Raw genomic sequence first — 288,358 nt, 5'->3', positions numbered from 1 at the left:
GTGTGTATGTTTTTGTGCCAGTACCATACTGTCTTGATGATTACAGCTTTGTAATGCAGCTTGAAGTTTGGGATTTTGATGCGTCCCACTTTGCTTTTCTTTATCAACATTACTTTGGCTATTCAGGGTCTTTTCTGGTTCCATACAAATTTTAGGATTGTTTGGTCTAGTTCTGTGAAAAATGCTGGTGTTATTTTGATCAGGATTGCATTGAATGTGTAAATTGCTTTGGGGTAGTATAGACATTTTAACAATATTTGTTCTTCCAATCCATAAGCATGGAATGTTTTTCTATTTCTTTATGTCTTCAATTTCTTTCATAAGTGTTCTATAGTTTTCAGCATACAGATCTTTTACCTTTTTGTTTAGGTTTATTCCTAGGTATCTTATGATTTTTGATGCAATTGTAAATGGGATTGATTCCCTGATTTCTCTTTCTGCTGCTTCATTATTGGTATATAGAAATACAACAGATTTCTGTACGTTGATTTTATATCCTGCAACTTTGCTGAACTCATGTATTAATTGTAGCAATTTTTTGGTGGAGTTTCAGTTTTTCTACATAGAGTATCATGTCATCTGTGAAGAGGGAAAGTTTGACTTCTTCCTTGCTTCCTTCCTTGCTGAATAAAAGGATGCCTTTTATTTCTTTTTTTGTCTGTTTGCTGAGGCTAGGACTTCTGGTACTATGCTGAACAACAGTGGTGAGAGTTGACATCTCTGTTGTGTTCCTCACCTTAGGGGCAAAGCTCTCACTGTTTCCCCATTGAGGGTGATATTAGCTGTGGATCTTTCATATATGGCCTTTATGATGTTGAGGTATGTTCCTTCTATCCCTACTTTCTTGAGGGTTTTTATCAAGAAGGGATGTTGTATTTGGTCAAATGCTTTTTCTGCATCTGTTGAGAGGATCATATGGTTCTTATCCTCTTATTAATGTGATGTATCACATTACATTGTATCACATTACATCACATTCAATCACATTGATTGATTTATTCCTGGGCTGTGAATAAATGCAGCCCAGGAATAAATCCCGCTTGATCATCTTGAATAATACTGTTGAATTTGATTAGCTAGTATCTTGTTGAGACATCCATGTTCATCAGGGATATTGGTCCATAATTCTCCTTTTTAGTGGGGTTTTGTCTGGTTTTGGAATCAAGATAATGGTGGCCTTGTAAAATGAGTTTTGAAGTTTTCCTTCTATTTCTGTTTTTTGGAACAGCTTCAGAAGAATAGGTATTTTTTTTTAAAGATTTATTTTTTTTATTTGAGAGAGAGAGTGTACACACACAGGGGGAAGGGGCAGAGGGAGAGGGAGAGAAATCCTCAAGCAGATTCACCACTGAGCTCAGAGCCTGATGTAGGGCTTGATCCCAGGACCCTGACATCATGACCTGAGCCGAAATCAAGAGTTGGATGCTCAACCGACTGAGCCACCCAGGGGCCCTGATATTAATTCTGCTTTAAATGTTTGATAGAATTCCCCTGGGAAGCCATCCGGCCCTGGACTCCTTTTGTTGGGAGATTTTTGATTACTGATTAATTTTCTTTCCTTGTTATAGGTCTGTTCACATTTTCTATCTCTTCCTGTTTCAGATTTGGTAGTTTATGTGTTTGTAGGAATTTATCCATTTCTTCCAGATTGCCCAATTTGTTGGCATATAACTGCTCATAATATTCTCTTAAAATTGTTTGTATTTCTCTGGTGTTGGTTGTGATCTCCCCTCTTTCAGTCGTGATTTTATTTATTTGGGTACTTTCTCTCTTTTTTTTTTTTGATAAGTCTGGCTAGGGGTTTATCAATTTTGTTAATTCTTTCAAAGAACTAGCTCCTAGTTTTCGTTGATCTGTTCTACAGTTTTTTGATTTCTATATCATTTACTTCTGCTCTAATCTTATTTCCCTTCCTCTGCAGGTTTTAGGCTTTATTTATTGTTCTTTTTCTAGCTCCATTAGGTGTAAGGTTAGGTTGTGTAATTGAGACTTTTCTTGCTTCTTGAGGAAAACCTGTATTGCTATATACTCCCCTTTTATGACTGCCTTTGTTGCATCTGAAAAGTTCAGAACTGTTGTGTTTTCATTTTCATTTGTTTCCATGTATTTTTTAATTTCTTCTTTAATTTTTGGTTAATTCATTGTTTAGTAGGGTGTTCTTTAACCTCCATGTATTTGTGGTCTTTCCAAATTTTTTCTTGTGGTTGTCTTCAAGTTTCATAGTGTTGTGTTCTGAAAATCTGCATGGTATGATCTCAGTCTTTTTTTTTTTTTAATTTTACTTACTTATTTGACAGAGAGAGACACAGTGAGAGAGGGAACACAAGCAGGGGGAGCAAGAGAGGGAGAAGCAGGCTTCCCGCGGAGCAGGGAGCTGGATGTGGGGCTCGATCCCAGAACCCTGGGATCATGACCTGAGCCGAAGGCAGACGCTTAATGACTGAGCCACCCAGGTGCCCCTGATCTCAATCTTTTGGTCCTGGTTGAGGCCTGATTTGTGACCCAGGATGTGATCTCTTCTGGAGAATGTTCCATGTGTACTTGAAAAGAATGTGTAGTCTGCTGCTTTAGGATGAAATACTCTGAATTTATCTGTTAAGTCCATGTGGTCCAGTGTGTCATTCAAAGCCATTGTTTCCTTGTTGATCTGCTTAGATGATCTGTCCATTGCTGTGAAAGGGGTGTTAAAGTCCCCTACTATTACGGTATTATTATCATGAGTTTAAGTTTGTTATTAATTGATTTATATATTTGGCTGCTGCCAAGTTGGGGGCATAAATATTTACAATTGTTAGATCTTCTTGTTGGATAGACTGCTTATTTATGATATAGTGCCCTTCTTCATCTCTTATTAGTATTTGGTTTAAAATCTAGTTTGTCTGATATAAGTATGGCCACTCCAGCTTTCTTTTGATGCCCATTAACATGATAGATAGTTCTCTACCCCCTCACTTTCAATCTGGAGGTGTCTTTGGGTCTAAAATGAATCTCTTGTAAGCAGCAGATTGATGGGTCTTTTTTTTAACCCATTCTGATACCCCTATCTTTTGATTAGAGCATTTAGTCCATTTCCATTGAGAGTAATTGTCGATAGATATGAATTTAGTTCCATTGTATTACCTATAAAGTCACTGTTCCTGTAGATCATCTCTGTTCCTTTCTAGTCTTTGTTGCTTTTGGTCTCTCTTTCCCACTCAAAGTGTCCCTTTTAATAATTATTGCAGAGCTGGTTTAGTGTTCATGAACTCCTTTAGTTTTTGCTTGTTTTGGAAACTCTTTATTTCTCCTATTCTGAATGACAGTCTTGCTGAATATAGTATTCTTGGCTGCATATTTTTCCTATTCAGCATGTTGAATATATCATAATACTTTCTTCTGACCTGCCAAGTTTCTGTGGACAGGTCTGCTGCTAAGCTTATGTGTCTACCCTTGTAGGTTAAGGACCTTTTGTCCCTAGCTGCTTTCAGGATTCTCTCTTTATCTTTGTATTTTGCCAAGTTTCACTATATGATATGTCTTGGTGTTGACCTGTTTTATTGATTTTGAGGGGTGTTCTCTGTGCCTCTTGGGCTTGAATGCCTGTTTCCTTCCCCAGATTAGGGAAGTTCTCAGCTAAAATTTGTTCAAATAAACCTTTTGCCCCTTTTTTCCTGCTCTTCTTCTGGGACTGCTATGATATGGGTATTATTGTGCTTTGTGGAATCTCTGAGTTCCCTAAGTCTATATTCGTGATCTAATAGTCTTTCCCTCTTCTTTTTGGCTTATTTTCCATAATTTTATCTTCTACATCATCTGTTAGATCCTCTGATTCTTCCATCCTTGTTGTGATTACATCTAGTTGGTTTTGCACCTTGATTATACCATTTTTTATATTGGTCTGACTAGTTTTTAGGTCTTTTATCTCTGCAGCCAGGGTTTCTCTGGTGTCTTCTATGTTTCTTTCAAGCACAGCTAGTATTCTCATGACTGTTGTTCTAAATTCTTTTTCATATATATTGCTTATATTTGTTTTGAGTAAATCCCTAGCTGTGATTTCTTCTTGATCTTACCTTTGGGGAGATTTCCTCTGTTTTGTCATTGTGTCTAAGTTTCTGTCTCTTGCATGTTTTGAAAGGTTGCTATATTGCCTGCTTCTGAGAGTAATAATATAACTATATTAAGAAAGGGTCATATATTGTCCAGGGCCTCATGCTTTAGGAAGTGTTTCTGGTGTGTGCTGTGTGCACTCTGTTATGTTTTGGCTACTCTTTACCACAAGTCAGTCCTCTGCAGAGTTCCTCTTTGCTTGCAGTGGGGAGTGTTTGGACCTTTCCTTAGGTGTGCTTCTATTTGTTTAAGATAAGTCTAATTAAAAAAAAAAAAAAAAGCCTGATCCAAGAAAAAAGACAAAAAAAGCAAAGAAACAACAGAACCACTGTAAGCCTGATGACAAAGAAAAAGAAGGGGGGGGGAAGCCTGATTTAAAAAATGATAAAAGAAAACAAACAAACCAAGCAACAAACAAAAAACTATAAGCCTGATTCCAAAACAAGAGAAAAATAATTTAATTTAATAAAATGAAACAAAAAAAAAAAAAAAGAAAGCCAGGTCCTATTCCCACCAGAACAGAAGCTGACACTTTGCAGCACTCTGTGATCAGTAGACTTGGTACATGCCGGGGGCCTGTGTTGGTCTTCTGAGGGAGAGAGGCCTGCTGCACTGGCTCACAGTCAGACTGCCCTTGTAAAGATGCTCCTGTGGGGTGTCGGGGGGCGGGGTTTGGTGTAAGTGACTCCAGCTGCTCCTGGAGGCTCTGTGTTTCTCTCTGAAGTCCAACTGTGCTTGTGGGCAGGGGTTGGAAGATGGCATCACCTTGTCCTCTTATTCTCAGGGAGGGAAACTTGCCACCACCACTGTTCAGGAGGCCCTCACAGAAAAGAACAATCTCCCCTACTGTGTCCCAGGGTTTCATCAGATCCCTACCTTCAACCTGTCTATGCCTGGGCCATCAGCATGCCCAGTGCCACAGTTCTGTGTTTTATCTCTGGCCAGTGGCTGGAGTTCAAAACTCCGAATCTTAAAGGACCCGGCAATGTATGGACCCACTCCCCAACCCTGGAGGAGAGCTTTGCAGTACTGTACCCAGTACTGTTTTGTCCCAGAAAAGCAGTCACATGCCTGCACAGGTGCCAGGAGTCTATAGTGAAGCACAGTGAAAAGCTGTGACCAGGTTATCTGCCCTCTGCATGTGCTTCTGTTCCCTGCTTTGAATGGACACTCAATGGAGACCAGCGTGCCTTTTGTTCTTGGAGAGGCAATATACCCTCTTCCAGATGTCCTCCAGGAAGGGTAACATTTTCTACAGGATGACCCAAGGGATCCCCACCCCATGGCATCTTGCACAAACCCTACACACTGCTCTCTCTCCCACTCTCTCCCTGACTTCTCTCTGTGAAAAGGGCTCTGCAGTGGCACAGCTTTTCTCTCCCCTAATTCATGTCTCCAAACCTCGCATCTGCCACGTTTTCTCCCTCCATTTGTGCAGATTGTTTTCTTAATCCTCAGATTGATTTCCTAGTTGTTCAAAATAATTTGATGTTGGTCTAGTGTGTTTGAGGGACAAGGCAAGCACAGGGTCTCTCTACTACTCTGCCATCTTAACTCCTCCCCTGTCCTTTGAAGCTTTGGAAGCTATGAAAGTTCTAGATGGCATCTTCTCCAATAGAAGGCTGTTTAGTTTACCTTGAAAATCTTGTTTAGGGGAGCCACCTTCATAAATTATCTTAGCTAGATCTTTGGGAGAACTTGCTGCAGCTTCTCTATCAGCATTTGTTACTTCACCTTGCACTTCGGTGTTATGGAGACAGTTTCTTTTCTTAAACTTCATGAACCAACTGCTGCTCGTTTCAAACTTTTTTCCTGCAGCTTCCTCACCTCTCTCAGCCTTTATAGAATTGAAGAGAGTTAGGGCCTTGCTTTGGATTTGGCTTTGGCTTAAAGGAATGTCGTGGCTGCTTTGATGTTCTATCCAGACCACTAAAACTTTCTCCATATCAGCAATAAGGCTGTTTTACTTTCTCATCTTTCGTGTATTTATTGAAGTAGCACTTTTAATTTTCTTCAAAAACTTTTCCTTTGCATTTGTAACTTTGCTAACTGGCACAAGAGGACTAGCTTTGGTCTTTCTCAGCTTTCAACATGCCTTCCATGCTAAGCTTAATAATTTCTAGCTTTTGATATGAAGTGAAAGATGTGTGACTCTTCCTTTCACTTGAACACTTAGAACCCATTGTAGGGTTATTAATTGCCCAATTTAAATATTGTTGTATGTCAGAAAATAGGCCCATGTGGAGGAGGACAAATGAGGGGAACAGCCCATCAGTGGTCATACACACACATTTATCGATTAAGTTTGCCATCTTGTATGGGTATGGTTCATGGTACCCCCAAACAATTTCAAGAGTAGCATCAAAGATCACTGATCACAGATGACCATAGCAAATGGAGTAATCATGAAAAAGTTTGAAATATTGTGAGAATTACCAAAATGTGACACAGAGACATGAAGTGAAAAATCTATTGGAACAATGATGCTGATAGACTTGCTTGATGCAGGGTTGCTGCAAATCTCCACTTTGTAAAAAGCACAGTCTCTGTGAAAGCATAGTAACTCGAAGTACAATAAAATGAGGTATGCCTGTAATCTCTTCAATGGTATCATATACTTAGATATCACACACTTTAGTTACCTCCCATTAATTTGATTGTTCTTTTTTTAATTGAAATATAATAGACATTATATTAGTTTTAGGTGTACAACATGATTTGATATTTGGAAACATGACATCATCACTACAGTAAGTCTTGTTGCCATCCGTCACCATACAGAGTCTTAACATTTTTTTTCTTATGATGAGAACTTTGAAGGTCTACTTTCTTAGCAACTTTCAAATATGCAACAATACAATATTATTGACTATGGTTGCCATACTATACATTATATCCCCAAGAGTATTTATAACTGGAATTTTGTACCTCTTTTTTTTTTAAATCTAATCAGTTAAAAACTTATTTTCCCTATCTTTAAAAGTGTTGTTTCATTACCTTCAAAGATTGTTACAATAAGAGATCTGATTCTTTGTAGATGCCTTTTTTTTTTTTTTTCAGTTTGAAAGCTTTATAGAAAACTCTCTTTATCCTTTCTTTGTCTTCTCAGATTTCACCATAATATATTTAGGTGTAAGCATTTCATAATTTATTCTACTTGCACTTGGTGCATTGTTGTAATGTGAAGATTTTGTCCTTTCAAGCTCTGGGAAAATTTTCTTCTTTGATTCCTTTATTTCCTCCCTTCCATTTTCTCTATTCTATCTGGAATTCCTATCAGACAGATACTGAATTCCTGAATCTATATTCCATGTGCTTTTTTTCTTACCATTTCTAATCCCATGACCTTTCCTCTATGTTCTCAAAGAATTTCACAGCTTGCTCTTACTGCTATTTTGTACTTTGTGTCACTCTGCTGTTTAGCCCAGATATTGTTCTTCATCTTAACAATCACAGGTTTAATATCCAGAATCTGTTTCATAGTCAAGGATGCAACATTCTCAAATCTATAAGAATACAGTTGTTCTAAAATCTTTCTCTGCTTGCTGTATTAACTGAGTTTTTCAGTATTAGTTTTTCTATTTCTTAAAGTTGGTAATTCTTTTTCATGGTGTTGATTTTTCTCAAGTATTTGGTGAAACTTGGTGGCCTGATCACTTCTCTATTTGAAAATTTCTATGCTTTTTTTCCCCTCCCACTCCTTGTATATGTTGAAACTGAACCTGGAATTCCCTACTACAAAAACATCCATCTAGGGCGCCTGGGTGGCTCAGTTGGTTAAGCGACTGCCTCCGGCTCAGGCATGATCCTGGAGTCCCAGGATCAAGTCCCGCATCAGGCTCCCTGCTCAGCAGGGAGTCTGCTTCTCCCTCTCCCTCTGCTTGACACTCTCCTTGCTTGCTCTCTCTCTGTCAAATAAATAAAATCTTAAAAAAAAAATCCATCTATTGTGATTACTGAGCTGTGTTTTTCTACAGATTTATTTGCAGTTGGAACATACGTGCCCAGTCCACCTTCTTTATCTAATCTTCTTCCACCTACAATAAATCTATTAAGATAAAGCCTAAGTGACAACATGGATAAATTTTATATACATAACACTGAGTTAATGAAGACAGAGGTAATATAGTGTGTTCTGTATTATTCCATTTATATAAAGTTCAAACAGACAAAACTAATTTATGCTATTAGACGTTGGGATAGGCGTTATCTTTAGGAGCCTAATGATTGGAAGGGGGAACAAAAATGGCTTCTTGGAACTTGGTGATCTGTTTCTCTGTCTGAGTGCTGGTTACATGGCTATATTAACTTTGTGAAATTCACTGAGGGTATATACTTACAACTTTTACATTAGGTGTTATACCTCAATTAAAACTTTCAAAAAACTGAATTTAGATAATTTTGAACTCCCCATTCTCTTTATATAGAGAGCACTTTCACTTACTCTAACCGTAGTTTTAAAAACAGATTAATAAATATGTCAAAATCTGGAAAATTAGATCACATAGTTATATACTGAAAAAATACATGCTAGGGCCTCTACTTCTGGAAATGGCAGCATAGGTTAAATCAGACCAATATTTCTGCTGAGCAACTAGACAAATGGAACAAAAAATTTGAAGATATTGAAGACTCTGAAGACGTAGCAAGCCCCAAACTGAGAAATACAGAAGTTAAGAGAGGTAAGCCCTGCATTTGCCAATTCGGGAAGAAGTGCTTTTGACAGCCTCTCAGGAGTAGGGAGATAGAAACTAGAATCCAGAATCAACCAAGGTAGAGAGAAGAAGAGGAAGGGGGGCACAGAGGAAGCACAAAGGAAAGGAGGGAATCAAGCAAATGGGTGAACCTCCCTTGATTTGGGTTGGGCCCTCAAAGAACTGCAACCTACAAGAAAGAGTGGGCCAGAAGTAAACAGGTTCTTGAACAGACTACACCTGTTTTAAGAGTAAGCTGAGGATGTCATAGGAACATGGAGGCTGGACAAGTTTCCCAAAGGGCATATTAAATTTGAGACTTGTGAGAGGAATATAAGTGAGTAATTTTCTAAGCCAAAGTGGGAATTGGACAGGTAAAGAGTAGAAGAAGGAAGAAAGCATTCTAGAGATAGTAGTTATCTGTGTCAAGACTGGAGGCAATCTGAAAACTCATGTATTGGTAGGGTAGAGGCATGAAAACATAAGTATTTGAATATAACTACAGCACAGTTTAGGAGGACAGTTAAGAGATGTTAAGAGGGGAAGCTGAAGCTGGGTGAAAAGAAGTGGTCCGTGTAAGATAAGCTAAAAATGTAGACTCAGTAAGACATTATGAGACTACGGCTATAGTAAGAAAAAGACCATCAAGGACAGTTCCTATATTTATTTCCGGTATAGGCTCCTGAAATAAAAACCATGGTATCTTACTTTTGAGATTCAAGGCAAACATGATTCATGTCTCATTACATTAACTTTAATAAGCTTAAATTACTTGCTCTATATTCCTAAAACCAGATCCTATCACTTCCGTGTTCAAAACCCTTAAAAAGTTCTCTTGTACATATAATAAAAATGTTAAAATCTATAATATGATCCATAAGGCCAGCTATGATTTGGCTCCCACCTACCCCAAATCATCTTCTCACAAACACTTTGTGTTTGTGAGAAGCCTTTGTACTTACCTACAACACTTAGTTATATAGCTTTCTTTAGTTCTATAAAATGTCAAGATCTCGGCCACATAGGGTCTCCTTTATGATGTTCCTTCTGTATAAAATTATAATTTCCTCTCCACCTCTTTATCTTTTAGGTCTCAAATTATATATCATTCTAGCAAACATATCTTCAATGACTCCCCCTCCCCCAACTTCTTTTAGATCTCCTGGTTATTCTTCATATCTTATTTGTGATTATATATTTAAATTTACATGCTTCTCTGTATCCCCCTCTAAACTAAATTAAGGCAATGATGTTCTCTATTTCATTCCTAGTATATATCCAGTACTTAGTACAGTGTACAGTGGTATACAGGAGTTGTTCAAATACTTAATAAATGAATGAATGCATACAGGAAGAGCAGATGTGAGGGGAGAAAGATTTCAGGTTGAATATTTTTAATGTGAAATATCTATGCAATATCCAAGAGGAAATGCTGGGCCAAAAAATGTAACTCTGGATTTCAGGAGAAAGATCTAGGATAGAAAGATTGATTTGGGAGTAATCAACAAGTAGATAGTAATTAAGTCACCAAAGGGATGAGAATATATAGACAGAAGAAAATTTAAACAGAAAGGAAGGGAGGCTAAGACTAACAGAACAATCAAACTTTTATTTGACATAATATTGGAAGTCCTAATCAGACCAATTAGGCAAGGAAAAAATATGAGGCATTCAAAATTGAAAAGAAAAAGTAAAGCTGTTTCTATTTGCAGACACATGATTTTATGTATTGAAAACCCTTAAGGTTCCACACACAAAAAACTATTAGAATAAATGTATTCAGTAAAGTTACAGGGTACAAAATCAACATAAAAAATCTGTTGTATTTGTACATACTAACAACGAACTATTAGAAAGAGAAATTAAGAATAATCCCATTCATAACTGCATTAAAAAGAATAAAGTACCTAGGAATCAATTTAACAAAGGAGGCAAAAGACCTGTACACTGAAAACTGTGAGACATTGATGAAAGAAACTGAAGACATAAATAAATGGAAAGATATTCCTTTCCTATGGATTGGAAGAATTAATATCAAAATGCCCATTCTACCCAAAGCAATCTCTAGTTTCAGTGCAGTCCCTATCAAAATTCCAATGGCACTTTCTACAGAAATAGAACAATCCTAAAATTTGGATTGAGCCACAAGAGATCTCAAATAGTCAAAGCAATCTTAAAAAAGGATAACAAAGTTAGAGGCATCATGTTCCCTGATTTCAAACTTTATTATAAAGCTTTGGTAATCAAAACACTGTTATTGGCATAAGAACAAACATATAGATCAATGGAACAGAATAGAGATCCCAGAAATAAATCCATGCATATATGACCAATTAACTAAAGACAAAGGAAGCAAGAATATACAATGGAGAAAGGAGTTTTTTTCAATAAATGGTATTGGGAAAACTGGATTGCCATACACAAAAGAATGAAATTAGACCACTACCTTAGAGCAAAAATCAACTCAAAATGGATTAGATTTTAATGTAAGACCTGAAACCATAAAACTCCTAAACTGTTAAAGAAAATATAGGCAGTGAACTCCTTAACATTGGTCTTGGTGATGACTTTTTGGACATGACTCCAAAGACAAGTCAGCAAAAGCAAAAACAAACAAGTGGGACTCTATCAAACTAAAAAGCTTCTGCACAAAGCAAACCATCAGGAAAATGAAAAGCCTACCTACCAAATGGGAGAAGATATTTCAAACAATATGTCCAATAAAGGGTTAATATCCAAAATATATAAAGAACTCATATAACTCAATAACAACAAAAAATCTAAACAATGGGTGGGGAACCTGAATGAACATTTTTCCAAAGAAGACATACAGGTGGCCAACAGGTACATGAAAGGATTCCTAACATCACTCATCATCAGGGAGAAGCAAATCAAAGCCACAATGAGAAGCAAATCGAAGCCACAATGAGCTCTCTGCTCATACCTGTCAGAATAGCTATGATCAAAAAGACAAGAAGTAGAAGGTGTTGGTGAGGATGTGGAGAAAAGGGAACACTCACGCACTATTGGTGGTATGTAAATTGATGTAGCCACTATGGAAAACAGCATGGAGGTTCCTCAAAAAGTTAAAAATAGAACTATCAGGGCACCTGGGTGACTCCATCGGTTAAGCAACTGACTCTTCATTTCGGTTCAGGTCATGATCTCAGAGTTGTGAGATTGAGCCCCACATGGGGCTCCATGCTCAGTGGGGAGTCTGTTTGGGATACTCTATCCCTCTCCTTCTGCACCGCCCCCTGCTCATGCATGCAGTCTCTCTAAATAAATAAAATCTTTTTTTTTTAAGATTTCATTTATTTACGCTTAATGACTGAGCCACCCAGGTGCCCCATAAATAAGATCTTTTTAATTTTTTTAAATAAAAAATAAATAAAAATAGAAATACCATATGATCCAGCAATTCCACTTGTGGGCACTTATCTGAGGAAAAGGAAAACACTACTTCAAGACATGCAATGGTAAATTTGCACCCCTATGTTTATTACAGCATTATTTACAATGGCTGCATAGATAGGGAAACAACATAAGTGTTGATGGATGAATAAGGAAGATGTAATATATATACATATGAGATGTGGTATACGTACATATATATATATGTATATATATATATATATATATATAAAATGCAATACTACTCAGTCATTAAAAAACAATGAAATTGCCATTTCTGTGTGACAACATGGATGGACTTTGAGGGTTTGAAGGTATTATGATAAGTGAAATAAGTCAGACAAAACCAAATACTGTTTGATTTCACTTATGTGGATTATAAAAACAAATAAAACAAGATTCACAAATACAGAAAACAGATTGGTGGTTCCAGGGATGTATGAAGGGGACCAAGAGGTACAAAATTCCAGGTGCCCCTAGGTGGCTCAGTCGGTTAAGTGTCTGCCTTCGGCCCAGGTCATGATCCCGGAGTCCTAGGACCGAGCCCAGCATCAGGCTCCCTGCTTAGCAGGGAGTCTGCTTCTCCCTTTCCCTCTGCCCCTCCCCACCTCCACTTGTGCTCTCTCTCAAATAAATAAATAAATAAATAAATAAATAAATAAATAAATAAAATCTTGAATACTATATCTTGTCCTCAAAGCATTTAAGTGGGAGGGAAAAATAAAGAAATTTTTTAGATGTACAAGGCCTCAAAGTTTACCACTTGGGGTATTTCAGTTGGGTTGTGGGTTGTAGAAAATGATCCTTCCCTTTCTTGCTCATGCAAAGATCTTTTTTTAAGTTTCAAATTTAATTAATTAAGGGTACACATGATGTTACGAGTGAGGTCGTATAGAGCAGATCAGACGGAATATATCTTAGTGCATCATTTCATGGCCCTCAGGTTCTTAATGGGATGTGCAGCTGTTGGGAGATGATATCCAGGCAGAGAAACGTTCTGCTGGATCTGGGAAAACTCAAGCCTTCGTATATTTTTGACCATTTATTCTTGAGGTTGAGGTCACCCGTCAGAAATAATGTATGTGCTTCCATTAGTGGGAACAAATATTTGGCTGTCTTGATTTTTAACCAAAAGACAGTATTACCAACACACATCCTCCTCTGGGAAAAGGGAGTAGTGGTGTCTATCCAATGTTCCTGAGCCTCTTATCTCATAGAAATTTTCTTTTTTCACAGCCCTGTCCTCTTGACTCTTACTTGGTGGCTTTCATACTGATTTTGATTTGAAGACTATCATAAATCCATTTCTCTACCTTTCTCCTGCAAATGAATCCAAGGAAAAGGAAGAGATGGGTAGATGAAATAGTGTTGAAAAAGACCAAACAAAATAGTTAAGTCTAAGTCATAGTTGATTTGTAAAGAATTTAGTAATCTGGAACTGGATCTCAGATGATTCCCTCAGATAGTAGGGTATGTATTGGAGTAATGGTGGTTGGTGACCAGTGGAGAAGCCTATAGATATTGATAGAGATATGTTGGCCATGGGGCTGATATTTAAATGAAAATGTATTTCTTCAAAATTTAAGGATAGTTATAATAAGAATAAAAATAGTTTATGTTTCAAATTTCTAGAGGAAAAAATGGAAAAGAAAATCTGAATAAAGGCAGGAAAGTGAAAACAGCAAAAATAAAGAATTGTAAATTAGAAAAATGACATAAGAGGGCAGGAATAACTTACAAAATGTTAGTAGTTTCAAGTGTGTTGACTCCCTGTGTTAGTTCCTGGGCAGTGGTAAGGGCAGGCAGACCAATCTAAGCAACAGGCTACACAATTTGTCCTGGTCAGCTCTTATTCAGGGCAGCAGGAGAGTGACCATTTGTCTTTCTCTAGTCCATGATTTCTCCTAGGGATGGGAATAATGAAAATAGAGAAGTCAATATGAACATAATAGCTACAATGTAGTCTCACAATGACTCCTGATCAGAGTAAATGTGAGAAGCAGTAGGGACATAGCATCCCTGTGAAACAGGCTTAGATTTACATATTTATGTAAAATCCAAAACTCCTTCCTTCCTTCCTTTCTTCCTGTTTAATACTTTCTCAGAGTGATTCTACTGCACCGCATGCTCTGGAACCACTTTAGGCCCATTTTTCAGTTTTGTTCATTGTGCAGTCATAAATGAGTTAGATATTGCTTTTTCATTATATCTGCATTTTTCTTTGATTATTTTTTATTTGTATTTGGGTTTGGCTCAAGGATAAGTATTTCTGATACACTGAGACTCTTAATTTTACTAGCAATCAAAAATTTAATCAATTTTTTCTATTAGATTCATATTGGTTTTTTTTTTAAGAAATAATTTATTTATTTATTTATTTGACAGAGAGAGACACAGAGAGGGAACACAAACAGGGGGTGTGGGAGAGGGAGAAGCCAGCTCTCCACTGAGCAGGGAGCCTGATGCAGGGCTTGATCCCAGGACCCTGGGATCATGACCTGAGCCGAAGGCAGACTCTTAACGAGTGAGCCACTCAGGCGCCCCCATATTGTTTTTTTTTTTTTAAATCCACCTGTATTACTAGAGACACAACCCCCCAAAAATTGAAAGTAAAGGGCTTGTTCTTATGTGAAAGACAAGAATGCCTACTCTGCTTTTCTTCAACATTGTACTAGAAATGCTTGTCAGTGCAAGAAGCTAAGAAAAGGAATACATATTAAAATGAAGAAATAAACTGTCACTATTTGCAGATAGTTGTGTACAGGAATATCCAAAAGCATGTACAAGTAAATTATTAGCATTAATAAATAAGCTGAGCAAGGTGTGGGATAGAAGGTCATTAAGCAAAAATCAATCAATTGTAATTCTGTGTATCAGCCAGAAAAGTTGTAAAATGAAGTAAAAAAGCAACCATTTACAGTAGTATAAAAAATGAATACACTGGGAATAGATCAATGAAAAGATGTATAATGTCTTTACACAGAAAAGTATACATTCTTTATTTTATTTATTTTTTAATAAAAGTATACATTCTTTAAAGAAATTAAAGAAGACCTAAATAGAGAGATATACCTTGTTCATAGATTGGAAGACACAATATCCTAAGGATGTCAGATTATCTTCAAATTATCTTCTCAAATTATCTGTAGATTCAAAACAATTCCAAACAGAATCTCAAAAGTGTGTGTGTATGTGTATGTGTACTTGACCAGCTGATTCCAAAGTTTATATGGAAGTACAAAGATGAAGAACAGCTGAAACACTCTTGAAGAAAAGCAGCAAGATGGGATGACTCAAGATATCAAAATCTTTTTTTTGTAAAGCCACAGTAATTGTGACTGTGTTATGTGCACAAGACTGTGTTATTTGCACAAGCAGAGTTCAGAAATAGAGCCATCGATGGGGCGCCTGGGTGGCTCAGTTGGTTAAGCGGCTGCCATCGGCTCAGGTCATGATCCTAGGGTCCTGGGATTGAGCCCCACGTTGGGCTCCCTGCTCAGCGGAGAGCCTGTTTCTCCCTCTCCCTCTGCCTGCAGTGCTGCCTACTTGTGCTCTCTATCTCTCTGTCAAATAAGTAAATAAAAATCTTAAAAATAAAAAGAAATAGAGCCATTAATATATAGACACTTGATTAGGCAAAGGTGCCACTACATTGCAGTGCATAGCAGTGGATTAAGGATAGTCTCTTTAGGGGCACCTGGGTGGCTCAGTCGTTGGGTGTCTGCCTTCGGCTCAGGTCATGATCCCGGGGTCCTGGGATCAAGCCCTGCATCAGGCTCCCTGCTCAGCGGGAAGCCTGCTTCTCCCTCTCCCACTCCCCCTGCTTGTGTTCCCTCTCTCGCTGTGTCTCTCTCTGTCAAATAAATAAATAAAATCTTAAAAAAAAAAAGGATAGTCTCTGTAATAATTTCTGTGGACAGGTATACACCCATATATATATGTACGAAAGAAACTTCTACTTCGTACCACAGCCAAAAATCAATTCCATATGGATCATAGATATGACTATGCATAGCAAAACAACAAAGCTTATAAGATAAAATAGAAGAATATCATAATGACTCTGAGGTACAGAACAATTTTTTTTTATTTTAGAGAGAGAGCATGCATGAGAGAACACATGAGTCGGGGGAGGGGCAGAGGGAGAGAATATCCAAGGCGACTCCCACAGAGCGTGGAGCCCAACCCGGGCTTGATCTCATGACCCTGAGATCATGACCTGAGCTGAAACTAAGAGTAGGACACTTAACCGGTTGAGTCACCCTGAGATAGAGAAAAATTTTAAAAAACAGAATTAAGGGGTGCCTGGGTGGCTCAGTCGGTTAAGCGTCTGCCTTGGGCTCAGGTCATGATCCCAGGGTCCTGGGATCAAGCCCTTCATTGGGCTCCCTGATCAGCGTGAGTCTGCTTCTCCCTCTCCCTCTCCCTCTGTGTGCACGACCTCTCTCTCCCTTTCTCTCAAGTAAATAAATAAATCTTAAAAAAAACCCAAAAAACACTAGCAGTATATGAAAAGGTTGACAAATTTGACACTAAAATGAAAATCTTCTCTTCATTAAAAGACAAACTGAAGAGAGTGCAAAAGTAAGCCACAAAATGTTAGAAACTATTTGCAACATGTATAAACAACAAAGGGCTTGCGTGTAATGATATTAATACCCCTACACATTGACAGGAAAAGAAAATCTATAAAAAATGATCAAGGATTTGCATAGGAACTTCACAGAGAGGACATCGAAATGTCCAACAAACATGAAGAAATGTTCAGTGTGCAACTCGTTAGTGACTAGAGAATTGCAAATTAAAAGAGAAACTGCTACACGATTACTTGAATGGCTTAAATTTTAAAAAGACTTCACTTCTAGGAAGAGCAAGGACATGGAACCACAAGAGTGGGTGGAAGTAAATTGGTACAACCATTTGGAAAACAGTTTAGTGTGTAGTAAAGATGAAGATGAGGCAGTCCTGTGACCAGCAATTTCCCATTTAGGTATGTACCCAACTGAAATATATCTACATCTATACTGGGAGACCTGAGTTTTAATGTACATAGTATCATTATTTATGTTAGTTTCAAATGTAAATAACTCAAACATCTATCACCAAAAATTGAGAAATAAGGTTTTAGTGTATTTGCACACTGGAATACTATACAGTGATGAAAATTAACAAAAGACAGTTACATTCAGCATTTCAGAAACAATGTTGAGGGATAGAGGCAAGACCAAAAGAATATGTACTTTATGCATTTATATAAGGTTAAAATTCAAGCAAAATGAAAATATCATGTTTAGGGATACATACTTAATGGGAAAGGTACAGGGTGATTAAAAAAGAATTGAATATTTTCAAAACTTATTACACAATAACTATATTATGTATATGGATATGCAACATGCACCAAACTGTAGATTTTTTTCTCCTATGTCTAAATATACACATAATGAGTCTTGAATCCATTCTTTTTTACAGAGAACATAGTGACAGGGATCCCGTATTCAAACAAGGTAAAGAAGTTATTTTTTCCCCCATAGGCACAAGAAGTCTCTAAAAACCTAATTTTTCACCTCATTTCCATCACATGGTCTAGTGGTTTCTTAATAATCATCTTCTGTGAGAAAATGAATAAATAAAAAATATTAATCATCTTCCATGTATCAGGATTGAGTGTTCTTTTTGAAACATTGAATGTGGATGAGTGGCCACTCAAATTTCTCAGGATACACCGAGAACATTGTGTTTGTATCACCTAATACTGACATCCTTGAAGAAAGGAAGCACTGCATCATGGCCACCATTTCATCATTGGTGATAGGCTACAGAGAGTTTGGGCTAAATTGGACCTCAGAATTGATATGTATCATGGGAATAATTTTGAAGATTAGTAAAAGTATAAAGATATTGTGATGATTCTTTAAAATTTAGTTTTGACTTTATGTTCAGATATTTTTATTTAGTGACTAAATAAATTTTTGATAAATTTCTGTTATTTTAAAATCATCCTTATATCTTCTTACAAGGAGAAACATGAAGGTAATTACTCCAAAAGTTAGGTAATTGTGATTTTTGAGGCTAAGGGAGGGTTCTAATTGGGAAGGGCCTGTTAGATGCTTTTGTAAGGTTGACAATATGCTGTTTCTTGACCTGGTTGGTGATTACGTGGGTGTTTGCTTATGTAACAACTCATTAAGCTGCACACTGTGTTTTACATACTTTTCTGTATGTGCAAAAAAAAAATAATTTATTTGTTTATTTATTTATTTATTTATTTGACAGAGAGAGCACAAGTTGTGGGAGCGGCAGAGGGAGAGGGAGAAGCAAACTCTCCACTAAGCAGGGAGCCCGATGTACGGCTCAATCCCGGGACCCTGGGATCATGACCTGAGCTGAAGGCAGATGTTTAACTGACTGAGCGACCCAAGTGTCCCTGTATGTGCGTTTTTTTCACAATATAAATGGCATTAAAGAACTTGGGAGGAGGGATGCCTGGGTGGCTCATTCGTTAAGCGTCTGCCTTCTGCTCGGGTCATGATCCCAGAGTCCTGGGATCAAGTCCCACATCGGGCTCCTTGCTCAGTGAGGAGCCTGCTTCTCCCTCTCGCTCTGCTGCTCCCCCTGCTTGTGCTCTCTCTCTCTCTCTGACAAATAAATAAATAAAAATCTTAAAAAAAAAGAACTTGGGAGGAAATAATTATTGTTTATGTGTTTTATAAGTATCTTCTTAAAGATGACAATGTTAGAATGATCCTCTAGACCTTTGGTGAATTTGATTTATTAGAATTCGTTTCATCAAAGATAAAGAGATAGTATGGTTGGTATTCTTGAAATATGAGCATTCTTTGAAGAACGATAGATAGTAAGTAGCATACCAGTTTGTGATCAGATACCTACATATCCAGTAGCAGATAGAGACTTCGATATTCCAGAGAATGAGGAGCAGAACCTATTTCACATAGTAAGATTCAGTAAATGTTTCTTGGGCTACCCCTAGGACTCAGTCATTAAATAGGACTCCTTTCAGGAACTGGTCCTTACACTTGATGACTTCAGTTAACATTTTGAGAATAAAGGTTACAGTTCTGCATAATTAACATAGGGAATAAGATTCCCTTCTTTATCAAAGTAAGCCAAATGACATGGGTTTATTTCCAGAATTTTTACCTGTCAAGAATAATTTTGAGATAAAGACATTAAAGTATTACTTAAATGTGCTTGCCATTTTTCTAGGTGAAATTACATTTCAGGAGACTTCAGAGAATCTTTTATTTTAACATTTTCTTTAGAATCTTATTACAGAAACAAATTGAACCAATTTTTAAAAGCCACATCATTATTAGAAATTCAAGAATTCTTTTTCTTTTGGTTGTGTGATTGGTTTATACTAGAAAATGTTTATCCTTTTCCTGGCTTTCCCCCCATTCTTCAGTTTTCTTTAAAGTTCAATTCCTTTTCAAGGACTCTCTTTAATATTTCTTTTTGGGATGATCTGCTAGTGATGAATTCTCTAGGTTTTAATTTATTTTTTAATATCTTCATTTCACTTTCATTTTTTAAAAAAGATTGTATTTATTTGGGGCACGTGGGCCTCAGTCAGTTAAGCATCTGCCTGCATCTCAGGTCATGATCTCAGGGTCCTGGGATTGAGCCCTGTGTCTGCTCAGCAGGGAGCCTGCTTCTCCCTCTCTCTCTGCCCCTCCCCCTGCTTGTACACACACTCTCTCTCTCAAATAAATAAATACAATCTTGAGAGAGAGAGAGAGAGTGAGCATAAGCCAGGGGAGGGGCAGAGGTAGAAGGATAAACAGACTTCCCACCACAGGGCTCCATCCCAGGACCTTGAGATTATAACCTGAGCCAAAGTCAGAAGCTTAATTGACTGAGTCACCAAGGCACCCCTTGCCTTCATTTTTGAAGATAGCTTTTCTGGATATAGACTTTTGGTTGACAGGGCTTTTTTTTTTTTCTTTCAGTACTTTGAATATATCATCCCACCGTTTCTGGTATACATGGTTTCTGATGAGAAATCAGCTGTTGATATTATTGGGGCTCACATATAAATGATGAGTTGCTTTTCTCTTGCTACTTTCAAGATTCTGTTAATCTTTGGCTTTTGATAGTGTGACTGTGAGGTATATGTTTAGGTGTGGATCTTTCTGAATTTATCCCACTAGGCATTTGTTGAATTTCTTGGATGTGCAGATTCATATTTTACATCCTATTTGGGAAGTTTTCAGCCATTATTTTTTCAAATATTTCTGTATCTTTCTCTATTCTCTCTTGAGACTTCCATTATGCATATTTTGGTATGCTCAATGATATCCCACATGTCTCTGAGGCAGTGTTCAATTTTTAAAATTCCTTTTTTTGTTGTTCCCCATAATGGACACTCTTAATTGAGCTGTCTTCAACCTACCTGATGTTTTTCTTCTGTCTGTTTAAATCTTTTCTTGAGACTGTCTAGTGAATTTTTCATTTGTTACTGTCATTTTCTTTTTTTAAAAAAAGATTTTAGTTATTTATTTAGAGAGAGCACATGAGCAGGGTGAGGGGCAGTGGGAGAGGGAGAGAAAAAAAATCTCAAACAGACTCCCTGCTAATAGTGGAGGCTGACGGGGTGGAGGTGGGGGTGGGGGTCGGGGGTGGGTAGGATGCTAGATCTCACGACCCTGAGATCAGGACCTGAGCTGAAATCAAGAGTCAGACACAACCAAATGAGCCACCCAGGCACCCCTGTTACTCTCATTTTTAACTCCAAAATTTCTCTTTGGCTCTTTAAAAGTTTTTCTTTTTATTGCTATTTTCTAATTAGTGAGATATTGTTCTTATACTTTCCTTTAGTCCTGTAGATGTGGTTTCCTTAGTTCTTTGAACATATTTAAAATAGCTGACTTAAGTCTTTGTCCAGACATTGGGCTTCTCAGGGCCAGTTTCTATTGGTTGCTTTTTTTTTCTTGTGTATAGGTCATACATTCTTGTTTCTTGGCCTGTGTCATAGTTAGCTTGTTGTTGAAAACTGGACATTTAAAATAACATAATGTAGTAACTCTGGAAATCAGATTTTTCTTCTTTTCCAAGGTTTGTTTTTGTTATTGTTTGTTATAGCTTGTTTAGCTAATGAGTTTTCTTGGTTAATTATGTAAAGTCTGTATTCTTTGTTGTGTGTCACCACTGAAGTCTCTGGTTAGCTTCGTGGTCAGCTAATTATTGGATGGAGATTTAACTGTTTGGAACCAATGAATCTCCCAATCTTTGCTGGGATGTGTGTGTGTGTGTGTGTGTGTGTGTGTGTGGTGTGTGTGTGTGTGTGTGTGTGTGTGTGTGTGTGTCAGGGGTATACTTTTAACTCTCAGCCAGGCAGTTGAAAACTCTTTCTTAGCCTTCACTTCTTATATAATGTCTTATGGTCAGCCAGAGATTAGAGATTAGGGCCTTTTCAGGTATTTCCTGAGCATGTGCACACCTGTGGGTATATGCACAGACCTATATGTATGGATGGTGTTCTAGATTCTTAGGAATAGGTTGGAGCTTTTCAAAGCCCCTACAACACTTCATTCTCCATCTTTTCCTTTTAAGCTTTTTGGGTAGTCTGTTGTTTACCCCAAATCCTATACACCCCTTCAGGCAGCTGTGAAGTTAAACAATTGCCAGAGATTGTTTTTGATGAATGCCTCAGGAAAAGTCTTTTTGAATTTGCACTTGGGTAAGCTCCAAGTCAGGTCAGACAACCTTGTAAGTGAGGAGACCATCAGGATAAAATAATGAAAATCAAAATCCTCTTTGAATTGGGCTTTGAAGAAACCCCAAGCTGATTCTGCCCCACCCAGTGGCTGCCAGCTGCTATTTTCATGGCAATTGCAGTCTGTAGTTTTCAAGGCAAGTGGAAGATGGGACCAGGGGAAGTTAAGATGCCATAAAGCTCTGTTCTTACTGAGACTCAGGCTTTTTTGTTTGTTTTGTTTTTGTTTTTAAATGCTGCCTGGATTTAGGTAATTTCCAGAGTTTAGAAAATGATCCCGACCATTTTTGCTAGTTTTCTTCTTCTTTTCATGGAGAAGAATTTTCAGAAGTCCTTACTCCCTCTTTTCACTGATGTCTTCTCTATAACTATGAAGAATTTAACTGCTCTGTTTTATATGATGTGGGTATATAGAAGCATAAGATACATATGTTTTCTTTTTTTTTTAAATGTATCAACTTTTTTTTTTTTTAAAGATTTTATTTATTTATTTGACAGAGAGAGACACAGCAAGAGAGGGAACACAAGCAGGGGGAGTGGGAGAGGGAGAAGCAGGCTTCCTGCCGAGCAGGGAGCCCCATGTGGGGCTCGATCCCAGGACCCTGGGATCATGACCTGAGCCGAAGGCAGACGCTTAACGACTGAGCCACCCAGGCGCCCCAAGATACATATGTTTTCATGCCATGGGAATCTTGTGATTTGATCCTATCTACCGGATTGGGATAAATGAGTTAGGTGGGATGTTGCCCCAGGAACAAGATTGAGTGTAACCAGGGGGCTTTAGTAAGCCAAGGGAATTCAAGGTGAGGCATCCAGGATAGTGAAGCAGCAACATTATGGGGAAGAGCCAAAGTTGGGGCCTAGATTATAATAGTGCACATAAATTTTGAAGGGCACATAAGTTTTACACATAAACTTGGAAATGTGGGCAGAAGTAGAAGAACATCTCCTGTAATTGGTAGTGCCTAATCACATAAGCAGGCTCAGTGATTAGTTTAAGTCTGAGACGTTGAGTAGCAGACTGGATTAGAGAGCTCTATGTACCTGATGTCCATTGCAAGTTCCTGGGGCAGTTTCGTACAAGTATTGTGGCTTATAGGAGTTGCACCAGGTTGGTAGTTCAATTTCAAAGCAAAACCATAACAAAGCATCGAATAATGCCAAGACAGCTTAGGATTTCCTAAATTTTTTAGTCTATAAATGTTGAAGGGTTTTAGAGGAGAGGGAAATCAATAATAGCTGCAGTAGTCAGGAGGGTCTTCATGTAGGAGTGAAAACTGCTCTTTGAATAACAGGGTTTAAATAGGCAAGAAGTTAAAGAATTGCTTCATGTACCCACAGACATAAAGGTAGAAATGAATAGGAAATGGAAGGTGCATGTTGGGGTAAACATGGGACTCATTTTGGGTTACATCAAATTTCTTAGTGAAATAGTATTGGAGAATAAGAAAATTTTAAAATGGAAAATTGTCCAGAACAGAACGATGAAAGGCTACTAGGGAATCAAAAAGGAATATGTGAAATGATTGCTAGGCCCTATTCAAATTAGAAAATGTGAATTAATGGTAGGTCTGTTCTGTACAGTAATTTTTTTGCTATTTTTTTCTATTCATCTCTTATAATTTTTGAGGAAAAAAGAGCCCTAATTTTATTAGACACTTAATATATGCCAAGCACCATGCTAAGCACTTTACATGTGTATTTCATTTAATCCTCACATCTTACCTTTTGAGGTAGTCATCATTACCCATTTTATTTTATTTTTATTTTTTAAAGGTTTTATTTATTTATTTGAGAGAGAGAGAGAATGAGAGAGAGAGAGAGAGAGCATGAGAGCGGGGAGGGTCAGAGGAAGAAGCAGACTTCCCACCCGAGCAGGGATCCCAACGTGGAACTCGATCCTAGGACTCCAGGATCATGACCTGAGCCAAAGGCAGTTGCTTAACCAACTGAGCCACTCAAGCGCCCCACTCATTTTGTAGATATAAGGAATTTGGTGTGTTAGTGTGGCCCCTTTGCTTCATGGAGCCAAGATTTATCACAAGTAGTGGAAGTGTTATTGTGGGGGCAATCCAGATGTTGGTTGGGGTCTTTCTTTGCAGTAGAGATCTGGTTAAATTGGCCAAATTAACCTTTTTTTGGTACTTACTTGTCCTTTTTTTCATGTTTTATCATGCTTCTCTCAGCTTCTACCCCTACAGCTCTGACATTACATTAGTTTTACCTCATATTATCCTGAACACAAAGCCCAGACTCTTCTTTCCACAAAATATCTGCTGGCACCAAGACTTTTACTTTTTAGCTAACTTTATTGAAGATTCAGGGGAGCACAGAAAGGAGTCAGATCAAGCACAGGACTGACTTTTCTTTTGGACAGACTTCTATCATTTTTCTGTCTCCACCTTTTCCTTCTCTTTATCATGAATAACATAAAAATTCCTTTATCCATGGCAGAATAGTTCTCTCCACACCAAATCTATAAGACTTTCTTTTCCCAAGCACTTGTCAGAGTATTTAGACTAGAGTAATAAAATTGACCTCCTAAGGGGAATTGTAGCTCCACTTTTTAGTATAAAATATAATAATATGTCATGTTAATCATTTAGTGTAATAATATAATAATATTTGCACACCTATAAGAAGATATGCAAATATTATTATATTAAATAAAGGAAATGTGTGTGTGTGTGTGTGTGTGTGTGTGTGTGTGTGTAGGAAACAGGAATCTTAGTTAATGATGGTCTGGGAAAAGCTAAATTACTAGGCCTCGGGAAGAATGGGAACCATGACAAGCTGAGATGGAGCCTGGAATGAGATGGTCATTCATAATTCTTGGGAGTTTTAGGGGCCTTAGAAGCAGAGTCTGAGGGTCTTTGTGTGGTGGTCTCTCACTGACCTATCTCAGGGATCCCTACTTGCCTATGTTTGTATCTGTGCTTTTTACTTTCCATGACTTACTTGCTGATCTTTTAAACTTTTTTGTTTACCTTTCTGTGAGGGGGTATCTTTTTGAAAACTTTTTTTTTTTTAAGATTTTATTTATTTATTTGACAGAGAGAGAGACAGCGAGAGAGGGAACACAAACAGGAGGAGTGGGAGGGGGAGAAGCAGGCTTCCTGCCGAGCAGGGAGCCTGATGCGGGGCTCGATGTGGGGCTCGATCCCAGGACCCTGGGATCATGACCTGAGCCGAAGGCAGACGCTTAACGACTGAGCCACCCAGGCACCCCGAGGGGGTATCTTTTTGGAAGGAATGTCTTAAACTCTTTCAGCAGAGGCTCTTTTGGGTCAATATACCTAAGAAGCTTCTGGTGTATCAGGCATGGTATTTGACAGATTTAGTACTTAGAGAAATTTAATATGCCCAAGGTCAAGCAGTGGCAGAGCCAGCATTTGAATGATAATTTATCTCAAAAGTTATATTTTTTTTTACTGTTCTTGTGGGTAAGCCTTTTTTCAGGTTTGATTTGGGTATGTAAATGACCCATCCCTGGAACTAACAGTAGGTAGATGGTATAAGTATTTAGAATAAGTTAGCTGATAAGTGCCATATGAATAGCACAGGCAGAGCATTCTGGGAGTTCAGATGAAAGAGAATTTTTTTCTGAGTGAATGCTGAGGATTTATGGCTAAAATAAGCAATTGAACAGTAGAGTTAGGCTTTTAATATGTAAGAATGTACAGAAAAGAACTCCAGGCAAAGGGAATGACATAAATAAGGTCTTAATGACAAGAAGTCAAAAGGATAAATTTGACTGTAGGATAGGGTACTGGAATCTATGGTACATATTACTTTAAGATGATTAGTCTGGGAGCAGCATGAAGAATGGATTAGAGTGCAGTGAGATTAACATTAAGGGAACTACTAAGGAAGAAGTTTCAATGATTCAGATGTGAGATCAAGAAGAAATAGATTAGTGTTATGGCAAAAAATATGGCAAGAAAGAATTGAACTCAGGGATGATTCTGAAGGAGAAATTATGTGACTTAAAGCCTGTATTAGTCTGCTAATAGTATAGAACACCATAGACTGGATGGCTTAAACAATAGGAATTTATTTCTTATAGTTCTGGAGGCTGGAAAATCCAAGATCAAGGTGCTGGGAAACTTAGTTCCCTGATGAAGGTGGCTGGAAATAGTCACTTTCTCATTGTGTCCTCACATGTGAGAGAGAGAAAGAGAGAGTGAAAGAGAGCAAGCTCTGGTCTGTCTCTTCCTGTTATTATAAGAACACTAATATTATCATGAAAGCCCCACCCACATGGCTTCATCTAATCCTAATTACCTCCCAGAGGCTCCACTTCCCAGTGCCATCACATTGGGGGTTATTCGTTTAACATATGAATTTTGGTGGAGACATCATTCAGTCCATAGCAAAACCTGATTAGAGTATATGGATGAGGTATAGTAGAGAATAAGATAACTTGAAAGAGATTTCAAGTCTAGACAACAGTGAGAATAATGGCCCCATTATGATAAATAAAATCTGGAAGAGGTATTGATGGGGGTAGAAAAATAATGCGTGGTTTATGTATTTTGAATTTAAGGTACTAATGGTACATCCAGATATAAATATCTATGAAATAGTTAGAAATATGAGCTTGAATCTTGGCAGACTGGCTGGGGAAAAAGAAAGAGATTTGAGAATATTCACTAGTTGTAGTTGAAGCATGAGAGAAATGATGCAGCCGAAGGAGGGAGAGATTTAGAGGAAAGGTAAGAATTCCAAGGCCGATGCTTTGAGAAATGACTCCCATGGGCGGCGGAGGGGGGGCAGGGGGCAGGATGCAGAAGATGAAGGAGTGAATGGAGAAGTAGTCAGATTCTACTTGGCCAACATGGTAGTTTATTTATTAATTGGGCCTTAACTTAGAGTAATAATAGATAAAACATGGCTGAGCTCAAAACAAGATGAATAACAGTTTGTACTGGAAACAACTGAAATACAAATTTGTGAGTAGAGTTGATTTCACAAGCCTGCTGGACTCCAGGCTGAAAGTAGGCAATGGTACATTGCCTGCTCTTGCAGGGTAATGGGAGTTAAAGTGTTTCATGTAAGACAGGAACTAGAACACACTGCTTGAAGTCTCCTGATTTTCCTGGCCATACTCCACTTCAAGAAGAGTCTGGGAAAACAGTTGGCTCCTGCTTGGGATACATACAGCTTAGAGCACACTGTAAGCATAGAGATTCAGGAAGATACTGATATAGCCTTGAGACTTGGACTGAATCAAAACTGCCCAATCACTTGTTGCTGGATTTGTGATACCTCTATTTAATAATCTTATCTGCTGGTATAAGAGCTGGTTCAGGACTGGCTGTCCAGGGAGTCCAGGTAGAAACAAAGTACATATTGCTAGATAGGAAGGGTTGGTTGAACACAGAGGAAAAGAGAAAGAAAAATAAAAATAAGAACAAAAGCCTCTTGTATAAGATGCATTGAAACAAAGATTCCACAAATAAATCTAATGGCAGGAAACATGGCCAAGAAAAAGATTATAAGATGAATTCAATATAAATAAAATTATTTTTTATGGAACAAGCTGTCAAAAACCTTAAAACAAGTGTGTGTAGGATTAAATGAAGTACTAAAATTCATAGAAAGGAAAAAATTATAAACAAAAATCAAACATACACGAAATGAGAACAGGTGGATATGAATAATACAATAAATGAATGAAAATGAAAGTTTACATCATTGAAATTAAAATCTCAATTGTTGGGACACACACCAGATTGGACACAAAGAGAATCAGTGAATTAAAAGATAATTCTGAGGAATTCACTCAGAATGCACCATGAGGGGTAAAAACATAAGGAATATGAACCAACAATTAGGTGATATGGATAGAATGAGAGGTTATGAAACATCCCATAGAAGTTCCCCAACAAGGAGGTGCCTGGATGGCTCAGTTGGTTGAGTGTCCAGTGCTTGGTTTCGGCTCAGGTCATGATCTCGGGGTTCTGGGATTGAGCCCTGTGTTGGGCTCCATCCTCAGCAGGGAATCTACTTGAGGATTCTATCCCTCTCCCTCTGCTCCTCCCCCTGTTCACTCTCTCTCTCTCTAAAATGGGTAAATAAATCTTAAAAAAAAAAGTTCCACAAGAAAAGGGAAGAGGCAGTAGAGAAGAAATATTTAAGAGAAAATGGCTGACAGTTTTCCAGAATTAAAAAATCTCATGACTTCTCAAATAGAAAGTGTACTCTCAATACCAAACAGAATGAAATAAATTTGCATGCAGATATATCATAAAGGATCTGCAGAACACTGATGACCAAAATAATGTCTTAAATGCTGCCAAGAGGGAAAAATAGATTATTTAATAAAAGGCAATTAGAGTGACAGCAAATTTCTCATCAATAGAGGATCCCAGAAAGCAATGTAATAATATCTTCAAAACATTGAGAGGAAAATGAATCTTATACCCAGCTAAATACACATGAGAGTGTGGGTCAAAAGAGAAATACTTCAGTCTATGGAAATTCTCTAGCTACATACTTAAAAAAAATAAAGACTGTATGTCAGTGGGGTGCCTGGGTGGTTCAGGCCGTTAAGCATCTGATTCTTTTTTTTTTTTTTAATTTTATTTATTTATTTGACAGAGAGAGAGATAGCAAGAGCAGGAACACAAGCAGGGGGAGCCAGAGAGGGAGAAGCAGGCTTCCTGCTGAGCAGGGAGCCCAATGTGGGGCTCGATCCCAGGACCCTGGGATCATGACCTGAGCCCAAGGCAGATGCCCAACGACTGAGCCACCCAGGCGCCCCATAAGCATCTGATTCTTGATTTCAGTTCAGGACACGATCTCAGGGGACTCATGAGATCGAGTCCCCTGTTGGGTGTTAGGCTCCGTGCTCAGCCCAGAGTCTGCTTGGCCCCCCCACCCCTCTTCCTGTTCTCTCTCTCTCATGCTCTTTTTCTCTTTCTCTCTCAAATAAATAATTTTATTATTTTTTAAAAGATTATTTATTTATTTATTTGACAGACAGTGAGAAAGGGAACACAACAGGCTTCCCGCTGAGCAGGGAGCCCATTATGGGACTCAATTCCAGGACCCTGGGATCATGACCTGAGCCAAAGGCAGATGCTTCACCAACTGAGCCACCTAGGCATCCCAAATAAATAAATAAATCTTAAAAAAAAATGTACTTCAGTAAGGAAGATAAGTGAGGGGCATCTGGGTAGCTCAGTCAGTTAAGCATTCTGCTTTGTGTTCGTTTTGAAGGATATTTCTGTTGGATATAGAATACTGCACTGAGAGTTTACTTTTTCCTTTCAGTACTTTAAAGACGTGATTCATTATTTTCTGATTTCCGTAATTTCTAATTAGAAATCAGTGGCTAATAGAATTGATATTTTCCTGTATGCAATTGTCATTTTTCTCTGGTTGCTTCCAACATTTCATTTTTATCTTTGGTTTTTGTCAGTTGGAATCTGATGTGCCTAGATATGATTTTCTTTGTATTTCTCCTGCTTAGATGTTCAAAAGGCTTCCTGAATCTGTAAATTTTATTTCACTGAATTGGGGATTTTTTGTCAGCCATTCTTATTTTTTTTAATTAAAGATTTTATTTATTTATTTGAGAAAGTGAGAGAGAGAGAGAGCATGCGTGCGAGTGAGCAGGGGGAGGGGCAGAGGGAGAAGCAGACTCCCTGTTGAGCAGGGAGCCTGACATTGAACTCCATCCCAGGACCCTGAGATCATGATCTGAGCTGAAGGCAGATACTTAACCAACTGAGCCACACAGGGGCCTCCAGCCATTATTTCTTTAAGTGGTTTTTTTTTTCCTGCCTGTCCTCTATCCTTTCCTTCTATGACTAATATCACATATATGACTATGACTAATATCACACATATGTTAGACATTTTGCCATTGACTCAAAGGTTCCAAGGCTCTGTTTTGTTCCATCTTTCTCCTCTCTCTGTTCTTCATACTGGATAATTTCCAGAGATTTATATTCAAGTTTACTGACTATTGCATCTATTTTCTGCCATCAAGCCCACCCAGTGAAATTTTAGTTTGAAATACCATATTTTTATGTTCTAAAATTTCCAGCTCGCTCTTAATAAAAAAACAAAACAAACAACTTTCTATTTCTCTGCTGGCATTCCTATCTTTTCACTCATTATGAGCATATTTTCTTTTACCTCACTGAGCAGAATTAGGCTTTCAAAGCTTTGTTTGCTAATTCCAACTCTGGATCTTGTTTTTTTCTGTTGTCTTTTTTTCTTAAGAAAATATCCTATTTCTTTATGTATCAAATAAGTTTGAATTATATTCTGGACACTGTGAATGTTATGTTGTGAAGACTCTGTATTTTGTTATTTTCCTCTAAAAGATGTTTTTTTGTTTTAGCAGATAATTTAAATAGACTTAAACAACAAACTAACTCTTGGGTTGCAGCTTAAATCTGAATGTAGTTCTTTCATCCCCAGCTGTACTGTTGTTGTGTGCACACAGTCCTGCACATGTATGGTTCAGGGATAAGCTGGAGATTTGGACAGAGAGACATAATTTACATTTCCTCCTCTCTGGCTCTCTCTTTCTAGCGGTTCCCCTTTCCATTTCCACTAGTTATGGTTGTTTTAAACTATGTGCTTTGGTAATTCAGACCAAAAAAATCTGTGAGCAAGCTATTGGAATTTTAACCACACTGTGTTGCACAAACTAAAGCCATCATCCCTCAGGCTAAAAGCCATAAAGTATGGAAACCCATATTCTTGTGCCATTCACTTCTTCCAAGTGTTAACATCTCTCCAGAATCTACCTGCTTTTGGTTAGTCCCCAATTGCTCCAGGTAGATTATGTTTTATTTTGTTTGTTTTTGTATATTATTCAGTTTGTGTAGTTGTTACCTTTGAGAGGAGTCCAGGAATCATTTATTTGACCATACTGGAAGTGGAACAAGGAGGGTGTATATATTGACACATCATTTTAGTAAGCAATTTGGCAATATTGAGTAAAAGCTGAGGTTGAGAATATCCTAGAACAATTTTTGCACATATACAAGAATGATCACTGCAATTTTTTTGGTAATAGGAAAAAATTGCAAATAACCCACATGTTCATCAATAAGACAGGCGGTAAATAAATTGTGGGATACTTATAAAATGAAATGCTATACAGTAGTAAAGATGAATAAATTAGTGTTGTATGTACCAAAGAGATTAAGTAAAAATGTGATGTTGACTAAAAAGTTTAAGAATCAAAAAGATATGTATGGTATAGTATTTATTATATAAAGTTAAAAAATATGTGAAATAATACATATTGTTTGGAATATATATATATATATATATATAGTGTGTGTGTGTGTGTGTGTGTGTGTGTGTGTGTGTAGTTACCCTATGCAAAATTTTACCCTATCCAAAATTCCAGTCTCTTTCCACATTTCCTATCTCTTTTCCCTGGTTTAGTATTTTTTTCTTTTATGTAATTATCAGTATTTAATGTACTATATGTTTTACTCATTTAATTTTTTTTGTTTGTCTTCTCTACTAGACTATTAGCTCCATAAAGTCAGAGATTGGTGTTTCTTTGTTCACTATAGTATCCCCAGGGATATATATAATAGGTACTCAATAAGTATTTGCTGAATGAATAAATGAATAGAATAAATATATGAAGGTATGATTAACCACAAATTTAGATAAATTTTATGGGGGCTTCTCATGATTCTAAAATGTTTTATTTCTTAAAAATAAAATATCTAATGAAAATACAACAAAATATTAAGATCTGATGCCACTGGGTGGTGGCAAAATTAGTGGTTATGATATTATTTTTTTATATTTTTATGTGGGAAATACTTCATTAAACAAAAGAACACTAAAAGGTTTGGGGAAGATTTTTCAGAGTCTTGTAGCATAGAACTTAAGGGAAGAGGGAGTTTTAAAAATGAATAGGGAGATATTTGAAAAGCTGGAATTAGTCACCAAGACATAAGGTAATTGTAATAGACTATTAGGAAATTATTAGTGACTATTGAGAGAAACTGTTTCAGCAAGAATTTGCTAATAGGTGGGATGTTGAGGACATAGAGGCAGTAGGTAGAGAAATGGAGATCACTTATTAAGTATTAAGACAAGTACAGCTTTTCCAGGATTCATGTTTGTGAGCAGAATGGAAGAATCCGTTGAAAAGACAGAGACTTAAAAAGCTGGAAAGAAAGGACATTCATGGGAACACTTTTAATTATAGGTACAGTTTTAGAAGAAAAGGGCATTTCACCTGGTAATGACTCCTTTTGTAATAGAATAAAAGAAAGAAAGGTTGACACAGGTATTTCCTCCCAAGTTCTTTTTTAAAGATTTTATTTATTTATTTGACAGACAGACAGAGACTGGGGGAGAGGGAACACAAGCAGGGGGAGTGGGAGAGGGAGAGAGAAGCAGGCTCCCACTGAGCAGGGAGCCTGATGCAGGGCTCAATCCCAGGACCCTGGGGTCATGACCCGAACCGAAGGCAGATGCTTAATGACTGAGCTACCCAACCGCCCCAGACTTATTTATTTATTTGAGAGAGAGAGAAGGAGAATAGAGGTGGGGGGCAGAGGGAGAGGGAGAGAGAGAATCCCAAGCAGAGCCCCCCCCCCCCCCGCCCATGATCAAGGAGCCCATGTGGGTCTTGATCTCAGGACCAGAGCTGAAATCAAGAGTCAAATGCTCAATTGACTGAGCTATCCAGGCACCCCTGAGCTTTCTTTTAATCACACAGAATATTTGACATCTTCAGAGATTTATGTTATATTCATATTTTCTTTGAGAATGATTCCAACTTTTTGCCCCAAATTAACTCTTCAGCATCATTCTTTACATCATCCCTTATCTTTGACTGAAGAATGAACATTCTCTTTTGGGAATGAACAATGGTATAGGATGATCAGCCTGGTTAGGCAGACCAACCTGTCAATCAGTGAGGTGACTTAATCCAGTTGTGTATACACCCTAAAGAGCTAATTCACTAACATTTTATGAACATTTTTGCCAATATTATGAAGCTTGGCCACTTTGTGTATCATAATGGGCAGTTTCCTTGCTGTCTGAGACTTTTTTAGGTCACTCAGAAACATCTTTTCTTGATATGTGGTCACATATTTTTTTAATTGTCAAAGATTTCTTTTGAATGTGTTGTACATATCATATACAATTTAACATCCTTTCCCTAAAATAAAGATCATTCTTTATTTTATTTTTTTTAAGTTTTATTTATTTAAGTCATCTCTACACCCACTATGGGACTTGAACTCAGGACTGCCAGATTAAGAGTCACATGCTCTTCCTGACTGAGCTAGCCAGGCGCCCCAAGGATTATTATTTTTTTTGGTGAGATGGAAAAACATTGATTTAGTCACCACAGTTTTTAGTAATAAAAACAATTGGTCAACTCTTACAGTATTATTTCCATAGCTTTTGCAAAATCAACTTGCTTTGATCATTGCTCATTAGCTTTCACAAACTATTTAGGTTATTTGAATTAAGAGTGGTCATAACGGTTGGCGAATGTACAGGACTTTAGTTTTAAAAGGACTTTTGCACCCACGATACCATTTGATCTGTCCAATAATTCTTTAAGTGACAAAGCAGGTTTTATTATCATTTTACAGATGAAGAACCCGAGGCTCAGGGAGATTAAAAAGATTGGTCCTAAAATGAGTAAGTAGTAGAACTGGCTCTTGAATCTGGTTCTTCCTGACTCCCAAGTCCAGGCTCAGAACGTCCCTCCACTCTGTAGTTGATTCTTTTAAGCATCTTCCTATTAATATGCATGATGCCCCTTTCCATTGGCTTCATTTTTTTTTTTTCAACAGAGGGGCTTCCTAACGTTTCTGTTTCCATCCTGGGTGGTTGCAAGGGAGCATAGCTGGCTTCCTTCTTGTCTCCAATCTTTCATTTTTCTTTTCTGTGGCCCCCTCCAGCTTCACCAGCCGTGGAAATCTCCTCCTTCGCTAGCCCTAACTTCTAAAGTCTTTTCCCAGCCCCCAGGCAGTGGGACCTCCCATTCTAATCATCTGCAGGAGAGCCCATCAGAGAGGGGAGGTGGAGGGCACGGACCGCAGCACGCCGGGAAGCCATGCTGAGGGTTACTTCTGCATTTCCTTCCTCGCGGTCCTCAGTAGCGTCCTCGCCGCCCTCCGGCCCAGGCTGTCTCCAGCCCGCCCCGGATCCGCCTCCCCCTCCTTCCTCCGGGAGGTTGAGACCAAGCGTGGGACGCACCTGTGTCCCTCTCCGGTCGCCCCGTTGAGGCACCGGGGCCTGCTCCCGGAGCAGGATTTACAGCCCCGGAGAACGCCAATGGGAGATCCAAATGGTCGGGGACTCCGGCACTTTAAGAGGCTTTTCTCTGGGAAACACCCGTCCCCTCCGAGCGCCTTATGAATGGAAATACTCCTCCCTCGGTCGAGCCCATTTTCCCATTTCACCAGGAGCCGCAGCTTGCTCTCTCCTTTCGGTCTCCCCGCCCACATCAACGCGGGCAGCTCCAGGAGGGGACGGACAGGAAGCCTTTGGCCGCCTATTAAATCCCACCCATTTCTCCGGGGGCGATTTCCTAACCTTCCGGGACCGAATTCTGCAATTTGATGTGCGTTTTGTCCGAATGGTAGCGACACGGGCCTAAGGGAGGGGGAAAGCGAGGGGGTGGGGGGTGGGGGGTATGCGCTCTTTTCCTCGCAACATCGCTGGCGGAGCGAGGGAGCTCACACGACACAGATTTTGGGGCAAAGCCTTTCCATCTGGACAGCACCATGTCCACCAAAGCGGAGCAGTGTAAGTAGCAGCCGGCCCGGCGTTCCGGCCCGGCCTCCGGCTGGGAGCTATTGCAGTTGCGGCGTTTGCGGCTGCCGGGAGACCTTGGCATCGTGCTGGTGCGGGGGTGGGGGCTGAGGTTGGGGCGGGTGGGGGGTGGGGGGCAGAAGAGAAGGTGGGGGAGGGTGGACGTTAATGGCAACGTGGCGCTGTCCCCGGTGCTGAAAAATAATGCGGTCTTCCTCGAGCTTGTGGTGGGGTTTCGCAAGACTGAAAGACCCTGCGAAATCAAATTAAAATGGGGTCATTCTCGGGAAAAAGAGGCCTCATATCTTTCAGATAAACATTTCAGTAGCTCTTGTTGGAGTGGGGGAAGGGGGGCAGCGGCAAATCAGGGGCGGGGAACTGTCAGTGCAACCAAAGCTGCCTGGCCTTCTGAGCATGCCCAGTTCTAGGTGCTGGAGCCATAGGGGAGTTTGAGTCTGCAGTTTCCACTTCGGGTTGGAGAGGCAAGAAAGGAGAGAAGGGGGAGGGAGCCGGGAGTCAGGCAGAATTCTGGACCAGTGTGAGGAAAATCAACTCCGGAATACCTACACTAATGCAAAAACTAAACACAACCTTAGGTTAAAGCAAGAGTTGGTGCTTTGCATGAAGGTGAAAGGGGCTCTGGGAAAATGATCTAATTATTTTTCCAAAGAGGTTTCCTTTGTAGGGCAGCTCACACAAACAAATAGCGGGAGGATTTTAGTTATCCTAGGAATGATTGCGTGGTTGGAAACAACCTGCTAACTCTTTGTGGACAGAGGAAGTTTCTAATATGCTTCCTATAGCCTCTTATTGTAGTGCGCATTTGTAGGCCTTTGGTATGTACTTGGTAGGTTGATTAATGTGAGACCTTTTCCTGAGTGCTCTTGAGGGATTCAGGAACTTAAACTTATGTTTGTAAATAAAAGATGTTTTTATTAAGCAGTGAGTTTGAATTTTTAACAAAGATGCCAGAACTTTTCATCTAATTGACTCTTGTTTCTTTCAAAGAAGTACAGTTATGTTGATAATGCTGTCCTGTCACTACTTAAAAGTCTTTGTAATTCTTCTTTGGAATGGCTATTAAAGCCATTTTGTGAGACACCCAAAACAGTAGTCTCATTATTTGGGGCAGTATGTTGTATATGATATGTATAAGCAGTGTGTGTCACTTATTCACCAGATAGGGGAAATGAACTGAAGGCTCATATAATTTCCAGATTGATGGTTCATTAGAGATTGTCTGTGCCCACCTACCATCCAGTGCTTGTGCCTCCTTACAATGTTATTTTTGGAATCTGGAACACCTGAGTTTGAATCCTAGTTCTGCCATTTACTGTTTGACCTTGAGCAAGATAATTGACTTCTCTAAACTTTATTTCCTCATCTGTAAACCTGGGTAATAGTGCAGATGGGGTTGTTGTGATTATAAAGGAGGGAATACACACAAAAGATTGAGTAGTGAGCCTAGCCCATAGCAAGTATTCAATAAATGATAGTTATTTCCCTCTTAATACTCTATCTCTTCTAAATAGTTAGAAAGTTCTTTTGTGATTTTTTTTGGCCTTTTTCAAAAGTTAAATCTAAACCTCAAAGATAGATTTTGCTTCTACAGAGCTTTCAAAAAAAATTGAATGCATTATATTCTGAGTAATGGTAACATAGTTGGAATCAGTGTGAAGTTCCCACTTGAGGATATCACACCCTTGAAGGTTTTATTATAGTGTGTTGTTAAAAAAAACCCCTACCTGTCATTTAATTTTATAATTATATATTATGTAACTTCAGGTTAAAACCAGTGAGTATTACTGTATTCATTCTGTGGTTTCTCTTCCTTGTTGTATTTTGAGGTACACTGGATGTTTTGTCTTGTCTCTTTCCTGGGCAGTTATTGCCAGGATGAATAAAATCTACAAGTGGATTTGGTTGTGTAGTGCAGGTAATGTGTAGTGAAGAAACTATTTTAGAATTGTTTGTAAAACAGATTTTTTTTTTCCTCTGTAGATGATGGAAAGGACACCAGATTTGAAGCTAAAACATGTGGATTTGAGTTTTGTATGCCTTTCTGATTAATTGTGTGACACTGGGCAATTAACTTAATATTTTTGTGCTTCAGAGTGTCCATCTATGAAATAAGGAATAATAATACTAGCTGTCTTTGTTTAATCCTAAGTGTTGCGGAGGGCAAAGGAGGTAAATGGGAGTAGGCTGTGAAAAGGATAAAGATCCTTTGAGTGTTTTTAGGTGTCTTTATTTAGAGTGAGGGGAAGTTAAGAATTTCTTTTTTTCCCTCTCTTACATGCACTAACATGAATGGATTGTCACTCTAGTGCACATTATATAACTGAAAATAGAGCAAAGACATGAAAAGATGCATGGTTGATGTTCATGAAGGGTGAATGCTTTTTAATAAAGAGAAGTTGCAGATCTGTGATATTTTGTCTTTGGACTTGGTAGGAATATGATTAGGAAGAAGAAGAAAGAGAAGGGAAGGCCACGAGATTTTTCTCCTACTGGATGTGAAGACCACCAAACGGGAGAGAACTAGAGAGTTCATTTATCCTCTGCATTCAGGAGTATGCACAATACCACTTCCCTAAGGACCAAGGGGGGAGAATTAGGTTTAATATAATGTCAAAATATTATTTCTATTATACTTCTTCTTGAGGCCTCTTGATGTAGGTAAAGGTTTCACTGGTGCAGGAAGTGGACATAGTTTGGTTGAACCAGCAAGAGGAAGCACTTGGATTTCAACCCAAACAGATTACGTGATTTACCTTTGAAATGTCAAGTAGCACAGATATGTGAAAAATGATTTTATTTTTATGTAGTGGTATTTTCTTGTATGAAATAAGTAGTCATGATGAAAGAGAGGCTAGTTTTAGCTAAGATATAGTTTGGAGCTGTTTTTATACATTCAATCTGTTTCCTCTGTTAGGTGCAGAACATCATAACAGAAGGTGAAAGCTTCCTAGCAATTTCTTAGGCGATTGCACAGAGATAAAACTTTTTTCCTCCAAATGTTACAAAGTTCACTGTAGTGAAAATGTTTTTATAGCTGATAAAGAATCTGAAATGATAAGAATAAGAATTTGTCATTCTTTTATTTGGGGTTTTAAGGAGTCCACCTCCTCTCCCTTCCTCTGTCTTCTAAGAGTTAAAATTGAATAACCCGGAGTACTTTCGATGTGCTCTTTCAAAAGAAGCTTGCTTTTAATAACAGCAGAAATTAAGAGTTGGGGTTCTAGAATCAGACTGCTGCTGCCTAGGTATGAATCCTGGCTCTGCTTCTTGCAATTTCTGTGACCTTGGACAAGTTAACTCAACCTCTCTAAGCCTTGACTGCATTATCTATAAAATGGGGATAGTCCTAGCTGTGAAGATTAAATGAGACGATCCATGAAAAGTGCTTCGCACAGAATTCTGGCACATAATGGCGAGTTAATAAATGTTAGCTATTATTATCATCATTATCAAGTATAAAATCTTGTGCTTGCTGCTAAAATGAGAATAATTATAAATTTGGATCTAGCCCCCCAGAGTGTAGCAGAAAAAAAAAGTAACCATGATATTACTTAAATGGGACATGGGCCATTGGACTATTTTTTATTCTCCTTTCCTTGTCTCTGAGTCTCCTCTATAGCAATCAGCCTAACCCATTTTAGGTACAAAGGAATTTCTCCGTGGCAATTCCTTGACTTGGTATATCTAGCAAGGCAAAGGCTAATCACCCAAACAGAACATTTCTAAATCATGACGAGCCTATCCATCACCTTTTGTATTATGATAACACCTCAATGTGGATGGTACCCAAATACAATTTTCTAGTCTAAACATGTCTCTTGAACCAAAGCCTCTATCTCTATCCAGGTATCCTGTAGGCATCTCAAACCTAAACTCGTTGTCTCCCGCCCCAAGCTTGTACTCCTTTATATATTACTCATTTTAATGAATGGCACCACCACCTACCCATTCACCCAAGTCAAAAAATTGGGAGTCTTCTTAAACTTCTCCTACTGTTATTACTATTCAACAAATCACTAACCCTTGTTGATTCTAGCCCATGCAACTAAATTGCTGCCCAACTCCTTGATCTAGTTACATTGGATTTTTTTCCTTAGTTCCTCCAATGTATCATGTGTTTTTTGCCTGAAATGCTTTCTTTTCCTCCATGCCCTCTTCTTTGCCTTTCTTTTGTTCAGTATTTAGCTTGGAAGCCCTGCCTGATTGCCAGTCTTCCCTTGTGTGCTCCACTCATGTGCTCACACTGTATTGAATAATTTGTTTTCTTGTCCGGTGTCCTCATTTACTTTGTGTTTAGACTGTATTATGTTCATCTCTGTGTGTCCAGTGTGCAAACACCATTGTCTAGTGCACAGTGTATGTGCAAAAAAACTTTCTTGAAAGTAAAAATGATTGAGGGTGAATTAAATGTCTTTTATAAAGAAGGATTACATATCCAGTTTTTGGATATCATTAATTTGAAGATTTCACATTTTTGTTAATGTGAAATTCTGCATTAATACACTATGAACGTAAACTGTATAGAACGCATGCTTTCCAAATGGATTTATGAGTAAATAAAAATACACTTCAAAAGTATATAAAACATTTGCTAAATCAAATTTTATAGTATTCATATAACAAGTTACCCTTTTTCTGAACATTAATTGTGTTTTGTTTCTCAGCTAAAATTTTCTGTTACTATATTCAGAATAATAATTATGATTCCTAATTTGTAGACAATCTTGGCACACAGCCAACTATTTTTCTTATGAAAAAGTGACATTTGAAGTGAGTGACTCTTTATGCTGTGATTTGATGTGGATCCTTTGATAATACATCTGTTCAAGTTTTATGTATTGATTACTCAACCAATAAGTAGGCTTTAAGTTGGGATTTTCATTTTGTAGTATTGTGTTACAAACTCACATTTACTGCTTATATTCTGAAAAGATATGGATAACTGTGCGTAAATGGGCACATATATTGGCTTAGAAATGAAATGTTTATTGCACCAAGAAGTACATTAAGCCAAATGTATTCTTATCAATAAGTTTGCTTTCTATAGTGGAAAACTCAACCATTTTATTTAGAATTTTTAGCTTTTTTCAATTCATATGTTATATTTCTGTCTTGTTTTTCTCTTCTTTTGTGGTACCAAGCAATCTATATTTCATCAACTTGTCCATTCACTTATTCAGCAAATATTTATTGGGTGTTTACAATGTGTCAGGCTCTGTAGTAGGTTCTGGAGGAGCTGACGTTTAAGTACTGAGATGTAGATACTCTATTATCAGCTTTCCTTTGATATGCTGTCTAGGTTCCTAAAGACAATAGGAAATTGAAGTGAATTTGGTATGACTTATTCATAGAAAGCCAATACTTGCTCCTTGTGACCATTAGCTTTTTTTTTTCCTTACTGAAGGTTAAAATTTTTGTAGAGAATCTTGTTAGAATCGCCCTCCCCCAATCAACATTGTTCTTCTTTTCCAGGTTTTTCTGGTTATTCTTTTCATTCTTCCAAATTAATTTTATATTCAAGTTATAAATCTCCATAAAAAAGTCTGATGGCATTTTTACGAGTATCACATTAAAATTAAAAAATAACTTACTTAGGGAGAACTAAAATCTTTAGGATATTGAATCTTACTAGCTAAGAACATGGTATGTTTCCATTTGTTCAAGTCTTTTCATGCCTTTTCAGGGGTACTTTTAGAATTTTTTGTTAAGCTTATATTTAGTATTTTATCTTTTTTTCCTATCATAATTGGGGTCTATCTTCCATCTTTTTATTTTTTTACATGAAAGCTACTGACTTTTGTATGCCAATTTTATAACCTTACTTTACTAAATTTCTTTCTGTAGTGGTTTACCATTTATTTTTGGGGTTTTCAAGATATATAATTATATAATCTGCAAATAAGAAATAATTTTATCCTTCCTTTTTATCCAATTCTTCCACCTCAGATTGCTTTCTCTTTTCTAATTGCATTGGTGAATATCTCCAACATCATGTTAAATATGGCAAAGTGAGTATTCTTGCTTTGTTTTTCATTTTAGTAGGAGAGTCTCTAGTACTTCTCTATTAAGTAAGGTATTATTTGGGGCTGAGGTAATATTTTAAGGAAGTATCCATCAATTCTGTGTTATTGTGTCTTTAAAAAAATCCGACTGGTGGGGGTGCCTGGGTGACTGAGTCAGTTAAGTGGCTGCCTTTGGCTCAGGTCATGATCTCAGGGTCCTGGGATCAAGCCCCACATCAAGCTCCCTGCTCAGTGGGGAGTCTCTTTCTCCCTCTCCCTCTGCTTCATGCTCTCTTTCTCTCTCTGTGTCAAATAAATAAAATCTTTAAAAAGAAATAAAAATAAAAAAATCCGACTGGGGCTGAATTTTCTATATCTATGGAAACCATATGATTTCTTTTAATTTTATTAATATGCTGGGTTGGATTTTGTCATATTTAATAATTTTTGCATTGATATTCATGAGTTAGATTGGTCCACAGGTTTTTTTTTTAAATTATCTATCTATCTATCTATCTATCTATCTATCTATCTATCTATCTATCATCTATCTATGTAGGGGGCAGGGGTTGAGTGTAGTTCTAGTCAGGACCCAAGAACAATGTTATATTCACTATGGAAAATGAGTTTGGAAGTTTTCCTTCTTTTTTATGCTCTGGAGCGATTAAAGTAACACTGTGGTTGTTTGATCTTTAGGTTTGCTTGAGTTCCCCTGTGAAACTGTCTGGCATGGTACTCTTTTGTAGTGGAATTCTTTAACTTCTTTCTGTATTTCTTCTATGACCCTTGTTCTGTTTAGAATGTCTGTTTCTACCGGGGTCAATTTTGGTAAGTTATATTTCTCTAAAACATTATTCATTTGATTTAAGTTTTCAAATTGTTTATATAGAATTATGCAAGAGTCTTTTAGAACCTTAAACATTTTCTCTATTTTGACTTTCTTGTCATTGCTAATATTGTACTTTTAATGCTGTGTATTTATGTTTTCTCACCCCCCGCTCACCCCCACCTCCTTTTTTCTTGATTGAGTTAGCAGTTTGTTTATTGTTGATTTCTTTTCTAAGTAACTAGTTTTTGGATTTATGTATTGATTCTCGGTTTTTTTGGTTTCTTGATGAATTTCTGCCACTTATGATTAATTCTCCTTTTTCTTGATTTCTTTGTTTTATTTTGGTGTTCCCTAGACAGCTTTTGAGTTGGGTGTTTATTTATTTTAATATTTTTGATATAGGCATTTTATGCAATCTATTTTTCTTTGACACTTCCTTTAGCTGTAGCCTACGGATTCTGATAATGTTAGGTGTTTTTTATTATTGTCAAGAAATTCTGCAGTTTAATTTTGTATTTTGCCTTTGATCCAAGGGTTGTTTAAAAGTGGAAGGAAATTTTTGTTTTTTCTTTTTAATTTTGTTATTGATTTCTGTTTTTATTGCATTATAATCTGAGGATGACATTTGCATTATTTCTATTCTTTGGAACACACTGAGGTTTTCTCTGTGGCCTAAGATTTCGTCAGGTTTTGTGAGTGTTCTATGTGTACTTGAAAAGAAGTTGTAATCTCTATTTCTGGGATTCAGAGTTTGATATGGATCTATAAGATCTACATTATTTATGTTGTTTAGGTCTTCTGTACCTTTATTAATTTTTAGTCTGCCTGATCTTGGATTGTGAGAGATTGTTAAAGTCTATTATTAATGTGTTTTTGTCTGTTTCTTCTTGCGTCTCCTGTAGGTTACTGGTTAATGGAGGCTATTGCTGTGTTACTGGGTACATAAATATCAATAACTTTAATATCTTCATTGTGAATTATAGGCTTAAGCGTTATGAAGTGTCCTTCTTTATATATTTTAATGCTCTTGGGTCTCAGTTCCACCGTGTCAGATATCAAGATTATGAACCCTGTTTCCTTTTTATTTGTGTTTGCCTGATATATCTTTCTCCATCCTTTTATTTTTAACTCTTTTGAATCTCTTTGTTTTAGGTGTGTCTCTTGTGTTCTGCATAGTGTTGGATTTTGCTTTATTAGCCAATCTGAAAATCCTTTTCTTTCAGTAGGTGAGTTAAGCCCATTTACATCTATTGATATTATTAATATGTTTGGCCTCAGTTCTATCATATTGTTTTATTTTTATGTCTTTTGTATTTATGCTTTTTCATCATGCAGTGGGTTTTATCTGCTTGTTTCATTGGTTAACTTTTTACTAATAACCTTTATATGCCATTAGTCCATTTTTTGGTGGGGGGTGCTTATTGGTTACCTACATTAAACAACTCTAAAGTTATCTGGTAACTTCTTCTTCTCCCTTACTCTTTCTACCCCACGATCTGATCTAAAGTAATATTCTTTTATTTCCAATTAATGTCTATTAGACAATCATATCCATTTGCATTCCTTATTTCCCCACCCCCACTCTTGATAATTATACTATATCTATCTACTATATTCTCTCCTTTATAACCATAGTTTAGCTTTGTTCTACAGGTTTATTTATATCTAATGACCACCACTGATTATTATGTTACTCTCAGTCTTTTTAATTGTCTGCATGTCCTTTTCTAATAGACTCTTTAGGAAGGGCTCACGGAATCAATGTACCCCAAAGTTTGGCAAGTTTATAGTAGTTTGTTTGCAGCTTTGTACTTAGAGATCAGTTTGGTTAGATATAAAATCATTGACTCATATTTCCCTGCTTTGACTATTTTAAATTTGTTACACTGTTTTTTTGGGGGGGAGGTGGGCATTAAGAATTGTTGAAAAGTCTGGTGACAGTCTTGTTTTCTTTCCCTTATGAGTGCCTTAGCCTTTTTGCCTGGTTGCCCAAGGTTTTTTTTATTTTCCTTTAAAGTAGGTGTAACTTTAATATGATTCAGTGTTGGCCATGCTGAAATGATTGTGGTGTATTTTTTCAATATGTAATTTCAAGATTTTTTTTGAATTTTAGGAAAGTGTTCTGGTATAGTTTTAGTATTTAGTTTGTTATATTGTTTGACTTTTTTTTTTTTTTTTGCTTATCTTCTATATGGATCACTTTCTGTGGGGTATTTTTAAAATCTCTTTCTTCATTTCTTTTGAGTTTTTTAAGAGTCACCCATACAGTACACTTTCATTACTCTATAAGTGAACCAGCCCATTCATGGTGATTCTGCAGGTATATAGAAATATATTTATTTAACCCTTAATTTGAAATGTCAAATATAAATAAAAAAATGAAACTATTCAGTTGAGTATTCTCTTATTTCTCATAAATTCAAACTTACTCATTATAAGTAAGTACAGGCATCTGACTATGTCAGATGTATATAGTACCCTGTATATAGTACTCTAGTGTAAACATGCCCAAGTACCTGCATATTGGAATACATGTTATTTTGTTCTTTTTGTTTTTCATGGAAATAATTATATGTAAAAATATTCACCCATTTTCAAGGCATAGTTTAATGAATTTTGCTAAGTATATACAATAGTGTAACCACCACCCTAACCAGGATAAACAACAGTCCCCTTATCTTAAAAAGATTCCTTATGTGCCTTTGCTCTTTTTTTTTTTTGAAATTGAATTTTAGTTGACACACAATGTTACATTAGTTTCAGGTATACAACATAGTGATTTCACAAGTTTCTCATTTTGCTCATCTCCCCCATTCCCCTCCCTTCCGGCAACCAACAGTTTGTTCTCTGTATCAATGGTCTATTTGTGCTTTTTCTTTGTTTATTCGTTTTGATTTAAAAATTCCATATATTAGTGAAATAATATGGTATTTTTCTTTCCCAGTCTGACTTATTTCATTTAGCATAATACCCTCTAGGTCCATCCATGATGTCACAGATGGCAGGACCTCATCCTTTTATATGGCTGAGTAATATTCCATTGCATATATACACCACGTCTTCTTTATCCATTCTTCTGTTGATGGACACTTGGGCTGCTTCCATATATTGGCTATTGTAAATAACGCTGCAAAAATATAGGGGTGAATGTATCTTTTTGAATTAGTGTTTTTGTTTTCTTTGGGTAAATACTCAGTAGTGGAATTACTGGATTGTATGATATTTCTATTTTTGATTTTTGAGGAATTTCCGGTACTGTTCTCCACAGTGGCTGCACCAATTTATCTGAACCTTTGCTTTTGATCCCCTTCCTCTATGCCTGGTCCCAGGCAGACACTGATCTACTTTCTCTTGCTGTAGTGCTGGGTTTTCTAGAATGTATATAAATGGAATAATTCAGAACATAGTCTTCTGTTTGACTTATTTTATTTAGCATAATGTTTTTGAGGTTAATTCCTGTATATGTTAATATTTTGCTCCTTTTTATTGCTCTGTGGTAGTCCATGGTATGCATATAATATTTGAGTTGTTTTCAGGTTTTGGCCATTACAAATTATGCTGCTAAAGTACTTGCATACTTATATTCACAGGGGCATATTTTTTTATTTCTCTAGAGTGAATATGTAGGAGTAGAAATTCTTGACAGTATGGTAAATGAATATTTAATGTTATAAGATATTGCCATATTGTTTTTCAAAGTGGCTATAACATTTTGCTTTCCCACCAGTAAAGTAGGTGGGAGTTCCAGTTGTCCCACATCCTCACCAACACTTCGTATTGATTTGGTATTAACTTCAGTTGTTTTAGTGGGTGAAGGTAGTGGTATCTTACTGTGGTCTTAATTAGCATTTATCTGAGGACTAGTGATATTGAATATCTTTTTATGGGCTTTTGGCCATTTGTATATCTTCTCTTTCAGCCTTTTGTCACCTTTTATTAGATTTTTGTCTTTTTATTGAGTTGTAGGAGTTGTTTATATATTCTGTGTACAAGCTCTTTGTCTTGAAAAATTTTGCTTCCAGTTTGTGCCTTACCTTTGTGTGTTCCTAACTATGACTTTTGAGAAGAGAAACTTTCAAATCATGAAGTCCATTTTATCAGGTTTTTTTTCTTTTATGATTTGTGCTTTTGATATCCTGTTTAAGAAATGTTGGCCTCACCTAATGACACAAAGGTTTTCTCCTAAAAATATAATAGTTTAATTTCTAACATTTAGGTCTGTGAACATTTTGAGTCAATCCTTATGTTTGGAAAGAGGTAAGGTTTGAGGTTCATTATTTCCATATACAATATCCAGTTCTAGCACCTCTGTTGTAAAAAACTATCTTGTCTCCATTGAATTATGTTGGTACCTTTGTTGAAAATCAACCAATCATATATGATTGGCTGTATTTCTAGACTTTATTCTGTTTATTCATTTATATGTCTGTCATTATGCCAGTGGCATGCTCTTTATTACTGTAAGTTTATAGCAAGGCTTCAAGTCAAGTAGTATAAGTCTTCTAACTTTATTCTTATTTTTGCAAAGTATTTTAGTTATTTTAGGTCCTTTTCTTTCTATATAACTCTAAAAACCAACATGTCATATTTTTCTAAAGAAACTTGTTTGGATTTTGGCCTGTAGATCAGTTTGAGGAGGATTACTATTTTAGCAACACTGGGTTTTCTGATCCTTGGAATGATATGTATGTGCACTTATTTAGGTGTTGTTTAATTTCCCTTTGTAATGTCTTGGCAATTGTTACATTATTCATTAAATTTATTCCTCAGTATTTTTGTGGAGTTGTTTCATTTTCTAATTATTTGGTGTTAGTACAGAGAAACACAGTTGATTTTTCTATGTTGATCTTATATTCTGCACCGCTGCAATGCTTATTACTTGTAAGTCTAGTAGCTTTTTGGGAGGGTTACTTAAGATTTTCAACACACACCATTATGCTTTTTATTTCTTCTTATTGCCTTATTGCACTGGCTAGGACCTCCAGAATAAATGTAAATGAAAGTTATGTGAGTAGACATCTTTGCTTTGTTATTGGTCTTAGGTAGAAAGCTTTGAGCCTTTCACAATATTAAACCAACCTTGCATTCCTGAAATAAATCACATCTGGTCATCATGTATATCTTTAAAAAATGTTGTATTCCATTTGCTAATATTTTGTTAAGGGTTTTTCTATCTATGTTCATGATAGATACCGGTCTATAGTTTTCTTTTCTTGTAGTATCTTTGTCTGGTTTTGAAATCAGATTAAAATTGTCCTCATAAAATGAATTGGGAAGTGTTCACCTTTTCCGTATATTTTGAAAGAGTTTGTATAGAATTGATATTCATTTTTCCTTAAATTTTTGACAAAATCCACGACTGAAGCCACTGGGCCTGAAAGGTGTTTTTCTTTCCTCTTTTTGTGGGAAAGTTTCAATTTTAAATTCAATTTAATTGATTTGGAGGTGTTCAAGTTTTTTGTAATTGTTGTTTTAATTTCTTCTTTACAGTTTTGTTCTTTGTGTCTCTCAAGGAATATGTCTATCTTGTCCATTTGTCAGATTTGTCCAGTGGTCCGTTTATTGGCATAATGTTATTTGCCTTTCCCAATTGCCTTTGCCAATCCCTTTTATCCCTTTATCCTTTTTTATATCTGTCTTTCATTTCTGATATTGGCAATTTATATGTTTTTTTTTTCTTGACTTGTGTGATTAGAGGCTTATCAGTTTTATTGATCTTTTCAAAGAACCAGCATTCAGCTTTATTTTCTCTAATGTTTTTCTATTTTCTATTTTATTGATTTCTGCACTTATCTATATAGTTTCTTTCCTTTGGTTTGCTTTGGATTTAATTTGCTCTTTTTCTAGTTTCTTAGAGTGAAAGCTTATTGATTTGAGACCTTTCTGCTGTTCCTACATAGGCATGTAAAGCCACAGATGTCCTTGTATACCTTACTTTAGCTGCATTCCACAAATTATGAGAGGTTGTATTTTCATAATTGCTGGTTCAGAATATTCTCTAATTTATATTGTAACTTTTCTTTGACCCCCTCCAAGTTTCTTTAGTATTGTGTTAATTTCCAAATATTTGGGCTTTTTCCTGGTTATCTTATTTATTGCTTTTGAGTTCTAAATTCCATTTTTGTCAGAGAACATAATCTATATGATTTCCATCTTTTGGCATTAATTGAGACTTGCTTTATGGTCCAAAATGTGGTCTATACTGTAAATAGTCCATGTGTACTTGAGAAGAATGAATATTCTGCAATTGTTGAGTGATGTGTTCAAATCTTTGCCCTTGCTGTTTGTCTGCTTTTTGGCAGTTGCTAATAAAAGCATATTACAGTTTTTAACTATGATTATGAAATTGTCTATTTTTCCCCTTTAAATCTGTCAATTTTTGCTTCATGTATTTTGAAGCTCTATTAATTGGGTTTGTACTTATTTATGATTGTTATATTTTCTGGTTGAATCTTCTATTTTATCATTATGAAGTGTCTTCTTTATTCTTGTTAAGATGTTTTGTTTTGAAATCTATTTATCTGATCTTAATAATGCTACTCCAGCCTACTTTTGTTTACTGTTTGTGTGGCATATATTTCCCATTCCTTTCCTTACAGTATTTAAAAATTTTCCATTAGCTTCTTAGGTATTGTCTTTCACATTTTTAAGTAAAAGTTGCCCTAGCAATTAGAATGCACATCCTGGGGGTGCCTGGCCAGCTCAGTGGGTGGAGCGTGTGACTCTTGATCTCCAGGTTGTAAGTTTAAGCCCCATGTTGTGTGTAGAGATTACTTAAAAATAAAATCTTAAAAAAAAAGTTTAAATGTACGTCCTTAATTTTTCACAGTTAACATACAGTTACGTACAACATTACTTAATATACAGAAATCTTGCAACCTTAGAGGCCTATTATATCATTATTTTATAGTGTATATGTAATACATCTACATATGTTATATACCCCACAAGGCAATGTTATGATTTTATTTTTAAAGTTCTTTGGTTAATAAAGAAATTAAGAAGAAAAAGAACACTTTTGTATTTACCACAGATTTGCTATGTCCAATGCTCTTCATTGTTTTCTGAAGATTCAGATTTCTATTTGGTATCATTTCTCTTCAGCCCCAAAACTTCCTGTAGCCTTTCCTGTAGTACAAGTTTGCTTGTGGCCAAATTTCTCAGATTTCTTTCATCTGAAAATGTCTTTATTTTGCCTTCATTTTTGAATATTATTTTTACTGAATATAAAATTCTGATTTGACAGTTTTTTTTCTTTAAGTGCTTTAAGGATAATATTTCATCTGGCTTTCATGTTTCAGAGGGGAATTTAGCCATCCATCCCAACAGGTTTATATTATATATGTAATATATTGTTTTTCTCTTGCTGCTTTCAAGATACATTGTTTATCTTTGGCTTTCAAAAGTTTGAATATCATATGGGTTTCTACTGGCAAGGGAAATCTTTGGCTGTTATTTCTTCATGTATTTTTTCTGCTGCATTCTTTCTGTCCTCTCCTTCCAATTACACATCCATAATTTCCCTGGGTAATATTATCTAATAGATCTCTGAGGCTCTGTTCATTTTTACCCCTAGTCTTTTATTTTTCTTTTATTTTCTCTGTTCTTTAACCTTGCAGACTGTCTGTTGGTCTGTTTTCAAGTTCACGTACTCTCCTTTGTCATGTCCATTTGGGTGTGAAGTCTAGCCAGTGAATTTTTTTATTTCAGAAATTGTATTTTTCAGTTCTAGGATTTCCATCTTGTTCTTTTTTTTTATTATTTTTATATTTCTGCTGAGACTTCTTATTTCTCTGATGAGAGTTTCATGCACTGAAAGCATGTTTTGTTTTACTTTATCTAGGATAGTTATAAAGCAGTTGCATATACCTTGCCTGTTAGTTCCAACATCTGTTTCATTTCATGATGAAGCTAGACTGATTTTCTTCTCAGAATGTGTTTCATTTTCTTGGTTCTTCGTACATTGGATAATTTTGGATTGTATCCTGGACATTACAAATGTTCAGTTGTGGGTACTTTGGATTCTGTCATTTCCCACTGATGAATGGTGTTTTCTTTATTTTAGTGGGTCATTTTCTTGGCTGGGCTTTGACTGCAGACTCTGTTGCGTATGCGTAACTTCTTACTCTGTTCAGGTCTTTTGCCTTTGAGTAGGCTGCTTTGAGTCTGCTTTGTATTTGTGTGGTTCAGGTGTCCGTCAGGGAGGTGAATATTCAGAGTTTGCAGGTCCCCTGTCCAGCTCTTTGTCTGGTGGGGCTCCCCTTCTTGCTTCACCACGATGCACGGTTTACCAGCATTTCTTTTCTTCTCTAGTTCCCCAGGCCAGAAAGATTGTGGGTTTTCTGTGTCTGCTTTCACCACTGTGCATGCTGCGTGGACTGCACTTAGCCCCAGGCTAAAAGCCATGGCGATGGGAACTTACTGGTTTAGCTGCCTGTCTTCTCTTCTTGGCAGCTGGTAATCCCTAGCAGACTGTCTGAGTCTGTCCGTTCTCCTGTACTTTCAGGCAGTTTTCTTTTTTCTTTTTTGTCATTATGTCTAAGCTTTGTAGTTGTTTTCTGTGAGAGGAAGAAGGATTGTTGGTAGAGGTTTATTTTATCATAACCCAAAGCCGCTTCATTTCTTTTTACTTTTTAAGAATCTCTCCTTTCCGTGTTTTATTTTTTATGCATTATCCATTGTGCTTAATTATTCCTATGTTTCTACTGGTGTAGTCTTCATTTTAAAACTTTTTTGGGGAGTGCCTGGGTAGCTCAGTCAGTTAAGCATCCAACTCTTGATTTCGGCTCAGGTCATGATCTCAGGGTCGAGAGATTGAGCCCCTTGTGGGACTCCATGCTCAGCGGGGTGTCTGCTTCTCTCCCTCTCTTTCCCTCTGCCCCTATCCCAGATTGTGCGCACGCGCTCTCTCTCTTTAATATAAATAACTAAATCTTAAAAAAAACACACATAAAAAATCTTTTCTTTTATTTCTCTCCAGAGCTCTTTCACATTTTTCAAAATCTCTCTTTTCTCTAATCACCTAATTTCAGTGTGTTCAATAACACAGTTCAATTTCCTTTAGCTTATTTTGAAATATTAGGTTTTAGTTTTCATCTCTTCATGCATATGTCTCTGGTCCTTACTCTCTTTTCCTATGATAAATTCATATGGGATTTTCTGTTGCTCATTTTTTAAGCAAAGTGAGTTTTCCTATAATTTCAGGAGGGAGAGGAGGGGTCAGGATAAATTTAGAGCTCCTCTTCTTTATTTTTGTTTTGTTTTTGCAAAGTTATTAGAAAATATCCTCATGTACTTTCTGGAAACTGTTTTGCTTGGTTCCCATCCCCATGTTTATTTGGACTTTCTTTCTCTTTTGCATCTCTGCATCTCATATCCTTACACTGTTCAGTTGGAGTTCTATTCCCAGCAGTTTCTTCTGAGCATAGGGCTTTATCTTGAAGATAGCCTTAGTTTGTTAGTTTTTAGAGCTGAGACTCTGCTCCATCATCACCATCAGATCTTATTACCTGAAGAACACCCTTGACTTCGGTTTTCAGATTGCGCCACCACAATTTCTAGTGAGTATCTGTGGACAATTTGGGAGTTCTCTTGTCCCGAGGACCATCAGAGTTTCCACTGGGGTCTTCCAGCATGGATGCTGATACCATATGGGCATGTAGCTGTCAGAATTGGTTCATGGGGCCACCTTGCCACCTAATTTTGTTGTAGATATTGTTAGCCAGTCTGTGGGTTTGTCATCCTCATTGATCTGCTTGTTTTTTTTTAAAGATTTTATTTATTTGACAGATAGCACAAGCAGGCAGAGCAGATCATTGATCTGCCTGTTTTTAATGGAGAGACTTAGGTTGATTCAAAAACAGTGGACTGTCATTGCACTCTTCCCAGAATCCTCCTCTTTTAGCATACTTAGCCTGATTTTTTTTTTAAAGATTTTATTTATTAATTTGACAGAGAGAGACACAGTGAGAGAGGGAACACAAGCAGGGGGAGTGGGAGAGGGAGAAGCAGGCTTCCTGTGGAGCAGGGAGCCCGATGGGGGGCTCGATCCCAGGACCCTAGGATCATGACCTGAGCCGAAGGCAGACGCTTAATGACTGAGCCACCCAGGCGCCCCCTTAGCCTGACTTTTTTAAAAAGATTTTATTTATTTATTTTGAGAGAGAGAGAGAGAGAGCATGCACACAAGTGGGGGGAGGGGCAGAGGCCAAGGGAAAGAGAGGATCTCAAGCAGATGACACACCCAGCACGGAGCCTGATGTGGGGCTCAATCCCCCATCCAAGAGTTGGACGCTTAACCGACTGAGCCACCCAGGTGCCCCAACTGACTTTTTTTTTTTAAACCCTATTTTCTGGTATTTAAAATTCCTTGAATAAATGATTGCTGCTTTTAAGAACCAGGCTGTGACTGTTCATCCACTCTCTATGCCTATGTCAAAATGAAGTTTCAAGAGCCCCTTTACTCTTTCTTTTTTCTTGTTGCCATTAAGAGACGACCAAAAGCTGTAAATATGGGAATGTCCAAATCAATGGCAATATTGTGCTTTCCTTTTACCACTGGGTTTGTGTTTGCTCTTCAATTTTTTGAAATTAAATAATATAGTGTTTATATACACTATACACATGTTCAGGGGATAAAATTATAACGAAAGCCAAGAGACTGACTAACAGAAGAGTTAGAAAAGTATTGACCTCTATGATGAGTGAGGGGGATGAGATTAGAGCTGGATCAGGTGAGATACAGGGAATGTACTGCCTTTTAATATGGGTGGTAGGTACATGGGTAGGTATTAGCTCATTTGAAATTGTATGCAGAACTCTGCACCCTCTCTCATATCATGAAGATAAACCAAGCAGAGTGTGTGGGACACAGTGTAAATTCGGTACCCTTGAGAGCCCCTCATGGGGACATCACTGAGCAAGGTCAGGAGAGAGTCCAAGGAAAGCAAGGCTCCAACCACAGTTGAAGCTTCTGGTGGATATGGCAGTGTATGCCCAGTACTGGACTTTTGGTAAAAATACGGTGAGGGAGTGGATTACTCTGTATTTTTTACTTAAGCTCAACATGATCTCTCTCTAGCTCTTAGAAGTAGGTTGAGGAAGAACATGTCTTTGGGAGCAAAAGGAGTGTCCTTAGCTGTTTCAGGAGATTGTGGAAGAGAATAGGAACTTTATTGACTGAAGAACAAAGAGAATCTGGGCTACAGTCCCTCAGACATTCTACTTTGGGTCAAAAATCCAGTATATTGGCTGTGGGGCTCTTGGTGATGACATCTTTCAGCAGTCTGTCTCTTGAACGACATATAGTGCTTTCATACTGACTGATGGCCCTCTGGGCTCATGCACAACCGGGTCTTTCCCAGGAGAAAAGATGCATGGGAAATACATATTTTGAAACCATGAATGTCTAAACATGCTTTATTGTTGATTTATAGTTTGCCTGAGTGTAGAATTCTACTTTTCGAATATTTTTTTCAGAGTTTTAAAGGTACTGCTTCATTATTTGTCTTGCTTCCAGTATTGCTTTTGAGAAATCCAAAACCCTTCTGATTTCTGATGCAAATTAAAAAAAAAAATCTTTAAAAGTCTGTAGAATATTTCCTGTCACCAGTTTCTGACATTTCACTATGATATGCCTTGTTATGAGTCTATTTTTATTTATTGTGATGGGTCTTTTTAATCTGCTGTTTTCTAAAATTTTAACTAATTTTGTTAATGATTTTAAACCCATCTGGTTTTGCTATTGCCTTTTTCTGGAACTCCTTTATTCTGATGTTGGACCTCCTGGATTGATCATTTTTCTCTTAATTTGTCACTTTCTGCTGCACTTTGGGAAAATTTTCTCAACTCTGTCTTTTAGCCCTCTGTTAGTTATTATTAATTTCCTAGATCGTGTTTTTTAATTTATGAGAACTCTGTTTTGTTCTGTTCTGTGTATGTTTTTTTTTTTTTTTTTATAACACCTCAACATTCATTCATGGGTATAGTCTCTCATCTTTCTGATAGTAATAGCAGTTTTTTGTTTTTTTTTTAAGTTTTTCTTCTTTGAGCCACCTGGGTAGCTTCAGTGGGTTAAGCATCTGCCTTTGGCTCAGGTCATGATTCCAGGGTCCTGGGATTGAGCCCCACATCTGCCTCCATGCACAGCAGGGAGTCTGCTTCTCCCTTTCCCTCTGGTTCCCATCCCTGCTTGTGCTCTCTCTCTCTTCCTCAAATCAATCAATCAATCAATCCTTAAAAAATAGTCTTTTTTTAAAGAATTTTATTTTTTATTTTTTTTTAAGATTTTATTTATTTCTTTGAGAGAGAGAGAGAATGAGAGACAGAGAGCATGAGAGGGAGGAGTGTCAGAGGGAGAAGCAGACTCCCCGCCGAGCAGGGAGCCCGATGTGGGGCTTGATCCCGGGACTCCAGGATCATGACCTCAGCCAAAGGCAGTCGCTTAACCAACTGAGCCACCCAGGTGCCCCTTAAAAAATAGTCTTAAAGCTTTTCTTCTCTACATAGACTCTTTTTCTGCAAGTTGATTTTCTGTTCCTTCTGGCCTGTCTTCCATGTTAGATGCTTGGGCATTCTTTGCTATTTGCTCATGGTTAAGAGTTGGGGCTACGAAGCTAACCTGTGCATGTCAGTGAGCCATTTATTGGGGAGCCCCTCCTATCACAGTCTATCTTCAGGTCTTTCCTCTTTGATTGGTCAGATTCACAGAAGGAAGGAGAAAAAAAAAGAGGTGAGGGTCTGACTGCTAGGTGTTGGAGGACAGGGGTTGGTTTGGTTCCGTATTCTGTATTCACACTTCATATAGCCACCACACTTCCTTGGTATAGGTCAGTTACTCAGTCTTCAACCGGGTTTAGTTTCTTCCATTCCAGAGGCCCTCTGGTGTAAATTCTTTTTAGACAATACACTTCAGATCCACTGAGCTGGGGAGAGGTACTCTCTCAGAGATGAGGTAGGGGAGAAAATGTAGGGACCCAAGTACTTCTTAAATAGCCTTCAGCCAATCCCTCTTGTTACAGCTCGTACTCCTGCCCCACACCTCTAGCACCTGAGCCATCTGGTACTGCCAGTTCTGTGCCTTTTGGGAATTCTGAGATGCATATCATTGGTTCTCAGCTTTCCCTGCTGCTGGCCTGGGATTCTGCTAAGTCAATTGTTATTTGTCTATTGGCTTTCAAGCTTCCAGAATTATGTTGCTGTGTGTCTTGTTGCCTATTGTTCATTTCTTCTTGTCTTTAAAAAATCCTTTTAGGGGCACTTGGATGATACAGTTGATTAAGCGTCTGACTCTTGGTTTCAGCTCAGGTTATGCATAATCTCAGGGTGGTGAGATTAAGCCCTGTGTCAGGCTCTGTGCTCAGTGCCAAGTCTGCCTCAGGATTCTCTCTCTCCCTCTGCCGCCCCCCCCCCCCGCTTGCTCTCTCTCTCTCTCTCATAAATAAATAAATCTTTAAAAAAATCCTTTTACTATAGTTTGGTGGCATTCCAGGTGTTATGAGTGGGATGTTGTGTGCACTTTGTGGTCTTAACCCAGAAACTTTCTCCCACTTTTTCATGTCCAGCATTTTCTTATTCTTATGTCTTAACTTACGTATAATCTCTTCTGAGAAGAGGCCTTCCCAAACCACCCTACATAAAAAAAGAATTCCTGTCACCTTATTTGTTTTCTATTATAGCTCCTTGTATTTTTTTTTCTCTTCTTGTGTGTTTCCTTCTAGATGTTTGGAACAATTTTTTGCCCTCCTGATTTATCTTTCATACTTTACCATAAGATTTATGAGATTAGGGGCTGTAGCTGTCTCATGTACTGTTAGATCCCCAGTATTTGCCACATCATTGACTCCCCAAGGAATATTTGCTGAATGAGTGAAGGAACAAATTATATATAGACTGCATGATTTAAAAAAATTGATAATAAATTCTTCATTTTTTTCATATGTAGAAGAAAGAAGGGCAGGGGGAATAAAGTAGCACCTACCTTATAGACTGGCGAGGTTTACAAGAGTTAAAAGGCTAAGATGCTTGAACAGTGCCTGGCACCTAGTAAATACTAAAGAAATGTTATAATTTTAAGAGTTTTAAAAAGAGTCCCTGAAGAGTTATGATTTTGTATTTAACTGTTGCTCAGTTTTAGTCAAGTTAGAGAAAATGTTGTGTGATGGACTGAATTATTCTTGAGTATTGTGTCGTATATTCTGAGTCATAGCATGTCTGGATTTTAACTCCCAATCGGTCATGAATCTCAGCTTGGACTTTGGCGCTGTCACGGAAGACAATGTACTTTAACAGGAAAGCAGGATCCCAGATATTTCTGAGTTTGCCCCACATAACCAGACATTTACATTTCAAGACAGTGCTGTGTATAATTCATCATCTTATTTAGGCAATTCTGAGATATCTGTATCTTCTTAGGCAGTATAATTTATTTTCAGTGTAATCATTTTCTTTTGAAATGGAGCCACATTGATTGGAGAGATGGTTGATAATTCAGATATGTCTTGAGTATTGCACTTAGATGTAGAAACTTAAAGTATGATTCATAGTCATCAGCCTCTGTATATCTCTGAAATTATTTAATTTCTACCAAATAGCTCCTCAGTTCCTGAAAAATATATGATTATAGAGAGCTCAGTACAGTTTAGCAGTGAGAGATTAAAACATTCTCTAGTTTTCATCTGCTAAATCTATGTTTGGATTTATACTTCCTTGAACAAATCGGTAATACTCCTGATCCTACGCACCCTCATCCTGGCAGTTTCAAGTACAGTCTTTGGATGTCTTGTCACACCAGAAGGAAGGTACAAGTTTGTGAGTCACTCTTTGGATCGGGTGGGAGGTACTTAAAATTTGGCCTCTTAGGTTCTTCAGCTTTGAAATCTTGATCTGAGGAGGTTGTCCAATAAACTTTTAAGAACAAACTTTTGTAACCTAACTTGATTGCGTTAAAATAAAATAGAGCTCCATATTCCATGTCAAACCATTGCTAACAGCCACGGAACACTCAATATGAAGAAACTTCACTGCCCTTATCATTTTCCCCATCACACCATGAAATTGGACTTTCATAGTTTCTAGAACAAGCTCTCTTGGCAGTAGAAACTGGAACAGCAATATTCTCTTTTGACTCAAATAAATTATTTTCCCCCTTTTCTTTACTACAAATGTCCCATTTCTGGCAAATGAAATATTTTCATGTTAGACTTTTTCCAGGTGGGGAAAAAAAAAAGACTTTCTCCAGTTGGCAAGTGGTTAGGTCTCACTAACTCGTGCATGAAAGCATTAGATGATTTTATGTATCTATTTTTTTTTAAATGTGCTAGAAAATATATGGTGGGCCACAACTAGTTCAGTTGTTTCTCTTTATAGGTGACATGTCAGAAAGTGGCTTTATCATTTATCTCCTATGTGACCTTGGGCAAGTTATTTAACCTCTCCAAAGCCTTGGTTTTCTCATCAGTAATGTGGGAATAATAATAATAATATAACTATTATTTTTGTGTTTATGTCACAAAGTAAACACTCAGAATTTAGAATTATTATTGAGATTATTGTGACCCATGGGATGGGGATTATATCTTTTTTATTTTTTATTTATCCACACCTCAAAGTGCCTGGCACATAGTGAGTGTTAAATCAATATCTGATAAACAAGTGAGAATACTGATACCTTTTCCTTCCCCTTTGCTGCTTAACTTTTACTTGATGTCTGAAATTCCCTACAACTCCTGACATACTGTTTCTTACAAGTTAGCTGCTCAAAAATGTAACTGAATAATGTCTGTGGAAATGCTCTGAAAAATGTAAATGGCTATGCTAAAGGTAATTGATGATGATAATGTGATGATCTACAATGTAATGATGTTGATGGTGTTGGCATCACTTGCCAAAGAATGGGAGTGTTCTTCACTGATCTCCCCTGACTGCTGAAAGGTCCGGGTAAAGTTTGCCACCTGGAGCCAAAACCGACTAAAGTACATATATGTAAGTATATGAATACTTGGACAAATAGACAATGAAATTTGTGACATCTGACATCTTTTTGCTTTTGAGGGGATATTTGACTGTTTCAGCTCTCTAAATAGGTATACCCTTTCCATCACCCTTCGTTTGTATCTTTATGACGTTTTGCTTTCAGTTGAAGAGGATGACCTTCCTCAAAGAAGAAAGATCATTCTTTTATCAAGGATTTGTGAAGAACTCTGGTTTCTCACTAGACCTCTCAAACAGTTGTTCTGCCCACATCTCCGTTTTGGAATGTCTTTATTATTAGCTAGATTTATTTTTTATTCTTTACAAAATATAAGTCTCTGAATATAAAATTGGATTTTAATACCAAATGTAGTAATAGGTTTTGTGTGTGTGTATGTGTGTGTGTGTGTGTGTGATTATGCTTGATTTTGTTGATGAAAGATCACTGCTGTGTTTTCTTTACTCCACTGGTTATTCCATTTTAAGGTTCACAGTATTGGTTGGACTGGGAAAGGGAGAGGAGAAGGATCACACATGTAACTGCTAATTACAGTAGCGCTTTATTGTCTGTTATGTGCCAGTCATTGTGATAAGTAGTTTATTTATGTAATATTTAAAAATCCTTATAGCAACTCTGCGAGATAGATATCATTATCCCCATTTTATAGGTTAGGAAATTGAGGCTCAGAGAAGTTCATTACTTTACCTGAGTTTTCATAGGTAGTAAGTAGAAGAGCCCAAATTAAAATGACAGCTGGGTTTTAGTTTTAGTTGACCCTAATTTTCTATATGTTTTAAACCCTTGGTTCCTCCATCTTTCTATATGTAAAATAGAACTTTTTTTCTGTGTGGAAAAACCCCAGTTGTTGGGGGTGAAGTGAGGAAGAGGGTTGAGTTGACTTTTGTAGCTGCAGAAAATTACAGATGTATAATGAATTAATTAATGAAAGGCTTGGAGGAGCTGGGATGTGGGACAGAAATGGAATACAGAGACCACAGGCCCATATTCTCTGTGTTCTCAAGCCTTTCTTAGGAGGCTGGTGACTGCACATTGAAGTTGTGATACCAGAAGGGAATGAGGAAGGGATGCAGATGCAATTTGTGAAATGTCCTTCGCAAATCTTGTTTGGCTTCTGATATTAAGGGATTTATTTGTTAATTTTATTGGATGTGATAGTAATACTGTGATTATAAGTATCTTTTTAATTGGAGATTATACTTAAGTATTTATAAGTGGAATGATCTTATGAATAAACAATTGTGATAGTGAAGTTTAGTGTTGGGTGCATGGCTTCATTTTATTTTTCTCTCTACTTGTATGTGTTTAAAATTTTGGTAGTAAAAAGTAAAGAAATAAAAAGACCAAAACCAAACCCCAACCTCCAACAGCTCCATGTAAAAATAAAGGATAGACAGAAGTTAGATACTAATGAGGACTTTTAAACGTGATGGGCTAAATTTAGGCTCAGTGGGCAATAGACAAGACTCCAAATTCTAGTATGTTGGTATAGCCTTATCTTACAACCAAAGTTCTCTCAGTTTGAATTCTTTACTAGTATCAGAGGTTCAAATTATGTCTTCAAATGGGGTAGCCTGGGCACCGCTGCCCTTGGGAGTTCTCTGTGGTCCTTATGCAGCAGAGGAAGGGAATCTAACTCATTCTGAATAGAATGGGTCCAATTTTAGCTGTGCTAGGCCCTGTATATTTTCCAGTTCTCCTCCTAAAGTAATTTTTCCCAATTATCCTTCCTAAGGGTGTGCCTGTGTGAAGGGTGTTTCACTTTCTTGCACCTAGAGGTACATAGTTCTAATCTTCAGTTGAAAATGACTCAAAGGTTGAGAACTATTTATATTTCTCGGCCCTGACTCTGTTCCCTGAGCTGGTCAGGTGAGAGCAGGGCATGTTTGTCCCATGATTGTAAGGTCATGCCTGGATTTTCATGCAGTTAATTCTTTAGAGTGGGGCTCTCTGTCTATCCTTCTCACTCTTGGAATAATTATTCTTTTATGCTCTGTCTTTGTAGACACAAGCCCATCCTCAGTCCTTCAGTCAGCTTTCTTTTTTTAAAATTTATTTTATTTTTATTTAATTTTATTTATTTATTTGACAGAGAGAGACACAGTGAGAGAGGGAACACAAGCAGGGGGAGTGGGAGAGGGAGAAGCAGGCTTCCCGCGGAGCAGGGAGCCCGACGTGGGGCTCGATCCCAAGACCCTGGGATCATGACCTGAGCCGAAGGCAGACACTTAACGACTGAGCCACACAGGCAGCCCCTTCAGTCACCTTTCAACCAGACCCCCAAGTGGCTAGTGGTGGAATTGGGGACTTTGGAAGAAAGTGATACAGTAGTTCTTGAGATACAAATTGTCCTTTTTACAAGAAAAGAAATAGGAAGAAGAGGGGGAGGGAATTACTGTCATAACCAAGATCTAAAACTAGTCTATGAAAGGAGTATAAATTCTAAACAGCTTTGCTGTACCAAGAGTCATGTGATATATGCATTCATTCATTCATTCTCATTCATCAGACATTTATTTAGAACCAGACACTTACTAAATTCTGGATATGTAAAAATAAAAGAGACAGTTTCTGATCCCCAGGACCTGACAGCCTAGTGGAGGAGACGTGAGTGAGTTAATGACTATAGCATATAGTGGTGAGTGCTATGATAGAGGGAAGCCCTGTGTTTTAGGAAAGCACAAAGGAGACGCATCTTGTGCTAGGGTGGGTTAGTTATCTACGGTGGAAATGGTTATAGCTGAACTCTGAAGAATTATTAGGAGTTGGCCAAGCAGTCAAGTATGGATTGCATTCTTGTAGAGAGAATAGTGTGCAAAACCATGGAAGGGTAAGGGCATTATGAATTGGGGTTTTTGCAAGTCATTATGGCTGAAGTGTGATACATATGGAAAAGACAGATGAAGCTTGACAGATGAGCAGGGATCTGTTCATGTTGGACTCTTCTAGCTAATTGTTTGGATTTCAACCAGCAGGAAATGAGGAAGATTTGCATTTTAGAAAGATGACTCTGGAAGATCATGTGAAAAAGGGACCGTAAGGATTTCAGTCTGGATGTCAGAGCAATAATCTAGGAGATTTTGCTGGCTTAAATTAAGGTGATGTCAGCGTAGTTGGAGCAGAGAGTAGATTTTATTTAGGGATGATTTATAGATAGAACCATATGGACCAACAAGTAGAAGCTTCTGGACCTGGGAGACAGAATAATGGTGAAAAAGACATGCAAGATGAATAAGAAGGATATCTGATTCCTTACTGATACTCTAATCAAGAGAAGAAATGAAAAAGGCACAGGCATAATTTTTTACTTTGACCATTGCAGTGGTTTTTTGTAAATTTGTAAAGTATGTCCAGGCCTCTTTATATATGTCTATCATTTCTCAGTGAAGGCTTAGCTGAAAAGAAGATGAATTGTTTCAAAGGGAGCAATGACAGCAAACCCATAAAGTCTTGCACTTTATGCAGTGGAAGAAGAAATCAATAAAAAATAAGATGGGATTAGGGGGTCTGCTTTCAAATCTAGGATAGTAATCACCAGCTTTTGTAATGAATGTGGGGGAAGTATTATTTTAATTTCTTGTTTGGCAAAACCAGAACAGAACAAATCAAAACAAACAAACAAGAACCCCTGAGGCTCAGAGATATTAAATGATTTGCTTGAGGTCACACCTAGGTATAGGTGAGAACTGACGCTGTGTCCCAGAGCTCTCGGCAGGACATTGTGATAGCTGCATGACAGGTACCCACAGTGTTTAGGGTCCAAGTGAAAAGGAAAATAAGTGGCCTGTTTGAAGAAAAAAATGAGTCAATTCTGCAAATGGTAATGAAGAACCTTTAAAAAATTTTGGAATATATCGAGGGAAATGATTATTTGGAGTTCTACTGAATGAGAGACGGGAGGAAAAAGAAATCATGAGGGGTGCCTGGGTGGCTCAGTTGGCTGGGCGACTGCCTTTAGCTCAGGTCATGATCCTGGAGTCCTGGGATCGAGTCTCGCTTTCGGGCTCCCTGCTCAGCCGGGAGTCTGCTTCTCCCTCTGCCCCTCCCCCTCTCATGTGTGCTCTCTCTCATTCTCTTTCTCTCAAATAAATAAATCTTTTCAAAAAAAATCATGAAAAATTTTCTGCATTATTTACATTCATTTTACACAAACACATTCTATCTAGAAATGACTTATTTGTAGTTGACATTTAAACATGGTTGACATTTAAACTTTTAATCCATTTTAACCACTGTGTTAGGGTTGACCATCTGCTATGCACCTAGCATTGTGACAAATTCTAAGGGAATTTGAAATGATATTTAACACAGTTGTATCCTCAAAGTTCTTTTTTTCTTTTGTATCCTCAAAGTTCTTAAGGTATTGTTAGGGTTACTAAGTTTGCAGACATGAAACTGATTTAGAACCATCTGGAACAGTTTATTATCAGTGACAAATTTATATAATGAAGTGACAGAATTTTTGAGGCAGATAGTGAGTGCTCTGAGCACTCAGAAAAGGGAGTGGTGATAATGGCTGGAGTCAAGCAGAAGGCTTCATGAATGGTGTGACTCTGACGATGGGCCTTGAAGGATTATAGAGATATGATTTTTCAAGGAGAAAACTGTGGGACCAGAGAAGTTAACAAGTTCTGTTTTGTGTGTTTTTTTTTAAAAACACATTTAGGTTAATATTTCATCTGTTCACTGTAGTGTTCCTTAATGAAATACTAGGCATAGCACAGTCATCAAACAGTGAAATAGGGGCAGTATTAATATTTCATGCTATACCATAAAATTAAATAATTAAGCTAGTAAAAGTAATTAAAGAAGACCGGGGCCCAGTGGAGAAGCCTGGCTTACAGCCAGTGAAACTAACTGGTCTACCACTTACTAGCTTGTGCCTTCGGTCGAGTCAATTACTCTTAAGCTTTGGTTTATGCAGTGATTAAAAACCACTCCAAAAGGTTATTGTGAAGATCAAAAATAATGTGTATGGAGCACTTGATGAATAGTGGACATTCAGCAAACGTTGTTCATTATTATTCATATGTACACAACTGGTGTATAAAAAGAAACAGTCTTTCTGAAGGAAAGTGTCTCTGTTACTACCAACAGCTTTTTAAAATTATTTATTTATTTTTTAAAAGATTGTATTTATTTATTTGAGAGAGAGCAAAAGTGAGAGAGATCACAGAGGGAGAGGGAGAAGCAGGCTCACCTCTGAGTGGAGAGCCTGATGTGGGGCCTGATCCCAGGACCCCGGGATCATGACCTAAGCCGAAGGCAAACACTCAACCGACTGAGCCACCCAGGCGCCCCCAAACAGCTTTAAAAAAATTATTTGAGAGAGAGTGAATGACAGAGGGAGAGAGAATCTCAAGCGGACTCTGTGCTGCTGAACATGGAGCCTGATTCAGGGCTTGATCTCACCACCCTGAGAACAGGACTTGAGCTGAAACCAAGAGTTGGGTGCTTAACCGACTGCGCCACCCAGGGAACCCCCCTATCAAACACTTTACAATGAGTATTTCTTGTTTGACTCAGCAACTCTGTGACTAAAAATGTATTCTGAGGAAATAGCTAAAGATTTGTACATGTATTTGAAAGGATATTCTGTGCAACATTGACTAGAAGAGTGAAAATAACCCCAAATTTCACAGATAGATGATCAGTGAAAAAAATTACAATTTACTTACATAAATAAAATATATGGACATTAAAACGATCATGTAGCAATGTATTTCTGATATAGAAAGCAAGGAAAGCAGATTCTATAACTATATAGTCTAATCCCAATTTTGTAAATGTGTATTTATGCAGAGAAAATTTCCTAGAAGGATAAACACCAAAATGTTAACTATAGTTCTGAGTAGTGGGTCTTTAGATAATTTTTATTTTTTTTCATTGGACTTACCTGAGTTTTTTACTTTTATGATAATAAGCATAGACTGATACAAATTTAAAAATAGGAATGTCGCTATTAAAAATAGTGACATAGGAAAATGCTTAAGATTTAAAGAAAAAATGATTTAAAACCAATATATGATCCCAGTTTTGTTAAAGTATTTTTATATCCCTGCCCAAAATGAATGACCAAATTTTGCTTTTGTGGCTCTTTCTCTCAACATGTAGCAAAGCTTCTAGGAAATGGAGGGGATGGGATGTAGTGAAGCAGCAGAGCAGAGATTAGATGCATGTATGCCTGGATAAATTTCATCACTTTCTCAGTCTCCTTTTCATGTTTTCTTTATTTTCATCACAGCTTTAACATTTGGTTTTTTGGCTATTTTCATAAAGAAATAAAGTTTGATCACTGGGAAAAGCCACTGTCCCCCTCCTTCCCTTCTTTCCTTTCTAGGACCTAGCAACTTCAACATCCACTGGACGCTTGGGGGTATATAATGCAGAACAAGAGACATAGTTCTTGGAGCCTACTATCCACTTGGGAGAGACAGTAAAACATCACCCAAATGAGTATTAAAAGTTGTGCTAACTACTGTGGAAGAAAAAAGAATAGGGTGTTACGACAGAACAAAATGAGGTGGAGGAAAGGGAATCCACTTAGGGAAGTCAGCAAAGACCTCCATGAGGAAGCGATATTTTAAGTCAGCCTTGAAGTAGAAGTAGGAGTTAGCCAGATAAACGTAGAGGGAAAAGCATTCTAGGAAGAGGGACAAGCACATATAAAGGTTTTTAGGCAAAAAAGTAGCTTTGACCAGTTCAGAAAACTGGAGCAAGAATCAATATGTCTGGCTCTTAAGGTATGACATGAAGTTGGAAAGTAGGCAGGGACCTGGTATAATATGTTAAGGATTTTGGATTTTGTTCTGCGGGCAATGGGCAGCCATTGAAGGATTTGCATGCAATAGCTTATATTTTGGAAAGGTCTCTTTGACTGCTCTGAGGAGAAAGAACTGGAGAGAGGCAAGAGAGAACTAGGGAGATGAGTAAGGAGGCTTTCACAATTGATCGGGAGATGACGGTGCCCAATAATAGTGAAGATAAAGAACAGAAAACAGGAGGTTTATTCTGGTGGTAGCATTGACAGGACTTAGTGACAGGTTGGGTTGAGGGTGTCAGGAGAGGGAAGAGGAGCTGTCAGGGATGATTTTCAGAATACTTTGTTGGAGTGACTTGGTAGATTGCATAGATGGTGGGGTAGGTTTTTTGAGGGGTAAGGGATGAGGTAAGAGTTCAGTGTGGAGCATGTTTACCTTGTAATATCTGTAAGATTACTAAGGGGAGACATTGAATAGATGAGGTCTGTTACTCAGAAGAGCTACCTGTCTGGGATGGAGATACACATTTAGGAGTCATTGGCACGGGTCGTGCTGCAGGCACTATGGATGGATGAGATTGGCTGTGGAGAGAATCTGGAAAGAGAGAGGAACAGAGAGTCTAGGACTGAGCCTTGAGGAATTCTGACATTAAACATCAAGCAATGCTCCCTGAGAGGATGCAGTGGAGCAATGAGGGGGAAGACTAGGAGAATGCGGGGTTGCTGGGAAGCCAGTGGGGGTGAGTGTCAAGGAGGAAGGGATTGGCTGTATGGAATGTGCTGAAATGCCTAGTAAAATGATGACTGGAAAGTGCCCATTGGATTTGGCAACATGGAGGCTCCATATGATGGTGGGAGAAGGGGATTCAGTGCAATGGTGGAGGTGCATGACTGCCTGGAGTGAGTAGAAGAATTGGAAGGGATGGAGAATGAGAGTGTACACAACTCATTATAATCTTGGCTCTGAAGAGAGGGGCCAGTGCTGGAGGGGAATGTCAAGTCAAGGGAGAGGTTTTTGTTTCCTTTTAACAAGGGACATTCTAGAGTTTATGTGAATGCTTACGGACATGACTTAGTAGGAGGGAGAGCTCTAGTGGTCCCATTGATGATGTTTGATTGAAAAAGGGAAAAAAGAAAGAAGGAGAGGCGGGTAGGCTTTGCTGTCTGCTCTGTGTTGAGTATGTACTAGGTATTATGCTAAGTGGTTGGCACAGGGACTTAATATTCACAATATTCAACACTGCGAGTTGGTTGGTATGATTATCCCTATTTTACAGATGAGGAAATGGGGGTTAAGTAGAGGTAGAGCCAAAGTCTTGATCCAGAACTGTTTGATTTCAGAGCTTGGACTCAGCTCTGACTTACACTCTTGGAGGATTTCCTTTGTGGTGGTGTATTAGTCAGTCTGCTAGGGCTGCCATCACAGAGCCCCACAAGCTAGGTGGCATAAACAACAGGAATTAATTTTCTCACTGTCCTGGAGGCCAGAAGTCCAAGACCAAGGTGTCGGCAGGTTTGGTTGCTCCTGAGGCCTGTCTCCTTGACCTGCAGATGGCCACCTTCTCCTTGCCCTCACATGGCCTTTTCTCTGTGTACACAGATCCCTGGTGTCTCTCCTGTATCCTCATGTCCTCTTCTTATAAGGGCACCAGTCACACTGGATTAGAGCCTACTCTAAGGGTCTTAATTTTGACTTAATCACCACTTTAAAGGCCTTAGCTTTTGACATTAAGCCTTCAACATATGATTTTGGGGGTGGAGGCCACAACGCAGTCCCTAACAGAGGGCTTCTGTTTTCTTAAGAGTGTAAGGAAAATAGTGGGTGTGGGGGAGTTAGAAGAAGGAGCTTACTAGAGAAATGTAGTCTGGGGGTCAATTGAGCTTGGAGATCGTTTGCTTATATCTCAATTATCTGAGCTTCTGAAGCAATATTCAGGTATATTGTTGAGTAAAGAATAAGGCCTCTGTGCTGCAGTGAGGCTGCTGGTTGCTCACATGAGCTTAGCAACCAGCCAAATGGCCATTTTGTGTGTGTGTGTGTGTGTGTGTGTGTGTGTGTGTGTACAAAGTTGAAAGGTAAATGAGTTCTATTCACATCCTTAGCACAGTTACAAATTAGTGTATGTCAGGGACCTTCCTGGATGTTCTCCGATAGTTGAAAACATGAAAGTTAAAGAAATCTACCTAAGATTTTGTTGCATTCGCCAATGTAAAAATTAGCTTGAGCATTTTTCCAACTGGTTCTAGAAGTTTTCTTTCATGATTACTCATCATGATCTTTTTTCTTCTTTCTCTCTTCCCTGTTTCCATCTTCACTCGTCAGTTATTTATTGGCCATCTAGATATCTGGCATAGGAATAAAAAAAGTCAGCAATCTAGTGTGGGAGACAGAAATGTATATAGGCAGAACCCCCTCTCCCCCCCAGCGATAAGGGGTATTATCAAAGTGATAATTCATTTGTTCATTTATCCTGCAAATATATCAAGTACCTACCAAGTGCCAGGCAGTGTGTTAGGCTTGGGATAGAGACAGGAGTCAGATATAGTTTCCGCCTTCAAGAAACTGACAACCTGGTATAGCAAACAAACAGGTAAGTAAATAAGACAATGCAATGTGACATTTGTGAAATATTAAGAGGTCTCAAAGTAGGAAGTGATTCTTATCTCTGCTCTCCCTTGCATGTTTGGATACCTGTTGAAAGGAGCCACTGCTGCATTTTAACAAAAGGAACTTTAAGAAGAACATTCATTTCACACACAGTTTTGAATGCTTGTCGTTGTTGTGTCGTGACAGTTTTGTACCTCTTGAATTATGAGCAAGCATTGAGTTTGGGATCTATGGCTTTTTTCTTCACATGAGTTTATTGTCCACAGCCTGTACCATCGACACCTTTTTTAGGTGGTGGAATGATTAATGGTATTCCTGAAATACTTGACAGAAATCTGCTGAATATTAAAGCTGGAGGAAAGTCATAGTAACAAAGCATTACTGTGATGGTGGGTGAGCAGAAAGCCTATGCTGCTTAGCGCAGATCTCAAATATCTGGGACTTGGAACTATGTATTTTAATATGGGGGTTCCCTGTAATATGATTTTTAAAAAGGTGGTGAACAGCACTGAGATAAAAAACACTGAGAAGAAAATGGGTTTTTATAAATTATGTAACTGAAACAGTTTCAAGTGTCACTTCTTTTTACCTTATCTCAGGAAAAAAGTTATTTACAACCAAATACTTTTGGGGTTCGTTGAGACAATGGATATAAACTTGTTGCTTTCTTCAGAGGTGATGTGCTATACAAACTTAAGGTATTATTATCTGGAATCTAGACTTATTTTTGTGGGGAAGTGCTAACCATATTATGGAAATAGTGCAGGTAGTAGGAGGGAGAAAAGGCAGATTTGATCAATGGTATATGTGGGATATAGAATCAATGATTAACTAGTAACAGCTGGGAATTGAGTTGCTTTGATATCAAGCAGCGAACACCCACTATCTGCATATTGACTTCATCCGAGAGTCGTATTCTAGAGTATGTCACAGTGGAAAGAGCACAGGATGGGGGCGAGGGGTATAATTTCTGACCTAGCTCTGCCATTGACAACCTGTGTGCCTCATTTTCCCCATCTTTAAAATGAAATGGTTTTGGGAAAAGGCCCCTAAGTTCCCTCTAGTTCTGATATTTCATCATTCTGTGATTCTACGTCCCACACCTGTCAAAAGCATGTGACTTTTCTTAAGTTGCTTACGCCAGCATTTCAGTTAGAATGCATCCAGGAGCTTGTTTCCATGGGCTGTTGGGAACAGCAAGATCTTGCTTCTCCAGGACTTGATATGTCTTCTGTTAACTGCTGACAGTGAGCCATACCACCTAAAAGGCTCCCTTGGTAGCCGTAAAGATTGAAAGGACAAAATGGACAGTGTTGAGAGCTCTGTGGAAGAGGAGACCTGAGAGACGGTGATCATCATGGCCCCTTGGGATTTGCAAAGAGGAATGACTAGAACTGGGCCATTCACTGCAGCCAGGTCAAAGGTCAGGTCAGGAATGTGGACAATGCTGGTGACTCCAGGTAGGTCTAGGAGGGTAAACAAGCCCATTTAGTCCCTCCTGAATCTTGAAGATCTGAGCAGCCATGCTCAGAAAAGCTATTAGGAAGTCTCCTAATTTATGAAACTCTTGGAAGAAAAATGTGACATGCATTTTTTATATTTTTATTACCACCCAATCATTATATTCTTACTTAATGCTCACCAAGTTACTCTCCTCTTAACATATTCTCACAGTTCAAACATTCATTAAACACGCTACATGCTTTTATGATCACTGATTGAGTTAAAAATCTGGTTTTGACTGATGCCATTGTGCAAGAGATTCTCTATATTTTAGGATTTTTGGAGTGTTGTTGAAAGACCTTTGAGTTTCCACCTTCAGTTTTAGTTCAGCAATCTTAAATATAATTCTCTGGTGGCAGAGATTTATATCTATTATTATTTTGCTAATAATAAGCTAGCTGGGGGGTGATTATAAAATGATTTGGAGTACTGCCTTTCTTAGTGATAAAAAAAGTAATAGATAATTTGTGAATAGGATATTAAGCCAGATAACTCAAAAAGTTTTGTGTGCTTAATACAATGATAAGAAATTAAAGGTCTTTTAAATGGTTTCTATCATGGAATTCCAGTAAAAATTTAACATATTTTCCATAAAATATTAATTAAATTCCTGTATCTAATCATTAAAAAAAATCAACAAACTGTGTACCTAATACATATTACAAGATGATTTTCCTTTCTTTTTTTTTTTTGTTTTGTTTTGTTTTGCTTTTATCTAGTTGCTTCCAAGATCCGGTACTTACAGGAATATCATAACCGGGTTCTTCACAACATTTATCCTGTACCTTCAGGGACAGATATTGCAAACACCCTGAAATACTTTTCTCAGACCTTGTTAAGGTAAGCTTTAAAATATCCTCTACTTCGAAAGAATTATTAGGTAGTACTGCTGAATTGGTTGGGACCTAAACTTTTATCGAACTCAAAGTTTTGAAGGGCCTTCTGTTTTCTTGTGCTCTGCCAGAAGAGTCTGGACTCAGGTTCTCTGGGTGTATATAGCAGATCAGATCACAGGCCTAACTGGAAAAAAAAACATTGGTTTCATGGCTACAGTCTGCTTTCCCTCATTTTACATCCTCTCAAGAGATTTGTACAGTGATAAAAGGTTCATGTCACGCACTAACGTAGAGTGGGGTGGGAAGGAGAATTTATGTTGCTAAAATTAAGAATAGGAGACAGTCTTCAAGAAAATCAGAATTAAGTAGCGTTTTAGGTTCATCTGTAGTATTGTAGTATTTCCTATTTCTTGAAGTACGATCTATGGGAATAACCATCTGTGCCACTTCAAGTGTTCAACATGCTTGACAATTGATGTGGACACTCTGTGTGGGACAAGGATAGGAAAACACATCCTGGCCGCTTTGACTGTGACACAGAGATGGGAGGCAACTATCTCCTTCACAGTTCTCATTAGGAATAACAAGTGGATGGAGGGGAGCCACTCAGGTGTTTGGGAAATCACAGCGAAGAAGGGAGGGGAGCACTTCCCTTTCCATTAAATTCTAAGGCTCGATCTCTCCATTAGTGACCATGATCTTCGCGCTCCAGATCTGATTTTTGGAAACACAAAAATTGACTTGCTTCTGTTTCTTTTAGCAACATTTTTGTGAGATAGGGATTCAGGACAGAACACCAGTGGGGAATGAGGGGCATGGCCCTGGTGGTCCTGGAGGTCCCAGCGGACTGAGGCTCAGCCTTGGGCTTTGCAGAAAGAAGCTTCATACCATCAAGTCAGCTACTGATCTTCTGCAGCCCTGCTCTTTGTTCTTCTTCTTCTTTGGAATACCTTATATTCTTTAGAACCCTTGGTGTTCCTGTTCTCTTTCAAAGGGATTCTGTTTATCAGATTCATGGATTTCATACTTGCCCACTAAGTCGAGGACCTTGTTAGGGACGATTTCCCTTCTTTTCAAATTGCAGGGGAAAGCATTTGTTCGGTTTTCATAGTGATAATCTGCTTAAGTATATACACCAAGCGTCTGACTCTGCTCTTTTGAATTCTCCTTTTTGTCATTGAGGTCAGGGTTCTCAATGGCAGGTGCTTTCTTTTATCACAAATTCTGGGAGTTTGCAAAGTGAGAGCCATTTTTTAGTAGGAAGCAAAGTCTGAATTCACTTTGCAAAGAAATTGAGGTTCCCATTGGCACTTTGAAGCCTACTGCTTAAGTCTTTGTCATTGTGTCAGAAGGTTGGGAAATTTGGGATACTGAAGTCATGTTTGCAGGACATGAAGTTTCCATTTTCTTGAGTGATGGATCATTAGGATATGATCATGGGTGATAACATTTTAATGGTAACACTGATGTTAAGGTAGTTTGTTCAAGTAGCTGTTGGAGAAGATTCTATGCAATTGAGCCGAGTCTATTTTCAAAGGGAGACCGCATCAGCAGCTACTCCTAATGGTAATAGTAACAAAATAGCTGCCATTATCATCATTGTCATAGCCATAGTGTGTGATAATACCAGTAATTATAGGTGTTAAGCACTGTTCTAAGTGCTTTACATGTCATCTCATATAATCCTTTATAATAATTCTATGAAATGAGTGTAGTCTTACGCCCACTTTACAAATAACGAAACTAAAGCATAGAGTGGTTTAATAAACTGCTCAAAGGTACATATCTAGTAAGTGTTGGAACCAGCATTGGACCCTGGTGGTCCTCATCCACAGAACACACACTCAATAATTACACGACACTGCCTCTCCCTAGTACTACTAGTTATCATGGTTTAGAGACACTTCTCTTCATAAAAACTTGGGTTTGGCCTTTGGGAATACCAGCATCCATTCTGAGTCCATAGCCTAGTTTCGGCTGTCCTTGAGATTGAGGGAGGAAAGGAAGTGCTTCCTGCAAAGACTTGCCAACTTTTTGGAAGTTAAACTGAGCTATACTTGAAGTGATGTGGACAGTATTTCAATTCCCAGATGTTTTAGCTCTTTCTCTCACTTAGCAATTTGTTGTGGATAGCAGCAGGTCAGAGCAGAGTTGACAGCCTATAGGACACACTCACATGTAGTGGGAGGAAGAGTGAAAACCCTAAGCAGGGTAACTTGTCATGGGTTGGACTTTAGTACTTATAGGTTCAACTCTTGGGCTGAACCCAATGCAGTTTCTTTCTTCTCTTTGCCTACCTCAGCATTAACAACAACAACAACAACAACAACAACAACAACAACAACAAAAAGCAACTCAAAACTCTTTTGTTTCTTTTGCTTACTGGAAATAATAGAACTTAAAACTCTTGTCCCACATATTGGACCAAGTTATGATAGACTACCTTCACTGGTGGTATATATATCCATACCAGTCATATTTATATTTCTTCATTTTATTTACATTATTAGTTCAAGACAAATGAGATGGTTTGGGTATTTGGTGTAGTAAGATGTTCTACTCACTAACAAGATGGTTCCCTTTGCATTTTTGACGATTTTTACATTCGGAAACACTTCTAGCCTTCAGAATCCAGATTCTTGGAAAGAAACACGAAGAAAGAATTAGAGATGAATTCTCACAGAGTAACTCTGTCTTTCTGTTTGGATAGTCTCAGGGAAGTCAGAATTATTATTATTTTGATTAAAATCTGCAACCCGAAGTACCAGCTGCTTCATTTGAGTCAGGATTGCATTTTTAGAGTAATAGTCCTGTGGTTTTCATGCATGGCACGTAACTCTCACTGATTTCAATAGAGTTTTGTACATATTCCCAAAGGCAGAGATTAGCCTAGGTGTTTAACTTCAATTAATTTAATGCACGGGAGAGGAGAGATTATGTTACCCTAATTGATTGTGTCAGCATTGAATAGTCCACATATGTCCACTTAGCTCTTAATTAGACTCATATTAAAGTTCGTGGGGTTTAGTTGGGAGAAGGTAAGTCCTGTGCTTTATCCATCTTACTAGCAGAGTTTGGTCCTCAGAAGAGGGTCAACAAATGTTTGTTGAACTGAGTTGACTTTGGTCCAAATTTCGTCCATTGTAGCTATCCCTCTAGAGCATTTACTTCACCTACCAGTGACCTGGCCTACAGGGTAAAATTCTGTCTGAGTGCTGGGTTGGACTCATGTTCATTTAGCAGGGACCTAAGTATGGGAACAGACACACACTTTACACACAACTTCAGAGTTTAGTTTTTTGTTTGCTTTTATTATTAGAAGGACCTATGAAGATCGTCTGCTTTAATCCCCCCTCACTACAGAGGAGTCTGTCCATTTTACATTGGAAACATTCTGGGGCCATATTTAAAATCTAAGGTTTTTTTTAAGGATCTTGTCTCTTACCTGGCAGAATATTTGAAGGTTTCCAGTCTTTCTATGTCATACGGTCTTTTGGAATTCCTTCCCCCAGATCTCTCTGCTGCTGCCATTCAAGCTGCTAGCACATAAAATCTTTTTAAAAATCATTAAGTTTGGGGAAAGCTACTTGCCGCTAACTCTTTAGAAAATGTTTCATATGTTTTGAAAAGGGATTCTGGTCTCAGTTCAAAAATCTTAATTGAATTGTAATTTTTAATTGCTTGGGAAGAAAACATAGACCTTCCAATTATTGATTTGAGGTCCACAGAGTAGCTTTAGAGCATAGCATGGTCAAGTAAATTTTGCTGACGGTAGAGAGATTCAACTCAAATGTCAAAATTCATAATCTTATAGAAAGTTTATTTGATATATTAATTTTCTGTGCTATAAATACCTCAGGGCAACTTCTCATCTTTCTCCATACCCACAGGGGTCTTCTTCTCTTGGTTCCTCTTGATGTTGGAAGTAAATGTTTGATATAAAGAGGATCTCAGGAGGGAAAAGGAAAGATGAAAAGTTGGTTGCTGGGTCAAACTCTTCTGAGCAGGGCATTCTTCATATTCTTTTTGGTTGGGTGTACAGACCTCTGGGGAAGAACTTTAGTTGGGGTAGATGGTTTTATCATTCCCAAGTTAGACAGTTTGGTTGGGGAAATAAGTTTTTTTTTTTCTGAATAAACTTCACAAAACATCATAAAATCACAATGCATTGTACATTAATTCATGAGCCCTTCTTTAGTTTTTCCACAAATGAAAACATTTCCTTACATTGAAACATGAATGGTAATTTAAAACTGGTTTCATGGATAACTCATCTTCAGCCATTTTTTTCTCAACTTCACCTACTTATTAAATCTAGAGGCAGTGAGAGAGAAGTTTTACTGTTTCAATGCTGACATTCTCCCTCCCTGCATGTATGAACTTGTGCTGCTATCATTTGGGAACCCCACGTATACAGGAAGGGAAAAATACCAAAACAGAGTCTCTGAAGTTTATTTGACGAGTGTCTGTTAAATTATATCAAACTTTGGAACAATACTAAAGTATACTTGAAAAAAAAATAATGTGCTATATTTCCCCCACCAAGGAAAAATCTGATGACAGAACTGTACTTAATTTAAAGGACAGCATTAATATATGATATATAGCTGATTTTATTCTTTAAGGCAAATGTTGTTTTTCTGTATCACTTCTATAAGATCCGCATCTTGTAATTTTGAAATGATGCTGGTAGTAGGCTAACTTAGGGCTGAAGTTCGGGAAGTAATATTTCTGACTTACATCTGTTGTGATTCTAAAGGAATTTTCAGTGGGATAGAATCCTATAGGATTAAAACAGATTTTTGGTGACTGGGCTTATCAAGAATATAACATTTAAAGGTGGTACTTTTAGGAGTAATCAAGTTATATGAGGAAAGTATAAAGTCTGATGGAAAATCTGATGGTACTGGAATGTTGATATTATCCCATTGTAAATTATAAGCTTACTTTAAGTTAAATACATCACACACAAAAAAAGGTAAATTTAATCCCTTTAAAAGTTAAAAAAATTACACTAAATCTTAAGTTATTTCTTGCTAAGAAGTATTACATAACTATTCTGAAATTATCTTTATTATTATTAATTGTTTTTCCCTGGACATTGGGTAACAGAAGACAAAGGAAATCGAGGTAAATTAGGCACATGGAAAATAAAAAGCATGTAGTCATTTTTCTTACAGTTGTAACATATTTTGCACTAAGAGTAAATAGAAATAAATGTAAATTTGAAATAGCAAGCATGCTTGACACTAACCAGTTCTTCACACTACTGTGAAATGGTAAATGTAATACCATTAACTAAGAACTTAGTGATGTTTGATGGACAGAGTTAAATGTAAAACGAGGTTATTTTTATGTAATGAAACATTTATAAATTGTTATCTATTTTGATTAACATATAAGTGTACTATATAAAAGCACTTTGTAAGTGCAGCAGATACTATCATTATAATGTATAGCTATTGTCTTTAATGATAAATAGTATAACTTAACTTAAAAAACCTAAACATCTGGCCAAAGCAGTCATTTCTTCTATTTTTAAATGAACAACTCTTCTGCTTTATTGCTTTTACTAAAAGGTTTTCATTTAAAAAGGAACGCTAAAAGAAAGCCAGTTTATTTCTAGAGTTTATTTTTATTCCCATTAAACTTTTTTTTAACTTTCTAAATTATCTTTCCTTTAGTGTTTAGTGAGTTTTGTTGAATAATAACGTAAGTAGCAGCAGTAACATGAGATCTTATTGTATGATGTGCAGCTATATGACAGATACTGCTTGCCTAGTCTTTAGAATTTTGAAGGTAACTATTTAATAAACCACTGTTTGTATTCGTAGAATAAAATGTTTCCTCCCCAACATGCAAAATTTAAAAAAAACACACATAAATAACCATTATCATTAGTTCACAAACATATGCTACAGACCATCTACTATATATTATTTTATAGCTTTTCCAATGTAGTTTAGCTAACATTTTAGAAATATGTATTATTTCTAAATTCATATGCCTGTTTAAACTTCATTATCTCAAATGATACTGACAGAATGTCATGAAACAGTATCATAATATACATATAGACATTATTTTGATGCAATAAACATGTGATTTTTAAGACTTTCTTAATAAACACACATGTTTATTCTTTGCTAAAACATGTTTCTGCAAGTGCCATACCTATATTTTGCAGGTTTTTACTTACCCAATTAAGACAGTCTTGCTGAAAACTTCCTTTGCTTTGAAAGTTCATCTTAATTAGTAATAGAAGCCCTAACTCATTAGATGAAGCCACTGGTTTTCCTTTGAGGAAACCTCTCCTTCACCAAATTGATAAACTGTAAAACATGGGTTTGGCACTGAAACATGCATTTTTATATTTTTGCTCCTTACTAACCAGATAACACATGAGATGCAATGCAACTTCCACAAAAGAAACCTTGCGTTATTGGTTATCTCTGTGAGCATGAAGCTATGTGCCCCATATTCGATTTGTAGACACTGCTGGCGTAGCGATTGCATCTTATGTGGGATATATCTGGAGTTTTATTATTTGTTTTAGAGTGTCATTTCAATGTAATGTGCTGTTCTTTGTGTCTTTGTTGTCTCTTTTTTTTCCTTGTCCCCCCAACAGCATTTTGTCCCGCACAGGGAAGAAGGAAAACCAAGATGCCTCCAATTTGACAGTGCCCATGACCATGTGTCTTTTTCCTGTGCCATTCCCACTCACCCCATCTCTAAGACCGCAGGTCAGTTCCATCAACCCTACTGTTACTCGCTCCCTCCTTTACAGCGTCCTGCGAGATGCTCCCTCTGAACGTGGCCTGCAAAGTCGTGATGCTCACTTGTCAGACTACCCTTCTTTGGACTATCAAGGCCTCTACGTGACTTTGGTGACTCTCCTGGATCTAGTTCCTTTACTACAGCATGGCCAACACGGTGAGCATTTAATCAGAACCTTTGAGAATGTCCATGTATGTTTATGGATGCTGGAGACTTGCTATTGGAATAAATTGCTTGAAAGGTCTTTGTGTGGCTAAAGCCTTTCTTACACAGAAACTTAATTATGGTGTTTCCCATCCTGTCATTTTGTTGTTGTTGTTGTTCTTTTATGGCCAGAGGGATGTTATCCAGGTGGGCCTACATTTGGGGGGAATGGGCTGGAGAGAGGAGTCAGGCTCTGACAGAAATTGACCTCTTCTCTCCTGATCTGCTTGTCATGGAGAGTCTTGAAATTATGACCTGTGGGCTAAGATTTAGAAACTTGCCCCCCGCCCACCAAGAAATGTAAGAAGTAGAGTCTGAAGAGCAGGTCAAATCCACTGACAAATTCTGTGATTTATGGCGCGGGGCAAATCACAGAATCTCCCTGGGACTTACTTTTCCTGTCTTTTAAACCCAGGATGTTCGATAAGGAGAAATCTCTAAGAATTCTTCCAAATTTCACTAACCATCAATAGTTATTACAAAACATGGCCATTGGTAGAGTGTGTAGTGATGCTCTAAGCTGTATATGGTATCTACTATACAGTATTAGGGTGTTTCTATTAAGAGCATGCTTCTTTTCTTAATGCTTTCCCTTTTTACAGTGTGTTTTAGTCAATTTCATTATCTTACTTGCTTACCAGATTCTTCTAACCCATAAAAAGGAGTGCAATAATATAATAATATCTCTTGCTTAACTATTCAGTATTATATTTTTGAGAATCACATGGAAAACCCATGCAATAAGAGAAGGGATTTTTGCAGAGAATGAATGTTTAAAACATCAGTTGTTTTAACTTTAAAGCACTGATAATTTGGTCTCTGGAAATATAATAACCAAAGATTCACTGTATTGAAAAATTGGAATTTGGGAAGCGGGTGGGTCATGGCGGTTATTTTACCTTTGAGTTGGGGCTGACTCTTCTAAGAGAATACTTAGTGCTTTATTTAGTAAGATGTGTTCCTAATGAAAAAATTAAAAAAAAATCTACTTCCATAAAAATGATGAAATAATGAATATTGAATTTGTTTCTTCTTATATTTACAGTTCTGTAATTGTAGTGAATATTAAAAAATGGAGATTTGTAAATTTGCCTGTTGTATCATTTTGTAGCCGTTTAAGCCTGGTCACTTTTACTGGGATCCCATTCCCACTCAGAACTTAAAGGAGACGACTCTTTGAATATAAGACTGGCATAGCCTACCGTGGTGGTGCTGATGGTGGGCTCGTCAGTACCTTTCCTTTGTGACAATCAGTCCTGAGGTTACTGTAGACTTGCCTGGTCCTGGGATGAGCCACTGTGTGAGAGCCCCTGGATTAAGATAAAAGTATTCGGTTTGGTAACTCACAACCCATTTAACTGCGATTAATATGTTAAATTATGACGATTTCAGGGGGCGTGATTTATATATTTGCTTTTTAAAAAAATTTTATTTTATTATGTTAATCGCCATACATTACATCATTAGTTTTTGATGTAGTATTCCACGATTCATTGTTTGCGTATAACACCCAGTGCTCCATTCAATACGTGCCTTTTTTAATACGCATCACCAGGCTGACCCATCCTCCCACCTCCCTCCCCTCTAGAACCCTCAGTTTGTTTCTCAGAGTCCATAGTCTCTCATGGTTCATCTCCCCCTCCGATTTCCCCCTCTTCATTTTTCCCTTCCTACTATCTTCTTTTTTTTAACATAAAATATTTGTATATTTGCTTTTATTCCCACAACTATGTTGTGACTTTACTCTTCACTCTTATCTATACACTGTGTTCTTGTTCTGCATAACAGAGCTTAGAAGAGAGGAAAAACATCATTAGACTACTCCTTAGGGGTTAAAAAGCAGTATAGCAGTGTTTCTCGACCAAGTCAGAATCCCTGAGGGAGATTGAGATTTTCAGTGAGCTCTCTGGGTGATTCTTTTGTATCCTGACTTTGAGAACCACTGCCCTAGGGCTGGAGGCTGTGTCCTCGGGGGTGGGGGGGTGGGGTGGTGGTGGGGGGGGGGTGGGGGGAATGTGGGGCACTGGCGAGGGCTGCATTCTTGTCACAGTTCAGGTACCACCTGTCAGGTGATCTTGGGCAATCACTTTCCTTCTCCGGGCCTTGGTTTCTTCATTTGAAAAATATTCCAGGTTGGCTCTCAGGCCCCTTTCAGCACTAATGTCCTGTAATGAGACTGCAGTGCGGCCGGGGTGTCTTTGATGCACAGCCTCAGTTCATTCTTAGTAAAACACCTGTGAAGTTTACGTCTCATCACCTTGAGCCCAAGGTTGACTGACCCTCACTCGCCAGGGTGCCCTGTGGCCTCATCCTCTCTGTTGTCAGTCGATGTGCTTGTTGAGATGGCATATTAATTCTAATCAGAAATAACATCCGGCATCAGAATTGCACGAAGAAGGTAAAGCTGCTGCAAAAACAACAAATCTAGTAATTTTCTTTTAGAATGGATAAGAAGGTGATCAAAGTCTTCATTGTCAAGTCTTGACTGATTACCCATCTACTGGGAGGTCCAGAAATATCAAACGATATATTCAGTATAATGGGATTTGGTATACATGCATTCTAAAGCTAACTAGTTATGCTTTTTTTTTTTTTTTTTGGTGAATGTCCTCTATTTTTACTCCTTGTGCAGGTAATAACAGTAACATTATTCATGTTAATAATAACGGCTAATATTTGTGAAGCACACATTATGTGCTGTGTTAAAACACTCTATATTAATCTCATTTAAGCCTCCTAACAGTCCTTCTAGAAGTGAGGTAGGTACTGTTCTTATCCCCCTTTAAAAGTGTTGGTGGGAAGATTATCATTAGGTGGCACATCCTTCCATGATAATTCGTAACAAAATGCACAGGGTCACGGAGCGTCATTTACAGCTTCCTTTTGGCTGCTCTGCTGGAAGACACACGTTACCCCATTGCCCAAGACTCCAGATGTAGGAAGATTGTGTTTTGGTTGATGGAGCAGAGATAGCCTGGTTTCATTTCCAGTCTTGCCCTTGACTTTCATAAACTTCCAGTGGGAAAAAATTTAATGGCTTTTTGCCACAGTTATCTTGTGTAAAATGTAATGGAGGTAAGAACGCTAGAGGATATTTCAGGATTCATGATCACATGGAAAGTGCCTTTAGTTTTTGAAAGCCAGGAATAATATGAATACCAAGTATTACTGAAGATTGATAAAGGGGTGAGGTAAAGCTCATGAAATAGGTATTTATCTTTCTTAATGCAGTCATCCATCAGCCATTTATTGAATAAACCCTGTGTATGTACTTTACGGAACATTATGTTTCAGAGGTCTTAATAGGAAGGGAGCAATAGCTGGTTATAATTTAAGCTAGTTCGTAAGATCTTAAAATGTAGAATTAACATATTTTGTTAAGTGGCAAAATATTCAGTGACTGATTACTCATTTTTGTTTTGTAGATCTTGGACAGTCGATATTTTATACAACTACATGTTTGCTACCCTTTCTCAATGATGATATTCTGAGTACTTTGCCCTACACGATGATATCAACATTAGCTACCTTTCCTCCATTTCTGCACAAGGATATTATTGAATATCTTAGCACATCTTTTCTACCAATGGCTATATGTAAGTTCAATCTTACCTAATACTAGATTCTTTTAATGCATTGTACGAATGGAAATTGCTTTTGCTGTTTTAGGCTGTAGATTTTCAAGATTATAATGGAATCACTTGCTGGTATCCAGGTGCTATGATTTAAATTGTCATTTCAGCATGATTATTATGGTGAGAATCAAAGAAATGAATGATGATTATACCTTGGAATTGTTTTATTTGCATAATTTGGTCTTATAGAAGAGGAAGAAAACATATCAAGGCACAGTCTCTATTACCTACATCGAAATTATGGTATTTTTTGTTACTTAAGAAAAAAAGGTGGAGAGAGTGTTGCCTCAAGTATAGAAATTCTCATCTTTTGCATCTGAAGGCAGAAAAGTGTGATAGGAAGAGGAACAGACCGAGTGAGGATATACAGATCCCAGTTTCAGCTCTGCTCCATCCATAAATGAGCTGTGTGGTGTCAGGCATCTCACATGGGTGAGTGGAATGATGCCAGCATTAGCTTCCCCTCACAGGGATGTTGTGATGATGAAATGAGTCAAAATGTATGAAAACACTTTGAAAGAAGCTAAGGCTTGTGACCCATGTACTAGGGTTTTGTTATAAATGTTGAGCTGATTTGAATTCTATTTCACTTTTATAGACTTAAGTCTTATAGGCTTTCTGGACATGAGCAAAGAGAAAAAACAGGTTGGGTCGTGGTCTTTGTGACCAAAATCCTTCTAAAGTATTTTTTAAAGAAATCGATTATGAATCCCTCTATGTTTCAGTGGGTAACCCGAAAAGATGGTGGATTTAGGAGTCAAACAGATCTAGATTCACATCAACAGCTCTGCTACCAAACCAGCTGTGTGGCCCTAGGCAAGTTACCCAACAGTTCTGTTTCTTCCCTGTAAAATGAGAAGAATAATCCTAGCTGCCTGGGTGGTTGGGATACCTGAGCTGATTCACCCGGAGCACAGTGCCAGGTGTTGACCAAGTGTTAGTTTACATCTCTCCTTCCCTCAGCTCTTGTTTCCTTTAAATAACTTTATTGGTCACATTCCATTCCTAATGATCATTTCTCACCATTTTAATGTTATGTCCTTCTGATCTTATTTAAGTTGTTGCTTGTTGCTTGGAATAATAATTGGTAAACATATGTACCTTTAAGCTCCATTACTTGCTTTATAGTTAAGCTTAATTTTAGCTCTGGAATTGTAATTTTCATGTCTTTTCAGCAAAGAGTCTGACTGCTACCTAAATTATATAGCAATTCAAAAGAATTAGCAGACTGATTATATGGTTCAAGTAATAGAATATTTGATCATTCTCTCTTTTTTTTGTTCTGTGTAACCTGACAAGCACTTTGTTTATGGATACGGATCTCAGAATTGTATAGTTGTGTTTGCTGTTAAATTTAGGCATAGGAATCCTTGTTTTTATTTATTTATTCATTCATTCATTTATTTTAAATTATGTTAGTCACCATACAGTACATCATTAGTTTTTGATGTAGAGTTCCATGATTCATTAAAGAATTACGTGTGAGGTGCATCTTTGTCATCATAAATCTAATTCACTGTACCCTCCTTCTTAGGAATAAGTTAATAGTTTAGGGAGAGGCGTTGAATATATCAGGCCCCTGCAGTTATGCCTCACACTGATCAAGCATTGTGATCGCTGGTTAGTTGTTTCTTCATTCTTTTTTTTTTTTTTTTAGTATTTTTTATTTATTTTTGACAGAAAGAGACAAAGTGAGAGAGGAAACACAGGCGGGGGGAGTGGGAAAGGGAGAAGCAGGCTTCCCGCTGAGCAGGGAGCCTGATGCTGGACTTGATCCCAGGACCCTGAGATCATGACCTGAGCTGAAGGCAGATGCTTAACGACTGAGCCACGTAGGCGTCCCTGTTTCTTCATCCTTAATCCTCATTAATTTCTACTTAATTAGAAGCACAGACCCCCAAAACATGCCTTATAGTCACATTAGAATCCTTATTACATCTGTGTGAATTTTAATACTTAATTAGTAGAGTGACTTGGTGCTCATTTAAATTATGAACAAGCTGTTTATGTCTCTGGGACTCCATTGTTTTGTCAGCTGTAAAGGAGGGGTTTGGAAAACATGTTCCATCTTGAAGATTATTTCTGGCTTAATAATTCTAGGTGAAAAAACATCAATCTTATTTTATGTAAGAGGCACATACCTTCCTCTAACCCAGTTGTTGATCCAGTTCATTTATCTCGTCGCTCTGGTTTCAGTTTCTTTTTTTTAAGATTTTATTTATTTGAGAGAGAGAGAGAGAGAGAGAGTACGAGGGGGGGAGGGTCAGAGGGAGAAGCAGACTCGCCCCCCCACCCCGAGACCACCCTCCCCCCGAATGTGGGACTCGATCCCGGGACTCCAGGATCGTGACCTGAGCCGGAGGCAGTCGCTTAACCAACTGAGCCACCCAGGCGCCCTGGTTTCAATTTCTTACTCCTGACTTCCGCTTCTTGTTACCATGCCCGTGGGTTGGGGAGTAGCCAGTTTTTGTCACCTTTAAATCTCTGAAAGTAAATGGTAGTAATACCCTTTAAAGGCACATTCTATTAAACGATTCAGGTGTTTCTCTTGTATTTGTTTTTTTGCAAAGACACAGATCCAAAGAGAGAGGGGAGTGGGTTCCAGATTAATCACGTGAAAACGAACAGACGTGAGAATGTGTCTGTTGCCTGCATCCATGTTGTTTCTGTCTTTGGAAGTTGCTTCAGTGTCTAGAAATTCTGACCCAAATGAGAGAGAGGGGAGCATTTAACTTCTTCCAGGATGTTTTTATTTCAGGACTGAGAGGTTAGGATGAAGGAGGTTGCTTTTTCCAAGTACTTGACAAAAGTCGTCAAGACAAGAAGGCTTTTCTCTCCTTGGTGTGGTGTTTGCAAGGTGAAATGTAAAATGTGGACAGTTTTTAAATGTTTGTATCATTAAGAATCTAGAATATGAAGCTCTGAGCTCTGAAGTGGATCAAATGAAGCATCCCAGCTCTGTCAGTGTAAGGGCTCTGCATGTTTATCACTTAGACCTTTCCCGTCATTGTTGTCAATAAACCAAGGGGCGCCTGGATGGCTCAGTTGGTTAAGCAACTGCCTTCGGCTCAGGTCATCATCCTGGAGTCCCAGGATTGAGCCCCACATCGAGCCCCACATTGGGCTCCCTGCTCAGCAGGGAGTCTGCTTCTCCCTCTGACCCTCCCCCTTCTTGGGTTCTCTCTCTCATTCTCTCTCTCTCTCAAATAAATAAATAAAAAATCTTTAAAAAAAATAAAAAATAAACCGAGTACCGTGCCTTTATTTTAAATAACTCCTTTTGAGGTGCTGCAGAGAAAACTGCAATTTATTATCAAAATTTCCTTTGACATAACCTTTGCTTTTTAACTCCTTCCATAAATAAGATACACTTCTTTGTATTCCAAGTGTGTGCAGTAGGCTTTGTTTATTAAAAAAAAAATATATGAAAGAATTACTAAGAATTGAAAAAATCATTAGTATTTCACCATGGAAACCTTTTTTTCCAATAGGGGATTTGTGATTTGTGGACCAAATTAAAATATGGATGTTGGGCAGATGATAGGGATGTTGGCAGAGAAGAGAAAAGCAGATCCCAAATTAACATTAATTGATGTAGGCTATATTATTTCAGTGATATCAATGAGCAATGATATCAGTAAAAGACCCTTCTAGTGCATCTTGGTAGCCCAGACTGTGCAGTCTCATGCAACTTAAATTTCCTCAAAAAGTCATTTGCCCTTAGGAAAAATAAATGTTCATTCAGATCTTTGCATTGGACTTCAAAGCAATCCTGTGGTTTAATTGAATATCTGGTTCTAGACCATTGGCCCTGGATCATTTTTGTTCTACTACTACTATAGAGGATGCGTGTGATGTTTCTATGATCCTCCAAAAACTAATAAATATATAGGAAAAAAGACAGAACCCAACACAACGTATTGATGACATTTTAATAGTCTTCTATATATGAAACCTGTTTTATTAGATAATGATCCTTTTTATAAAGTAGGTCTTATTATACTGTAAGAACTTTGTTGTTTGTATTGGTGAAAATGTTTTGGAATAGAAATAGAAGAGCTGAATTCTTTAGTCCTTTGATTCTTGGCAGATCTCTTAACCTCATCAAACTTCAGTTTCTTTAGCTGTGGAATTGTGAATAATCATGATCTCCCCTGCCTACACCCCATGTTTGTTGTGAAGACCATGAGATAACATACAGGAATGGCCTTTGGATATTGTATCACGTTAGACAAATGTATAACAGACCAAACCCGTAGACATATGACAGACATGTCAAATCTCATTGCGACTAATTCCAATATTCTGCTCATACTCACATGTTGTCCTGAAGTTTTATTGTCTTAAATATTGCTGGAGAAAAGGGGCCAGCCTCTGGGGCTTGGGATTTTTTTTCCCCTAGAGTTTGTTGTATAATAAACAAAAATGGCTATAATAGGCTTTGATCTCATAGAATCTGACAGAACCTCTGCATTTTCTTTTAAACTAATCTTTTCACCCATCATGGGTCTCGAACTTATAACCCCGAGATCAAGAGTTGCATGCTCTGCCAACTGAGCCAGCCAGGTGCCCCCACCTCTGCGTTGTTGATGGGCAATCTTATCTCTGTGATTTTCATTTATTTAGCAGTCTGCACATCTTTTAATGCTGCACTGACTTTCGGGTCATGGTGTCTCAGTCTTCCCATTATGTTGAACTGATATGCCCTTCTGAAGGCACAGGTATCTTGTACTCAAACCCTTTCTCAAATACCTCTGCTTACACAAACAAAACACTTGCTAATGTGGGCAGTGCAATCTGGCAAAGCACAGGAAATGGTTTTGTTGTATGGCACCAGAAAGTGTTTCTTCTTTCCAGATGACTCTTATACCTTTACCCCTTACAAAAGTATAAGGCTAGTAGGGTTTATTTAAATATATTCCAATTCAGACTACTCCTTACTGCCATCTCTCACCCAGACCTGTCTAGTAGTTTCTGAACTGGTCTCCCTGCCTCTACTCTTAGCAACCCTACAGTTGTTTTCCACCCAACAGCCAGAGCTAAGCTCCGAACACGTAAACCAGACCACGTCACTTCCTACATCACATTCCGTCACTCTGACCAATCAAATTCAGCGTCCTTCCTTAGCCCACAAGGCCCTCTGTGCTCTGGCTACTGCTGCGACTTTGTTACTTCATTACTGCCCCGTCAGTGTTCACTCCGTGCAGTCTGCATTGGCCATTCTGCAATTCCGTAAAGACACGAGGATTTTCCTCTGTCTCAGGAGGCCTTCTCCCAAATGGTCCTATCATTCTTCCTCACTCTCTTTAGGTCTCGGCTCAAATGTCTTATCTTTTGAGATGCCCTTCCCTACCCTCAAACTGAAACAGAACCTTCCATCACTTTCCACCTATCCCTTTGCCCTGCTTTGTATTTCTTCACGGTTGTTTGCCTGTTCCTCTAGAATGGCATTGTCTGTAGAAATTTCCGCAATGATGGAAATGTTTTATAAATTTCTGTGCTAATACACTAGCCACACAGGGCACCTGAGCACTTGAAATGTATCTAATGAGACTGAAGAACTGACTTTGTAATTTAATTGAAGTTTAATTCACTTAAATTTAAATAGCTACATGTGGCTAGTGGCTACCATATTGGATGGCATAGCTTGAGCATTTAAGCTCCATAAGGACAACGGCTTGCCTGTCTTGTTTATGGCTGTCTCTAGAGACAATGCCTGGTACGTAGGAGGTATGGAAAAAATATTGAATTTTTAAGTGAATTTTGAACATTGCCTGTGAAGTCAAGTGACTTGGGCTGTAGTTCTAATAATTAAGTTGGTGCTCTCATGCAAATAGTCTGATTCCTTTTTATAAAATGGCTTTCCCCATATATTTATTTATTTAAGCTTTATTTATTTATTTATTTGAGAGAGAGACAGTACAAGCGGTGGCAGCGTGGGGGGAAGGGAGAGGGAGAGAGAGAGAGAATCTTAAGCAGCTCCACACCCAACATGGAGCCCGACATGGGCTGGATCTCACAACCGTGAGATCATGACCTGAGTGAAATCAAGAGTTGGACATGTAATCGACTGAGTCACCCAGGCACCCCTACTTATTTGTTTCTTTTGGTGAGAATCATATAAGAGCTATACATGATAGTACAATAGGAACTATAAAATGCAGGAACAGATTAAGGAATTGTTATTGCTCATAGAGGAAAGGGATGCTGATAATGGTTATTCTGGTGGTGCCAGGAGAATCAAGAAATAGGTCTTAAAACTTGTAATTATATTTCCTGAGCACAATATTAAGTGTAAAATTTTCTTATTTTGATTAATTCTCTTCTTCCTTCCATTGTATGTAGCTTTGGCTTTATATACCCTCATGGGGACAAGCTGCACATCTGTTTACATCATGCATGCCTTTTTACCAAGATTCAATAAATCATGTGTGCCTGTGCATGTTTATTAATTAGAATTGCAGTGATTTTATTCAGTCTGTTAGAAGGCTAAGCAACTGCAAGGCACTGTCTGTTTATAGAGGTGCTGGAGCCAGTTTCCTAGGGCTTGAGCCAGGGGAATGCTTTTGGCTTTGTGGTTGACCACACTTGAGGGAGAGCATGGATTTGTAGGGGTAAAAGAGACAGCCAAAGGTCACTGAGCCATTTGGGCTCTTCTCCAAATAGACCTCACCTAAATCATTGAGACATTTTGGGCATTTCTCCCATTTTTAAAGGCCTCCAGGCACAGGGATTCTCAGGCTCCCTTTATAGTTTTTATTTTTTTTTTTTAGAAACGTTTGTTATTAAAAAGTTTTAGATGAATTTCAACAAAGGTAAAAACCCTTGTCCCAAGAGGATCATATATATGTATATGTATATAATTATTTAAATATATGTAATTATTTTTCCTCCAGTATGTCAGAGATAAGAGTTTCCTTCCCCAACCCCCACACCTCCTTAAACAAAGGGCAAAGGGCCACGCAGTTCTCCCTCCCACACCTGGATACCTTTCTTATTTCCGCTCTGGTGATGCTCCTGCCACCAGGCTCAGGGCCCACCTGCGTCAACACCACTTGATGTGGGGTGCCTGGGTGGCTCAGTTGGTTAAGTGACTGCCTTTGGCTCAGTTCATGATCCCAGGGTCCTGGGATGGAGCCTCATGGGGCTCTCGGCTCAGCAGGGAGGCAGCCTGCTTCTCCCTCTGCTGCTCCCCCTGCTTCTGCTTTCTTTCTCTCTCTGTGTCAAATAAATTAAAAAAACAAAACAAAATAAAAAAAAACCCAACCACTTGATGTGCTTATTAAAGCTTTTCTGCTTCCAAACTGACAGAGTTAGATTCTAGATATGAGCCCTAAAGCTGAATTTGAACAAGCTCCCTGGCTAAAGTCTGAGAACAACTGCATCTTGTTCTTTAGGATTTGACTCAAAGTTCTCTTTACTTGATTAATCACACTTGATTGACCAACTTTACCATCTAAGAGCATTGACCTGATCTGCATATCTTTGTATAATTATTAATACTCATTTATATTGCACAGCCAAACTAGTTTATCTACCCGACTCTCGCCTGCTTGGTGGGGTAGAAGCAGCCCAGCTGCAAGTGATTAATAAAAGCAAATTCAGGGAAATGGAACCTGAATAAAACTAATGATACCTCTGTTTTAGTTTTTTGCTTGCTTATTTCTATTGTGGCACTCAAAGTCTTTCATGCGAAGAAAAGAATAGAATCATGTTAAATTTTCTGTGTTTTCCCTCTGTTATTATATGACAAATCTTATAGTCATGTTTTAATGGTTCTTTCATACATGTGTTTTATTATAAGTTGCCTTATTCTTTATGGATGGAGGTGAGATATTATTTCCATGTACTGCACTTTAATGTAAAATAAAATAAAATAAAGCAGATTTGTGGGTCATCTGCTTTTTTGTTGTTGCCCACATTAAGTGGTTTTCTCCATTGTGTGTAGGACATTGAGAGTTGGCTAATGGAGGGTGTCATACTCACGGGACACCATTCTGTTCATGCTTTCTTGACAATTTGTCACACAAGCCTAACTATAAGAAGAGGTTTCTCCTACTTCTGCAATTATCCCTGAGAAAAGGAATTCATTTTATATTTGAGTAATTTTAAAGCTTCTCCCATGTGGACCCTCTCTCAATTACTGGTTAGAATAATAAAGTACTCTTTGGAGACAACAACTTTCTGGAGTATGATCTTGAATGACCTCCATCGGTGTTAGTTTTGAATGCTACTTGGAGTTACCTGATATGCCACTAAAAAGGAGAGAGAAAGAAATATAATATAGTGTTGGATGTCATTGTAAACAAGCCACTTAAGGATGTCTTAAAAGCAGGATGTAAGTGGTTATCATGTGGAGACCATGGATACACAGCTGTAAGATGAGTTTGGAAGAAACCAGCTTGCTTTGTAACTGAATACTTGTGGCACAGGATAAAATGTTCAGTGACAGTGTTATTCACAGATTCAAAAAGTGCTTTCTTTCAAACAACTCAGTTGGATATGGAGATGGTAAGCTCTGGAAAGCTAAAAAAGTTATTCTCATGGTGATGGAGATGCTGCTGATGACTTACATGTGAAGGTTTGAATAAAACTGTTTCATGATCTGTGAGAGTTGAAAATAATTTTTAAGTTAATATATAATTTTTTATAATAACGTGATTTGAAATTTCTATGTGTGACTGAATTAATAAGGTCCCCATTATAAGCAGACTATTATTTCATCTGCCTTTCTAAAAGTTAACACATTCAAGTTAGGTTCAAAATAAATACACCTTTTATTTTTACGTTTTTTTAAATTTAATTTAATTTTATTATGTTATTTATGTTAGACATCATACAGTCATCATTAGTTTTTGATGTAGTGTTCCATGATTCATTGCGTATTTTTACTTTTATTGGGATAACCTTCGACATTCCTTTAGGGCACGTGGAAGATTTTGTTTTTCCTTTCTTTTCCACCTAGGTATAAACATCTTGGGAGCAGAGATCACATCTAAGTACATCTCTGATAAAGCCGTTACATCACCTCTGGCACTGTTTCTGCTTCTTGTAGATTCTCACAAAATGTTTGCCATTGATGATGACAGTTGCGGCATTTCTATGCTAGGCCAGATTTTTGTGGTTTTATTTGTGCAAAACAGCCATTGAATTGGTTGAGACTTTTTTTTAAAAAAGTATCTTCCCAGCTCTCACACTATGTGCAAAATAAGAATTATATATATAGATTAATTGTATCTAATGAAATAATGTTTTGTTTCAGTGGGTTCTTCAAGGAGAGAAGGCGTTCCTGCCCACGTTAATCTGTCTGCATCATCCATGCTAATGATTGCAATGCAATACACATCCAACCCAGGTCAGTGGAAATTCGAGTGGCTTGATTAATTTCAAAAACAATTATTAAAGAAGATATGAAGTGAGTAGGCTAGAAATTCTCATGTGAGAAGACCTCCTCTTGGTGGATAGACCAAAGGAGATGTGTTACAAGACAGACTTTTGAGTTGAAATAACTTCCCCTTGTCTTTGTTATTAGCAGTAATCTTACTGGCTAGTGATATTTTTAGAATGTTTGGGGACATAATTTTAGGACATTGATTAGAAATTGAGTACAAGTGTATAGGAATAAGTTAAATTAGAACTATAAAAATCACTGGGATTCTAATGATTAAAGATAACCACTGTTAATATTTTGTGAATTTGCTACTCTAATGTCACACAGGTATCCTTGAGCATAATTTTTTTTACTATTTTTCTGATTATTTCCTTAGAATAAATTCATAAAAGAGGGGTTAATGAATTAAGGGACTTGAAAAAATTTTAGTAGTGTCACTAATTATATATGAGAGTACATTGTAACCTGTCATCAAGTACTGTAAAATTTATATTCTGTTAGACAGACAAAAAATAATATATTGTTTTGACTTGTATTTCTTCAATAAGTAGTGATTTGGACAGGTTTCATTTCCGTTCATCAGTATAATTACATAGGAACTTTGGGAAACTGACCTAAAAAGGGGTTGACTGTTGGCATCACATGCTAAGATGTGAACTCAGTTTTAATTTTCATTTATTGTTGATTTGGAAAGTGAACAAATTTGGTGGCACTGTTTTCAGCCTTCTACTTAATTACATTATAAATAATAATTAAGTTTTTGACACAGGGTGAGGAAAAATGTTTCATTTTTTAAAAAAAGATTATTTGTTTGAGAGAGAGTGAGAGTAAGAGGGTAGGAGGGACAGATGGAGAGGGAGAGAGAATCTCAAGCAGACTCTGTGCTGAACGCAGAGCCTGAGGGCAGGGCTTGATCCCATGACCCCGATATCATGACCTGAGTCGAAACCAAGAGTCTGAGCCACTCAGGTGCCCCAGAAAGAATGTTTCATGTTTAAATCTTAATGCTTTTTTGTTTGGAGTGTTACCCTTTAAATATGAAGTGCCTTGAGTAATTGAGTCATTGTATGAGTAATTCAAATATATAATTTTTGGAAGTTCTATCTCATATCTCACTCTGGCTTAGAGGACCCTCAAAATGTCATTTATATTTCTTATATATTGTATTTCCAAAACACCCTTCATTTGGAGTCTAGTAAGTTGAAGTTTCCTCCTGAGGCTTTGGTCCTAGTTTCTAAGTTGGGAGGCAGTAAAGCAGGGGGCCTAAAATCATGTGCTTTGAGGTTAGAGGTCTGTGGGTTCATGTCTGAGCTCACCAGAAAATTGCTAGTTAGTGTTAACTGTCAACTTCCCTAAGATCAAGTTTCCTCATTTCTGAAGTGGGAATAACTATTCCTATAGTGCCTAACATGTCATGAGCGTTTGATGAGTTTGGTGTATGTCAGGTGCTTGCCTTGCATAGGGACGGGCATATTGTAAATGCTCAATAAAGAGCAATGCAAATTGCTATGATCTGCCATTTTCTTCTTGGATTCGAGTGTTTCGCTGGGAACCACTATGATCAGACTGCGTTACTTCTTTTATTTCCAAATCTGTATCTTCATCTGTTCATGGAGAATGTTTGTAGCCAGCTCTTCCATGCTAAAAATGACATTTGGGACCCACAACTAGTGTTGTGTTGTGGGAAAGTGTCAAGAGTGAGGTGATACCCACCAGGGGGGTCTCAGGGACCCAGTGGTAGGGCTCCATTTTCTTTGAATTTTTGTGGGGAGGCAGCAAGTAGCATCTTGGTCCTTGTAGCCCATGGCATATCAAGGGTGGTGCACAGACCTTGTTCAACTAACTAAGTCCTTTGTTCACGGCTCTGAGCTAGACATTGTGAAAAACCACCCAGAAGCGTAAGGCATAGTGCTTGCTATGGAGCTTATGTCTCTTTGGAAGTATTAAGCATATTCACATAAATCATTAATTTACAATGTAAGGTAGTATGTGAAAAGTACAAAATAAATACTATAGGTAGTATTAATTCATCAGATGGAGAGAACTCTATGGATTGAAATGATCAGAGAAATCTTTGTGCCCCTTGAGCAAAGTATGGGTCTTAAAATATGGATAACGTTTTGATTGATAGGGTAAGTGGGGGGTGGCAATCTGGGAGGGCAAGCAGTTTACACAAAGGGACTCTCCAGGTCTGTTCATGGGGCAGTCAGGGGACTGCTCTGAACTGGGTTTGTGTGACAGACATATGGAGAAAGAGAAAGTGGCCTGGAACATCTGTACTGTCTTACTGGCCAGAACTGAGTCACACAGCCATCGCTAGCTCCATGGGGGTCTGAGGAAGTATCTTGCTTTGTGGTCTGTGCATTGGGGGATGGACAAGGAAGAAGGGTTGTTGATAGCAGTTGAGTAGCAACAACAGTGTCTGCCACAAGTAATAGGAGAGTGTTAGTCATGAAGTCGAAGGAAGAGAGTGTTTTGAAAAGGAGACAGGAGTCCGCAGCACTGAATGCTGCTGAAGGTCAAGTAAAAGGCAGACTGAAGTATGTCTGCTGAGTTGAATGACATAGAGGTCATCAGTGACTAAAGTGAAACCTGCTTCAGGGCTATGACAGGGTTGGATGACAGATTCGGGAAGATATAAAACAGGTGTCTAACTTGGTGGAGGTATCTTTTTTCCCCAAGTAAACATGAGCAAATGAAAGAAGCTTGCTGTTTCGTAGCTTCTAAGAATTCCTCAACGAGGTCGACTTGGTGCCTGAGTGATGAAAGACTCCCGTGCTAATCCATCAGTCTTTCATTTGCTATCTGTCTAAACTTGAGCAAGATAGGAAACTAAGCTAAGTAGGTTTCCTCACTGCAACATGGTGGTTATGAGATAATATGTGTAAGGCTTTTAGCACAATACCTGACACATAATGAACACTCAGTAAATGTTGCTATTAGGCATTTTTTCCCCCCTGTGTAGTTCTTGATTACATTGATGTATGTTTATATTATATAATTATTATTACTAGGGATTGTCCTTAATATTTCTTTTGTTAAAAAGATGAAGGATCTTAGTAAAAAGCTTGATAAAGTCAAGGGCTTACATGATTTTTGAAATGTATGAATACTATAAGGAAATAAGTCATTTTTAATTTTATTGACAATTTTTATTATTAAAAAATTTTATTATTGAAGTATAGCTGACATACAATTATATTAGTTTGAGGTGTATGAGTTAGTGATTTGACAATTCTGTACATTATTCAGTGCTCACCGTAATAAGTGTGGTCACCATCTGTCACATACAGTATTATTACCATATTATTGACTGTATTCTCTGTGCTGTACTTTTCATCTCTGTGACTTATTTATTTTATAACTGGAAGTTTCTGCCTCTTAATCCACTTCACCTGTTTTGCCCATCCTCCCACCCACCTCCCCTCTGCCAACCACTAGTTTGTTCTCTGTATTTATGAGTCTGTTTCTGTTTGTTCGTTTGTTTTGATTTTTAGATTCCACATGTAAATGAAATCATAAGGTATTTGTCTTTCCCTGTCTGACTTATTTCACTTAGTGTAATATCCTCTGGGTCTATCCATGTTGTCACAAATGGCCAGATTACATTCTTTTTTATGGCTGAGTAATGTTCCACTTTATATATGATATACCACCTTTTCTTTATCCATTCAGCTCTTGATGGACACGTAGACTGCTTCCATACTTTGGCTATTGTAAATACTGTTGCAATAAACATAGGGTTGCACATATCTTTTTGAATTAGTGTTTTTGTTTTCTTTGGGTAAATACCCATAGTGGAATTACTGGATTATATGGTATTTTTCTATTTTTAATTTTTTGAGGAAACTCCATATTGTTTTCCACAGGGGTTGTACCAATTTACATTCTTGCCGACAGTACAGAAGTGTTCCTTTTTCTCTACATTCTTTTTTTTTTAAAGATTTTATTCATTTATTTGTCAGAAAAAGAGAGAGAGAGCACAAGCAGGGGGAGTGGCAGGCAGGGGGAGAAGCAGACTCCCTGCTAAGCAAGGAGCCCGATGTGGGACTCGATCCCAGAACCCTGGGATCACAACCTGAGCCAAAGGCAGATGCTTAACCAACTGAGCCACCCAGGCATCCCTTTCTCTACATTCTTAACAACACTTGTCATTTCCTGTCTTTTTGACACTAGCCATTCTGACTGATAAGAGGTTGTACGTATCTCACTGTGGTTTTGATTTGCATTTCCCTGATGATTAGTGCTGTTGAGCATCTTTTCATGTGTCTCTTGGCTGTTTGTATGTCTGTTCAGGTCCTGTGTCCATGTTTTAATCAGATTATTTGTTTTTTTTTTTTGGTGTTGAATTGTGTAAATTCTTTATATGTTCTGGATATTAACTCCTTATCAGATATATTACTTGCAAATATCTTCTCCTATTTGGTAGATTGCCTTTTTGTTTTGTTGATGGTTTCCTTTGCTGTGCAAAAAAGCTTTTTATTTTGGTGTGGTCCCAATAGATTATTTTTGCTTTTGTTTTCTTCCCTGAGGAGACCTTTCCATAAATATGTGGCATAGGCCCATGTGCAAGAGATGACTGCTTATGTTTTCTTTTAAAAGTTTTATGGTTTTAGGTCTCACATTTAATCCATTTTGAGTTTATTCTTATGTACGGGTAAAGATAGTGGTCCAGTTTCATTCTTTCGGAAATAAGTCACTTCTAATTTGATGATTAGATAAAAAGTCTTACTAATATATTATTATATCTCAAAGGATATTTTATCTGATGTTTATAATTTGTGTTCAAATTATATTTTCTTCCTTACAGTGTATCATTGTCAATTATTGGAATGCCTCATGAAATATAAGCAAGAAGTCTGGAAAGTAAGTTTTGGGCCAAATTTAACTCATAGCCACAAACCCATTTTATATAATGGAGTGAAAATATTTTGCCTATTAAAACAGGTCGAATTTATTGATGTCTTTTTATTTTGATGTGGCAGGACCTGGAATTGTTTCCTTCCTGGTTAATTTATTATTTAAAGCAGAAATGATACTTGAAGAACACAGTGGCCTGACAGAAAAAGTAATTGGATAGCTCTTATTCTTAGAATTTAGCAAATACTATATTACATGGCAATTTTATTTCATTCGAAATGTTGCTCGAGAACCTGTCTTCTTTCAAATAGGAGATGTGGATTGTTAAGAAATGGGTTTTAGGAAAATATGTGAAAAATGCAGTGTTTGGCAAACTGGTTCATGCTATTCTAAAGTTCTCTTTTAACATTAACCTGGAGTAGAGAAGAATTTGTTAAAAGACAGTGTAGTTTGATCTTTACCTGGAAGGGAGGGGAGGTGCTTATTTACAGGACCCATAAATAAATAATAAAAAATGATATTTTAATATGATCTCATCTGAGAAGCACACCTGGATGATGAGATGCCGGGGGCGGGGTGGGGGGTGGGGAAGGAACCACTCAACGCTTCTATTGGATTTTACACTGCTTTGGTAATGTTGAATGAACGATTTTCATCTTTATTTGATGATGCTAAGTCAAAGTACACTTCCTGCTTCCTCTAGGATCTTTTGTATGTAATAGCCTACGGGCCTTCACAGGTGAAACCTCCAGCTGTGCAAATGTTGTTCCATTACTGGCCCAATTTAAAGCCTCCTGGGGCAATAAGTGAATACAGGGGCTTGCAGTACACAGGTAAGGAGGAAATAACCCTGTCATGCCCCATTTTTATTTATCTTATGCCACATTTACCTTACCGATTTCTTATTTTTTTTAAAATCTGGCTGGATTTTTATTTATATGCCTTTAGATATTGTCATTAACCCTTTCTGAAACTGGGTGGTATAAAATACATGGATGAAAATTGATTTCAAGAGCCTCTATGACACCATAGCAAATTGCCCAAGTCTCAGTCTTGCTTGCGATACACCTGGACTGGGGTTCTAACTATGGCTAACCTTAATCAGACGTGTGAACAGTGGGTGTTGCTGCAGATTTGCCCACCATTTGGCAAAACCCCAACTGGCTAATTCTGCTTGGTTAAGAAGACTTGCATATTTGACATTACCAGTTCATATGCTAAATAAAAATTAAGTGACCCTTCCTGTCTAGTTGGACAGGAAGAGTCAACAATCAGTGCATATTTGTATAACTAATAACTAAGAAATAGACATTGAATTCGAATGTAAAGGCTTACACGTACCAAAAAACAAACAAGTGTCAGGTCCTATGTGTTGTTTATGTTTACATATTGTAAAATCAAAGAGGGAACCTATGGCTGACGGAGTTTCTGATGCCCCTGACTACCCTCTCCCCCCATTTAGTTGTCTATATATTTTTATGAAAATAGGCGAGGGGGATATTTTGGCAAGGTTAGCTTTTATTTGAGTTATTGTGAGATTCTGCACTGATGCTCTGAGAATCTCCTTTCTTGGTATTGTCTTTCCAAAGGTGATTTGAGCTGGTTCAAAGGGGATTTAATTTAATTCAGGTGTCTGATTTATGTTCCTGATTAAAGCCAAATGTTAGAGATATTAACACCTGTTTTTTGGGCTTTATTGGTCTTTGGTGGACTTATTCTAAATTCAGAACAAATAATATTGGCTTTACTGGTAGCAATAATGTTAATTAAAACAATGAAGGTAAATAGTACCTTTTTAACAAATGGAAATTGGTATCACTGGCATTTTAAATCATGGATAGTAGGGAATGCTTAAGTGTTGCTAAGTGGATAATTTGTAAAAACAGGAAAAAAGTTGGAAGATTAATAACATAGATGGAATGACTGAAATATTCAACTTCTTCTCAGTAGATCCCTGAAATAAGCATTTACATGATATATGAATGGAGAACTGGTATCAAATGAAATTTACTTACTTGATAAATATTTGAAGAGTTTCTTTTATGAGCCAGGCCTATTTCTTGATGATGTAAGATCCAATTCAGAACCAGACCCCATGGAGCTTAATGCAATTTGGAGATGGAAATTGAGTCACTTACTCAACAAATATTTATGAACTGTCTACTATTAGCCAGGTGTTATTCTAGCCACTGAGTGGTAAAGCAATGAAAAAAAGCAGACCCAAATCACTAATATCTTGGCATGTACATTCCAGTTTTCTGGAAAAGACCAGGAAACCATTTTATAGTGTAGTAAGTACTAAGGTAGAACAAATACAGAGACCTGTGGAAATATGCAGCAGGGGCCTCTGAACTCCCATGATGGTGGGCAGGTTTGGGGAGGGTTAAGTTGTCAAGGAAGGTTTTCAAGTGAGTGACAGGTAAGCCGATACCTGAAAGATAATGCACACTCTGGATGTCAAAGGGAGAGTGAATCATGAGTGGATAAAATGTAGATTTGAGGCAGAAGGAATAGCATGGGTTCAGACTTGGAGGCCAGAGATAGCATGATCCCATTTAGGAACTGGAAAATGTTATGTGTAGCCAGACAATGGAGTGACAGGAGGAGAGCAGCTAGAGATAAGCAGAAAGCCTGGCAGGGCCTGTGAAGGAATTGGGAAACCACCGACAGGTTTTAAAGGGAGAAACCAACACAGTGAGATTTGTCTGTTCAGAATATCCCAGAAGCCTCGCAAACTGACAGTGGCTTCCGTTTACTCCTGTGACAGTACCCTCTGGGAAGAGCCAGCCGAACCTCTCTCCCCAGAATAGCTCAGTCTATGCCTACAAAGATCAGAGCGACTCTTTCTTCTTCTCTTAGCCTACCTGAACAAGATGTCTCTGTCTACTGGCATCCATCCTTCTGTCCATTCCTGTGATCATACCTCCACCCACTTCCATTCTTTCAACCGTGTGGCATTATGTCCTGCTACCTGCCAGGTACTGTCCAAGGTCCTGGGGAAGCAACTCTCTTGGAATCCCCATTTTAGTGGATCATGGCATTCTGTACAGGAAACAAGAGATCATTGGAAAAAAATCAATCGTTCTGGTCCATATATTACTATTTATCTAGCACTGGCTGTTTGTCAGACATTGTTCTAGTTGCTTCTATCTCAATATTTTAGCCTTTTCCCATCTGAACACAGTTATGGACCAAGCATCCTATTGGGTCTTATAGACATTTTCTCAGTCCTCAAAAAAAAAAAAAAAATCTTGAGAGGTAGATTTTCTTGTTTTAATGTTGCAGGTGATGAGTGGGACACAGAATTTGAGTGACATCCCTAAATTCACACAGATAATAAAGGAACATAGCTTGAATTTGAACTTAGATTATCTTCATTGAAAAGCCATATTTTCCTGTTCTAACAGTATGACATCACTTCTGTCAATTCAGTTCTTTTGTTAAACTTTAGCTGGAGCATTAGAAATTTTCTACAATGTCTGCCACAGTGAAATATGCACTGAAGGGTATCATCAGTATTTAGATGTCACTCCAACTCTAAATATACATTATTCTTAATGATAAAAATTATATGGATACAGAATTTTATGGGCTTGGAAACTCAAAGATAAAATACTTTCTTAGGGACCAGCAACTTTTATATACTTTCTGAATGATTTATTTCTTTTTTAAAAAGTAAAATTAATTTTTTAAAAGGAAACTTTACTTTTAGAAAAATTATAGAAATATATAATAAGGAAAAAAATATTGCTACCTAGAAATGACCAGTGTTAACATTTTGGTATATTTCTCTCTAGTTTTTTTGATGCATATTTTAAAACAAAAGGAGTTCATATTGTATATAATTATACAAGGTTTCCATCCCAAGCTTCTATTGTGACATTTTTAAAATACAGAAAAGTTTAAAGAATAATACTATGAACACACTTTTAGCCATGTAGATTTAATAATTGTTAGTAATTGACCATTAGTTTAACTGTACATGTATGTGTATATAAGTTATTTGTTGCTTTTTAAGCATAGTAACATAGGAATAATTAGAGCTTATATGAAGAAGATCAAACACTGAGGATTTGGTAATCTACAGTGTTTGCCTCTTTTGGGCTTATTGCTATTTATCAAGAACAAAAACTACTTCAGTTATTTTGGTCATTAAGTATGAGTCTTAAAGATGCAAAAATTACAGGAAGTTTCTTGGCAATGGAAATAGCCATTATGTTGTTCTATAAAGCTCTGCTTCTGTGGGGGGAGAAAGAAATTATTTAGCCTTTTTTTGGTGACTGTGTCTCAACTAGTAAATAATTTAGATCAGCACCAGTTGTTGTATAGTTTCTGTCTGAACTATGAACCAAAAGATGTGGCACAAGATACATTTCCAAGACAGTTTGTTGCAAACGTGGTAAAGAATAACTAAAGATAAGCACTACAAGGTTAGACTTTGGTCTAGGCTACCAGATACCTAACTTTATATTAGTACTGTTGGATTCTTGAGTTGTATACATGTGCCAGAAGTTCTACCTTTTATGTTGCAACTTCTCCATTATTGAGTTCTTGTTTATCTTTTTGTTATTTTATTTCCACAAGCTTTAAAAAGTGTTTTAAACCTTTTATATTTGTACGTTATACGCATGTGGAAAAACACACAAATTACGGGGAACATCCTCCACCATGTTTACCACCATGATTACCTTCTCCTTCTATCCCAAAAGTAACCACTAAGTTGACTTCCAACATCAAAGATTAGTTTTGCCTATTGTTGAATTGTATATAAATGGAATCATATATTATTTATTTGTATGTTTGTGCGCACACACATGTGCATGTGCGTGCGCGCGTGTGTGTGTGTGTGTGTGATTTGTCTATGGGTTGAGCATAACTGTGTTTCATTCATTTTTATTGCTATATATATATTCTACAAAATGAATGTACCTCAGTGGATGTATTGATTTTACTATTAATAGATATTTGGGTTCCTGCGTTTTGGCTGTTAAAAGTAATTCTGCTGTGAACATCCTTCTATGGATGTTCGTCCTTCTATGCACGCATGCGCACACCTCTGTTAGGTATATGCAGAGGGTGGAATTGTTGAATCAGAGGGTATGCATATATCTAATTTTTTTCATCTCCCCCTCCCCTGCATATATCTAATTTTGTTTGCAAACAGTTTTCCAAAAAGGGTTGTACTAATCTATACTCCCATTACCAGTATATGAGAGTTCTTTTTGTCTATATTCCACATTTTGGGCAATACTTTATTTTGTTTTCAGAATTTTAGCAATTTTCAAGGGATGTTGAAGTATCTTACTGTGGCTATAATTTGCATTTCCCTGATTACTAATGAAGTTGGGCAATTTTTCATGTATTTATTGGCTATTTGGGTATCTTTATATAGTCTTTGTCAATAACATATGTTGCAAAATATCTTTTCTTATTTTTTTTACTCTGTAAATGATGACTTTCGATGAGCTGAAGTTCTTATTTTAATGTAATCACATTAGCAATCTTTTTCTTTATATCCTAAGAAAATCTTTCCCTATACCAAAGTTATGATATTATTCTTTGTTATCTTCTAGAATATTTGTTTTTTACCTTGTACATTTAGATGTATCTAAAATTAATTTTTCTGTATGGTGTGAGGTAAGGGTCAATTTTTTTCTTCTATGGATAATCAGTAGACTCAACATCATTTATTGAAAAGATTTCCCTTTTCTTACTGCTAGTACCATTTTTGTCATAAATCAGGTGTCTATTTAAGGATGGTTCTCTTTCTGGATTCTTTACTTAGTTTAATTGGTATATTTTTCCTTTTCCCAAAACCACACTGTCTGAATTAATGTAGTTTAATAATAAAACTTTATATCCTTCAGTGCGGGTCTTTCTACCTTGTTGTAATTGCTGTTCTCTTCATTGTCTCTCTCTGCTTTCTCTCTTCCTGTTCTTTCTCCTCCTCCTTATTTTCTTCTTCCTCTTTCATGATTATTCCTAGCTATTTGCTAAATTAAACACACAGAAACACACACCTAAACTATTAGAATTTTTATGGAGATTGCCTTGAATCTATAGATCAGTTTGGGGAACTGACATCGTTATAGTATTGAATCTTCCAGTCCATGTGCTAGAAGTATATCTCATTTATTTAGGCTTTCTTTAGTTTCCTTCAGTGCTGCTTTATAGTTTTCTGTAGATGACTTGCCTATATCTCATGTAGTGTGTTCCTAGGTATTTATTTTTTGATGTTATTGTCAATGATGTATCTTTAATAAATTACTTATTCTAACTCTTCATTGCTAGTATGTAGACATGCAATTAATTCTTGTATATTGATCTTGTATCCAGCAACCTTGCTAAATCACTTTTTAATTCTAATAATTTATTTGAAGTTTAAAAAAAATTTCATGTGTGCAGTTATATTATTGCTGAATAATAGCAGTTTAATGTCTCCTCTTCAGTCCTTAAGTCTTTATGTCTATTGACTTAACTGCACTGGCTAAAACCTGCTGTGCTATGCTGAGTTTTAAGTTCCTTCATGGTTTCTTCTTTGACCCGTTTAGAAGGATGATGATTAATTTCTAAACATATGGGGATTTTCCTTGTGAAGTTTTGTATTGATTTATAGCTTGATGTCTCTGTGGCCAGACAACATACTTTGAATTATTTCATTCCTTTAACACTTTTTACACTTTTTTTAGGGTTGAGCCTGTGGTCATTTTTTAATGTTCTGTGTACTTAAAAAAAAAAAACACCTTTGTATTTGGCAGTTGTTTGATATTGTGTTCTATATATGTAAAATAAAATTTCTTAATTGTGTAGTTAAATCTTCTATATCTTTACGTATTTTTGTCTTTTTCTTCTCCTGGTTACTAAGAATAGAATTTAAACATCTACTATGATTGTGGATTTGTGTATTCCTCCCTGTAGTTCTATCAGTATTTGCTGTATAAGTTTGAAGACTGCATACAAATTTAGAATGCAACATCTTTCTGGTGAATTGAAACCTTTACCATTATGAAATGCATGTTTTTATCTCTAGTAATGTTTATTTGTGTTAAAATCTACTTTGTCTTAGACTAATATAGATATGCCAGCTTTCATGAGTGTTTGCATAGTTTAACTGTCCACCCTTTTTTTTCAACTATTTTATATTCTTATATTTTCATGTGTCTTGTAAGCAGCATGCAGTTCTATATTTTAAACTCAATTTTTATGATTTTTGCCTTTTATTTGGAGCACTTAGTTCATATCTGTCTGTCTGTCTATCTATCTATCTAATTACTGGCATATTTGATTTTAAATCCACCATTTTTCTGTTTGCTTTTTATTTCTCCTGCCTCTTTTGTGTTCCCTTTTTTCTCTTTTTTGCCTCTTTTGCACTGAATGAGCATATTTAAGCATTCTGTCTTACTGAGTTACTCAGTCTTCTGTATTCTCTTAATCTTTACCCTAGAGATTATACCAGGCATTCTGGACTTATCAATGTCTAGTATAAAATAGTACTTTTAGCCTTTTCCTGTAAAATGATAGAAGACTTTAACATTTTTTTTGCCCCCTCCAAACTTCCATCTATACTTTTATGCTCTATTTTTTATAATTTTAAAACATGTAATTATTGTTCTTTGAAGTCATTATTCATTCAATTTTCTTTTTTCTGGTGCTTTTTTTCTTTTTATATTTCTAAGCTCCCATCTGGGCTTTATTTATTTTTTCCTTAATAATAACTTTTCTATATTTCCTTTAGTGCCCTTCTGCTGGGGATAAATTTTCTCGGTGTTTGTTTGAAATATCTTTGTTTTGACTTGATTTTTTAAAGCTATTTTCTCAGTATATAGAATTCTATGACAGTGATTTTATTTTCACAGTTTGAAGGTATTTCATGATCTTTTCATTTTCATTGATTCTTTTGAGAAGTCAGCTATCATTGTTGCTCTTTTGAAAGTAAACTGCCTTTTTTTTTTAAGATTTTATTTATTTATTTGACAGAGAGAGCGAGAGAGAGCGAGTGAGCACACAAGCAGGGGGAGCACCAGAGGGAGAGACAGAAGCGGGCTTTCCGCGGAGCAGGGAGCCCAATGTGGGGCTTGATCCCAGGACCCTGGGATCATGACCTGAGCCGAAGGCAGATGCTTAACTGACTGAGCCACCCAGGTGCCCCAAACTGCCTTTCTTTATTTAGAAAAATTTTCTTTTTTTCTACTTGGTTGAAATTTAAAAAAAAATATCTTTTTCCAGTTTTATTGAGAAATAATTGATGTATCACTGTATAAGTTTAAGGCATACAGCATGATGATTTGATTTACATATATTGCGATTATCATGACAGCTTCAGCTAACATCCCGCATTTCATAATAGATACAATATAAAGAAAAGAAAGATGAAAAGAAAAAAATTTCTCCTTGTGATGAGAATGCTTAGGATTTACTTTCTTAACAACTTTCCTATATATCATATGGCTGTGTTAACTGTAGTCATCATGTTGTACATCACATCCCTAGTACTTATTTGTCTTATAACTGAAAATTTATACCTTTTGACCACCCTCCTCCAATTCCCCCTTCCTCCACCTTTCACCTCTGGTAACCACATCTGACTTCTTTTTCTGAGTTTTTTTTTTTTTTTTAAAGTAAGATCATACAGTATTTGTCTTTCTCTGTCTGACCTATTTCATTTAGCATAATGCCTTCAAGGTCCATCCATGTTGTTGTAAATGATAGGATTTCCTCATTTTTCATGGCTAAATAATATTCCATTGTGTGTGCATATCACAACTTCTTTATTCATTCATCCATGATGTACACTTAAGTTGTTTCCATGTCTTGCCTATTGTAAATAATGCTGCAATAAACATGGGGGATGCAGCTATCTTTTTGAGTTAGTGCTTTCATTTCCTTTGGATATATTCCCAGAGGTGGAATTGCTGGATCATATGGTAGTTTTATTTTAATTTTTCAAGGTTACTACATATTGTTTTCCTTAATGGCTGTACCAATTTACAGTCCCCCCAACACTGTACAAGGAATCCCTTTTCTCCACATCCATCCTAGTGTTTGTTATCTCTTGTCTGTTTGATCATGGCCATTCTAACAGGTGTGAGATGAGATAATTTGCATTTCCCCAACGACTAGCGATGTTGAACAAATTTTCATGTGCCTGTTGGCCTTTTGTATATCTGCTTTTAAAAAATGTCCATTCAGCTATTCAAGTCCTTTGCCCGTTTTAAAAATTGGGTTATTTGTGTTTTTGCTAATGAGCTCTATGAACTCTTTATATATTTTATATAATATATATATAATATATATAAGATATATATATTATATATATATATCAGATATATGGTTTGTAAGTAAATACTTTTTCCATTCTGTACGTTGTTTTCTCGCTTTGTTGTTTCTTTTGCCATACAGAAGCTTTTTAGTTTGATGTAGTCCCACTTGTTTATTTTTGATTTTGTTGTTTATGCTTTAGGTGTTGTATCCAAAAACATCATTACCAAGACCCATGTTAAGGAGTTTATTCCTGCATCTTCTAATAAGAGTTTCATGGTTTCAGGTCTTACATTTAAGTCCTTAATAAATTTTGAGTTAATTTTTTGTGAGTGGTATAAGATAGTGGTTCAGTTTCATTCTTTTATATGTGAATATCAAATTATACCAGCACCATTTATTGAAGAAACTGTCTTTTATCCATTGAAGTATTATTGACCCCTTGTCAAATATTTACTTGGCTATATATACTTCAGTTTATTTCTTGGCTTTTGATTCTGTTTCATTGGTCTATTTGTCTGTTTCTATGCAATACCATACTGTTTTGTGTACTATAGCTTTATAGTATAGTTTGAAATCAGGACGTGTGATGCCTTCTGTTTTGTTCTCCTTTCTTAGGATTTCTTTGGTTATTTGGGGTCTTTTATGGTTCCATATACATTTTAGGACTGTTTTTTCTACTTCTGTAGAAAATGCCATTGAAATCTTGATAGGGGTTGCATTGAATCTATAGGTGGCTTTTGGTAGTATTGACATTTTAATAATATTAATTCTTCTACTCTATGAACATGCAATACCTTTCTATTTATTTGTGTCTTTGATTTCTTTCATTAATGTCTTGCAGTTTTCTGGATAGAGATTTTTCACCTCTCTGGTTAAATTTATTCCTAAGTATTTTATTGTTTTTGATGCTATTGTAGATGGGATCAATGTTTTTATTTCTTTTTCAGAAAATTCATTGTTAGTGTATAGAAATCATCCTGCAATTTTATTGAATCATTGATTAGATCTAACAGATTTTTGGTTACATCTTTAGGATTTTCTATATAATATCATGTTATCTGCAAATAGAGATAATTTTACCTCTTCCTTTCCAGTTCTGATACCTTTTATTTCTTTTTCTTGCCTGATTGCTCTAGCTAGGACTTCCAGTACTGAGTTTAATAGGAGTGGTGAGAATGGCCACTCTTGTCTTGTTCCTGATCTTAGAGGAAAGGTTTTCAACCTTTGATTGTTGAGTATGTGGTTAACTATAGGCTTGTCATATATGGCCTTTAGTATGTTGAGATATGTTCCTTGTATGCCTTGTTTGAGTTTTTAGCATGAATAGATGTTGAATTTTGTCAAGAACTTTTTCTGTGCCTATTGAAATGAATATGTGATTTTTTTCTTTCATTCTATTAATGTGATATATTACATTAATTGATTTGCATATGCTGAGTGATCCTTGTATCCCAGGGACAAATCCCAATCGATCATGGAAAATAATACTTTTATGTGCTGCTGAATTTGGTTTGCTAGTATTTTACTGAGAATTTTTGCATCTATGTTAATCAAGGATATTGGCCTGTAGTTTTCTTTTCTAATAGTGTCTTTTTCTGGTTTTGGTATCAGGATAATGCTGGCATCATAAAATGAGTTTGGGAGTGTTCCAACCTCTCTGATTTTTTGGAAGTGTTTGAGAAGGATTGGTGTTTTCTTTTTTAAGTGTTCGGTAAAAGTCATCAATGAAGCTATTTGGTTCTGGGCTTTTGTTCATGGGGAGGTTTTTGATTACTGATTCAATCTCCTTACTAGTAATCAGTCTATTCAGATTTTCTATTTCTTTCTGATTGAGTCTTGGTAAGTTGTATGTTTCTAAAAATTAATTCCATTTCTTCTAGTTTGTCCAGTTTGTTGGCATATGGTTGTTCACAGTAGCCTCTTATGCTCCTTTTTATTTCTGTGGTATCAGTTGTAATGTCTCCTTTTTCACTTATAATTTTGTTGATTTGGGTCTTCCCTCTTTTTTCCTTTGGTTAGTATAGCTAAGGATTTGCCAGTTTTGTTTATCTTTTCAAAGAAGCAATTCTTAGTTTGGTTAATCTTTTTTATTATTTTTCTGTTCTTTATTTCACTTATTCTGCTCTACTCTTAATTATTTCCTTTCTTTTGCTGACTTTGGGCTCATTTTGTTCTTTTTAGTTCCTTATGGTGTGAAGTTAGGTTGTTTATTTGGGATTTTTCTTGCTTCTTAATGTAGTCATTTATTGCTATGATTTTCCCTCCTTGAACTGCTTTTACCACATCCCATAGGTATGTTTCCATTTTTGTTTGTCTCAGGAAACTTTTTTATTTCCTCTTCAATTTCTTCTGTGATCCATTGATTGTTCAAGAGAGTGTTGTTTAATTTCTATGTGTTTGTGAATTTTCCACTTTTCTTCTTTTTATTGACTTCTAGTTTTGTGCCATTGTGGTTAGAGGAGATATGTGGTATGATTTCAGTCTTCTTGAATTTGCTAAGACTTGTTTTGTGGTCTATCTATGTATGTGTGCCCTATATATATATGGTCTATCTTAGAAAATGTTCCACGTGTGCTTGAGAAGAATGTGTATTATACTGTTGTTGGATAGAATGTTCTGTATATGTTTATCATGTCCATTTGGTCTGTAGCGTTCAAATCTGCTGTTCCTTTATTGATTCTGTCTGGATGATCTATCCATTGGTGAGAGTAGGTTTTCTTTATTTTTTGATTTTTCAGCAGCTTTACTATCTAGTTGTGGTATTATTATGTTTGTCTTTTTGGGGGATTCATAGGACTTCATGGCTTGGTGTCTCTTGAGTTTTGGGAAATTGTCAGGCATTATCTCTCTTTTGTTAGTGATAATAGTACTTTATTAAGGCATATTTTATATATAGCAAGATGCACAAGTATCAAGTATATGGCTGGATCAATTGTGACAAATGTATAATGCTCATTTAATCATCACCCAGATAAAGATGTTAGCATGTTTCCATCACCCCCAGAAAGTAACAGCATGACTCTTTCTAATCAGTGCCCTCTCTTCCACCTTGATGTAGTCTTTGCTCCTGTTTATATATATTTCCTATATTCATATAATTCAGGGATTCATATAAGTGGAGATCAAAGTATGTTTGTGTCTGATCAAAGATTTCGTGTCTGACTTCTTCACTCACAGACTGTTGCTCAGATTAATCTACGTCGTTGAGGATATTAGTAGTTCTTTTAATTGCTAAGTAAGTATTCCACTCCATGAATATACCAGTTTTTATTTTTCAACTCTGATATTCATGTACATTGGGTTTGTTTCAAGTTTATGGCCAATATATATGAAGCTGCTATGAATATTTTATACAAACCTTGTGTGGGCATATGCATTCATTTCTCTTGGGTATATACCTAGAAGTATAATTGGTGGGTCATAGGGTTTATAAGAAAATTCTAAATAGCTCTGTAAAGTGTTTATGCCATTTTACATTTCATCCAATAATGTATGAAAGTTTCAGTTGCTGTACACCCTTGCTAACACTTGCAACTCTCAGTGTTTTGAATTTTAGCTATTCTGGTGGGTGTGTAACTCATTGTAGTTTTAATTTGCATTTCCTGGATGACTGATGTTGAGTATCTCTTCAAATTTTTGTTGGTCATTCAGATATCTTATTTTATGAAGTACCTGATGAAATCTTTCACATAAGCATTAATTAGATTGTTTGCCTTTTTTAAAAAATTTAAATTCAATTAGCCAACATATAGTACATCATTAGTTTTTGGTGTAGTGTTCAATGATTCATTAATTGCATATAACACCCAGTGCTCATCAAATTGTGCCCTCCTTCATGGCCATCACCCAATTACCCCATCCCCCCATCTCCCTCCCTTCTGCAACCCTTAGTTTGTTTCCTAGAGTCAAGAGTCTCTCATGGTTTGTCTCCCTCTCTGATTTCTTCCCTCAGTTTTCCCTCCCTTCCCCTATGGTCCTCTGCACTATTTCTTATATTCCACATATGAGTGAAACCAAATGACAATTGTCTTTCTCTGATTGACTTATTTCACTTAGTATAATACCCTCCAGTTCCATCCATGTCGATGTAAATGGTAGGTATTCATCCTTTCTGATGACTGAGTAATATTCCATTGTATATATGAACCACATCTTTATCCATTCATCTGTTGAAGGACATCTTGGCTTCTTCCACACTTTGGCTATTATGGACATTGCTTCTATGAACATTGGGGTGCATGTGTCCCTTATTTTCACTACATCTGTATCTTTGGGGTAAATACTCAGTAGTGCAATTGCTGGGTCACAGATAGCTGCATTTTAAACTTCTTGATTATTGTTTTACAGTTGTTTTTATGTAGTCTGGTAGGAGTCATTTGTTAGATTTATATATTGCAAATATTTTCTTTCAATATAGGATTGCTGTTTTACTTTACTAACAGTCTTTTGATGAGCATGAGTTTTTAATTTTGATAAACTAAAATTTATTATTTTTTCATTTATGGTTAGTGCCTTTTATGTCCTAAGAAATATTTGCCTTCTCCAAAATAGTCTTCCTTGTTTTCTTTTGGAGGCTTTATAGTTTAGCTCACACATTTAAGTGTTTAATTTAATTTTTGTGTGTGGTAGGTATGGCTCATTTATTTCTTTATGGTTTGTTCCAGCACCCTTTGTTGAAAAGTTTATCCTCTGACTTGTATTGGCCTCTTGGTCAAATATATGTGAGCATATTTCTGGACTGTATTTTGTTTCATTGATCTGAATACCAGTACAAATATCTTAAGTACTTTGGCTTTATAGTCTTAAAGCCAGATAGTACAAGTCTGACTGTTTTTCTTTGCCTAGTTTAGGTCTAATGCATTTCCATATAAACTCAGTATCAGGCTTCATTTCTACAAAAATAATTCTGCTGGGATTTGATCTGGATTGTGTTAAATCTATGGTTCCATTTGGAAATGATTGATATTGTAAAAATATTGTTTTCTAATCCATGAACATGATATATCTCTTCATTATATAGGTCTTTTAAAATTTCTCTCAACAGTGTTCTGTTGTTTTCAATATAGCATTTTTGTATTTCTTTTGTTAAATTGGTTCATAGATATTTGATTTTTTTTGATGCTCTTGTAAATGGCATTGTTTAAAAATTTAATTTCCAATTGTTTATTGATAGTATGCAGATATTCAGTTGGTTTTTGCATATCCATGTTTAGCCCATGATTTTGCTAAATTCAGTTAGTACTAGTAGTTGGTTAATTCCTTGGATTTTCTATATAAACAATGGTGTCATCTGTAGATAAAGACAAATTGCTACTTTCTTTCCAATTTTTATACCTTTGTTGTTGTTTGTTTACTTGTTTGTTTCATTGCCTAGGACTTTCAGAACAATGCTGAATAGAAGTGGTGTAAGAATGGCCACCACTGCGTTGTTCCTGACTTTAGGGAATATTTCACCATTAAGTGGTCTTTAGCTTTAGGATTTTGCAGATATCCTTTATGGTCAGTTTGAGGACGTTTTGGTTTCATTTCCAATTGACTGAGAGCTTTTATCCTGAATAGATGTTAAACTTTTTCAAATACTTGGATAAAATAACAACAGATGAGAAAACAATAAAAGTTATGTATTTCATTGTTTTCTGCCCTTATCTTTACTATTTTCCTCCTTTTCTTTTCTTGAGTTTAATTTTCGCTCCTTTTCCCCCTAGGTTCTTGAAGTAAAGGGTTAGATTGTTGACGTTCAGCACTAAAATTTTTTCTAATTATCCATTTTTTTCCTTCAGATTTTTATTTTAATTCTAGTTAGTTAACATATAGTGTAATATTGGCTTCAGGAGTAGAATTTAGTGATACATCACTTACATATAACACCTAGTGCTCATCATAACAAGTGCCCTCCTTAATGCCCGTCACCCATTTGGCCCATCCCCCACCCACCTCCTTCCGTGAACCCTCAGCTTGTTCTCTATCATTAAGAGTCTTATGGTTTGCTTCCCTCTCTCTCTTTTTTCCTCCCCATATGTTCATCTGTTTTGTTTCTTAAATTCCACATATGAGTGAAATTGTATGGTATTTGTCTTTCTCTGACTTATTTCGCTTAGCATAATAAACTCTAGCTCCATCCATGTCATTGCAAATGGCAAGATTTCATTCATTTTGATGGCTGAGTAATATTCCACACACACACCACACCACAACTTCTTTATCCATTCATCTGTTGATGGACATTGGGACTCTTTCCATAAATTGGCTATTGTTGATAGTGCTGCTATAAACATTGGAGTGCACCCCTTTGAATCTGTATTTTTATATCCTTTGGGTAAATATCTAGTAGTGTATTTGCTGAATCATAGGGTAGTATTATTTTTAACTTTTTGTGGAACCTCCATACTGTTTCCTAGAGTGGCTGCACCAGTTTGCATTCCCACCAACAGTGTAAGAGGGTTCCCCTTTCTCCACATCCTCGCTAACATCTGTCATTTCCTGTGTTGATAATTATAACCATTCTGACCAGTGTGAGGTGGTATCTCATTGTGGTTTAGATTTGTGTTTCCCTGATGATGAGTGATGTTGAGCATCTTTTCATGTCTGTTAGCCATCTGGATGTCTTTTTTGGAAAAATGTCTATTCATGTCTTCTTCCCATTTCTTAACTGGATTATTTGGTTTTGGGGTGTTGAGTTTGATAAATTCTTTATAGATTTTGGATACTAACCATTTATCAGATATATCATTTGCAAATATCTTCTCCCTTTCCATCAGTTGCCTTTTAGTTTTGTTGATTGTTTCCTTCCCTGTGCAGAAGCTTTTTATCTTGATGAAGTCCAATAGTTCGTTTTTGCTTTTGTTTCCCTTGCCGCTGGAGACCTGTCTAGCAAGATGTTGCTAGGGCCAAGGTCAGAGAGGTTGCTGCCTGTGTTCTCCAGGATTTTGACCGTTTCCTGTTTCACATTTAGGTCTTCCATCCATTTGGATTTTATTTTTGTCTTGGTGTAAGAAAGTGGTCCAGTTTCATTCTTCTACATGTTGCCGTCCAGTTTTCCCAACACCATTTGTTGAAGAGACCGTCTTTTTTCCATTGGATATTCTTTCCTGCTTTGTTGAGGATTAGTTGACCATATAGCTGTGGGTCCATTCATGGGTTTTCTGTTCTGTTCCATTGATCTGTGTGTCTGTTTTTGTGCCAGTACTATACTGTCTTGATGACTACAGCTTTGTAACATAGCTTGAAGTCTGGAATCATGATGCCTCCAGCTTTACTATTCTTTTTCAAAATTACTTTGGCTATTCAGGGTCTTTTCTGGTTCCATACAAATCTTAGGATTGTTTGTTCTAGCTCTGTGAAAAACGCTGGTGGTAATTATCTATTTAAGGTTACCAGTTTCCCTCTAAGTTCTACATTAGCTGTATCCCATGAATTTTGATTTGTTGGGTTTTCACTCTCATTCATTTAAAAATATTAAAAATTTTTTAGTGCTAGATCTTCTTTTGCCTGTGTTATTTAGGAGAATGTTGTTTAATTTCCAAATATTTGGGTTCTAGTAATTTTTTGTTTTGATTTCTACTGTAATTCATTGTAATCAGTGAATTTTTTTAATACTTTAAGGATGTCATACCATTTTTTCTGATAATGAAATAAATTATCAGACAGAAATTTGACATCATTCTTGTAATTTTATCCCTAAATGTAATATGATATTTTTTCTCTGCCTCTTTTAAAGATTTTCTCCTTATCTTTGGTATTTAGTAGTAGTAATGTAGTTTCATTATGATCTGCTTAAGTGTAGTGGTCTTTGTATTTATTCTGCTTCAGGTTTGTCAAGCTTCTTGAATTTGTGGTTTCATGTTCGTCGTCAATGTTGGGAAAATGTTGGGTGTTATCCTTTCCAGGTATTTATTCTGCCCCTTTCTTTTTCTCCTCTCCTCTTGGGATTTAAAAAAAATATTTGTTATTGTTTCAGAGGTCTCAGGTACTCATCCCCCACCTATGTATTTTGGAAAAAAAAAAAAGTTTATCTGTGCTTTAGTTAGGTTTATATTAACCGGTCTTTAAGTTTACTAATCCTTTCTTCTGCTGTGTCCAGTATTTTTTATTTTATTTTTTGTATTTATTTTATTCATATGATTTTATATTATTTTTTATATTTATTTATTTTTATTTTATTTTATTATTTGTCCAGTCTATTTAATTATATATATGTATATTTTTGTTTGTTTGTTTGTTTTTGTTTTTCATATCCCTCTTTCTGGAACTCCAGTGACACATATGGTAGACCTTTCTTCCGTGTATCCTATGAATAATTTTTGTATTCTCCTCCCCCATTTCATCTTTCTGTGCTTCATGCTGAATCTTTTTTCCAAATTATCTTCCTTTTCACTAATTCTCTAACCTCCCAATTGTATTCTTTAGTTTTGTTAATTGTATTTTTAAGCTCTAGAATTCCATTTAGTGCTTTAAAAAAGAAATCCCAATTCCTTTATGATATCTTCTAACTTGTATTTTACTTTATAGAACATATTAGGCATAGTTATTTTAAAGTTTCTTTCTGTTAATTCAATTTTCTGAATCTCTGGAAATTCTGATTTTATTGTCATTTCTTTTGTTTACTTGTCTTGTATGTATATATATTTTTAATTGTGTGCAAAACAATACATAGAAAAACTGTAGAGCTAATTTGAAGGTTAGAATGTTATATTTCTTTAGATAGGGTTTGCTTTTGCCTCTGGAAATTTTGAGGCTATGGACGTTAGTAATCCACCTCACCTTAATGCACCTCAAAAAAAAAAAAAAAGACGTATGGTACATTCTTGAGATGATTTGAGGCTGGTCTCAGTCCCTTTGAGGGTTGGTTTGATTCTGGTTCCCTTTACTCTATGGTATGGCCTTTTGGGACCTCTGCCCACAATCTAGGGAGATTTTTAGGTCTCCCATTCCTTGATTGTCCCCAAATTTCAATTTTTGTTCTCCTACTTCAAAGAGTTTGTTGAAGTCTGCTCGTCTTGTGGAATTGACAGATAGAGAAATAGGCAAAGGAGGAAGCGTGGCCTTAAATGCCAATTTCACCTTTTGATGATTTTTTTTTTTTTGGATCATTGCCCCATAATTCTCCCATTCTGTTCTCTGTTTTTGTTTGTTTGTTTGGTTTTGCTTTTAATCTTGTCCAGTTTTCTAATTGTTCTCAGTAAGACAATCAGCTTAAATTAATTTTTCTGTCATTTTTTGGGAAATGGAACCTAAACTCATTCTGTAATATTTTCAAGAGTGGAATGTCAGTCATATATATTTTTTGAGTTCAGCTATATAAGAATATCTTTCTATTTCTTCACACATGAAACAAAACTTCTTCAGTGTGAAAAATATGTAAATATTGCTTTATTGTCTTCTGGCATTTAGAATTATAGAAGACAAATCTTAGACCAGTGTGATTTGTCTATTATAGAAATACTTTTGGTTGCTCTTAATTCTTGGAGATTTACTTATTAAAAAAACTTTTCTTAAATATATATATTTTTAAGGATTTATTTCTTTATTTGAGAGAGAGAGAAAGAGAGAGAGAATGACCAGAAGGGGCAGAAGGAGTGGGAGAGAGAATCTCAAGCCGACTTCACGCTAAGGAAGGAGCCCAACTCAGGGCCCGATCTTATGGCCCTGAGATCATGACCTGAGCTGAAGCCAAGCATTGAAGGCTCAATCGACTGCACCACCCAGGTGCCCCTTTCTTAAATATTTTTTATATATGAGTATCTTTTTTTACTTTTTATGTTAAGAGTGTTTTCAGTCTGGAAATTCAGGTCCTTTTTCAATCTTTTAAAGGAAATTTCTCATTAATGAAATTTTAAATTATTGCTTTCTTCAAATTGTTTTGGTATGTTCCTCAGGAATATCTACAATTCATAGGTCAGATTTTCATTTTCTGTGCTATGTAGCTATTCTAACCACTATTTTCCATATTTTTATCTTCTATCTTCTTTGCTTCTCAGTTTGGTTTACTGTATAACTTACTTGACTTTTCCCCCAAATCAGCTCTATTTATTGCTTTGAATTAGGGTTTCTAATTTTTCTCTTTTATTTTTACTTTAATTATACTTAACATATCTCTCGTCCAAATTCATTTTTATCTCATTCTGTTAGCTTCCCATCTCACCATGAATTTCTATGACTTTCTACTCCTGTTTTTATAGAGGCCATGTGTTCTCATATCAAGTTGCAGATGCTATAATACCTTTCTAAAATATTTTGATTCCTAGACTAGATAGTTTTTGGACATGTTTTCTCTCAGGCATCAGTATGATATTCTTTCCTTTGAAGTATCTATTTGGTTGGCCCTTTGTTTTTTTCTTTTTAAAATCAATTTTGCTGGTCCTCTCAGTGGCCAAATGAGTCTGGACCATGCCCCATGGTGATGCTGTCCTGGACCATGTAGCAGCCAGGTGAGTCTGAACCAGGATTGAAGTCCCATCATTGGGGACCATCTTGTATCTGGCTTCCGTCTCTTCATCCTGAGGGTGCAGAGGTCTGAGCCAGGCCAGGAGTATTGGGCCTCTTTGACCAGATGCACGTGTGTGTTCACCTAAGGGAACCTCATCTGTGTGAATGAGGAGGCTGTGGCCAGGCGACTGGGCCACTGGCCACGCCTGCAGTATCAATTAGATTGTTGTGTGGCCTGATTGCTATGTTCATTCCTTATATGTACAAAGACTTGAGCCCGGCTGCATGGATTCCATCCTGCCTCCAGCATGACCTTGTCAAGTTACTTAAGCATTCTGTGCTGGATCTGTGACCTTTGAGGATATGGCCATGGACAACTCTGGAAGAGTGGCAGCAGCTTGATTCTGCTTAGAGGACTGTCTTCAGGGACATGATGCTAGAAAAAATAGGAACCACACATCAGTGGGATGCCCTGTTTCCATGTCAGATGTGATCTTCAAATTGGAGCCAGGAGAAGAACTGTGGATGATGGCAGAAGGAACACCACCTCCAGGCTAGTCTAGGAGATGACTGGGGAATTGATAATCAAATAGGAATACACCAAGTATATAAGGAGAGACTTCTGAATCAAGTGAACTGCATCTATGATAAAACACCTACTGAGCAGAAAGGCTATGAATACGAAGGTTTTGCAAACATATTTCATCTCATCTCATTTGCAAAGATATTTTATCCCATCAAGACAAAAAACTCCATAAGCATGTCTTGGGTGGAAGGAGTTTAAAAGATAACTTAGATTTACTTAGTTTAGAAGAAAGAACCTTTATGAACTTAGTGGAGATGAAAAATCATTCAGTTATAATTAATTTCAAATGAAGCATGAGAAAATTCTTACAGGTAAGAAAACCTATGAATGTGGGAACATGTTTAGTCGGAAGTCATACCTGATTGGACACCAGAATGTCCATCCGGGAGTCAGAATATAATGAGTGTGGGAAAGTCCTTACTGATCAGTCACCTTTACTAGACACATGAGATCTCATTCAGGTAAGAGACACTATGAATGCAAATTCTGCCAGAAAGCCTTTAGTAGAAAAATGTACCTCATTATACACCAGAGAATTCAAACTAGAGAGAAACTATGAAAGTGGAAATGCCTTCAATAGTAGTTTTTATCTTAATCAGCATGAGAAAAGTACGTACTGGTAAGAAAACCTATAAATATAATGAATGTGGGAAGCTATCCAGTCTGTGGTGGGTTGTTACAGCAGCCCTGACAGACTAAGACATCATTACTGCATATAAACTTCAAATCATAAATTACTCTGAAATTTTTTTCTCTTCTGAACTTGTGTCAGAATTCCTTTGTGTTGAAAATGACACAACATTTAAAACTGATTTAACAAAAGGAAGTTTATTGGTACATATCACGGGAAAGTCCAATATAGCTACTTAAAAGGAAGAAAAAGAGATATTTTGACATCTTGTGAAAAGACTCAATATTGAGTCTTCTGATCCATGAACATGGAGTATCTAACCATTTATTTAGGCCTTGTTTAATTTCTCTCAGCAATGTTTGCTAGTTTTCAGTGTATAGGTCTTATAGGTATTTTGTTAAAGGTATTTGTAAATACTTTATGGGTTTGGATGCTATTGTAAACAGTATTTAAAAATTTAATATTCTACTTGTTTATTGCCATTACATAAAAATGTAATTAATTTTTAAAAATTATTTTATTATGTTATGTTAATCACTATACATTACATCATTAGTTTTTGATGTAGTGTTCCATGATTCATTGTTTGTGTATAACACCCAGTGCTCCATTCAGTATGTGCCCTCTTTAATACCCATCACCAGGCTGACCCATCCTCCCACCCCCTCCCCTCTAGAACCCTCAGTTTGTTTCTCAGAGTCCATAGTCTTTCATGGTTCGTCTCCCCCTCCGATTCCCCCCTTCATTTCTCCCTTCCTACTATCTTCTTCTTTTTTTTTTTTAACGTATAATGTATTATTTGTTTCAGAGGTACAGGTCTGTGATTCAACAGTCTTACACAATTCACAGTGCTCACCATGTGCTATGGTGAGTGCTGAAAATGTAATTGATTTTTGTATTTTGACTTTATATCCAGTGACCTTGCTAAACTCACTTATTAGTTTTTGTAGCTTATTTGTAAGTTTCTTAAGATATTCTGTGTACATGATTATACTATCTTGCAAATAAATATAATTAAAATTTTTTCTTCTTCCTTACTAATTTGTATGTCTTCCTAATTTGCCTGCCTGCCTTCTTTCCTCCCTCCCTCTCTCCCTTCTTTTCTTCTTTCCTACCTATCCTTCTTTTCTCTCTTTCCTTTTCTCATTGCAGTGGTTCATATTTCCAGTTCAATGTTGAATAGAAGTGCTACAAGTGGATATCTTTGTTTTCTCCCGCGGTCTCTGGGGGGCATGTATTCAGACTTTCAGCATTAAATCTGATGTTGGTTGTAGGCTTTCCACAGATGCTTTTTATCAGAGTGAGGAAGTTCGTCTCCATTCTTAGTTTACTGAGAGTTTTTATCATGAGTGAATGTCAATTTTAGTCAAATACATTTTCTTCTATTAAGATGATCATATGACTTCTTTCCTTTATTTTGTTAATATGGTAAATTACATTGATTTGCTTTGCATTGTGAATCCAACCTTATATTACCTGGGATAAGTTCCATATTGTCAGCTTTATTATGTTGCCAGACTCCGTTTGCTAGTTTTTGTAAAGTTTTCTTGCTCCTACATTTATGAGGGACATTGACCTAGTTTTCTTTTATTATAATTGTTGTCTGGTTTTGTTTACAGAGTGATGCTGACCTCATAAAATGAGTTGGGAAGAGTTTCCTCCTGTTCTATTTTCTGAAAGAGTTTTTGTAAAATTTGTATTATTTATTCCTTAAATATTAATAGGATTCACTGGTAAATCCATCTGGACTTGGGGTTTTCTCTTTAAGAAGGTTTCACATTATCAATTCAATTTAATGTTATGGGGCATTTAAGTTTTCAACTTTTTATTCAGTCATATTTGTAATTTTGTAATGTTTTTTGAGGAATAAAGGATTTATGCATTTTCTCGAACTTACCAAATTTATTGGCATATCTGTAGGATCTGTGGTGATGCCCTACCCTTCACTCTTGATACTGGTAATTTGTTTTTTTCTCTATTTTTTTTTTTTAATTCATCAGGCTAGCTAGGTAGCTTATCAATTTTATTGAACTTTCCAAAGATCCAGCACTTGGTTTTATGATTTTTCTCTATTGGTTTCTTGTTTTCAGTTTCATTGATTTCTGCTTCTATCTTTATTATTCCTTCTATTAGCATTGAATTTAACATGTTCTTTTTCTGTCTTATTAAGATAGAAGAATAAATTGTTTATTTTGGACTTTTTATATTATCTAATTTAAGAATTTAAAGCCATAAATTTACCTTTAAGCATAGTTTAGTTTCATCCCACAAATTTGATATGCTGTGATTTCATTGTATTTCAATACAGAATATTTTCTAATATTCCTTATGATTTTTCCTTTGATTTGTGAGTTGTTTAGAAGTGTGTTTGTTTAAGTGCACAAATATTTTTTATTTTCAAGATATATCTTTTTATTTATTTCTAGTTTAATTTCACTGTGGTCAGGAAATTTACTCTATGATTTCATTCCATCTAAATTTTTGAACCTTATTTTATGGACCATAATATTGTCTCAAGACTGAGAGGATAGGATTGTTGAAATTTATGACACTAATTATGGGTTTATTTCTCTTTCAGTTCTGTCAGTTTTGCTTCATTTAATTTGAAACTCTATCATTAGATATTTATGATTGATATGTCATTTTGATGAATTGACTCATTGTGAAATATTCTTTATTACTGGTAATATTCTTTGTTCTGGAGTCTACTTGTCTCATATTTATGTAGACACTTCAGCTTTCTTGTAATTAGCATTATATTAGTGTGATGTAACTTTTTCTGTTTACTCTTTTAAAAAATATTTATTTATTTGAGTAATCTCTACACCCAGTGTGGGGCTCACAACCCCAAGATCAAGAGTTGCATACTCTTCTGACTGAGCCAGCCAGGTGCCCCTCTGTTTACTTTTAACTTATCTATCTTTATATTTCAAGTGTGTTTCTCACAAGCAGCACATATTTTGGTAATGGTTTTTGAAAAAGTTAAGTCCTTTTTGACAATCTCTGCCTTTTAGAACATTACATGCCATGTAATTATTGTTTAGGCCACTTACATTTAATGTAATTACAGATATGGTTGGGCTTATGTCTGTCATCTTACACTTGTTTTCTATTTGTCCCAATTATTCTTTGTTCCTTTTCTTTTTATTACCTTGTCTTCTTTTTGGTTAATTGTTTTTAGTATTCCACTTTATCTCCATATTGAATTATTAGCTATACCATTTTTAAGAAGAATTGCTCTAGGGTTTACAATATGTACCTTTAACATAGTCTATCTTCAAATAATATTATACTAGTTTACATGTAATATAAGAACCCTGTGCACTTTCATTTCCTTCCTCCCATCCTTTTTTGTTCTTGTTATCAAATATTGACTTCTATATATATTATTAGTCTCACAATACATGGCTGTTCTTGTTTTAAACAGAAAATAATTTTTAACAATACACAAATATAGGTAGAAAGTCTTTTGTGGTTATTCACATGTGCATAACTGCCATGTGCAGAACTCTTTATGCCTTTGTGTAGGTCCTAGCTTCCATCTGGTATCATTTTCCTTCAGTCTTCCTTTAACGTTTCTTGTTGTGGAGCTCAGCTGGCAATGAATTCTCTTATCTTGTGTTTGTCTTCAAATAGTCTTTATTTCATATTCATTTTTGAAGGATATTTTCACTGGGTATAGAATTCTAGGTTGACAGTTTTTTTCTTTCAGCCTATTAAAGATGTCGTTCCATTGTCTTCTGGCTTGCATTGTTTGTGACGAGAAATCAACGATCATTCTTATCTTTGTTCCCCTGTAAGTAATGTGTCTTTTTTTCCTGGTTGCTTTTAAGATTTTCTCTTTATCATGGTTTTTCATCAATTTGATTATAATGAGTCTTAGTGTGATTTTCTTTGCTTTTATTTTGCCTAAGATTCATTGAGCTTCTTGGATCTGTGGGCTTATAGTTTTTAATCAAATTTGAAAATTTTGGTCATTGTTTTTTCAAATATCTCCCTCCTCCCCCTTTCGCTCCTTTTGGACTTTTAACCAGGTGTGCTTTATACTGCCTGATATTTTCCCACAGCTCACTGAAGCTCTTTGTTTTTCTTCCAGTACTTCAGTTTTGGTAGTTTCTGCTGTTATGTCTTCTAATTCACTGATCTTTCCCTATGCATTGTCTAATCTGCCATTAAGCCCATTCAGTGAATTTTCCGTGTTCTATATTATATTTTTAATTTTAGAAATTCCATTTGGTTCTTTTATTATATCTTTCATCTCTATTCTTATTGTGTAATGTTTTCTTTGAATATGTTTATAATAGCTGTTTTTAAGTCCTTGTTTGCTAATCACCTCACCTCATCTCTATAATTTCTGGATTTATTTCTATTGGTCAGTTTTCTTTTTTTCCCTGATTATGGGTAACATTTTCCTCCTTTTTCAAATATCGAATAATTTTTTACCGGATGCTGGACTTCATGAGTATTACATTATTGAGTATCTGGATTTTGTTGTCTTCCATTATAGTGTTTCAGGGTTTGTTTTGGCCATCAAGTTACTGGTGGATCAGCTTGACCCTTTTAGGGCTTGATCTTATCCTTTGTTAGGGTGAGCCTGGAATAGCCTTTTCCCTAATGTTAGTTTAGCCTGACTACTAAGGTATGAATTCCTAGAGTCTCTGTTGAATGTCCCAGGTTTTCACTGAGTTCCCTTCACTCTGGTTGGTTGGAACTTGAATATCTCTCAGACCTGTATGAAATATTGGAATTATTCTGCTTACAGATCCTCCATAGTTGTTCTCTATGCAGCCTATGGAATTTTGTCTTACACATGTTCTGCTTATTATAAAGCCAAAGACCTAAAAGGATTCTTACTCAGATTTCTGGAGCTCTTTCTTTGCCTAACTCCCTCTTCTTTGCTATAGTACCCAGCGAACATAAGCCACCTTGCCTCTTTAAACTCCAGTTTTTGTCCCCTTAATTCAATGAAACCACCCTACTGTGCTTATCTTTCTCCTTCCACGTCCAAGGTCTGGAAATTGCTTCCAGGAAGAAAGCCAGGGTGATGATAGGACTGACTGTATTGTTTCTCTTCTCTCAAGGATCATTGTCCTACAGTATGTAGTCCAATTTCTGAAAACAGTTGTTTTGTATATATTTTCCAGTTTTCTAGTTGTTTATGATGGGAGGGCAAGTCTAATACCAGTTACCTTGTAGTTGGAAGCAGATTTATTGTCTGCCATGTTTTTACATTATATATTTTTTTGTTTTTATTTTTAAATGAAGGGAGCTCTATCATGACTATATTTGCCATATGGTAAGATATGTAGATTGGTCCTATATCAGAATCAATTGTAGTGATTTTCCCAATTACAAATACCTGTTCTCTACCCTTAAAGATTTTGATTTAGCAGATTTAACATGAGTTTCAGGTATCATATTTTGACAAGTGATTTTTTGATACACAAGAAAAGCTAAAACCCTCTTCTGGTAAGTTTAAATCTGGTGTGACTTTGGTGAACTTAATGACATATCCTACAATCTATTCTTAATTCAGTGACACTCTATAAAAATGAAGTAAAATATTAGAGGACTAGGACCTCCTGGATATCTCCATCATCTACATATAAAGCATTAATTTCTGGCAAAGCAGGAGCCTTTAGAGCCCTGATCAAGTGGTATGGCTGTTGTACATTCTTATTTCCTTGTGCCTTTGCCATAGCAGTTGTTATATATCTTGAATATTACTTCTATCTATAAGTGTCAAGACTTCTTAATATTTATAAAGTGATCTGCAAATATTCTCATAATACAGGGATTCAGTAATGGTTAGCAGATTTTATCTTGTGTGCCAACTCTGTTTTATTCGTGGTAACTTTCTGGAGTTCTGTGTTAAGAAAGATTCTAAGGTCAGTTCTGGACTCAGCAGGAAGGAATGCTCTTATGTATTAGTGATCTCTGTCGTGAGTTTGGGATTGGAGGAATGAGACACATGTCCTATGTATTTGCAACTCCTGGTTAAAGGCAGTCTTTTTTTCTAGGTTTCTCTAATTACACAAGAAAACTTGTTGCTACTCTCTATATTCATCTTGACTTTTCCACATATAAGAAACATTTTATAGTTATGGAATGCCTGTATTCAAATTATTTCCTCATTTATCCATTCCTTACTGATTTCTCTAAAAATATAATCTCTAAAAGTATAATCAATATGATACTGTGTTTTTAGAGTAGTGGTTTTTGGTCTGTACTTCTCATCTTTTATTTTATTATTTTTAAAAAATATTTTATTTATTTATTTGACAGAGAGAGAGAGAATGCAAGAGAGAGGACACAAGCAGGGGGAGCGGGAGAGGGAGAGGCAGGCTTCCCGCTGAGCAGGGAGCCCAATGTGGGGCTCGATCCCAGGACCCTGAGATCATGACCTGAGCCAAAGGCAGGCGCTTAACGACTGAGCCACCCAGGCGCCCCTTCTCATCTTCTTTTAAAATAAATTGACCCATTGTGTATTTTTTAAAGTCAATGGCTCTATTGACCTTATTTTCCTAAATTTCAAATCAGACACATAATCTTATATGTGGTCTAACCATAGGCTAAAAGTTTTAAAGTTGGAACACCCCTGGACAGAAAACTTTATATGGTCTAGAATATTAATAATAAATGTTTTTGAATTATTATTGGACATATAACTAAGTAAGAATATCTTCTCATCTGCAAATTCTAGTATATTAGGCCAATCATAGTCCTATAAGATTAGAATTTGGCAATTTAGAAAAATTTCCTACTTTCAAACATGTAATTTTATTGCACTTTTAAATGATGGAGTATGGTTAGTTAAGTGCTTTGGACTACCAAATCATCTAGATGAGGATAATTACTTGTGTGACTTTCATTCTGATCTATCCCAGACCCCTTGGTCTTATCCTCATTCTGTGTGCATACTGTGTTAAGGAGTGGGCATTAGCAAACTAGCAGAGGTTAGTCTGTGGGTCATAGTCTGTGATGTGAGAGAGAGATATATTTCATTTGGGCAAGAAATTCATCTTTCCAGTCTCCACATTTGATGAGAATGGGGTGGGACATGGAATAGTGGCAGTTGCCTTACCATTCATTTCAGTTATTATGAGTTTGAAATACTTCTTGGTTCCAGAAATCTAGGATGTTCAGCTTAGTATGTACTACAATGAAAAGAGCAGTGTTGAGAACCAAGAGATAGAGGTTCTTGTCTCGGCTTGTCATTTACTAACTCTATGACTATAGGGGGCTACTTAACCTTTGTAACTTTCACTTACTCGTATATGAAATGAGATTAATAATCTGCTGTACCTATTCTGCAGAGTTGTTGGCAGGATGAAGTGAAACCATAGATACATAAAAACCTTGGAGAACTTTCTAATAGTATCTCATTGCAAGGTAATATTATGATACTGTGTATGCCACCTTATACTAGCTTATCTCTGCCCATGGGAAAATAGATGGAGTTGTGATATCTTTGTTCAATTTTTAAATTTGTCATAGATTTAAAAAATGATTATCTTAGGAAGCCTGATGATGGTTCTAACTTAGGAAGAAGAAATCTAGTGTAATATCTGCTATACTTTTAGTAGGACACTGATAACTTCAATGAGGAGTATTCATCAGCTATGCTTTGTTTTACAGCTTGGAATCCAATCCACTGCCAGCACACTGAATGCCACAACGCAATTAACAAGCCAGCTGTGAAGGTACTGTTTTATTAGACCTGGTGCCATATTGTATTGTCAGTGGTCAGATTATCAGGAACAAATTGTTGAATGTAATGGAGAAGATTTCATCCTTCTCTAAAGCAGAGGCCTGTGCTCTGTAGTAAACTCAAGGACCTCCATGTTCAATCTGATTGTACTTTGGTGGATTGGTTCAGGACAGAGAAATGAATAGTGGTGACTGAAGGTTTGGCTGTGAGTTCATGGTCAAGTGCTGTGTAGCAATGAGAATTATCAGAATAATCCTGGTAAAACACATAGTCCTTACTTGGCTTCTATCTGAAGGAAATGTATTTTCCCTCTGTTTCACTCATTTCAAATTATGAGTGTTTAGTGTATGACTGCGAATTCAAGAGTCATATGACCAAAATAGATAAAATTGTTAAGTCTTGGCTCAGATCACAGATATCACTTAGTCAAGATGGCAGAGGTAGTTGGGCAGCAAACACATGGAAAGGTATGTTAGAGGTAAGGGAACAGTGGTGTAGAGAGGCCAAGACACTTTCCTAAGTCAGAACCAGGTACCTTGACTCTCAGCCTTATTCTTTTTCTACCGTCACAAATTTCCTTGTCTTGTTAAAACCCTGGATCTTTAAATTTGAATGTTAAGAAAAATAATCACACCTTTTAACAAAATTACTTATGGTATATTTGTTGGATACAATACTTGGCTGGAGAGACCTGTGTCTGGATTTGCAAAGATTAATTTTTTATACTGTGAAGAGTGAGAGTTACACCAAGTCATTAGAGTTCACAGATACTTTTTAGAACCTAGTGTCCTGGGAGTTTGCCTCCCTTCTTCTATAGACAGGAAGACTGTAAAGATTACCAAATAACAGATACATAATAGTATCATTTTATAGAATCCAAGTAGAAGAGGTAAAATGAGATATAAGAAATATAAATATAAATGGAACCAAAAATCCCAAAATATGTTTCATATACCAGAAATGTCAGAGGAGTGCCAATAATAACATTGTCATCCAGATGTATCTTACTAGCAGAGGACCTTTTTGTATTATTATGTTTCATCTCTGCTTTTGATAAAGGCAAATTGAATGAATTTATGTTGAGAAAGAGCGTGTGAGGGTAACCCACCAGGGGAGGCACAGTCTTACGCATTCAGCTCTGAGCACCCCTCTGAACTTCCACAGACATTTGGGATTCAAAGGTACTTTTCTTTGGTGCGAGGACATTTTGAGCTATACACATGTTGCGTTCATATGTCATCGTGGATTTCAGCTTAATTCTTCAGCTGGTGAGAATTGTGCGGCTCTCTTTAGTTTCTTTCGCTGTCCTTTCCTCTTTCTGCTTATGTTACAATGCCCTCTTTTGGTTCACTCAGACATCAACCGAAAAGGGAGGTACTTTTTGTTTGATTTTTCCACTTATTTTTTTCTTTGATCTTATGTCAGGCTGCATTCTCAGGAGTCCTCTGACTTCATGATTAGTAATGATTTTTGGTTTTCCACTCCCAAAAGTCATCACAAATTAGATTTTCTCCCTCTCTTCTAGGCAAACAGCTTAGTCCACCCCTCTGACTGGGCTTTGCTCTGCTTATAGGCTGTTCCCTGTAGCCAGTCCTGCAGGACAGGCCAAACCATCCTACTTTCTGTCTCATTTTTAGGTGAGGTCAAATTCACAATAACATAAGTTTAATCATTTTAAAATGAATGATTCAGTGGCATTTAGCGTATTCACAATGCTGTGCGACCACCACCTCTATCTAGTTCCTAAACATTTTTATCAGCACCCCCACAAATTTTATTTTCTGAACTCCAGCGTTCCTAAAGAGTTTTCTTTTGTATTTTTACTCTGCTTCCCTGGAAAGGTAGCATTCTTGTTAGTGCTTCCTGTGCTGGGCCTGTTTTTACAGGACAACAGATCTGGCTCGGTATTGTTTTTTCATTGCAATATGAGCACTCCCCAAACCCAGGTAGGTATGACCATGTAACATATAGGTCGAGGGCACCCAACATCCAGATACTTACAGAATAATGTTAAATGAAAAGGAAGTCATCCTTTATAAAAGTATGATGCCAATTTAATTTAAAAGTCACATATATGTATATTTATATTCGTATTCATGCTCATCAGAATGTTATTAGTGGTTGCATTGAGACAGCAGGTTAATAAGTTTCTCCATTTTCCTAAGCCTCTACATTGGGCATAATTGTATTTATAAATGGAAAATAACTTTTTTTAATGCAGCAGTCAGATATGAACATGTTAATATAGATGTAAACTGACGTGTTCAGAGTAAAGACAATTGACCCTAATGTCCACAAATGTTATGGGTCATGTGAACTAAATCATTTAACATGTCAGAGGTCACCAGCTAATCTATAATGATTATAGTGCAGACATCATAGAAGTTTTTCCCTTTGAGTGGAATGAAAAAAATATCTTTACCTGACAGGAGTATCAATAACTCATTAGAAATGAAAGTGAAGTAACTATATTGAAGAACAGGTCTATATTGGACACATGGGAAAGACTCAGGGAAAATGGATTTATCCTCACAAAAAGAGTACTGTCTCCATATTTGTGAACTTTACCACTAGGCAGTGATGATTTGCCAAATAGAAAAGTATTATCTATGTTTGTTGCAATACACTGCAAAAATGTACTTTTTTAGGCAAGAGCCAAGAGCTGCGACAGGATTCAAAGTGAAAAGGTGTTGGAACTTAAGAGTTCATTATGTCACACTCTGCTTTTGGTTTTACTTGGTTCTGTTTGCAGATCATTTTATGAAATACTTTAGAGCTCAGATAATTATCTAACACAGGAGTCAGCAGACTATGGCCCACAGCCAGATCTGGCCTGCTGACTGTTTTGTAAATAAAGTTTTATAGGAACACAGCCATGCTCATTTGTTTACGTATTGTCTATGGCTGCTTTCGTGGTACAACAGCAGAGTTGAGTAGCTGTGACAGGGAACATATGGTCCACAAAGCCTGAACTATTTACTTTCTGGTCACTTACAGAAAGTTTGCTAACCCCTCATGTAACACACCAAAAAGTAGTTATTTATTGCATCAAAGGAAGCATGAAACTCTTCAGGGTTGTCCTCGCTTCAGCAGCACATATACTAAAATTGGAATGATACAGAGAAGATCCGTAGGGCCCCTGCACAAGGTTGACAAGTGAAACTCTTCAGGGTTTTAACTTTAAATGACAGGCTGTTTGGGTTATAAGTTTGGTTCATTTTTCCTTCCTAATCAGTAAAAACAACTAAAGAAAAGGCAGAGTGGAGTTCTAGAAGAATCTGTGTCCTAGGCATATTAACTGCACAATCAGCTATAGTGTAGATTGATTATTTCTTGAAGGATGGGAACAGAAATCAGAATGACTTTGGTAACTCACTGAAATTTAACCTGATGCATTGTACAAGAGTCAGCTAGTTGTGTTCACTTGATTTTAAACATCCAGATATTTGAAGTACCCTGATGATCGACAGCAAAGCGAACACTTTTCATCTCTGTGCCTTGGCTAATGAAAACTCCGCCAGAAATAATCCAAAATGGAATAGGGCATGACAGGGTTAAATGAACCACAGGTCATATGTGGAAGGAAAAAATGCCTGAAAATGTGACATTGGATGATTGATATAGAACTTAGATTCCAGAGTAAGAAAAGCAAATCACTTAGTGTTAGATTTCACGTGAAATTTTTTGAATTGAGGTTTCTTTTAAGAAGGAAAATTCTCTACTGCCAGAATTTTGGTAACAGTTATGATTTTTCAATTTTAATATATTTTCCTCTTCCTAAAGAGAGATTGCTGTATTTACCACTTTCAAGCAGGAATGAATGTATGAGGCATATAGAGGCAATTCCAGCCGCTGTTGAACAAGATTTTTTCTCTTTGTGGAATGAGGGTGGATTTGTTGACACTATTTGTGACTTAATTGCAGATAACAGGAGAAATGAAAAACCACAGGAGGCACACTTAAGTCTAGTGTGGACTCATCAGCCAGTTCAGGAAAAGCAGCTATAGGTTAAGTGGGTTTTACTAAAAATATTTATTCCACTTTGCTTTTGAAAATTTGTCACAATCAAAACCTTTGCGTTCTCGATACAGGGGTTGTGAGAAACAGGACAGGGGAGTTCATTCTACCTTTTCGTGTGTTTCAGATGTGTATAGATCCTTCCCTGTCAGTAGCTCTGGGGGATAAACCACCCCCATTGTATCTCTGTGAAGAATGCAGCCAGAGGATCGCAGGGTAGGTATATGAGTCCTCCAAGAAAGGGAAATAGGGCAACAAGAGAAGATAAGAACAATCCGTTGTACTTAAATTGGTCACATTACTCACCTTTCCCACTAGCCCTTTTGGTTTTGAAAGGTTACTTTGTCAGATATTTGACATATAACAAACTTTCATTTGGGAGATTTCAGCTTTGAGAATTTGCAATATTTCTCCCCATGTGATAAGAGAAAGCAATTCCATGTAATAAAACAGCTCCAATTTTCAAATGACCCTGTTAAAAAAGGCCACAGTGAAAAAATAAAACCATGGCTTTCAAACATGACGTGTAATTCAAATGGGTTCTCTCTGCTTGTTAGTTTCCTAGAATCACACTCAGCATTGTACAAATCATGCTGTACTTTGGTTCACTTAATTAGCATCTGGAAAGTATCATTTAAAGATAACTGAATATGATGAAATGCCTATAATTTATAATTTAGCTGAAATGCATTAGACATTTAAAAAGTTTATTATGATAGTGCTCTTAATTACGTTTCCTTTCTATTGAAAGCCTTCTAGCAATAGCGTGCAGCTTATAAACATTCATGTGGAAGGGTAACATTGCAAAGAAGCTCAAAAATGAATTTTGTTTTTCTTTATAGGGACCACAGTGAATGGTTGATTGATGTTCTTCTGCCACAAGGTATGGTTTGTGTCAGAAAGGATGAATAATAAGTAATCATGACTAACTGTGTGGTTGGTTTGTCTCCTTTTGTACTGTATTATTTTACAAAGATAGTAACCAAAGTATTATATTCTATGAATAGTCATTGATATGAAGCATTATATCAATGTTTTGCTTATACCCACACATTTGGAAGGAAGAGGTATCATCTCAACCAAAATTAAGAGTAGATGTTGGAATTAGGATTCCGTATGATGGAAACCTTGCTGAATTATGTCTTAAGAGATTTTCTGTATATATCACAGGCATTGCCAATGGTGCTTGCTGTGCCAGGTCAGAAAGAGAATAGGGAACATGAGCGGGAAGAACACTGAATAATAGGTCTTTCTCCTACCACTATTTATAGCTCTGCGTTTTAGGGAAAATCATTTAATTCTTTGGAGACTTAGTCTCTCCAGTAAAATGGGGATAAAGTATATGGGACTCATCTTAATGAAAAGATGGGATGGTGTGATGTGCATAGTTTTATTAGAGTTCTGAAAGCTATGTCAGATAAGTTGGCAGGTCCCAGACAGAGCATTCTTTTACCCATCTGGAAGCAGATATTCTAGCCGCTTAATTGGAGGCTGAAGTGACCAGGGGAAGTATTCAGGAAAGCAGAGGAAGGATGAAAAGTGAGGGAAGCTGGGGACATACTGAGCACAGTTCAGGCACACAGGAGGAAACCGATGTATGACTTCAGAGATAGATAAGAAAAGAAGACTTTCTACGAAAGGCCATATTTAAAAAGAAAGGTAAAAACCTTATGTTAACTAAATTCTGTGAACATTAAAAAATGTAAGGCAATTTTCTTGATGATAATTACACTATTCCTTTGTAGTCCTAACTTTTTTAAAAAAGATTTTATTTATTTATTTGAGAAAGAGAGAGAGAGAGCACATGAGCGGGGAGGAGGGGCAGAGGGAGAGGGAGAAGCAGACTCCCCACTGAGCAGGGAGCCCTATGACTCGGGGCTGGATCCCAGGACCCCGAGATCATGACTTGAGCTGGAGGCAGACACTTAACCACCTGAGCCACCCAGGCCTCCCCAGTGGTCTAACTTGTAGTATTAGGTCATCTCAACCTTAAGATATAAATTAGTGAGTGCTTTCCATCTGTAAAATGGATCAGTAATGTCAGCCTCTAGATCCTTCAAAGAGACATTCTGAAAAATTTCGTAAGAATATCTGTAAAAAGATCTGGGCTTGTATGGGTAAAGGTAAATTTTTCCCCCTTAAATTAGGCTACCCTGTTAATGAACTTCCAGTGTTATGAGGTGAAGCCCATAGTCAGGTTCTAAACTACATTTTATTTTATTTTATTTTTTTAAAAGATTTTATTTATTTATGTGAGAAAGAGAGAATGAGAGAGAGAGAGAGAGCATGAGAGGGGGGAGGGTCAGAGGGAGAAGCAGACTCCTGCTGAGCGGGGAGCCCGATGCCGGACTCGATCCTGGGACCCCGGGATCATGACCTGAGCCGAAGGCAGTCGCTTAACCAACTGAGCCACCCAGGCACCCCTAAACTACACTTTAAAATATCAGATATGTTGCTGAATTCTGGTCACCTTTTCCAGATGATGTTCATCTCTGGAAGAAAACTTACAATAACTTTTAATTATTTCTCTAGAGATGTGACACTAACCTCAGGTTAAGACAAACTCTAAGATATCAAACTGTTAAATGACCATTAATTATACAAAACCGGAGTTTTAAATTTCTTTGATTTGGCATCCACTAATTCATAATTTCCAGACGCTTTGGGAGACCTTTACCTTTGACCTTTTTAATAAATTGTAACGTAGACTATACTGTAAGTAATGTGTTAGTTCATTTTTTGAACACTTACTATTTCAGGGGGAATGTTAACATATTCTTGGAAAAATTATTTTCAGGTACTCTCCAGCGTCCCGTTTTCATGGAAATACTTGGTATGCCCACTAAAAAGAGTATGTATCCATTTGTTAAGGTCAATCCTGAAGTAGACCATAGTTTGACAGCCTTACTCCAACTGGCCAGTTGGGTTTGAAAATTGCTTTCTCTGAAATGAGCTTGCAGCTGGTTTTACACTAGTTAAGGACTGATATAAATCAATAGTTCAAGTCTGAGTAATCCAAATTAGTAAGTTTTTTCTACAGTTTTGAAATAGCAAATCATCTCCATGGTGAAGCTCTAAATATATCACATCAACTCAGTGTCATGGTGTAACAGAAGAGCAATAAACAGGGAATCCAGAGGCATTATCTCGAAATCTGCCTTTGATAGCCTGTGTGATGCTTGAGAAGTCATGCAAAGGGGCGCCTGGGTGGCTTAGTTGGTTAAGTGTCTGCCTTAGGCTCAGGTCATGATCCCAGGGTCCTGGGCTCAAAGAGTCCTGCAGCAGACTCCTTGCTCAGCAGGGACCCTGCTTCTCCCTCTGCCTGCAGCTCTTCCTGCTTGTGCTCTCCCTCTCTCTCTCTCGGGCAAATAAATAAATAAAATCTTTAAAAAAAAAGAGTCATGCAAATCTCAATTTTGTTCTGTCAAACGAGGAGATGAGATTAATGTTATTTTGCTTTGGTTTTGACATGATCTGAATTCTGTCATGTCCCAGGAGGTTGAATTGCTTTTAAGAACAGGTGAAGTATTTGTAGCATGCAGGTGTTCCTGACCTCATCAAACACAGGTAGATGACCATTAATAAGACAAGAGAGAAGCTATTTGGGCTAAGTCTAGAGGTTGTGTTACTAAGCTTGTTTTTACCCCCTTTGTGGCTGCCCTTATTTAAAATGGGCTGTCTTTCTTTGTTGATATGTTGTATACCTTCCCCTTACAGCTGAAATATCTGCTATATGTCAGAAGAAGGTAAGAGCAAACCATCTGTGTGGTGGGGCATGATTTGCTGTGTGTATGTAAATTTATTCATCGACATCTGCCTCATTTCTGCCCCCTGGTTTCCCAGTATGTACATGTCACTGTATTTGCGAGGGGGAAAAGAGGTAATTTAGCATGCAAGATTGCTATGTCCGAATGGTCTCTGTTTTCATTTCTGCTTTTGCTCACCCACCTTATGCACAGTGTTTTTGATAAGTAATCTGCAATGAAAGCATGTGTGACTCTAATTACAAAAAGCTTTGAATGACCATGCAGGGCATGCAACATAACTTTGGTAAAGGATGTATCTTGTATGCTCAAAAATCTTTCTTGTTTGAAGTAGAGTACAAATCGTTCAATACATGTGTGTCAAACATACTCACACTGACTACGTATGGCAAATATTCATTTATATGTAAGCTGAAATGTATCTCTAGTTAAAGATTCTACCTTCAGATTTCCTTTAGCCACTTTTCATGACAGTTTCCCTAAGCCATTTCCATCCTCTTTTCTTGTTCTAGTTGTTGAAAAGTACTAGACAAGGTAGTGTGGTGTCATACAAAGAACTTTGGATTAGTTGGTTGAAACATTTGGTTTCTGGCCCTCGCTGTCCCCATCTACCTATGAGACCATGTACAAGTCATTTAAACGTTTTAGGACTTGGTTGTGAGTGCGTACAGTCAACTGGTGGGTAGTCTAGGGATTGGCTGGTCCAGATGACCTCACTCCCATGTCTGGGGCCATAGCTGGGACAGCTGGAATGACACCCGGATGACAGGGGTGTCTGGCTCCCCCTTCTTGCCATTAGGGGTCTCATCCTCCAGGGGGCGAGGCTGGATTTGTTCACAAGGCAGCAGTGTTTGGAGTGAATGAGATTTACTGAATTGCAAGGCCTTTTGAGACTGAAGCTCCTAAGTCACATGACTTCTGCTGCATTCCACAGGTCAAAGCTAGTCCCCAGGCCAGCCCAGATTCAAGGAGAGGGGAAGTAGACTTCTCCCCTGTATAGAAGGAGTGACAAGAATTCTGTGGTCACATTTAATCTATCATCATCCACCCTCTGGCCATAATTACTTACATTTCTTCCACATGTAAGATACTTCCACCACCTTAAAAGACTTCCTACAGTCTTAAATCCATTTATGGCTTCAGTTCATCATCCTGTGACCTGCATATGGTCTGGTCCCTGATGAAACTCCTTGGGTGCAAATTCTCTTGATCCAGAGACATGTGAACTAAAAAGGCAAGTTATCTGCCCCCTTCCCCGCCACACCCTACACATGATGGTCAGATAGGGACAGGGTAAGAGCCGTGGACCTCCGTTCAGAAGAAAGGGAAGCACATTGCTGTCAGCACATGATAGCAGTTCCAGCCACGAGCACGTCAATGGTTCTTCGTGTCCAGGGATGGTGAATGTACTTTGACTGGGATCTTGTTCTACTTCCTGGGCGTAGTTCCCTAGTCCATTGTTGTCCTCCTGAATTCTTTGCTCTACTCTCGGAGACATCTTTCTTTTCCAAGAAGAAATGGTCCATGTTCCAGCTGAGGCCCTATCTTAGCTTGTCCCCTGCATGTAGTCCCATAGACTTCCTTTCATGCTGGACCGTGTCTGTCCCCTTTAGTCTAAGTTGGTGGCCCTTTTGCTAGTAAGACTTACTGTAAAACTCTGGGTTTTCAGTAAATCTCATTGGAGTTCAGGGCCCCCAAAGCCACATCTGTAATTCTTTTGGGGACAGTCCTTTCTATACTTTGGGCATTTTGGTCTACCCTTAAAATTATTAGAAGCTCTGTTCTAGCTGAAAGGCTCAACGAGGCATCACCTTATATCCTTCTGAAGTTTTAGCAAAGGATCGTGCAGCCAGTCTGCATACTTTTCATTTTTATCCTGAGGCTATTTCCTACTATGAAAATCTTTTATAAGCCAGAGAGACAAGGATGAGAATGAGTTTTATATTCTAAATGAGCATGTCTTGGCTCTGGTGGTATAATCTAACATATTTGACACCATAGTGGATCCTTTTTTTAACACTGCTCCCCTTTTTACGGTAAAAATATTTTTAGTAATGAGCTTCGAATTAGCATGTTTTTATTATCCTTTAATAAATGTTGTATTTTATATTTGGAGAACATTCATTAAGTTCACAGTGGTTCAGAATTGTTTGAGCTTGCTTTGGGTACAGTTTGTGTCAGCCTCTTTTGAAGGACATATTCCTATATTTGAACAGTGGGTTTGAAATAAGCATCAAAATTGTAACGGCAAAGAGACAGACTTTGATTTATTTCAATTCTGTCATTCTATGAGCCAGGTTGGAGTTATTTTTTTATGTTTAAAATTCAAAGCAGTAAAACAGAGTGGCTGGGGAGAACCATGCTCAGTGAAATCTGAATCTAAGGGAAGTCTCTCTAGTTTGCTTTTCAAAGGAATGCATATAGCTGAGTCCGCATGGATTGAGGACTGACTGTGGCTTGGAAATACATTTTTAAAACTTAGTGGGAACCACAACAATGGTTTAGAACTTGAATCAACCAAAGGTTATTTTGGGGCAAAGTATTTTATTGCTGATATTACTTGGAATTGATGGTACATGGTGATAAAGCAGGCTGACTCTTAGTTGGTGTTCCTGATGGTAGTATATGCAATATATCTAGATAACTGCATAAGAAATCACTCAAAATGTGGCAACATTAAACAACAACAACTTAATGATGCTCATAGATTCTGTTGGTCAGGGATTTGGACAGGGCACAGTCCATAGCCTGTCTCTGCTTGATGATGTTTGAGCCCTCATCTGGGAAGACTCGAATAACTGGGCGCTGGAATTATCTAGAGGCCTCCAGATCATATATTTGGGCTCTGGGATGGGGTGGCTTGAAGGCTCCACTGAGCCAGCACTGTTGACAAGAGACTTACGTACACATTGCCTCTCTGCATGGCTTGGCCATGGCAGAGTTCTGAGTATCCCAATGAGGAACTGTCTGAGGAGAGAACATTTCAAGATGGCCAGTGAAAGTTGCATGTCTTTTGAAATCTGGCCTCAGGAGTCATATAGGTATCACTTCTGCCGTATTTTATTGGTTGAAGCAGCCCATCTAGATTCAAGGCAAATGAATGCATACCTGAGGAAGCCAACCCGAAGAGCCTCATCCACAGTTAGACTTGATTTAGATGACAAGACCTTGAACCTCCAACTAAGAATTTGCATGTGGGAAGAATGTAAATAATTTGTGACCAGAAAATGGGATGGTAAATTGCAGGCCTTAAACTTCAGGACTGTATTATAGTGAATAACTACCTGCTAAACCCATATCCTCATCTTACTGTTTATAGCATAGTGGGAATCCCAGAGGAACAAAGACTAAGTATAACCAAGAGGAAGAAATGAAACACTAAGAATATATCTGATATACACCACACTGCTAGTGGTGTGGTATTGATTTGGTGGGGAGCAGAAGCCCCAAACCAATAAGGATTCATGTGCTTCCAGAATAAAAGTTAGTGTTTGAGAAAGAAAGAAAGGACATAGCGGGGAAAATATACCACTTGGTGAAGTCAGAACTGACTTGGATGCTCACAAGACTTGGGCCTCAGTTGCGGAAGAAACACACTGTATTTTAACAAAGAATTAAAAAAAAAAAACCCATATTAATAAAAGAAAGATTACAGAAATTTTAAACTTGCTTTTATCATTCATTGGCCTGCGTCCTGTTCAGAAGATGAGATTTCTCAGCACTAGGACTCAGAGCCTCGTACTAAAATCGAAGTGGAAGAACCTTCCTTTGAAACAGTCATTCCAATAGCCAGTTCAATATGTTGTCAGTGGTTTGATGTAGGTTTTGTGCTTGCCTCCTTCCTTCTCCTATCTCCTCAAAAGATCTGTCATGGGGGTGGGGTACGGTCTCAGATCTCCACCAAGCTCTGTATTCATAATGGCTTAGGGTATGACATCCCCTAGAGGTGTTCACATCTTTATAAACTCTACTGAAAGACTGAAAAGCTCTCAGGACACAAGACATTGAGTATGTACTGTGGCATCTCTGACAAGCTCAGGACACATATTTTTATGGAGGCCAGGAATGTTTCCTGACAGCTTCTCAGATGGCTTCATGTGGATTGTGCCTCTCTCCTTTGCCTCTTGTCAGGGTAGCTCTGAGTAGCCCCTCTGAACTCCGGATTCACTCTGTACCCCTACTTTTCTCTTTGGCATCCCTTCCTCTGTGGATTCCTTTCCTGTAGTTGATGTCAGCAGCTGATTCTATGAATGGTTCTTGCTGTGTTTTGCTATGTTCCCATGGTGTCAGTTAACATGTTTGACATATTCTTTAGGTCTTGAGGGAAAGAGTGCTGGAGGGAGTGGGCACCTTGCTTGGGGCCATGAGCTCAGTGCAGCCTGGTCCCCTACCTGTCACACAGCAAGGACAGAGGAGCTGTAGTGGAAATCTGCTCTTTTAGGGGTGGATCAAATAATTTTGAAAGTTTAATCTGGGGGTTTAATCCTTTCCTCTTCTGATGTGCTGTGATGTACTCTTTCTGGACCACGGTTTCAGGGTTTTTTCCTCCATATTTCTGCTGAAAACTCTTGAAACACTAACTTGAAATAATCCAGAAAGCATTCCACCCCAACCCCATGACTAATGCAATTTTACAGAGGGCTTTCCATCACAGTTCCACTCACATTTAGGACGTTTCTGCCACTCACAGTACTAGAACCCACTTGTTACCTTTATTTTTAACTATGCCTGAGATCTGTTTAGAGACCACCTGTCTTGTAGAAATTTTAGAAATGTGCGGCCACTTCCAGTGGCCCCTTAGCTTTCCATTTGTTTCAATTCTTAGCCACCTTTACCTCATTGATCATTGTTAGCTTATTTCGCTATTTTTTTTTTTCCTCTAGAATTGCAGTTCTCACGTAAGAAGAGCGGTGGTCACCTGCTTTTCAGCAGGGTGCTGCGGCCGTCACGGAAACCGGCCTGTTCGGTATTGCAAAAGATGCCACTCGAATCATCATAGCAACGAAGTGGGGGCTGCCTCGGAGACCCACCTCTATCAGACCTCCCCTCCACCCATCAACACTCGGGAATGTGGCGCCGAGGAGCTGGTCTGCTCTGTGGAGGCCGTGATCAGGTAAGAGGCAGCTTGTTTCTGGGCCCGCCCAGAAACACCGCCTTGGCTTGGAGGCACCCTGCGCGCCCCGAGATGTGTAAAGTTAATTCAGCTTCAGGGGCCCCCAGCCTAGCCTCTCACCTTCCACCATGCAGTGATGATGCTTTCATGCAATCATTCACCCAATATTTTTTATCGATTGTACCAGGCATGTGTTAGGAACTTGAGAGAAAGGAGAGAATAAAATGGAGTCTCCGCCTTCAGGTTACCCCTGGAGGGACCATAACAACAGAAGCACACAATTCCATCCCCTGTGGGAAGCCCTGTGGGAGCACAGAGCTGAGGGTCTCGGGGGAATGAAGTGCAGGCGCCCATCAGAGTGAGGGGTGGGAAGAGAGGTGCCCCAGCCTAACTGCCCACAGTGAAGTGCGGGAGAACTCTCGGTAATTCGGTACTGGGGTAAACCAGCAGGCTCTGCAGTAAGCCGGGGGTGGGGGTGGGATGTCCAATCCTGCAGGCTGCAGGCTTTCTGTCCTATCACATGACCGTAAAAGAAGCTTTGGAAATGATAACTTCCACACTCGTTCTCTTTTTGTACAATATTCATTGAGGCAAGATTTTTAAACATTAAAGAAATAATATTAGAATGTAAGTTTTCTCAGGATAGGGACTCTTCTGTGTCTCTTACTCCAGTGGCTGAACAGGTGTAGAAATGCAATAAATGTTTGTCAAATGAAACATTACAGAAAGTTTGGAAATTGAAAAAAAAATCACCCATACTGCTATCATCATGGTCAGCTTTGCACCGGTTCTTCTAGTTGTATTCAAATGCACTTCTTATTTATGTAACTGTAATCATAGTGTATCCACAATTCTTTTTGATGTAACATTATACCACTAGCTCTTTTGCATGTTGTCATATGGTTTCTGTATTTACCATTTTTAGTGGAAACATAATTTTTATCTAGATTATTTGCCTACACCTTTAGATTTCTAGATTTCTTCCATTCTTTACTATTACAAATTACTCTGATAAATACTTTTGTGAATTGTGTTGTTTTGTATTTTTTATTTCTTAGGGTAGATGACAGATATGGTTGGCTGGGTCAAAGGGTATGAATATTTTCATGGCTGTTGATATATTACCAAACTGATTTTCAGAGTGCGTGTATGAATTTATAATGCCAACAGCAGTCTGAAATGGCTAGTTTTTGATACACCCTTGCCAACGTTGGGTTTTATTTTTTAATTTTTTAAATTTTTATTCTTTTTAAAAGATTTTATTTATTTATTTGAGAGAGTGCGCACAAGCAGGGAGAGGGGCAGAGAGACAAGCAGACTCCCTGCCGAGTGGAGAGCCTGACGCAGGGTTCTATCCCAGGACCCCTGAGATCATGACCTGAGTGGAAGTCAGATGCTTCACCTGCTGAGCCACCCAGGTGCCCCCACTGGGTTTTATTTTAAAAAATTATGACTTCTTTTAGCAGATTGAGAAAGGAGTCTTTGTTGCTCATTTTCAGATCTTTGAATATTAGGTATTGAATATTTTTCCATTTGTGTATACATTCCCCAGTCTCTCTCCTTGTACCATGCATTTGATGTCCACATAACTTCAGATTAGATACAGGGGAAGTATTAACGTCTAGTGGGATGGTTGGTGAACTGGAAGCCAGAATGCATCAGTTCTGCTTGATTTTAATTGATTGGAGGAAGCAGCCTCTTTGTGCCTCAGTTTGTTCATTTTTGAAATGGGGATGGAGTATAGGAAGGAAACAAAATTAGGCCTGTTGGAGTAACTCCTACTGATTGAAAGGAGAGCAGTCAGGAATGCTTGAGTGAGTACTCATGAAGTAGTTACTCTGAACAGGTCATCACCTAGAATGTGTTTTTTGGTAGTCTGACTTGACGTTGCTCATCTTTGGCAGCTTGTTGAAAGAAGCTGAGTTCCATGCTGAGCAGCGGGAATATGAACTGAACCGCCGGCGGCAGCTGGGCCTTTCCTCTTCCCACCATTCCCTGGATAACACTGACTTTGACAACAAGGACGATGATAAACACGACCAGAGGCTACTCAGTCAATTCGGAATATGGTTTTTAGTAAGAAAATGATTCTCCGCTTTCTTATTTCTCACGACAACATTGCAGCAATGAGGAGTATTTCCTGTTCTTTTTAAAGAAGCAAATAGTAACTAGTGAAAAGTTAACCTTATCAGTGGAACTCTATGTTCTAGGACAGTGACTCTCAACTGGGTTGTACGGTAGATTTCCCCGGGAAGGCTTTTAAAGAATGGCAATGCCCAGATCCCACCCCAGACTCTTGGGAACTTTTAAAAAAGTACCCCAGTTGATTCTAATGAATAGCCAGGTGTTGAAACCTACTGGCCAGACCCTGGACTGTTTGAAATGCTCATTTGACAGAAAATGAGTGGGGAGGTTGCTAGGGTATGTTTTGAAATCTTGGAGTCAATATAATTGTATAATTTGCAGATCATTCACATCCCATCTCTACACACGACATTTTTCTTGAAAGTTTAGTCTCTGTGGCACTTTTTGTGTATTTATATTTATGGCACGTCTGCATACAGCCAGAAAAATTAGAGCCATATTAACATGAGGAAGTTGACTGTTTTTAACTGATTCACTGGCAACATTCATTCAGCAAAGATCAAACATTCTGGTCCTAAATTCTTCACAAGTTGAACTTGCCAGTTGTTTAGAGAAGCAGACTCTTGTTTTTGCCCATTAGAGACAGATGAAGTCTCCATAGGAATACATCTCTTTTATGCTTTTATATGGTTATCTGAAAAAGTTGCATCTTGTTTTGTCTTACCAAATTGGTATTTAATTGTTAATTTCACATGTTTTGCTCCTAGAAATTATTGTCTAGTGACATAGTGACTGCTATTGTGAACTCTTTGAAGGCAAGGGTAGCATTTTCTTTATTTTGTACATTCCTGACCCCTACTATAGTGCTTAATAAAAGATTGTTACAGAATGAATAATGAATAAACGATGAGCTGTTTTTAAAAGTCTATTTATGATGTGGTGAATTAGGGAACCCTAAGCTTTCAGAATTATTACTGGTAGAAAATCCTTAGCTAAATCTGATACTTTTAGAACGGAAATGTGGGTAGATTATTTTTTCACTTAAGATATTTGTGAAATTTCACTTTGCAGACTTAACTTTTTATTTTTTCAAAAGATTTTATTTATTTATTTGACAGAGAGAGAGAGAGAGAGAGACAGCAAGAGAGGAAACACAAGCAGGGGGAGTGGGAGAGGGAGAAGCAGGCTTTCCACTGAGCAGGGAGCCCGGGCTCGATCCCAGGACCCTAGGATCACGACCTGAGCCGAAGGCAGACACTTAACGACTGAGCCACCGAGGCGCCCCAAGACTTAACTTTTTAAAAAAGCATTTATCTAGTGTAGATTAAAAAATAGTTTTGTTTCTTTTTTTACAAAATAGATTTCTTATAGGGGAAAAGGCTTATGGAAAAGTGCAGTCTCAAGGGGAAATTATTGTTGCAATCCATCTCCTGCGAGGAACGCAGTTTCTAGGTTAACCGATCCTCCATCAATTATAAAACTTCCTATTTCAAATGGATTATTGGGAACTTTTTTTTTTTGGCTTTTAAACGAATATGTAATAATTATGTAGAGATAGATGGAGGCTGAAGCAGAGTCTAATCTGCCCATTTGCAGGTGAGCCTCTGCACACCCAGTGAGAACACGCCTACGGAAAGCTTGGCCAGGCTGGTGGCTATGGTGTTTCAGTGGTTTCACTCCACGGCCTATATGATGGATGATGAAGTTGGGAGTTTGGTGGAAAAACTGAAGCCTCAGTTTGTCACCAAGTGGTTGAAGACAGTATGTGATGTTCGCTTTGATGTCATGGTCATGTGCCTTCTTCCCAAACCGATGGAATTCGCCAGGGTAAGTGGAGGCCAACGGCTCGAACCTTGTTGGAGAGGCATTGGGAGAAGCTCTGCCCTAGCCATTAGCGTGTTATCAGTGTCTGTAGAAGAGAGAGTATCTTTTAGTTAATACAGCTGAATGAGGTTAGTTGAGTAACTACATTTTAGGGGATGTGCTGCTTTGATGTTGGTTTGGGATGGGGAAGAATGGCAAGATGAATATATGAATTATCTTTAAGAATTTAAGGGAGGATTCTTCCCTGACATTGCTGAAGATGTTTTTTAATTAAGATATAGAAAAAAAATTTTTTTTCTCCCTGAGATTGCTAGAGCTCAGTCCTTTTCTGATCTACTGTCTTATGAAAGGCTAACATTGGACTAGGAGCAATTTCTGTGGTTTCACATATATTTCTAGAGATGAATGGTAGAAATCCCTGCCCTCCCATTTGGAATGCCAAAAAAGGCTTATTAGGAAGTGCCAAAATGCTCCTTTTCCTCTGGCTTAGAGGACAAGTTTCTCTGAGCTCATCCTTTTGCTTCTACCTCAGTGGATTATAGGCTCCAGATTTATAGCTAGTAAGACCCCATATTTTTTGAATCCAATATAGTTTGTGTCTAACCTAGCAAGGTAGATGTCCAGAATTAGTTTTTGGCAGGAATATATGAAACTTTTTCAAGGTGTTTTCTGAATTTTATTTTATTTGTGATTTTTTTTTGGTTGCTTTCATTGAGATACTGAGGCATTTTTCAGTCTGAATAAGACATTTCAGGATACAATAGACCACAGACCATCTAAATGAGTAGATTATTAGATTAGTAGAATATTAGATTTCGGGGACACAGAGCCGTTCTATGTGTTTGTCAAGATACTCTTCTTTCTTCTTTGCTGCCACCTGCTGACTCACATATAAAATTGAATTTTTGCATGCTGGAAATTCCTTATTTCATGGCATTCTTTGAGTGTGTTGGTATGTTTTCTGTTGTTTCCTTTGGAAAAGTAAAGGATTGGTCTGCTCTGATTTTGGAAGATAAGAAGAATTGGGAGGAAAATTTTTTCCCTTCCAACATGGGCCCAATGGCTGAGGGCCTTCATATTAACCAGCAACAGACCTAGTCGGGAGAGAAAACACAAAGTGCGTTTACACTTATGCTCAGTACTCAGTCCATCACTGAATAGTCGGTGATGGGTAACTCCCTCAGTAGCCAGAGATAAAAGGTGTGTGTGGGGAGGGTAGCACTGGAATGGGAAGATATGGAAGGTTCTCTCGGGCCTTTTGATGCGAGTGGCACTCCATAGTCTGTCTCAACTCAATTCCAGAGTTGAATTCACAGGCAGCTCCCTTTAATGGAAGTGATATTTTCCGGAAGCTCTGCTTTAGTCAGACAAGGGAAGTTGGGGTAAGGTTTCTCTCTGCATCTTCTTTAGCTCAAATGTTTTCTTTAAAATAATCTTTATACCAAGTCTGGGGGTCTGAGTGATTTCCCCCCATTTCTCCCAACTGAAACTTCTGGAGAAGTTTCACACAAAAATGAAGCACGGTTGATTGCTGTGGATTTGGGTTAGGCGCTTCCAGGTGAGAGGTCCGCAAAGGAGGAAGAGGGCGGAGATTAGGACAAACAAAACTAAGGTTGATGGTGAGAGTAGACTATAAACCTAGTTTCTGAGGCCACAGGGCAGCCAGTCAAGATTTGTAGATGTTGGGCTCAACGCGTCTTTAGATGATGGAGTGAGGACATCAGTGCCCGGTCGTGGTTATTCCCTGGAGCAGAGCATGGTGGACGCGAGTGTTCCGTGAGCTTCCTGACTGGCCGAGGCTGTTGCCCCGGTAAGTCCTTTGAAGTTCTTAGCAAGTCATCTTGCTCTTGCTTGTAGGGCTTTTGGGACAAGACAACCTAGAGTCTCAGGAAGGATTTGGGCAGTCCGGTTTTAGTTTTCAGTGACACCAAATCAGCAGCCTGGGAGAAAAATTGGCAACATTAGTTACTGAAAAAATGTGCAAGACAAATACCATATGATTTTACTCCTATGGGGAATTTAAGAAACAAAACAGAGGAACAAAGGGGAAGGGAGGGCAAAATAAAATAAGATGAAATCAGAGAGGGAGACAAACCATAAGAGACTCTTAATTATAGGGAACAAACCGAGGGTTGGAGGGGAGGTGGGTGGGGGGGTTGGCATAACTGGGTGACAGGCATTAAGGAGGGCACGTGATGCAATGAGCACTGGGTGTTGTATGCAACTGACGAATCACTACATTCTACCTCTGAAACTAATTAATATACTATATGTTAATTATTTAAATTTAAATAAAAAAATTTTAAATGTACAAGAGAGCAGGATTCAGTTTATGAAGAGGCAAAAAATAGCTCAAAGGCAATGAACAGGACTAGAATCTGATAACTCACAAGGGTGGGTTATAGTTTTCCATTGAAACACAAAATCTCTCTCTCCAATCACCCCCATTTTGATCAAAGATAATCAAAGTAAGATTACTCTTATTCACAAAATAAGTCTAGTCTCATTAAATTTAACTTACTTATTTCTGTAAATGCAGTGAGAATGGTAGTTGACCAAATAGACCTTTTTAATGTTTGCTTTGCTGGAGTTTTTATGGAGAATCTCAGCTTGGGCTTTTATAAACCTCTAGAGGCTAGAATGCCAAGCCAGTAACTTGTCATCATACTTCATCTGCAGTACCTATAGATTTGGGTAAATTTCTCTCTTTTTGAGGTCACCAAAATATTCTAAGCTTCCTGGGCCGACCAGGAAGTGGTATTTCTTACTTTCTTTTAGGCTGGGATTTCCATAAGCCAGGTACCAGGCTGGTTCTTTCAAGAGGGCTTTGTAAGCATTGACTCCTTCATGTCAACCTTAGTTCCTTAAAACTGTCTAGCCATATCTGATTCTATGCACATACTTCTAAAATATGACACTCCAGTCAAAGCCTTGGTGATATAACCAGTTTTTCCAATTATGTTTTAATACAAGGAGAACAGATCCTTCTTAAACTTCTGCATGAAAATAAAAATACTCACTAAGAGTTTCTGAACCCTGGAGGGACTTGATGGGGGGAGAAAAAAGACAAATATTTCATTGTTGTTTACAAAGATGTAATCTACTAAATTGTTGTGAATTATAGATAGCTTAAGAAAAACCTTATATCCAGAAAATAGAACAGTAAAGAGCCAGCAATGCTCCAAACTAAAAAACAAAAACAAAAACAAAAACATAAAAATGATCATCATTCTTCATCAGTTCATTCAGCCCCATGCAATTTTCCTTCCGTTTGATCTTGGGTTAGCAGTTGTATGAACCCATCAGCTTCTCTATCAGAGTTCTGCAATCCTTTCTCAAGCCAGTGGCATGCAATGCCCTCAGAAGCCTGTACCCCATATTGCCTGTCATAGTCCTTTCCGTGGGTCTCAGAGACAGTCTTTTTGCTGAAGTCAAAGCGTTCTGTCTCGTGGCTGATTGCAAGAGCTTTCAGGAAAGCATCAGAATAAAACAGTAACAATCTGATAACTCAGAAGAGACAGCTGTTTTTCTTAGACCAACAATATTAACGTAGTCTTATTTATCAAAATTTTACCCAAATTGCATGAACTTGATAAACATTTGGCTTACTCTACTCTCTATATTTCAGAGAGTTTTGGGCATATTTAATTTGTATAAGCTCTTATGTTTTTAAAGCTCATTTGGAATAGAGATCTTTTAATGGATTTTATAAATTGATTTGTGAGTACCATTCAGAGGTAAGAAAATATCACATATATGTAATATACCTAGGCAAACATATAGGCAGATACAAATACAAATGGTCCCCAACTTATGATGATTTGACTTATGATTTTTTTACTTAATGGTGGTGCAAAAGCGATACACGTTCAGTAGAAACCGTACTTCAGAATTTGAATTTTGATCTTTTCCTGGGCTAGGGATATGCAGTATGATCCTCTCTCTTTTGATGCTGGGTAAGGGCAGTGAGCCTGAGCTCCCAGCCAGACACGTGATCATGGGGTAAACAACTGCTACACAGACAACCATTGCACACCTACACAACCATTCTCTTTTTCATTTGCAATCCACTATTCAACAGATTACATGAGATATTTAGCACTTTATTATAAAACAGACTTTGTGTTAGATGATTTTGCCCAACTTACAATGGGCTTATTGAGCTGTAATGAAATTATGAGTTGAGGAAGAACTGTTGACCTTAGCAGCAGAGCCTGTCATGGTAAAAACAAAACTTGCTAGTTTATATAAGGGTTGGCATTCATATGCACTCTTCATCCTCACTTTTATTCAAATTGTGTCTCTAACAGATAGAACAAGTGGTTAACCTGTTCAGTGTAAAGGCTAACGCTTTTTATCAGTATGTGTGGGGGAGCCCTTCAAGATCTTTTTATTGGCCTTGATATGTAATCTCATGAAGGCTGTGTTTCATCCTCAGGTAGTTACTTATTTCAGTCAGTTAAGAAGTTAGCTTTTTTTTTTTACGATTTTATTTAATTATTTGAGAGAGAGAAAGAGAGCACAGAGGGAGAGGGAGAAGCAGACTCCCTGCTGAGCAGGGAGCCCATTATGGGGCTCCATCCCAGGACCCTGAGATCATGACCTGAGCCAAAGGCAGACGCTGAACCGACTGAGCCAGCCGGGCGTCCCAAGAAGTTAACTTCTTGAAGACTGGGATATGCTAAGGACAACGGCAGTGGAGGTTTGCTAAGGGGGTTGTTAATTGGAACTTCTCAGAAGGAGGAATAAATGTGCCCTGTTTTAGAATAGGAGGCAATAGTACGAGTAAAAGCAAGGCACTCGTGGGGCGGAGCCAGAGTTATTTCCATGGATGTTTGCCTCTCGGAGAGATGGTTCTCAGGTCCTTGAGAAGATAGTTCTGGGTGGTAGGAGATTTACATCTCAAAGAGGGAGGGAGAGGATGCAAGCTTTTAAAGTCACTTGCCGGAGAGGGTTTTCAGGGGTTTTATTTGTCTATTAGGTTTTGACTGGGACAAATAATAATGTTCTCCTGGTAGCATGGAGCTTTTATGAGCAGGCATTTCAAGGCAGGAGGGGCGTGGGAGGTGGACAACATTATTTATGCTGAGTCTGAAGTCTTTTTTTTTTCCTTTAAAATTTTTTATTGTTATGTTAATCACCATACATTACATCATTAGTTTTTGATGTAGTGTTCCATGATTCACTGTTTGTGCATAACACCCAGTGCTCCACGCAGAACGTGCCCTCTTTAATACCCATCACCAGGCTAACCCATCCCCCCACCCGAGGCTGAAGTCTTGAGCCGGTCCTGGTGGAGGTCTGAGTGGAGAGCAGGGCTCAGAGGAGTGGGCCTGAGGAGGTGGAGGCCTGAGACGGTTACTACTGAAGTGTTTCTTCAGTGCAGGAAGCCTCTTTTCCAATGTCCTAACTGTTTATGGTATCTGCAGGCATCTCGTGATGAATAGGGGAGGCTTTGGGATTGTTAAGAAGCATGGGTGGGCTTTGGGATACTTCTAGAAACACAATTATGTTTTCGCAAAAATCCAGTTACTAAGGTGAGGACGGTTATTTTTAATTCTTCAAAGAACGAGATGGCAGTCTTGATACTAACATTAATTAAGGAGCTGGCTTGCCTGCTCAACTGCATTCATTTTAATTCTTTGTATCGATGAGAGAAGATTTCCAGCTAAGGGGGAAAGCAGATTCCTATGTTCTAAGATGCATAGATTTGGAGCTGTGTACCTTTGCAATATTTTTATAAATTGTTTGGCAAAGGCTTTAGGATGTTTTCCTTCTGAGTACATCATTCCACTTTAGCCCAATTAAACTTCAGAGGGAAGACCTCTATAATAGCTCCTATCAGGCTCTGAATATGGGCCTCCAGCTGGGTCATTCACAAGAGGAGGTGGTGGAGGGGGGTAGTTCATGGTGGGGGCAAATTTTAATTTTTGTTCTAAATCTGATTTCCGTTCTAAATTTTGCTAGGCGAGTCTTTTAGTGCTAGTTGTGATCTTTTGTGTGTGTGTATCTTATCAATTTGATCCTCCCATATTGGTAATAGGACATTTGTTTAGGGTGAGAAAACTCTAGAAATCCTTTTAAATATAATACTTTTCCAAATCAAAGGATCCATTGTCTGGCTGTTGACAATTGAGGAACACCACAGAGATACTTGTTCCAAAATGTGACTCAAAACCAGTAGGCCTTTATGTGGCTCAACCATAAATTACATGGCCAAAGGCACCTCAGTCAGCAAGGATACATGCCACCTTGTCAACATTATCAGTGTTAGCTCTTCTGAGTCTATGTAACTGGCAACAACAGTGACAATCCCAGAAATGTAGTCGCTTCCTGAAAATATCCAGTCAGTCATCTAGGATTTTGGACAATATGATACCAAATAGATATTTAAGCTTTAAATGGAATTGATTTAATAGTTTTGAATAACCTAGAATTCTAGGTATAGTGATTAAACATTAAAATTGGATTCATTTAAAATAAGGTGGTTTCCCACAAAACTTGTGTTACATGGTAAAGATTCAGGACCAATTGAGCCTTTGTAACTTTGATATGCTTAATAAGAATATAAGATCTTCATCTAAAATTAGAATTATAAACAGAACCCAAATTTGTGATTTGAATTTTTTTCTGCACTAGAAAATTAATATATTATCTTAATTAGTAGAAAGTATGTCTTTTTTTGTTCATGAATTCAACCCGCCTTAGAGCATTTTTAGGAAAAAAATTGTGGCACAATATGCAGCAGAGGGACAAAGAGTGCTCTCTGCTTTATTTTCCATGATGAAAAATATTCAATGCTAGTGTACAGTAGTGGAAATCTATATTCCTCTGATGCACAGGTGTAACTACATGTTTTTGTAATGGGTTTGTCCAACTTTAGAAATAATAATGCTTCAGTGGTATGCTTCTCCTGTTAGGAATAAATCTTGGGAATTTTAATTCATGTGTTTTCTGGAAAGACTGCAGTAGAATAGTTCAAATTCAGTCTGTGTTGATATTTGGACCTACTTATAACTATGATTTCATTTTTGGTAATTAATGGATCCTGGTGGTTTACAGATTCTTACAAATCTCACTCTGAAGATACTTGGCCCAGGACTTAGATGTAATGGATTGTGGTCTTTCTCTGTACCCATTTCCTTTAGGAAGTCCTTAGAGTATAATCTTAACAGGTGCATTTTGCTCTTTCCTCCTGTGGCTGTGGAAATGCCATCAGGTTGGTGGATACTGGGATAAATCCTGCAGCACAGTGACTCAGTTGAAGGAAGGTCTCAACCGAATCCTCTGCCTGATCCCCTACAATGTGATCAGTCAGTCTGTGTGGGAGTGTATTATGCCAGAGTGGCTGGAAGCCATCAGAACAGAAGTCCCAGATAACCAGTTAAAAGAATTCAGGGAAGTATTAAGGTGGGTAAGTAGTTTAATGAAGTCACCGTAATTATGATGATGTCTAACATTTATTGAGCATGTAATGTGTGCCAGGCACTGTGTTAAGCATTTTATGTAATCTTGTTTACTTTTTAACAACCCTATAGAGAAATCTGAAGGTGCAAAACGAAGTAGTTGTTATAAATTGTTCTGTGGAATAATAAATACACCATATTGTTTGCTTATTTTCAAATATAGTATGATTTGGATAAAGTGGGGAAAGTGCAAAGGGAAAATGTTCTTAGATGCTGGGAAGCAACTCTAATTCCTTAGAAATACAGTTCCTTCTGTTGAGCCTGGTAGGAGTATAAACACTAATGTTATTAACTGTGTGAATTCTTCATATCTGTTCTAATGACATAAACTATTACAGTAAAGTGAGATATGATAATAACATTGAGAACACAGACCAGTCAAAAGTGTTTGGCTCCCCCAAATAAGGTATAGTTAAAAATGCAACAGGAGACCCTAATCTATGCCCATTGATCATTTACTTCTGTTGGCTCTGCTTTCCAGCAAAATGTTTGACATTGAGCTCTGTCCTCTACCTTTTTCATTGGAAGAAATGTTTGGCTTTATTAGTTGTCGGTTCACAGGATACCCTTCCTCTGTTCAGGAACAAGCTTTACTGTGGCTTCATGTAAGTAAATGATACTTTTAATCATTTGGGGGCAATAGTTCTTAGCCTGGAAACTTGAGATCCCTGGGTCGAGGAGTGGGAAGCTACTGGAAAGAGCCCATAAATTTGCATGTTTGCTGAGGACCGTCTACAGACTAATAACTCACCACACGGGTGGATACCTATATTTCAAATATATGTGGCTATAGTTATGGTTAATAAAATACAGATTTATGCAATACTGTTACTGAATTCATAATAGCTTTGGTCCTTATGTATTTTTCCATCAATAGATTCTAAAGGTGTAATAGCTGTCTTTGTGGACATTCTGATCAATCTTTTCATATTAAATAGGTCCTTTACTTGGAAAGGTTGAAAGCTCCTGACTGAGGGAGGAGCTCCTGCTGCCCCCCGCCCGAGCTTGGAATACTTCTCTCTCCGGTCTGCATTTGTAATCCAGTTTATCCTTAAAGCCCAATCTCAAGTTTGCCGCTGTTTCACACCCCCATTTTCCCTTCAGAATTCATTATTCCTTCCCCCCAGTATCCATACGGGCTCTTTGTGCAAATGTTATTCTGTCTAATATTTAGTTCATTTTTGTCTCTTCTCCTGATTGCAAATGCCTGGAGGGCAGGGATGAGGCAGGCCTTTTTCATGTTTGAATTCATGCCTCCCTTCATCCTCTTTCCTCTCAGCATCTGGCACATGCCTTGTATTTATTTAGCGGATGTTCCTAAATATTTATTTAATTGAGTTGAATGCTCGGCAAAAAGTTCGGGCAGTTTCAAAACAGGAGGACAGAGCCCACGTTTAGTTTAGCCATGGGTGCTGTTACATTGCTGAATCACAGACGGAGGTGATAACAAAAGCTTTTCAAGTCGTGCGGCTGCCTTTCTGGGTTCTACACTGAGGGAACAATATTTTTCACAACTGACAAAGAGTAAAGGGACCATTTTTTTAAAAAAGTCCCCTTTTGGGCACTTTTCATACCCTGGTAGTTATCAGTAAGAAAATTTCTCATTTTAGGAAAACCAGGCCTTCCACAGATGGCTAGGTGTTGTCACTCAGTTACACACCCTTGAGGCTGAGTTAGGTCGGGGTGAGCACACAGGGCCGTCAACCTCGGGTCTCACCATGGCGAGAGCAATTACAGCTGCATGATTTATGGACGGGGATTTCCCAGAGTGCTGGTTTGAAGACAGGGTGCCGCAGCTGAAGTTTCTAAACCACTCGTCTAACCATTTGGGGAACAGTGTGAACAGCATAGTGATTGGAGTTGACTCATTTATTGATTGACTGTGGAAACATTTGTAGAGTTCCTCTGTGCCAGGTGCTGTCACTGGCACTGGGATGAAAATGGGATAAGAAATGGTCTTCTCTTCATACTTCCTTTCTTCAGGGAGCTCACAGTGGGAGAGAGAGTATGAAACAATCACATATAACGAAAAGCGACAGTTGCTCTAATAAATGTATGTACAGGGTTCTAACTAAGGAAGCAGAGAAGAGGGATGGATTAGTTCTGTTTGAAGGAAGGAGGCATCTATTTCCAAAAATTCATTACAGATACTTGATTTTGGCAGGATATCTGAACCTGCATCAGAAAGCAAGATCAGATGGGGCAGTCAGATCAGAGGGGGGAATGGACTGGGGGAGGATTGCATGCAGGTTACACTACTCCAGAAGGAAGGTGGTGAACTAAGGCACTAGTCTATGGAAAGGAGGAGACAGTGTCAAGAGATACTTCTAAGTTTTAGTAGAAATAACATGGCGATTTATGGGATGTGGGGAGTGGGGAAGATGGAAGGTTCAATAATAACTTTGATTTTTTAGTATGAAAAATCGAGGGTGGCTGTGCTGATAGAATATACATAAGGTTAAGTATCCTTATGTTCAATAGTTTGCTTTGGGAAAAAATGTGAAATGCAGTTTTTTTTTTCAGTTTTAAAGTTTATATTTTTTGGGGGGGGATATATGCCTTTTTTTCCCCAGGTGTTATCGGAGTTAGACATCATGGTTCCACTTCAACTATTGATAAGTATGTTTTCTGATGGAGTTAATTCTGTTAAAGAACTGGCAAATCAAAGAAAATCAAGAGTCAGTGAACTGGCAGGGAACCTTGCAGCTCGAAGGGTAATTATTGCCACAACTGTTTTTGTCTTACTTGTTAAGCTTTTGTCAATTCTGCCAGCTCCAAAAGTAGCATCATAATAAACTTCTCTGAAAATGCTCTTTCATCCCATCTCACTCTGTTAATCTTTTAAACACATTAAATCATAGAAAACATTGATCTAATATACGTTTCATATCATCTATGGTCAATAAATTGTTGAGTTTTTCCCTGCACATACCTATTAGCTGTCTCTCACCGTTGATGAAAACAAAAAGAGTTAGCTTTGAGGTATTATTTCTTTTTTTCTTTTTTTTTTTTTTTTTTGGTCACCTGGTGAAAAAGAATTCTTTACCAGCCATTTGGTAGATGAGTGCTTCACTTTGGGGATGAGAAGTTGGGATGTTTTGTTCTATCGTGTTTCGAGGAGATGTGATCAATTGTCTGATGGTGACTGTGAATGATGCTGTCATTATGGACCAACTGAGCTCAGTTTTTGGGACCACTTTTTACCTTTGTGAATGAGAAAAGTCAACATAGTCTGGCCCAAAGTGTAGGAAAACTATTGAGACTGTGATCATTTTTCTGTGGAGCACCTGGTAGAGCTTCTGTTGATGTGCTGACTTTCCCAAATAAGGATCAGTTCTGGACAGGTTCACTGTCCTGTGATGGTAGTCAGGGACTATTCTCAACTTGCCCTTGTCAGCCTCTCCATACCATTTTTCCTACTGTCATTCCTACCTGATATCTATGGATTAGGAAATATGTCAAAATCATGGGATCATAGTTTGCATCCAGTGCTTTCTTTTGATTTTAATCATTACTTCTTTTCTCATCTGCCTCATAGGAACCAGCTGGCAAGCATTTATATTTTGTTTCTTTCTTCTCTAACCTTTAATATTATGTGACTTAGTTGGTGCCTTCTACTGTGCAGTGTGTTCACAATGAACAGTATCACAGAATGGTGTGAGGCAGTTGGAGAAGAACTCATTATCCTCATTTTTATCAATACTTAACCTGAGGTTCAGTGGGCTGAAGTGATTTGCCATAGAGAACACTGTCAATATCCAGGTATTCTGGTTCTTGATGGGGTACTCTTTTTTTTTTTTTAACTTAAATATGGTGTTCAAGGAACTTGCTGGTTGTTAGAGATACTTTTAAGAGAGAAAATATGATTTCAGAGTGATATACAGTACAGCTATGTCAGTCATTGTCCTGCTACAGAATTTATCCCACATGGTTCAAATGGAGAGACATTCCTGGAGATTCTGTCTATAGAGTTATGGGGAAGGTTAAGGGAGCAGTAAGTGTTGGTGAGGCACCTAGATGCCAGTAAGAGCTCAGTAGGAAGCCATTATACCCCCAGGGTTGAAGGAACCAGGGAAAGAGTTCCTGGAGCCCATTGAGAGCTGAAATATTAAGGAAGGGCTGGCTGGAAGAGTGATGGAGAGACTGCCAAGGATGTAGCATCAAAGCAGGCAGGGGGTGGGACATATACTTCCACCTTTCTCTTCTTCAACTGCAGGGCTTCTGCTGGTGCCTCCCATTGACCCTACCCAACTGGAAGCCAACTAGCAAGAAAGCCAGGAGAGACTCTATCCTCGGCATCCTTGGGCATAGAGCAGGGCAGAGTAGGGCAGTGAGGGACTTGAATTAGGCAATTGGACAATAACCAGTTCCATAGGTTTGACATATATTGTTTACCCATGGTAGTTTAATAATTATAATATCCAGATGCTGTTCTTCTTTAACCAGTCACATTAAACAGATTTTGTGCTTATGAATCTAAAACTGATCTTGTAATATTTTATTTTTGTAAGGTCTCATTTTTCAGGTTATGGTTTTTAGGTAGTTTAGTTTAATTGGAAATGTGGATGGGATGAACAATATAATGTCAAAGACAGCTGCCTTTATTCTTCAGTGTGCTGATGTTTCATTCACCTGACAATTAGTCACAAAGTTCGGATGATTTTATTTTATTTATTTATTTATTTTTTAGACATGAGCCCTAATGTCAGTGATTTTATTTCTTATTTTTGTGTTTTGAGAAGATCAAAACTCTTTGGAAGTACTAATGCTACTCACTAAGGAAGGAAATCAGTGTGACAGCTGGAAATACCTTCCATGAGACCCAGATATTTTATCTAGCCATTTTGGCTTCTGTGAGTTCACTTATGTGTGTTGATGTTCTTTCTTCTAGGTGAGTGTTGCCTCTGATCCTGGCCGGCGAGTTCAGCACAATATGCTGAGTCCATTTCATAGTCCTTTCCAGAGTCCATTTCGGAGTCCTATGCGTAGTCCATTTCGTAGCCCTTTCAAGAATTTTGGACACCCAGGAGGAAGGACTATTGACTTTGATTGTGAAGATGATGAAATGAATCTAAATTGTTTCATCCTCATGTTTGATCTTCTCCTGAAGCAGGTAGCTGAAGCATGAGCTTTCTTTAGTTCTGAGGTGAAGAATAAGGGAAAGCGTTGTATAGTGATTCTTGCTATGTGTTGGACATCTTCATACTCATGAAATGATGCAGCATCACTCAAGACATTTTGCAAACTCCTTTCAGGATTCCCTAAAGAGTCTGAAAAATACTGTATGAATATCTGCAATGATGTTGACATATGAGAATGGATGTGAATTTTAGAAACACTCTAGCATCATTAGAATTGATTCTGTTGAACAAATTTGGTGAGCTAACTGAGTAATGCTATTGTTGGGAAGAGCAAGGTACAGCTCTGTAGTGATGGGCTGATTTAAATATATTCCATGAATTGATTTTTTTAAGGTAGTTTCAGAAGAGAAATATAAAAGTCTTTGATCAGGAGAACATTTCTTAACTTTTTATTCTGAAATAATTTCAGACTTGTGGATAAGTTGCAAGATATGTACAAAGAATTCCCAAATACTCCTCCCTTAGATTGTCCAGATAATAACACTTATCATATTTCTTTCTCTCTCTATCTGTATATGTATCTATGAATTATAGAATTTTAAAAATAAACATGAGGGTAAGTTGCAAATATGATGCCCCTTTGTCCTTAAACACTTCAGAATGTATTCCCTGAAAAATAAGGACATTCTCTTATATGACCAAGGACAAAATCAGGAAATTAATATTGTTGTAATACTATTACCTATTGTCTGACCCACAGAAATTAATCACTTTTTAAATTGACATAATAATTATATTTTTATAGTATAGTATAGTATATAGTATATAGTATACATCTATATAGTATAGGATTGTATAGTATAGTATAGTATAGTATAGATCTAGGACACAATCTAGCATCACTCGTTGCAAATATTTGTCCTGTCTCATTAGTCTTCTTTAATCCAGAGCAGTTCTTCAGGCTTTGTTCATCTTTCATGTTCTTGACGTTTTTGAAGAATGCAGTCCAATTATTTTGTAGAATGTCTCTCAATTTGAGTTTGTCGTATGTTACGGATCTATTTGGGTTAAGCATTTTTTGTCAGTAACGCCCCTGATGTGATGTTATATCCTTTTCAGTGCATCATATCAGGAGGCACGTGACATGATAATGTTGCCTTATTGGTGATGATAACTTGATTAAGGTGATTTCTACTAGATTTCTCTACTCTAAAATCACTATTTCCCCCTTTGTAATTAATAAGTAACTGGCAGGCTGAGATTTCCTATTCTCGTTAGACTTTTACCTACTAGTTTTAGCATCCACGGCTGATTCATGCCTGGATCAATTATTGTGATGATGGTTATCAAATGATAATTTCCTAATTCCATTATCTTTTAATTTATTAGCTGGTATTCTACTGAAGGAACAGTTTCCCTTCTCTCCCGTCTCTATATTTATTTGTTTATCTTCTTGTACCTGCATGTACTGATGAATTCCTATTTTATTCAGTGAGTTAAAATCTATTACTATGATTATTTTTATTCTGATGCTCATATTTGTCCCATATTTGACCAGTGGGAGTCCCTTCAGGCTGGCTTCTGTGTTCTTTTGATATAATCCGTGTCATTTTTTGAACACTTCCTTAATTTCTGGCATGACAAGATGTTCCAGGATCATTTTATATTTTCCTAGCCCCAACCTTGAAATCAGCCATTTCTCCAAGGAGCCCTGGTTCCTCTTAGAGGATAATGGATAATGGTATTTAGAAACCAAGATCTGGACACTGGGTGAGGAGTAGCATTTTTTAAATGTGTAAAAATCTCACAAAGTGATAAGTTTATAACAAACAACTCTCTTTTAAATGTCCTATGTGATTTTAAATATAATTCCCATTGTTTGTCTTGTGTTTATATTCTTTAAAAAAATCTGTGGAAAATAATATATATTCATGGTCTATAATCCTTATTATCTTTAAATAACTTAATATTGTTGTCAGATAGTAAAATTATCCCCAATTAGAATACCAATGGAATATTGGAAAAAGGACCAAATTCCTTCTTCTTTTCTTTTCTCTCTCTCTCTCTCTCTCTCTCTTTTTTTTTTTGGCCTTCATTTTGATGTCTTTCAGATGGAGTTACAAGATGATGGGATCACGATGGGTTTAGAGCACAGCTTATCAAAGGACATTATTTCCATTATAAACAATGTCTTCCAAGCCCCCTGGGGGGGCTCCCACACCTGCCAGAAGGACGAAAAAGCAATTGAGTGTAACTTATGCCAATCTAGTATTCTCTGCTATCAGCTTGCTTGTGAACTCCTGGAGAGACTGGCTCCTAAAGAAGAAAGCCGGCTGGTGGTAAGAAGTCAAAGAAATGAGATGACCCATATCTGATAGTGATAATGACTGTAGTACCTGGTATAATGGGGTCTTCCTCCAATATCACTGTATGCTCCATACTGGGTTATATGTGAGACTGTTAGAAAGTTTTCCTGTTCCTTCTACCAGCTAATGCTCCTAGAAAGGGATATGAGCTGGAGCTACATTATACAGAATTCTTGAGTCTTGAGTTAGGGTTGTGGCACATCCATTCATATAATTTTCATAAATATAAAGCATTGCTGGTATTCTTTCTTTTAAATGGCTTTTTATTTTTTAAATTAACATATAATGTATTATTTGTTTCATGGGTACAGGTCTGTGATTCATCAGTCTTATGCAATTCACAGCGCTCACCATAGTACATACCCTTCCCAATGTCCATCACCCAGCCTCCCCATCCCTCCCATCCCCCTCCACTCCAGCAACACTCAGTTTGTTTCCTGAGATTAAAAGTCTGTTTTGGTTTGTCTCCCTGTCTGGTTTTGTCTTGTTTCATTTTTCCTTCCCTTCCCCTATGATCCTCTGTCTTATTTCTCAAATTCCTCATATCAGTGAGATCATATGATATTTGTCTTTCTCTGATTGACTTATTTCACTTAGCATAATACCCTCTAGTTCCATCCACGTCGTTGCAAATGGCAAGATTTCATTTTTTTTATGGCTCCATTGGATATCTATACCACATCTTCTTTATCCATTCATCTGTTGATGGACATCTAGGCTCTTTCCATAGTTTGACTATTGCGGACATTGCTGCTATAAACATTGGGGTGCATGTGCCATTGATGGTATTCTTGAAATAACTTTTATTACAAAGTTCAGATAGCAGTGAATACTATAAAATATACATATCAAACATCAAGTAAGTAGATTGGATACAGATATCAAGAATTTCTAGGTAACTCCAGTTTGTAAAACCCATTGACTTCATCAACAACAAGTAAAGGCTTCATTTTATTTTCTGCTTTCCAAGAAAATGGTTTCAGTAGGGATCAACTACTATATACCACATATTAGCTGCTCCATACATTAGTCATTCCCTTTTTAGCCAGTTTTCATTTAAGACACATAACACATATCACCAAAAGCCCTCATGCCATCAAAGGGAGGTGAATCTGAATTATTTGGGCCAGTGTTTGCTACCTTCTCTATTTCTTCCTTTCCTCTAATGTTTATCTAAGTAGAAAGTGACTTTTTTTTTTTCAAGATTTTGTTTATTTGAGAGAGGGAGTATGAGTAGGGGGAGAAGGGCAGAGGGAGAGGGAGAAACAGAATCCTGCAGAGCCCGACACAGGGCTCAATCCCAGGACCTGGAGATCATGACCTGAGCCAAAGTTAGCTGCTTACCCGACCGAACCACCCAGGCACCCCATAAGTAGAAAGTGACTTCTTAAAAAATTTTTTTTGAGATATAACATACATGCAGTAAAGTGTTTCTTCAGTTTTTAAATACCTTTCTGCCTACTAAACTCGCTTGTCCTATATATTGCAAGGTAACCTCCCTGGACTGTGGTCTTTCAGCATTGGGTAACTTCACTACAAAACAGTCATAGTCCTAGATGATGTAAAAACAAATTAAAATCAAGATGCTTAGAGTCTAATCAGGGAGATGTTTAAGTAAATGAAAAACTGTTAACGTGATGAGTGTGATGGGAGAGATCTGGGCAAGGGAGCAATGAGGGCAGAATAGGGACTGCAGATCCAGCTTGGAGGTATGATGGGAAGGAGAGAGCTCCTGGGCTCATATTTGAAGGAATGGAGTTAATGAAATGGAGGCGGAGGGGAGAATAACTTTGGAGACCCAGAAAACTCTCTGTGTAAGTGATCCAGGGGAAAGCAGGGAATGATACGCTCAGGAAACTGGAAGCAGTTGAATGTTGCTAGCGCAGTGAGCAGGATGTGAAGACAGTGAAACCTGGGTCAAGCAAGACAGACTCCATCTTATTTTCCCATTCATTAAGGGCTCTGTCTGCCAGACTCAGAAGTTTGGGTTTTGTCTCAGTGAATGGGGAATCCTGAAGAATTTAATCAGGGTGGTGATGCAATTTGATGAATTGGAGAAAAGAGGATTTGGAGGATTTGGACCCTGGGGACAGGCATCTAGTCAAGAAGGCTAATAGGTCACTCAGGGAGGAAGTGGGGAAGTCTGAATTAAAGCAATGGTGGTGGGGATCAGAGAAGGGACAGGCCTGGCGGATTTTTAGGCAAGACGGTCAGCTGTGGTTGGTGTTTAGCTGGCGTTGAGGTATGGAAAAGTGGGGGGCAAACCCATGTTTCCTGGCTTGGGAGCTGATAACATTGCCATTTATAGAAGAGCATTACAGTGGTAGAAGTGATTTTTTTGGTAGGAGTGGGTATGATGCAGGCACAGTCAGACATAGCGGGTTGAGATGCCTTTTAGATATCCAGGTGGGGGTTGTCATGTCCCATCAGCTATGTGGATCTGGTCTTTTGGAGGAAGGTCAGAAGTAGATAAAAGTTTGGAACTGCCAGCATATTGTGCTGGGATGTGTGGAATGAGAAGAGAAATGCTCGCTAGCCATGGCTAGTATTCTGGGAAGGACCAGCTCTTAAGAAGGAAAACAGGGAAACTGAAGACTTAGAAATGAATTTAGAAGAAGCCAGAGACACAGGGGAAAAACCGAGGGAGAGCAAGAACTCCAAAACCAAGGGAGGAGGCAGTTTAGAAAAGGAAGGAATAGCTGATCATGTCAGGAGAAGAGAGGAAAAATATAAGACCGAAATGTGCCCAGGGGAATCCTGGGATGGAGCGTCCTCTGTGCCATTGGGGATGAGAGTAACCATGGATTCCAGTAGCGTGTGGCTTAAGAACAGAATCAGCTGAGGATGTGGCTGCGCCCAGTACAGACTTCTATTTCAGGGAGGGCATGAGAGGGTGAAAAGGATGGAGGCAGATGCTCTGATCCCTGCCCTGTCCCCGGGCTTTCTGTATTGTGTCCGTTTTCCCAGCACCATCCCGGGAAACAGGGGGAAGCATAAGTATAGAGAAACTGAGCCATCAAAACAATCTCCCGTGTGCATGATGCTTTGGACACTTGTCATGGGCTAAAAATAACACATTTGGAAATGAAGCTGAAGGATTCTGTTTTCCTCTCCCAAAGGTTTTATGGGAGGGATGCTCATCAATAAAAGAGGGCTATGCCGTAGAACACTCCAAAATTCCGGGTGGTCTCCACTGTGTGGGTCAGCCCTCTTTGCTCTTCAGTTCTTTTCCTGGGACAGGCTGGGGACAGGATGGGCGACACCAGTCCCTGCCACCTGGGAGGATGATTCTAGCCCTGTGGGTTATCAAAGAGTCGGTACACAGCAGGGAACTCTTTATCATAGCGAATTTCATGAAACTCACTTTAGAATTTGATTTAGTGCCTTGCTCATGAGTGACCTAGGGACAGAGTCCGGCTTTGCAAAACTGTGAAGTTGGCAGAGATATTCTTCAGGGCCCTCGCATCCTCCATGCTAAGCGCTGGTTTTCTTGTGGGTGTCCCTCTGGCACTCCATCAATCTTGAGCTGGCTGTCAAATAATTCTTGAAAAAAAACGTGTACTGGCTAAAGTGTTAGCTAAAAGAGTATGGGTTTTAGAAGAGGATATTTGAAGTGGTACTCGAAGGAAAGAAAAAGGCTGGAATTGGAGCTTAACTGGAGATGGATATTTTAAATGGCAGCCATAACCAGTGCTTCCCAATTTCACCTATTTCTGAGGCTGGTTTTATACATATGTATTATATCTGACATGCACTGTCTATAAATGTATCATGTTTAGTATAGTCATGTGGTGCAGCCCATCTCCAGAACTTTGTCATCTTGCAAAACTGAAATTCTATACCCACTAAACAAGAGCCTCCTGGATCCCCCCTCTCCTGAGCTGCTGGACAGCTCCATTCTACTTTCTGCATCTTTGAATTTGACTACGGTAGTGACCTCATATATCTGGAATCATGCAATAATTGTCCTTTTTATGACTGGCTTGTTTCACTTAGCACCGTGTTCTAAAGGTTCACTCACATAGCAGGTGTCAGACTTCCTTCCTTTGTAAGGCTGACTAATGTTTTACTGCATGTATATAACACATTTTGTCTCTCTGTTCATGTGTCGATGGACACTTGGCTTGCCATACCTAGCTCTCTTTAACGCATATGTTATAGCGATTTCTTGCTCCTAAAAATTTGACGTCTCCAGGACTACCAGTGTATGTATCCTAAGATATTGCTGTGAACCCCGTATTATTCCCTGCCAGTTAAGTACTGTTACTGAACAAAATGTGCACGGATTGGAATCACTTGGTGAGTGGGACATGATCACAGGGAAAGTGGGCCTAGGACGATTTAATGTTTTCGAGATTTTTCCATATTTGTTTCAAGGGAATGAAATTGTTTTAGTAACAGCTGATCCAAAGTCCCTTTAATTATGGAAGTGAGCTCACATTTCTTCTGAGGCAGGTGTCTTTGTCCTTCGGGGCTCAGCACAGGGCTTGGACACAGCAGGCACTCAATGGATCTTTGTGGAACTAAGCAAAACCATTCTTTACATCCCCAGCGGGCTGCTCACCTGGCTGCTTGTTCTCTTCGTTTCAGGAGCCCACAGACAGCCTTGAGGATAGTCTCCTTTCTTCCAGACCAGAGTTTATTATAGGCCCTGAAGGTGAGGAGGAGGAGAATCCAGCAACCAAGCATGGGGAGAACCCAGGTGATTGCACTGAGCCCACGGAACATGCTGGTAGGTGAACTCTGGCATACCCCAGTTAGAACAGTTCTGATGTTCAGAACCCTGTTTTTTTTAGATTACTGTCAACTTAGGCAAGTTTAGGCTTGGCTTCTCTAGTGGAGACTGGTGCAAATGAACCATTTCCTCTCAGATCATGAAGTGAACAGATCCAGGATGTGTTTCTAGTAGAGCAAAGGTCACTGAGCTGCTTTCTAGGCAGCAGGTGCTTCTTATCAACAGAACCCACCATGTGAGCAGTACCTTCCTACTTATGGTGTAGCAGTACCTTCCTACTTATGGTGTAGCAGGAGAAGCAGCTATGAACCAAGGCTGGACGACTGAGTGGAGGGTGCTTTCACTCTCGACAGCCACTGAGGGCATTTGGCCACGGCAGAGTGTTTTGGGATAGAGCCGATGGAACTTGAGCTCATGCAGCTTCTGTGGCCCAGGGGCTTGATCAGGACTCTGGACAGGCTCACAGTGTATAGCTGCACAGTTTGTGCTCCAAGGCTGGTTGGCTTTGCACAGAGCTAGAGGAAGGATGGCCTCTTTCTAGTTTGCTTGCAGGCTATGTGCGAGCTAATTGGGGACTGCAGAATGGTAGGCAGGCTTGGAATCATACTCTAGCTCTTCACAGTCTGAAGGAGTTTGGGGAATTTGACATGTGACCCCATGTGCCTTTGGGAAAGCTTGATTTCCAGATCTGCACTGTGGCACTTTGGGAATTTGTACAGGACCTGGAGTAAATATGACTCATTTTTCATCTTCCTGCTTCCACGACCCTGAACCAGGCGGCCCACCCCCAGAACCAAATTTTGGGAATCATGGGCTTTCTGTCATTCCTTCAGGGAACAGCAAACATTGTTAAGTGACTTTTGTGTGAGGTCCATTATAGCCCTGGGGGTGTCTTATTCAGACCAAGGTCTGAATAAGACATTAGTCTCATTAGTATGGAATGCTTGGTCGGAACTAACTGCTTCTGCGTGAATTGTACACATGATCCGCTGAGTATGAATATCTCAGATCACTCTGTTTAGAACCACGAGAACCTAGAAATTGAAAGAACACCTAAGATGACCTACTTCATTGGTTCTCAGCATGTCCTTGGAGTTGTACGCACTCTATGTTGTTTCCTTTGGACCTTCCTTGTTTGGAGTGGCAAATGGTGGGGAGACAGGGGCAAGTCCTAATGAGCAGCCCAGGCTACCCACCCTGCTTTACCCCGAGTGTGCTGACCTGCTCTATTTCATACGCTGGTGTTCTACGTGAGTTTCTTTAAGCAAAATCGTCCATAGGAAAAAACTTGGAAACCTGCTGATCTAATTCAGCCTTCTCACTTTGCAGATGAGGAAAATACATCCCAGGTGGTGTGAAACATGCCCGTGGTCATACAGCTTGTAGTCCTCATTCCTAATTTATGCTTTAGGCTTACGTGCGGCCCTGATGGAGCATCAGGATCGTCTGAGGAGTTGAAACACAGAATGAATGAGCACCACTCACCACCCCCAATTCTGGATACATCTGGGGCAGAGATCTGGGAGTTAGAAATCCAGATATCAAACAACCAGTTAGTGGCAGGATTGAGACTAGAACCCGGGTGTCCTGAGATCCAGGCCTCGGGCTTCTTTCTGTCAGGCATTAATGCCTAAAGGAAGCAAGGATGTCACTTAGGATCCAATAACCTGTACTCTTTATATACCAATATATCTTTTAAACCTAAGATGCACATAGATCAGTTAACTGCCACTTTTATTTATTTAATTCTTTTTTTTATTATGTTATGTTAATCACCATACATTACATCATTAGTTTTAGATGTAGTGCTCTATGATTCACTGTTTGCGTATAACACCCAGTGCTCCATGCAGTACGTGCCCTCCTTAATACCCATCACCAGGCTAACCCATCCCCCCACGCCCCTCCCCTCTAGAACCCTCAGTTTGTTTCTCAGAGTCCATAGTCTCTCATGGTTCGTCTCCCCCTCCGATTTCCCCCCTTTCATTTTTCCCTTCCTGCTATCTTCTTCTTCTTTTATTTATTCATAACATTTTATATGAACAATGGTTAAAATTAAGCAATTTCTTATTATGAATGACTCTTTTTCTTGCTTAAACATTTGCTCTGTTCGTCTCCCTCAAACACTTCTTCGGGCTCCTGTCACAGCCTCTGGTCTACTTTCCTGCTTTTATTCCCCACTGTCTTGCAGGTCACAGTTATAAATTGTCTCCTCAGGGAAGCCTCCCTTAATTTTCCTCCAAGACCAGCCTTCCCTGCTGCTCTGAGCCCAGTCCAGCTTCTGTTCTGTGGGCCTTCAGGCCGTGGTCTTGAACTCCTCTGTCAGAGCAAACATGTTCAATCGACACGTGTTCTGTGATTTCCTCCTTCCTTTCAGACTATTTCCTGTTTCTGCATTTTGTGGCCTGGTACCTATTTCTTGATAGCTGTCAGATATATCCTCCACTAAAAATACTTTTAAAACTCTCACACTAGAAAAAATAGATTCGAGGGTTGGTAACAAGTGTTTAAAATAAATGAAAGCGGAAGATCACCAATGAACTGTTTAGTATATACACCAGGAGAGTTTGACTCCCATTGTCTCTGGCTCCAGGGATTGCCAAAACTTAGAACGGTGATTTGAAAACGTTTTACACTAGTGTCTACATCTGGCTAACTTGTGAATTCTTTTCTCTAGCGTGCCTCAGGTACCATATACTGCCATCCCACATGTAGAGGCACAGGTATTAGAGAGACTCACAAGAAGATTAAAACCGAGTAATTGTTCTGATTTGAATATGCCTAACTTCTTTCAGACTCATTGGCATGAGTCCATGGGGTAAATTTCTCCTTAGGTGCTAATACAACTTGAATATCTCTCCTTAAAACCTTCTTCCCTCCCTTTCAGTAAGGAAGGCGTACCTAGCTGGGCACCAGGCCAGGTGGCAGCAGAACTCACTGCCCTTGGGAGCATAGGGTTTGCTTCAGGGAGCCAAGGACATCTGAATATATATGGTGGGCTACATGAAATTTGAGAGCCCTGAATCTAGAAGGTTTCCTGCATGGGTATCATAGAAGGGATATATGCCACCTTGGAGAGCAAATAAAAACATTACACAAAATGCCTTTTATTTTATTTTTTAATTTTTTATTGTTATGTTAATCACCATACATTACATCATTAGTTTTTAATATAGTGTTCCATGATTCATTGTTTGTGCATAATACCCAGTGCTCCATGCAGAACGTGCCCTCTTTAATACCCATCACCAGGCTAACCCATCCCCCCACCCCCTTCCCCTCTAGAACCCTCAGTTTGTTTTTCAGAGTCCATCATCTCTCATGGTTCATCTCTCCCTCTGATTTCCCCCCCTTCATTCTTCCCCTCCTGCTATCTTCTTCTTTTTTTTTCTTAACATATATTACATTATTTGTTTCAGAGGTACAGATCTGTGACTCAACAGTCTTGCACAATTCACAGCGCTCACCATAGCACATACCCTCCCCAATGTCTATCACCCAGCCACCCCCTCCCTCCCACCCCCCACCACTCCAGCAAACCTCAGTTTGTTTCCTGAGATTAAGAATTCCTCATGTCAGTGAGGTCATATGATACATGTCTTTCTCTGATTGACTTATTTTACTCAGCATAACACCCTCCAGTTCTATCCACGTCGCTGCAAATGGCAAGATCTCATTTTTTTGATGGCTGCATAATATTCCATTGTGTATATATACCACATCTTCTTTATCCATTCATCCATCGATGGACAACTTGGCTCTTTCCACAGTTTGGCTATTGTGGACATTGCTGCTATAAACATTGGGGTGCATGTACCCTTTCGGAGCCCTACATTTGTATCTTTGTGGTAAATACCCAGTAGTGCAATTGCTGGATCGTATGGTAGCTCTATTTTCAACTTTTTGAGGAACCTCCATACTGTTTTCCAGAGTGGTTGCACCAGCTTGCATTCCCACCAACAGGGTAGGAGGGTTCCCCTTTCTCCACATCCCCACCAACATCTGTCATTTCCTGACTTGTTAATTTTAGCCATTCTGACTGGTGTGAGGTGGTATCTCACTGAGGTTTTGATTTGGATTTCCCCGATGCCGAGCGATGTGGAGCAATTTTTCATGTGTCTGTTGGCCATTTGGATGTCTTCTTTGGAAAAATGTCTGCTCATGTCTTCTGCCCATTTCTTGATTGGATTATTTGTTCTTTGGGTGTTGAGTTTGATAAGTTCTTTATAGATTTTGGATACTAGTCCTTTATCTGATATGTCATTTGCAAATATTTTCTCCCATTCTGTCGGTTGTCTTTTGGTTTTGTGGACTGTTTCTTTTGCTGTGCAAAAGCTTTTTATCTTGATGAAATCCCAATAGTTCATTTTTGCCCTTGCTTCCCTTGCCTTTGGCGATGTTTCTAGGAAGAAGTTGCTGCGGCTGGGGTCGAAGAGGTTGCTGCCTGTGTTCTCCTTTAGGATTTTGATGGACCCCTGTCTCACATCTAGGTCTTTCAACCATTTGGAGTCTATTTTTGTGTGTGGTGTAAGGAAATGGTCCAGTTTCATTTTTCTGCATGTGGCTGTCCAATTTTCCCAACACCATTTGTTGAAGAGACTGTCTTTTTTCCATTGGATATTCTTTCCTGCTTTGTCAAAGATTAGTTGACCATAGAGTTGAGGGTCTATTTCTGGGCTCTCTATTCTGTTCCATTGATCTACGTGTCTGCTTTTGTGCCAGTACCATACTGTCTTGATGATGACCGCTTTGTAATAGAGCTGGAAGTCCGGGATTGTGATGCTGCCCGCTTTGCTTTTCTTTTTCAACATTCCTCTGGCTATTCGGGGTCTTTTCTGGTTCCATACAAATTTTAGGATTATTTGTTCCATTTCTTTGAAAAAAGTGGATGGTATTTTGATGGGGATTGCTTTGAATGTGTAGATTGCTCTAGGTAGCATTGACATCTTCACAATATTTGTTCTTCCAATCCATGAGCATGGAACGTTTTTCCATTTCTTTGTGTCTTCCTCAATTTCTTTCATGAGTATTTTATAGTTTTCTGAGTACAGATTCTTTGCCTCTTTGGTTAGATTTATTCCTAGGTATCTTATGGTTTTGGGTGCAATTGTAAATGGGATCGACTCCTTAATTTGTCTCTCTTCTGTCTTGTTGTTGGTGTATAGGAATGCCACTGATTTCTGTGCATTGATTTTATATCCTGCCACTTTACTGAATTCCTGTATGAGTTCTAGCAGTTTTGGGTTGGAGTCTTTTGGATTTTCCACGTAAAATATCATATCATCTGCAAAGAGTGAGAGTTTGACTTCCTCCTTGCCGATTTGGATGCCTTTGATTTCTTTTTGTTGTCTGATTGCTGTGGCTAGGACTTCTGATACAGTGTTGAATAGCAGTGGTGATACTGGACATCCCTGCTGCGTCCCTGACCTTAAGGGGGTTAGCTCTCAGTTTTTCCCCATTGAGAATGATATTTGCTGTAGGTTTTTCATAGATGGCTTTTATGATATTGAGGTAGGTACCCTCTATCCCTATACTCTGAAGAGTTTTGATCAAGAAAGGATGCTGTACTTTGTCAAATGCTTTTTCTGCATCTGTTGAGAGGATCATATGATTCTTGTTCTTTCTTTTGTTAATATATTGTATCATGTTGATTGATTTGCGGATGTTGAACCAACCTTGCAGCCCAGGGATAAATCCTACTTGGTCGTGGTGAATAATCCTTTTAATGTACTGTTGGATCCTATTGGCTAGTATTTTGGTGAGAATTTTTGCATCCATGTTCATCAAGGATATTGGTCTGTAATTCTCCTTTTTGTTGGGGTCTTTGTCTGGTTTGGGGATCAAGGTAATGGTGGCCTCATAAAACGAGTTTGGAAGTTTTCCTTCCATTTCTATTTTTTGGAACAGTTTCAGGAGAATAGGTATTAATTCTTCTTTAAATGTTTGGTAGAATTCCCCTGGGAAGCCATCTGGCCCTGGGCTTTTGTTTCTTGGGAGATTTTTGATGACTGCCTCAATTTCCTTAGTGTTATAGGTCTGTTCAGGTTTTCTATTTCTTCCTGGTTCAATTTTGATAGTTGATACATCTCTAGGAATGCACCCATTTCTTCCAGGTTATCTAATTTGCTGGCATAGAGTTGCTCATAATATGTTCTTATAATTGTTTGTATTTCTTTGGTGTTGGTTGTGATCTCTCCTCTTTCATTCATGATTGTGTTGATTTGGGTCATTTCTCTTTTCTTTTTGATCAGTCTGGCCAGGGGTTTATCAATCTTGTTAATTCTTTCAAAGAACCAGCTCCTAGTTTCGTTGACCTGTTCTACTGTTCTTTTGGTTTCTATTTCATTGATTTCTGCTCTGATCTTTATTATTTCTCTTCTCCTGCTGGGTTTAGGCTTTATTTGCTGTTTTTTTCTCCAGCTCCTTTAGGTGTAGGGTTAGGTTGTGTATTTGAGACCTTTCTTGTTTCTTGAGAAAGGCTTGTATTGCTATATACTTTCCTCTCAGGACTGCCTTTGCTGTATCCCAAAGATTTTGAACAGTTGTGTTTTCATTTTCATTGGTTTCCATGAATTTTTTTAATTCTCCTTTAATTTCCTGGTTGACCCATTCATTCTTTAGTAGGATGCTCTTTAGCCTCCATGTATTTGGGTTCTTTCTGACTTTCCTCTTGTGATTGAGTTCTAGTTTCAAAGCATTGTGGTCTGAAAATATGCAGGGAATAATCCCAATCTTTTGGTACCGGTTGAGACCTGATTTGTGACCTAGGATGTGATCAATTCTGGAGAATGTTCCATGGGCACTAGAGAAGAATGTGTATTCCGTTGCTTTGGGATAGAATGTTCTGAATATGTCTATGAAGTCCATTTGGTCCAGTGTGTCATTTAAAGTCTTTATTTCCTTGTTGATCTTTTGCTTAGATGATCTGTCCATTTCAGTCAGGGGGGTGTTAAAGTCCCCCACTATTATTGTATTGTTGTCAATGTGTTTCTTCGCTTTTGTTATTAATTGCCTTATATAATTGGCTGCTCCCATGTTAGGGGCATAGATATTTACAATTGTTAGATCTTCTTGTTGGATAGACCCTTTAAGTAGGATATAGTGTCCTTCCTCATCTCTTATTACAGTCTTTGTTTTAAAATCTAATTTGTCTGACATAAGGATTGCCACCCCAGCTTTCTTTTGGTGTCCGTTAGCATGGTAAATGGTTTTCCACCCCTTCACTTTCAATGTGGAGGTGTCTTTGGGTCTAAAATGAGTCTCTTGCAGACAGCATATGGATGGGTCTTGTTTTTTAATCCAATCTGATAGCGTGTGTCTTTTGATTGGGGCATTTAGCCCATTTACATTCAGCGTAACTATTGAAAGATATGAATTTAGGGCCATTGTATTGCCTGTAAGGTGACTGTTACTGTATATTGTCTGTATTCCTTTCTGGTCCATGCTGCTTTTAGGCTCTCTCTTTGCTTAGAGGACCCCTTTCAATATTTCTTGGAGGGCTGGTTTCGTGTTTGCAAATTCCTTTAGTTTTTGTTTGTCCTGGAAGCTTTTTATCTCTCCTTCTCTTTTCAATGACAGCCTAGCTGGATATAGTATTCTTGGCTGCGTATTTTTCTCGTTTAGTGCTCTGAATATATCATGCCAGTTCTTTCTGGCCTGCCAGGTCTCTGTGGATAGGTCTGTTGCCAATCTAATGTTTCTACCATTTTAGGTTACAGATCTCTTCTCCCGAGCTGCTTTCAGGATTTTCTCTTTGTCTCTGAGACTTGTAAGTTTTACTATTAGATGTTGGGGTGTTGACCTAATTTTATTGATTCTGAGAGGGGTTCTCTGTGCCTCCTGGGTTTTGATGCCTGTTTCCTTCCCCACATTAGGGAAGTTCTCTGCTATAATTTGCTCCAGTATACCTTCTGCGCCTCTCTCTTTCTTCTTCTTCTGGGATCCCAATTATTCTAATGTTGTTTCGTCTTATCGTATCACTTATCTCTCGAATTCTGCCCTCGTGATCCAGTAGTTGTTTATCTCTCTTTTTCTCAGCTTCTTTATTTTCCATCATTTGGTCTTCTATATCGCTGATTCTTTCTTTCCTTTTTTTAACCCTCTTCTTTCTTTTTTCAAACATCTTATCAATTCCTTTTTAAAAATTTTTTATAATTTTCATCTTTACAGTCATATTCCATCCCTTCATTGTATCAACCCTTATTTTGCACATATATAAGTCTTTCTTTCTTTAAAATTAAATCATATCGCTGATTCTCTCTTCTGCCTCATTTATCCTAGCAGTTAGTGCCCCCATTTTTGATTGCACCTCATTAATAGCCTTTTTGATTTCGACTTGGTTAAATTTTTGTTCTTTTATTTCTCCAGAAAGCATTTCTCTAATAACTTCCCTGCTTTTTTCAAGCCCAGCTAGTATCTTTAAAGTCATGATTCTGAACTCTAGGTCCTACATCGCACTAATGTCCGTATTGAGTAGGTCCCTGGCAGAGGGTACTACCTCTTGTTCTTTTTGTTGAGGTGATTTTTTTCGTCTTGTCATTTTGTCCAGAGGAGAATAGATGAATGAGAGAACAAAATGCTAACAGGTTAACAACGTCCCCAGAAAATATACTCTAATCAAATCAGAAAAGCCTGAAACCAGGGGGAAAAAAAGGAAAGAAAGAGAAAAAAAAAGAAAAAGAAAAAGATAAAAACAAACAAAAACAGAACAAAACAAAACAAAACAAAACAGAATATGATCAGATATGACCAGGCTGGTGCATAGATCAGTGCCACACACTAGATTTTGGGTGTATTTTAGTCTGTTAGAGGGAAGTGCCTCCTAAAATTTTAAAGAAAGAAAGACTTATATATGTGCAAAATAAGGGTTGATACAATGAAGGGATGGAATATGACTGTAAAGATGAAAATTATAAAAAATTTTTAAAAAGGAATTGATAAGATGTTTGAAAAAAGAAAGAAGAGGGTTAAAAAAAGGAAAGAAAGAAAGAGAGAAAAAAAGGGAGGAGAGAATGTGATCAGGCAGGAGACTAGAACAAGGCCATACACTAGAGATTTAGGGTATATTTTGATATGTTAGAAGAAACTGTACCTCAAAATTTTAAAGAGAGAACAACATATATATATCTGCCAAAAATAAGGGTAACTACTCTGAAGGGATAGAATATGACTCTAAAAATGAAAAATAAAAAATGTTTTTTTAAAAAAGGGATTGATAAGATGGTTGAAAAAGGGAAAAAGAAAAATTTAAAAAAAGTTAAAAAAACTAACTTTGAAAGACTAATGAATCATGACACATGATGCATTAGTCACATGAATTAGACACATGAATTCTTTTTTTTTAAAAGATTTTATTTATTTATTTGAGAGAGAGAGAATGAGAGATAGAAAGCACGAGAGGGAAGAGGGTCAGAGGGAAAAGGAGACTCCCTGCTGAGCAGCTAGCCCGATGTGGGACTCAATCCCGGGACTCCAGGATCATGACCTGAGCCGAAAGCAGTCGCTTAACCAAGTGAGCCACCCAGGCGCCCAGACACATGAATTCTATGTGCAGTATTCCCCTAGCGCTGGAGTTCTGCCGTTCTCATTGATCGGTAAACTTGGTCTTGGCGGGCTGTTAGTGCTGATCTTCTGGGGGAGGGGCCTGTTGCCGTGGTTCCCAAATGTCTTTGCCGGCCGCGGAAGTGTCCCGCCCTTGCCTGTCCGGGCTAAACAATCTGCTCGGGTTTGCTCTAAGGAGCTTTTGTTCCGTGCAGCTCTCCGTGCAGCTTTGGAGGACGAGAGTGAAAATGGCGGCCTCCCAATCTCTGTCCCGGAGGAGCCGAGAACTCAGGGCCCCGCTCCTCAGTGCGCCCCCAGAGAAAAGCAGTCACTCCCGTGTCCCTGGTCTCCGGCCGCACTCCGTGCTCACCCGGCCTGTGACCGAGCGTTGCTATCTCTGGCACCTGACCCCGTGTGGAGTCTCCAAACCCAGCAGATCCCTGCGGTGCACTCCTGCGCCGCTCCTCCTGGGGGAGGAAGGGGGGTCTCCCCGGATCTGCCACTTGTTGGGTCCCTGCTGGAGGAGCAGTGGCCCGACTGTGCCATGGATCACAGTTTATGGCAACCCTGAGCTGAGAGCGTGCCCCTTGGCTCCGTCTCTGCAGCCGGCTTCCCTGCTCCGATACCTGGGAGCTCTGCTGCACTCAGGCACCCCCGGTCTTTCTGTGACCCCGAGAGTCCTGAGACCACACTGTCCCGCGAGGGTTCCACCCCCCGCTTAGCCACTGGAGCGACGTCCCTCAGCAGGGCCGACTTCTCAAAGTTGTGATTTTGTGCTCCGCGGCTCTATCACTTGCCAGAAGTGGCCGACAGAGGCCCCGTCCCCCGCCGTCTGTCCTCCCGAATATCGCCTTGGATTCACTTCTCCGCACGTCCTACCTTCCAGAAAGTGGTCGCTTTTCTGTTCAGAGAGTTGTTGCTATTCTTCTCTTCGATATCCTGTTGAGTTTGTAGGTGTTCAGAATGGTTTGATCCCTATCCAGCTGAATTCCTGAGACCAGACGAAATCCAGGTCTCCTACTCCTCTGCCATCTTGCTCCGCCCCCCGCACAAAATGCCTTTTAATATATCATATATTTATTTTCAGTCCTCTTGGTTTTATGGTCTTGATCAGGTCATGAGTGGTGGGAAAAAGGAGGAGCTATGCTAACCTTCATGTAATTATTTCTTCCCAGCAATAAAGAATGACACTGAGAGAAAGTTTTGCTACCAACAGCTTCCAGTAACTTTGAGACTAATATACACCATTTTCCAGGTATATTTTTTGAGATATTTAAATGTTTGATGTGTTAGCATTGCTATATTAGATAACTCAGTAGTAACCATGTGGTTCTTTGTGTAGGAAATGGCGAAGTTTGAAGAGCCAGACATTCTTTTTAATATGCTCAATTGCCTGAAGATTCTCTGTCTACATGGAGAGTGTTTATACATTGCTAGAAAAGACCATCCTCAATTTTTAGCCTACATTCAGGATCATATGTTGATTGCAAGGTATGTCTTCCTAGCAGCTTTTTGTTGCTGTTGTTGTTGTTGTTTATATTTTAGGCTTTAGCTGTGAAAATCAAAGTTAGGACAAGATTTACCAACTCATTTGGGCCATTTCTCTTAGCCAGGACAGGCTAATTGCCTATGGGAATAACTTTTATTTCTTTTACTGAGTCTAATGTTTAAGTATGTCAACATGAGGAATAGTAATTTTCTTTGCTAGACACTGTAGAAATAGAAAAAGCAAAAATAAGGATTATTTGGTCATCAGTTGTTGGGTGGCTTAAGAGTATAGTGTCCCCTAGGAAAATGTCAACAGGTACTAAGTCATTATTTACATAGTATCATCTAGTACAATATTAATACGAAAGACTTGCTCAATTTCTTTCTTGAAATAAAACTGCTAATAGACATCAAAAAATCTCTCCACATTTTTGTCTGATAAAGTATTTTTAGAGACTGCTGAAGTATTTTGAGAAAAATAGTAAAATATCGCCCTGGATATATATAGAGTTTTTCTTCCTGAGAAGACAATGACTTAAAATAGCTGTTAGAGTCTTCCTAGAAGTAAGTCAGAAAAATATTATCCTCGTTTAACTGTAAGAGAATGAGGTGATGAGAAGAAAGAAGAGGTTGGCTTAGGTTAACTTGGTGACAAAACCAACTTGAGGCTCTATCTGTCTTTGCACTCATTTTGTTCCTTTGTTCATTCATTCATTCAACAGATATTATTGGGGGTTTGCTATAAATGTTATTATTCTAGGCACTTTGGGAATTTGCAATCTAGTTTGGAAGGGGGTGAATGCTATTTATACAGAAGGTGACCACATAATTTATTCTTCACATTGTTAACTTTTGAGAGTGAAGAAGGGGTGATCTTCATAATAACCTTAAACAATTAGTATTAATGTAGACCAAGATCTTGGATAAACTAAGATACTTGGTCACCCTGTGTATACGTGAGTCACTGTCAATCCGAGGGATGTGTGATGGATGACTGTTTTGTATAGTTCGGAGGTGGGAGAGGTCATTTCTGGAGGACTAGAGAAGGTCTCAGGAGCGGATACCATTTGGACGGGCATTGAGAGGATGATAAAATTTTAACAGGTGGACATTTGAGATGGGCAGGACATTTTGTTGAAAGTGAGAATGTCAAGAGTAAAGATGGCAGAGTTGGAGGGACAAGAAGTAAGTAGGGCATACTTAGGTGATAGCAAGGTTTTATTTTTTGCCACATGGGATGATCTTAGGGGAGTAAATGCAAAATATAGCTGGAGAAGTAGGTTGGGGCCCAAGTGTAAAGGGCCTCAAAGATAGGGACTTCTCTTAATGATGTTTGGAGACCTATGGAAGATCTTGTAACAATAAACAGGGTCAAAGTTGTACTTTAATAGCATGAGTAAGGAGAAAGAGAGACCCTTAGGGACCACCCACATTTAAGGGAGCGCAAAGAACATGTTGTAAGGGCTTTGGGAATGTCAAGGTGTAACACAGAAGTTTCTTCTGAAAAGTTTATTAGAAAAGTAAGGGAGAGATCAGATATTTAGAGGGGAAAAGGAGTGGATGTCAAGGATTTTTAGGATAAAGATCTGAAAATATTTATGGTCAGTGCAAGGGATCAGAGGAAGGGGAGTAGCTGGTAGAGCCAGGTCCTGGAAGGCAAGACTGTGTGATCAGGAACAAAGGGTGGGTGGAAGAGAGGAGGGATGCTCTTTTCTTTGAAAGGAGATATATTTTGGGGAAAAGAGAAATTAAGTGTCAAGGGGAACTCATTACTGAACCTTAAGAGTAGTGTGTCCTGATGTCTTTTCCTGAGAGGTAGGAGGATAGAGATTAGGTTGGGAGCTCAAGGAACATGGAAAAAAGTATGGGATAAGCTCATGGAGGAAAGCAGTAGGGTGTTGACAAGAAGTAATTGAAGAATGGCCAGCTTCAGCATCAAGCTGAACTTAGCTAGTACCAGTTTGTGGTGGACCAAGTTAGTAGGAATTAGTAGGACCAAGTTGGTTCCGGGGTCTGGGAGTGGAGGGGCAATGTGGCTTTATTCAGGAGTAGGGATTTGTGATTTGATTATGGTGGAAGTCAAGGGGATGAGAAATTTTGGAGTGAGGAAATGGTTGACTCTGAGATCCAGTCTAAGATGGGAGGCAAATGAAATCAGAAGAGGATTGATGTTTGGGAGAAGAGTATGAAAAGGAGGGAAAAGAAGTCTTAGTCATGATTGGGAATATTTTGGATGGGGACACTGTTCAACCCAGTACAGAAGCATAGAATGGGAAAAGTGGGAGTCTCCAGAAGTTTCCTCATGATAAAATGGGAATTCTACAGGTGGAACGGGAGGAGCTGGTGGAAGGGTAGACCTAGCTGACGTGGATGTGGGGCAGAGTAGGACTGATCTGAACAGATGGATGACCAAGTCCAGGCAAAAACCATGAAGGAGTAGGCTTGGGAGTTAGGCAGAAGCTCTGTTCATTCCGTGAGAGTGGGACTACTAAGTAGGCCAACTTTTGTTGTTAAAACAGCCCCTACAGGGGGCGCCAGGGTGGCCTAGTTGGTTGAGTGTCCGACTCTTGATTTCGGCTCAGGTCATGATCTCAGGGTCTTGAGATCGAGCCCCGAGTCTGGCTCCTCACTGAGCATAGAGCCTGCTTGACATTCTCTCTCTCTGTTCCTCTGCCCTTCCCCCCACTCTCTAAACAAACAAACAAAATAACAAACAAACGCAGTCTCTACAGGACAGTTACCCAGGCCAAAGGGATTACTGGTGCTGTGGGATCTCTGGCTCAGCCTTTGGGCTACATAGCCCAGGTTTTTCCTCAAAGTACCACTCTGACACAAAAGCCATGATGAACAATGTAGAGATCTGTGGAAAAGGACACTATCTTCCTGATTTCTTCCTGATTTCAAACAACGCTGCTGTAGAGCAAGCAGCGTTGTTTGAAATCAGGAAGAAATCAGGAAGATAGTGGGAAAGATATGGGAAAGCCATAGGGGACTGGGGAGATCCAGGCTTTTTTGTCACCGTGGTGGTTTTCTAGCAGTGCTGCATATGGTTTCCTTCCTTCAACTACCTTGATCAGCCTGGGTTTTGTGTTCACTCTTATGATAAGGAAGGGGAGGACCTTGACTGACAGCCCTGCTAGTTGGTGGAGAGGCTGTTCTTAATAGAAATAGAGTTGTTCTTTGCTAGAATAAAGAGGAAAGGCTGCTGGGCAGGCAAAGCTCTCAGATATTCACTAAAAGAAAAATTTAAAAAAATTACTCTTCACCCCACCATCTTAACAGAACTAATATCAATTTTGTATATTTTTAAGTCATTGCTCATTTATATATGGGAATTTCTAATATATAATTTTTATTTTTATGTTAAAATGTAGTATTAAGTATTGTTTTTCTGTGCTGTTACATAAAAGTAATTTCTTTAAAAAAAATGAACAGAACAGATTTAGGAAAGTTTTATCAGAGGTTTATAGGCTTGTGGATGACTAATTTCACCAAAAGCATCCTTACCAGCTGCCTGTTAACTACATTTCCCATAAACTGAGGTAATTGTGTTTGTTTTCTAGAAAGGTTATCTTAACTGTAACCACTTTGCTTATTGCTCTCTCAGCCTGTGGAGAGTCGTCAAATCTGAGTTCTCCCAACTATCTTCATTGGCGGTTCCTCTGCTTCTCCATGCTTTGTCACTTCCTCATGGTGCTGACATCTTCTGGACAATCATAAATGGCAATTTCAACAGCAAAGACTGGAAGATGAGGTTTGAAGCAGGTACCTCTGTATTAGCTTAAAAATTCTCGGGGGGGGGGCGGGGTCACAAGGTAAACCAAATGTCCAGCCATGATGTCTCTTGTTGACCTTCCTTTCTTTTTAAATTTTCTTTTAAAGATTTTATTTATATATTTATTTATTCATTTAGAGGGAGAGAAGGAGAGCATGCATGCAAGTGGGGAGACACAGGGAGGAAGAGAGAGAATCTCAAGCAGACTCTTCCCTGAGCACAGAGCCTGATGCAGGGCTTGATCTCATGACCCTGAGATCATGACCTGAGCCAAAATCAAGAGTTGGACCCTCAACCAACTGAGCCAACCAGGTGGCCCTCCTCCTTTCTTTTTAAAGAGTACTGCCTTCCTTGATGGTGTTCTTTAGTGATTCTGCTTAACTGAGCTTCCTTTATAATAACATTGTGCTGAGTGGTCCTCAGGTAGGATGACCCTGTTCAGGTTTGCCTAGGATAGTCCTAGTTTATGCCTGTTGTCCAGGTGTATTTATTAATTGTCCGCTTGTTTACTCTCAAATGGATTCTGGCTTGAATGATAAATTATACAGTCAACATGATACATGATATTATGTAGTCAATATAATATATAATACGACATGATACACTAGGTTACTTGTGTCAAAGTAACTGGGAATGTTCCTTAAACAGGCAGATGGTTGGGCCCCATTCCTATACCTACTGAATTAGAATCTTAGGGGGTAGGGTCAGGAATGGACATTTTTAACAAGGTCTCCAGGTAATTCAGTGAAGTTTGAGGATCTCTGCTGTTAGCCCCTTTCCACTGAAGTATCAGGGTTGAAGTGTGGGGCAGTGATTGGTATGATTTCCTGGTGCTGAGAATGGCAAGTTCTCAGAGGAATATGGTAAGGAAGGAACTTGGACATGTTCTCTTAGCCTCACATTGGCTGCCTTCACTGTCACCCCAGTCTGCTAGGACTCCCATTCTTGGGAGCAGCAAGCAGGGCCCTCAATGCCATGGTGTGCCTTATCAGAATGGTTCTGTGTGTTTCAGTGTCTCCAAAATTTGGCAAAGAAATGGAAATTCCATTAGGTCAGTTAACTACTACACATTCACTAATATGTAGCCCCCTCAAAGAGTTCTTACTTTTTAATGCCCCGGGAACCCCTGGGGCTGGTTTATAGGATAACAGCTGACATTGTAGACAATTAGAGTAACATTTCCTGGCCCTGGGCCACCTGGTATTAGCAACATTTTACAACTATTTAAATACAAATAAAGCAGATAAATATTTGTGCTCTTTCATTCCAGTTTAAGGATTAGATTTTTCTGAATTCCAGCTCTGATGATGTCACTTTTCCATTCAAAAAGGCATGGAGAATAAAGTTCAAAGTTCTTACACAGAGAGTCAAAGCCTTTCCCGGTCTGACTGCGAGTGTTTGCAGCCTCATTTCCCGCTCTTCTTTCTGACATTCCGTCGCAACTTCCCCATTGTTTCCTGCCTCCCTCAGCCTTGTCTTGGCCACTCTGCTCTCCATCTGAAATCCTCTTTTCTTCAAGGTCCATTCACAGACCCCCTCCATCCGATCTACCTTCCAGTGCCACCAGTGAGTTCCACATTTTTGGTTCCCTCAGTGGAAAATTATTTCTTTGTCCCTTGGTCTCCTTGGCATTTTATTTGCACCTCCTTAGTGGTATCTATAGCTCTTAGATTGTTTGTTATAGTCATATCTGTCTTATGTCTTTAGTCGACTTGCCTTTTAAGCCAAGACTTGGGGATGATTCATACATTCGTGTGCATAGGTTGCTCAGGTTGTAACAGAATACTACAGGCTGGGGGGGCTTAAACAACAGACATTTATTTTTTTCACAGTTCTGGATTCTGGGAAGTCTAAGATCAAGGTGCCAGGAACATATGGTTCCTCAGTGAGGGTGTTCTTCCTGTCTTGTACATGACTGCCTCCTCTCTGTGTCCCCGCATGGCAGAGAGAGAGTTAGAGAGCTCTGGTGCCCTTCCTCTTCTTATAAGGATACAAATCCCATCATGGGGGGTCCTACCTCATGACTTCATTTAAACCTGATTATCTCCCAAAGTCCCCACCTCTGAATGCCATCACATTGGGGGTCAGGGCTTCAACATACGGATTTTGGCAGAGGGGAGAGGAACACAAACACGGAGTCCTTAACAATTCATTTTTCCACTTACTTCCATCCTCCTTCAAGTATCTAGGATAGTTTCTTAGTTTTATTTACACACATACACACACACACACACACACACACATATGTGTATTATATACATATATATCTTAAGTATGTATTTTCAATATCTATAAACATATTTTTAAGTATGTATTTTTAAAATAAGTGAATTGGTGAATAAGTGAAAATAAGTGAAATATTATATGTACTAGGCACCATGGGACCAATAAAAGGAAGTATAAGAGCAGGGGCCTGCTCTCAAGAAGATACTCATTTAATTGATGAAACCAAATATAAACATGTAAGAGGTTAAGAAATTAAAACTATAAATATGATTCAAGACCACAAAAGAAGATATGTCATATAGCTATATACGAGCATACAAATGTCTTACGTAAATGAACAGGATGTAAATGAGAGTATTTTTGCAGGAGTGCATGGGACCGAAAGGCCGCTCTAGGTCAGAGTAGACTTTTACAGAACAGGTAGAATTTCAGCAGCAGATTCTTTAAGGATGATAGAAAATCAATAAGCAGAGAGGAACAGAAAGAATATTCTAGGCTGCTGGAATAGCTTAAGCGAAGTACTGAAATGTTTTATTTTCATGGCTCTGTATTTCTTCACTAGCTACTTTAACTTTTTATAAAGCCATGTTTTAAGAGTACCTGGAATCATTTAACAGAGATTTGCAGAATAATTACAAATCCCTCCCTGACTGACTTACAGAGTTGGGTGGGGGATGGGTGAAATAGGTGATGGGGATTAATGCACACACCTGCATGATGAGCACTGAGTAATGTATGGAATTGTTGAATCACTGTATTATACACATCAATCTAATATAACACTGCATGTTAACTATACTGGAATTAAAATAAATAACTTAATTAGGGACACCTAGGTGGTTCAGTCAGTTAAGCATCTGCTTTCAGCTCAGGTCATAATCCCAGAGTCCTGGGATCCAGCCCTGAGTTGGGCTCCCTGCTTAGCAGGGAGTCTGCTCTTCCCTCTGCCCCTCTCCCTGCTCTCATGCTTTTTCTCTCTCTCGCTCACTCTCTGTCAAATAAATAAGTAAAATCTTTTTTAAAAATTTAACTATGGGGCACCTGGGTGACTCAGTTAAGAATCTGCTTTTGGCTCAGGTCATGATCTCAAGGTCCTGGGATTGAGCCCCACATTGAGCTCCCTGCTTGGTGGGGAGTCTGCTTCTCTCTCTCCCTCCACCCGTTCCCACGCTTGTGCTCTTTCTCTCACTTGCTCTCTCTCTCAAATAAATAAATAAAATCTTTAAAAAATTAATAAAAAAGAAATCCTATCAAGTAAGCATGCATCTATTGCATATAAAAAATATGTGGCTGCCCTAGCCCTAGGAAGTCTGTTTGTTGTCACTTCACATCATGACATACTAAGAGTGCAGTAGGGGGTCCAGAATCTAAAGCCAGGTCTGGTGGGCACCTCCTGTCTCCCTGTGTGGTCCACAGAAGGGCCTATGGAATGGACAAAGAAATGAGCATGGAGGCATTTTGAATAGTTTGAAGTGTGATTTGAATTAAACAATGAGGAAGAACATAAAACAAAAAAAAAGACAACCCACTGTTAAATCAAGGCTGCCCAGCAGAAAAGTACTGCCCTAGGTAGAAACGGTCTCTGTCACACAGATGAAATGGAACATTCAAGAAGGTGGCATTAGAATTTCCTTTTGGTTTCTCAAAACAGGGTGTGGGAGCCCCAGAGTTGACTTTTTCTTTGTGGGTTCAGTTCTTGCCTAAGTAAGTGTCCATTTTTTTGTTCTCTGCCTTTTACGCTGCAGTGGAAAAAGTGGCTGTAATTTGTAGATTTTTGGATATTCACTCAGTGACCAAAAACCACCTGCTGAAGTACTCCCTGGCGCATGCCTTTTGCTGCTTTCTGACAGCTGTGGAGGACGTCAACCCAGCAGTGGCTACCAGGGCCGGTCTCCTGCTTGACACCATAAAGAGGCCAGCATTGCAGGTGACGTCCCTCAGATGTGTGTTGTCTGTTCCGCGGATGGTGTTCTGCTCTACTAAACACATATAGTACTGATGATGAGGACAGCAAGAACAGTGGGAACTTTTAAATGGGGGAAAACATCCCAGAAGCACACCTTATTAAAGACCTGTTTTTATTTCTTAGTACTTTCTTTTCAGTCTTTGTCCATATGGTGATACCGCTTATGACAGAGACAGTAATTGTATACCTCTTTTTGTGTGGCAGATTTTTGAGCTAGGCTGGTTTAATTTATAATATTTTGTTGGCTCCTAGGCTGGGAGCTTTTGTCATTAGAGGCTAGATACTAAGAAAAATCATCTCTGCGATGAATTATAGTATAAATCAAAGCAAGACCTGAGAAGGCAAATATGCCTACCAAAATGGAAGTCAAAGGAACATGAAATACGAGACCTAGAGAGAGTTGCTTATTTATTTTATTTGTCACCTTTATTTTATAATTGAAGAAACCAAGTCTCGGAGAGGTAATGTGACTCTTCAAAGGACACAGAGTGAGTTATTGGAAGAACCGAGAGGCTAGAACCTCCAAAGTACTTATCTCTTGATTTCCCACATTGGCACCCTGTTTATTACTATATCATTATAATTAAAACTAATAATAATGGCAAGAGCTAAAATTTGTCAAACAGATACTGCCTGTCCAGGACAGTGTATTAAGTGTCTCATCATCCACTGTCTCATTTAATCCCCATGATAACCTTGTGGGTTCCCATTTTATAGATAGAGAAGCCGAGGGTTGGAAAGGGTAGGTGACTTTCCCAGGGTCACGTGGCTAGTACATGGCAGAGCAGACTCAGGTTCTGAGTCATAATGAAGTCCACGTTCTTAATTGTATCTGTGTCTATTCACTGCTTCCTGTAAAAGAGACCAAGAAGAAAGTGCAGGATCTGAAAAATTCAGAGGTTATCCTGACTGTGGACCCACACCCTCCCTTATAAAAATTCCCAGTTGTCTTCTGGGATGCTCCTTCTCTGTTGGTCTTAAGAAGACTAGGTAGTCTTCCAGGCCAGGGCCTGGGATGTTGGAGGACCTCAGGAGAGGAGAATTGAATGAGTTGATAGAATGCTTGGATGAATTATGGTTTTTAAGTTTCATTCAGTTTAGGAAAGGGGGAATGGTAAGCAGAGTCATATACTGGAGAAATGGATGCTCAATCTAGTCCAACTTGATTTTTTAAGATTCTGTGTGCCACTCACATTCCAAGAAGACAAAATGAGTTTACTTTCTTTTAGAACCATGGCATTTAGCATTGAAAGGGAATTAGAAAACCATATTGTGTATTCTAAAATGTAGCTTTGGAAGTATGCTTCTTTTAATAGAAACTACAGATGGTGAAAAAAGAAACATTGGTTTGAGAGCATTTGGATTAAGTGGTTATTAATGAATGCATCTGAAAACCAATAACATACATTTAGTTTAGATTTCTGAACTAAAATTCAAGATATATTGTACAATTGGGAGAAGTTCCTCTCCTGCATTTTATTTCTACCAAACTTGCAATCAAAGAAGATTTCAGTTGGATTCTTCTACATTATATGTATGGATTGAGGAAGTTTTGTCTTGTTTCACTGACTTTGCTTAGTGTATTTGCTTTGAGGTAACTTAGATGTTTACTTCTGACTTAAACTTTCTTCCCCCCTTTGCTCCAGGGTCTGTGTCTCTGTCTCGATTTCCAGTTCGATACTGTGGTTAAAGACAGACCCACAATACTGAGCAAACTTTTACTTCTGCATTTTCTTAAGCAAGATATTCCTGCCTTGAGCTGGGAGTTCTTTGTCAACAGATTTGAGACACTTTCTTTGGAAGCTCAGCTACATTTGGATTGTAACAAAGAATTTCCCTTTCCTACAAGTAAGCAAAACAAAGAACTTGCTTTAAACAGTCATAGTTCCTATTCTTATATCTGCTATAAGCAGACCATACTCTACATGTAGCTTAATTTCCCTTTATGGAGGATGCTCTGACTTCATGAACTCAGCTTATTAAATATTTATTGAGTAACTCTGTAGTAATCCATAGATCAACTAGTTTCTGGCATTCCAAAAGCAAAACTCTTCGCAGTTCCTTGAGGACCTATGATAACCATTTGTACTGTGTGTTCCTTAAATATGATTCAATTCTCATGTTTACAGTGTTTGTGAGCAATTTTGTGAGATATATCTGCACCTTGCAAATTCATTCTTGCATGCTTATTAGTTACCTACAGCTCTAAATAGATGGGAAAAGTGGGTCACTCAACTATGTATTCAGTGATAATAAAAAAAAAATTAGACATTAATCTTATGGTCTAAGCAGAAAATCAGAGGCAATAGTCATGACAGGCGGTAGCTACAACTTTTTATATAAGACTCACCATGAATGAGAGGTGAATGATTCCTGTGTCCATGAAAGATGTGTTTTAATCCTGAAAATATACACAGATGGATTATTTCAAACTTGTGCTACACAGCCCCTTAAAGAAAATAATGTCTGATTCCTTTTGCAAAGCTATCACTGCCGTAAGGACCAACGTCGCTAACCTCAGTGACGCAGCACTGTGGAAGATCAAGAGGGCTCGTTTTGCAAGGAACCGCCAGAAGAGTGTGCGTTCTCTGAGAGACAGCGTGAAGGGGCCCGTGGAATCCAAGAGGGCGCTCTCCCTCCCCGAGACCTTGACCTCCAAAATTCGTTGAGTATCTTCTTCCCTCCTTCCTTTAAATCTGTTTAATGTCTTTCTGAGGCTGCCTTGTCTTGTTGAATGTTCATAGAGAGTAGCATATTTAGCCAACTGAGCTCCTTCAATAGGTTTGGGCTTCAGATTCCTTAGAGGGTCACCCCAAGAACGTCAGTGCTCTGTGGGGGCTTCTTCCAGTTTGTGGGTGAAGCAAAGCCCTGGTCCAGCAGTAGATTGTTTTGCAACGCAGAAGGCAGCAAATCCACTGATGCTTGGCCAGAAACATAGAAGCAGCATCTGCTCCCGGGTCCTAGGAGAGGAAGGTGTGCACCACCAGCCTTGTAACCTAAGAGCTTCCTGAAAAAGACTGGGACAGGTCAGACCCATGGCAGCTGAGGTGGTAGAGTGGAAGTTTGGAGTGCATTTGCTTTTCATGTATGATGGAGACAGCCAAACAAGCTCCCAGACAAACCAAAAATAATGGTTGCTTTTGAAAAGGAAAAACCAGGCTGAGGAGAAGTTGAATTTCTGTGCAGCTTCACTGGATAATTTATAAATAAAAATAAACTTCATCACCAATTTAAAAAAAAGACCATATATACTTGTTTTATAAAGGTCTTTCTTTATATTGCACTTTGAAAGAGAACGCAATTTTCCCTAAATTACCAGATGACTAAATGAACTCTAATGATTAGCAATGGCTCATGAATGACAAATAATTAAATATTCATAACTAAATCACCATACTAGTGAATGAGTATATTTAAATATGGTACTAACGTTTGTAAAATTTATCTAGTGATTTAATTTTTAAATAACTGCTGTGAAATTCATAACATAACACCCTAAAACATACTTCTTACCCTGTTGGAAGTGGAAAGTTTTCCTTTTTTTCATTGACATTTATTAAAAGACAGCCTTATATAACATAATCATTTTTAATCACAAATATGATTTGATTTTTTTTAATCACATTTTTCTCTATTTTATGATAAGCAATGAAAATGTGGTATTGTGAACTTTGGAAGAAGTCAATGAAAGCCCTTCAAGGAATCAATAGCTCAGTTTTTCAGGGAGCAAAGATTATAGCAGGTGGCCATTTAAGAATAACCTGTAGGAGCCTAGGCCCCAGGGAAGCCTGAATCAGATCCTAGAAACCAATATCTAGATTAAATAAATTACAATTTCTATGAATTTCCCAGCTCTTTTATAACTTAACCAGCCACTTTGGGATATCAAGTTTACTTATTGTTCCTTCTTGTTAATTGATTCACATGACAATTTTGAAGATTAAGAATTGAAGTAACACTGAAGGATGTTCTTGAGATTCACATAAAAACCACAAAGCTTTTGTGATGCAAACATTTTTTGTGCCATGTTAATTACAAGGAGGAAAACTAAACTTAAACCTGCCCCTACTATCCAGTGAGTTAGCACTGAGTGTATTTTCTAGGCTCAAGTTGTTTTTAATGCTTATTTAAATAGAGTTGTTGTTGATTTTTAAGCTATGAGGTTGACCAGGCATGAGCAGTCTGCTCCAGCTCTCGGTGGGACACCCGAACAGACACCAGGTGGGTACTTCTGACGTGGAAGGGCTGTGTGCAAGTGTCTATCCCAGGTGGACAAGGTAAAGAATGCAGTGTCTCTCACTGGACCAGAGTGCTATATTTAGGATTTGCAAACTTGAAGGGTCTTACCCCAGATGCTCAAGCGTTTGAGCCCCTGACCTAGCAATTCTTTCGATCTTAATATGGGCAGATGACTTTTGATCCCATTAACTTTTGGTCCAGTAAGAGGTATCATGTTACCTGAATATGCACTTTTCCCCAGAGAGCCAATATGACTAGAACTATACATAGTACTTATATTTGTATGTGTATTTACACATAGAAATATTATGTTCATATATATCCGCTATAGGAAAAACATACATTTCATTGACATTTTCAAAGGTTATACATTTGAGCCACCGTCATTCACTCATCCCCGTAGCCATTCTTGATTCTTTGCAACTCTATATGCATTTCTGTCTCTCAGAGAAAGGAGGATTTCGATTGCTTGGAGGACCGTAGGATCATATTTGGCTCGGTACAGTGTAACGACTGTTCAATGTCCCATGAGAGAATGTAGTTTATCAGGAAGGATCCTAAGGGTTGAAGGGACACTGGCAAGGTTATTACAGCCTGAATGTTATCTGCACAAATGGTGCTGTGTGAAGAGTCTGAATAGCTGTTTATTTGTCAAAAACAAACTTGGTAACTGCCACCTGTGTATCATGATATAGAACATTTGGTTTTTCATCTAAGAAGAGTTTTAAGAATGGCCTCAGAAGGAGAATTTCAACTAAGGAGGCTTTCAAGGCCATGTATGCTAAGTGTTACAAACATGACACCAGAAAGACAGGCAGTTTGGGGTGGGAGTGGGGGGAAGAGAGAGCCCCAAAGATTATGAATGCCAATGGCGGGTGTTGGTCAAAATGTATTTTCTCTTTTAAAATTGTCAAGAAAGAAGGAAAGCAAACCCTCGGCCAAGGCCCCCTGCCTTGTTTTCTGCATCACTCGGGGCCTCAACTGTACTGGGATTAAAAAAAGAGTAAAAGTAAGAACTTCTGATCCTGAGCTCCATTACAATGTGAAATCCATCCAGGTCCCCTTCAGTGAAGTCTTTTTGAGATGAATCTTAAGCAATTTCATAAATTATTTTTATTTTACCCCATCTTTTCTTTTTGTCTTAAGGCTTAGTTGAATTAATTATTCAATTAAAGTCTTTAATTATTCTTATTACCCATTTTCACAATCCAAAAGAGTCCTCTCACATCTCTTTGGGAAAACAGATACATATGTTTCCTGATGTTAAAAAAAAAAAAAAAGCTTTTAGGCTCTACTTGTCCCACCAAAGGTGACCAGATAGAAACGGGGCAGATAATAGCATTGTTTATATTAAATATAATGCTAAAGCTTCTGGAAAGATAATTTACACAACACCACTATAATAAAAACTTGCTTAGATTTGGAAACAGCTGGCTAAGCTTATAAGGCCCTTTTGAACTAGTTTCTCATTTTTGCATTATTATTTACTAGACAGTATATTTTTAAACTTGTGAACAAAGACATGCCAGGATAATCCTAAGATTGTACAGGATGGCATGGAAGCTGAAGGACTTGCTATTTACCGAACATACTTTTTTTTGGTGCAAGTCTTGAGCTTCTCTGTGCAAGACCTCTTATTGATTGGGCCCAAAATAAAGCCTATGCCCTGTAATTATGCCACAAGAGTTCATTTTAATTGCTGTTTAGGTTGAGCTTTTTTTGGCATTGGATTTACAACGGCTGGCTTTCTGTTCTTAGCTTTTGCCTATTACCTATAGCAAATTTTGTATCAAAAATACACTTGGAGAGAAGGTATATTCCACAAGGCTAGGGAAGAGCTGCATTCCTTTATGACTTTCATGAGTCAGATCAAAGACCTTTGCTCGTGTGAATGAAATTCATAGGACATTACAGCTGGAATATTAGAGATGTGTTAACATTCTCATTTTACAGAAGAGGAACCTGAAGTTCCCAGAAAGGAACATGTTTCACAAGCTTGTTGGTGACAGATCTGGGTCTCAAGCTCAGGCATCTTGATCTCTTGTGCAAAACATGCATGGTGAATGCCAATAAGAGCTCAGCATCTTTATTTAATCCTAATTGATGAAATAGACAGCTTCACCTGCTAATTTGAAATTGGTATAATTATAATTATTTATAAGGTATCTTTTCACCAATTTTCTGAAAACTAGGAATTATGTTTGGTGATTCAGAATACCTGTTGAATATTAATTGAGTATAAAATAGCAGTTTTGATAGGTTTTCATAGCACAACACTGAAAAACTGGTATCCATCCCACGTGGTCACAGGGAACTTAATTGTGTCTTGTTCCTCATCCCCTGGAATGAATAATTAAACAATGGTAGGTATATGATAATAAGAATAACAACACTTCATGTATGTATAGTACCTCTCTGTCTATTAAGAATATTTTTAATACAAATAATCTAATTTTGATTTCACAATGACTCTGGATATATGTAAAGTATTATTATGATTTTTTTTTTGCTTTACATATGGACAGGAAAACTGAGGTCCTGAGGGATTAATTAATTCTGCTTAGATACTTTGCTCAAGATCACTTAAAACTAACTAGTTGGGGACTAATGCTTGAGCCCAGCAGACTTAATTTCCACTATAACTACCTCCTGATGCATTGGTATTAGGGGGTTCCTGCTCTGTGGCACATGAAGACACCAGTCTGGTTATAGAGCTAACCTGGGCATTCATGTCTGCTATAGTGTGCCTTAAGGTCATGAGCATCCATGCCAAGAGACTTCCCATTTAAGACCCACAGATGGATCTAGAAGTGTCCTAATCCCTAAAGCAACATGGATACCCTCAATTCTACTCCAGCCTGCAGAGAAATCTTGAGATCTCTTGGTCTGAATTTGTATCAAGAGAAGGTGTCCAGTGCTAGGGAGCATTGGTAAAACTTTCTTGTATGGCCCTCTCCCATCACCCCCACACCCCCTGTTAGTGTCCCAGCATAAAACCCCAAATTACTTCTCTTTGGGCTCTCTCTTTCTTTCTAGAGGTGGTTAACAACTCACATCCTTCACTGACTTGCAAAATGCCCGTTGATCATTAAGACCCCGTAACTCAAAGAGAACAGTTACTTAATGGGAGTGCCCTTGTTGGAAAGAATAGTTTCGGGAAATGGCAGTTTCTATTGAACTAACATTTACTGGGCACCTTCAATACTAGGAAATATGAAGAATGCAAAGATACATCGGAAATTTTTATATTCTCCACTTGCTTATATATAGTCAAGGAAGGAAAATAAAGCGTGAACTCTCATCTCGAGTGATTGCGCCTGTGCCACGGGATGGTTCCCATCAGGTGCAGCGGGAGGAGAGTTGGGGGCAAGAGACAGTCTGGTGGAGAGGCGGCTTTCCAGCCAGGCCTTGACTGGTGGGTAGGATGGAAAGGCCTGGATGTGGGATAGGAAGAGGCAAAGGCAGGGCTGGGGAGCATAGGACAGTATGGAGTTAGTCACTGGCCCCAACTTTGCAGCCCTTCTGCTGTGTGCACACACAACACACCTGCTGTGAAGTTGGGTTAATGGGCTAGGGAGATCAGTGAGGTGGTGTAATTAGAACTAGCAACGTAAGGCGAACTCATTTATAGTGCTTGATCATTGGCTTCTCTGGAACAAATGCAGAGGAAGCTCATGGAAGGGGTGCTTCCTCCCTCTACCTGATTGTCACTTGTTGGTTTGACAGAGGGCTCAGGGAGTCAGCTTACACAGAGGAATATTCCCTATTTCCTTGCTGTTTGGGGACCTCATCACTTTTTCCTCCTGTATAGAAGAAATATTTACCTGAGATATTTATTTGAATTCAGTGTACTTAGACACTTATGAATAATAAGCATCAAGTATATGTCAAACACTGCCCCATATTCGTGAGGGATATAAAAATGGGTAAAACATAGCACTCACCTTCAAGCAGCCTTTGTTCTCCTAGGGGAAATCGGCAAGTGAGTAAATAAATTCTGCCTTGCAATTTGCCCCATTTTAGGAAACGGTAAAGGAAATTTTCCTCCATTCTTCCCTCCCGTCCTTCCTCTCTTCATGTCTTTGGGGATTTGCAGTAGTTAGAGATCACACCCAGTCGCTGAGAGGAGAGTGGGCGTAGGTAGGAAGAATGGCTTCTGAGAACCAGATTCACAGGATGAGATTGGCTGGGGGTGGGGATGCTGGGAAGATGTATCACCCTGAGCAAGACACAAAGGTGGGAAAGTGTTAGCTATGTTCTGAGAGTTAAGAGTAGCCCAGCTTGTAAGAATGTTGAGCATCTGGGGTAAAATAATAAGAGAAAAGTCTGGAAAAGCAGATCCTGATCCTGCCTGGTTTCCAATCATCAAATAAATAAAATCATATGACACTTTGGAGTTTCAATCAGTTGACCCCTGTGGGTACTGATTGTGATGTACAATCACAGTGTGATGTACACTGTACCTCCCTGTGGACAGATGGTGATGGACCCATTCCATGATTACGTTAGGGTAGGAATCACTCTGCCTCATGATTCTAAAGATGCTTACAGTTTTCTTTAGAGAAATGATAAAATCAAAAATTTTAACAAGTTAAATATCTGTGGTTAAAACATAGAGGAATTTCATAGGCTAGAATTCAAAACTAGAATTCAAAAGTGTTTTAATTGGCACATCTTAGAGAAAATATCATAGGCATTCAGTTTTAAAATGGAAATTTCATACCCTTTGTAGATAACTAAAACAGTAATATTGTCTTTATTAATAAAGAAAATTCTCATTTTTCTAAGCTAATTTTTCTTAGGGATTTGAAAGAAAGAAAATAGACAAGGCATAGACTTGCAAAGCCCACAACTGGAGGAGTAAATTTTTGGAATGAAGTTGTTTTTCACTTTATGCAAAAGGTCTCATCAGCTAGTTCTTTTTTTTCCAGTACATTTAATGTTTTGTTAAAGATCACTCATTATTGCCCATTCAGGGAAAACAAAGAAAGGAACAGCAAACTTAAAGCTATGTTAACAGTGAAGATCAGCGAAGATGTATTTCAAATGAAAATAGGGCATTCGCGAAATGGTACTTAATCATTAGGAAACTATGATTTGTTGGGAAAAGTTAGGTTACACACTTTATCTTATTTTATTTATTTTATTTTTTTGAGAGTGGGGGGCAAACAGAGGGAGAGAGAGAGAGAATCTCAAGTAGGCTCCACGCTCAGTGCAGAGCCTGGTGCAGGACTCAATCTCAGGACACTGAGGTTATGACCTGAGCCGAAATCAAGAGTCGGATGCTTAGCTGACTGAGCCACGTAGATGCCCCAGGTTATACACTTTTTAAATGAACATCTACTTGCATTGGGAAGAGGAATTTTGAAATATTTAAAGATGAAGTCTGATGATTTATTTTCTAGACCTGAACTAGGATAGAATGAAATGGGGAGCCAGTGTCTTAGTTGGGCCTTGTTTGGAGCTCCCTTTGTTCTGTATTGAGGCCCCCGGATTCTCCGGGCTATAAAATAAAGGTGCATCTCCTTCCCAGATGCTCCCCATTTTTAACATGGGGACTTTGGAGTTGAGCCTGTCTGAACTTGGAGGTGGTTGAGCAGGACGGTGCTGCAAGGTGTGTTAAACCTTGCCCCTGAGTGGAAACAAATTGAGGAATGAAGCTATATTTTAACAGCCATCCCTTGCTGCTGCAGTAACTTTGAATCCTGCAAGGAGCCTGCGTTCTCACACGTGTCACATTCTCGGCCCAGGCTTGCCCAAAGCAATAACTCCTTCTACTTGTAAAGTAATACTCTGGAGAAGAAAGACATCAAGAATAAGTATTTCTCAGTACTGGAAAGATAGTTCTCTAAACTGTTTTTTTTTTTTTAAGATTTTATTTATTTATTTGACAGAGAGAGACACAGTGAGAGAAGGAACATAAGCAGGGAGAGTGGGAGAGGGAGAAGCAGGCTTCCCACTGAGCAAGGAGCCCGATGTGGGGCTCGATCCCATTAACTGTTTTTTAATTTTATTTTATGAGAATTTACGTAGCTATTGCTTTTAGCCTGATCTTCTATTCCAAACATTTAATTTAATTATAATATACAGCAGGGCTTCACATTTCTGGCCTCTTGGTGAAATAGGGTGTTCCACATAAATTGACTTTTCTCCTGGTGGCTGATGCATGCCTCATAAGTGACGATATTAACAATTTATTGATCACTGTCATCGATGCATGTAAGACGCTGTAATAAACAAGTCCTTAGCTTTTATTTGAATGATTTTGGGTGAAAGCTTCTCTAGAGTACATTGCACACATTTACTCTTCATACACAGACTCCAGGAGACAGAAAATGTTAATGTCCTAGCATCATATTGAAATTTATTGGACGATTTCCCCTAAATGAGAGACTGTTAGACTTAGTTGACTCTGTTGCTCTTCACCCATGGTCAGTGATCCCTTCTGAGTATATCACTTTTGAACAGACGAATGTTATTCTGAGCATCTGGGGTGAACTAGACAGCCAAGCTGGTTACCTCACATGCCGTTCAAAACTAGTAAGTTCTGAATTTGACATTACCTTCATGCCACCGCTCCAGAGTTGCCCTTGAGACAGCTAATTTCCACAGTCCCCTAGAAGCATTTCTTCTATCCCGCTTCTCTTGGCTCTGTCCTGAAAGATTGGGATTTTGCCAAATTAGTTGAGTTAATGGATATAAATTACTATGTATCTCCTTCCTGTATCCTTCATGCCATAATTATATGACATTATATGATATAGGCTATGACATTATATGATACAGGACATGACATGATCACGGTTTGGTTTATAATGGTTGGTAAGCAAAGCCTGTCATTGTTTAGCAGAAATTTTCCTTGCAGGGTGAGAGATGAGAACCCTGAGTGTGTCATCTAAACCACCAAACAAAAACCTTGCTTTCCATTTAGAAATGCTGATGTTGCTTGTCCAAGAAGGGACAAAGATGCAAAGGGTATTTTGAATAAGCCCCCAAACATAAACATAGAAGAGCAAATCTCGCCCTTCCTTCACCAAAAGTCCTAAACTAAACCAGATCAGAAGAGGCAGAAAAACAAGCAGAGACAAGGTATAGTTTCTGACTTTGACAAATAACAGAAAGTCAAAGTCAGGGAGCTGCTCCAATACAATTATTTGTTAGGTTACGAGTAAGTCAAGGGCTAAGGTATTTTTTTTCTTTCAATGTAAACTTTCAGCTCACCTTCATGTGGTATTTTTCTGTTTTTTAAAAGCTCATGCTTCTTTCTTTCTGTCTGTCCCCTCCCTTACATGTTTCTCATTACATACAGCAGGACTTGATGTGCTATTTATAATTTTGACTATATCCTTCATAGAGTACCCACTGCTAATATCTCAGGATTTGGAAAAGAAAACTACATTTTTTTTCCACCAGTTGATTTATGAACATAACGGAATTGAGATAATAATTTTTTTTAAGATTTTATTTATTTATTTGAGAGAGAGAGAGTGAGAGCACAAGCAGGGGGAGTGGCAGGCAGAGGGAGAGGGAGAAGCAAGCTCCCTGCTGAGTGGGGAGCCCAGTGCGGGGCTCGATCCCAGGACCCTGGGATCATGACCTGAGCCGAAGGCAGATGCTTAACCGACTGAGCCACCCAGATGCCCCCAAATTGAGATAATAATTTAAGCAAAAGAACTCAGTAGATGCTTTTGTGCTCAGTGGATGTTAGAATATTATTTTTTGTGGTTATTTTTATGTGCTTATTTGACAAAGCTGGAAGAGAAACTTCTCTTTATCATTGAAGATAAAACTTTGCCAAGATATTTAAAAAAATCGCGAAATATAGTTTATTTAGGTATTTTTCTTGCCGTTCAAAGAGGACCTTGCTTTATAGTGCCTTATTTTTATTTCTATTCCCTTATTCCTCCAAAATTACCTGGTTGTTGATGAACACAATAACTTTCACCCCTGGACTAATGCTTTGCTGAATAGGCCATATTTTGCCTTTACGTTGGTCCAGAACAGACCCTTTAAATATTTAGTGGAAGCAGAAGGCATGGTGCTTTATCAATAAGTGATATTTCCTTGTGAACGTCCTTGTGAGGGAGCCACCCAGTGATGGCCTTTCTTGTACTGACAGGACAACAATCTCCTGAGAATGACAACACCATCAAGGACCTGCTCCCAGAAGATGCTGGGATCGACCACCAGACCGTTCACCAGCTGATTACAGTGCTCATGAAGTTCATGGCCAAGGATGAGAGCAGCGCTGAGTCAGACATCAGCAGTGCGAAGGCCTTCAACACGGTCAAGCGGCACCTGTACGTCTTACTCGGCTATGACCAACAGGAAGGCTGTTTCATGATTGCACCTCAAAAAATGCGCCTGTCAACTTGCTTTAATGCATTTATTGCAGGAATTGCCCAAGTAAGTGTAAGCTTTCAAGAGTCATACCGTTAAGGTTTTAGTAGAAGCAAGTCATTAAATTCCATTTAGCCAACATCGGATCTGTGTAGAGGTTTGTGCGAGTGGCTTTATTAGGCAGGGGTATGTGGAAGGGAATATAAGATGAGTAAGACTAATAGGGAGTATAGGATTTTTGGGGTAGGAGGTGGGAGTAAAATATACCTAACATAAAGTTTACCATTTTAACCAATTTTTTAAAACTTTTTATTTATTCATGAGAGTCAGAGAGAGAGAGAGAGAGAGAGAGAGGCAGAGGCAGAGGCAGAGGGAGAAGCAGGCTCCCTGCCTAGCAGGGAGCCCGATGCGGGACTCGATCCCAGGACTCCGGGATCATGACCTGAGCCGAAGGCAGACGCTTAACCATCTGAGCCACCCAGGCGCCCCATTTTAACCATTTTTAAGTATGTAATTCAGTAGCATTAAGTATATCCACATTATTATGTAATCAGAAGCATTTTCCATCTCTAGAACTTTTTCATTATCCTAAACTGAAACTCTATCCATTAAACAATAAGGGAGTGTAGAATTTTTGTTTATGGGTTTTTAAAAAAATCTCTTATCCTTTTTGACTTCAAGTGGAGAGTTGAGTTAATTGTACAACTTTCTTCCTGTCACATTATCATCATTGGCTTTTTCCATGTTTGTCTGCTACTCCCAACTACTGTAGTTTATACCATGGAGTACATTTACCATGCTTTAACTATCCATTGCCCCAGTGATGAACACTCATATTGGTTGCTTCCAGCTTCTTACCACTCCAGACAGCTCAGCAATGAACATCCTGCATATGCACTTTATCTACCACTATGAGAATTCCTTTGAGATATATATGCAAGAGGAGAATTAATGGATTATTGGGTTTCTGTATGTCTAACTTTACCCGTCTGTAAAGGGTGTAGAACTTGGGGCTACAGAGAAATTGATATGAATTTCAACTCTGCCAGTGTTATTATCTGTTGTGGGCTTAAGTATCCTCTGCTTCTTTGCTTATTGGTAACAGATTTTTGTTTTGAAAGATTAGAGATAACATATTACTGAGCACTTAATCAGTGCCTGTCTCGTGGGAGGAGCTCAGTGATGGTTACTGTTATCAATTTGCTGAAGTAGATTGTAATATAATGAACACAGATTAGCAAAGTAGGAGCAATATGTACATAGTAGTCTTTTTTTTTTTAGATTTTTATTTATTTATTTGACAGAGCGAGAGACACAGCGAGAGAGAGAACACAAGCAGGGGGAGTGGGCGAGGGAGAAGCAGGCCTCCTGCGGAGCAGGGAGCCCGATGCAGGCTCCATCTCAGGACCCTGGGACCATGACCCGAGCCAAAGGCAGACGCTTAACGACTGAGCCACCCAGGCGCCCCTACATAGTAGTCTTTTGCTGATGCTGGTAACTAGATGGAGCACCACTAATACTCAGTTGCTTGTGATGAAGAGAGGACGCACCATTTCAGATACCAAACTTCCCTCCTTCCTCCTTTCTTTCCTCACTTCTCTCTTTCTGTATTTACATTATGCATATTTATTTAATAAAGCCAAAAATTAAATACAAATCTCCACGAAACCCACAAAATAAGTGACTAACATTTCGGTGTTTGTATGTTATTGCTGGCTCCAAATTTATTACATTCATATATACATATATATAGGTATATATGTGTGCACACATTTTCTGTAGTAATGGGATCATATTATACATATTGATAAATATGTGTAACCTTTTTTAAACCTAAAATTGATTATGAAGTCAATATCTTGTAAATAAATTTGTATCATATCCCATTTAATGGCTACATAGTATCCTACTGTCATACAAATAATCTTTCATTTAACTTATATTGTTGAACATGGAGGCTATTTTCAATTTGGGGTGACGATAAGGCTGGATATTTTTATGTATACATCTTGGAACAGGTGTCTGATTTTTTCCTTAGGATACATTTAATTTCTGTACTGTAGGCTAAGTACTTTTCCTTACTTCTGAATAGATATTGCTAAATTGCCCTCCCAAAAGGCTGTGTTGAGTAATACTCTTGCCAGTAGCGTCTGAGAATGCCCATTTTCCTCAGTGATTACCAATAGTAGGTGTTTTCATTGATTCTAGTTTAATTCTAGTTAATAGTTTAGTTGAACATTTTAATAAATAAGGCATTGTTCTCCATAGATAATTTAGCAGATACATCAAATAATTAGATAATTAAGTGGATAAAGTGATTTTAATTTGCAAGTTTCTTCTATTTCTTGTAAGGTTTAACTTCCCCCTTTAGGGTCACTGGCCATTACTGTTAACATTTTGTGAGATGCCTTTTTAAATATTTTGCCTGTTGTTTTGATGGGTCACATATTCCTTTAGGCTTTTGGGTGTTCTTTATAGTTTTCCTTCAGTTATTAATATTTTTCCTCTTTCAGGTTATGGACTATAACATTAACTTGGGAAAACACCTTCTCCCCTTGGTGGTTCAGGTGCTCAAATACTGCTCTTGTCCTCAACTACGGCATTATTTCCAACAGCCACCTCGTTGCTCCCTCTGGTCCCTAAAACCTCACATCCGGCAGATGTGGTTGAAGGCGTTGCTTGTCATCCTTTACAAGGTGAGTTGCGACGGTCACTCCTTTTTAGGCTAGAATGATTCTCTTAGAGAGGAGAACGCTTGAGGGATTTAAATTGAGAATTTCGTAGGATAGTAATTTGACCTTCAGGGGACAAATCATATGTTCAACTCGTGTTTAGAAATAAAGAGCCATTGGAATATCGACGGCAAGGGAGACCATACCAGCATATATGCTACAAATGTTTAAAACAAAAAACAATGAGTTGTAGGAGATTGAGATCAACAATCTGTTTGTGCTCAGCATCTCCTATTTTATCTGTGTATGAATTATTATCTCAGAAAGCGAGGAAGATATTTAAAATTGTATTCATCTGCCAGATTTTTATGCCAGGTAATTTTCTTGAAAGGAATTGTAACTGTGATCTGGCACGCCTTGCCATCCATGGTTTGGTGCAAGAGGAAGGGACTAGGGTCCCTTGTCCTGATAATGCCACGATAAAAATTTCTGGTTTTGCTTCTCTGTATATTTCTCTTTATCTCCCAGAAATACTGAGAAAAGCATCTAGCAAGATCACGTGGAAAAACTTACCCTTTTAAATAACCGTTTATATTTTTCTCCCTCCATTTTATTGAGCAGTATCCATATCGGGACTGTGATATCAGCAAGGTCCTGCTGCATCTGATTCACATAACAGTCAATACACTCAATGCACAGTATCATAGCTGCAAGCCCCAGGCCACGGCAGGACCTTTGTACAGTGACAACAGTAACATAAGCAGATACAGCGAAAAAGAAAAAGGTACTTTACATATCTCAATTCTATCCCGACCTTAGCTTGAGTATGTAATACATTTCTGGACAGTGTTTTCCTTAGGAGATAGTGGAGTGCCCCCGGATACCATTCTGGAATCAAAAAATCACCTACTGCTTCATTAATGTTCCAACTTTCCCATGAATGTCGCCGCTTTAATTCTTTAAATGAACATTCAAGAGAAATAGTTGATATGCTTCTGAAGCCCATTTCATAAGAAATGTTTTATAAAAAAAAAATGGTCTGCTGTTTGGTTAAGGAGCCTTTGTAGGCTTTTCCCCATGTGTTGGAAGCATCTTGCTTTGGGCGATGAAGTAAATCTTTACTCGCTGGAGCCATGATTTTGTCGTCTCTAGTTTGCTCCCGAACTTTGTGCTCACAGATTTGAATGGAGTCTAAATTTGCTGAAGTGCTTCTTCCTAGCTTCCTTGTTCAATGAGAAAATGATTTAAGGCAACCAAGATGACTTTTTTTCTCTGTGTAGGTTTAAATTATTTACAGTAGCAACACTTTTTATATTGAGAGCTTTTCTGCAAAGGAGGCAGGCAAATGAAATTTTAGATAGAGTAAAATCCCAGCCTGGATGTTTTCAGGTGAGAGCTGAAGAGCCAAGATGTATGTCTTTAGTGTATCTCACAAGTCTAGATTTGTAAAAGGTGACATCATCTAATCCAATCCTGGGAGAAAGCCAAGTGCCCCCCATGACGCTTTGTGGTGTTAGTAGATTCTGACTTGGTAGGACTGCTCTGGAAATATCTCACTAGGATGGATGGGAACTAATGTTCATTTAGTTCTAAAAGGTCCAAGAATCTGGGTTGGCCATAGATGGAACTGTAAGTTCTAGTACCATTCAGATCCTTCCTGAAGAGTATCTTGTCTCCCAGCTTAGGTCCCAGTTTCTGGAAAAATGGGATAGATCCTGTTAAACTATATATGTCCTCAATCCAGGCTCAGTGTTTGGGCCAATCTCAAATGAGCCTTCCTGAATGGGAGGAGCCATCTTGAAGTCCTTCCATCTCTCATTCAGGACATTTTGAGAATTATTTCAAAATCATGGAATTGGAAGTCACATTAACTCTTTCTTTGAAAAACTGTTTTTCAGAAGGGACTATATTTTTTAGAGGACATAAAAAAAACAGATCATTGTGTTGCATCTCCCTGGGAACATGGGAACTTGATAGGCTTTGTCATCTTTGCAGAAGTTCACTGGGGGTTTTGTATCATTTTGATCATTAACACTCATTTTTTTTATTTGACTAAAGAAAGATTAATAGGATCACTATATCTGTCATCTGCTGCTTCAGATTTCACTTAGTTGTAGAGTCTTGTGTTGTAGGACGGGATCATTCCTCCAAGTTTGGCTCCCTCCTTGTACTCCCTGAATACTCAAGAAATCTTAAGTAGTCATCATCACACCTGAGCCTCATTTTGTCAAATAGGTAGATATAAAATAGGCCAAATACTATGATTTCAGTGATATTCACCTTGAATTATAGGTTAATTCCATTTAGTGTGGTATGAAGTGCATTTTTGTAGCCTTTTTTTTTTTTTTTGCTGCTTTGTACAGGGCTTTGGCCTTTCCAAAGGATGAAAGAAAAGCATTTATTAAGTGACCTCTGTGGGTTGCAACATAGCAACCCTTTCCTCATGAATGTGTTTTTGGGTTTATCTTTGATTTAAAAGTGGCCCAAATAGGGATAAAAGAGTACACAGAACTAATCTTTCTAGGCACTCTAAGTGACAGGTTTGTTTACGGAGCCTCAGGGTCCTCAGAGTCAGAGAGTCTTTCTGGGATGCATAATAGTTGCACATGGCAAACTCCACAGAGAAGGGTCTTAACTTTAATAAGGGGGGATGTTATTTTCTGTTTTCTTTTTCCTTCGTTTACTCTTTCAGTCCATAATCATTTGTGGAGCTTTTGAAATGACCAGTGGCTTTTCTAAGCTTTTTCTGTGTGTTGTGTGTTTCATTACCCAATGTAGAGTACAGTATTTTGCATTCACAAAGTATAAGGTGCATGTACTCTTAGGCTGTGTCTATGCCAGCTCTCACATCCCAGGAAGGCATATGTATATTTTTGGAAAGGGTGAGAGCTACTCATTTTGTTTAATTTTCTCTTGCCAAATTAGCCTGAAAATTCACCCAAAGCAGGCATGTTCAAGGAGTGTCACAGACCCCAAAGTGGGTGTGTTACCCGATTTTTGAGAGCATTGGAAAAAATTTCCCCACGAAGGCCCTCTTGGAATATTGAGATGCCTCTCTTGAAAATGCTGCCAGTTGTCACATGGAAAATGAGAGGCAGCCTTGTAACATGTTGCTCTGTCAACATTTGGATAATTTGACATCGGGATGAAATACCAAAGCTATGGCCAGATCTTGAGCTGGTGTAGAAACCAGCCCACACTGTGTTCCCTCATGCTTTCATTGAAATGCTTGTGTAGACACAGCCTAAGAGAGAGTAACCTCCCAAGTGTAATTTTGAACTTTCTCTCCCCAATTAGAAGAAGATAGTGTTTTTGATGAATCTGATATTCATGATACACCTACTGGACCCTGCAATAAAGAGTCTCAAACTTTTTTTGCAAGATTGAAAAGGATAGGCGGCAGCAAAATGGTGAAATATCAGCCGGTTGAGATGAATGTTCAGAGAAGTATGAATTTTTTCCTCTTAGTAATTTTATGCAGAAATGTTGTACTCTACCGTTTGTTTGGGGTGAAATCTTAATTTTATTATGTTACTACACATTTTAATACCGTTGATTTTATATATATGTATGCACAAACAGTATATATATATCCACACTTATATATATACGTGACTTGACAGATACATCATTGACGTCATGATCGTCTGAGAGGGCCATTGCTTGATTTGATTTGTTGCAAAATGTTTGCTTTTCTTCCACACGATTTAAATACAGTTTTCTAGATCTGCCTCAGCCCCAAAGTGGTCCCATTTCCTGTGCACAAATGAATAGAGCTGAGGAATTATCCCAAAGCCTGATTTTGGAAATCAGATCTTAAACTGCCATTTCGGGTTCTCTCATTCCAGAGTTTTCTGGGTTTTGAAATTAGAAAGAACTTTCCAAAAACTTGGCCAGAGAGTCAGTGTTCCCTCCTGTTGGAGCTGGGATTGTGATTATGATTTATGCCAGTTGTATGCCCAAGTATGAGGGGGAAAAAAGTGGTAGCATCTCCAAGTAAAATAGTACTAGCTCTTTCTGTTTCAATCAGGTGAAATAGAACTGGCCGAATATAGAGAAACGGGTGCATTACAAGACAGCATTCTACACTGTGTGAGAGAAGAAAGCATTCAGAAAAAAAAGCTGCGCTCTTTAAAACAAAAATCTCTTGATATAGGGAATGCAGACTCCCTCTTGTTTACATTAGACGAGCACCGGAGGAAGTCCTGCATAGACCGGTGTGACCTAGATAAGCCTCCCGCCCATGCTGCTTATGTCATGCAGAGACATGACCACGGACGGCCCAGACAGAATTCAGCTACAAGGCCCGACGACCCCGAGGGCCCCGAGAACCCAGCAACGGAAAGTTTCCAAGAAACCCGCAGGCCTGTGATACCTGAAGTCAGGTTAAACTGCATGGAGACATTTGAGGTCAAAGTGGATTCTCCTCTCAAGCCTGCTCCTAAGGAGGATTTAGATCTGATAGATTTGTCCTCCGACTCCACATCCGGGCCTGAAAAGTGCTCGGTGCTCTCCACGTCTGACAGCGACTCCCTTGTGTTCGAGCCTCTCCCCCCTCTCCGCATCGTAGAGAGTGATGAGGAAGAGGAGACCATGGACCAAGGAAATGATGGTGCCTCTGGTAAAAACGCTGCCTCCCCCCATGCCCTCCCCAGCCCCCCTTCCGTCCTCAGCCTCAGCACAACTCCTCTTGTGCAAGTAAGTGTGGAGGATTGTTCCAAAGACTTCTCTTCCAAGGACTCAGGAAATAACCAGTCAACAGGTGCCACGGACTCTGCCCGCGTCGCTCTGGAAGACCCCGCAGACTCCGAAGAACATTCGAAGCCCGAGGAGTCGCAGGACTTTTCCTGTGGCAGCCCGCTCACACTTAAGCAAAAGCGAGACCTCCTCCAGAAGTCCTATGCCCTCCCTGAGGTGTCACTGGACGACAGCCCCGAGCCCAGCATCGAGGAGGAGAAGCCTGGTGGCCCGGTGCCAAGTTCAGGGGCAAAAACTGTCCTCCTCAAAGTCCCCGAGGATGCCGAGAACCCAACGGAAAGTGAGAAGCCCGACACCAGCGCCGAGTCGGACACAGAACAGAATCCCGAGAGAAAGGCAGAAGAGGAGGGAGCGGAGGAATCCGAATTCAAGATCCAGATTGTTCCCCGGCAGAGGAAACAGCGCAAGATCGCTGTCAGTGCCATCCAGAGAGAGTACCTTGATATCTCCTTCAACATTCTAGACAAGCTGGGAGAACAGAAAGACCCAGGTAAGCTCATCTCTCTTCTTCCTCCCGGCCTGACACGCCGGTTTGTGCATCTTTCTCGTTCCGGTCTCAGCACTGAGTATGCATCCAACTCTCAATCTTATGATGTCAGAGAGTGACATTATAATTGTTTCAGAGTCCACTCCGAATCCTTCCTGCTTACCACAGCATGTTGGATTCAGATGTGGTTTTACTGGCTCCATAAATATTTCCGTATTTGTTGTTTCTCAACTTCTAACAGTCCATTCTTGACCATCCTTGGCAAGAAGAGGCCGTGGTTAATTCATATCAAGGTATCCCGGACATCATCTCAGCCTTCCTCAAACAGCAAAAGTCATTAATTTGAACTCTTTTTGCCTTCTTTGTTTTTCCGTGCCTTAGCCAGCTTTGATAGATAGTCCAAAGAAGGAATAAACATGAAGTGCTAAAATAAAGCAAAGAGTGCTTGGAATGGTCAAGAATTGACTATAGTCCTGTAGGATCCACAGCGGATTATATACTCAGACCAAATGTCAGCAGTCTGGTGGACACTGTGTGTCTGAAAAACCCCCTAGTTGCAACCTAGACCCTCATCCATGGGCACCGCTTGATGGTGAGGTTGTCACAGCTCATGGATTTCCTGCCTCAGGTGTCATTTCTCGCCTTTCCTTGGAGGCACAGTTTTTAAGAAAGATCATTTGAAAAAGCAGCAAGCCGATAGTCCATCTCATCCTAAAACACAGCCTATTGCAGTATTCCCATAACTCAACACTTTGTGTCTCAGCTCAGATCTAAAGAAAAAAAAGAATGTGACTCTTTAGAAAAAATGAAATTGTCCAGGAATGGTCACTGTAGTAGATTTCTAGCCTGTGGACCGCTGAGGACTGGCAAAGATCTTGGAGACTTGGAGACTTGTAGTGGAAAATCTGTCTTTTTCTGTAAGAAGAGACGGACACTCTAAGGAAGTGATGTGCCCGGGGCCCACAGATAGGCAGTCGCCGGACCAGGACGATTGTCCTGATTCTAATCCTTCCTCTCCCACTGCTTCATACAAAAGCCAACTCCTAAGACAAGAGATTCAGATCTTTTATTTGCCCCGGGCATTCCCTGAGAGTTCTAGCTCCTCTCCCTCCCAGCACAGAGCTGTGTACCTTGAAGGTGCTCTGTGAAAATCTGTTGAATGAACGTTAGTATATTTGGAAAGGGTCGTGCTCCAGCCAGGCAGGTGGAAGAATAAGATCCTGGTGATTACAAAGTTTAAGGTTTCTGGGGAAACTGGAATACCTCTTTATTGTCTGGAGCCAGGAAAGTGGCTACATAGAAATGGAGGAGAGCATTGACCTAGAGACTCTAGAGGTCTGTAGGGTGGATATATAAGAAACCATCCAAGGTCTATAGAGTGGGTATATAAGAAACGCTATGTAAGTCTACACAATGGGTGTGTGTGATGTATAGGTTGTAGTGTGTGTGTGTGCCTATGTGTATGTGTGTGTGTTGCCTCCTTTATCCATCCTATATCATATTGTTCCCCAGGCTACCAGGGAGGAGATGGATTTCATATTAATACACTTGCTATCAGAACAAGAGGAAAGCATCTGACAATTATGATAATATGTCTTTAAAATGTATGTAATATATGTATACTGTCATAATAGTTTTATATCTGTATAGTGTCCAACCTCCCATGGACACCCTGATCTATCTTCCCTCCCTTATTGGTGTTGGAAGGAGGCCTGGGCTCAGAGTAAGACACAGGCTTCTCTAGACCTTTTTGCCTCTATCAGCCAGAGTAAAGGGAAGCCCAGACAGCTACGCTTCTGGTCCTTCCAAACTCAGAGCCTCGCCACTGCTGATCACCTTGAGCCACCAGGTCCAACTTCATCATGCACTTTCCCTGTGTTCATGTCAGTCCCTGCAGGAAGGCCCAGGTCACTCCTCTAATATCCATGAGGTTCTAGACATCTTCTGTTCTGAACTTTTGTCCTGCCTTATGCTAACTACTGGAAACCTTCCTCCATCCTTCATGAGCAAAATCCCATGTATGCTCTCTCATCTGACGACTCCCTTCATGCGTAGTCTAGTGGAAACCTGGCTCTGCCCCAAGGACACTGCTTTCCTCACTGCCTTGTGCCCTTGGGATTGGGTGAGGGTTAGGCCCCTTCCTTGCTCACCGCTGCCCCTTTCAGACCATTCCCACCTTGTCTCTAAACTCTGAACCTCATACTACTGACCCCTGATGACAATTATCTGGTGACAGTTTGACTCCTGGCTCTTTTTTCATTCTCGTCTAAGCTGTTTCTGCCTGAATTCTTATTGATTCCAGGATTAAAGCAGATGATCCTCCTGATGCTCCGGCTTCTCAGTTCCTTGAATTCATCTTCTCTAGTAACTTTGTTTTTATCCTGCACCCTAGCTCAGCGATTCATTCCCATGGTCATGATGCAGACCTTGTTTATAGCAACAACTGCAGCCCCTCCACAATGTCATTCTCATGCCTCCTGTTCTCTGATTTCCATTTCCCCTCTGGACAACGCTGGATTGGTCCTTTCACGTCCCTCCCCTACTTCATGTCTTCTCTCCTCTTCCTTACTCAAGTCAATGAGTGTAGCTCTCCTGCCCCGCACCATCTTGGCCTTCGCTTTTTCAGACTTGCTTGGCTAAACACAACCCTTGTCGGATCCACCTTTCCATCTACCTGCATCCCATACCTATCCAATGAGTGTGACTGGAGAAATAACAATATTGACTGGTCTCATTTTAAATTCATGACCATAAATCTCAACTGGGTCTTTGAACTACCTGGCTATCATACCATACTTCCCTGGTCCATTCACGTTTCCATTCTCCTGCGTGACTGTTTATTTCATGGCGACTTGTCTTTCCAAACTTCCGATAACTCTTCCTGTTGGACATAATCAGAAGAAATTTCCTCAGCCTCCCACCACCTCATCTGCTTGCCTTCCAGTATCTGCACTTGTACGTCTGGCCTTCATGGCTGGGGCTACAGGTGAACTGTCTGGTTTTACTGTTTAAAGTCAGCTTTTCCACATGTGGACAGGATGCCATTTCTCTTACCTATTCGGAGATATAGGCCCAGAAATTCTCCCTTCTTTCTTCCCCCACTGCTGTTAATTTTTTTTTCTTCCGAAGGTATTCTTGACGTGAGCATACGAACATAGTTTTATTTCTCTCTTAAAAGTTCTTGATCCCAGTTCTCCTAATTATTATCTCATTTGGCTTCTCGCCTCTTGGCAAAACATATTAAAGAATTGCCTATACAATCATCATCTCCAATTTTCTCCCATTCTATTCTTTCTAAAAAGAATTCATCATTCCTATGAAGCTTTCATCCCCAGGGGTTCACCCAAACGTCACTTGTCAAGGTGACCAATGACCTCCAGTGGTCAGTTCTTAACTCTCACTTCCCCACTTTGCTTGGCTTCTTGGATACCATACTCTCTTGGTTTTCTGCTTCGTCAGTGGTCACTCCTTCTCAAACTCTTGTTGGTTCCTCCTTCTCTCCCTAAGGAGGGAGTGCCCGAGGGTCTCGGTCCTCTGTCTGCACTCACTGTCTGGGTGATCTCATCTAGTTTTATGATTTTCCATATTGTCTGTATGCTGAGACAGTTCACTCAGTTGCCTATTGCTGGAATAATGCCATGTAACAAATGAGCACAAAATCTCAGCAACATGTAATGCTAAGTCTGTAGGTCACTGTGGATCGGCTAATCTAGGCTGAGCTGGGTTGGGTGGCCAACCTCCTCCTGGGACCCTTGAAGCCTGGGAATGTTTTCTCATGGTGATGGCAGAGGCACAAGAGAGCAAGTCTAATTGCACAGGCACTTTTCAAGCCTTTGGTCATGTTATGCCTGCCAGCATTTCATTGGCCAAAACAAATCACCAAAGTCAAGAAGGAAATATACCCTGCCTCTTATGAGGGGGGACCTTCTAAGTCACTTGGCATAGGGCATGGATTCAGGGAGGAGTGAAGAATTGGAGCCGTATCTATCACGTATTACATGGGATGTCCTCATAGTAAAAAGTTATCCGTTGTTTATCTGAAATTAAGTTTTAACTGGGCATCCTCCATTTTGTCTGGTCATCTTAATCTACCTTCAGAATATATCCAGAATCTGGTCCCCTCCCCCACTATGTACTCTGCTTCTACTCTGCTCTGAGCCCCACACCTCTCACCTGGGTCAGTGACTGTAACCTCCTAACTGGTCCCCTGCCTTCGACGCTTATTGCCTTCATATCTTCTCAACACAGCAGCTAGAGTGATACTTTAAGACATGAGATGATACCATTCCTCTGATTAAAACCCCCAACTGGCTCCCCATTTCTTTCATAGTAAAAGCTCAGGTCCTTGATATTTCTGGAGTGCTCTGTGGTCTTGATTCTCATGATTTCTTGGACCTCATTTTGTGCTGCTCTCACCTCATTGCTTCTACACAGCTGCAGTGGCCCCTGCCATTTCTTAAACGCTCCCGGCATAGTTCCACCTGAGGGCCTTTGTGCTGGCTGCTCCCTCAGCCTGTCTTCCTCACATGTCTGCCTGGCTCCCTCTCTCCCTTCCGTTGATCCTTTGATCAAACACCAGGAGGTGTTTGGACCCACACCCCACCTTTCCACCCCTGTCTGGCATCTTGGAATCCCTTCTTCTCAGTCTCTCTTCTACAGAGAATTACTCTTCTAACATACAATTTTACCTTTATGTATGTTATTGTCTGTCTCTCCCCACTGAAATGAAAGTTCCTGAAGGCAAGGATTCTTGCCTAGTTTGTTCACTGATTGTATCCCAAGTGCCTAGTAGAGTTTTGGCAAATATTTGATGAATGAATGAATGAATGAATGAATAAATAGTTATGACATTTTCTGCACATCACTATAAAAACTGAATAAAAATACTTTAAGCTAAGCATATAGGTCTGTTCCAATGTTTGTTGTCTTAAACTGTATACAAATGGAAGGTTTCATAAAATGATTTAGGACTGAGCAAAAATTGCCTGGCTTGTGGAATCTTTGTACACTAATGATTATTACCAAGTACCTTATCGTAATGACATTTCTTTAAAATTAAAGATAACAGCAAAGATTTTAGTAAGCCTAGCAAAACTCTAAAAGTCTCAATGATCTTCAAAGAATTCTTGAAGATGAGCTTTAAGCTTTCTCATTCTACGTTATTGGTGGGAGTATTATGCTCTAGGAGCAGCATATGTGAAACAGAGGCAGATGAGGGTGAAGAGACGAGATTTGTGCATGTTTTTATTTATTTATTTAATCTTAAATTTTTTTGACTGTTCATGTTTTGAACTAGTGGTTTGGGGAGAATACCTAAGAGAAAAATAATAGCCTAACCTCTAATATCTTAGTGACTAAGGTAATTTAAAACATGTTGCTATTTTGTGCCTACTCAAGAGGGTTCAGGAAACAGTTATACTTTTTTTTTTCATCAAGAAATGATTAATCTGGCAACCATATCTATTCAGAAAGACCTCTGAGAATCAAAACAGCATCAGTGCTCGACAACTTTCCTCCCAGCTTCTCACTTAAGATTGATTTTACTTTTATTTCTGACAAATTTAGTCATCATCCAAAGATAGAATAGCATCTGCATACTTCAATTGTATGTATGCATGAATGTGTGGTGACTTGCTCTAGGACAAGAAAAAAATTGACAATATGAAAAGAATGAGACAAAATCATCATGAAGCTTGAGAACTTGAAGTCATTTAGGGAGGCATCCCCAAATTATAGCATGGGACATTCGTGGACACCTATAGGGTAACTCCAGGCTGCTCACTCTGTTCATTTTATAGTATTGCTTAAGATGGCAAGGAGATTTGTAAAGAATTTGGGGGGCAGGGATTGCTATGATAAACCATTAAACTTTTCTTTTCTTTTTTTTTAAAGATTTTATTTATTTATTCATGAGAGACAGACAGAGAGAGAGAGAGAGAGAGGCAGAGGGAGAAGCAGTCTCCCAAGGAGCAGGGAGCCCGATGCGGGACCCGATCCCAGGACTCTCGGATCATGACCTGAGCTGAAGGCAGACGCTTAACCATCTGAGCCACCCAGGCGCCCCCATTAAACTTTTCAAAAGTTTTAAAGGATAACCTACCTAGAATAGTGTGGGACAGCTTGTTTCCCATTACTGATGGATAGTGTATGCAGAAAATATTTCCTCTTAGATACATTTGCCAAATAGAAGGAGCAAATGATACAGTCTGTTTCTTGCTCACCTAATAAAATAGAAAATCTGCATTCATAGTATTTATTCCAAGTTAGATACAGTCCGTGCTCCTAAATTACTTACGGTTTAGCAAAGGTTGTAGACAAGTCAATAGACAATTACATTATAGTGTGTTAAATTTGAGAAAGGTTAAGGACAGGGTGTCCTGGGATTACATAAGAGGATCACATGACCCATTTTTTCATTTGTATTTTTGGGGGGAGGGGTTTCCTTGAAGACCTTCTGGTGGAGGAACTGTCTGTATACTTGAGATGTAATTAATGAGTAACATATTGCCAGGAAGAGGTAGAGTGGTAGAATGATGTAGGTGGAATGAACTGTAAGCATCTTTAGGTAGTAGATGAAAAGAATTCACTTCTGGAAAGGTGAAGTGACCTGCTCAAGGCCATGCCGTGGGGACATGCTGAGCTTTAGCTTTGTAACTGTGCTTTTGTTAATCTCTGAGAGGCATAGCCACAGATGCAGAATGTAATGTGAAAGCATCTCTGCATGGAATTTGGAAACCAGCGTGTATATAATTCCGTTAAAGTAATCGGTAGGGCCAGAACACATAGAATGTTTTGAAAGGGTGTATTAGGCAGGAAGGAAAAGATATGGAGAAGGTTCTTGAACTTGCTTTTATTTATTTATTTTTTAATCAACGTCCTGAGCTTTAAATAATATTTCTGTTTGTAGATCCCACTACTAAAGGACTTTCAACTTTGGAAATGCCACGAGAATCCTCATCTGCTCCCACATTAGAAGCAGGTGTGCCAGAAACAAGCAGCCATTCCTCAATATCAAGTAAGATTTCCTTTGGTGATCATTTCACCTGTATATTGATTTTGGGATAATATCTGCTGCATTGTTTTCAATGTTCACACTCCCAGTGTTGGGGTTTTTTCTTTATACACGTCGTGTTGGCTTCCTGGGGGATACTCGGCGGTAAGATTTCAGAGATCCTGAGGCACAGGCTCAGTTTTGTCAACATCTCAAGTGTTTGATAAATCAGTGCCATTACTGATTGGCCAAGAATCCCAATCTGTGAAGGAATAATCACTGAATTTCATAATTCAAAAAAATAAAAATTGTTGATGACTAGTCTAAACATAAGGCCTAGAACTAGTTTTGGGACAAGTGAAAAGCATGGTTCACGACAGAATTTTACATTGGACCCCTTTGTTTCATTTGAATCACTTCCATCAGTGACAAAATTTTATCTAGGTTATCACAAAATAAATGTAACAGATAGATCATGATCCCAGAGTCATGACTGAATCCAGCCCTTTTGGATCTGAAAATAAAAATGGCATGAAATTCTATAAGATCTGTAGGGGGCAACTATTTTGAAACTGCCTTCTGTGGTTGGGTCCTAGATTTTGTCCTTGAGGAGCATGAGTTCCATTGAGGTGAAGGTAGGGGGGCCTACCTACCTCGGTGGAGCCCAGTTGAGAGACTTTAGCTTGGGAGGTTCCCAGCAGGAGTCAGTGATACGGAGGTGCAGCTCCTGCAAGCCCTCGTCCCAGCTGCTGGTCTATTTTGTGCTCCATGTAGATGCTGCATGAGGAGCTAGTTAATTTTCATTTGACCATCTTTTGAAATGAGGATGGTCCTGAAAACCAGATAAAGATCATAACTCAAATGCTGGACTGGTAGTACGGAACAACATCGTCATCTTCATGATTCATTTATTCATGCATTCATTCATTCAGCAACTATTTATTAAGTGTCTGCCGGGTGCCAGGCACTGTGCTTGCCACTGGGGACCCAAGGTGAATAAATAAGAGACACCCCTTGTTCGAGGAGTTCATAGTCATAATAGTTAATAATAGTTCCCATTTATTTGACACTTAACCACGTGCTGGGCACTGTGCCAAATGGTTACACACATGGTTGTTTTACTCAATCCTGACATCAGCCCTACATGGCAAATATTACTGACCCCATTTTATAGACTAGGAAGCAGAGGTCAGAGAGGCTAAATAAATGACTTGCCTAAAGTCAGGTAGCTACTGTGTGATAGAGACAGGGGATTGATGCCAGATCTGTTTGACTGGCAAATCTTTGCTCTTTTTTGGTATCACACACTGCCTTAGAATAACTCAACTTCACTTATAATAGAGATTACAGAAATTCTAAGAAAGTGTTTTCAAGTAACAGTTATTTGCCCTTTTGGTAGCAAAGAAGAACAGCTAGTTCTGGATTTAATTGTTCTTTTATCATAAAAATCTATTTGATAATGTGATAGAATGCCCATTGGTAAGCCCACATACTAGAATCATAAAAGTATATTTTCTCCTCCTAATTTACGTGAATCATTCAAAAAAAAAAAGGAAGATAGTGAATTTTAATCAGAATTCCAAGTTGGGTGAAATTTGAGATAGGGTGACTAAGTCAGCTTGACTTCAGTGCTAGTTAAATGTGTCATAAAATAAGCATATCCAGTGTCTCATGATCCTAGAGTCATAACTGACTCTAGCTTTTCTGGAGTCAGCAGAGTGCATCAGTAGATTTCCACCTTCCTCCTTCTCTCCATTAAAAGCATGTCTTGGATGGCTGTTGGTGGTGTGTTCTTGGAGGCATCATGCCAGGCACCTCACACACTGAGCTGAACATTAAGGGTTTTTACTCTCAGGGAATTCTGTCTACACACAACTGAGAATCGGAGAACTTATGAAATCACTAGAGGTTTTAAGTCCTCCTTTGAGCATCCTCATTTTTAAATTGGTTAAGTCTTCTACAAGATTTCTGCTTTTGCATTTGACTTGAAGTTGCATGTTTCAAGTGAGTCGTAACACTGAATTTCACCAATCAACAAGAATCGGAGATTTTCCGTGTTGGTTGGTGTAGTCATTATCGTGAATTTAGTCAACATGGGCTCCAAAACACAAGAATTCCCATCACACTCCCTTCTTTGGATCAGTTTGCCGGCTGACCATTTTGTAGCTAACCATGCCATGACTACCATGAATCAAACAGCATGCCAATTACATTAAAAATGTTATAACTGATTTCACATCTCACGAAGTCACCGTCTTGGTACAGTGATTGTGAAACCTGTGTATAACATTTAAGGCTTTCCAGGGGCCATACAATCATCCCGGTTTCTACCATCCCCTCTTAGAGCATGTACTTAAAGAGCTTCAGTTTCTGAAATTGTCCTCCTAAGAGAGTGAATACCACACGCTCTCCAGTGTCCAGGAGTTTGGGATCATGTAGAAAAGGCACATCAGTGATTCTCTGCTTTTCTCACTGGGCTGGGGGCAGGGACTGATGGGACCCCTGGCAGAGGAATAGGAGGGTATAGGAGGCAGATTGCTTTTTTTAGTCAACAGTCTACTGGCAGGAATTTTTTTTTTTTTAATTATTTTTCTGGTTTGGAAATGCTCGTAACTTGACATTTCATTGGTGGGATATTTGTCAGTGCCTAATTGAAGGATAAAAATGTTACCACTACTCTCTAAAACAAAGATTTGTACTAGAATACACTTGTGGAAGGTGATTCGATTCGCATTTCCCAAACAGTAGGCGGCGGCTCATACAAAGATTAAAAATAGTATTGACTTTGGAGTCAACATGTTTCGGTTTCTACGACTACCTCATTTGATAGTTGGTTCCCAAGTGACGTGGCATCATTTGCTTCAGTTTCTCTCTCAAAAAACTGGGGTTGATATGTGTCATTTTACTCCAAAATGCACACACACACACACACACACACACACACACACACACACGGACTCATGGGGATATAATGGAGCCTGAAACTATGTATGAACAAGCTCCATTAAAAAAAGTTAAGCTATAAATTCAAAGTAGTATTATCTGCCTTAAATCCTTTTTGGAACAAAGTGGAGTATATAAATAAAAAAGTAAATGAAAGTAATCATATTGTGGTAACTGGAGTAAATATTTACAGGGTACAGATAAATGCTCATAGGCACTCTTTCATTCTTTACGAGGGAAGAAAGGCACCCGGAACAGCAACGTGCCTTAGGTTTTTTCCTTTGGATAGGAGCATACAATTTACCGAGCAATCACAAATAGCCAATGAAAGTTCAATTAAGATTCTCTATGGATTTGTAGAGCCGTTGTGTGCGGTGGAAATTTATTCCCCCTCGTAATCATGTCCTAATTTCCTCCATATAGCTCAGGATAGGCAGACGAAAAGGGGATCCCTGGGAGCTCTGACAATGAGCCAGTTAATGAGGCGACAGCTGGAACATCAGTCTAGCGCCCCCCATAACATCAGCAACTGGGACACTGGTGGGTCAAGCTTTTTCTTCTTGTTTTACCTCTCAGATTAGCTAAATGCCACTTTCTTTGTGTCCCCTCTGCTCTCTTGTGAAGGATTAGATTTTCTCTTGTGTTCTGTGATTCAAGTAATTTTTTTTTAAAAAAACCTGAAGGTAATGAACAAGTCTGTTTAAACTTTCCAAGTGTTCTAGAGCCACCTGTTTGTCCATTTAGGCTGGTCCAACTCTTTTTCCTCTAAGACCCAGATTCCAGATACTAGGTTATCTATCTGGGGGTTAAGTGATGTCAATGTGTAAAGGAGGGAATGGAACTGTGATTTCATGATGTCAATTAAAAAAACAAACAGAAACACCAGATTATCAATAGTGTCTATTTTGTAAAGTTCCCCCCAAATAAGGGCATATTAACAGTAATACTAATAATAACGAATGTAGCTTAGTGACGTCATGATCTGCCAGTAGGCTTGGGAATATGAGCTCTGTGTTTTAGTCAGCAGGGTCACCAGCTTGCAGCCGCACACCCTCATGCTCATATGGTGGAACCGCATCTAACCTCAATTTTAAAGTAAGAATCGATCGCCATGACATGTCTATTTCAAACATGATCACTCTGCATTTTCTGAACTTTGTTCCCACGTTCTGCACACGTACTCCTTTCCAAGCCGGTAGTATTGCCACGATCCTGCTCTTTGGAGTGCCTGCTTTTCGTGTTTTTTTTTTCCTTTTTTTAATTAAATGGGTCATTTGAGTTACAAGATTATACATGTGGAAGCACTTTGCAACATGCATGCACTACGAAAATGTCATGGTTTGTTACTGTGACAGGCTCTGGGGGCCAACACTTAGACCTACTTCAGTATCGTGGTTAGTCCTTTCTGGCCATAGTTATGTGAGATTGTTATTTTAATATCCTTCTTTATGACCAGGAATTATGACGTCCACAAAACCAAAATATCGACAGACTTATTTTTTCAAAACCACAATATTGACATACATTTTATCTTATCTCCCCCACCCCCATCCGTTGTTTTTCCAAAAAAGGAGAGCTAGATAATTAAGTCCCATAAAAAAATACCCAATCCTACTTTTGACAGTTTCAACTCTCCAGCCTTTATAAGGGTTCTTAACGTTTTAAAGGTTTCATGTTTTGTCTTCCTTTTGGTGATAAGTGATAGTGAATAATGTAATGGCCAAAAGCCAACAGGCAAGAGAGTCAAGGAGGAAGACAGGATAACCAGCCTCAACAGCCGACTGGGTTTGGGTGGAGTCGTTGCGTCCACACCAAAGAGGACTGCCTCTGTTTCTCTCTTTACGGAGGAAGCTATGTGAGGAACTGAGAATGGGAGCCTTGGTTTGGTTAGTTCTCTGATAATTAAATGCCCACCTTTTGTTAGGTCGACATGCTTCTATTTTCTGTAGCAAGTAGCTCAGCCTAAGCTAACCATTTTAGATTTAGATTACGATTCCAACCGAGTTTGATTGCTTCAGTAGAGTAATAAAAAGGCAACTAGATCTCAATTTCCAATCCAAATTTTAATCTAAAAATAGAATCTACATGATGCCAAATAACCCATTTAACTGAATTTTTCACATTCACCAGACTTCAGTCTCGTTCATGTCACTCTGGTTTCTCACTTAATACTTACCATTTACATGCTGTCTGAATTTCTTTCACCCATTTTCCTGGACTTGTTTTCCATTCTCCAAATTGGTTCTCTAGTCACCAAGTCCTACTAGAGTTTCATCTCAATACCCTTGTTTTGATTAGTGCCATGAAAAGTTCTCCCCAAATCTAAGACCACAGGAGAGTCAATGAATACATAGGTCACTGTTAGGTGGCATGCCACTTTATAGCACATATGTCGATTCAGTGACTCACTGGTCTCCAAAGGGACAAATCTAATCATGTCAACACTGAGAGAGGCAGTCTAAGACATGGGTTATGATCGATTCACCTCAGCATGCACCTGCTTGCTCAGTGAATACCTGCCTCTTCTCCACCCGTGCTCATCCGATGGCTGCTTCTTCGTCTCATCTTTCATAGGAAACACATGTTCCAGAAGCCACACTCCTCTGTGTCTTCCCCTGTTCCTCACCCCTGTTCCTCAGCCCTCAGTGGCTGACCTCACCCCTGGTCCTGAGCCCTAAGGGAGACACCTGCCATTTCCTTGCTACCAGTTCCACATGTTTTCTGTATGACCTTTCTGGCCATTACCCCAAACGATCGCTTATGTATTTACTGATTTGCATAAAACATTTATTTCATGGCTGTGACATTAGCCTTTCAGTTTTACATTTCATATCAGAAGATAATGGTATTTGAGCTTTCTCGGTGGGGAGGAAGAGAATCCAGACTTTTTTTGGGGGGGGCGGTTTTAGATGCTCTCCTGCTTTTAATTACATTGCATATACCTGAATGGCAGTTTTGTAGTAAAACCCCAGACAGCCCTACCCAAAAATCTAGGATGTTTCCTGTACATATTAATAACCAACAATAACAATGACCCCAAAAAATGGCCCATGAGGTTATTGGTTAAATTCTTTGTATTGTGACTTGTGCTAAATTGACTGCATTGAAGACTGAAATGTTCTATTTATCCACAGAACAGATACAGCCTGGGAAACGCCAGTGCAATGTGCCAATGTGCCTAAACCCTGACCTGGAGGGACAGCCGTTGAGAATGAGAGGTTAGTTGGGTTGTGGAATCTCAGACTGTACGAGCTGAAAGACACTGTATATGTCAATCATCTGGTCACCCAGCGGGTGCTGAAATCTCTTCTTCAGAAGCTCCATGAAGTGGATCCAGCCTCTGTTCAAACACCTCCAGGGACTGGGAATGCCTGACATCTCCTCTTTGAACCTTATCAACAGAAAGTTCTTCCTTATCGTGACTTTCTGTTTGGGGCCACCTAAAATGAGTCTGGTTGCTCACATAATTTTTTAGATGTTTGAAAATAGCTACACATCACTTACTTCCTCAATCTTCTCTAGACCACATGTCCCTGGGTCCTTTGATATTCCTCTTAATACATATCAGCCATCCATATTATTGTGTATCTTCTCTGAACATGGTCCAGCTTATCTGTGTTCATTCTAGAATGTTGAGATCACAGACGAATAGCTTCTTTGAAATCTGAAATCGCATAAAATATACTTGTGGCATTATGCTGCCCATTGGAGTAAGCTGAGAATAAATCTGTGCCAAGATCATCAGAATATGTATTTTCAAAATTCATCTCATGGCTAGTTAATCATTACTTTTATTCTTTTTTAATTCAGAAAGCAGCTTAATTATCATTTGTAAAAAAATAAAACAAACCAAAAACCAAAAAATGAACTATGACTGCATCTCTTAGCTACTTCCCTCAATTAAGCAGACTTATTATTTAGGACCATATCACTCTTCTGATTTTCCTTAGGAATGAAGAGATCTTTATCTTCAGCTTTTGCTAACATTTATTGGGTAATGAGTAGCCATTTTAACTCCTGTAGATGATGAGACTCTTCTCACTTATGGGTCTGGGAAAAGCTTTTATGAGCAGAAGTCAGTGGTCAGACAACTCTGGTGCTTGCTCATCCACGATCCAGTGACTAAGTTAGTAGCTGCAAAAATGGAATAAGGTAAAGAGAACAAAGACAGAAAGATAAAGTCTCTTTCACAGTAAACTGAAGAAGTCCACTGATGCAGCTAAGGGACTGATGGGTGGTTGCATCCTTTGAACAAACCAAAACCTTTACAATGCCTCCTATCTCTAAGAGTCCCAAAGGGGCTTTGGTCAAAATCTCCAGCTTTGGAGTTGGACTTTGGGGGAGGTTCCCTCTTTATCCAAGCTTCTAAGAACCTTCTATTTCTGTTCCTAGTTCCATACAGAGTACACTTTGGGTAGTGGTGCCATCAGAAGTATTGCCCACAACTGGGGGATGATGGGACTGCCTTTAATGTTGCAGACTTCTTTGTAACTCAACTAGAACAAAAGGTAGCTGAGGTCCGTAGCTTCCTTTGCATTTCCCACCTTCTTCGTCTATGTTACTCTGCTCCCAAATGATTAGCCATATTCAGAAATCCAGTTTTAGCTAATATTGCCATAGGGGAGCCAGCACCCAATAACTTTTATAGATGATTGCCATAGATAATGCATGACACCTTTTGTGTTGTCGTGTGAATAAACAACTTCACAGAGCTATTATAGTCAGAAATACCTATTTCTTGGCATTTGTATTGGGTAATTATTGGCTTGAAACCACCCAAATGACTTTGATTTCTACTCTTTTCTTGACTTGAATTGTGAATTCTATTTAATAGTAATTGGTAATTCTATTTAATAGTAATTGAGTCTTCTGAAAGACTTGACTCAATAATTTTTTCTCCTTTCAGTGTTTGTTTCCAGTAAGACTGTATATGTATCACCATCTTATGGGATGACTTCTTCCACTTTTAGCATAGACATTTTGGCATCTGGTAGACATGGTCTATCAATGTTCAAGAAATGCGGAATGTTAGATTTAAACTTTCTGTGTTTTGGTTGCTTGAAGCAACTTCATGCTGTTTACCTTAGTGTTTAACAATTAAGCATGTCTCCTTTTATCTTGGGCCCAGTTCTTGCCTTTTCTGTTGTTAATCAAAATATAGTTATGCTTGTAATAAATACTGTTGCTTTCCCTCAAAGCACTATCTTTTTTTTTAAAGATTTTATTTATTTATTTGAGAGAGAGAGAATGAGAGATAGCACGAGAGGGAAGAGGGTCAGAGGGAGAAGCAGACTCTCTGTTGAGCAGGGAGCCTGATGTGGGACTCGATCCTGGGACTCCAGGATCATGACCTGAGCCGAAGGCAGTCGCTTAACCAACTAAGCCACCCAGGCGCCCTCAAAGCACTATCTTGATGAAACAATTGGAGATCCTTGTTAGTGATATACTGAGGTACAGGTAGAAAAGAGTGTTACTCAGAGATAGCTGGTAAATATTGTAGTAAAATTTAGATACCCATTTGGGATCTTTGGAAGTGACATAAAGATATTTTTAGATACTTTCCTTTGCCATTTGAGTCTGCAGGTCTCCTGCTTCTCATAAACACACTTTGTAGCCTTTGATCAGTCAAGGGAATATAGTCTGGCAGCATCTTCATTCTTTAAAGGGTTCAATACCCTTTTTTTCTCCCTCAGATTGAAACACATTGCCCACTTTGCTAGGTTTCTAAAATTTTTATGTTACTTCTTTTAAAAACTGGTTCTCTGAATCATTATTTTTCTCCTATTTAAGGAAAGATCATACAATTTTGTTTTGTTTTCCAGCACTAAATTTCTAGTTTCTTGATGAGAAACAAACTCTTTAATGACCCCTGAGTTTTTCTGCCTTCTTTCCTGACTCTGTCTGGCACTGGTCGTTTTCTTAGTAGAGAACAATTTGCTCATTGCTAGAGCATGTCGCCAAGATTCCTGCCTTAGATTTCTCTGAAGGCATCAAAACCCAAAGTTTTAAACTCTGTGATGTTGATTGGCCGAAGTCACTAGATGATTCCTTCAAAACACTTGATCTTTCATTCGTAAATATTTCAGTTTGAAAAATGAAGTCTTTTGCTTTGGGGCTTATGATATTAATTTCCAAGGCAAAAAGCTGTTCTGATATTTCTTAGCTCAAACCCCTCCCCTTGCTTATGTGTGTAGAGTTCTGGGATCTTATTCCCTTCTCAAATTAGTAGCATTTTAGGGTCGGTAGGCATTGGTGATTTTAGAAACGTAGGATTGTAAGGGCAGCTTCCATGTGTGCTTAGCAAATAAGGACTGTGTAAACTCACTTAAAGGTGCTCTTGAATAGATTTCCCCCTTTTTCTATTTTTGTCTTCATCCCCTGTTGGCACACTGAACTCTTTCTGATTTTTTCGAAGTCAAGAAGCAAAGGGAGTCTAGCTCTTAAAAGTCACACAAACAGAAACAAATCACAGTCCTTCTTGAATTCATTTTACCCTTGAAACAAATCAGCCTTTCTTGAACTCATTTGACCCCTGAGGGGTTTTCACAATGCGTTGAGCTGATCCCATCACATTCCGTGAGTGTGATCTTGGGAGGATTTATGAGAGGAGGATGGGGCTTTCCTGGCCCCCAGAAACAGACCTTTATTCACCAGGTGTCTCTTTGCTGCTTCCCCAGGCGCTACGAAATCCAGCCTGCTGTCGGCCCCCAGCATCGTCAGTATGTTTGTGCCGGCCCCGGAAGAATTCACAGATGAGCAGCCGACGGTGATGACAGACAAGTAAGCTCACGCTGTTCTTTTCTTCACCAGATTTACCGAATCTGAGCGTTTGCTCACCACGGTTGTGAGAAAGGATCAGAGGAGGCGTGTTATGCTTTAAGTCATAACTTGTTCGTCAAGGGGCTGTGGCGCTAAGCGTGGGTGGGCATTGTTATTTTATTATTTTTTTTAAAGATTTATTTATTTGAGAGAGCGAGAATGAGAGAGAGAGAGAATGAAAATTAGAGGGCGGGGGTCAGAGGGAGAAGCAGGCTACTCGCCGAGCAGGGAGCCCAATGCGGGACTTGATCCCGGGACTCCGGGATCATGACCTGAGCTGAAGGCAGTCGCCTAACCAACTGAGCCACCCAGGTGCCCCCTGGGTGGGCATTGTTATTTTAGAAATGTCCTATCATTGTATGGCCACCATCTGTTTATGCCAAGGCATGTTCCTTTCTCAGTTCGGACAAATGCAAATCAGAGCCACTTACTGATTATTATAAGCTTCAAATTGTGAGGATGGGACTAAGTATGGAGACTTGATTCTTACTCCCATCCTGCCAGCAGAATCCTTTCTCTGAGTCTCAAACTGGTATGTCACCTCGCAGTTTGTCAACCTTCAGTATCCCCAGATTTCTTAGAGGATAAAGTCCAAATACCTTTGCTTATGACAAAAGACCCTTTAGACTGTGAAGGTATGGCCTTACTGCTCCTCACCTGGAGCTTTTGCCCCAGCCCCCTCACCTTCTCCAGAGCATGCCTGATGTGTTCTCTCTTCTGTGATTTCATAGGTGTCCTGCTCTTTGTACTTTCTCTGCCTGGTGAACTCCTAGTCATGCTTCAGGACCCAGCTGAAGGCAGAGTTTCCCCCTACACACAAGGCAGAATTAGTCATACCATTCTCCAAGTTTCCGTAGTATCTATGACATCTTTCTGTTCTACCACTTACCACATTGTGTTTTAATTGTGTCATTGTGTATACATACAGGTTGTGAGTTCCTCAGGGACTGTGACCCTTTCTTCTGTCTTTTATACTCTAAGCTCCCTATACATTGTCTGGCACACAAATGGTTGTGTACTGAATATGCTAAAGAATAAGACTTGCAGGATTTCAAGTTTGGAGAGATCCCTTTGGGCTAGGGAAGCTTCCTGGTGATGCAGTGGGTAGGCTTGTGATAAAGGGAGAAGAATATGAGGCACGAGGGGCTGGCGTGAGGATCTGTGCAGCTGGCCCCAGCCAACAGTCATTCCTGAAGAAGCGAAGGTGCCCGCCTTGGAGAGCTGCCTTAGAATGTCCATGTGGGGAGCACCTTGCTGTGTTTGGAGGCCTGTCCTTGGCGCCTCCTTTGGTACAATGTCCCCGTTTTGTGTCCTCCCCCAAGTCCCAGTCTTTGTGTGCACTCCATTTCTCTTCTTTTTTAGTTACAGATATGAATCCTATATTTTTCAAAAAGGTCAATTTGTCAGGGATTTCATAGATAGAGTTTGTATTTAGGAAGTCTCCAGACGGAAAGTTCTCAATAGTGATCTTAGCTCTAGTTCCCTCGCTATTCCCAGTAGACTTTCCCTTCACTTTACAAAGCTGTCTGGCTGTGGTTGAATAGAAGGGCTGTGGCTTTGGCTGAGATGAATTAAGTTGGACCCATATTAGATACTATCAAGATCAGTAAGTTGGAAGTTACTTAGGAGCAGGTGCCACTGTGTCTTTACCTATTACACTCAGTAGGCGCGGTGCGTTCTTAAGACTGATCTGAGTGAGTGGTAGAGAAGAGACTGTGATCCAGACTCCCCAGGCTTTCTGGAGTGTTCTCTTGGCTTAACTACCCCATGTCTCACCCACAAATAGGACATTTTTCAATCCGAGAGCACAGGAAAGCTTCCATTTGCATCTAGGCATTTTTCATGTTTAATTTCAACAAATGAAAAAAATATCTAGTTACTGACTATCCCTAGCAATAATTTTACATGCCTAAAATCCCTCAACCAGAAGCTTCAAACTGTTAGTCTGCCTGGCGCTTGCTGTAAAAAGAACCAATAATTCATGTCCATAGAGGCCAGACAATTGTGAGTTGAACGTTTTCAGTGACTTAAAGAACCTTCCTGATCTCTGTCATGTGTGTTGTTTCTGTGTCTAGGAGGAGGGTAGTATTGCAGTCCACTATGTATCATGAGAGTGGGGCCACTGACCTCCTTTTGGGGACTTTTCCAAGACTCCTGAGAAATGGCTTTATATACTTTGTTATATCTTGAAACCATTGCTGGTTCTCGTGGACAGCATTCCTCTGTTTTCTTCACAGATGCCATGACTGTGGGGCCATTCTTGAAGAATATGACGAGGAAACCCTTGGGCTGGCCATTGTGGTCCTCTCCACATTCATTCACTTAAGCCCAGACCTGGCAGCCCCACTGTTGCTGGATATAATGCAGTCCGTGGGAAGGTGAATATTGCTTCGGTTCTGTTGGGAAGGAAGGAGGAGCCTTATTCACTCTATACCTTGACATAAAAACTATCAGTTCAAAAGTAAAACGTTCAGTAACCTTTTAGATGTTTGATATTTGTGGGATGAACTCAGACTAATTTTAAAACTGGAATGTACCAAACTTTGGATTGAATTCCCAAGCTGTGTTGGGTCATGGGTCACCATGTCATGGTGTCAGAATGATGCTAGAGGAAATTGCACTAAGGAAAATCTCCTATTTGTTGCTCTTAATTACTACTTGGGCTAATAATGTATGGGGCAGTACCCAGAACTGTGCACAGTTCATAGTTCAACAGCTTACAAGTTTTAGATATTATTATCTATAAGATTTAGATATTATTACCTCTCCTTACCTGTTTTAAGATGGGTTCTCTAGGCACCTTGCCGTCTTGAGGCATTGTCCTGGGAGGGGAAGATGGAGTATAGTTTTACCCTTCTGACTCAGAAAAGGGAAGGATGGACATTTTTTGGGAACAGGGCTTTCAGCTGGAATAAGGGGAGATTAAACTTAGCTACTTTGGGAATTTTCATGTTGAGAACATTCCATTTAGTGGATAGGACATTAGATAGAAGGTGATGTATTTCATGGGTATATGTAAAGTTCAAATTCAGTAACAAATTGTAGTCCTGGTATGCCTAATTTATAGAAGACTGGATGAAATTCCACATGAATGTACTATGTTCCCAGTCTGTTCTCGCACAGAACCAGGGGCTTTTGGCTGTGGGCTTTAGACTGAGCTCTTGCTCTTTAGCGATTTGTGGCTTAGTTGAAGAGCTCAGTGGCTCAGTATGGAATAACTGAGGAGCCATACAAGGTAGGATGTGATTGAGAGCTGTAACAAGTAGTGTGAGTGATCAGTGCTGTAGAAGTTCAGGATGAAAACAATTTCTTAGGGAAGATCTCTATGGAGGAGGTAGGGAAAAAAACAGAATTCCGCAAATTCCTGGTATTTGAGGGAGGGAAAGAGAATGAATTGTAATGGAGCTAAAGTTGATCTTTTTTTTTTTTATAGAAGAAATACTGATTTCCAATTAAACAGGAAAGCATTAAAAACCTCTCAACCCTTAACACCCTTGCCCCACATTTTTCTGTAGTGTCCTTAAGAGTGTATATCCTTAGGAGATGGTATAACTATTCCACCTCTAGTACCTAGAAATAGCCAGTGTGCAGTGATGAACAGTGGGGATGGAGAGATAAGAAAAGATGAAATATTTTATTTAAGTCCTTGATTTTAACCTAATCATAGCAATCCTGGAGTAAATTTACCAGCTTGTGGAATTGAGAGTTTTTATTAATGCAAGGCCACAATTCTTACCATCAGTACTTTTCAGATTCAGGACAGATAGAATTATTGTTCTCATCTGTTACCATCTCCTTGAAAAAGCTGATCTAAGTTGTAGTCGATACAGAGAGGGGGTTTTATTTTGGTTTTGTTTAACAAAAGCTGGAAGAAACTGTGTTCAAGCATTGCTGGCTGTTAGGATGAAAAGATGTGAGCTTTGAAGATAAGTAAAGGCAGAACAGTAGCAGATACGTTTTTACCTGCTTACATATACGTATATTTAAATCTCTACTGCCTTTGGCTAGACTGGTGAGAGAAGGGGGGTGGAGAGGTACATTTAAAGTAGCTGCCACAGCCCTTAGCAACCTAAGCCTGATCACCAAACCTACCAGGAAATGGATTCAGCCCTCCCCCGATTCGGGGCTCCCTTGCATGCCTCAGTTCCAGATGAGGTAATGTGGATTTATGACCACTTAGTTTATTTGTGTTAGTCCCACAGGAACTATTTCCAGGGTGTTCTAAGCATATGTAAGCTCAGTATTTATCACCCAAGCCTTTCTGTGATTTTGAGGTTTGTTCTCTACTTAGATCCCTCTTAAAATTTACCCACCCCTTTTTGTAGATACAGCCATCAAGACTGCATTTGCTGCACCCTTAATGACTGTTTATCTCATTTGCCACTGCTTATTGATTCATTGTAGTGTCATTAACCAAAGCAACTGGGAATGGTGTCTTGTGTTAGTGGTTGCCGGACCCCCCATTCCTCTCCAAATGCATTGTTGGCTGGGCGCACTCTTGTGGTCTTAAGTAAATGAAGTTGAGCATTCCCCTTATTTGTTTCATCAATATCTTATTGATCAAGACATGTTTTTCTAAACCCACCAATTTAGCGGGTTTAGACATTCTCTTTCTTAGTATACATATAGAATATTTCCATGTGTATGAACGATATAATTATTAAAAATTATCTGTTATATAATGATTACTTAATACATTTCTCTTCGCAATATGTCATCCCAATTTGTTGACAGATTAGTTGACAAATACCCTTATTACCTATTTTACTGTCTTGCAGAGGCTTTTGCTGTTTGTGGTTACGTTTCAGAGGTGGAATACAAAGAAATGAATTTGAGTTGAGTTCACACGTAAAGAGACAGACTGGGTCAAATGCTGTTCAGCTCTCTGTCTAAACTGGCTGCTGTGGCCAGTTCATAGCTTGGCCGGGTTATATATTAAACCAACTTAACTGTGTGTGTCTCTGTGGAAGCATCTGATTTGATGCAGAAAGCAGATCTCAGGAACTGGGCTAAGTTGAACCCTGGAGACTGACCACTGAGTTCGCCCACTGTCCCTAATCAGGGGAATGGTCAATGGTTTTCCTTGTCTCCCTATCTGAACTGGGGCCACAAGTGGTCTTACCGCAGTACTCGTGCATTTCTTCGTGAAAACTTAAGAAACTCATATAACTCTGTTTACTTTTCCTAGATTGGCATCCAGCACGACTTTTTCTAATCAAGCAGAAAGGTAAGGTCCTAAAGTGGGCCCAAATCTTTCTTTTTGTCCCCTGTGCATGTTCATCCTGTTTCTAAAACACCAGAGTGTGTACCGTGCAAGGAATGTTAGGTTCAGTTGCAGCTCCAGAGAGCATCCGATCATTTTCTGTTCATTCATTCATTCATCCCTACATTCACTCATTTCTTTTTATTCTTTCATGCATTCACTCATTTTAGTCAACACTTATTTTAGGCCCACTCTGTAGCAGGCACTGTGCTAGGTACTTAGGTTTCGGTTGGGGGCAAAAGTGACATGATTCCTGCCCTTGTGGGGCCTACCGTCTATCTGTGAGGCCAACACGAAGAAAATGTTTGCACAAATTTATAATTGTAAACAGCGCTTAATGCGATGAACACAATGTGTAGGGAGACTGAATAACATTCATTTATTCAACAAGTATTTATAGAATGACCACTAGGGACTGAGGATACTTGTTAACAAAACAGCTGGTCTGGGCTCCCCTGGAGCATATATTCCAGTTGAGGAGGCAAGACAATAAGCAAATTAACAAACAAGAAAACCCATAATGTCATTTAATATCATTCAGTGCTAAATGCTATGCAAAATAATCAGGTAAGTCCAAATACAGAACAGCCGGAGGTGGTATTTTGGATGTAATAATGGTAAAGGACAGCCTCACTGAGGAAGTGGTATTTGGACAAAACCTGAAAAGGGGGGAAAGTGATCCATGTGGCAATTTATAGAAAGAACGTTCCAGCCAGAGGAAACAGCAGATGCAAAGGCGCAAGTCAGGAAAGTGCCCAGGATATTTGGGGAATAAGACTAAGGCAGGCTGGGGCAGAAGGAGCAGGGGAAAGGGTAAGAGAGGAGTGGGCAAGGTGAGGGTGAGGCAGGCCAGGTAGGGCCCAGGAGGCCATTGTAAGGAGTTGGGCTTTTACCGAGGGACGCAGGAAGTGAGGAGCGCCATGACTTCCCTCGTGTTTTGGAAAGATCCTTCGCCTTCTGTGTTGGAAATAGGTCATGCAGGAAAACAGGTCAGGGGTGGAAGCAGGGGAGTCAGCGTGGAGACGGTTTCAGTGGCAGGCATAAATTAATAAAGACTTGGTTTAAGGGAGTGAGAAGTGGTCCTATTAGGGATATATTCAGGAAGTGTTGTTAAAGCTGAGCCAACAATTTGCGGATAGATTGGATGCTGGGTGTGAGAGAAAGAAGGCAAGAATGACTCCCAGGTTTTGGTCTGAGCAGCTGGGTGGACGGACAGCTGTGCCATTTACTGGGATGGGCGAGCCCAGAAGAGGGCTGGTAGATCTGGTGTCATCTGGGTAGTGGGAGCAAGGAGGAAGGACAGAAGGGCTTCCCTTAAGAAACGGTGTTTACACTAAGATCTGAAAGAAATGCCTTGGGTTTAATGGTGCAAATAGCTCTGGAAAAAGCGTCTGCCCAGGTCTCCAGGTGGTAAAGAACAGACTGTGTAGGAAGAACGACCAAAAGGCCAGTGTGGCTAGAGCACAGAGATGTGAGGTTGGCTTGCCAGATGATACAGGGCCCATAATTCATATTAAACCTTTTGGGCTTTCTAGCAGCAGTGGGAAACTGCTGAAGGCTGTTTAAAGTGGCAAGGGGTGTGTGTGTAGCATGTAGAAAGGTTACTCTGGCTGCAGTGGGGAGAAGGGACCAGACGAGAGTAGGAATGGGTAGTGGGTGAGACGTCGGGCACATTTATCTCTCTGCTTTAGTTTTCTCATTTATAAAAGAGGGATACTGTGTATAGCCTTCTTGTGCCACAGCGGTACTTGCTGGGAGGTCCAAGGGATCGGGTATCTGGGGCTGCGTAACTGCAGTAGCTCCTACAAACATAAGATGGCGCTGTTGTTACTGCGCTTCTGTAACTTTTGGTTTTAGGGATATTTGCTCCTCTTTTTAATGCTCATTTAGTTAATAGAAATTTTTTTAGACTTTTTTTCCCTTTTATTATAAAAGATTAAATATACTGCAAAGTTGGAAGGACGTTATAGTGAACACTTGTATACCTATCACCTAGATTCTACAATGAACATTTTACTTGCTTTATCACATATCCAACTGTCTCTCCATCCTTCTGCCTCCCCGACAATCCATTTTAGTTTTGGATGCATTTCAAAGTAAATTTCAGATATTAGCGTATTTCATATATTCTTCGGCAAAGTTATCATTCACTACAATTTGATTTTGTTTAAGGCTTTTTTTCTTTTGGGGCACAGTTTCCATACTAGAGAGTACACATACCTTATGTGTATGTTCACTGATTATTGACAGATGTGGACCCCTGCATGACCTAAACCCCTGTCAAGATTTAGAACATTACCATCGCCCCCAGAAAGTTCCCTGGTGCGTCTTCCCAAGCTCAACCCACATAGGCAAATACTAGCCTGATTTTCTTCTTTCTACCATAGAGCTTTATATAAATGGAATGATACTGTATGTGCTCCTTGGTGTCTGACCTCTTTTACTCAGCATGATGTTTTTGAAATTCATCCATGTTGTTGCGTGTTACCAATAGTTTGTTTCCTTTTTAGAGCTCAGTACTATTCCATAGTTTATTTTATTCCCCTATTGATGGACATTTGCATTGTTTCCAGTTTGGGACTATTATAGATAAGGCTGTTGTTGGGACCATTCTTATACAAGCCTATTTGTAAACCAGTGTTTTTATTTTTCTTAGATAAACAGCTAGGGACGGGATTGTATGTTTGATTTTGTAAAACACTATCAGAACTTCTCTTTAAAGTGCTTGTGCCACGTGACATTCCCACCAATACCGCATGAGACTTTGGTTGTTCCACATTCTTGCCAAAATTTGGTGGTGTTGGTCTCTTTAATTTTAACCATTCTGGTGGGTATCTCATGATAGTTTAAATTTGCATTTCCCTGGTGACTAATGCTGTCGAGTATTTTTTCATGTGCTCTTTAAGACCCTCTGTAAATCTTCTCTTGTGAAGTGTCTGTTCAGACCTTTTGCACATTTTTAACTGGGTTGAGTTGCAGAACTTTATATAGCCTAAATACCAGTCCTTTATTAAATATATCCTGAGAATATTTTCACCCACTCTGGGGCTTACCTGTTCCTTTTATTAATATATATTTTGATAAGATATTTTTAATTTAGATGAAATCTAATGTTTTAAAAAAATTTTAAAGGTTTTATTTATTTGAGAGAGGGAGTGAGAGAGAGAGAAAACACGAGCGGGGGTGGGGCAGAGGGAGAGGGAGAGGCAGGCTTCCTGCTGAGCAGGGAGCCTGACTCGGGGCTCCATCCTAGGACCCTAAGATCATGACCTGAGCCAAAGGCAGCCGTTTAACCAACTGAGCCACCCAGGCGCCCCATAATGTTTTAAAATTTTTAAATAGTTTATGACTATTTCTTCTTGTTGTTGTCACCCATCCTCAAATCAAGAATATATTCTCCAGTGTTGTCCTCTAAAAGTTTATTTATATTTAGCATGTATATGATCCATTTCAAATTAATTTTTATGTACGGTATGAGGGTAGGGGTTGAAGTTCCTTTTTACCCATGTAGAGACCTAGTTATTTCAGCACCATTAAGAAAAAAGTGACTTTCCCTTTCCCCACTGGATCACTCTGTTGTCTGTTAAAATCAAATAACAGTATAAGGGTCGATCTACTTCTAGCTCTCTATCCTGTTCTGTTGATCTACATGTTGATCCTTAAGCCAGCACCACACTCTTTTTTTTTTTATGTTATGTTAATCACCGTACATTACATCATCAGTTTTTGATGTAGTGTTCCACGATTCATTGTTTGCGTGTAACACCCAGTGCTCCATTCAGTACGTGCCCTCAATACCCATCACCGGGCTAACCCCCTCCTCCCACCTCCCTCCCCTCTAGAACCCTCAGTTTGTTTCTCAGAGTCCATAGTCTCTCTTGGTTCGTTCTCCCCCTCCGATTTCGACCCCTTCATTTTTCCCTTCCTACTCGCACTGTCTTGATTACTGTAGCTGTATAATAAATCTTGAGGTCTGAGATTATGAATCTTCCAACTTTGCTCATTTTTTCCAAGAAGATTGATTTGGATATTCTAGATTTACCAAATTTCCATATACATTTTAGAATAAGCTTCTCAGTTGGGGTGGGGGGAAAGCCTGTTGGGATTGTACTGAGACAATAAATCAATTTGAGGATAACTGACAGCATAAAAATACTGAATCTTTCAATTCATGAATATGGTATATATTCTAATTTCATTCAGTCTTTTTTGTTTCTCCCAGCAGTGTTTTGTGGCTTTTAGTGTAGAGGTCTTGAACATCTTTTGTTAAATTTATTCCCAAGAATTTTTGGGTGTTTTAATGCCAATGTAAGTGAAATTTAAAAAAATTTCATTTTCCAACTTTTGCTGCTGGTATATAAATATGCAATTAAATTGCTATATTAACCCTGCAATGTAATAAACTGGGCTTACTTACTAGTTGTAGTAGTTGCTTTTAAAGATTTCTTAGGATCTAAAAGCATTCGTATATAAAAAAAAAAGTCATTTCTGTAAATAGTGACAGTGTCCCTTCTCTCTGATTTTTATGCCTTTTGTTTTTTATTGTCATATTTCAATGAGTAGGACCTCCAGTACAATAATAAAGATGTTAGTGAGACTCCTTGCCTTGTTCTTGCTTTTACAGAAAACTCTTTTGTATCTCACCAATAATTATATATTCATAGATGCTCTTTACTGGATTGAGGACGTTTTCTTTTGTTTCTAGTTTGCCGAGAGTTTTTATTATGAACGGATGTTAAATTTGTCAGATGCGTTTTCTGTATCTATTGAAATAACTGTGGTTTTTCCCTTTATTATTTAATATATTGAATTCCATTGATGGGATTTTGAATATTAAGTCCTTCTTATGTTACTGGGATAAACTCCATTTGGTCACTGACCATCCTTTTTATCTATAGCTGGATTCAGTGTCCATGAGGACTGCTGGTTTGTCTTCCTTTTGTTTTCATTTCTTTTTTGTTCCCTCTTGCTTTGGTTTTGTTTGCTTTTTTGTAATGACTTTATCTGATGTTAGTTTTAGGGCTATGTTAGCCTCATGAAATAAGGTGGGCAGGATTCCTTCCTTCCCTAATTTTTGAAAGAATTTGGATGAGTTTGGTGTCATTGCTGCATGAAGAGTGTTTTTGACCAAGTTTGAATCAGCATTTCAGGGTAGACATAGCATAATGGAACGGCTTAGGTGAGAGGGACTTTTTACCACTTACCTATTTGGGGCTCTTTGATTTCTACTTTCTTCCTGTTAATTCACCCCCTGATCACCTCTGGGAACGTCCTTCCTGATACTTTGGTCTCAGGGGGCATAATCATCTCTTGGCTCCCTCTTTTGATGGGCAGAGGTCCTGTAGAACTGCACAGATCAAAGCCCTCTCCTTTCTACAAGTACCGGCTCAAGGTGCTCCAAGGAAAGTTCTATTTCCCAATAGCTATGAACATCTCCCTCCCTGCATTTCCCCTCAGATCAGCTCTCTCTTAGCTAATGACACTTTCCGGGAGGGTCTTGCTGATAATCTCATCCGGGTTTTGTCCTGACTCTGCCATGTTCCGGACTTGGAGCCTTTGCAGGTCACGTTTTCTTTCTGGGCCTCAGAAGCCTCTTCTGTACTCTGGGGGTGGCTGGAATTCATTAGTCTGGGACCACTCCGACATGTCCTGGTTCTCTCTTTCTAGAAACTTATTGTTAACAAGGACTGCACGTAACTACAATATTTCATCTCACTGATGAAAATGACAGGGAGACCTTCCATAAGAGGATTGATGTGTCAATGCCTGACCTCTAAATAAGGAGGTTCAGAAATACCTAAACTCATGCTGGGTGCTCCATGAGTCCCTGTCTTTTCTCTCCCTGTGCAACCCCAGCATGATGGTTCCTGGCAACGCTGCGGGGGTGGCCAAGCAGTTCCTGCGCTGCATCTTCCATCAGCTGGCCCCCAACGGCATCTTCCCGCAGCTGTTCCAGAGCACTATCAAAGGTAATTCCTCCACGGGGAATTCAGCCACCACAAACGTGCCTTGTCGCCAAAACCCAAACACTACTAAATCTGATTGTTGACTTTCCAGATGGGACTTTTTTACGGACCTTAGCCACGTCTCTGATGGACTTCAATGAACTGAGCTCTATAGCTGCTCTCAGTCAGCTCCTGGAGGTAGGTTTGCTTTAATGACACCTCTAAGCCCCGCCCCTCCTGAAATCGCAGCTGAGGAATTAATTCAGTCATTTAATTTAAAAATTAAATTTATGTTAAATACAAAAATGTCAAATTCATCTTAAGTAATTTAAATGTTTAAAATTAATTAAAAGTAAAAATTGCCAATGCACGGAAGCATGTCAGTTGGACATTGCTGTTTTGTGCGGATTTACTATTCATTTAAAGCGTCTGGACACCCTCAACTCAGCGGTGGATAGGCAACTGTTAAGCACACTCCCCTCTTGAGCATTCAGGCTTTCAGAAGGTGCGTTGGGTAGAGCAGTGCGCACTGTATCGCGAGACTTGGATTCAAGTCTCAGCTTCCCTACTTATTTGTTGTATCGCGAGGTTTGGATTCAAGTCCTGCATCTTTGCTCCATCGCGAGACTTGAATTCAATTCTCGGCTTCATTGCTTATTCGTTTTTGTCTCACAGCGGCTGAGTTTTTGTGTTCGGTGCCCTGCTTATTAGCTCTCTCAGTTAGCTTGGAGGGTTGGCAGGTGACCCTAGAAACTGCTTCTGTAGCCGTTATGCTCAGGCTTTGGCCAGCGGAGTTTACAGCAAGCATCGTTCGTTGTGTTTTCTTAGCACCTAACGACGCTCACTGCAGATCCTTAAAAGATGTTTCTTATTTCTTGCTCACATTTTACCTTCTCTCACTGAATTAAAGGTCTCAGTTTTTCCCGTTTGTCTGAATTTGTTGATTCTTTGTACTCTTCCTGCCAATTACAATGAATGACCTATATAGTAGGCACACAACACATGTTTAAACCGTAAATATGTGATTTTTTAAAACTGATCTTCGACAAATAGCTATCTGAATCCCCACGTTGTTTCAGCAGTTGATTGCCTATGCTTTTGTGTTTTTAGGGTCTAAATAACAAAAAGAATTTACCAGCAGGGGGTGCTATGATACGCTGTTTGGAAAACATTGCTACCTTCATGGAAGCTTTGCCCATGGATTCTCCTAGCAGCCTTTGGACCACAATCAGCAACCAGTTTCAGACATTTTTTGCCAAGCTGCCTTGTGTTTTGCCTCTGAAGGTAAGTCCAGGATTTCCTTTTCAATTACGATCTTACGGTTTGCCAACCATCTGCTTAGATATAATGTTTAATAAAAGGCTGTACAGAATCTCTGTTAGGCACCAAGTGCAGAGTATAATTAGGTTGTGCTCTCCAAATGTTACAAACTTAGGGCAGTATGCAATAGGTATTTTGACATAGTGATTTCCTGTTTCCAGTTGATTTTTAAAAATTAGAAAGATACTAGATTATACAGAATTTTTTCTCAATAAATGTGTAAGTAAATAAATACATAGTTTTGTCTAAAAGGAGACTAGATATACACTGTAGAGCTAAGTTTCAGAGAACTATCTAAAGGGAAGTGATTGTTTATGTGTTTGTGAATAAAGTATTTGCAAAACCAAGACGATATTATATTTCTGTTTGGCTGCTTTGCCATCAACACCACCGCCCCCTCCCTGTATCCACCATACTATCCTCCAAGAATACACACAAATTACCTAGCTGTGAATCTGGTGACCTAAGGAACATTTTCAACACAAGCCCATTAAATGCAGAAGCAGAACTCTATACTGTAAAAGCTGGAAGAGACCTATAAAAACCATCCCTTTCCAATGCCCCCATTTTCCAGATGGCAGACCCCAAATTCAGAGAGGTGATGGCAGTGTGAGGATTATAACTCCAGTCTCTTGACTCCTGGTCCAGTATCTTTTCCACTAACGGACTCCTACAGTGCTTCTAAAGCAGGGGTGAATTGAAGGCATTCAGTCTAGTAGTAGGCAGAAAGGAGGTGGCTGGTAGTGGCCATTTCTATGTCTCTGAACGTCATTTCCTTCACAAGCTTTTTGTGCTTTATGCAAATTACAGAAATATTCAACTCACAAGAAAACCAATCACTTGTTGATCTGACAAGTGAAGTTACATGTTGGCAGCACCGTTTCTGAAATGAGTATTACATGTATGAAAAATGTTTTATAAAGACGAACCACCCCTGATAATGCCCTTTTTCAAATTTGCAGATTTGGAATATATGACCCCAAAATGAGGTCTGTAAGGATAATTCAGGGACCCTTAGCTTGGTGTATTCTGTTTTCTTGGAGTTTGAAGTTCCCACAAGAAGCGGGAATACTGAGATCTTTACCATCTCTTACATCCCACGATCCTGTCTGCTCACAAATCTGGAGTCACTGAATAAATCCAAAGAGGTTTAGCATTGTACTGGGAAACCGTGTCTGTATATAGATACTGTACATGCACATGTATGAAATCAAGTGATGCATTTTAACATGGCCCCATAGAACCTCCCCATTCAGGACTATTCATTGCTTAACACCATACACTTGAAGAGAAGGGGTGGCTCAGGCATGGCAAATTCATATGCTTGTAAATGGATGCTAGAAGCAAAATATTTAACTTGATCACTGACCAGTTGGAACTCTTGCTACCTGCAAACAACTGGTAAGCCTAATTTGTGACAATCAGCCCTGCTCGTTTGGACCCTGACTGTAAGATTAATGAGTGGAGTGATTTAAGATAATAGAACAGAGACCCTTGAGAAATGGAAAGCACCACTCCCTTCTAACGACTCCAGCTCCTACAGCACACCGGCCAATTGTGTGGGAATGCAGGCCTACTATTGTTGGTCTTCCCATGGTTTTGAAGATGATATTTCCTGATTTTTAAAACACCATGGGGACCTGAGGAACAACCAGTCTTCAGCCCCTGGTTTAAAGTAATGTAAATGTCACATGAACTCCGGTGGGTATTGAGCAGATTAAATAGACCAATAGTTCGCTTAGAAGGTACCAGTAAAACGCTTTCAGAATTTATGTAAAAGCTTGCCCTGCTAGATCAGGTCTGGGCACTGCCTCTGATCATCTTCTGCTTTGTTTTTACTATCTGGGGAAAACATTAAGCCGTTGAAAAACCTTCCGTGGCTTGTTCTCATCAGTTTAGAGAAGTGGCTCTCAGACTTCAGGGTGGATCATTGTTCCTGCAGGACTTGCTAAAAGCAGATTTTTGGACCTGATACTGAGAGTTTCTGATTCATTGGAGGTACAGCCTGAAGATTTGCATTCTGACAAATTTCTAAGTAATTCAAGGTGCCGGTTCAGGGGTTCTACTTGGAGGACCACTGGCTTAATTTGTTATCTTCAAAAGTTAGTATGGTACACAGCTGCAGGGATTGAACTATAACCTACTATTGTGATATGTTTACAATGTTAAATAATATTGCTTATTTTTGTTGTAACATTCCCCCCCCACCAGTAAATTCAATTTAAAAAGTACATTTGATGTAGAATCTTGCCAGAATACAACTCTAACAGATTTGGGAGGCATACTTTTTTTCTTGTAGAAATTTTACTGCTTTTTCATGGGTTTTTGTCATGTCTTTCAGTAGCAAAGGCAGGGCAGATGAAAGTGGTTCTTATTTGGACTAATAAGCCTAATGGTTTTAAATAGATCTGAGTAGTTTTGTTTTGTTTTTTTCCCAACATGGCCTTTGACAAATTAGTGTACCTTTTTAGAGTTGAACACGTTTGATATCTACCTCCCCATCTATCTGTCAGTCTGTCTGTCCATTCATCCATCTATCCATCATCCATCCATCCATCCATCCATCATCCATGCATCCATCCATTCAGTTCTTTATCCAACTCTCTGTCTGATTTAATTTTTTTTATTTTTTTTAAATTTTTTATTGTTATGTTAATCACCATATATTACATCATTAGTTTTTTCTGTCTGATTTAATTTTAAGAATATATCTGAGAAGTAGTTTAGGAGCTATATGCTTAACTATTTAGTTGTTTAATATTATTTAATTAATATTTTAAATTTTTTACACCTGAGAATGATTTTTTCAACATGAATATATGGCATAGAAAACTAAGGAGGCAGCTATATTTGAGATTTTTTCCTCCCAAAATAAACACTTATAAAAAATACATGAAGCAAAAGATATATTAAGAAGGGTACTGACGTTTATTTTTTTCATATTTGTTCACAGTGTTCTTTAGATTCCAGTTTGAGAATCATGATTTGCCTCTTGAAGATACCCTCTACCAATGCCACAAGGGTATGTATTGTATGTTCCAGAAAAACAACCCATTGGTTATTCGGTTATTTTGTAATCTAAAAAGACAGGCAGGTAGTAATACTGAAGAAATAGTTAATCGCATACTGAATGTTTCACTTTCAAACACGGTGAAAGTTTCTAGTGTGAAAAGTTCTAATACATCACAAAATCGTTTTTTACAATTGGCCCTCTTTGTCCTGGGCATGGCCAGTCCGTCCTCTACACTATGATCTAGGTGATCCCTCCAAACACAGACCTTACTGCCCTGGTTCCTTACTTTAACATCTTTGATCACTTCTCATTTCTTTTAGGAGAGTGTCCACATTCCTTAATGTGGCATACAAGAAGGTACTTCATTAATTTGCCGGCCTACCTTTCTAATTTCGGCTTTGGCTACTTGTCCCATCCCCCATGCCTCCTGCCTACTTCCAGAATCCTCATCATTATCATCAAAACAACAACCACTGTTTGTTGAGCACTTACCATAGGCAGGCATTATGCTAACTGCTTTATGTTTATAATCTTATTTAATTTCATACTTCCTTGCCTTGGCTTCGGCCATTTCCTCTGCCTGAAATGCTTTATGCTCCTGTTGGTGAGGTGAACTTCTCATTCTTCAAGATGAGAATCTGAATCTCATTTAAATTAAAAAAGTGAATTGGGATGCTCTGTAGCAACTTTCTCCTATATCAGATCCCACAATACTTGATAGAGCTCTCTGTAGTAACACTTAAATTGTATGAAAGTCTCCCCAGTGAGACTGTGAGCTTCATGAAGTCCAGCACTGTGTCTCATTTACCTTTGTATTCCTGGGCTGCATTATATACAATGATGCAATAGTTTGTACAGCAATGGCTTATGACTACTAGTTAAATACCAAGAAGCCACATACCCGGTAACTTTATACCTTGACTGTGCTTTCATAAACTACTAGTTTATGCAGGAAAGTTGCAAAGAGATCATTTGGTCGAATCTGATCATTTAAAGCTAAGGAAACAGGCTCAGAGAGATGAATTGTCTTAGCCAAGGTTACGTAGCTGGTTAGTGGAAGGTTTGAGACTTGAACCTAGATCCTTTGATTCCAAGTTCCTTGATTTTTCTGTTGTGCCTTATTTCCCCATCTCTTTGCTGCTTTGCTGGGTAAAAAAACAAGTTTCTATATAGGTTTGAATTCAGGTTCCTTTTTTTGATGAATAAAGATGCATTATGTATTCACTGGAGCTATAGTCCTATCACCATTCATCCATCATCAGTATTTCAAGTCAACAACGTTTATATAGAGCAAATACCGAATCAGCAGTACTATTTCAAAGGGTTCCTTTAAGATTTTCTATATGGAAAGCACTACACAGGTTTCTGTGGGGAATAGAAACAAATGAAGGACAGAATTCTTATCCTCAGGTGCAACTAATATGTAACAGATTTATTTTTGTATCAATAAGGAGAAAGGATCTCAAAAATTTTCATATCCTCTGATTGAATCATTCCTTTTCCAGGATCTCTTCTAAAGAAGAAAATGAGAATGTAAATTTCACACAAAACATTTATTGGGATGTTATTTATAATAAGATGTGACATTTTGGCCACAAAAATGGATGATTATGAAGAATTAAATAGCATTGGAAATTTCTTATGTTATTGTGGTAACAAAATGAAATTAACAAAATATAGGATTGTGTGTGTGTAAGATTTCAACCAAGTAAACTGGAGTGCAGCAGGAAGGGAGATATGTAAAATGTTATCACGAGGTGGTGGGATGATGGACTTTTATTTCCTCCTCTGTACTTTCCTGCAGATCCTACCTTTGCACATTGAGCATGTTTGCTTTTATAATCCAGACCATTAGGACTACGGACATTGAGAAGTAGTGGAAATCATGGTGTGGAAATCTTTTGGAGCCCAATTAGAATTCTGTCTTCCCTAAAGAGCAGTTCTGCCTCTGGAAAATTGCCCTGGAATTTGGACTTGAATTCCATTCAATAGCTGTATGGCCTTAGGCAAGCTCCTTGCCTGCTTAAGCCTCAGCTGCAGAATAGGCAGCTCTGGACACCAGAGCTCCAGAGTTCTGAAGCAGGTCACAGCGAACAGTGACCTAGGGCTCACTGCTGCCAAGCCCTTTACCTACATTACCTCCCCAATTTCTCATAGCAACACTAATGAGGTGGAGGCCCTGATTATCCCTATTTTACCTCCAGGAAGGTTAAATCATTTATTCCAGGTCACAGAGTGCTAGAGTTTTGAAAATAATTGTGTGAGACTCTATAGCTTATGTCATTAACTATTATAACACACTGTCTCTCCAGGATTGTTATAAGAAATTTGAACAAGATAAACTATATAAAAGCACCCAACTCTGCCTAATACTTAGTAGGTGCTCAATAAATGTTTCTAAATGACTTCAGAGAGCAGATGGATCTAAAACTGACCCTTTATGGGTGGGATTCAGATGGAGAAACCAAAACTGTGCCTTCCTGATAAACACTGTCAGGAAGCTGGGTCGTGATGAGTTTTTATCTAAGCTAATAGTGCTTTGTACTTAACATGCAGGGTGGTTTGTGCTATTTAACTGAGATGTCAGGTTTCAAAGGAGCGGGATGGATGAGCCCATAGATGCCTACAGATTCTGAGAAAAAGAATGGAAAATCCTCATCCAAACCTCATAGAGCCTTGATTCCTGGGAGTGGGCATGAGGACGGGATTGGAGTTGATAAGGTTTATAAATGATGCCACTTGGAAAAATGGATTGTTTTTGGAGCAGTAAGATGATTAAATCATGCCCTTTAAGGCATTCATTGAAGGTCCAGTTCTGTTCTTGTTAGACCAACAGAGTTGCTCTAGTAGCCACCTGGCACCAGATTTTAAATAAAGGAAGGATCCCATTAGTTAAAGTATCAGAAGACTTTAAGACTTTTTCTTTTTTAATGGAAGAATCAGCAATTGATTTTATTTGGTCCCAATCTCATTGCAGAGTCTGTTGGAGCCATTTTCAAAACTGCTCAGCTTTGTAATTCAGAATGCTGTCTTTACTCTGGCCTACCTGGTGGAGGTGTGTGGTCTGTGTTACCGAGCTTTCACGAAGGTAAGTTTGCCTCCGTGTTTGTTCCCAGGAAACTGAAAACTGGCAGGAACATTCTTTCTAACCAGTGTCGATGCTTGTTAGGTTAGTTGCTTCAGTATAGTTAAACATGAGCAGTTCTACTGAGGTCAAATAAATATCATTGGAAGGAAACACTTTATGCAAATATATATATATATATATACTGTATCTTAAACATACACATTTGGAGAAATGAGGGTCATATGGTTTAGAAGAGAAGAGATATTGTAAATGAAATGAGCCAGTGGTCTAAATGACCTCTTTAGGTCTTTTTCAAGTTCACCATCCCGTGATTAGTGGGCAAGCCATCACAGCATGTCGTTTTTATACCCAAAGTAGAAAAATATCAGCTAGGGGCGCCTGGGTGGCTCAGTTGGTTGGGCAGCTGCCTTCGGCTCAGGTCATGATCCTGGAGTCCTGGGATCGAGTCCCGCATCGGGCTCCCTGCTCGGCGGGGGATCTGCTTCTCCCTCTGACCCTCTTCCCTCTCATGCTCTCTGTCTCTCATTCTCTCTCTCTCAAATAAATAAAAAATAAAAAAAAAAAAATCAGCTTGTCATTTGTAAAATCCCGTAGAGTGCTCCTTAATTCTCATCACTTGTCTATCTCCCCAGTTCTGGGTTCTTGTCCTCTGAGATTGTAATCTCATCTTTTGTCATCTTGCCCTCAAAATGGTTTCTGTATTGCATTGTCTTTAGTCTCCCCTGGCCCACTACTGAGGAATTGGAAAAGTACTGCTTGCCCAGGGCACACAGCAGCCTCGTTGGAGCTGGGAGACGCCATTCTAACGGAAAGGCAGGGCCAACTGGGAGCGTCTCTGTCTTTAAGAACAATGTGCAATGTTAACTCTTCCAATTTCCAAATGTTCCAAGTTTATTTTCGATGGGGTCTGTTTCTGTTGTTCCTTCTTGAACATTCAGAATATTCCTTTATTCGTGTTGTCCATTTCTACAAGCCTTTTATTTTCCCTATTTAAAAAAATCTAATTTTATATCAAGGCTTTCATTCTATTTAAAATACTCTTGTCTTTTTTCGTACCATCTTGTGTCCATTCTACCATGTTAAGTGTTCCGTGAGAATCTTCTCTTTAGTCTTTCTGATTATAAACTATTACTCTGCCTGGAACAATATGTTTTCTAACTATCCAAATAATCAGCATTTTTTTCTTCTTTCAAATCCTTCCTGAAAAATAACTTAACTCCTTTTTTTTTTGGTCACTTAAAACAATAGAGCCTCTGGTAGGGCACAGTACCAGAGACAATGAAAAGATATATGAATACAATGAAAATAAGTCATTTTATTTCTTAATTTTCTTTATGCTTGGTTTGTTTAAATTATACATTCTTTAAGAGGAAGAAGCATAATGAGTTTGTGCTTTCAATGCTGTGCACTATAGAGATTGATTACAGAGGACCTTCCATTATTTTGAAGTCAGGATATTCCTAGTTTTGAACATTCATTATACATTAAATGCCCTCCTAACCAATCATCACTTTAGTGGCCTCCCACTTCCTGTTGTCATGTACCCATTCCCAGTTGTCCAACTCAACATGACTATTTCTTGTGGAAAGCTTCAGTCTTAGGGTGTTCCCACTTTCTTCATGGGTAATGGGAAGCTTTTGGAAATAGTTTAAGAAAGAGCACTGTCTTATTGAAACTTCTCCCCTGTTTAGTCAAGAGAAAAGGCATGGAAAGGTAAGGGCTTTGGAGACTTATCTTCCTGGCAATCTGGCAGTCTAGATAATTGAAAATTGTCCCACTTAATAGAAGTGCTGGACAAAATGTAATGAACATGATTTTAAATGTTTAGGTAATTTTGTAAAACTGAAAGGGGCAAAATTGGAGAAGAAATTGAGAACCAGAGTGGTAAGCATATAAGCTGATATTGTTGTAGCAGTTCCTGAGGTAGGGGAGTTACTTGTCTTAGGAGCTTAGTGGCTCGAGTTTTGTTTTTTAGATTTGCATATATCTAATTTTATTTTATTTTATTTATTTATTTTTAGTTGATGTATAGTCAACATACAATGTTATGTTAATTTCAGGTATACACTGTATTGATTCGATAATTCTATAGATTACTTAATGCTCACCACAATAAATGTATCTGTCATCATACAACATTATTACTATTATTGACTATATTCCCAATACTGTACTTTTCATCTCCATGAATTATTTATTTTTATAACTGGAAGTTTGTATCTTTTAATCCCCTTTATCTGTTTCATGCATCCCCTCACCCTTTTCCCCTCTGGCAACCACCAGTTTTGTTCTCTGTATTTAAGAGTCTGTTTTTTGATTGTTTTGTTTTTCAGATTCCACATATAAGAGAAATTATGTGGCCCTTTCTTTCTGTCTGACATATTTCACTTAGCCTAATACTCTATAGGTCTATCTGTGTTGTCTCAAATGGCAAGAGTTCATTCTTTTTCATTGCTAAGTAATATTCCTGTGTGTGTGTGTGTGTGTGTGTGTGTGTGTGTGTGTGTGTGTGTGTGTACACATCTTCTTTATCCACTCATCTATCAGTGGACACTTGCCTAATGTAGATAATACAGCAGTAAATATAAGGGTACATAAATCTTTTTGAATTAATATTTTCATTTTCTTTGGGTAAATACCCAATAGTGGAATTACTGGATCATATGGTATTTATGTTTTTAATTTTTAGAGGAAGCTCCATACTCTTTTCCACAGTGGCTGTACCATTTATCATTAGTGACGTGTGTTTTAAATCCCACACAGAGAAGGTCTTGGGACTGTTTCAGGCTTGGAATTGGCTCTGAGTCATCCCTAGCAGAAAGTCAGAACCATTGAAAGCCTATACATTTAGTAAAAGGGTGATTTGGAAAGAATATATTCTTATATAGAGGTGAAGAAGAATGGGATCTGAGCCTAGGAACTGAGAAAGAGTTATAGTTTCCCTTGAGAATTAGTAAACATGAGCGTATCTTTGAACATATTTGGAGTGTGCATTTAAAATACCTACATGCTCTGTGAGTCCCCAGAATGAAAAGTCAAGTAACACTGATATAGAGCAGGTAATAGCATTGGAGTGTTTGGGAGAAATAAGCTCAAGATCAATCCTCAAACCTCTCTGCATGGGTAGGACTTCAATCTAGGCCCAACAGAATTTCCAGAATTACAATCCTGATGAACATGAGTTTACAAACTAAAATTACAAAGCATGTAAAGAAATAATCCACCATGAGGTACAGCAGCAGAGTCCAAAAGCAGCAAGATTATTCCCCATAAGAATTTCCAATATTAGGGGCTCCTGGGTGGCTCAGTCGTTAAGCGTCTGCCTTCGGCTCAGGTCGTGATCCCAGGGTCCTGGGATCGAGCCCCACATCAGGCTCCCTGCTCGGCAGGAAGCCTGCTTCTCCTTCTCCCTGCTTTTGTTCCCTTTCTTGCTGTGTCTCTCTCTGTGAAATAAATAAATAAAATCTTTTTTAAAAAAAAGAATTTCCAATATTAGAACTATGTGATAAAGGCTATAAAAACAACCTTTAAATGACAAGCATATAAAGGATGAAGGAAAACCTGAGAAGAGATCTAGTCACTTTAAAAAAAGAAAGGAAAAAAGAACAGGTAGGTGAGAACAAAGCAGAAATTCTACAGATGAAATAGGCATAAGGAACTCAGTGGACGGGTTAAACAGCAAATAAGACATAGCTGAAGAGGGAGTTGGTGAAATGGGAAGAGGATCTGAAGAACTTGCACGGTATGCAGCAAAGAGATGGAGATGGAGAATATAAAGAGAAGACCGAACATATGCCTAGTAAGTGTTTCAGAGAGGGAAAATAGACTTTTTATAAATTGTAGAATCGCTGAAAGCCATAATTGCTCTGATTCAGGAAGCACAGTGATCCCTAAGAGTATTACAAATAAACTAATGTTTTACCTGCTCACATCACAGTCTGCATGACTAGGTACGGCTTGACAGAATAGCCAACACAAATGGAACATTTTAAGAGCAACCAAGAGAAAAGATGTTCTACAGATAGACTGACAACAAACTTTTCAACAGCACAGTGGAAGCTAGAAGATAATGGAAAAAAGTGTCTTTAAAATTATAAGAAAAAAATAACTGTTTACCTGGAATTCTCTACCAGCTAAGCTCTCTTTAAGAGCGATGGCTAGGGGCACCTGGGTGACTCAGTCGGTAAAAGCATCTACCTTCAGCTCAGGTCATGATCCTGGGGTCTTGGGATCGAGACCCACATCAGGCTCCCTGCTCGGCAGAGAGTCTGCCCCCTCCCTGTTCCTGTTCTCTCTCTCTACTTCTCTCTCTCAAATAAATAAATAAATCTTAAAAAAATAAGAGTGATGGCTAAATAAATCAACTATTAGGAAAATACGAAATTTTCTAATATATTCTCAACAGAAACAAGTACTAAAAGATATATTACAATAAGAACAAAATTGAACCAAGAAGGAGTGAAATGTATGAAGGACTGATGCTCTAAGAAATTGGTCAAGTAGAGAACTCTTAAGTGATCATTGACAGTATAAAGCAGTAATAATTAAAATAATGACTGGGTGGATACACAAACAAGATGACACTAAAATACTGAATAACTACAAGATGAGAGGACTATGTGTAGTTGGGGTTTAGAGTTAAAGCATTCAACATATTATATAAATCTTAAAAAAATGAATCCAGTATTCCAATAATCATAATGAATATAAGGAATTTATGGATTTTTAAAAAATTATTTTAGAGAGAGAGAGAGGCAGGGAGAGAGGGGCAGAGGGAGAGAGTCTTAAGCAGATCCCAAGCTGAGCACAGAGCCCGTCTCAGGGCTCAATCTCAAGACACTGAGATCACAACCTGAGCTGACACCAAGAGTCAAAGGCTTAACCGACTGAGCCATCCAGACGCCCCAGCAATTTTTGGATTTGATTTTTAAAATCCAGCTATGTGTTATTTATAAGAGATATATCTAAAATACATCTAAAGACACTATTGAAAGTGTGAAAGAAAAATAGTTTAAAAATATACCAGGAAATACTAACTAAAATAAAGCTGAAACCAGTAAACGAAATTTAAGTTAAAACGTATGATTATAAAGAAGGTTGCCCTGTATTGATAAAAGGAACAATTCACTAGGAAAATGTGACAGTTCTAAAACTTGTGCAGTTAATAATACAGCCTTAATACATGTAAACCAAAAATGAATAGAATTACAAAGAGAAGTTGCCAAATTCATACTCATAATGGGAGATTTTGACACCTCTCTTTCAGTAATTAATAGATCAAGCAGATAAAAAATGAATAAGACTTACTAGATTTGAACAATATAATGAGCAAATTGAATCCAATAGACATATAAAGAATCTTGAATCCACCAATTTGAGAATGTATTTTAGAAAAAGCAGGGGTGCCTGGGTGGCTTAGTTGTTAAGCATCTGCCTTCGGCTCAGGTCAGGATCCCAGGGTCCTGGGATCGAGCCCCACATCGGGCTCCCTGCTCTGCGGGAAGCTTGCTTCTCCCTCTACCAGTTCCCCTGCTTGTGTTCCCTCTCGCTATGTCTCTCTCTGTCAAATAAATAAATAAAATCTTTAAAAAAAAGAAAAGAAAAAGCATATACATAACATTTGTAAACATAGGACAGGTAATAGACCACAAATAAAGTCTTTTATTTTGTTTAATTTTAATTTTAATTTATTATTTTATTTTATTTTATTTTATTTTATTTTTTATTTTATTTTATTTTATTTATTTATTTTATTTTATTTTATTATTTTATTTTATTTTATTTTATTTTATTATTTTATTTTTTTAAGTAGGCTCCACACCAAATGTGGAGCCCAACAGGGGACTTCAACTCATGACCCTGAGATCAAGACCTGAGCTGAAATCGAGAGTTGGACGCTCAACCCACTGAGCCACCCAGGCGCCCCAGTCCACAAATAAATTCTTAACACACACTGGGGAATCTGTTTCAAAGAGACCAAGTTCTTTAATCACAATGCAGTTAAATTATAAATCAATAACAAAATCATAACCACATATAGGTGTTCAAGGGTGACCTAAAGAAGTCTCCACATCTAAGGGGACGTCACTTACATCTTAGACATACTACATTTTATGTGAGTATTGAGGCAGGTGTAGAGATTTGGGGCCTCCTGGTTAAGTCCTAGAACAGCTGGGATAGGTACCCTGTACATAAAGCCACCCCAGCTCAAAGGGCCTTCAACACACGGGGAACAGTATACGTGCACACATTTCTGGCGCACACACGTGTAGGCAGCTAGGCCCTGTCCCAGCTACCACCCCAGGGGACTGCCCCCTCTTGTCAGATGTTTAAGTCCTGGCTCCCTGCCAGATTCTGACTCTGACCCGGTCCCTTTACAGGGGTGGGGTGTGTGTAGAATGTGTACCTGCATGGTGCCGAGGGTGTGTGTGAGTGAGTGACAAGGCATATGCACATATGCAGCCAGACGTACTGAGTGCAGGGCTCTGGAAATGCACACCATTTTTCAGGTTTGCAGGTATGTGTTAATATGTATGTATGTATCCTTTTTCAAATTCATACAAAGGTACTAATGGATTAATGGTGTCTGGGACCTGCTATATTTGGAAATTTGAAATATACTTTTAAATGATTCATACATCAAAGGAGATAAGAGAATTTGGAAAAATATTTACAACTACACAAGTATGAAAACACTACATTCTAAAATTTGAGATCTATAGCCACAGAGATATTTAGAAGAAAATGTATAGTCTTAAATACTTCTGTTGGAAAAAAAGGGAAATGAAATGAGCTAACAAGTCAAGTTAAAATAAGCATAACAGAGTAACCATAAGATGATTTAAAAGAAGGAAATAATAAAGATAAGAACAAGAATTAATGAAATGGAAAACATAGCTGCAGTGGAGGGTCAGTACAACTAGAAGGGGGCTCTTGAGTTAGACTAATAAAATAGACAAAACTTTGGCAAGACTGATCAAGGGAAGCAGAGAAAAGGCCCAGGTAAAGAATATCAGCAATGAAAAAGAGAACGTAACTCTAGACATATTAGAGATTTTGAAAGGAACAACTCTATGCTAGTATATTTGAAATCTTGGACAATGGGACAGTTTTCTAGAAAAATGTAACATACGACAACTAGGAAAAAAAGATGGCTAGGCCTAAATGATTAAAAAAATGGAATCACTAATGAGTAACTGTTCCAGTTTTAAAGACGACTTCTATTAAACACTGAAGGAACAGAGTGAGCTCTACTTTGTGCAAACTAATAGAGACTCGAAAGAAGGGAGAGCTCCCAAACATCTTTTATGAGGCCAGTAGAATCTTGATCCCAACCGGACAGGGCAGTGGGAGAAAGGAAAATTACAGGCCAATTCTACTCCAAAGGTATAAATATTCAGGATGAATAATAGCAAATTAATGTGTTAAAAAAATAAAGTCTCATGGCCCAGTGAGGATTTGCTTGAAATATAAGAATGGTTTAAATATTAGAACATGGATTTATGTCACCATGTTACCAGATTAAAGGTGAAAAATGTATGTCATTATCTCAGATACAAAAGAAGCATTCTATATAACTCAGCATCCATTTGTGATAACTCTTGTCAAACTAGGAATAGCAGGGAACTTACTTAGCTTGTTATAGGGTGCCTACCAGAAACCTTTGGGAAATGTTATACTTACTGGTGAAATGCCAATGTGGTCCCTTCAAAATACTAAGTAAGACAGGAATGCCCATTATCACTGCTGCTGCTCATTATGGTCCAGGTGTAGGTCCTCCTCAATTCAGTAAGATAGGAAGAAGAAATCAAATGTATAAGGATTGGAAAGGAAAAATAAAACTCTCACTTTCCATAGACGATGTAATTACAAATGAACTGAAGAAAATATACTTGTAGACATCTTTTTATAACTGTTGTGAGAGAGCTCAGCAAGGATGCTGGTTACAAATGAATACCCAGGAATCTTCCACCTTTAATATTTGGCTAAAATGATTACAAAATGTACTTTAAATGTATTTAAAAATGTCATTTATTGTGTCAACAAAGAATAAATCTAACAGAAATGTGCAAGAACTTTATGGAGATAACCAGAAAGTTTTATTCGACAACGTTAAATAAATGGAGACAGATCTCATTGTTCATGGATGAGGATCCAGCATAATAAAGAAAGTTAATTCTCACAAAATAACCTATAAATTTAGTGTAATTTTAATAAAAATTTTAGACTTCTCTCCTGATAATAATGGGCTAGATCATTTGAACCTATCTTCCCACTTAAAAAGTTAAAAAAGAAGCGAACAGAATATTTTCTGAAAACTTCAGTGCATCAAAATGCTAACCAGATACAGATGAATCACCAGGCTAAGATCTGGGAGAGCACAGAAATGCAGAGATGTGACTGAGAGGCTGAGTTTCATTTCTGGAAGATCCAGGAAGGGAACAAGAGTCAGAATCCAGGACCTTTCAATAGCAGGGACTCGGTCTGATTCTGCACAGGACCACAAAGTAAAGGTAACCCAGAGATGAAATGTCCTCACACCAATTGAGCTCAGTGTCACACCCTCTGGTGGCCCAAGATAAGATATTACAAGGCTTGTGTGTTTATTAAGGTAACCCTGGACCAGGCTAGTGCTTCCAGGAACCTGGCAAAAAGCAAACAGAGCTCTTTGGATGAAGAGAACATTTCAGGCCTCGAATGATTTCTAGAAATAATTTTTTAATAAAACTTTCAGCACGCAAAGATCATTGGACATAGAAGAGGACAGTATACCATGAGTAAAAATGAGAAAGAAAAGAAAGTAGATCCGGTTACTTGGTTATGATCGGGAAAGGGCACACAGCGGGCTTCTGAGGTGCTTGCGATGTGCTTGCTCTTTGACCTTGACGTTCAGACTATACGAATCCATTTTATCTGCACATTTGTGTCTTATGTACTTTTCTGCATGTGTGTTGTAGTTGGCAATAAAAAAAACTTACAAAATTGAAAATGATCTCGTGTTCTATTAACAGGAGAACAGATCAGTGAATTCCGGTGTGTTCATATAATAAAATATAATTAAACCGTTTAGTTGAAAGAACTAGAGCTACATGTATCAATAGGGACTCATTTAAAAAATATAATGTAGTGAGAAGTTATAAGTTGCAGAAAGATGCACAGTATGATACTGTAATAGAAAGTTACAAAGACATGCAAAAATAATATTATACCTTGTAATGAAGGCATGCATATGTAGTAAAAACATAAGCACCAGATTCAGAATAGTGGCTACTTCAAGGAAGGGAGAAAGAAAAGAGAGCACCATATAGGTAGTTGCAACTGTTTCTGTGATTTTTTTTTTTTTTTTTTGAGCTAGCAAGCACATGAGTTGTAGGGGGAGGGGCAGAAGGAGAGGGAGGGAGAGAATCTTAAGCAGGCTCCAAAGTGTGGAGCCTGATGTGAGGCTTGGTCTCATGACCCTGAGATCATGACCTGAGTGGAAACCAAGAGTCAGACGCTTAGCCAGCTGAGCCACCCAGGCGCCCCTCTGGGATGTTTTATTTATTGTGAAAAATGTTAAATAAAGCAACATGTTGCGATTTGACAAAGATGGGGGTAGTACATAATATACTCCATCTCTCTATTTTTTTGCATGCTTAAGCAGCACATTTGAAAAGTGGGTTCTTTAGAGAGGATACGAGACCCTGAAAATAGCTGTATATATTTTTCTCTAAATCATTTTCTTTTGGAAATAATGCTTTTCGATTTGTTTAATTTCTGCATTTCTTGGAACTTACCATTTCCTGTGAACAAGAACCCAATCCAGTGGTTTCAGTATTTAAGAGATATCCTATCTTTTTTTTATCCATTGAATGATGTGTTCTCAGTGCTTCTATAAACTCATTACGCACACAAAAATGCCCTTTAAATTTTTTTCTTTTTCGTTTGAGTTTTATTTCTTAAGGACAGTTCATTATGCATTTTCAAATACTGGTTTTCATTTCCAACCTGTGAATCTTTTGGAAGCTCTTTTGACATAGATCTGTTCTAACCGAGTTTTTAGACATAGCTTACCTTCTTCTCTTTTGTTCTGTTTAGGAGCGGGATAAATTCTACTTGTCTCGTAGTGTTGTTCTGGAGCTCCTGCAGGCCCTGAAGCTCAAATCCCCTTTACCAGATACAAACCTCCTCCTGCTTGTCCAGGTGGGCTTCTGTGTTGTTTGTAATACTTTCCACAAGATCCACCATGTTTGGAAAAATTAAGAAAGGTGTGGGGCATATGCATCAATCGAATAACTCCTCCCAGAAATGAGAACTAATCTATCTTACATGAGCCATGACCGAAGTAATATTACGCGCTTGGCACTTCCACTGGCTAAGCAAGACAGAAAGGGAGCATTTATTTTGTTCCTACGATGGAACTAGTGCTGTGAGGGGCCAAAGAAGAAGGGGACACTAATTTCTGCCCTCAAGAAATTTACACCTGGATAGGTCGGAGGGCAACTCATGAATGGCTACCGGAGCTGGTAGGGGACTGATGGAGCCACAAATGGGGGACTAGGCTGAGGTCTGGTTGTAGAGTCATGTCCATATGGGTGGATCACCACATCTCCATGAAGCAGAATTGAAGGTGAGGGTGGGCCCAACCACAGACAATCAAGTGGCAGGACGTACGGAGTCCAGCCAGGGTGGCAGGTGGAGGTGAAAAGTACCAGCACCCATAGGAGCCCCGAGGCAGAAGGGCTTGAATTCATACAAAGAAGGTTCTAGAGAACTTACCGAGTTAATGCTCTTGGCTGTAGGGTTGCTGATGAGGGGCTGAAGCCCTCCATCCCTGGCATCCTTAGCTCAGCATCTTAGACAAGTGTGCAGGTTTTTATCACACGTGATAGGCTCTGACTAGTGCTGTGAGAGAGAGATATATAAACAAAGTCCTGGTGGGGAGTTAAGAGCAGGAGGCATCCCATCTCATCTGATGTGAAATCAGGGAAGACTTCATGAAAGAGGTGGCATTTGAGCTAGGCCACCAAGGACTGGTGGGTGTCTTTTATGAGGTTGGGGTTCAGCACCAGGGGCTGACTGGCTTCAAGCAATGGGGGGAGGCTTTAACAGGAAGGTGGAATAAATTTAGGGATAATGACCTGAGGATGAAGTTGAGAAAAGCAGACTGGTACACTAGAGAAGTTAGCAGGGGGTCAGGTAGACTGGGACCCCGCCTCATACTCCAAGGCTAGACTTAAAAACGTGGCCATGCACTATGCCTGGGACCAGGGTATCATTCAGACTGCCTTTGTGCAAAGTGCGCAGGAAATGAGTCATAACTGTTTTATTTCTTCCGGATGAGCACGAAGACCAGTCTCAGAGTCTGGGCCTACAAGGTTGAGGTTAAATGACCAGGGGACAATGGGAGCTTGATATCAAAGAACTAGGCAAGTGTTCCTAAAATCTTAGGTACCTGGGGTGCCATTGGGAGAGATGAGGGAGAAGGACAGTTCATAAGCATGGTGTGCCAGACAGCATACTGGGTGCTTTAATCCTCCCTTCACTTACTCCTTACAACCATGGGAGGTATTAGTTCTGTGTCGCAGGTGAGAGACTGGGGCTCAGGGGGGTTCAGTGACTTGCCCCACACCACACAGCTGACATAAGTGGTGTCCGCATCCACCAGGGTCTATTCAGTGTGGAGCACAGCCTTGTCAGGCTCCTGGCCCTTCTCACCTTAACAGCTCCTAGCTGTTTGCACTTCCTTCCCCTCTCTCCACACAAATGCAGGCTTCTGGCCTCTGGCTGACTAAAGGAATTTTGCTCAAACTCTGCTTTTTATCAGATCACTCCCTACACCGAAAACCTGCACTGACCTGAGCTATGGGGTCTTCCATCATCTGGTCCTGTTGACCATTGACAAATAGCCACATTGACTATTCAGTAGTATCTCCCACTACAAATATTTACCAACCACCTGTCTCGGGCTAGGTTCTGGGGATATGGCGGTATAAAAGACATAAACCCTATCCCAATAACGTGCTAACCACTCTACCGGAAGTGTGCACAGTATGGAAAGTACTAGAGCAGAGTGGGTGGCCGGCTCAGCCTGGGAGATGGAAGAAGGCTCAGTAAGCCAGTCGGAGCCCTGAACCTGGCCCAGGTGCTGGGGAAATGATTAAGCCATGGTCCCTTCCTCCCGGGAGTTTACAATCCAGTGGGCGAAGCTGACATGTAAGCAGACATTTCCAACACAGGGTGATGGGTACAGTTGCAGAGGTGCACACTGAGTAAGGAAGTGGTGTGGAAGAGGGACCATGTGGGCATTGAGGTATGTGCAGAAGTTCAGTTTCCCTGGGAGACGAGGAGGAACAACAGCTGTCCCTTAGCATTTAATATCTACTACTGGTCTCCCTCCTCCCCCACCATAGACTCCTAATCCTTAGAACCAGAATTGAACGTTTCTCAAAGGCATGAGATTTAGTGAGAAGTTGGTGTACTCTCAGTGAGCCCTGGTCTGGCTTTCTGGGGCGCCCTGAAGCCCTCTGAGAGCACTGATCGCTGGCCAATGCCAGCAATGAATGTCAGGCATGATGTAGTCAAAACAAAATGGCTCGCATTGTACCAGGACACTAGACAACCTAAAAGGAAGACGGAAGACAAATCACAGCCAGGAAGTACCCATATTCCTAAGGAAGGACTGACTTTGGAGCTCTTCTGGGGGATTGCCACTGGCCAGCCCCTCCTACTTCCGCTGCAGCAGCTTCACTGCTTTTGAGTACAAGCACCTTGGACACAAACCGACCATAAAGGTGAAAGGGATCCACGCTAGTTTGGAGAAGAGGGCAAGTGGACTGGGCTTAGGGGGAAAGGCCCATGAGGGATTTAAGCTAGCAGGCTGACAGTGAATGGGAGTCACTGGCTTCTGATAGTGTTCCAGATGGACACCTGCAAACAGCCTAGGTTTCCAGCCCTAACAGTGCTTTCCTGCTTCCCTCAGAGAACGTTCCCTTCATTGCCCTCAGTCTTGAGCAGAGCTGATCCGTGTGGCTGATCTTCTTGGGGTCTAGCACCCCATGCTGTGACTGCTGCCAGGGGCTGGTTTTCTGTGAAGTACGTTAGTCAACCCTAATAAGCACTTGTCACAAGACAGCAAAAGAACACTGACAGTTTAAATTGCCCATTGCTTAAGGAGACCATGAAAACAGTGATTAGTGCATCACCACTAGGTGAATAAATAACAAAAACAAATTAGCTTTAGGAATAAAGAAGCCCCAAAGAGTAGATTGCTCTGAATGTGTTTTTTGGATTCTCATATACCATTTCAAATAAATACCATCTTCATCTTTTTAGAACAAGTGTGTATTTGTCATGGAATCATTAAATGTTAAGAATCAAGTTGTAAAATTATTTAACTTGGAGAGGTATTTCGGAGACACTTTGGGGTCATGCCCATGAGAAACGACTTTATGAATAATGTTTCAATCTTCCCGATGAAAAAAATGTTAAACAATACACCATTTTGAAGTAATACATTTTTGTTCTATATACTCTTAGAATAAACCATTTTCATTACTGAGAGAAATAAAAGTTAAGCACACTTGAAAAAACAGAGGTAGTTTCCTCATCTGCCCAGTGGTTCCTCCTTAGCCAAGGAGAGAGGTCCCCCATGGGGCCCCTCATGGACTGAGGGAGAAGCATCTTTTATCTCTCTTCATGAATAGGACATCTTTCTGTAATTTTTTCCAGTTCCTTTATTTCTTGCCCTTGACTGCAGGGTTCCTGCAGGTGTTCTCTGGACGAAGGTGGAGGTGATAGGCTGTTGTCTGGTAGCTTCTCTTAGACCAGAGAATCTAGTCTGGAGTCTGAGAGAAGCTTTTGTCCTTACCGATGAAATATCAGTTCCTGGCACCTGAAAGACCAGGCTCACAGTGTGGACAGATAATCTGTTTGGGGCCAACAGTGACTTCCTCTACAGATATCAGCAACCATCATCTGATGGCAGTGGGGGTGGTTTTGTTTAACTGAAAATGCAACTTGGAAACAGAAAGGAAAGCATCCATTGGAATGAAAAACTCTCCCAGGGATCCATCATGAATGACCCCTGGCTGCATTAGTGACAGAGTCAGTTGCTCAGGCCTTGGGTTTTCCCTTCATTCTTTCCTCCCACAGGGACCACTAGGGTATTTCCATTACTGTTTCTCTAATCATGGACTGGGTAGATGAGTTCACAGACATGGAGCCTTTAACATTCTTCTCATAGATAGATGATATCTTTGTTGTTTACCACATACTCTGTCCTTAACAATGGAACATTTACCCAAGGGATGTGGGGCCACCCAAGTTTTTAAATGGTTCAAGGTAGGTTAGGTACCAATTTGTTTTTTAATTCTTAGAAATTCCTTCTGGAGGCCTGGTATCATGGGAAATCTCCCACCTGCTCACTGTGTCGTCTAGCCATGGCTCCTAGTACTTATTTTGACTTGTGTGTCAGGTCAGGAGTCCTTAGATGTGCAAGTGGACTCTTTTTTTTTTTTAAAGATTTTATTTATTTATTTGGCAGAGAGAGACACAGCGAGAGAGGGAACACAAACAGGAGGAGTGGGAGAGGGAGAAACAGGCCTCCTGCGGAGCAGGGAGCCCGATTTGGGGCTCGATCCCAGGACCCTGGGATCATGACCTGAGCCTAAGGCAGATGCTTAACGACTGAGCCACCCAGGCACCATCCACCCGCAAGTGGATTCTTTACTTTTTCAAGAAAAGAGGCTTGGAGATAGGAAAGAATTTGCCAAATTGAAAAAGATACGTGTGTTCTTCAGAATCTAGATCTTCGACCAGCAGGACGTAGTCCTTCAGCACTTTGGACAGATGCCCTATCTTGTTTTCATTCAGACCTGTGGACATTTTTGCTTTCACCAGCGACCTCTTCTTTTCAGCTGGTCAGCTGTAGATTGCTTATGTGTAATAGGTTATTATAAGTGTTCTCTCGCTGGGATTAAAGCAGAGTCTTCATAATAGAGTGGTAACTCATTAAAAGCCTCTGTAAAGGCTATATAAGCCCAAATCAAAAAGCATTTCCTCAACTCCTATTATGTGTCAAGAGTAGACATTCTACTAATTTGCATGTGGCTCTCCCACTGTGTGGGATATACCTGCACAGTCTAGTGTGAGAAACCGTGTGGGTGAAACATTTGCTTTTAAAGTTAGGTTCGTGGTGGGCTGGAGGACAAAGACATGCAGAGCGATGGCTGTTGTCTTTAAGTCACAGATTACTATTGACGTGGGGTTGTTATTATTAGTTGAGTTACTAATAATCTGATCACTCTCTGGGTGAGCGGTGGAGATATTATTTTGAGTCTCATTTTGATAATTTAACAATGACACATAATGGACGTCGTGTTTCTTTTGTATTCTTTTGTGTTCGTGCGGGAATGCATGTTTCATTAGGCATATTTCTGTCTCAAAGTATGGAACTCTTCCCTCTGTTACAAACATCCTTTCCCTCTCTGGTTTTAGTTATATCTTTATATTGTGAACAATTCTGTACAATCAGAATGGGGTATTGCAGTTCATGGTTGGCAACTGTGTAAAAAGACAGAAGTGTTTATTAAGGTTTTAGTTGTACATATTATGTGAAAATTACACTGGATTTATTTATTTTTATTTTTTAAAAAATGTTTTTTAAATTTTACGTAAACTCCACACCACACATGGGGCTTGAACTCACAACCCCGAGATCAAGAGTTGCATGCTCTATCGACTGAGCCAGCCGGGTGCCCCCTAAATTACACTGGGTTTAAATGCATTGATAGAAAACAAATGGTAGATGGGTGATTTTTGATTAATTTTGACTTCTAAGAGTTAACACAAAACAGACATTTTAATTTGGCCTCCCACCGATGACGTGATATGCCTGACAACATACTTCCATGATGCTAGTCGTTCAGCTTTGCTGAGCATGGGAGGCGAGAAGGGGTACTTCTGAGGGGAGATAGAGACATGGAAGTTTTGCTTCTCCACTGATCTTCTCTTGCTGTCAAGGGCACAGCCAGGCCATGGGAGCACACATTAGGGGGCCGTAGGCCTGAAACTACAGCAGAGCATCCTCTCTGTCTGAGCTTCCCTTCCCTAACACTTGTATGTACTTCTGTCCTCCCCTGGGCTCTTGGCTCTCATTTCTGCTGTAAAGAAATTAATTAAAATGTTGGTATCCTGACAGAGGTTTTGAAACTCAGTTCTAAGTAGTTTGTCTTAGATTGCAGACTCAGATAGCTTTTGAAAATACGTTTTATGGGAGAACATGCAGTATCTGCCAGGAGGTTGGAACTGTTTCTTCTTTTGACCATGTACCTCCATCCAATATTTTACTTTTTTACTGACAGGTTCTGGCCAAAGTTATAGGCTTTCCTTTTTTTTTTTTTTTTTTTTAAATCCTGATTTATTTCCTTTTACTTATATTAGGAATAAGTCCAAGTGGTAAGCATTCCTGAATAAAATAATGGAAAATTTTAAGTGTTCCCTGGTTATTACTAGCTGGTACTTTCTTTGCCAGAGTCAGAGTTCATGGCCAAAGAGATTCTTCAGCTTTCTGTAACTGTATTTGAGGCAAATGGAGATGATTGTGTGTGAATGAGGAGTGGAGATACGCATCTACTCCTGCCATGCGGCTGTCAGAGACAGCTGTGCTCGCTCTCCTCTGGCCCCCAGCTCAGTTCTGTTGATGAAATACTCCTCCCGGAGGATCGCACTTGAAGACCAGCTCTTGAACAAGGCCTTGAACAAGAAGTCTCAGGGCGCCTCAGAAGGTCTTTGGCTGAAATCTCTGCGTTGTTAGCCAAAACCCGCTACCTATTAATGCTCTGATTCTGAGCCCTGATTAGCCTGACAGTATGCTGGTTTCTCTTTTTTATCAGGCCCCCTTGAGCTTTTATCTATGACCCGAACCCGTATTACTTCTCCCCAGTTTGCCAGGGACCTAACCTGCCTCACAGGACCCATCATCTTGACCTACATAACTTTTCTTTCAGTGCGAAAGTGGAATAGGTAGGAAGAACTGTCAGTGTCAAAACTTCTTCCAGAGCCGCTGAACTATGCGTAACAGCACCTTTGGATCCCCGAGTTGTTGGGGCCACTGGCCAGAGGCCAGGCAAGAGAAATTAAGCAGGACTTAATCGTTCATAGCAAACTCTGCAGACTTCATGTTTAACTTTTTTTCCTGAAACCATTAATACACAGTTGGGTGTTGTATTAAGTGGGAAACACCTATAAACATCTGTAATGAAGCAAATTAAATTGTAACCTGGCAGATCCATCCCCATCATGATCTTGTCATAATTGATTCATTGATTCATTTCACACAGTTTTGCTGAGCCCCTCTATGATGTCAAGCAGGAAGGTAGTTCTGCGGGGCAGGTGAATGGAGTCTGTGCCCTCGGAGAGCTCGTAGGGGGTTGCAACATAGACTCCTAGGTCACTACAGTCTAGTGTCGTTACTGTTACAGAGGAAGTGCGTGAAAAGTCCCATGAGTCAAGGACAGGGGTGAGGGTCATTATCAGCACAGAGGATGGGTGTGGGTGACGTGAGAGAGGCAAGACCAGCAACTGAGGGGCCTCGGATGGGAAGAAACAGGTAGAATACTCAAAATGAGGTTGATTGTTTTTCTGTCTTCGTTTTAAATGTGTAATATAATGATGAAGTCTGGAAAAAAATCTATGTGAATTCAGGAACTGTCAAGAAGTACTAAAGAATAGGGCGCCTGGGTGGCTCAGATGGTTAAGCGTCTGCCTTCGGCTCAGGTCATGATCCCAGGGTCCTGGGATCAAGTCCCGCATCGGGCTCCCTGCTCCTTGGGAGCCTGCTTCTCCCTCTGCCTCTCTCTCTCTCTCTCTCTCTGTCTCTCATGAATAAATAAATAAAATCTTAAAAAAAAAAAGACAAAGTCTTTATTAAAAAAAAAAAGAAGTACTAAAGAATAAATAGAATAATGTCAGAATAAATCTGATAGTGTTGACGTCTTTCCTTTCTCCCTTGATTGAATGTACCATTCCAGTGCCACTTAGCTGTCTGGGTAAAGTAAGAATCTGTGTGTTAATCTCAGTACCACTCAACTGAATTTCTGATAGGAACAAACTGTCATGATTAGCAAGCCCCATATATCCAGGGCAGATTGTCATGAGAGTAAACACTAATGAATTTAAGCCGAGTTAATAAAACTATAAATAACTTATTACTGTCCAAGTGCTCTTAAAAGTAATTATGCTTTCAATTTCTTATTAGTTTATTTGTGCAGATGCTGGAACCAAACTAGCTGAGTCAACAATCCTGAGCAAGCAGATGATTGCCTCCGTACCTGGAGTAAGTCGTGACTGAATTAATTGTCTACATTTTATATTTCCTCTCATTTCCCCATTTAGTGAATATGTATTTTTGGGTCTGTGTCCTGGTTCACTCTTGATAGAAAAAAACACTATAAAATTGAGAACATATTAGCATTTTTTTTTAAAAAAAAGAGCACTAGTGAAAATTTCAATTAATCCCAGCCGCTGGAAACTTTTAATTCCAGGAGACATGAGGAAAGAAATTACATACAAAATACATTTGATTACAGTTCAGTTTTTCTAGAATCAGTTTTCTTAGACTGGCTCCTGTTAAACAATTCAATTTAACTACTGCCGGAAAGAAATAAACGTTGTGATACATTGGTTTCCTTTGTACTATTTCCTCTGAAAATTAAAAAAAAAATTCCCATTATTATCAACTAGTGAATTATTTGGAAAAATAGGTTAAGATTGTCTCTGACAGGGCTGAAGATGAGAAACCACAATAGCACTGAGAGCAAGTTGCAACGAAACTCAGAAACTTTAGAGATATTCATTGTTAATTGAAAAAAAAATTAAATTTTCAGTAGAGTAAATTTTAAAGTAAAAAGATCACCTATAATCCCTCTGCTTTATAATTAGAACTCTGTTTTAGAAAATTTTTTCATATTTTGATCTATTCAGTATGCTAATTTGCTTATTTCCATATTGTTGGAAATTTATTTACTTTCCACTTTCATTGCTAGTATATATATGTTCCTATAAAGACCATCCTCATGTTTATTTGAATTATATCCTTGGCATAAATTCCTTAGTCAGCGAGTAGGAATGTCTTAATGGTATATATTCTCATATTGTTTTCTAAAAGGGTTTTATTAATTTACAAGTATACCAGTTTTACCCCCAATGCTAAACATTATTTTTTTAAAATACTGGTTATTTAATTTTTTTTTGACGTGCAAAAATTTTATGACAGAGGAAGAGTAACAATCACTCAGCCCAGAGGTAGTTTTATTGCCAACATATTAACGTATTTTCTTTCACTTTTTCTATGCATGTTTTTTAAACCTAGTGAAATTATGATATAGATGTGGCTTTGGCTTCATATGTCCTAAGCATTATCCCCAAAGTTTGATGGATGCAGTGTTTTTACCTCATGTGAACGCACCATAGAATAGTGGTTAAGTGCATGTGGGTTAGACTCAAAGCAGAGTCTGAGGTCTGCCATTTACTAGCTGTGTGATCAGGAAAGTTATTTAATCTATGATTCTTTGATTTGTGTTATCTATAGAATGGGATATAATAGGGCCCAGTGTCTAGTTTGGGGATGGAGTGAGATAATGCATGGAAAGCCTATTAGCATGATGCCAGACCTCGAGTCATGCTAAGTAAACATTACCTAGTGTGTATATTAGCAAACATTAATTATTTTGGGGTATTTTCTTTATTTTCAATATTCTGCAATTGTAACTAATATGTGAGAAACATCTTTGTGCTTAAATCTTTGTCCATATTTGAGACTATTTCTTTATAATATATTTTTGGGAGTAGAATTACTAGACTATTGTTTTTTTAAAGAGTTCTTAATAGCAGTTAGGGTGATGGAGGATGCCATGAGATGAATTTCCGGCCACCTAACACACAAAAAGTTGATTGTTTGCTCATATAAAGTTTAAATGGGTGTCCAGATTAGAAGGAGGAGGATTTCCACATGAAAGTTGGGGGTCAGGTTCCTTCTGTGATGGGCAGTCCTCTGCAATCAACTGGTGGGTGGGAAGGAGAAGAGAATATGGTACGTGGAAGTTTTCACGGGCCAGGTCTGAATGATGCATATTTCTTCTACTCACACTCCGTTGGCTAGAACTGTCATATGGCCATTCCTGACTGCAAGGGATGGTGGGAAATTTGGTCTAGTTGCATGTGAGGGAAGAAGAGAAGCAGTTCTGTGAGGACTTAGCCAGTTTCTGCTGCATACCCACTAGTTTCCTTATTGTTTAATTCTTTAAAACTCAGTATTTACTACCTACATGATAGCTTAAAAAATAATATCCCTAATAAATAAAAATTTTGTTGAAATCAACAAGTAAAAGACAGACATTCCAATAACAACAGAAAAGCAAAAACAGTTATAGGATCCATATGTAGAACCTTTTCCAGTGCCCAATAAGCCATTCAGAATATGCCTTTTGCCCTCACTAGCAATCAGTGTACTATAAATTAATACAAAGTATTAAAATATTTAAAAACATAAAAATTAAAATCAGCTAGCAAATCGGCAGGTCTTTCTTAATGATTAAACTTGCTGATGATATGAAACAAGCATTTTTATAAGCTGCTGGTGGTAGTGAAAAATGGTACAACCTTGCCAAAGAACAGTTTGACAGTTTACTTCTAGTACAATATTGGAAAAAATAATTTAATATACACATAAGGAATATATTTATTAGAGTAGCATTTAAAATAGTAAAAATATGGAAACAAAATTAAGACCTAACATGAGTGTATTGTTTTTTTAAAAACTTTCATTTTGAGTATCATTGACATACAATGTTCCATTAATTTCTGGTGGACAGCATGATGATCCCACCAGTTTGTATGTTATCCTCTGCTCGGTGTTAGCATTGCTCAGCTGTCCATCACCACACAGGGCTATTACAGTATCATTTACGACTATGCTGTGCCTTTTATTTCTGTGACTTACTCATTTCCTAACTGGAACCCTGTGTCTTGCACTCCTCTTCACTCATTTTGCCCACCCCCACCCCCCCCTCCTCTGGCTACCATCAGTTTGTTCTCTGTGTTTATAGGTCTGCTTCTGCTTTTTGTTTGTTTGTTTCCTCACTGCTTTTTTTAGATTCCACATATGAATGGAATCAGATGGTATTTGTCTTTCTCAGTCTGCCTTATTTCACTTAGCATAATATCTCTAGGTCTATCTGTGTTGTCTCAAATGGCACAATCTCATCCTTTTCATGGCTCAGTAATATTCCTGTGTGTGTGTGTGTGTGTGTGTGTGTGTGTGTGTGTGTGTGTGTGTGTGTGTGTACAGACCACATCTTCCTTATCCATTCATCCATTGGCAGACATTTAAATTGCTTTCACATCTTGGCTACTATAAATAATGCTGCTATAAACATAGGGGTGAATGTGTCTTTTAGAATTAGTGTTTTTGTTTTCTTTGCATAAATAGCCAGTAGTGGAATTTTGGGATCATGTAGCATTTCTATTTTTAATTTTTTGATCACCCTCCATACTGTTTCCCAGTGGCTGTACCAGTTTACATTCTCACCAACACTGTACAAGGATTCCTTTTCCTCCACATCCTTGCCAACACTTGTTATTTCTTGTTTTTTTTTTTTTTTTTTCTAGCCATTCTGACAGGTGTAAGGTGATATCTCATTGTAGTTTTGATTTGCATTTCCCTGATGATGAGCGATGTTGGGGCATCTTGTCATGTGTCTGTTGGCTAACTGGATGTCTTCTTTGGAAAAATGTCTATTCATGTCTTCTGCCCATTTTTTAATCAGAGTGTTTTTTTTTTTTGGTGTTGACTAATATTAGTGTATGTTTAAATAAAGTAAGGTGCCTCTATAAAATAGGCTATTATGTGGCTACCAAATCACGTTTTCAAAGAATAATTAATTGGAAAATGCTTATGATGGATTTAATTTAAAAGCAGGCTAGAAAAAATGATCCCAGCCTTTTGAAAATTATATGTATATGTGTATGTTGTATGTGTTAAAAAAAAACGGAAGGTAATATCCATAGTGACCATCTCACAAGTGGAGGACAGGAGTTAGGACTGTGTGATTCTTCTCCTTTTTGTTAATTTCTATTTCCCAAGTTTTCCACATTGAACATGTGTTACTTTTATAATCTAAGAAACATAACTTTGAAATGAGATATGAGTTTCAAGGAAGAATTGGGTATGATTCACTTTCATTCATGTTTTTGAGTTTCGGCTGCTTTTTCAGTACCTTATCATCAGTTTCCCTATTGAAATAAATATGGGCCTTCTGAAACAAGTAGAACTTGACTTGTTATGTTTTTCGCTTTTTTAAAAAAAAAACACACCTAAGGTTATGCTTACGTTTTGCAAAGTAATTATAAAAAAAAAGGTGGGTGGGGGGATTGGAAATGATACGCTTTGTTTTATAAGTGTAGGTGGATAAGATGATCCTGTATTTTAAAGCTTTTATTAGATGTAGGTGCTGTCTCTGGAGCAAAAGTAACTGGATATTAGTAAATTCTTCGCTCTCATTTTTTGAAATTCAAAGTGAGGAGACAAATACTGAATAATGCTCCTCGTAATTATTTTCTTTGACATTTACCTCGTTGAAATGGTATAAAATATTGCCTATGAAAGAAACAAGTCCTTTTCAAGAAATTAAAGAACAGAGTATATGCTCCTATTTGCATGACATGTGAAAGGTCAGAGAAAATGGAATAAATCGGGGGGAAATCCTTTCTTGCACTGAAGGATTAATATTCCAAAAGCAGGAACACAATAACCTTTTATAATTCCTTCCCTTGATTTAAATTAAAAGAAGAAAACCGTAGAACATATGAGATGCTGGGAAAACACTCTGACAGCGCTGCCAATGACCTTATTTTACTGTTTGTTATCGTGTCAGAGGAACTGACAGGCGTAACATTCTAGAAGAGATAGAAGGTGAGATAGTTCAGGGCTGTGCAAATTTACATGCATATGGGAAAATGAGCGCCACTGGGGGAGCTAGTTAAGTCTCTGATGTTCCAGATTTTCCAAAAGAAAGCCAAGAAAGGCCTTAGCATAGTATTCAGATGGCTTCAAAGACGGCCTGCTTTTGATCCACATTATACCCGGCCCGATGTGTGGGCTCGCTCATAGAGCTTTGATGGAGCAGCTTGTCTGTTCATTTGCCTTTTCTTTGTTTATAATCCTAAATGCACTGCATCGCCCCGGGCAGGTTTATGCCCCCCGTTTAATAATGGGGGACGCAAGTGTGCTTTCTTTCCCTTGAAAACTTCCCAAACAGGCTGCTGGTGCGGAGGGAAGAGGATCATTTCACTTCTGTCTCTCTCGTTTATCCCTAGCAAGAACACAGCAAGCGTAAAGCACACATTTATCTATTTCGTTGTACACCTACTGTGCATAAGACATTAAATAGCAAGTGACTTGAATATAAGAATTTTGGACTCTTTCAGCACCACATGATGTTTGTTTCTATCCTTTTCGTTTTTTGATGGGAAAAGGTTCGAGCTTCTGGTGTCAGAATTAGGTGGCATGTATTGAGTATCTAAGGCTTTGGTGCGTGTCTAAGGCTCCCCAGAGTGATAAGGGTTAGTGTAGTTTCAGGGTTGATTCATGTCATAAGGACTCTGATCCTAATGGCTTTTACAAAGGCTTAATCTGTGTGTCCAGGCCAGTGTAAAAACAAGCACACAAAATCCAGTTCGATCCCCCAGTGGAGAAAAAGCAGGTTAACTCCTGTCTCGCCGAGGCTGCCCCTGTTTCTTAGCGCTTTGCCACCAACCTTTTATCAATTTTTGTCCAAACTGTGGGCAGACAGTCACAGATTCTGGAGAGTAACGGAGTGAGTCAGAGCTCCAGAAACTGAAACAGCTCATTAGTAAACAGCGTGAAGCCAGAACAAGACAGTGACTGCAGTCAGGGCCACGGTGAAGGCACCCCCAGCGTTGTCCTTGTGTTTCAGTGTGGGACTGCCGCGATGGAGTGTGTGCGGCAGTACATCAGCGAGGTGCTGGACTTCATGGCCGACATGCACACGCTCACCAAACTCAAGGTAAGAGGCTTCCACCGGCAGCCGCGACCCTAACAAACCCAGACTCTTGGGGGTCTGAAGCACTGGGTTTTCAGCCTGTGCAAAGAGGGAAAAGAGAACAGAAAGGCTGTTTCCATGGCAGGAGTGATGTGCACAGCTTTCATTTTGCCATTGATTCAGTTCTTACGATGCCCCTGGTGAAGCGTGGTCCCCATTTTACAGATGTAGAGACTGAGGCCCGGGTGATACAGTAATTTGCTCAAGGTGGTCCTGCTGCTAAGCGGTGGAGTCAGGGTTGACCCAAGACTCCTGTGGCTCCCGGTCATTCTCTTTTCGCTACGCCATGTAGTGTCACTTAACTAACTTGATCCTCCGCTCCCTCCTTTGCAAGACAAGCCTAACATCTACCTTTGCCAATGGTTACGAGGTTTGACATGGCGTTGTGCGCGTAAAGAGACTTTTGTGAACTATAACACATTATGCAAACTCAAGCCTTTCATGGTTATCTGCATCAAAGCTCTCTTCTTCAAGGAAATAATTAAAGACAAGGGATAGAACAAAATCTGATTTGCATATGGACAGAATCCCAGTGAAGTTGTTGAGGTTCCTGACTAATTGCTTTGCAGGGTCAGGTGAATGGCTGATACAAGTCAACTTCCCCGCCATGAGTCAACTAGGGAGCTAAAAGATTGATAGTCTCAGAGATTTGGGGAAGGCCCTGGACAGAGGGCAGAAGGGGATCCAAACACTGTCCAAGGAGCAGCCGGATTGCAAGCTTGCAGTAAATGGTTCCTTCTTGATAAACAGGATCTAGTCATCCCAGAAGGTCATCAGCTACAAATGCGGTTCCTCCATCGCCCAACCCAGTTTCCAGACTCTGCTCAGATGATCCAAGTGTTTCTTGGGATAGGGATGGATTTGCAAATGCTAGGTGGAAAGAACCAGAATTTAAACAGCTGACTTCTCATGGTATCTGAACCCCCAGGCATTCCTAAGCAGGTTCCCCTGGTGCTTGACCATGCACTGGTCACTGACCGCTGAGTCTGGTTGTCCACACTCAAATTACTTTGATATCAAGTGTAAATAAGAGGAAACATTGTTCCCTAAACATTTTAGCTAGTTTTATAGCCACTTTCAATATACAGAGAAAAACAATAAGAAGGATCCATGATGATCAAAAGGTTGGGGACTAGAGATATAATTCAACCGTCCGATTTGACATAGATTAATTAGGAGGCAGATCAGAAAGGGCAAGTAGCTTGACTAAGGCCATGTGACTCAGTAGGGCAAAACTGGAGCTAGGTCTCAATTTCCGGTTCAGTGGTTTTTCCACTAAGTCACACTGTGAAAAGGAGTTTTTCTACATTAACTCAACAAATATGTATTGAGCACCTGTCACATGCCTGGCATTGTTCTAGGCATGTAGGGATGTGGCAATGAGCAAAAAGACACAGTAGCCGTGCTCATTTATAGTCTGGTAGTGGGGGCCAATTTTAATGAAAATTTCATACAAGATAAAGTAAAAGTGTGACTTTTATAACTGCTATGAAGGAGGGTAAAACAGTGGTATAGAAACTTCCCATAGGACGATATGACCTAGCCAGGGAAGTCAAGGAAGGCTTCCCGGAGGAAGAGACATTTGAGCTAAAATCTGAACAATGAATAGCAGTTAATTGGGTGAAGAGAGGCAGGGACAGTATTTTGGGCAGAGAGACCAGCATGAGCAAAGGCCAGGAGTGGGAGGGAGCCAGGGTAGCTGGGATGAAGGGGTAAGATGCAGAGGTCTGCAGTAGCTAGATCATCCCAGGCTTTTTAGTCCATGCTAAGGAATTTTTGCCCCCTTTATCCTAAGAACAATGGGAAGCCATTGAAGAAGTTTAAATGGGTTGTATGCTTGGGAGTGGTGGTTTAGAAGGTGAGGGAATGACAACCTGATCTTTTTAACAAGTGGCCTAGAAGATTTCCAGGTACTCTGCCAAAGTCATGAAACACCATTTGCTTTTGCAGAGCCACATGAAGACATGTTCCCAGCCTCTGCATGAAGATACCTTTGGTGGACATCTCAAAGTTGGGCTGGCTCAGATTGCAGCCATGGAAATCTCACGGGGCAACCACAGAGATAACAAAGCTGTGATTCGCTATCTGCCTTGGCTCTATCATCCCCCTTCTGCGATGCAACAAGGGTAAGGCCCTTATTAGTACTGTGGCGAGGGCTAATGGATGCATCGAAGATTTATGGGAGTGGGATGTGATCGGTTGGGAAGATGGGAACAGAGCCTCATCTCCATACTTGCTGACCTGGCAGCATTTTTGAACACGAGCACTTCCTGATACGCTGCCAATAAAAGGAACTTGCCCTCAAACAAGAACCTCAGCCATATCCTGATGGATGATGAAAACTTGGAGCTTAGAAGTGCAGTTTTAACTCTTAATTCGAACTGGTTAAATAAATCGATAGGTATTTATTGAGCACTTACATAGCATCTGCCTTCCAGGAGCATGTTGGATTGCAGCTAGAACAAAATCCATAGCGGAGAGGAGATGGAGCGCAAGGAGACACAGGAGAGAGAGGGACACGTGGGCTGGTTTGTGGCTGCCATTTTGCACAGTCAGCTTCCTGGCTGGAGGAAAGGCGGGCAGTTGGAGTAAGGAGGGCAGGAGGGCAGCGGAAGGAAATGACCAGGAAGGCAGGAAAATGGGTGGCTGTGTGTTAGGTGTCTGCCTCGATTCCTTCCCCTCTAGTGGGGATGTCAAACCTTCCAATGGGAAGAAAGAGTTTAAGAAAAAGAAGCTAGTCGGAAAGGCAGTCAGGTTGGTGGAAGAATGATTTTTAATTCCGTGTCCCCAGAAGCTGCTCTTTTCTCAAGCAGCTAGGTAGGGTCCGGGATCAGAGCAGGAAACCAGAAAAACAGATACATCATTTTGTTGGCACTCTGTGACCTTGGTGTTTTATTGTATGTAATTGCCTATAAAACTGCACTTTTAATGCCCTCCATCAATAAGCATTTGGTGAGCGCCCAACAAAACAGCAACCATAAAATCGCCTTTAACACTTCCTTCTACCTGCTAGACCGAAAGAATTCATCGAGTGTGTCTCCCGCATCCGTCTGCTGTCCTGGCTACTCCTGGGCTCCCTCACTCATAATGCAGTGTGTCCCAATGCCTCCTCTCCCTGCCTGCCCATACCTCTGGATGCAGGCTCTCATATCGCAGACCATCTTATTGTTATCCTGATTGGATTTCCAGAGCAATCAAAGGTAAGTGATTTCTGCAAGCTTAAGACCATAGGCATCGAAATTGCTAATGGAAACTCTTATCAGCCAATTATGTTTCTTCTGAGAAGAGAATGCATCTTATCAGTGGCCCTCCCGTGGATGTTAGGAGAGCAACTTTGTGCTAATGACTTATTTAAAGTGGTTTAAATTCCCGCACTATCTTTGCTTCCTCCTTAAATTGTCTTTCGGTTTCCTTTTATGAAGATAAATTATGGAGGCAAGCAAGAGTTAGCTTCCTAGGCATTTCTGTCTCAAAGTAATGAAGAGAAATAAGAGGCTAGCAACATAATAAAAATCCTATGATCAGTTGTTGGAACTGAGTATGAATTGGAGGCAGATTCATGCTCTAATTTCTCATGCACCATCTTTTCAACTCGCATCTCTAGAGATAGATATATAAAGATACAAAATGAAAACAAGAAGGCCAATGGGGAACTCACTAGAGTGCACGCTGGAATCACCTACACAGGGGAACTTTGTAAACTGTAGAGACAGATGATGTGCTTAAGGGAATAAAGTGAACCCAAGGCAGGTATCAGTCATGAGCCAGTGTAGGCAAACCAGACGTACTGGTACTAATCAGCTAAGAGAAGCCAAGGGCCCTTCACAAGCTTAGGCCAGTTCTGGTAAGTCACGATGGGTTTGGGAGCCTCTGGGATCTCGGCCAGGGCAAGCCGATGCTGTGATAAAATAGAGCACCATCCAAACAGCCCAAGTGATGTTTACAGAAAGAATCGGGCAGTCAGTTCCTAGTATTTCGAGCCAGATCTGTGTTTGATTCCTAACGACGGTACTTTGTAATTTTGACCTCGAGAAAGTTACTTAGCCTCTCTGAGCTCCAGTTTTTTGTGGGTAAAATAGGTGAAGGAATGGTTTGAGAATTATGGAAGTGATCTTTGAAAAGTCTTTATTTAGCCAGGCGTCTGGGAAGTTGTAGGTGCTCAGTCAGTCAGTGCTTACCCCTGGGAGGACTACTGTCTTTGCTGCTGCCCTTTCTCCTACTGGCAGTCACATCATGTTAAGTGCTGGGCCATGGGATCAGATGCACCATCTTATTCCTCCTAACTATAGCTCTTTGAGGAAGGAGAGTCCTATTATCCCCATGTTACAGATGAGGAAACCCCTGAAGGTGGTAGAATGGTTATTCTTCCCAATCTAGTTTAGACAGGAGAATGTCAGTGTCATTAATGGGCAAGGGGGTGGGTAGACGTGTTCTGCAAACCGAGGTGCCTTCTCTTTGAAAAGATGCTCCGTTCTCTCTGTGCACTCCCACTGACAGAGCAAAAAGAGAAAAAAATCTTTTTTTTTTTTTTGAAAGATTTTATTTATTTGATAGAGCACAAGCAGGGGAAGCAGCAGGGGCCGAGGGAGAGGGAGAAGCAGGCTCCCCGCGGAGCAGGGAGCCCGATGCGGGACTCGATCCCAGGACCCAGGGATCATGACCTGAGCCGAAGGCAGATGCTTCACTGACTGAGCCCCCCAGGCGCCCCAAATCAGACTGTCTTAAGGTGGTGGGTCACAAGTTTGTAACAGGCTCGGATCACTGGCGGTCACTGTGCTTGGGCTGTGCTCCGCAGGAGGCCGAGGCTGTGCAGGGCAGGCCCCGGGGAGCACTGCAGCCCACGGAGAGGTAACGGTTCCTGTCTCCTCCTTTTCAGACCTCCGTGCTGCACATGTGCTCTCTCTTCCACGCGTTTATCTTTGCTCAGCTCTGGACCGTGTATTGCGAACAAAGTGCCGTAGCAACAAACATCCAAAGTCAGAATGAATTCAGCTTCACGGCGATACTGACCGCACTAGAGTTTTGGAGCAGGGTGACGCCCAGCATCCTGCAGCTGATGGCCCATAACAAAGTGGTGAGTCCACCAATAAGTTTCCCTCTCGGATGAAAAGGCGTGGTCTGTACCCAGTCCTCGCACTCCCTGTTCTTTAAGGATCTCAGTTGTGATATTAGATCAATGGATGGCTGGATTTCTTTGTTATAAACCTAACATTCTGCTTGCGTAATAATTTTGCTGGGGAGACAAAGCAAACGAGTCAATCTAGTAAAAACAACTTTTGTTCACTCTGCCGAGCGCCGAAGAAAATTTCTGTGAAACGTTGACATTGAAAGGGCTGTTTCGTGCTATAAAGTCAGAAGGAGATTCGTATTATTTTTGGATTCCAAGGCAATTGGAAAAACCCTAGCCCATTGTGTCCTCCTTTTGTGGTATTTAAGAGCAGACCAACCACACATGTTCATTCCACTCAGCGCTCAAAACCTGAAAGAGCCTCCCCTTTTCTGAGTTGCCCTAGGAGGACCTAAGCCCCCCAGTCTTTCAAATCCAGTTCAGGTTTAACTCCAGTGGCCCACCAAGAGAGGGGCTGCTCAGAACCTCACTGGAAAATATCTGAGGTATTTTTAGCATGAGCCCACTTCGTTGAACAAGCTTAGATTAGTCCTATGAAGTTAAGATCGGAGGTAGATGGAAGGAATGGACAAGGAAGTCCTTTGGTTCAGTTTGCTACTTTGGAGGAGGAGTCTCAGCTGGGCAAGCAGTAATTAGTACCTCGGTTACGGGGGCTTTATCAGCCGAATTCTCATCTGTGAGGGGCAGGGGATCTGGAAGAATATCCTAATGATGATTCCAGTGTGCCCAGAAACCCAACAAGGCGCTGTCCACAAAAGGCATTCCGGAAATGACTTTTGATTGATTGATACTAGTCTAAGAAACATTTTCTCTCAGCTGTAATTGGAAAGGGGATTATATATTTCCTTCAGTGAAGCACTTCCTTGTCTTTAGAGAAGCAGATGTTATAAAGCAATTCTGTATGGAGAGAGGTATTTTAGTTCAATTTAAAGGAAATTTATGTGACAATTTTAGGGTGCACAAACAGTTCTGAGGTAAACATTTCTCGGATCACAGAGTCTGAGACTGAAGAAGAACTTAGAGATCAAGCATTCTGTTCTGTTACTTTACAGACAATAAAACTGGGACCTTAAATAGAGATTTGGTGTCCTTCTAATGTCCTTATACCTCTCCTCCAAATCTCTTTGATATACAGGTGTTAGAAATGAATCTGTTACAAATGAGTTTTGTACAAAAAAATGCTACGAATGAGTTTGAATTAACTTTATCCTGAAAAATTTGTTAAACTCTATATGCCAGTTCGGTAAGATCCCCTTGGAGTGTTCAAAAATCCAGCCTTAGGAATTTCTGAGGAGGGGCGTCCACTGCATTGTATTTTTGAACTGTCATCAACATGGCCACCTTGTTCTGTAGAGAACAAACCACAAAGACAGGTGTGTAATAAGTGAAACAGCCACTTCAGATGAAGAAACTGGGGAGAAAGGGTCAAGATGGAGAAAAGGGCCCAAGGCCAAGTTCTGTAGCTGGAAGGAGGGGAGGAGAAGGCATGTATCCTCTGGTATGAATCACGTGCAGTACAGATCAGGGAGATCGAGCCCCAAATTCCATTGGCAGCCCTGAGTCAGATAAGGAGGCCATGACAATTATAAAACCTCTAGAGCTTTTTAAAGTCAGTTTCTAGTTGAAGTTCTGGAGGTGAATGAACACCACTCCTTGTGGTCCCCTTCGGTCATTGTGCCCAAAAGCTTCATGGGCACAGGATGGGGGTCCTCTGTGGCTGTAGACTAGCTTTCAAGGTTTCTGGATCACGGGGAGTGGAATTGATTTTCATATTTGTTGTTTCAGATGGTAGAAATGGTGTGTCTCCATGTGATTAGTTTAATGGAGGCATTGCAAGAATGCAATTCAACAATTTTTGTCAAGGTAGGAAAATCTTATGATTTTTATAGACCGTTTCTTGCTGCTAAAAACAAAGGTGGATTTACTTTGAATGTGCCTTCGAAAAGGAAAATAAAACTGATTTGATTTTGACTTTCAGAGTTGGGGGTTGGAGGGTTCAGGCTCATGTAACCACCCTTCCCCAAATGGTTATCATGTTATTTTTGTTCTTGCTCGACCACTGGGACCGACTCTAGCTGGGTTAGAGATATTGGACCATGATTATTGCATGTTAAGACAAGTAATGAAAGTATTAAGGTCTGAAAACGACCTTATATAAATTGGTTGGTGGTATCTCACCTTGCAAGATATCCAGAAAACCAAGGAAAATAGTCTTTCATTGTTGAACTTCGTGGCTAGTATTTTTCTCTAGGGTAAATTAATTTCATTTCTAATATTACTGTTCTAAATCACTGTTTAGTGTATGAAAGTAATTTAAGTATTTGTCATCTGCCCAAGGACATCAGAGGCATACTAACATGATAAAAAATTAGAGTAAAGAAGAACTTGGTTGCTCACTCACACTCCAGTTCCCCTCTTCCTTTCCTTCCTGTCCTTCCACTTCTTCGTCTCACTGATTCTTTGCCCTTCCCCTACCTGTTCCACCTGCTGTTTACCTGTCGCGTGTATATTCTATTGTCTCCGCCACCACCACCGACCGCCACCACACAGAACGCATCAGTCTGGGACCTTATAACTTGCTGTTTCACTCCTTGGTTGACCCTATTCTTCGATAAAATTCACTTGTCAAGTTAACATGACGCTGAAGAAAAGCAACCCATTTTCAGGGAAAACTTGACTGCCATCAGAACACTGCAAGGTAGCTGGTTCAAATGGGTTAGATAGAGCTTGATGGTCAACAGCAAAAGGCAACACCATGAGAGAAACTGTATGACATTTGGATGACCATACATGATTTTATTTTTTATAGCTTTATTAGGGTATAATTTAGATGCAGTGAACTATATGTATTTAAAATGTATAATTTGATAAGTCTTCACATATATTATACCCATGAAAACATCACCATAATCAAGATAATGAACACATCCCTCGCACCCCTAAAGTTTTTCTGTATCCTTTGTAGTCTCTTTTTGCCACCACTCCTGTATCCTACCTCCCCATCGCCAGGCAACTACTGGTCTGTTTTCTGTCACTACTAGCTAGTTTGCATTTTCTAGAATTTTATAAAAACGTATTTATATAATACTTAAGCTTTTTTCCTGCCTTCTCTCATTCAAAATTCTATTGAGATTAATCCATTTGGTTGCTGAGATCAGTAGATCATTTCTTTTTCTCTCTGACTAGTATTCCATTATGTAGCTATATCACATTTTGTTTATCCATTCATCGGTCAATGGACATCTGGGCTCTTTTCAGTTTGGCGCTATTACAAATAAAGCTGCTATGAATATTCGTGTACAAGTGTTTATGTAGATACATGCTTTCCTGTATCTTGGATGAACACCGAGGAGCAGACTGGCCAGGCCATATGATGTGTGTATAACTGTTCAAGAAATTGACAAACTGTTTTCCAAAGTGATTGTGCCCTGTTACGTTCACAGCAGCAGTGTGTGAGCATTTCGGTTGCTACACATTTTTGTCAACACTTCGTATAGTCAGTCTTTCATTTTAGTCACCCTACAAATTGTGCCCTGGTATCTCATCATGGTTTTAAATTGCATGTCCCTGTTAACAGGTGACATTAAACATCTTTTCATGTGCTTATTTGCCATCTACTTATCTGCTTGGTGAAGTGTCTGTTAAAATTATTTGCCCATTTTTTTAATCGGGATGGATTTTTTCTTATAATTGAATTTTAAGGCATAAGTCCCTTATCAAGATGGGATTCACAAAGATTTTTCTCTTCAGTTGTCTTTTCATTATCTTAACAGTGTCTTGTGAAGAGCAGAAGGTCTTAATTTTTGATGAAGTACCATTTATCAAATTTTTCTTTTATGGATCATGCTTTAATGTTGTATTTTTAAAAATCTTTGCCTAATCCAAGGAGAATTGAGATCTTAACAATATTGAGTCTTCCAATCCATGAACACAGTATATCTATTTTTAAAATGCTTTTGTTAACTTTTTTCCAGCAATATTTTATAGTTTTCCATATATAAGACTAGCATATTTTTGTCAAATTCATCCCTGTGTATATCATAGTTTTAGTGTATTGTAAGTGGTATGGTTTTTTTTATATCTAAATTTCTGATTGTTTGTTGCTAGTATTTAGAAATACAGCTGATTTTATATTAATCTTTTACCCTGCTAGCTGTTAAACTCATTTATTAGTGCTAGTAGCTTTTTTTGTAGATTTCATCAGCTTTTCTGTATAGACAGTTGTGTCATGTGCAAATAAAGGCAGTTCGGTTTCTTCCTTTCCAGTCTTTATGCCTTTTGTTTCTTTGTCTTGTCACATTGCTCTGGCTAGATCCTCTAGTACAAGTTAAATAGAAGTCGTTAGAGTGGGAAACCGTGCCTTGTTCCTGATCTTAGGAAGAAAGCATCCGTCTTTCCTCATTAAATGTTAGCTGACAGTTTTTCATAGGTACTCTTTGTCAAACGGAGCAAGGTTCCCTTTTATTCGTGGTTGGCTATGAATTTTTGTCAGGAGTAAATGTAGGACTTTTCAAATACTTTTCTTACATTTAATGAGATGGTTATTTGATTCTATCTTGGCTGTTAACAAGGTAAATTTTATGGATTGATTTTTGCATGTTAAGCCAATCTTGTATTCCTGGGACAAACCATACTTGGTTGTGATGTGTATTATCTATCCTTTTTACATCTTGCTGAATTCTATTTGCTAACATTTTAAAATAATTTTTTGCCTTGATGTTCATGAGGGGTGTTGGACTGTAATTTTCTTTTCTTGTGATAAATATTTTTGGTTTTGGTATCGGGGTAATGATGGCCTCATAGAATGATTTGGGAAGTATACCTTCCTCTTCTGTTTCTTGAAAAAGTTTGTATAGATTTGGTGTTATTTTTCACTTAAATATTTGATAGAATACACCAGTAGAAATGTCTGGGCTTAAAATTTTCTTTGCAGAAGGGTTTCAAATTTACAGATTCAATTTCTTTAATAGATATAGAGCTATTTAAGTTTTCTGCTTATTCTTGAGTGATCTTTGGGGTAGTGTATGTCCTTCAGAGAATTCGTCCATTTCATCAAAGTAGTCAATTTTATTGGCATGAAGATGTTCATAATATACTTTTAATAGCTGTAGGATCAGTAGTTACGCCACCTCTTTAGTTCCTGACATTGGTGATTTGTGACTTTTTTTTTTTCTGGTCAATCTGTATAGAGGCATATCAATTTTAGTGAGTTTTTTATTTATAAACAATAACAAGCTTTTGAGTTGTTTTCATTGATTTTCCGTGTTTTGTCTCATTGATTTCTGTTTATTATATTCTTTCTTCTGATTACTTTAGCTTTAACTCACTCTCATCTCTTATAAATTTCCCTCTAAGCACTGGTTTAGTGGTATCCCACAATGCGATATATTGTGTTCTCATTTACATTCAGTTCAAAATACTTTCTAACTTCCCTTTTGCTTTCTTTTTGGACTCATTTTTTGGTCATTTAGAAATGTATTACTTAGTTTCCAAATATTTGGGGATTTTCTAGTTATGGGTTTTTAGTTCCTATTTGTGGTCAGAGACCATACTGTATATAATTTCAATCATTTTAAATTTATTGAGACTTATTTTTTGGCCCAGAACATAGTCTATGTTGGTAAATGCCCTGTGTGCACTGGAAAGAATGTGTCTTCTGCTTTGTTGGGTGTAGTTTCCTACTCTGCTTTGCTCGAGCTTATTGGTAGTGTTGTCCAAGTCTTCCATGTCCTTCCTTCGGTCTACTTACTCTATCAGTTATTGAGAAAGGGGTATTGAAATATCTCTATTGAAAGGGGTATCTGAAAATCTCTTGTGGATTTATTTATTCATCTTTTCAGGTTTACCGGTTTTTGCTTCATGTATTGTGAATCTCTGTTTTTAGGTACATAAGTGTTTAAGATTATTAGGTCTTATTGATGAAATGAATTCAGGGGCTGTCTTCGTCCTCGGTAATCTTCTCTGCTGTGAACAGTACTTTGATATTAATAAAGGCAGTGGGGAGTCTGCTTCTCCCTCTGACCCTCTTCCCTCTCGTGCTACCTCTCATTCTCTCTCTCTCTCAAATAAATAAATAAAATCTTTAAAAAAAAAAAAGAAAAAGATATACCATTCTAACACTAGTCAAAGGAAAACCGGACTGCCTTTTTTTTTTTTTAAGATTTTATTTATTTATTTGAGAGAGCGAGAATGAGAGGGAGAGAGCACATGAGAGGGGGGAGGGTCAGAGGGAGAAGCAAACTCCCCGCTGAGCAGGGAGCCCGATGCGGGACTCGATCCCAGGACTCCAGGATCATGACCTGAGCCGAAGGCAGTTGCTTAACCAGCTGAGCCACCCAGGCGCCCAGGATGGTATATCTTTTTCTGTCCTTTGGTTTTTAACTTATTTGTGTCTTTATGTTTACAGTATATTTCTTATAGGCAGCATGTAGGTAGGTGTTGCGTTTCTTTTAAATCCAGTCTGACAGTCCCTTCCTTTTAATTGGGAGTCTTTAAACCATCTTTATTTAATGTGTTCTGTGCCATTGTTGGGTCTAAATCTATCATCTTGCAATTTGTTGTCTATATTTGCCATCTGTTCTTTGTCTCTTGTTCTTTTTTTTTTTTTTCATTTGCCTTCTGTTGCACTGAGTTTTTAAGGATTAAATTTTGGCTATAATTTCCTCTTCTAAGGAAGAGGAAGCTAAGTGTGTTATTTTGAGAAACTTCTGGACTATTATCGGTGTTTAGTGCTCTAAATTTCTTCCTTTAGCTGCGTTCTTCCAAATATTCTCATTTCCATTCAATTCAAAATATTTACTAATTTCCCTTTTAGTTTCTTCTTTTCCCATGAGTTATTTAGAAGTAGAAGTGTGCTCTATAGTTATCTTATTAGCTGTATGTTTTAGTTGTGGTTTTTTTTTGTGTGTGGCTGATTTGGAGTTTATGGTATACATTTTTAACTTATCACTATCTACCTTCAAGTAATATACCACTTTGTGTGTATAGGTGCATTTCCAGCCTTGGCTTTGTGCTCTTACTGTCATCCATTTTACTTCCACATATGTTATAAACCAAACCACACGTTCTTATTATTTTTGCTTTAAGCAGTCAATTATCTCTTAAAGAGACTTAACACTTTTTCAGTATTTATTTATATTTCCTATTATTGCCATATTTATAGTTGCCATTTTCAGTGTTTTTCACTCCTTTTATAGATCTAAACTTCTTTCTTCTGCCCAAAGGACTTCCTTTACTATTTCTTACACAGGTCTGCTGGTGATTGATTCCTTTGCTTTTGTACATGAGAAAGTATGTCCTTTGCCTTGGTTTTTGGAAGATATTTTCCCTGGGTATTGAATTCTAGATTCAAAGGTTTGATTTTTTTCTTCAGTGCTTTAAAGATGTTGCTCCTCTACAGTCTTCTTGCTTTCATTGTTTCCAACAAGAAATCTCTATTCTAATTTTTTTCTTCTGTATGTAATATGTCCTTTTTTTCTCTCTTTTCTTTTCTTTTTTTTTTTTTTTGGCTTCTTCTAAGATTTTTTCTTTACCATTATTAACCAATTTGATGATGAAACACCTTGGTGTAGTTTTCTTCATGTTTCTTATGGCTTGGGTTTGTTGAGCTTCTTGGATCTGTGGACTTATAGTTTTCTTTATATTTGGAAAAGTATCAACTATTGTTTCTTCAAATATTTCTTTCTATGCCTCTACTTGATATACTAAGTATTTCCTTTACCTTATTGACCATATTGAATATAGTTATAATAACTATACTAATGTCCTTCTCTACTAATTCTGTTATCTGTGTCATTTTGGGGTCTTTTCCAATTGATTGATTTTTTTTCTTTTTTCTTTTTCTTTTTTTTGGGAGGGGAGGATTGGCAGAGGGAGAAGAAGAGAGAGATCTTAAGTAGGCTCCATGTCCAGTGCGGAGCCCAAAGTGTGGCTTGATCTCACAACCCTGAGATCATGACCTGAGCAGAAATCAAGAGTTGGATGCTTAACCAACTGAGCCACCCAGGTGCCCCTCCAATAGATTGATTTTTATTCTCATAGGTCACTTTTTCCTGCTGCTTTGCATGCCTGGTAATTTTTTATTACATTCTTGACATTTTGAATTTGACTTTCTTGGGTGCTGGATATTTTCGTATCCCTAGAAGTATTTTTTGAGCTGTATTCTGTGATATAGTTAAATTACTTAGAGCAGTTTTTTCCTTTTGAGACTTGCTTTTAAGCCTTGTCAGGTGATCAGAGCTGCATTTTGTCTAGAGCTAATGTTTCTTCACTACTAAGGTAATAGCCTTCTGAGTATTCTACTTAATATTCTGTTAGTTAAAGAATTTAAATTGAAAAAAAAGAATTGTCCACTCTGACTAGTTTGTGGGAACACAACTTATTGCAGGCACTGTGTGATCGGCACTCTAATCTTTTTGGGTTGTTTTTCTTTAGCCTCGGGTAGTTTTCTCACATGTGTGCACTGGTCAGGATGTAGCTGATGACTCAAGGGGGACCCTTTATGGATCTTCAGAGTTCTCTCTTGCTGTCTCTCTTTTTCTCTTTCTGAGCAGCTCTCTCCTCTCCAGCACTCTGCCTGACAAACTACACACCTCAGCCTCCCTGGGCTCCCAGATCCATTTCCTCAACTCAGGAAGACAGTCAGGCTCTGCCCAGGTGCTGCAAGCTTTCTAGGCAGTGAGCTGGGATAATTGCAGGGCTTACCTTGTTTCCTCTCCCTCAGGGATTGCTGTGCTGCCCTGCTGATGCCCAGGGTCTGAAGCCATTATTTCATATACTCTATTTGAAATTTTAGTTGTTCCAGGCAGGAGGGTAAATCTGGTCTTTGTTACTCCATCTTTGTTGAAAGAGAAAATTTCACACCTAATTTTAGTTTTGAGGACTGGAACAAGCATGGAGTGAGATGAATATAATCTAACTGAGCAGAAAATCTTTATCCTGAGCATAAACCAAGATAAGACGAAAGGTATCACTTTTATTTTGGTGAAAAACAAAAATTTTTTTTAATGTCCTTCTGTTTTCTGGATATCATTTCTGGAGAGGAAAAAAAAAAAAAACCCAACCAACTTTATTATAACATTACAGAACCCGGAATAAATTACAGCTAATTCTTACTGACAGCTTTTGTAGGGGCTTCTAGCAAAAGGGAACTGAAATGAATGTTATTCACTAAGTCAAATTAGTATTCCTGAAATAGGACGACTGTTGGATTATATAATGCTATCAATAATTATGAGATTTAACTTGAAGACTTCAGTCATGAGATTCATAAGTCACAAACCTGATATATATTAGAATGATATGGTCACATGTTTCATAAATGGGCTAATAGCAAAAACCCTTCTAAAACGAACCTCACTAATCCCCTTGATTGCCTCAAACAGGCCTTTAGCCCCAAAAATAGCTCTGGGAAATGTGTCCACCCAGGGTCAGAGTACTCAGTGCTTCCTGGCTCTTAACCTGCTTGGTCCTTCAGGATCTTAACAGGAGGTTAGTTTGGGTCTTTCCTAAATACCAAGAGGCATATGGGCATGTTCCTTATTCAATAGGTCAAAAGTCAACAAAAGTTTGTAGACATTAGGACCCTTAGAGTTGTTTTTTTTTTTTTTTGCTGTATAGACATTGGAGAAGAAGTGGTTAGACTAGTTTATTTTTTCCCAATCAGAATGTTTACATGAAGCCAGTCCTGCTAATGGCCAGAGAGCATAGCCTTATCTTTCACTGACCTTTGTAATCCCAGTTTGTTGTAAGGGTTGGTGGTTGGAGGAAGCAGGGAGAAAAATGTCATTTTCTGATTTAAAAAAATTTTTTTTATATTTTCTGCTATTTTGAGTTTTAGTCCAATTACACCACGCGCTATTCCAAACACAGTATTCATGTTAGAGATAGAGTATTGCTTGGCTCCAAGATGAGCACTGTGTTTAGGAACGAGCATCAGTGGAAGTCAATTTAGCAAGTTGTGTATCTCAACAGAATGCTCAAAGCAAAACAGCAGCCAGATTGAGTCTTGGGAACAAAAACAGAGAGAGGAATGTAATTTCTCACTTCACCAAGTTGTATGTGCATGTGCGTGCGTGTATGCGTGTGTGTGTGTGTGTGTGTGTTTATGTGTATTGATGAGTTAAATGAGCCCAGCAGCCAGTGGCCATGACTAGTGAACAGAGAGGTCATCAGTAAACCGTCCCCCATCCTAGCAGGACTCCTAGTTCTTTCATTTTCTTCATGGCCCACCTCCTCCAGTTTGCCCAGCATGGAAACCTCAGCTTCTGCTCTGAACTTTTCCTTGTTCCAAAGAGCAGACCGGTCCTCAGACCCTCTCAGCTTGTGTCTGCAGGCACCACCCTTCGCCCTCTCCGAAGACCTCCTGGTCCTACCTGGACCATCAAGGCAGTCTCCCCAAGACCCCTGACCTCCATTCTCCACGCCCTTCCTCACCCTAGTCTGCAGATCGCTGCTGGGATGATCTTTCTGGAGCCCAGTTCCACTCGCAGTGAACAGGGCTCCCGTCTTCAGAAGTTACCTTGGATTTGGAAACAATCCCAGGTCATTATGGGTGGATGGTGAGGGGCCTCCCCTCTGTTTTCTAAACTTGTTTCTTGTGACCCCCTGCTGAGAACCTCACGCTTCAGCATGACCCGAATCCCTCCCACCTCCTCCCTCCTCCAACACTGCCACCTGTGGGCTTTGCTTCCTGGAGTGTGCCCTTGTATTCTTGGCTGGGGCTGCTGGGACAGTACCATGGCCCAGGTGGCTAAAACACAGAGACTTCTCATCCCACAGTTCTAGAAGCCAGAAGTCCGAGGTTAAGGGGTCGGCAGAGTTGTTCCTTCTGAGGGCTGTGAGGGAGAATCTGTTCCATCCTCCCCCCCTTGCTTAGGGGTGTTGGTTGGCAATCTTTGGTGTTCTCTAGCTTGTAGACCTCTGCCTTCATCTTTGCGTGGGGCTCTCCCTGTGGACGGACCTGTGTTCACATTTTACGCTTTTTCTAAGAGCATCAGTCATCTTGGATGAGGGGCCTACCCTACTGTAGAATGACCTCATCTTAACTCATTACATCTGCATCGATCCCTCTTCCAAATAAGGTCACATTCTGAAGCAGTGTGGGTAGGGACTACAGTGTCTGTTTTGAGGGGACACAGTTGAGCCCATGACAACTGTACTCCTCTGTTGAACAGGAGTAGAGGGCTAGAAGGAACGCAGAGCGAAGAGATATGATGCGTATTCATGTGTTAAAGATCTGAGCAGTGCTGTAATTAGGAACCTAGCGTTTCCAAACTTACTGGACCAGCGCCCCCTTCCCCTATTTAAACCACCAAACAAGAGAGCTGTGGAACACACTCTGGGCAACACTGTTCTGTCCTGGACTTCCGGATTTATGAGGCCTTATGGTCCAGAAGGCTGAACCATGGCTGAGAGACCAGAGCAGGAGAGGAGAGCTATCCGTCCCTTGGGCCGGACACCCTGTGACCTTGAGGGAAGGGCACAGCAGTGGGGCTCTGGTGGGCCAGAGGGGCAGCAGAAGGGCGAGGCCCCCACATGCCTGCAGTTTGAGCGCCTTGCTCTCTGCCGGGGACCCTCTGCTCGCCTGCGCACTGCTCAGACCTCTGGCCCAAGCCCCTCTTGCTGTGCCCCACCTTCCAGATCACGGCCCGGCGACCTCGGGGTATGCCTTTTTCTATCACTGAAGCATTTCAACCACTTCCTGGCGAGATTTTCTTAACAACTACGGGCAAATAGAGTCGCCATCCTACTCGGGGGACTCAATTTGAGAGATCCCCGTGGAGGAAATTCTATTTCAAGAAAGTGAAGATTTAATTAAATAAATACACATTTCATTTCCTGTGTGTGGTGGCTTTCAAGAGACAATCAGTCATTTACTCTAGAGTGTGTGTTCCGGGCACTCATTAACCTCCCAGTGCCACCAGCTCAGCAGGGGTTGGCCTCAGAAAGATGTTTTTCCGATAATGGATAACTCCGCAGCAGGGTCCCATCCTTTAGTGATGTTACAGGGGTTCTGTGTGCCCAGCCTTCCCGAGCGGTAGCCGAAGCTTATGGGGGCGGGGATGGAGAACGTAAGTAACACGGCTTCTGTGTTTCTCCACACAGCTGATACCCATGTGGTTGCCAATGATTCAGTCAAACATCAAGGTAAGTCATCGCTGGGTGGACCGGAAGCTCAGTCCCCTCCAGAGAACTCGGTCTTAACTTTAACAGGGCCCCCTGACACGCCACTTGCTGTGGAGAAAGGTGACTTCACCCTCCTCCTGGCCTCGTGGGGGCTGACACAGGGGGAGAGGCTGTGGGCCACGGATGGGGCCTGCAAGCTGAGGCGACGGCAGGAGCCACGGTTGTGCTGTTCGCGATGGATGAGGATGTGAGTGGAGGGGGGAGTCCGAGTCTGAGCGAGGCTCGGTTCCTGACTAGAATACAGGCCTGCTCCACCTTCTGAGGACGCCCGTGGCATCCGAGCCCAGGCACGTTCAGTGCTCTTTCCTGGCCACTAAAAGAGACTTTCTCTGGGGCACCTGGCTGGCTCGGTCAATAGATTATGTGACCTGATCTCAAGGTTGTGAGTTCAAGCCCCACACTGGGGGCAGACATGACTTCCAATAAATAAAATAAATAAACTTTAAAGAACAATAAAATGGACTTTTTGTGACAGGAAGAATTCTATTAAGAAAGGCTAACATTGAATATATGGCAGAACAGCCAGAAAAGAAGGGGCCTGCCCCCTTGTTCTACCTATGAGGAAACATGGGACCAGAAAGAAGAGTCACTTGGCCAGGGCCCCACAGCTGGGAAGGGAAAGACCCTATCCGTGTGTCTTTCCCATCACCAGGCCCTACCTTGAGGGATGCATCGTCATCGTTGAGCCAGACATACTCCATGACTAGTCAAGGTTCCTGGGGCTTGACATGATGATGGCAGAACTAGCCACCTGCTCTACCCAAAACTGGGCTCTGTCTATGGCCCTCGGAGCGCAGGGCAAGCAGTGGGGGGAGAAGGTGGACACCTTCTTGCTGATTTTCTTCTCAGAGTCAGGGAGGGATGTTAGTGGATAGAAGGGGACCGACCTCAAGGGCCCCAGACACCAAGAGAGAAATGGAGCCGTCAACAGTGACTTTCAGGCTTTGAGTCCGGGGTCATGGTGTCGGTGCCATTTGTGGCCACATGTGGGGGCGCCGCTGCTGAAAACCTTCTCTCATACTTTTCCTGTGAAAACAGTTGCTTGTTCCAGATTGCCCCTCCCCCTGCTTTCCGGAAATCTGGAAATCTGAGGCCAACAGAGAGCTTACAACCTAGCCTCTTCATGTGCATTACCATGAGAACAGAGAGACTCTAATCATGATTAAAATGTAACGAGCAACTATTATGTGCCAGCTTCTGGTCCAAACCCTCCATTAAACTCACCCTTAAAAGAAAACCCCATGAGGTGTTACTATGCCCAGTTCGCCCATGAGAAAATCCAAACACAGACGGAAAAGCCTTGTTCCCAGAGTTGTCCCCAGAGGAGCTAGGATCTGGACCCAGGGAACTGGCAGCAGAGCGCAGGCCCCAGGCCCATGTGGTGACCGGCTCCTGGGGGACACGTATGTGTGTCCGCCCCTCCCCAGCGTGTCACCTTTATGTTCCCCTTGCAGCAAATGAGTCGGGATGGGAATGGCGTTACTTGCATGGATCTGGGCCAGAGTGACTTTAGAATCCCGGTCACTGGCCCGCGTCCCCCACCCTGCCCACCACCAAACGTGAGAGTTGGCCTTCCTGTTCAGGCACGACGGCCCTTGAGCCACGTAGGAGAGTCCTGCCCTTGAGCCACGTAGGAGGGTCCTCCCTGTAGGAGAAGCCCGGGCTGGCGCTCCCTTGGGTGGACCGCGGACACTGGAAGGAAAGAAACTAAACTCGCTGTCTCTCCCTTCCTCATCAGCACTTATCGGCCGGACTCCAGCTTCGCCTCCAGGCCATTCAGAACAACGTGAACCACCACAGCCTAAGGACGCTGCCCGGCTCGGCCCCGAGCAGCGCCGGCCTCGTGGCCCTCCGCAAGTGGCTGCAGTGTACGCAGTTCAAAATGGCCCAGGTGGAGATCCAGTCCTCAGATGCGGCCTCGCAATTTTACCCTCTATGAGCGGCCCCCTCGGCTCTCAGTGTCAACACTCTGGTTTAGCAATAATGGGTTTCAAAACAAAACAATTTGATCCAAGCAGGTTGGGGAACATATTGGTACTGTACATTCTCTTTCTAGTTTAGTAAAAAAAAAAAAAAAAAAAAGACGTGCAAAGGCCGGAGAGGGCCAAAAAATGAAGCTTTCTTGCTACACATCTTTCTGATGACTCCTTGGGCTATCTGATTAAGTGTTTCCTTACATTATTTTTTAAAAAAACCAAATCATTTTTCTTTAACTAACTTCTATTTTTTTTAAGAAAAAAAAAACAATAGACTGGTGGGTACTCACAGAAAAGTTGTATAAGTCCCCCTGTTGCTATTTTTGATGATAGAGAATAAATAGGGTTTTTGAAACCTTTGTAGTGTTTTTTCTTAAAATCCACTCTTGGCAATGCAATAAAAAAAAAACCCCGTCACCATAAGCCAGTGACACTTGACTGAAGCTTTTTGTCATTATCCTGGGAAAAGTGGCAGCTTGCAAGGACCATTACAAAGTGCACTTAGAAATTAGGTGGTTAAACTGTGCCAATTGTTTTTCTTTGTTTTATAATATCATTTTCCAAAACTGTCCAGTAAGTTTTATTATTTTTAAAACTAATTTTTCAACTCATTAGTTCTAGGCTGTACTTTCTTGTAAGCTTTATGAGAACCACTTTAGTTTTGTGAATAATAAATTTTATTCTTTTGTTAATCCTTGTATACAATTCAATTTAAAACTGTAGATTGCGTACTGGACCAGATGACCCTCCACACTGGCACAGAGCACTGCACCTGGAGTTATGTTTCATAAAATGGGATTTTAATAGTGTAAGAGCACCAAGATTTATCAGCACTTCTCCTTAGCATTTGACTGTGCATTCACAAATGATATTTCTCTTCTCTATCCCTGTAATGCACTGACTACAAGAAGACTTACTATACATTTAAGCTGTATATTGACATGCTATTAAATGCATTTTTTTATTATCTTTGTGAGCCTGGGGTTTTTTAAAAATCAGTTTATACATTGCTTGTAAACTTTTAAAACTTCTAACTTCCCTTAAAACTAGAGGACAGCTATTGAGAGGAAAAGGCTTTCTTTCTTTCTGGGAAGAGAGAGACACAATTTATTTGAGGTCTGTTCTCCAGGAAGGACCTTGAGGGCATGAGGCAATGTTATTTATGTATTTATTTTTTTTTAAGTGTTGGTTGTTATTAAGAGGTCTCTCTTTTCTGCTGGGAAGTCAGAGGCCTTCATGCTTCTCCGGGAAACAGGTCCTCAAATGTTGAAGTGTTTCATGTGAGTTCTGGAAAGACAATGTGGCAGAGCTTCATCCCTATGAGGACTTGCAGGGAACCAGGCGGTCCCTAGATTAAGAATGTAGAAATGATCATTCTTCCCATTTTACAAAGTTGCTCTTCTGAAAGGCCTCCCCCCTCAGCGAGAATGCTCCTCGTTGTGCTTGGTTATGCCTCCGTCACCGTTCTGACTTCTATAGAAAGTTGTGCATGTATTTATCTCACTTGTGAACTGTGACAGCTTAGAGGGTATGTCCTGTCTCTGTATCCCCGGGGTCTGGCCCGTACCGCCAGTGTAGTTAATGTCTCTTGAACAGAATGGATTTGATTAAGCAACAGGTCTTTCTTGAGCTCCCCAGTGGGCTCAGCAAGGGCTGAACTGTGACATTTTCTTTTTGATCAGCGATTCCTGGAGGGGGTAATGGAAACAGGCCCGCGGAGTTGACCTTGGCTCCTTCCCATGTGGGGGGTTTGACTGACACCCCCATGATGCCTTAGCTACAGCCCGACTCTTCGCTCGTCCTGAGTCCACCCCGCTGCAGGCAGCCCCATTCCTACCAGTAGACGAGGTCCAGAGTCCTCCACAGGCTCTTCTCCAGCCCCGGTTCTTTCAGTGGACTGCTGCCTTGGTTTCTCTTTATATTTGCACCCCCCTCCCCCAAGGGCTGGAGAGGAGCCCTCAACCCAGCCCTCTTGACTGCGCCCCCATCTAAATCCTTCTACCGTCCAGGATGTTTCCTTTACCCCAGTTACAATCTGGGGTCTTGGCCCCACCCAGGCAGGTCTCCCTCCTTGCCCCTAAGAACCGTGACCCGCTGTCCTGGCAAGCTGACCCAAATACTGCCCCTGCTGGGACCCTGCCCCTTCCCTGGTTTATCAAGACCAGTTAACTTCTTTCCTGGCTACGCTGTCCTCGGGCCCATCCCCCACTGTTGTCGTCGTCTTCTGGCCTTGGGTCAGCCACCCTTCCCCACCCCCCAGCAAGTCAGGAATTTGAAATTTCGTTACTAATATTTCCTCATCGGTACAAGGGGGACAATGACACATTCTACTTCATAGGGTTGTTGAGGTGAGAAAAGAATGCAAGGAAAGAGAGCAGTGCTGGGCGCATGGTAAGCACTCAATAAAAGTTATGACTTCCTATTCTTTCTTTCGCATGTTAAGGCCTAGGGAAGGAAAGGTACTCGCCCAAGGTCACACGGCTAGTAAGAGGCAGAGTTGGAACTTGACCACAGGCTGTCTAACGCCAATGACCGTGCTCTCAACCACTGCCCACCACACCCCAGCCCCACGTGGCAGCCTGGCAGCAACAGAGGGCACAGAGATTCCAACAAATTTTACCTGAGCCAGAGTTGGCCAATACTGATCATTGGCTTGGAAAAGGGCCAAGGCGTAGACTCAATGTTCCCTCTGCTGTGGAATCCTGCTGGCTTCAGAGTGTGAACAGAACATTCTGAGATGCCCAAGGGGAGACCAAGCCCAGATCTGCAAATGTGTAGATTCCATGATTGTGGGCAATGGACATGCCTCTTACTAGCTGGGTGACCTCGGACAAGTTATTAAACCTCTGTGGACCTCTGTTTTTCCTTACCTGTAAATGGAGCCATCTCCCCATCTCCCGGGGTGTTGGAAAGCTCACGTGGGTGGAGGACCGCGATGGCACTTGGGAGACTGCCAGAATCTATAGACTGCCAGGAAGACCAGTGCTGCCTTAGGAAGACCACGCGAGGGGATGGCTCACAGCTGCAGACTCACCTGGTTTTTCCTCCAGCTAGAGCTAGTCCCTCAGAAGCAAGACCTACTAGGCCATGAGAGCCAAATGTGATCAACAGCCGAGGATGTCCAGTCTCCACTGTGCAGGAATCCTTTCTTTGCAAGCATGTCGTTCTGCCTGTCGTCGGGATGTTTTCAGCAAATCTCTTCCCAGAGGGTCTCATCTGAGGTCAAGTGTTTGCAGCAACTGCTCCATTTCCAAGCTACAACAGGCCAAATAAGGACTGGATTGGATTGGAGAAGATGGGTTATCCACCAAGACTCTTTCCTGAGCTGGGAAGGAAGGGTGATAACTGGACCATGCAGATCATTTCATATTACTTCTTTAGTAGAATTAATTTGCAAATATGTGTATCGGGCAGATGGGAGTGTTCTGACCAGTAATGGAAGTGGTTGGAATGCAGTGGAATGGTACCAGATCATGTTTTTGTGAGAGCTGATCGCTTTGGGAGATGGCTGAAGTCTTATTCAGAAAAGGTTGGCCAGTTCATTCCACTGACAGGAGCGACACGCAGGAAGCCTCTTGAACAGGGTTTGAGAGAAACCCCAAGAGCCATCATGGACTGAGTGTCTACTAAGTCTTGAGCACTTTACATATGTTACCTTTTCTCCTCTTAGTGCCCCCCACACTAAGATTCCCATTTTGCAGGTGGGGTCCCTGAGGCTCAGAGGTCACATGACTTCTCCAAGGTCATGCAGCTGGCTGTAATAGCATTAGGACCAGACAGTGTCTGACTTCATGTCGGAGCTCCACTCAGTAAAGGTTAATGTCTCTTCCATTTTCTGGGCTCTTTGGGCTAACATGTGCCAAGAGCATGGGGTGGAGAAGTCTGAGGGCCTTCTTGGGAGCAGCTCCACCTTGGTGTTTCTGTTTATTGATCATTTATCATAAATTCCCATCAAGCCAGTGTCAACTTCATCTGACAAGGGCATTTTCCCCTTTGCTTTGGGGAATTCATTTATTTCGAAAAAGAAAATCATAGCTCACACATTAAATTGCAATTAGTTTTCCACTTAATATAATAGTTTTATGGAAAAGAATAAAAATTTATGAATTGAAGAGTATGATGATGAACCCTTAGATTGGGGGCCTGCTGAGAGTTGGCTCAGCCCTGCAGACACTTGCCCGCAGTTAATGATAACCCTCGCTGCCATGTAGGAGGGCTTACTGCGTGTCAGGCACTGCAGATAAGGCACCTCATCTAATCTTCACAAAGTGATGTGAGGAAGGCACTGCCATTATCATTCCCATATTGCAGATGAGAAAACTGAGGCACAGAGAGACAATACTCGCAGAAATCACTCAGTAAAAGGTAGAACCAAATTTCAATCCAGATCTGTCTGCCTCCAAAAACCCTGGTCCCTTCTAATATATAATCGGAGAGTTGATGGGTAGAGTCCTTCGCTACTCACCTGACTGACAAGGTAGAATACTGTGCACCCAAAGTCACCACCCAGCAGACTACTGGTTGACCTTGGCCCACAGCATGTTTTGTTGGACGAGCTTCAACTTTTCATTTCTCCTTTTGGTTTGAAATCTCTTTGTTGGCTCACACAGGCCCCAGTTTTATACAGGTCCCACTACTGGCCTCTGCCTTCCAAGCAGAAAGACCCCAAAAGCTTCTCAGCAAAATCCTGTTGCCTCTACGTTGATCTGCAAGGTGTGGCTTGCTTCCCACGTTCGCCTGCCCAGCCGGGGTGTGAGTTTGCCAGCCGGTTAAGACTGGCCTTACGTTTTAGGGGCTCCTTCTGCCAGCCAGTGGCGAAGTAGGACTTGGGGCTGTTCTCTCAGCCCCTAGTGGCCTCGCCACCCCCCCGCCCCACACACACACCCTGGCGTCATCCCTCTGCCCCCACCTGCATGGCCGCTGGCTGGGGCCCCTGCCCCTGCACGTGCCCACACATCCGTTTGACCTCATCTCGGGTCGGGGCTGGGCTCCCGCATCTGCCGCCTTCCCAGTTTCTCCCGCCCCCGAGAATCGGAGGTCAGCGGGTGGTGCCAGGTGAGCCCTTGGCACCAGCTCTTCGCTGCAGGGTGTGCAGAACATTGGCAGAAGCCACGGATTTGGTTGAACAAAGAGCTGGCTTTTTAATTATGCAGCCCAGACAGACCCCCACCAGCAGGCCGGTGGAGAGGGGAGCCTCCCGGGGCTGCCTGGCAGACGCCCTGATTTCCGCTCCTTCAAGTGGCCACTTGGAAAAGAAAGGAACCAGCAAGTAATCAAGCGTGAAGGACAGAAACTCTCCAGGTGAGGACAATCACGCCGCTGAGCCGGGGGTGCGGGGGTGGGGGGGTGCTCTGCAGAGGGGGATCGGGCCAGTTCCAGACTGCAGGGTGTACCCAGAGCCTGCAGCTCAGAGTGCTCACCGCGGGGCTGAGGGATGGGGTGAGGACGGGGACACAGGACAGGCTCGGCAGCTGGGTCGGCTGGACACTGGGCCACAGACCCGTCCTCTGCCCGCGGGCACGTCACTTGACCTTGCTAAGCCTGGGTTGCATCAATAGCCAAACGGAGATGGTAATTCCTCTCTTCCAGCCTGTTTGTAGAGAGCAAGCGAGAGGATGTGTGTCGGGTACCTAGCACAGGAGCGAGCCGTAAACGAGGAAGACAGCTAACCTTTAAGGAACGCTCGCTCCTCCTAGGTATGCCAGGCTCTGTGCTCCGCACGCAACATTCACGCAGCCGCGTAGGCTTCCAACTGTAATGCCATGTGAACAGCTGCTGTTTTGCTGAAACGAAATCACAGCTTGCAATGGGACTTTGGCTCCCGTCCTGAGTGCGGGCGTTCCTGCGCTGCTGGGCTTCGCATGGTGACTCAAGGCTTCCTCCTCGCTTCTCTGTTTGAATGAGCAACTGGGAAATCCTCCCCACAGCAGGTTCTGTCATCCTTTGGACTTCTAGTGGTAGGAACACCTCCTTGTGTTTGTAAGGGGGATCATATTTTGAAAATAGTAAGTGGATATGTTCTTTCTTCTTCTCTAGGAAGCCACATTCCACAGCCTGGCCCCATGGACGGCGTGGGCCAGGAGGAGATTCAGCTGTAGAGAAAGTTCTGGTCAGATGGGATGAGGAAGTGGGGAGCCCACCTCTTCTGGACCCTACTGGACCACTGGCAAAAGAAAAAGGGAGACAAATGTAGGGCAGGGCTCAGAGGCCAGGGGGGCATATCTGCACCTTCTCTCGTGGGGCTGAGGGTGTTGTAAAAAATACCCAGGTTGGAAGTGTGAGGGGACCCCGGCAACACGGGGACACACAAACCTCAGGAGAAGTGCCTGTAGCTGCAGGCAGCTTTGGCGGCGGCGGCAGCAAGAGAAATAGCTGTGGACAGGAGCCTGCACCCCAGCCCCCTGGCCCCTTCACCCCCTGCATGCGGGTGCAGACTCCGGAGTCCCCATGTCTGGCACTGAGAGCAGGAAGCCGGGCTGAGCCCGTGGTCAGGAGAAGAGATTGCTGCGGTCCAGACATTTGCCTCTGGAGACGTGGGGACAGACTGCTCACCCCCAGAGACCAGAAGGGCCCAGGCACAGCCCTGCGGTCACCTGTCGGGGAAGCAGCCCAGGCTGGCCCCCAGACCTGCCAGGACCTCTGAGTTGGCTCCCTGTGCACCAGAGACCCCAGACACCTGCTCAGGGGTACGCCTGGGTGCCTTCTAGTGGGGAGCAGGCCTGGGAAGATGGCTGGAAGACTGAGCATCCACCCAAGAGACAGAGTCATCTCAAAGAGACTAGTTAAATGAGAAGAGGCCCGAATGCCATCAGTTTGCAAATCTGGGTTTTTCTACCTCTCCCACCCCCACCTCCAATGAGGTGGGGACTCAGAAGAGTTATGTGCAATAAAGTGCTGTATTTTCTCTTTATGCTGTGTGTATGGTGTTAATTTCATAACCCACAGTTACTCAGTTAATTAATTCTACAAATATTTCTTGTGCCGGGCAATGTTTGAGGGGCTGGAGATTCGTCCATGAGTAAGACCAAACACCAGCGTGGGCCCCTGTTCAGGCCCCTTCTATTCTAATGGGAGGAGAAAGGCAGTAAAGGCATGTAGGGGTCAACACGGGCCCCTGGGCGAAGTTCTATAGGGAAATGAACGGAGGGGCAGTAGAAGAGACAATGAGCAGGGGCCCAAGAATGCCGCCGGGTGACCACTGGGGAAAGAGTGACTGTAAGGACATCAGCTGACACTTGAGGAACAGCAGGAAGGCCAGAGTGGCTGAGGGGAGGGGCAGGGGGGCGGGGGGGGGGTTGGGCGTGCGGGAGAAGCCGTGGGGGGGGGGGGCAGGTCAGGAAGGGGAGCCGGGGAGGAAGCCAGGGGAGGGAGTGTGGCTTTTATTACAATTGTGGAAGAAATCTTGGCAGGTTTTTAACTCTTGTATGATGTGACTTGCGTTTTGTAAAGATCTCCCAGCTTTTGTGGGAGCCAATGGTGGGGACCGCAGAGGTAGAGGGAGGGAGCTAAGGCCGGGGCTCTCCCTGGAGTCCAGGCACGGGGTGGTGGGGGCTTGGCCTGGGGTGGGGGGAGCTGAGTTAAACAGGTGGACTTCAGAGCTCCGGAGATGGGCATGGTAGGACTCGCTGGTTTATCGGCCCCTGGTCCAAGGCCCAGAAGCGGAAAGCGTGACCATCACAGTTTGTGCTGAGAAGCAGAGGTGGTCGATGAGACCACGGGTGGAGACAGAGAAGGGAGACGGCTCGAGGCAGACTTCAGGGACGATGGGTGCCGAGGCCTGGCAGAGGGGAGGCAAGCCAGCCATGCCGCCCGGCGGCGCCTTGTCCCATCACCCGAGATGATGGCAATAGTGCCATTTGTCATCAAAGGGCTGCGACCCCAAATGTGGGCTCTGAAACTCCCAGTATGTATTCCCAGGATCCAGACATGCTCTTTTTTTTGAAGTTTGACATAAAAGGTGAAATAGAAAATTAAGTTCTTCTAAAGAACATGCGAGCCCCTAAGAGTAGGTCCTGCTTGAAAGGTTAAGGGCAAACCTCCAGGCATAAGGCAGCGGCATTTAAGCTGGCCTCACCTGGAATTTCACAGAACACGTGCCCCATGCACCTGCTCTTGGAGGACAGCTTCTGAGCAGCCTCACTGATGGCTGGCTGTGCGGTGGGCTGCGTTGTCACCACCCCTAGGACCCGTCCCTGTCCCTGGGCAGGAAGTGCCCTTCCTTGGGCTGGGCTTGCTTCTGGGCTGCAGCCTCAGGTGAGCAGAATATCTGCCTGCCTGCAAGGCCTCCATCGGAGCGCCTCTGTCTCTCTGGGGCAGGGCCTTGCCCCTCTAGGAATCCCTGTTCGGAATGTTGTGATCCCTGTGTGTCAGAGAGTTGGGAAAGGAGGACATTTGTTTTTAAATTAAGGGGTGTAGGGTGGGGATGCAAGGAGCAACGTAGAAAAGGTCCCAGGTGATTCTAGTTTTGATGGTAGAGGCAGCAGGTCACCTCAGAGCAGATCTTGGCTCCAGGAAGAATTCCCGAGTGTCCTTCTTAGCTGTGAGTTAGGTAGATACTTAATGCCTTAGGGAAAGAATGGAACAAGGTTTTTGTGTTTGCCTTGGCAAAGAAAGGAGGATGCTTTCACTCAAGAAGTTCTTGCTAGAAGAGAGATGAAGCCTGGACCTCATTCCTTTTGGGGTTCATCATTGGAAGAACCTCTCTGTTGGCCAGAGATGATCCTTGGCTGAGGTTAGTTGATAGGAAAGGCCCTGTGAGGACACTTGCTGGAAGAAATAGGGGTGTGGCATGGGGGCAGGAAGTCAGAGACTTGTGTCAAGGGAATGACTCTGAACGCCCAACCATTGTAGCCAACGCAACAGAGACAGTGCCCAACAGGTGGCTGGAATGATGAGAGCCCAGTGCAACCTTAGGGGTGCAGGATTCTGCTTCCGGTCCCCACCCTGGAGAAGCCATTCCAGGAAGACACTCTTGATGCCAGATGGCCACCCACGACAGAAGGATGATCTGGTGATGCTGGGGTCATTCCAGTCCCTTCTGTGTGCACATCATAGGGAGGAAGCTGGCCAGGGCTTATCATGCCCATTTTATAGGAGTAAAAACCAAGGCTCTCAGAGGGGAAGGCACTCACCAGAAGCCACATATGAATTGACTCCTGTCAGATCCATGAATCCTTGACTCCAGCTTCCAGGCGCGGGGGAGGCTGAGTGTCCTGTTTACTTCCCGTGGGCGGAGAAAATAATTGGGTGTATACTGAGATGGAAAGGACCATTTGAAATCTGAGGGCCTGTCTGGGTTGGAAAGGCCTAGAACTTGTAGCTACGGAGAATTGGATCTGAATATCAGCTCTGCCCCAGACTGCTTTTTTTGACCCTTGGTAAGTCACTTAACCCTCTGAACCTCAGTTTACTTACCTGTAAAATGGGGACAACCTACATGCCTCCTAGGCCTGCAGGGCAGGTTAAAAGAGGTAACGTACACAAAGCGCTGAGAAGGTGGCCCGGGGTGTCCCTCTAACTCCACATTAGAGTGGAGTTGTGCATGCACATCTCGGGTCCATCCGTACCGCCAAATTGCTTCCGTAGGGCAGGGTCCTGTCTTGTTTCTGAGTCCCCAAGACATGGCATCGTCAACCCCGAGGGTCGGAGGGGACACAGGCTCTCCGGGGGCTCGTGGGCTCAGACAACAGAGGAGAAAGCAACTGGAAGTCTCCGTAGAGACTCCGTAGAAGAGGGTAGGTAGTCGGAGCTACGCATGCAGGGCTGTGGGCACTGAGCCGAGAAGGCGAAGTCACCCAGCTCTGCCCACGTGTGGCTTGTGTTCCAGGTGTTCAAGGAAGAGGCGGCCTCTGAGAGAGAGCTGCTAAGATGTGGCCACACAGGAAGAGTAGCGGCGGTGTCTGGAAGCCGGGGCCGGGTGGCCCTGTGGTGCTGGGGGTGGGGAGCCTGTCTCAGACCTGCATCAGGGAATTTGTCCGCACTTTCTTCAGGGCTGATGATGGCATTTGTGCCTGGGCAGGGGATGGGGGCGGTGGGGGAAGGGAGTGGTCCAGTGGGGTGTCACTAGTCAGGTGGGCCAGTGAGGGTGCCCAAAGGTGCGGCCACCACTTGGAACCGAGCGCAGCTGCTTACCCCTCCTCACGGGACTGTGTTCTAGGTGTTTCTCTCATGCAGGCTGTGGGGAGGGAAGGAGGAGGAGCCTTTCCTCCACCCACCGGCCAGGGGCAGTGACTCCAGCCCAGGGACACAGGCAGGCGGGTCCCACCGCCTCGGTGGCAGTGGCAGGACACAGGGGGAGGCGGTGGGAGGGTGGCAGGCGTCTGGGCCGGATACCAGAGCCAGAACAAGCGGCCAGAAGCCCCGGAGATCTGAGCTGGGCTGGGAGGCGGCCCCCAGCAGGAGTTGGTGCTGCTGCCCTGCCCCGCCAGCTCCCCAAGGCCTGCCCCCGCTCCCCCTTCCCCTCCGCCCCCTCGCAGGCTGGCCCTGCTCTGTCCCCAGGGTGCCTGCTGGGGTCAGAGCCTGGCCTGTGGCTCCTCGCCTCGTGCCTCGGGGCCTCGGGCTTGCTGCTGTGGCTAGAGTGCACAGCAGTGTGTCCCGGACCCGAGGTGTCCCTCCGAACCTTCACCGGCCTCCCAGAGGGGACCCAGGCAGGCGGCCGGTGGGCAGAAGAGTTTCTCTAGGGCCTGATGGCAGCCTTTTCGGAATGACAGCAGTGATGGTAGGAGCCGTCCGTGGTGGCCACCACCTGCTGTGTGCCAGGACCCGTGTCAAGTTTTGGCAAACGGGCAGCTCAGGGAGGCCCTGCCCCCAGAGCCCTGCCCAGAGCTGACTACATCCCCCACCCCGGGCTGTGGGCCGGGGTGGGGAGACGCCTGGCCCCCAGCTCTGGGCACACCGGGCTCCCCCAGTTGC

The 288,358-nt window shown here is 39.5% G+C and overlaps 1 protein-coding gene and 1 non-coding gene across 5 annotated transcripts; both read left to right on the top strand.

Moving 5' to 3' along the window:
• The first annotated feature begins 68,215 nt into the window (after window positions 1-68,215).
• Window positions 68,216-277,410, top strand: UNC79 (unc-79 subunit of NALCN channel complex). Of its 4 annotated transcripts, XM_088025012.1 has the most exons (52): window positions 68,216-68,372; window positions 69,135-69,255; window positions 75,880-76,184; window positions 79,658-79,828; window positions 89,130-89,222; window positions 94,069-94,124; window positions 94,822-94,951; window positions 122,660-122,724; window positions 126,877-126,965; window positions 127,592-127,632; window positions 130,467-130,495; window positions 135,397-135,626; window positions 137,531-137,702; window positions 139,308-139,538; window positions 146,755-146,945; window positions 147,483-147,606; window positions 149,575-149,715; window positions 151,893-152,114; window positions 154,194-154,421; window positions 159,039-159,180; window positions 169,899-169,978; window positions 170,066-170,214; window positions 173,819-173,976; window positions 177,958-178,139; window positions 179,825-180,026; window positions 180,663-180,842; window positions 182,334-182,399; window positions 190,537-190,823; window positions 193,271-193,453; window positions 194,051-194,213; window positions 196,727-196,876; window positions 197,460-198,677; window positions 205,582-205,689; window positions 209,032-209,148; window positions 211,743-211,826; window positions 215,286-215,388; window positions 217,665-217,805; window positions 220,616-220,654; window positions 226,547-226,659; window positions 226,748-226,833; window positions 227,746-227,919; window positions 230,909-230,977; window positions 233,946-234,056; window positions 244,134-244,238; window positions 252,295-252,372; window positions 258,032-258,121; window positions 260,108-260,283; window positions 261,171-261,357; window positions 263,034-263,231; window positions 265,071-265,148; window positions 275,391-275,432; window positions 277,210-277,410. In XM_088025012.1, exons 1-52 carry the CDS (start codon window positions 68,270-68,272, stop codon window positions 277,408-277,410), a joined length of 8,202 nt encoding a protein of 2,733 aa, XP_087881138.1. In that variant the 5' UTR covers window positions 68,216-68,269. The 4 variants fall into 4 exon arrangements, with proteins under 4 accessions (XP_087881138.1, XP_087881140.1, XP_027957088.2 ...); XM_088025014.1 differs by lacking the exon at window positions 68,216-68,372 and having other exon boundaries at window positions 69,143-69,255; window positions 76,039-76,184; XM_028101287.2 differs by lacking the exons at window positions 68,216-68,372; window positions 182,334-182,399 and having other exon boundaries at window positions 69,143-69,255.
• Window positions 125,810-125,916, top strand: LOC114209007 (U6 spliceosomal RNA). Its single transcript, XR_003609218.2, has one exon. It is a non-coding gene; the product is annotated as a U6 spliceosomal RNA (small nuclear RNA).
• Window positions 277,411-288,358: the final 10,948 nt, after the last annotated feature.

Source organism: Eumetopias jubatus, unplaced genomic scaffold (assembly GCF_037043125.1).
Source record: "Eumetopias jubatus isolate StellerSeaLion01/CBP00866 unplaced genomic scaffold, mEumJub1_p1.0 scaffold_7, whole genome shotgun sequence".
In the NCBI taxonomy this organism is placed as follows: domain Eukaryota; kingdom Metazoa; phylum Chordata; class Mammalia; order Carnivora; family Otariidae; genus Eumetopias; species Eumetopias jubatus.
Note: the sequence above shows the minus strand (reverse complement) of the source record. Positions and strands in the feature narration are given on the sequence as shown.

What these genes read in the sequence shown, in the direction of transcription:
- UNC79 (XM_088025012.1), top strand. Translation starts at nt 68,270, where the DNA reads ATGGCCCCTTGGGATTTGCAAAGAGGAATGACTAGAACTGGGCCATTC. An exon ending in TGAGCCCACGGAACATGCTG is followed by an intron (nt 159,181 to 169,898) that starts GTAGGTGAACTC and finishes ATTTCTTCCCAG; the next exon opens with CAATAAAGAATGACACTGAG. An exon ending in ATAATGCAGTCCGTGGGAAG is followed by an intron (nt 217,806 to 220,615) that starts GTGAATATTGCT and finishes TACTTTTCCTAG; the next exon opens with ATTGGCATCCAGCACGACTT.